Genomic DNA, 288358 nt, shown 5'->3' with positions numbered 1-288358 from the left:
ATGGGGGGGATACACCTCCCTGTATACTGCTATATGGTGGTGGTATGGGAGGGGATACACCTCCCTGTATACTGCTATATGGTGGTGGTATGGGGGGGATACACCTCCCTGTATACTGCTATATGGTGGTGGTATGGGGGGGATACACCTCCCTGTATACTGCTATATGGCGGTGAGATTGTTGCTGTTATAATCCATGCTGTAGCTCTCGGGCTACGCTAGGAGTTGTAGTTAGAAACCCTCATGATGCTGGGAGCAGTAGTGCGGCAGGGGCCATGTGTCGGTGTGTTATTCATGCAGTTGTTATTAGCGGTAATTACATCTCCGCTCTTTTCCAGGATTAATTAAAGTAAATTATTACAATTCCTTGAAGACGCTCCGTCATGTCGGTCCCTGAGACGGCATCGGGCATGACAGCGCCTCATTGTTTAATGTCACCGGGAATCCGCAGGTCGATACTTCCAAGTATCCGGAGAGAGAGAGGTCAATTAACCCCCAGATGGCTGTGAATATACTACACTAACGCGTTTCAGGCCTCCAGACTAAGGATAGAACTGCGTCGCCTTAATGTTTCATTGGCTGGAGACGTATACTCCTGTCATCACCAATTATCTGTCATTTCCTGTCATCTTGGATCGAAACGCGTCACAGTGGACAGTAGAATTTCTTATTACTAACGCACTACAGTCATATTGACTGATCACATGGGGTTTAAATGCGTCTGATCTTTTTTTGTTTGTTCCAGGAAGGTTAAAACGCATCGTAACTTATGACGAGCAAATGGGACCAAAATGCGTTACATTTTTTGCATATTATTCTTCATCTCTTCAAGACGTTGCAATCCTCCGCACTGCTGTTTAGTGTATTCTAGGTTGGATACAATGCGCCACAGTGGATAAAAGTTAAACATGTTTGTAAAGATCTAGGGCTTGGGATTGAAATGCGTCAAGTTCCGGAGTTTATGTTTTGGTGAACATTGTGAGGAGCTTTATTTTTCCCCAAGATCTTCTGTATTTGGGTTTTAGAAGGACTGAAATGCGTCGATGCGACTGAAAGATATTATTCCTGGCAGAGTCATCAGTGAACTCAATCTTTATTAAGACGCGTTTCGATCCATTATCGGATTTTATTTTGATTTTTACTCAACAAACTAAACTGCTTCTGAGTTACGGATCATTTTAGTCCAGCAACAATCTCTTTCCATCTACGTGCTGGATTTTTTTTTTATCTCTGCTTCTGAGATGTCGCCGGACAAGACTGCTTTTCAAAAGCCTGAAACGCATCAGTGAGACTTTGATCCTGGAGATGTGACTGTATTGATGACTTTGTGAAGATGCATTCCCTGGTCCCTGTGGCACATTTGAGTCTTTTAGTCTTTATATCAACAAAGATCTTATTTCCTCTTGTAGAAAAATATCTTGAAACGCGCTGATCAAGGTGAATTTTCCTCTTTACGGGGGGCTGGGACGCATTTCAGTACTTCCTGTCTGTGTGTGAAATCCACAACCACCTTCTAATGCCTGGAGTGTATAATCCCTCATGGAGTCATCCACGCATTTTGATCCGTGGTCGATCTTTGTTTCTTATCTCTTTGTGATGGTTTTCAAAGAAGATTAAGACCCGTGACAGTGACTGGAATATAATTTCTTACATTGATACACGCCGGTGACAACGATGCGTTTCGGAGCACTGCAGGACTTTTAAGAAGATTGGAACGTCACAATGTCTGGAGGAAATATCCTGACGAAAGTCACAATAGATTCTTGTGACGCGCTTCAGTTCAGCATAGAAGAAACGAGAAAACCTCTGAATGACTGGAGTCCAGGTCCTCAGCAGCTCCACTACTGACGCATTTCACTCTCAACATAAATATTTATAATTTTATCAGTTATACTGAAATTTTTTTTTTTTGTAGTTTTTTTTTCTTTTTTTTTTTCTTTAATTTTCAAAAAAGTCTTATCTCTTCTTCATCTTTTCCAGTCTGTATCTTGAATTGAAACGTGGATTATCTCGGAGTCATCAATCTCTTGTGGAAGCAGTTTTGATCCAATATAGGATTTTTTTGATGAAAAAATCTCAAAATCTGTCACAAATTCATCAATTCTCCTAAAGCCACCGGGACGCGTTTTGGTCTTTTGTGATACTTTTGGACACTTTACAAAATATTCACAAAAAATAAAATATTTTCCTTTAAAGTCATCAAAATGTAAAAAAAATATGACGCGTTTCGGTCCAAGTATGTGTATCATAACCTCTTGAATGGAAGCTCATCGCACGGTTTTCCTCCTCATTGGGTTTCGTGCTCCGCAGTCTCTGAGAAGAGTTTATGATCCAAAGTAGAACTTTTCCATTATATGAAAAAAAAATTAAAATTACCGAAATGCGTCACAGGGACAGGAGTATTTTTCCTCACAGTCGTCACTTGTGATGTGAAGCACCAGGACGCTCCTCGCTGTGACACGGATCTCTATGTGTTTGATTGAAATCCATTACATGACTAAAGAAGATATTTCCTCCCTGAGTGGCAGCGGCTGCGCAGTCACCGTGACGCGTTTCAGGCACACAATATTTCTTATTATATACAATATATAAAGCTCTTTCCTATTAATCTGATCATGTTCATTTATTACTTACTTTTTCCAAAACATCAGGTCATTCATATCATGGGCTGTGAATGCAGCTTTGTCTGTGATTGGAGTATAAAACACAATTTTATGGATGTTTAATGAATTCATGGTTAAAAATACTCTACATTTTAGGTTGTAGGTGTAAAGGAAATCCCTTTAATTCACTGTCCAGTGTCTGCTCGTAGCATTGCCCCCTGTTATAGAAGACTGGAATCTTGGAGTGGTTTACAAAAACATGACAGAAACGGCGCCACCCCTGTTTATGGGCTGTGACTGGTACTGCAGCTCTTCTCCGTTGTAGTAGCATCATAGCAGCAGCATCTCTCCTGCTCCTCGGCGCAGTGCCCCCTCTCCAGTTTGTTACCAGTCCTCCTCAGCGCAGCAGCGCCCCATCCAGCTCATTACCAGTCCTCCTCAGCGGAACAACGCCCCCCCTCCAGCCCATTACCAGTCCTCAGCGCAGGAGCGCCCCCCTCCAGCTCATTACCAGTCCTCCTCGGCGCAGCAGCGCCCCCTCCAGCCCATTACCAGTCCTCAGCGCAGCAGCGCCCCCTCCAGCTCATTACCAGTCCTCAGCACAGCAGCGCCCCCTCCAGCTCATTACCAGTCCTCCTCAGCACAGCAGCGCCCCCTCCAGCCCATTACCAGTCCTCAGCGCAGCAGCGCCCCCTCCAGCTCATTACCAGTCCTCCTCAGCGCAGGAGCGCCCCCTCCAGCTCATTACCAGTCCTCCTCAGCGCAGGAGCGCCCCCTCCAGCTCATTACCAGTCCTCCTCGGCGCAGCAGCGCCCCCTCCAGCTCATTACCAGTCCTCAGCGCAGCAGCGCCCCCTCCAGCTCATTACCAGTCCTCAGCGCAGCAGCGCCCCCTCCAGCTCATTACCAGTCCTCCTCAGCACAGCAGCGCCCCCTCCAGCTCATTACCAGTCCTCCTCAGCGGAGCAACGCCCCCCCTCCAGCCCATTACCAGTCCTCAGCGCAGGAGCGCCCCCCTCCAGCTCATTACCAGTCCTCCTCGGCGCAGCAGCGCCCCCTCCAGCCCATTACCAGTCCTCAGCGCAGCAGCGCCCCCTCCAGCTCATTACCAGTCCTCAGCGCAGCAGCGCCCCCTCCAGCTCATTACCAGTCCTCCTCAGCACAGCAGCGCCCCCTCCAGCTCATTACCAGTCCTCCTCAGCACAGCAGCGCCCCCTCCAGCTCATTACCAGTCCTCCTCAGCGCAGCAGCGCCCCCTCCGGCTCATTACCAGTCCTCCTCAGCGCAGCAGCGCCCCCTCCAGCTCATTACCAGTCCTTCTCAGTACAGCAGCGCCCCCTCCAACTCATTACCAGTCCTCGTCAGCGCAGCAGCGCCCCCTCCAGCTCATTACCAGTCCTCAGCGCAGCAGCACCCCCTCCTGCTCATTACCAGTCCTCGTCAGCACAGCAGCGCCCCCTCCAGCTCATTACCAGTCCTCCTCAGCGCAGCAGCGCCCCCTCCAGCTCATTACCAGTCCTCCTCAGCGCAGCAGCGCCCCCTCCAGCTCATTACCAGTCCTCAGCGCAGCAGCGCCCCCTCCAGCTCATTACCAGTCCTCCTCAGCGCAGCAGCGCCCCCTCCTGCTCATTACCAGTCCTCAGCGCAGCAGCGCCCCCTCCTGCTCATTACCAGTCCTCAGCGCAGCAGCGCCCCCTCCAGCTCATTACCAGTCCTCAGCGCAGCAGCGCCCCCTCCAGCTCATTACCAGTCCTCCTCAGCGCAGCAGCGCCCCCTCCAGCTCATTACCAGTCCTGCTCAGCGCAGCAGCGCCCCCTCCAGCTCATTACCAGTCCTCCTCAGCGCAGCAGCGCCCCCTCCTGCTCATTACCAGTCCTCAGCGCAGCAGCGCCCCCTCCTGCTCATTACCAGTCCTCAGCGCAGCAGCGCCCCCTCCAGCTCATTACCAGTCCTCAGCGCAGCAGCGCCCCCCTCCAGCTCATTACCAGTCCTCAGCGCAGCAGCGCCCCCTCCAGCTCATTACCAGTCCTCCTCAGCGCAGCAGCGCCCCCTCCTGCTCATTACCAGTCCTCAGCGCAGCAGCGCCCCCTCCTGCTCATTACCAGTCCTCAGCGCAGCAGCGCCCCCTCCTGCTCATTACCAGTCCTCAGCGCAGCAGCGCCCCCTCCAGCTCATTACCAGTCCTCCTCAGCGCAGCAGCGCCCCCTCCAACTCATTACCAGTCCTCAGCGCAGCAGCGCCCCCCTCCTGCTCATTACCAGTCCTCAGAACAGCAGCGCCCCCTCCTGCTCATTACCAGTCCTCAGCGCAGCAGCGCCCCCTCCAGCTCATTACCAGTCCTCCTCAGCACAGCAGCGCCCCCTCCAGCCCATTACCAGTCCTCAGCGCAGCAGCGCCCCCTCCAGCTCATTACCAGTCCTCCTCAGCGCAGGAGCGCCCCCTCCAGCTCATTACCAGTCCTCCTCAGCGCAGGAGCGCCCCCTCCAGCTCATTACCAGTCCTCCTCGGCGCAGCAGCGCCCCCTCCAGCTCATTACCAGTCCTCAGCGCAGCAGCGCCCCCTCCAGCTCATTACCAGTCCTCAGCGCAGCAGCGCCCCCTCCAGCTCATTACCAGTCCTCCTCAGCACAGCAGCGCCCCCTCCAGCTCATTACCAGTCCTCCTCAGCGGAGCAACGCCCCCCCTCCAGCCCATTACCAGTCCTCAGCGCAGGAGCGCCCCCCTCCAGCTCATTACCAGTCCTCCTCGGCGCAGCAGCGCCCCCTCCAGCCCATTACCAGTCCTCAGCGCAGCAGCGCCCCCTCCAGCTCATTACCAGTCCTCAGCGCAGCAGCGCCCCCTCCAGCTCATTACCAGTCCTCCTCAGCACAGCAGCGCCCCCTCCAGCTCATTACCAGTCCTCCTCAGCACAGCAGCGCCCCCTCCAGCTCATTACCAGTCCTCCTCAGCGCAGCAGCGCCCCCTCCGGCTCATTACCAGTCCTCCTCAGCGCAGCAGCGCCCCCTCCAGCTCATTACCAGTCCTTCTCAGTACAGCAGCGCCCCCTCCAACTCATTACCAGTCCTCGTCAGCGCAGCAGCGCCCCCTCCAGCTCATTACCAGTCCTCAGCGCAGCAGCACCCCCTCCTGCTCATTACCAGTCCTCGTCAGCACAGCAGCGCCCCCTCCAGCTCATTACCAGTCCTCCTCAGCGCAGCAGCGCCCCCTCCAGCTCATTACCAGTCCTCCTCAGCGCAGCAGCGCCCCCTCCAGCTCATTACCAGTCCTCAGCGCAGCAGCGCCCCCTCCAGCTCATTACCAGTCCTCCTCAGCGCAGCAGCGCCCCCTCCTGCTCATTACCAGTCCTCAGCGCAGCAGCGCCCCCTCCTGCTCATTACCAGTCCTCAGCGCAGCAGCGCCCCCTCCAGCTCATTACCAGTCCTCAGCGCAGCAGCGCCCCCTCCAGCTCATTACCAGTCCTCCTCAGCGCAGCAGCGCCCCCTCCAGCTCATTACCAGTCCTGCTCAGCGCAGCAGCGCCCCCTCCAGCTCATTACCAGTCCTCCTCAGCGCAGCAGCGCCCCCTCCTGCTCATTACCAGTCCTCAGCGCAGCAGCGCCCCCTCCTGCTCATTACCAGTCCTCAGCGCAGCAGCGCCCCCTCCAGCTCATTACCAGTCCTCAGCGCAGCAGCGCCCCCCTCCAGCTCATTACCAGTCCTCAGCGCAGCAGCGCCCCCTCCAGCTCATTACCAGTCCTCCTCAGCGCAGCAGCGCCCCCTCCTGCTCATTACCAGTCCTCAGCGCAGCAGCGCCCCCTCCTGCTCATTACCAGTCCTCAGCGCAGCAGCGCCCCCTCCTGCTCATTACCAGTCCTCAGCGCAGCAGCGCCCCCCTCCAGCTCATTACCAGTCCTCCTCAGCGCAGCAGCGCCCCCTCCAGCTCATTACCAGTCCTCAGCGCAGCAGCGCCCCCTCCTGCTCATTACCAGTCCTCAGAACAGCAGCGCCCCCTCCTGCTCATTACCAGTCCTCAGCGCAGCAGCGCCCCCTCCAGCTCATTACCAGTCCTCAGCGCAGCAGCGCCCCCTCCAGCTCATTACCAGTCCTCAGCGCAGCAGCGCCCCCTCCAGCTCATTACCAGTCCTCCTCAGCGCAGCAGCGCCCCCTCCAGCTCATTACCAGTCCTCCTCAGCGCAGCAGCGCCCCCTCCTGCTCATTACCAGTCCTCAGAACAGCAGCGCCCCCTCCTGCTCATTACCAGTCCTCCTATAAATCTTCATCATCATCGACCTCTCATGGATTTTTCATTGCTTCTGTCATTCTGTCTTCATTTTCCTTCCTGTTTAACGACATCTTCATTACATCCCATTATAATCTCCGGCTGTTTCCTCATTCATCACCCCCCCCCCCCCCCACCTTCTCATATCTGATCTCAAAACGCGTCTCTTACAATAACAAACCCTAAATATCCATCTCTAGAATTGGGCGTAACACTGCACCATGTGAACCTAACCACTGGGTGACCCTACAAAAGCACCTACTCCCGCTGCCAGTGGTGGGGCCCCTGCGCCTTTGCTTTTGGTCTTGACCACACAGGAAGTCGTGAGGCTCATGTGACCGTTGTGGACCAATCCAAATTCACAGTAGCTTCACAACGTCCTGTCTGGAGGGGGACAGGAGCTGCATCACTGGAACAGAGGTGAGTGTGCCTTATTCTACACCTCTTTCTGGCCACTGGGGGTAAATCTTAATGACCCCAGTAATTTTAGGAGAGCTGTTGGTTTCTGGAAGACTTTGTGTTCCGTTGCAGCAGTGCAGGTCCTGTTCCCTCTAGACCAAAAGTAATGAGGCTCCTTTGAATGCTGTAAACTAATCACTGGCCTCAAAGTTAACACATGCATGGATGATGAGGTCCGTGCTCCTGCTCTGAGGCCAGTGATTGGTCCACCCTAGGAACCACTCAGGGGCGTAACTAGGAGAGGCTGGGCCCCATAGCAGATTTCTACATGGGGCCCCCCTTTCCCCCTAAAAATATTTACATATTTAGGCTGCATTCACATAAACGTGTGCGCGGCCGGCTATAGCGTGGCAGGCACATCTCAGCCCTCCCCTCTCCATAGAGAATAGAGCCACATGGTCGTTCTTACAGCCATAGATACGCTCTATCTCTTTTGCGGCCACGGCTCGAAACAGTGAGTACTCGTTGTGCTCACTGTACCGAGCCCAGGCGATATAGACGCCTATGGGGGAAGTATATCCGGCAGCAAATTTGCAGCCAGATATACGTCCCTCACACGTTCTTGTGAATGTACTCTAACACAGACATGTTTATACAATTAGACATTTCTACACTCATATATACATACATTTATATACTTACACAAATTTCTACACTCATATACTCGCACCTATATACATACAAGTATACACTTATACACACACATTTATGCACTCTGTATATACTTTATGAGTTATATACAGTGTAACACACATACTGTATATAAAAATCACACATACTGCATACACATTATATACTATATATATATATTAAACACACATACAGTATACACTGACCATATATACACATACATGCAGTATAAAAACGCCATATACACACATGCGACATATACATACAGAATATACACACATACAGCGTATACAGACACATACGGGAAATACACACACACACATTCAGTATATAGAGCATATGCATACATACCATATACACAGCATATGCAAAAACACACATACATCATATATGTGCATATATTTAAATGTGCACATATATATGCTTATATAAATATGTGTGTGTAGAAATACAGTAGATGCATATATACACATATACACAGTATATACATATATACACAGTATTTACTCAAGGGAAATACAAACAGCACACACAATATATAATCACGAATATAGGCAGCACTCCAAGACGTCCAGTATTAGGTGAAAAAAATGTTCTTTATTCCATATTTGAAAAAGGCTCCAAGCGAGCCGAAATGTCGCTGTACTTTGTTGAACTTTTTAAACATGGTATAAAGAAGAACATTTTTTTTCACCTAATGCTGGACGTCTTGGAGTGCTGCCTATATTGGTGATTATACACAGTATATACACATATACACAGTATATGCATATATCCAATAATACACAGTATATACATATATACACATATACACAATATATGCATGTATCCAATAATGCACAATATATACATATATACAATAATACATAATATATGCATATATAAAATAATACACAGTATATACATATATACAATAATACACAGTATATGCATATATACAATAATACACAATATATACACACATACACAGTATATACATATATACACATATACACAGTATATGCATATATACAATAATACACAATATATACACATATACACACATATACACAGGCTCCCGCCTGACTCCGACGATTACCCCCCCCCCCCCCCCCCCCCCCCCCGGGGGCGAACAAGCACCGTACCACCCTTCCACCGAAACAGCCCCGCAAAGCCCCCCCCCCCGATCACCCACCTACCCGCCAGAACACCAACCTGAACACCCGTCTCAAGCCAGGGCCGGGTGGTCACCCATACAGGCCCAAAACATCTGAAAAGGTAAGTATATACATATGTATTTATCTGTGAGTGTATATATGTATACACTGTGTATATATGTATATCTGTGTATATGTAGTGTATTATTGTATATATGCATATACTGTGTATATGTGTGTATATGTGTATATACTGTGTATATGTGTATATATGTATATACTGTGTATGTGTGTATATATTGTGTATTATTGTATATATGCATATACTGTGTATTATTGTATATATGTATATACTGTGTATTATTTTATATATGCATATATTATGTATTATTGTATATATGTATATATTGTGCATTATTGGATACATGCATATATTGTGTATATGTGTATATATGTATATACTGTGTATTATTGGATATATGCATATACTGTGTATATGTGTATATATTGTGTATAATCACCAATATAGGCAGCACTCCAAGACGTCCAGCATTAGGTGAAAAAAAATGTTCTTCTTTATACCATGTTTAAAAAGTTCAACAAAGTACAGCGACATTTCGGCTCGCTTGGAGCCTTTTTCAAATATGGAATAAAGAACATTTTTTTCACCTAATACTGGACGTCTTGGAGTGCTGCCTATATTCGTGATTATATATTGTGTGTGCTGTTTGTATTTCCCTTGAGTAAATACTGTGTATATATGTATATACTGTGTATATGTGTATATATGCATCTACTGTATTTCTACACACACATATTTATATAAGCATATATATGTGCACATTTAAATATATGCACATATATGATGTATGTGTGTTTTTGCATATGCTGTGTATATGGTATGTATGCATATGCTCTATATACTGAATGTGTGTGTGTGTATTTCCCGTATGTGTCTGTATACGCTGTATGTGTGTATATTCTGTATGTATATGTCGCATGTGTGTATATGGCGTTTTTATACTGCATGTATGTGTATATATGGTCAGTGTATACTGTATGTGTGTTTAATATATATATATAGTATATAATGTGTATGCAGTATGTGTGATTTTTATATACAGTATGTGTGTTACACTGTATATAACTCATAAAGTATATACAGAGTGCATAAATGTGTGTGTATAAGTGTATACTTGTATGTATATAGGTGCGAGTATATGAGTGTAGAAATTTGTGTAAGTATATAAATGTATGTATATATGAGTGTAGAAATGTCTAATTGTATAAACATGTCTGTGTTAGAGTACATTCACAAGAACGTGTGAGGGACGTATATCTGGCTGCAAATTTGCTGCCGGATATACTTCCCCCATAGGCGTCTATAGCGCCTGGGCTCGGTACAGTGAGCACAACGAGTACTCACTGTTTCGAGCCGTGGCCGCAAAAGAGATAGAGCGTATCTATGGCTGTAAGAACGACCATGTGGCTCTATTCTCTATGGAGAGGGGAGGGCTGAGATGTGCCTGCCACGCTATAGCCGGCCGCGCACACGTTTATGTGAATGCAGCCTAAATATGTAAATATTTTTAGGGGGAAAGGGGGGCCCCATGTAGAAATCTGCTATGGGGCCCAGCCTCTCCTAGTTACACCCCTGTGTATATACTTACCTTTTCAGATGTTTTGGGCCTGTATGGGTGACCACCCGGCCCTGGCTTGAGACGGGTGTTCAGGTTGCTGTTCTGGCGGGTAGGTGGGTGATCGGGGGGGGGGGGGGGGGCTGTTTTGGTGGAAGGGTGGTACGGTGCTTGTTCGCCCCCGGGGGGGGGTAATCGTCGGAGTCAGGCGGGAGCCAGTTCTGCTGCGCACGGGGTCCGGTCTTAACAAGCCCCAAAGCAAATAGCGAAGGGGCTGAGGACTGTAGGGGGTGGTTTCAAGCCTTCTGGTAGGCTGGTGGGGCTTGCCCCTTTACTCCTCCCGTGTGAGGTCACAGGAGGCGGTGTTTGGGGGCGGGTAAGGACCCGCCCGGTGGTTTTATAAAGTCCGAGAGCACGTGGGGGGGGGCCTCTTTCCTTCTGCCCCCTGGACCGAAGAGGCGAGAAGTCACCCTCCCACCCTGCCCTCAGAACTATTTCTTTTCAGCTCTTCTTTCCTTGGTTCTGGCCGTTTCCTTCTGTTTTCCTACAGTTGTCACAGCGAAGGCGGAAGTTACACAGGCCCTAAGGCGTTGGAAGATGCCCACATGCCGGCTGCAGGGCCGCAGCCGCCATTTCGGGCGAAGTTGGTTCTCAAGATTTTGAAGATGCCAAGCGGGCCTAGCAAGTTGGGAAATGTTTTAATTTATAACGTTATTTAATAATTTATCTTAGTTGTTAATAAACGCTGTGGCCTTCCCACATTACCCAAACATTTAGTTTCCCGGTCTGTTGATGGGGGGGTTAGTCTAGGTACATGGTCAATTACCAGACGGTTGGGTGGTTAGTCTAGGTACACGGTCAATTACCAGACGGTTGGGTGGTTAGTCTAGGTACACGGTCAACTACCAGACGGTTGGGTGGTTAATCTAGGTACACGGTCAGGTACCAGACGGTTGGGTGTTAGTCTAGGTACATGGTCAAGTACCAGACGGTTGGGTGGTTAGTCTAGGTACACGGTCAAGTACCAGACGGTTGGGTGGTTAGTCTAGGTACACGGTCAACTACCAGACGGTTGGGTGGTTAATCTAGGTACACGGTCAGGTACCAGACGGTTGGGTGTTAGTCTAGGTACATGGTCAAGTACCAGACGGTTGGGTGGTTAGTCTAGGTACACGGTCAAGTACCAGACGGTTGGGTGGTTAGTCTAGGTACACGGTCAAGTACCAGACGGTTGGGTGGTTAATCTAGGTACACGGTCAGGTACCAGACGGTTGGGTGGTTAGTCTAGGTACACGGTCAAGTACCAGACGGTTGGGTGGTTAGTCTAGGTACACGGTCAAGTACCAGACGGTTGGGTGGTTAGTCTAGGTACACGGTCAAGTGCCAGACGGTTGGGTGGTTAGTCTAGGTACACGGTCAAGTACCAGACGGTTGGGTGGTTAGTCTAGGTACACGGTCAAGTACCAGACGGTTGGGTGGTTAGTCTAGGTACACGGTCAGGTACCAGACGGTTGGGTGGTTAGTCTAGGTACACGGTCAAGTACCAGACGGATGGGTGGTTAGTCTAGGTACACGGTCAGGTACCAGACGGATGGGTGGTTAGTCTAGGTACACGGCCAAGTACCAGACGGTTGGGTGGTTAGTCTAGGTACACGGTCAAGTACCAGACGGTTGGGTGGTTAGTCTAGGTACAGGGTCAAGTACCAGACGGTTGGGTGGTTAGTCTAGGTACACGGTCAGGTACCAGACGGTTGGGTGGTTAGTCTAGGTACACGGTCAGGTACCAGACGGTTGGGTGGTTAGTCTAGGTACACGGTCAGGTACCAGACGGTTGGGTGGTTAGTCTAGGTACACGGTCAAGTACCAGACGGTTGGGTGGTTAGTCTAGGTACACGGTCAGGTACCAGACGGTTGGGTGGTTAGTCTAGGTACACGGTCAAGTACCAGACGGATGGGTGGTTAGTAGAGATGAGCGAACATGCTCGTCCGAGCTTGATGCTCGGTCGAGCATTAGGGTACTCGAGACGGCTCGTTGCTCGGACGAGTATTTCCCCTGCTCGAGATCGAGCATTTAATTAAAAAAAACACAGTGAAGAACAATGAAGAATAGAATAAAAACAGTGAACACAGGATCATTTAAGATAAAAACACAGTGCAGAACACAGTGCAGAATAGATTATAGATGTTCGGCACATCTGCTTACTTGTCGGGAGATACGCGCGGAACGGCGCGAACAAAATAGCATGTGAAGAACAATATATATGTGTGAAGAACACATTGCAGATGTATTTAAACATCTGCAATGTGTTCTTCACACACATATATATTGTTCTTCACATGCTATTTTGTTCGCGCCGTTCCGCGCGTATCTCCCGACAAGTAAGCAGATGTGCCGAACATCTGTAATCTATTCTGCACTGTGTTCTGCACTGTGTTTTTATCTTAAATGATCCTGTGTTCACTGTGTTCACTGTTTTTATTCTATTCTTCACTGTTCTTTACATCTGCTAACTTGTCGGGAGATAATATACGCGCGGAACAGTGAAGAATAGATCGCAGATGTTTGCAAATTATCAGAAGACATTATTTTTCAATTAAATAACACATTTTATTCCTGAACCATGGTCCCTTTGAAAAATGCTCGGGTCTCCCATTGACTTCAATGGGGCTCGTTACTCGAAACGAGCACTCGAGCATCTGGAAATGTTCGGCTCCAGTAACGAGCACCCGAGCATTTTAGTGCTCGCTCATCTCTAGTGGTTAGTCTAGGTACAGGGTCAAGTACCAGACGGTTGGGTGGTTAGTCTAGGTACACGGTCAAGTACCAGACGGTTGGGTGGTTAGTCTAGGTACAGGGTCAAGTACCAGACGGTTGGGTGGTTAGTCTAGGTACACGGTCAGGTACCAGACGGTTGGGTGGTTAGTCTAGGTACACGGTCAGGTACCAGACGGTTGGGTGGTTAGTCTAGGTACACGGTCAGGTACCAGACGGTTGGGTGGTTAGTCTAGGTACACGGTCAAGTACCAGACGGTTGGGTGGTTAGTCTAGGTACACGGTCAAGTACCAGACGGTTGGGTGGTTAGTCTAGGTACAGGGTCAAGTACCAGACGGTTGGGTGGTTAGTCTAGGTACACGGTCAGGTACCAGACGGTTGGGTGGTTAGTCTAGGTACACGGTCAGGTACCAGACGGTTGGGTGGTTAGTCTAGGTACACGGTCAAGTACCAGACGGTTGGGTGGTTAGTCTAGGTACACGGTCAAGTACCAGACGGATGGATGATTTATCAAAGTACAAGGTCAAGTACCGGACGGTTGGATGGTTGATCAAGGCACAAGGTCAAGTACCGGACGGTTGGATGGTTGATCAAGGCACAAGGTCAAGTACCAAGCGGTTAGATGGTTGATCAAGGTACAAGGTCAAGTGCCAAACGGTTGGATGGTTTATCAAGGTACAGGGTCAAGTACCAAATTTAAGGTTTGGGTTTGTTAATCCCTACAGTCTTGCTTGTTCGGTCGGGCCGGGGGGTGGCGTTTGCGTGAGTGAAGGTTGGGAGTCGGGCGGCAGCTTGTTCGGTCCCCGGGGGGGGGGGGGGGGGGGCTTCGGTGGAAGGGTGGTACGGTGCTTGTTCGCCCCAGGGGGGAAGGGGGGGGGGCGATCGGCGGAGTCAGGTGGGAGCCAGTTCTGCCGCGCAGGGGGTCTTTGCTTGTTCAGTCGGGCCGGGGGGTGGGGGGCGGTTGCGTGAGTGAAGGTTGGGAGTCGTGCGGCAGCTTGTTCGGCCGCGCGGGGGATTGTGCGCACGGGTGCTTGTTCGGCCGCCGGGTGTTTGCTTACTCGGACGGTTGCTTGTGTTGCCCTGGGGGGGCATTGTACACTGGGATGTAGAGTGCGGAGGAGGGGCATCTGTCCGCAATGACAGCGGCCGGCTCCAGCGGGGGGCGGGCGGCCACCTGTGCCGGGGGGCGGGCGGCCGGCTCACTGAGGGAGGTGGTGGGCAGCTCACGGAGGGGGCAGATTTAGGAGTGGACACAGAGGTAGGGGCCCGGGGGCACAATCCGGCAGGCACCAACACTGCAGGGACACACGGAGTCCGTGCATCCCCGGGCCCCTTAACCTCATGGGCCCCGTAGCAACCGCTACGGCTGCTACGGCGGTTGTTACGCCACTGGAACCACTTCCTGTCTGTAGGAAAGGAGACCTGCTGCACTGGAATGGGGATAGATGAATATACCTCATTCTCCTCTCACCTCTACACTGCAGCTTTGTGCCTGAGCCTCTTGTATAAAGTTTTCCATCTATTCCATCTCTCTGTGTCAGTCTGCACTGCGGTTCTAGCATTCTATTCAGAATATGAACAGCAATGCCCCCCGCGGGATTCTAGAAAGACGAACCAATTAATAGCGCCACCTGGTGACAGCGCGGAGCATGGCGCTCTCTGGAGAATCCGTCATTTAGGAAGAATTATCCGTAAAGAACTTCCAGGAAAAGATCATCCGGAGAAAATCAGAGATACGAGACAACGATATTACGCCCCCCGGCGCAGCGCCTCCTATGGAAATGATGTATCCTATTATTAGATTTAAAGGGGCGGGGGATCCGCCTGGATGCAGCGAGAGTGACAATAATTAGACGGGAGACACGCTCCGCTCGTTTACTTCATAGCAAATCCATATTGACGGACTGCGGACGACGCTCCCCGGATCTGAGCTGCTGCCGCCAGGGATTTAAAGGGACGGTACAAGAGGAAGTCTTGGATTTGTCCTCTTCTGTTACATTGTTCTGCTCCTTGCTCACACGTCTTCCTTAGATTCCCGGCGGATTATTGGGTCAGATTCTTGGAGAGCTGGGAGCGGGTCACTGTAACTGCCCCTTTAAATAATACAAGTTACAACCTCTGTGATGCACAAGGTCTCGCTCATCCAGTGTCCTGATATCTGAGAGGAGACAATCCCTTTAAGACTGTCGCCCATCAGTCGTTCCGATGTGTTATGGCTACGCCGGCGCCGAGTCTGATCCGCATCACCCCTGACACCTCCGCCCTATAAACCTGCGGACGCTGATCCGAGGTGTCAGGACCCTCAGGGGTGTAACAGATTGTGTGAAGCGCGGGCGGTGCAGCGGCGGGTGGCGCTGTGATGTGATGTGATTGGACGGCGTCTGCGTCACCCGCCATATGTCGCTATTAGGATGTTTACATGGATGAGGGGGTCGTCACCCCTCATCGCACTGATCACCCGTCACGTCTCGCGCTCTCATCCTCTGCGCCGTGTCTGAGAACATTGTCTTATTTATACACAAAATCTGTCAGGAGAGGTTAAAGGGGAGCCAGGCGGAAACTGCACTATATGGCGGTATTACATGGGCACTTTATGATGGCAGTATTCCTAAGCACTATATGGCAGCAGCATAACATAAGCACTATATGGCAACAGTATAACAGCACTATATGGCGGCAGTATAACATTAGCACCATATGGTGGCAGTATAACATTAGCACCATATGGTGGCAGTATAATATTAGCACCATATGGCAGCTGTATAACATAAGCACTATATGGCGGCAGTATAACATAAGCACTATATGGCGGCAGTATAACATTAGCACTATATGGCGGCAGAATAACATAAGCACTATATGGCGGCAGTATAACATTAGCACCATATGGTGGCAGTATAACATTAGCACCATATGGTGGCAGTATAACATTAGCACCATATGGTGGCAGTATAACATTAGCACCATATGGCGGCAGTATAACATAAGCACTATATGGCGGCAGTATAACATAAGCACTATATGGTGGCAGTATAACATAAGCACTATATGGTGGCAGTATAACATTAGCACTATATGGCGGCAGAATAACATAAGCACTATATGGCGGCAGTATAACATAAGCACTATATGGCGACAGTATAACATAAGCACCATGTGGTGGCAGTATAACATAAGCACTATATGGCGGCAGTATAACATAAGCACTATATGGTGGCAGTATAACATTAGCACTATATGGCGGCAGAATAACATAAGCACTATATGGCGACAGTATAACATAAGCACCATGTGGTGGCAGTATAACATAAGCACTATATGGTGGCAGTATAACATTAGCACTATATGGCGGCAGAGTGCTATATGGTAGTGGTATTACATAAACACCGCATGGCAGCAATATTACACTGGAACTATATGGCTGCAAGATTACATGGGTACTATATATAGTGGCAGCACTATTACATGAGAATGATATGGCGGCAGTATACCCTAAGCATTATATGGCAGTGATAATATATGAGAACTATATGGCGGTAATATTACATGAAAGCTGTATAGTAACTATTACCATATGGCAGCAGAAATACTCGGACACTATATGGCAACTATTCATAGATAGTAGTTATATTCCTGTACATAGGGGCAGTATTATAGTAGTTATATTCTTGTACATAGGGGGCAGTATTATAGTAGTTACATTCCTGTACATAGGGAGAAGTATTATAGTAGTTATATTCCTGTACATAGGGGCAGTATTATAGTAGTTATATTCTTGTACATAGGGGGCGGTATTATAGTAGTTATATTCTTGTACATAGGGGGCAGTATTATAATAGTTATATTCCTGTACATAGGGGGCAGTATTATAGTAGTTATATTCCTGTACATAGGGGGCAGTATTATAGTAGTTATATTCCTGTACATAGGGGGCAGTATTATAGTAGTTATATTCCTGTACATAGGGGGCAGTATTATAGTAGTTATATTCTTGTACATAGGGGGCAGTATTATAGTAGTTATATTCTTGTACATAGGAGGCAGTATTATAGTAGTTATATTCTTGTACATAGGGGGCAGTATTATAGTAGTTATAGTCTTGTACATAGGCGGCAGTATTATAGTAGTTATATTCTTGTACATAGGGGGCAGTATTATAGTAGTTATATTCCTGTACATAGGGGGCAGTATTATAGTAGTTATATTCCTGTATATAGGGGGCAGTATTATAGTAGTTATATTCCTGTACATAGGGGGCAGTATTATAGTAGTTATATTCTTGTACATAGGGGGCAGTATTATAGTAGTTATATTCTTGTACATAGGGGGCAGTATTATAGTAGTTATATTCCTGTACATAGGGGGCAGTATTATAGTAGTTATATTCCTGTATATAGGGGGCAGTATTATAGTAGTTATATTCCTGTACATAGGGGGCAGTATTATAGTAGGTATATTCCTGTACATAGGGGGTAGTATTATAGTAGGTATATCCATGTACATAGGGGGCAGTATTATAGTAGTTATATTCTTGTACATAGGGGGCAGTATTATTATTATAGTAGTAATATTCTTGTACATAGGGGGCAGTATTATAGTAGTTATATTCTTGTACATAGGGGGCAGTATTATAGTAGTTATATTCTTGTACATAGGGAGCAGTATTATAGTAGTTATAGTCTTGTACATAGGGGGCAGTATTATAGTAGTTATATTCCTGTACATAGGGAGAAGTATTATAGTAGTTATATTCCTGTACACAGGGGGCAGTATTATAGTAGTTATATTCCTGTACACAGAGGGCAGTATTATAGTAGTTATATTCCTGTACATAGGGGGCAGTATTATAGTAGTTATATTCTTGTACATAGGGGGCAGTATTATAGTAGTTATATTCCTGTACATAGGGAGAAGTATTATAGTAGTTATATTCCTGTACACAGGGGGCAGTATTATAGTAGTTATATTCCTGTACACAGAGGGCAGTATTATAGTAGTTATATTCCTGTACACAGGGGGCAGTATTATAGTAGTTATATTCCTGTACATAGGGGGCAGTATTATAGTAGTTATATTCCTGTACATAGGAGGCAGTATTATAGTAGTTATATTCCTGTACATAGGGGTCAGTATTAGAGTAGTTATATTCCTGTACATAGGGGGCAGTATTATAGTAGTTATATTCCTGTACATAAGGGGCAGTATTATAGTAGTTATATTCTTGTACATAGGGGCAGTATTATAGTAGTTATATTCCTGTACATAAGGGGCAGTATTATAGTAGTTATATTCTTGTACATAGGGGCAGTATTATAGTAGTTATATTCCTGTACATAGGGGTCAGTATTATAGTAGTTATATTCCTGTACATAGGGGGCAGTATTATAGTAGTTATATTCCTGTACATAGGGGGCAGTATTATAGTAGTTATATTCCTGTACATAGGGGGCAGTATTATAGTAGTTATATTCCTGTACATAGGGGGCAGTATTATAGTAGTTATATTCCTGTACATAGGGGGCAGTATTATAGTAGTTATATTCCTGTACATAGGGGGCAGTATTATAGTAGTTATATTCCTGTACATAGGGGGCAGTATTATAGTAGTTATATTCCTGTACATAGGGGGCAGTATTATAGTAGTTATATTCTTGTACATAGGGGTAGTATTATAGTAGTTATATTCTTGTACATAGGGGCAGTATTATAGTAGTTATATTCTTGTACATAGGGGGCAGTATTATAGTAGTTATATTCTTGTACATAGGAGGCAGTATTATAGTAGTTATATTCCTGTACATAGGGGGCAGTATTATAGTAGTTATATTCCTGTACATAGGGGGCAGTATTACAGTAGTTATATTCTTGTACATAGGGGGCAGTATTATAGTAGTTATATTCCTGTACATAGGGGGCAGTATTATAGTAGTTATATTCCTGTACATAGGGTGCAGTATTATAGTAGTTATATTCCTGTACATAGGGGGCAGTATTATAGTAGTTATATTCTTGTACATAGGGGGCAGTATTATAGTAGTTATATTCTTGTACATAGGGGGCAGTATTATAGTAGTTATATTCCTGTACATAGGGGGCAGTATTATAGTAGTTATATTCCTGTACATAGGGGGCAGTATTATAGTAGTTATATTCTTGTACATAGGGGGCAGTATTATAGTAGTTATATTCTTGTACATAGGGGGCAGTATTATAGTAGTTATATTCTTGTACATGGGGGGCAGTATTATAGTAGTTATATGCTTGTACATAGGGGGCAGTATTATAGTAGTTATATGCTTGTACATAGGGGGCAGTATTATAGTAGTTATATTCCTGTACATAGGAGGCAGTATTATAGTAGTTATATTCCTGTACATAGGGGGCAGTATTACAGTAGTTATATTCTTGTACATAGGGGGCAGTATTATAGTAGTTATATTCCTGTACATAGAGGACAGTATTATAGTAGTTATATTCTTGTACATAGGGGGCAGTATTATAGTAGTTATATTCCTGTACATAGGGGGCAGTATTATAGTAGTTATATTCTTGTACATAGAGGGCAGTATTATAGTAGTTATATTCTTGTACATAGGGGGCAGTATTATATTAGTTATATTCTTGTGCATAGGGGGCAGTATTATAGTAGTTATATTCCTGTACATAGGGGGCAGTATTATAGTAGTTATATTCCTGTACATAGGGGGCAGTATTATAGTAGTTATATTCTTGTACATAGGGGGCAGTATTATAGTAGTTATATTCTTGTATATAGAGGGTAGTATTATAGTAGTTATATTCTTGTACATAGGGGGCAGTATTATAGTAGTTATATTCTTGTATATAGAGGGTAGTATTATAGTAGTTATATTCTTGTACATAGGGGGCAGTATTATAGTAGTTATATTCTTGTACATAGGGGGCAGTATTATAGTAGTTATATTCTTGTACATAGGGGGCAGTATTATAGTAGTTATATTCTTGTACATAGGGGGTAGTATTATAGGAGTTATATTCTTGTACATAGGGGACAGTATTATAGTAGTTATATTCTTGTATATAGAGGGTAGTATTATAGTAGTTATATTCTTGTACATAGGAGGCAGTATTATAGTAGTTATAGTCTTGTACATAGGGGGTAGTATTATAGTAGTTATATTCTTGTACATAGGGGGCAGTATTATAGTAGTTATATTCCTGTACATAGGAGGCAGTATTATAGTAGTTATATTCTTGTACATAGGGGGCAGTATTATAGTAGTTATAGTCTTGTACATAGGGGGCAGTATTATAGTAGTTATATTCTTGTACATAGGGGGCAGTATTATAGTAGTTATATTCCTGTACATAGGGGGCAGTATTATAGTAGTTATATTCCTGTACATGGGGGGCAGTATATGTGGGGGCTCCTGTGTTGGGGTGTCGGGCTGTTCTCCCTCCGGTTTCTCCTCTTGGGATCGGTCAGGACGTCCTTGTACTTTCTTCTTAATTCACATTATTTCTGTGGCCAGAGAATTACCTCTTCTCCTGGATGTGAAGGGTCTGCGTGCGTCAGTGCTGGGGGTGCGATGCTCTGCGGCGGTCTCATGTCCGGCACTTTGTCTGAGAGGTGATTATCTGGTGACGTCCTGCAGTGTTTGGTCCGGCAGTATTGACCGGTCAGATGGAGGAGGCTCTGTCTCTCCTCATGTCTATGGGCTCTGCTGTGATGTGCAGCACAGAGTATTTCAGCCTGCGCTGGGGGAGAGGCTTCATACACGGCAGATCTCTCCTTTCCATGGCTGACGCTGTGAAGCCAGATTGTGTCACATAATCCTGTCCAAATCTACAGGGAATATGAACCGATCAATTAACGGTGCCAGTATACCAGGGTCATTGTACCATGATGTCATCAGTGTGATGCCGATATCCACTAGGTGTCGCTGCTGCACTGATGTCCGCCGGAGTTCACTTTCTCCATCCCGGTGTATGTGAGCGCCGATGCACCACAATACGATCACGTGCGCCAAAATCCCGGGGCAATTCCCTGCAAATAAGAAATATTCGGGAAACCCGACGAAAGTGCGGCGTTCGGACCCTTAGTAAATGAGCCCCAATGGGGTCATTCACTAAGGGCCCGATTCGCTTTTTCCCGACGTGTTACCCAAATATTTCCGATTTGCGCCGATTTTCTCTGTATTGCCCCGGGATTTTGGCGCACGCGATCGGATTTTGGCGCATCGGCGCCGGCATGCACGCGACGAAAATCGGGGGGCGTGGCCGAACGAAAAAGAAAAAAGTGTCGCGGGACACGCGCTTACCTGCACCAAGTATAGGATCGTGAACTTCAGTGCACTCCTGTGGGCCTCGGCGGACTTCAGCGCAGCAGCGCCACCTGGTGGACGTCGGAGGAACTGCCTTAGTGAATCCCGGCCGGACCCGAATCCACCGCAGAGAACGCTCCGCTGGATCGCGAATGGACCGGGTAAGTAAATCTGCCCCATTGTGTACCATTTGGCAGTATTTTGCACTATCCAGCGCTGTGTGTGAAATACACAGGATCATTAATACAGCCCTCCCCTCCCCCACCGGGGGCCACAGCTGCGCCACATTTGCAGTTGTTTGAATTTGGCTTTTGAAAATTAGTATTTGGAGCGAGAGCCGTGTGATGTGTGTGCGGCGCTGCCCGAGGAGTTTACAGATCATTATATGAAGGCACCACAACTCCCAGCATGTCCTGATGTGTAAGACAAGACAATCGGGTAGAGGTCAGGTGGGGGAGGGGTTAATTATATAGGAACTAAATGTCACAGTCTCAGGGGCGACGTCCAGGACTCCGCATATTCTCCGGCTTGCAGGATACACTGATGGAAGAGAGCTGCAATACCTAACATAACCTGAGGACAGTAGGGGCGCTGTTCACAGATCCAATAGTCTCAGCCGGGAGCAGGAGGGTTCTCATTCACTGACAGCAAGCAGAGAGCTGGAGAATGGTGAATAATTACTCCATAAATCATGTTAGAGAGTGACCCGTGGGTGCTGTGTGATGGTGGACGGACTAATGAGCCTCCCGTGTTCAGCCCTGACAGGATGAGTGACATCACAGGAGCGGCCGATGATGTCACAAGTCAGATATCTGTCCGGGGAAAGGTCACCTGTCGGGAGTAATGAGCCTGAGGTGTATGGAACATGTGCTCCCATCATGGACCCCCATCATATGCCACTACTACAACCCCCAGCAGAACATCTGGAGAGCCTGGAGGTGTGTCACGTACACATGGCCTTCACCATCACCATCCTCTCCGCAGTCACCCGGATGAATCCTTGGAGGAATCCCGACCTCGTATCCGCAGAATCCCAGACCTGACACTCGTTAGCGCTAATTATTTCCTCCAGCGGAGACGGACAAATTATCTCCTGAAGATCAAACTGTGTCCAATTCTAGAGAGGAAATCAACTATAACCCTAGAATGTGCGGAGCAATGATGGGGGTAGTCCTTCTCCTGACCATCCATGGACTTACCAGGATCACCCAGAACCTACACACCCCTCTGGCTGCACCTATAGGACCCCCTTCTGCCAAGGCTTCAATCAGGGGCAATGAGTCCTGTTCTGGCCTCCACTTACATACACGGTGGTTCTACCTACACCCTAGAAAGATGGATCTCAATCGGGGAGGGTTGGGAATCATACAAGAGCTTTAGGCTACACAACCTCAGTTCTCCATAGATTTAGTCCAGGACAGCGATGCAGCTGGCGTCAGCCTTGACTGGTTCTACTTTTTCCGAGGGAAGTGGAGAAAGTACCGAGGTCCCCCAGATGTTCCTTAGATTCAGTCTTAGTCACAGATATAGCTGGCACTGGGTTCTTGGTGGCCCCTTGTTGATTCAGTCTTTGTATGACCATCATCCACCATGTCCACCCAGCCCACCATCCACTAGGTTTACCAAGGCCACCATCCAGCCGGTCTACCAGTCCACCATACACCAGGTCTACCCAGGCCACCATCCACTAGGTCTCCCCAGGCCACCATCCACCATGTCCACCAAGCCCACCATCCACTAGGTTTACCAAGGCCACCATCCAGCCGGTCTACCAGTCCACCATACACCAGGTCTACCTAGGCCACCATCCACTAGGTCTACCAAGGCCACCATCCACCAGGTCTACCCAGTCCACCATACACAAGGTCTACCCAGGCCACCATCCACTAGGTCTACCAAGGCCACCATCCACCAGGTCTACCCAGTCCACCATCCACTAGGTCTACCCAGGCCACCAGCTCCACCATCCACCAGGTCTACCCAGGCCACCATCCACCAGTCCACCATCCACTAGGTCTACCAAAGCCACCAGGTCTACCCAGTCCACCATACACCAGGTCTACCTAGTCCACCATCCACTAGGTCTACCAAGGCCACCATCCACCAGGTCTACCCAGTCCACCATCCACCAGGTCTACCTAGTCCACCATCCACTAGGTCTACCAAGGCCACCATCCACCAGGTCTACCCAGTCCACCATACACCAGGTCTACCTTGTCCACCATCCACTAGGTCTACCCAGGCCACCATCCACCAGGTCTACCCAGTCCACCATACACCAGGTCTACCTTGTCCACCATCCACTAGGTCTACCTTGTCCACCATCCACCAGGTCTACCAAGGCCACCATCCACCAGGTCTACCCAGTCCACCATACACCAGGTCTACCTAGTCCACCATCCACTAGGTCTACCAAGGCCACCATCCACCAGGTCTACCCACTGCACCATACACCAGGTCTACCTTGTCCACCATCCACTAGGTCTACCAAGGCCACCATCCACCAGGTCTACCAAGGCCACCATCCACCAGGTCTACCCAGTCCACCATACACCAGGTCTACCTAGTCCACCATCCACTAGGTCTACCAAGGCCACCATCCACCAGGTCTACCCAGTCCACCATACACCAGGTCTACCTTGTCCACCATCCACTAGGTCTACCAAGGCCACCATCCACCAGGTCTACCAAGGCCACCATCCACCAGGTCTACCCAGTCCACCATACACCAGGTCTACCTAGTCCACCATCCACTAGGTCTACCAAGGCCACCACCCACCAGGTCTACCCAGTCCACCATACACCAGGTCTACCCAGGCCACCATCCACTAGGTCTACCAAGGCCACCATCCACCAGGTCTACCCAGTCCACCATACACCAGGTCTACCTAGTCCACCATCCACTAGGTCTACCCAGGCCACCAGTCCACCATCCACCAGATCTACCCAGGCCACCATCCACCAGTCCACCATCCACTAGGTCTACCAAAGCCACCATGCACCAGGTCTACCCAGTCCACCATACACCAGGTCTACCTTTTCCACCATCCACTAGGTCTACCCAGGCCACCAGTCCACCATCCACCAGGTCTACACAGGCCACCATCCACCAGCTCTACCAGTCCACCATACACCAGGTCTACCCAGGCCACCATCCACTAGGTCTCCCCAGGCCACCATCCACTAGGTCTCCCCAGGCCACCATCCACCAGGTCTCCCCAGGCCACCATCAACCAGGTCTCCCCAGGCCACCATCCACCATCCACTAGGTCTACCAAAGCCACCATGCACCAGGTCTACCCAGTCCACCATACACCAGGTCTACCTTTTCCACCATCCACTAGGTCTACCCAGGCCACCAGTCCACCATCCACCAGGTCTACCCAGGCCACCATCCACCAGCACCAGTCCACCATACACCAGGTCTACCCAGGCCACCATCCACTAGGTCTCCCCAGGCCACCATCCACTAGGTCTCCCCAGGCCACCATCCACCAGGTCTCCCCAGGCCACCATCCACCAGGTCTCCCCAGGCCACCATCCACCAGGTCTCCCCAGGCCACCATCCACCAGGTCTCCCCAGGCCAACATAGGCCCTCCGAGCCGAATGGACCAAGTCTGATGCTGGTGCCAGCCTAGACGTGGACAGACATGGGGTTTAGGAATTTTCGTGGGTAATAATGGGGATCCTGGTAACCCCCTGCTATGTCCCAATATCCTGTAACAGGGATCAGTGGTGGGGGAGAGGAATATCTCAGAGATGAGACCTCCATCTGTATTCTGGGGACGTCTGGTGTCCAGCAGTGAGAGCGCAGCATTACTCACATCACAGACTGAATGCATCACTAATGTCCAGGAGGAGGAGGCCACAGATATTACATCTAATGTGTTTGATGGCTCTTATATAATGTGCACAGGCCTCCTGCCGAGCAATGACAGCGCTGCCCAGGATCTGCATACACAGCAGCTACATGGCGGCGTGGAAAAGTGTATGGAGGCATCTGCTGTGTAATGTCCTCAGCGGGACATCATCCCCTCTAGAAGTGACATCACCCCCTCTAGAAGTAGCATCATCCGCTCTCCATGGGATAGAAGTGACATCACCCCCTCTAGAAGTGACATCACCCCCTCTAGAAGTGACATCACCCCCTCTAGAAGTAGCATCATCCGCTCTCCATGGGATAGAAGTGACATCACCCCCTCTAGAAGTAGCATCATCCGCTCTCCATGGGATAGAAGTGACATCACCCCCTCTAGAAGTATCATCATCCGCTCTCCATGGGATAGAAGTGACATCACCCCCTCTAGAAGTGACATCACCCCCTCTAGAAGTGACATCACCCCCTCTAGAAGTGACATCACCCCCTCTAGAAGTAGCATCATCCTCTCTCCATGGGATAGAAGTGACATCATCCTCTGTCCATGTGATAGAAGTGACATCATCCCCTCTCTGTGACATCATTTTATGTCTATGTGATAGAAGTGACATCATCCCCTCCCATGGTGACATCATCCCCTCCCATGGTGACATCATCCCCTCCCATGGTGACACCATTCTCTAGGTGGACTCTCTTGTCTCCAGCCTCAGATGATGGAGAATTTGCTATTCCTCCTCATGTCTGTCCAGGATCTCATCCTGTAAATAATTTCGGATTCCTGCTCTGGGATTCGGACAATTCTGATGCTAATTACCAGCGCCGCGGACCGGGGCCTGTGACACTTCTCGTTGTCTGCACCTGGAAATGTGTAATTCATCAGCAAAATAAAGAAGAAAACTAATTAACACCAGAAAGGATGTGATTACTGACAAGAGGCGCTGGGCAGCTGTGCCATCCACCGCCTGAAATCCTCTGCACTGCTGGGGGCACCCTGCTCCCTCCATACAAAATACTGAAATATCCACCAATAACATTTCATTACTGGCTTTGCACAGCAGCAGTGTCGTGTCAGTGTAACACCAAAAAGAAAACAAAGGGCCCAAATGTGTCTGGAATTTTAAGTAACATTCTCACCACAAAGAAGAGGCATTTAAATCCAATGTGGGGGGGGGGGGGGGTCACAGGTCGGTGGTGAATATTTTTTGGATTTGATCCATCATCTTCATTGACTCTCTGCGGATCATCAGGGTGAGTCACCATCATCCGCTGACTACTCCACCTCCCATCACACAGTCACTGGTTGTCAGAAGGGACTGGAAGACGTCAGTCACATGAATGAAGGTCCCGCTGGTCCCTCTTGGGGGGAGCCATGAATATGTACGAGGGGTTTAGGATGGAGTCTATCCAGGACGCTGCAATGAAGAAGGAGGGCAGCAGCGTCATGTACCCCCCAATTCCCCAAATATCCCACTTCTATGCTCTCAGCTCCCCTGTACGGCAGGAGACTCATCATCTATGTGTCATCCAGTGCCGCCTCAGGTATTGGACAAGAAGAATGGGCGGAACCAGCACTCCTACCAGAGGTTAAAAGTCCATATTGTTTATTAACTCCATTAAAAACTGAAAAAAAAAACAAAAAGCGTTGCATGCTAAGAGCCAGTGATCACCATTATAAACACGGAGCAGACCGACGCGTTTCGGACATAGTGTCGTCCTTAGTCATGGCTCAGTACAGGAGAAGTAATGTCATGTATGTTGCACGTATCACCCCCCTCGCCCTCCGCTGACCCCCAATATGTTCTTATCTGTATTTCTCACCTTCCTCGTGTTGTCGTGCTCCTGCACTGAACTAGTGATCCGGAATCTGGTAAATAATCCGCCCCCACACCCTGATGTGTCGTGTATATCTGCCAGATGATAGCGGCTTATAGGAAACATGGGGAGCAAATAATCATACAGTGATGTCACAGTACAGGGAGAATACACACAGTGATGTCACAGTACAGAGATAATACACACAGTGATGTCACAGTACAGGGATAATACACACGGTGATGTCACAGTACAGGGATAATACACACAGCGATGTCACAGTACAGGGATAAGACACACAGCGATGTCACAGTACAGGGATAAGACACACAGCGATGTCACAGTACAGGGATAAGACACACAGCGATGTCACAGTACAGGGATAATACACACAGTGATGTCACAGTACAGGGGATAATACACACAGTGATGTCACAGTACAGGGATAATACACACAGTGATGTCACAGTACAGAGATAATACACACAGTGATGTCACAGTACAGAGATAATACACACAGTGATGTCACAGTACAGGGGTAATACACACAGTGATGTCACAGTACAGAGATAATACACACAGTGATGTCACAGTACAGGATAATACACACAGCGATGTCACAGTACAGGGATAATACACACAGCGATGTCACAGTACAGAGATAATACACACAGCGATGTCACAGTACAGAGATAATACACACAGTGATGTCACAGTACAGGGATAATACACACAGTGATGTCACAGTACATGTATAATACACACAGTGATGTCACAGTACATGTATAATACACACAGTGATGTCACAGTACAGGGATATACACACAGTGATGTCACAGTACAGGGATAATACACACAGTGATGTCACAGTACAGGGATAATACACACAGTGATGTCACAGTACAGAGATAATACACGCAGTGATGTCACAGTACAGGGATAATACACGCAGTGATGTCACAGTACCGGGATAATACACACAGCGATGTCACAGTACAGGGATAATACACACAGTGATGTAACAGTACAGACATAATACACACAGTGATGTCACAGTACAAGGATAATACACACAGTGATGTAACAGTACAGAGATAATACACACAGCGATGTCACAGTACAGAGATAATACACACAGTGATGTCACAGTACAGGGATAATACACACAGCGATGTCACAGTACAGGGATAATACACGCAGTGATGTCACAGTACAGGGATAATACACGCAGTGATGTCACAGTACCGGGATAATACACACAGCGATGTCACAGTACAGGGATAATACACACAGCGATGTCACAGTACAGAGATAATACACACAGTGATGTCACAGTACAGGGATAATACACACAGTGATGTCACAGTACAGGAATAATACACACAGTGATGTCACAGTACAGGGATAATACACACAGTGATGTCACAGTACAGGATAATACACACAGTGATGCCACAGTACAGGGATAATACACACAGTGATGTCACAGTACCGGGATAATACACAGCGATGTCACAGTACAGGGATAATACACACAGCGATGTCACAGTACAGGGATAATACACACAGTGATGTCACAGTACAGAGATAATACACACAGTGATGTCACAGTACAGGGATAATACACACAGTGATGTCACAGTACAGGAATAATACACACAGTGATGTCACAGTACAGGGATAATACACACAGCGATGTCACAGTACAGGGATAATACACACAGCGATGTCACAGTACAGAGATAATACACGCAGTGATGTCACAGTACAGGGATAATACACGCAGTGATGTCACAGTACCGGGATAATACACGCAGCGATGTCACAGTACAGGGATAATACACACAGTGATGTAACAGTACAGAGATAATACACACAGCGATGTCACAGTACAGGGATAATACACACAGTGATGTCACAGTACAGAGATAATACACACAGTGATGTCACAGTACAGGGATAATACACACAGTGATGGCACAGTACAGGGATAAGACACATAGTGATGTCACAGTACAGGGATAATACACGCAGTGATGTCACAGTACAGAGATAATACACACAGTGATGTCACAGTACAGGGATAATACACACAGCGATGTCACAGTACAGGGATAATACACACAGTGATGTCACAGTACAGGGATAATACACGCAGCGATGTCACAGTACAGGGATAATACACACAGTGATGTAACAGTACAGAGATAATACACACAGCGATGTCACAGTACAGGGATAATACACACAGTGATGTCACAGTACAGAGATAATACACACAGTGATGTCACAGTACAGGGATATACACACAGTGATGTCACAGTACAGGGATAATACACACAGTGATGTCACAGTACAGGAATAATACACACAGTGATGTCACAGTACAGGGATAATACACACAGTGATGTCACAGTACAGGGATAATGCACACAGTGATGTCACAGTACAGAGATAATACACACAGTGATGTCACAGTACAGAGATAATACACACAGTGATGTCACAGTACAGAGATAATACACACAGTGATGTCACAGTACAGGGATAATACACACAGTAATGTCCCAGTACAGGGATGATACACACAGTGATGTCACAGTACAGGGATAATACACACAGTGATGTCACAGTACAGAGATAATACACGCAGTGATGTCACAGTACAGGGATAATACACGCAGTGATGTCACAGTACCGGGATAATACACTGTGATGTAACAGTACAGAGATAATACACACAGTGATGTCACAGTACAGGGATAATACACACAGCGATGTCACAGTACAGGGATAATACACACAGCGATGTCACAGTACAGGGATAATACACACAGCGATGTCACAGTACAGAGATAATACACACAGTGATGTCACAGTACAGGGATAATACACACAGTGATGTCACAGTACAGGAATAATACACACAGTGATGTCACAGTACAGGGATAATACACACAGTGATGTCACAGTACAGGGATATACACACAGTGATGTCACAGTACAGGGATAATACACACAGTGATGTCACAGTACAGGGATAATACACACAGTGATGTCATAGTACAGAGATAATACACACAGTGATGTCACAGTACAGAGATAATACACACAGTGATGTCACAGTACAGGGATAATACACACAGTGATGTCACAGTACAGGGATAATACACACAGTGATGTCACAGTACATGTATAATACACACAGTGATGTCACAGTACAGGGATAATACACACAGTGATGTCACAGTACAGAGATAATACACACAGTGATGTCACAGTACAGGGATAATACACACAGTGATGTCACAGTACAGGATAATACACACAGTGATGTCACAGTACAGAGATAATACACACAGTGATGTCACAGTACAGGGATAATACACACAGTGATGTCACAGTACAGGATAATACACACAGTGATGTCACAGTACAGAGATAATACACACAGTGATGTCACAGTACAGAGATAATACACGCAGTGATGTCACAGTACAGGGATAATACACGCAGTGATGTCACAGTACCGGGATAATACACACAGCGATGTCACAGTACAGGGATAATACACACAGTGTTGTCACAGTACAGGGATAATACACACAGTGATGTCACAGTACAGGGATAATACACACAGTGATGTCACAGTACAGGGATAATACACACAGTGATGTCACAGTACACGGATAATACACACAGTGATGTCACAGTACAGGGATAATACACACAGTGATGTCACAGTACATGTATAATACACACAGTGATGTCACAGTACAGGGATAATACACACAGTGATGTCACAGTACAGGGATATACACACAGTGATGTCACAGTACAGGGATAATACACACAGTGATGTCACAGTACAGGGATAATACACACAGTGATGTCACAGTACAGAGATAATACACACAGTGATGTCACAGTACAGAGATAATACACACAGTGATGTCACAGTACAGGGATAATACACACAGTGATGTCACAGTACAGGGATAATACACACAGTGATGTCACAGTACAGGGATAATACACACAGCGATGTCACAGTACAGGGATAATACACACAGCGATGTCACAGTACAGGGATAATACACACAGCGATGTCACAGTACAGAGATAATACACACAGTGATGTCACAGTACAGGGATAATACACACAGTGATGTCACAGTACAGGAATAATACACACAGTGATGTCACAGTACAGGGATAATACACACAGTGATGTCACAGTACAGGGATAATACACGCAGCGATGTCACAGTACAGGGATAATACACGCAGCGATGTCACAGTACAGAGATAATACACGCAGCGATGTCACAGTACAGGGATAATACACACAGTGATGTCACAGTACAGGGATAATACACACAGCGATGTCACAGTACAGGGATAATACACGCAGTGATGTCACAGTTCAGGGATAATACACACAGTGATGTCACAGTACAGGGATAATACACGCAGTGATGTCACAGTACCGGGATAATACACACAGCGATGTCACAGTACAGGGATAATACACACAGTGATGTAACAGTACAGACATAATACACACAGTGATGTCACAGTACAAGGATAATACACACAGTGATGTAACAGTACAGAGATAATACACACAGTGATGTCACAGTACAGGGATAATACACACAGTGATGTAACAGTACAGAGATAATACACACAGCGATGTCACAGTACAGGGATAATACACGCAGTGATGTCACAGTACAGGGATAATACACGCAGTGATGTCACAGTACCGGGATAATACACACAGCGATGTCACAGTACAGGGATAATACACACAGTGATGTCACAGTACAGAGATAATACACACAGTGATGTCACAGTACAGGGATAATACACACAGTGATGTCACAGTACAGGAATAATACACACAGTGATGTCACAGTACAGGGATAATACACACAGTGATGTCACAGTACAGAGATAATACACGCAGTGATGTCACAGTACAGGGATAATACACGCAGTGATGTCACAGTACCGGGATAATACACAGTGATGTAACAGTACAGAGATAATACACACAGTGATGTCACAGTACAGGGATAATACACAGAGCGATGTCACAGTACAGAGATAATACACACAGCGATGTCACAGTACAGAGATAATACACACAGTGATGTCACAGTACAGGGATAATACACACAGTGATGTCACAGTACACGGATAATACACACAGTGATGTCACAGTACAGGGATAATACACACAGTGATGTCACAGTACATGTATAATACACACAGTGATGTCACAGTACAGGGATAATACACACAGTGATGTCACAGTACAGGGATATACACACAGTGATGTCACAGTACAGGGGATAATACACACAGTGATGTCACAGTACAGGGATAATACACACAGCGATGTCACAGTACAAGGATAATACACACAGTGATGTCACAGTACAGAGATAATACACACAGTGATGTCACAGTACAGGGATAATACACACAGTGATGTCACAGTACAGAGGTAATACACACAGCGATGTCACAGTACAGAGGTAATACACACAGCGATGTCACAGTACAGGGATAATACACACAGTGATGTCACAGTACAGAGATAACACACACAGTGATGTCACAGTACAGGGATAATACACACAGTGATGTCACAGTACAGGGATAATACACACAGTGATGTCACAGTACAGAGATAATACACACAGTGATGTCACAGTACAGAGATAATACACACAGTGATGTCACAGTACAGGGATAATACACACAGTGATGTCACAGTACAGGGATAATACACACAGTGATGTCACAGTACAGAGATAATACACACAGTGATGTCACAGTACAGGGATAATACACACAGTGATGTCACAGTACAGAGATAATACACACAGTGATGTCACAGTACAGGGATAATACACACAGTGATGTCACAGTACAGGGATAATACACACAGTGATGTCACAGTACAGGATAATACACACAGTGATGTCACAGTACAGGGATAATACACACAGTGATGTCACAGTACCGGGATAATACACAGCGATGTCACAGTACAGGGATAATACACACAGCGATGTCACAGTACAGGGATAATACACACAGTGATGTCACAGTACAGAGATAATACACACAGTGATGTCACAGTACAGGGATAATACACACAGTGATGTCACAGTACAGGAATAATACACACAGCGATGTCACAGTACAGGGATAATACACACAGCGATGTCACAGTACAGGGATAATACACACAGCGATGTCACAGTACAGGGATAATACACACAGTGATGTCACAGTACAGGGATAATACACACAGCGATGTCACAGTACAGGGATAATACACACAGCGATGTCACAGTACAGAGATAATACACACAGTGATGTCACAGTACAGGGATAATACACACAGTGATGTCACAGTACAGGGATAATACACACAGTGATGTCACAGTACAGGGGATAATACACACAGTGATGTCACAGTACAGGGATAATACACACAGCGATGTCACAGTACAGGGATAATACACACAGTGATGTCACAGTACAGGGATAATACACACAGCGATGTCACAGTACAGGGATAATACACACAGTGATGTCACAGTACAGGGATAATACACACAGTGATGTCACAGTACAGGGATAATACACACAGCGATGTCACAGTACAGAGATAATACACACAGCGATGTCACAGTACAGAGATAATACACACAGTGATGTAACAGTACAGAGATAATACACACAGAGATGTAACAGTACAGAGATAATACACACAGTGATGTCACAGTACAGGGATAATACACACAGTGATGTCACAGTACACGGATAATACACACAGCGATGTCACAGTACAGGGGTAATACACACAGCGATGTCACAGTACAGGGATAATACACACAGTGATGTCACAGTACAGGGATAATACACACAGTGATGTCACAGTACAGGAATAATACACACAGTGATGTCAAAGTACAGGGATAATACACACAGCGATGTCACAGTACAGAGATAATACACACAGTGATGTAACAGTACAGGGATAATACACACAGCGATGTCACAGTACAGGGATAATACACACAGCGATGTCACAGTACAGGGGTAATACACACAGCGATGTCACAGTACAGGGATAATACACACAGTGATGTCACAGTACAGGAATAATACACACAGTGATGTCAAAGTACAGAGATAATACACACAGCGATGTCACAGTACAGGGATAATACACACAGTGATGTCACAGTACAGAGATAATACACACAGTGATGTCACAGTACAGGGATAATACACACAGTGATGTCACAGTACAGGAATAATACACACAGCGATGTCACAGTACAGGGATAATACACACAGTGATGTCACAGTACAGAGATAATACACACAGTGATGTCACAGTACAGGGATAATACACACAGCGATGTCACAGTACAGGGATAATACACACAGTGATGTCACAGTACAGAGATAATACACACAGCGATGTCACAGTACAGGGATAATACACACAGTGATGTCACAGTACAGAGATAATACACACAGTGATGTCACAGTACAGGGATAATACACACAGGGATGTCACAGTACAGGGATAATACACACAGCGATGTCACAGTACAGGGATAATACACACAGTGATGTCACAGTACAGAGATAATACACACAGCGATGTCACAGTACAGAGATAATACACACAGTGATGTCACAGTACAGGAATAATACACACAGTGATGTCACAGTACAGGGATAATACACACAGTGATGTCACAGTACAGGGATAATACACACAGCGATGTCACAGTACAGAGATAATACACGCAGTGATGTCACAGTAATAGGATAATACACGCAGTGATGTCACAGTACAGGGATAATACACAGTGATGTCACAGTACAGGGATAATACACACAGTGATGTCACAGTACAGGGATAATACACACAGCGATGTCACAGTACAGGGATAATACACACAGTGATGTAACAGTACAGAGATAATACACACAGTGATGTCACAGTACAGGGATAATACACACAGCGATGTCACAGTACAGGGATAATACACACAGCGATGTCACAGTACAGAGATAATACACACAGTGATGTCACAGTACAGGGATAATACACACAGTGATGTCACAGTACAGATATAATACACACAGTGATGTCACAGTACAGAGATAATACACACAGTGATGTCACAGTACAGAGATAATACACACAGTGATGTCACAGTACAGGGATAATACACACAGTGATGTCACAGTACATGGATAATACACACAGTGATGTCACAGTACAGGGATAATACACACAGTGATGTCACAGTACAGAGATAATACACACAGTGATGTCACAGTACAGGGATAATACACACAGCGATGTCACAGTACAGGGATAATACACACAGTGATGTCACAGTACAGGGATAATACACACAGTGATGTCACAGTACAGAGATAATACACACAGTGATGTCACAGTACAGGGATAATACACACAGCGATGTCACAGTACAGGGATAATACACACAGCGATGTCACAGTACAGGGATAATACACACAGTGATGTCACAGTACAGGGATTAGACACACAGTGATGTCACAGTACAGAGATAATACACACAGTGATGTAACAGTACAGAGATAATACACACAGTGATGTCACAGTACAGGGATATACACACAGTGATGTCACAGTACAGGGATAATACAGCGATGTCACAGTACAGGGATAATACACACAGTGATGTCACAGTACAGGGATAATACACACAGCGATGTCACAGTACAGGAATAATACACACAGTGATGTCACAGTACAAGGATAATACACACAGTGATGTAACAGTACAGAGATAATACACACAGCGATGTCACAGTACAGAGATAATACACACAGTGATGTCACAGTACAGGGATAATACACACACTGATCTCACAGTACAGGGATAATACACACAGTGATGGCACAGTACAGGGATAATACACACAGTGATGTCACAGTACAGGGGTAATACATACAGTGATGTCACAGTACAGGGATAATACACACAGTGATGTCGCAGTACAGGGATAATACACGCAGTGATGTCACAGTACAGGGATAATACACACAGTGATGTCACAGTACAGGGATAATACACACAGCGATGTCACAGTACAGGGATAATACACGCAGTGATGTCACAGTACAGAGATAATACACACAGCGATGTCACAGTACAGGGATAATACACACAGTGATGTCACAGTACAGACATAATACACACAGTGATGTAACAGTACAGAGATAATACACACAGTGATGTCACAGTACAGAGATAATACACACAGCGATGTCACAGTACAGAGATAATACACACAGTGATGTCACAGTACAGGGATAATACACACACTGATCTCACAGTACAGGGATAATACACACAGTGATGGCACAGTACAGGGATAATACACACAGTGATGTCACAGTACAGGGATAATACACACAGTGATGTAACAGTACAGAGATAATACACACAGTGATGTCACAGTACAGACATAATACACACAGTGATGTCACAGTACAGACATAATACACACAGTGATGTAACAGTACAGAGATAATACACACAGTGATGTCACAGTACAGAGATAATACACACAGCGATGTCACAGTACAGAGATAATACACACAGTGATGTCACAGTACAGGGATAATACACACACTGATCTCACAGTACAGGGATAATACACACAGTGATGGCACAGTACAGGGATAATACACACAGTGATGTCACAGTACAGGGATAATACACACAGCGATGTCACAGTACAGAGATAATACACACAGTGATGTCACAGTACAGAGATAATACACACAGTGATGTCACAGTACAGGGATAATACACACAGCGATGTCACAGTACAGGGATAATACACTCAGTGATGTCACAGTACAGAGATAATACACACAGTGATGTCACAGTACAGGGATAATACACACAGTGATGTCACAGTACAGGAATAATACACACAGTGATGTCACAGTACAGGGATAATACACACAGTGATGTCACAGTACAGGGATAATACACACAGTGATGTCACAGTACAGAGATAATACACGCAGTGATGTCACAGTACAGGGATAATACACACAGTGATGTCACAGTACAGGGATAATACACACAGCGATGTCACAGTACAGGGATAATACACGCAGTGATGTCACAGTACAGGGATAATACACGCAGTGATGTCACAGTACCGGGATAATACACAGTGATGTCACAGTACAGGGATAATACACAGAGTGATGTCACAGTACAGGGATAATACACACAGCGATGTCACAGTACAGGGATAATACACACAGTGATGTAACAGTACAGAGATAATACACACAGTGATGTCACAGTACAGGGATAATACACACAGCGATGTCACAGTACAGGGATAATACACACAGCGATGTCACAGTACAGGGATAATACACACAGCGATGTCACAGTACAGGGATAATACACACAGTGATGTCACAGTACAGAGATAATACACACAGTGATGTCACAGTACAGAGATAATACACACAGTGATGTCACAGTACAGGGATAATACACACAGTGATGTCACAGTACACGGATAATACACACAGTGATGTCACAGTACAGGGATAATACACACAGTGATGTCACAGTACACGGATAATACACACAGTGATGTCACAGTACAGGGATAATACACACAGTGATGTCACAGTACATGTATAATACACACAGTGATGTCACAGTACAGGGATAATACACACAGTGATGTCACAGTACAGGGATATACACACAGTGATGTCACAGTACAGGGATAATACACACAGTGATGTCACAGTACAGGGATAATACACACAGTGATGTCACAGTACAGAGATAATACACACAGTGATGTCACAGTACAGAGATAATACACACAGTGATGTCACAGTACAGGGATAATACACACAGTGATGTCACAGTACAGGGATAATACACGCAGTGATGTCACAGTACAGGGATAATACACAGTGATGTCACAGTACAGGGATAATACACACAGTGATGTCACAGTACAGGGATAATACACACAGCGATGTCACAGTACAGGGATAATACACACAGTGATGTAACAGTACAGAGATAATACACACAGTGATGTCACAGTACAGGGATAATACACACAGCGATGTCACAGTACAGGGATAATACACACAGCGATGTCACAGTACAGAGATAATACACACAGTGATGTCACAGTACAGGGATAATACACACAGTGATGTCACAGTACATGGATAATACACACAGTGATGTCACAGTACAGGGATAATACACACAGTGATGTCACAGTACAGGGATAATACACACAGTGATGTCACAGTACAGAGATAATACACACAGTGATGTCACAGTACAGGGGATAATACACACAGCGATGTCACAGTACAGGGATAATACACACAGTGATGTCACAGTACAGGGATAATACACACAGTGATGTCACAGTACAGGGATAATACACACAGTGATGTCACAGTACAGGATAATACACACAATGATGTAACAGTACAGAGATAATACACACAGTGATGTCACAGTACAGGGATAATACACACAGCGATGTCACAGTACAGGGATAATACACACAGTGATGTCACAGTACAGAGATAATACACACAGTGATGTCACAGTACAGGGATAATACACACAGTGATGTCACAGTACAGGAATAATACACACAGCGATGTCACAGTACAGGGATAAGACACACAGCGATGTCACAGTACAGGGATAAGACACACAGCGATGTCACAGTACAGGGATAAGACACACAGTGATGTCACAGTACAGGGATAATACACACAGTGATGTAACAGTACAGAGATAATACACACAGTGATGTAACAGTACAGGGATAATACACACAGTGATGTCACAGTACAGGGATAATACACACAGTGATGTAACAGTACAGAGATAATACACACAGTGATGTAACAGTACAGAGATAATACACACAGTGATGTCACAGTACAGGGATAATACACACAGCGATGTCACAGTACAGGGATAATACACACAGTGATGTCACAGTACAGAGATAATACACACAGTGATGTCACAGTACAGGGATAATACACACAGCGATGTCACAGTACAGGGATAATACATACAGTGATGTCACAGTACAGGGATAATACACACAGCGATGTCACAGTACAGGGATAATACACACAGCGATGTCACAGTACAGGAATAATACACACAGTGATGTCACAGTACAGGGATAATACACACAGTGATGTCACAGTACAGGGATAATACACACAGCGATGTCACAGTACAGAAATAATACACGCAGTGATGTCACAGTACAGGGATAATACACGCAGTGATGTCACAGTACCGGGATAATACACAGTGATGTCACAGTACAGGGATAATACACACAGTGATGTCACAGTACAGGGATAATACACACAGCGATGTCACAGTACAGGGATAATACACACAGTGATGTCACAGTACAGGGATAATACACGCAGTGATGTCACAGTACAGGGATAATACACGCAGCGATGTCACAGTACAGGGATAATACACACAGTGATGTCACAGTACAGAGATAATACACACAGTGATGTCACAGTACAGGGATAATACACACAGTGATGTCACAGTACAGGGATAATACACACAGTGATGTCACAGTACAGGGATAATACACACAGTGATGTCACAGTACATGGATAATACACACAGTGATGTCATAGTACAGGGATAATACACACAGTGATGTCACAGTACAGGGATAATACACACAGTGATGTCACAGTACAGGGGATAATACACACAGTGATGTCACAGTACATGGATAATACACACAGTGATGTCACAGTACAGGGATAATACAGACAGTGATGTCACAGTACAGAGATAATACACACAGTGATGTCACAGTACAGAGATAATACACACAGTGATGTCACAGTACAGGGATAATACACACAGTGATGTCACAGTACAGGGATAATACACACAGAGATGTCACAGTACAGGATAATACACACAGTGATGTCACATTACAGGGATAATACACACAGCGATGTCATAGTACAGGGATAATACACACAGCGATGTCATAGTACAGGGATAATACACACAGTGATGTCACAGTACACGGATAATACACACAGCGATGTCACAGTACACGGATAATACACACAGCGATGTCACAGTACAGGGATAATACACACAGTGATGTCACAGTACACGGATAATACACACAGTGATGTCACAGTACAGAGATAATACACACAGCGATGTCACAGTACAGAGATAATACACACAGTGATGTCACAGTACAGAGATAATATACACAGTGATGTCACAGTACAGGGATAATACACACAGTGGTGTCACAGTACAGGGATAATACACACAGTGATGTCACAGTACAGAGATAATACACACAGTGATGTCACAGTACAGAGATAATACACACAGCGATGTCACAGTACAGGGGTAATACACACAGTGATGTCACAGTACAGAGATAATACACACAGTGATGTCACAGTACACGGATAATACACACAGTGATGTTACGGAACAGGTATAATACACACAGTGATGTCACAGTACAGGGATAATACACACAGTGATGTCACAGTACAGGGATAATACACACAGTGATGTTACGGTACAGGGATAATACACACAGTGATGTCACAGTACAGGGATAATACACACAGTGATGTCACAGTACAGAGATAATACACACAGTGATGTAACAGTACAGGGATAATACACACAGCGATGTCACAGTACAGGGATAATACACACAGTGATGTCACAGTACAGGGATAATACACACAGTGATGTCACAGTACAGGGATAATACACACAGTGATGTCACAGTACAGGGATAATACACACAGTGATGTCACAGTACAGGGATAATACACACAGTGATGTCACAGTACAGGGATAATACACACAGCGATGTCACAGTACAAGGATAATACACACAGTGATGTCACAGTACAGAGATAATACACACAGTGATGTCACAGTACAGAGATAATACACACAGTGATGTCACAGTACAGGGATAATACACACAGTGATGTTACGGTACAGGGATTATACACACAGTGATGTCACAGTACAGGGATAATACACACAGTGATGTCACAGTACAGGGATGATATTGCAGCTATGCCAGTTGTATATGATGGGTGATGTATGTGTCTCGGTGAGGTGTCGGTGCAGTGTCACAGGTGATTATTCCTGCCGGTGCCCCATTTCTCTGCCTCCCCCTGTTACCCCTCTCCTCCCCCGTGTAATGATGTATCAGTCGCTGACACACTGTAACGAGGTCTGCTGGATACATCTGCAGGACACATGAGCGTCTTCATTGTTTCCACGATGTAATAATTGTGAAGTCACTGTCAGTAATCAGGTGTAGGATGGCGGAGGACACGGCTGCGCACCCCGGGGGCTCCCCTCCGCCGCTACACACAAATCAAGTCTTGGCCGTGATCTCGGTCTAGTTAATATTTTGTTGAGTTGCTACTGATCACATTTATGTGGCCCCAGCAACCATTCAGAGCTCAGCTTTCATTTTTCCACAGCAGTTTAAAACATGGTAGCTGGGCTCTGATTGGTTGCCCTGGGAAACAGGGACAATGTTGTGGTTAGGCCCTCTCTCGACAAGTAGGACTCATTTATTACTGCCCTGGTTACCAATCAGAGCAAGACTATTATGCTTACAACTGCTTCGGGAAAATGACAGCTAAACTCCTATTGGTTGGTAATGTACTATGGGGCTGTACAGTGTTATTATGTGGCTGTATTATATGATCCCTATAGCACTGTGCGGTATTATTACTTGTGCACTATGTGACTTTATAATATGATCTATAACCATGTACGGTATTATTACATGGGCCCTGTGTGGCTGTATGATATGCTCATCCTGTACGGTATTATGTGTGCATCATATGGCGGTATTATTGAGGCAGTACAGTCGTTTTTTTGTCTTGTAATTCCTGTAGAATGAGAATCTTATAACTGGGGGATTTAGTGTTTACGTGACTCTGGTTTGCGTCTGTCTAATGAGAGGACGCGCCATCCGTTATTCTTGATGAGAGGTTCTACAGATTTCCGGACTGTGCCCCATGTTTGCTATCTGGCTCGTGACACTTGGCGCAGCACTGAGGTTCTGCGGCCAGGCAGCTGCGTCTTCACAGACACGGCGGACCCATCAGCAGCCCCTGCGCCCCGTGCTCTCAGTGGAGCGCCATATTACTGGAGACATAAAACATGGTGGGTGGGCGCCCAGTAAGGCTGATGGGACACCTAGGACCGTCTTAAAGGGGATGTGTAGTGTGAGAAAAACGCGTCTGCTTACCCTCAGAATGAGTGTCTGTATCACTACGCACCCCTCATCATGTAGGATTAGCCCTGCAGCCATACACTGTAGTCACCAAAAGGGGGGCGCATGTCTCCTGTAGTCATGTGCTTTGTCTTTCCTATTTAACTCCCCCCCCCCCCGCGGGGCATCAAGTGAGGATTTTAATATGATAAATACACCACATTAAATCATTGTCAGATTCAATGTCTGTCACCTCCCCCCCCATAGACATTCTTGTCATTTCAATGTTGTCAGTGGGAGCCGCGCGTCTACCCCGTACGCTGGTTCACCGCTCATGAGTATTGGTTGTGACACTGACTGGGTGCCCACCACAACGCTACTGCCATATCCGAGGACTAAGGTGTCACTTTACTGCACGTCACAGCACAATCATATATTATGAATGGGGCTGGGGTAAGGGGGGCACATATATATATATATATATATATATATACACTATACCTACTACCTATTATTTGTAACATTATACATTATCAAATCTATGGCGTCACCTGGTGATTATTTCTGGCCCTTTTTCATATCTATCTCACAGATGCTTTACTTTTAAACATTCTTCACTCGTGAAGCTGCAAGTTCAGAGCTCAATGGATTTTCCTTACAGGAGAAAGGAATAGGTAAATCAAGAGTCCACTGGGTGCTCCCTCCTTGTCGAGTTGCAAGTTCAGATCCCATTCAGTGTTCTCTGTTGGGAAACTTAAAGTTCAGAGTTCAGTGGGTGTTCCCTGCTTGTGAACCTGCAGAATCAGAGTTCAGTGGGTGTTCCCTGCTTTTGAACCTGCAGGTTCAGAGTTCAGTGGGTGTTCCCTGCTTGTGAACCTGCAGGTTCAGAGCTCAGTGGGCGCACCCTGCTTGAAGAGATACAAGTTCAGAACTTATGGAGTGTTCTATGACTATGAGTATATGTAAATTCAGGGTTTACTGGGTGTTTCCTTTGTTAAGGTAAACCTAGCTGATAGATCAAATCCTGTCATTTCTACTTGTCTTATTTTCCTGAAAAGTACTCTAATAGAAAAAATGAACTTAAGATGGCGCCGAGAACGTGAGACAGCAGGAAAACTTCCCAATCAAGAAGATGTCTGATATTGTTATGTTTTGTATGCTCCTCCTTTTCTATTTTTTTCTGCTTTTCTATATAGACTGATTTAACGAATAAAACCTGCGCAGTGCTGATTTTGCCCAGGGCAGTAGCATTAGCGAGACTTGAATCAGCAGTTGTTTGAGTCATTTCCTTGCAACCGTGCACACATGCTTAAATAATTTGAATCACACAATTGACGCACATTAAAAGAGGGATATCTTAAATCCTACACTAACACCTTCTTGTGGAGCTGCAAGTTCAGAGCCCATTCAATGTTCTTTGTTGGGGAACTTGCTGTTCAGTGAGTGTTCCCTGCTTGAGGAGTGTCTGACCCTAGTCAATAGCCTCTCACATGGCCAATCCAGTTCCCTACACTGTACCGAGGAGACCCAACCAGGTCGAAACAGTGCTGTCTACAGTTGTGAACCTGTTCCTTCTTGAAAAGATATACAGGTTTGGCTTAATCCCACACCATATTTTTAGACTTCTTCTAGGTCAGTGATGGCAAACCTTTTAGAGGCCGAGTGCCCAAACTACAACAAAGACCCGCTTATTTATCGCAAAGTGCCAACACAGAAATTTAATTTGTGATTTATACTCCCTTCTCTGTCACAGCTTTCATTGATACCTGCCCCTGAGGACACCAATAAAGCAGAAAATAGTCCCAGGTACAGCTGTCACTTTAAAATATCTCTGTGCACAGCAAGTCCTGGGCTGTCTGGGACTGCAGGAAGATACCTGGAGTCAGCCCTACTGATGGAATTACTTAACCAGGAGGAATATGATTTCCTCCTACCCCGGTTTCCGGTCTTAGCAACTTTCTATGGGCTTCCCAAACTACATAAGGGCACTAACCCTTTAAAAGGGCGCCCAATCGTCTCAGGAGTAGGCTCTCTCTGCCAAAATGTGGGCATCTATTTAGACAAAGTACTAGCCCCCTTTGTTACCACTCTTCCATCTTACACAAAAGATACCACCGACCTACTTAGGAGGTTGGATGGCCTGTCCATTGGACCCAACACTGTCCTGGCCAGTATTGATGTGGAGGCCTTATACTCCTCCATTCCCCACGAACAGGGGTTGAGGGCAGCCGAATTTTACCTCAGAACTAGAGGTAGGCAATGCCAAGCACACAACCTCTTCATACTTGAATTACTCAAGTTCTGCCTTACCCACAACTATTTCACCTTTGACGGCGCGGTGTACCACCAGCTCAGGGGCACGGCAATGGGTAGCCCGTGCGCACCCACCTACGCAAACTTGTTCCTGGGCTGGTGGGAACACTGCTGCGTCTTCGGTGACCATGGCCCTACTGGTATCAGTATGGCGAGCCTCTGGGCTCGCTATATTGACGACATATTTGTGACATGGGAAGGTACCGTGGACCAATTTGGGCAACTTGTACAAGACCTTAACAACAATACCATGGGACTCAGATTCACGTACGAAACACAGATGTCCTGCATCCCATTTTTGGATGTAAAAATACAAAAAAACTCCATAGGCGAACTAGAGACGTCTATCTTTAGAAAACCAACCGCTACCAACTCTTTACTTAGATGGGAGTCGAACCACCCCCCTGCCCTTAAGCGCGGCATCCCGTACGGACAATACCTTAGGGCCCGGAGGAATTGTTCCACGATGGAGGAATTCCTTAAGGAGGCCAAAGTACTTCGGTCGAGATTTCAAGCACGAGGATACCCAGACGCTATCCTGAAATCAGCTTATAAGAGGGCACTTACTCTAAACCGCTCCAATCTCCTCAGTACGCACCCGAAACCAGCAACCCCACAAACCATCAGACTTATAGGTACTTACGATGGAGGCACTGACACCATTCGAAGGATCCTATCTAAACATTGGCATATCTTACGTATGGACCCTGACATATCATCCGTGACCTCGACATACCCCACAATGACTTTTAGGCGAGGACGTAACATAAGAGACAGAGTAGTCCACAGCCATTTTGTAAGACCTAAACCTACCCACACTTGGCTGAGCCAAACCATTAAAGGATGCTATCGTTGTAGTGGTTGTGTAGCTTGTAAGGTGATGAAGAGTTGTAAGCAATTCACTAGCAAGACCACAGGGTTCACTTACAACATAAACCACTTCATTAACTGCAAGTCCAGTGGAGTTATCTACTTGGCCACGTGCCACTGTGGTAAACAATACATTGGTAAAACGTTCCGTGAATTTCGTAGGAGGGTAGGCGAACACCTTGGTGACATTAAGCATAATCGGGATAAACCCCTGGCAAGACACATACACGACGAACACCAGGGTAATTCCACAGGTTTATTCTTCACTGGTATCGACCTGATAAGACCCCCCGAAAGAGGAGGTGACTGGGATCGCCTCCTCAGACAGAAAGAGACACGGTGGATTTTCAAACTGAAAACTGAATCTCCACTGGGTCTAAATGAACAATTAAGTTTCGCCTGTTTTCTGTAAATTATTACCCATCCTCGTTAACACTGGTCCTCTGTCCTTCACATACGATGTTTGTCTCTGCCTTTAAATCCCCCCCCCCTCCTTTTCTTCTGTTTATCCAGACCCAGATTGGATTATCATATCCTGGATGGGTCCTCATTATTACGTGGGTGAGCTTTAACGGCCACCACACATCAAGAGTTAATTTGCAGCCGACTACCGTCACTGTGCCCACCCTCTAACCCCGCCCCGCTACCAGCAGACTCGGCCCTCCCCCTGGCTGATACCGCGCCTCTTCGGGCGCCTCCCTGTTAGGTAGTGCGCACGCGCTGGGAGCGTGCGCGTGACTTCCGGTATTTTACCGGTCGCGCGCGCACGTCGGCCGCGACACAATTCTGGCGCGGCCACACGCGGACACTTTTAGCCGGCGTGTTCCCATCGCGTGCGCATGCGCCGCACACGGCACAATTCTGGGAGTCTCCTCCCCGATTGGCTCACCAGAGTGGGCGGCTCTAAGTGGGCGGTCCCTGCACAAGCTGACGTCACGGTGTGTGCTCTTGAAAAGCCGCGGCACCAGCAACCACCCCAGAGAACCCACTGGTCCTCCTGGCTTCTACCGTGAGGTTACACACCTCACCAGCCATCCTCTGCCTGGCTATCAAGCACTTGCCCCTACAAGGGACAAGGTAAGAGCATTTAACTTGCATTGAACTTGTATTTTTATAGTCTATGAGGGTCTCACACTACATGCATTTCCTATTACCTAATTGCAGGCTGTATCTTCTGCATGAACCCAGCAATCCCCTGATGAGCCCATAGGGCGAAACAAGTCTTGTCGGGACATGGGACATGGGATTCAGATCTCAGCCATGACACACTTTCTCTAGACTATAGGGGGTCAGAATTGATGTTATACTGACTCCCCTCTGACGCTTTACCTGACGCAACCTGCTGTTAATAGGCCAATAACAGGGCCAGCTATTGCAGGGTCAGGTTCCAGTCGGGACTGCGGTTAAAAAGGACCCCAGTTCCGAGGCTAGGCCTTTAGGGTGCGATAGTTCTATAGTCCACAATAGGGATTTTTGTAGGGTACTACTACACGACCTTTGAGTCTTACATACCCTTAATCCTACTGGACAATTTCTCTCCACCACCCTATTCTTTTTCTGTGCATTTCTGTGTGTACTTCCTACGGGGTTATACCCCCATACCCATAAACGGCCTCTACCGCATACTGGAACACCGGTGTTTTCGACACCATCTTTCAGGAGTCACACATATGCCCTTAGTGGGAGTCCGAAGCAGTATTTCACTCCTGAGGTGAGTTCTCTTTTATTAATTATATCATTTGTCTAACAGAGGACAGCCCAGGCCCACTCTCTGACTCCCCATTCATCTCTTTTATTTGTAGATTGGTCATCCCTGCCGTGGAATTCCACATCTTGACAGCGAAGACTGTACCTTTGTGTTAACTTTGTAAATAAATTTACAATTTAATAAGCAATCACTAGTTGTACTTTTCTTTTCAATCACTTGAGTGATTCACTAGGGATTCCTCAGTAGCCCCTCTGAGCTCCCCCACCCATCACTCATCTCTGGTGATGGCCTGAGTGCCCACAGAAAGGGCTCTGAGTGCCACCTCTGGCACCAGTGCCATAGGTTAGCCTTCACTGTTCTAGGTCATACTTGGTGTTAGGGGGCTGCCTTTCAAGGTTGCAAAAGGAGGTATTGTTTTCCATTTAACACCTTGGAAAACGTTTTTGCATACTGCTTGAGGAGCAGAAGTTCTGAGTTCCCTGCTTTTGAACATGCAGGTTCAGAGCTCAGTGGGTGCACCCTGCTTGTAGAGATACAAGTTCAGAGTTCACACGGTGTTCACTGCTTTTTAGCTGTAAGTTCACAGCTCAGTAAAGTACAGGACTCTGCAACACCCTCGCCGATGCAATGGCGAGGTAGTGTTTGCGAATACGTCCCACCTGCATGTAATTACACTACACAACATGGTTCTGATAGGACACAGGGGACATTGCAGTGGTTAATCCTGCCTGGCAAGGCAGAAGTTAATTGTTCTGTGTGATGTAAGAGTCTAGTAACCAATCACATGTATTGCATCCTGTCTCTGTAAGCTGAGAGGTAATTGGAGGAGCAGCCACCACCTGACCAAGGGGAGATGATAAAACCCCTGGCCCAGAATGTTCTGGGGACTTGAGTCTTAGGACTTAGGAATGTGAGGAGTTAGTAGTTAGCTGAGCTGTAGCTCAGGGGGAGACTGGAGTCTCTCCAGTACAGGCTCTTAGGAGTCTGTACCCTTAGCACACCAGACCAGAGCAGGAAGAGCCTAGCCCCTGCCTCTGAAGAGTGGAACTAGGAGTTAGTGTAGTGAGGAAAGGGGTATCATCCTACCTTTAAGGGTGATACCTGAAGCCCCTGAGAACAAGCTGAAGCATCCTACAAGGACACAGCTACCGCCCAGCCTGCCATCTGCATCCAGGCTGGTGCTCTACTCCTGCGGCTACCTCCAAGTACCTCTCCAGCACTCCACCACTTTGTTCACGGCATGTTGCTGAAGTTCCTGCGGTTCCAATAAAGAACTGTAAGTTGTTTTGTTCAACCTCTGCCTCCGTCTGGTCCCTGCTACTACAACTACCATCATCACCGGCACCCCGTCCATCACCCAGAGACTCACACTCGGGACATTAAGGGGTTGCCCCAGGGAGATCCGCTATAGCAGCCTCTCCCTCATCTTTTCTTGCCAACACCACCCTGCTGGAGACCTGCCAGGCTGTAGGACAGCCCTCCGGTTCCCCATACCAAGCACCGTGACACAAGCGTGCTTAGGCCGCAACCGCCAGCCACTCAGGTACTGCGGGCCCAGGCTGTCTCCAGGCCCCGAGAAAAGGCTAGGCCCCGGTGGGGGATGTTGCAAGTGGCGTCACGAACAGGATCAATACTTCTGTGCCTTATTATGGCATTAAAGACTTTCCTTTATTAAAAAGACTGTGCTGCCTAACCCTGCTGCCATCCGGGTTTAGGCCCAAGTATTTGTGTGCTTCTGGATTGAACTGTGTTAATGCTGCCACGTGCTGTCGAGCGCCGCTCCAGCACTCAAGAGGTTAATCCTTGCAAGAACTGTACCAGCTCTGCTACATCCGGCGCTGCCGTGCCTGAAGATTTTTACCTCAGAAACTGTGGCGCAGCAAATAATTCAAGCCCGCCAAAACCTTCACTGGCGGGAAACCCAGATGACGCATCAAGCTCCACCCACGCGCGAATGGCGCGAACCCCGCCTCCTGTGGCGCAGGAAAAATTAGAGCCCGCCACAGCTCTTGGCGGGAAGGACTTGGACTCCTCCTACTGGCTAGAGGCGGACTTCCTGCCCCGCCTTAGAGAAACGCCAGAACTCGAGTGGATTTTGGACAGTGAGGACAGCATCATGTGGGGTCCTCCGCCCTTCCCTCCTGTGGAGCGGCCTGAGTTCTATGAAGTACTGGAGACCATGGTGGTGGTCTCTGCGCAGCCGGTCCGGAGGCCCTTTGCTGGGCACCGGCTGCATCGAGGACTGACCCGAGCATTCGTCACCCGGAGGTACGTCCAGACGGTGACGGAGTACCAAGTACCACCCGGGCGGTTCCTCGTACCTATCCCGGTTACCATACCGGTACCGCAGGCCCACGTGGAGGCGCCACGTGGGGAGGCCCCACGTGGGGAGGCCCCGACTCCTGTCGAGCCAGCGCCTGGGCCTACTGCTGCTGTGCCACCTGCTCCAAGGCCTACTGTCCCTGCTGTTCGGCCTGCTAGCCCTGCTGAGACGGTTCCTGATCCTCCGGCTGCTCCTGCTCCTGTTCCGGCACCTACCCGACCAACACGGAGATCCGAGCCTGCACCGGAGCCACGAGCCCCAGCACCGGCACCTCCGAAGCCTCGAGGCCGAGGTGAGGCCGCCCGCCAGCGACTCCGGGACGCTGTCTCGGAGCAGCGGCGCCGCGAGAAGGAGGCCCAACGCTACATGGCCGGCCGGTCTACAGCTGGAGCCTGGGTGGAAAAGAACCGCACCACCGGCATGGTCCGGTTCTTCGATAAGCAGCGTGGCTATGGCTTCGCCACCCAGGACTACACCGGACGGGAAGTATTTATACCCCGCCGGTCTGTCAAGAGGCCTGATCTGCCGGAGAGCCAGCACAACCTGAAGCCAGGCGAGTGCATTAAATTCTCCCTGCAAGAGGGGCCCCGAGGACCCTGGGCGGCTGGTGTGATCCGGATCCCCGACTCCGATGAGGACCGCTACTTCCCGCACGACGACTGGTATGAGGACGACGAGTGGCCGGAATCCCCGAACACCTCTTCTTCCTCGGCTGCGAGTCCCCGGGCGGTGACCCACGTGAATGCCCCATCCACGGTAATCGTGAGTACGGGTCCCATTGCCATCCATGGGCCGGGCATGATCCAGGGCGCCACCCCCACCGTCTCCCCTGCCGGGAGCATTGCCAGGTCCCGTGGCTCTTCTGTGGGAGAAGACATCCCGGCTAGCGAGCCTTGTCCGGAGGTTCCGTCTAGGCCCACATCTCCCCTTGCCGGTTACCAATGGGGTGATGACCCGGCCCCGGAAGAACCGGAGCTGGAAGGGGCTGCGACGCTGCCGCAGGTCCCTATTTATGTACTGCTGGACCCCTCTGTGGTCCCTGGCTCAGTTGAGCCCCCGGCTGGAACAGCCGACATCCCGGGCGACAGCGCTCCTCCCCCTGAAAGTCAGGAGGATGTTGCTGCACCTGCAGTACCCGCTACTGCCACCGGGTGTCCCCAGCCGGAACCCACTCCTGCTGAGGATGTACAGGATTCCCTGCTGGAGCCGGATCCTGTCTTTGCTGAACTCAGCGATGCCGAGTAAACCCTGATGGGCTGAAAGTCCTCTTCAGGTACTTTGTCCAGTGTACATACTGTATATTTCTGCCCTTTCCCCAAAGAGCCAGAGACTTTCCTGAGACTCTTACCCTTATTTATCTCAGTCAAGAGATTTCTTCAAAGGACTCTGTCCCTCTCCAAATAGAGGAGACCCTTTGCAACTTTATTGCACTTTTCCCCACATCAAGGGCTGTGCCCAGAAGATGGACTTTCCTATTGGAGACCTTCTGAGAGACTGTTGCCAATTTTGAGGAAAAGTTGCCATGTAATTTATTACTATTTTGCACTTAATGCCTTCCCTCTTAGGTATGGACATTATGTTTGCACTTCCATGCCTTTTCTTTGCAGGAAAAGAGACATTTGCTACCGTGCTACCCTGAGTAGCCTAACTTCCTATGTAACGTTTGCAACGTTTAAGATGTGTACCCATTGAGCTCCTAAGCCAATGTGAGCTTACAATATGCTTGTACCCTGTCTATATGCCAGTAGTTTGCATTAACCCTGTCTTAGGCTTTCCAGGTTGTAGTGTGGCTGTGTCGGACCGTCTTTTTGTGTGAAACACTGACTGTTACCTTATCCCCAAACCGAGGTTTGCACATGGGGGTATTCCGTAAACTGCGGGTCTTTAGGGGACCGGGGGTGTTACAAAGATAGCACCTGGATGCCACTCATACTATGGGTAAGGACGTCAGGAGGTACTCGTGTCGCATATGCTAATGCAATGCAGATATACACATTATATAATTGTCGCCAGGGAAGAAGTGTTTACATAACAAATATACAGGCCTTGGTGCAAGGAGTGGATTACAGGACATGACACCACACCTTTCCTACTGTACAGTTCGGTTTAATGGCGTTAGCAACCAACTGTCTTACTTCGCATCTACATATATGTGTCTTAGTCCGACACCAACCCAGGTGCCTGTCTCCAGGACCATGGGCGGTTTGTCCCTACACCTTTACATAGCCTGCACTTCCTAGAAGTGCCCTTAGCCCCCTCTGTGCCCCAAAACATCTATAGTCGAGCCAAGGGCGGCTCTTTCAATTGCCCCCGGGGTATGCAACACCCTCGCCGATGCAATGGCGAGGTAGTGTTTGCGAATACGTCCCACCTGCATGTAATTACACTACACAACATGGTTCTGATAGGACACAGGGGACATTGCAGTGGTTAATCCTGCCTGGCAAGGCAGAAGTTAATTGTTCTGTGTGATGTAAGAGTCTAGTAACCAATCACATGTATTGCATCCTGTCTCTGTAAGCTGAGAGGTAATTGGAGGAGCAGCCACCACCTGACCAAGGGGAGATGATAAAACCCCTGGCCCAGAATGTTCTGGGGACTTGAGTCTTAGGACTTAGGAATGTGAGGAGTTAGTAGTTAGCTGAGCTGTAGCTCAGGGGGAGACTGGAGTCTCTCCAGTACAGGCTCTTAGGAGTCTGTACCCTTAGCACACCAGACCAGAGCAGGAAGAGCCTAGCCCCTGCCTCTGAAGAGTGGAACTAGGAGTTAGTGTAGTGAGAAAAGGGGTATCATCCTACCTTTAAGGGTGATACCTGAAGCCCCTGAGAACAAGCTGAAGCATCCTACTAGGACACAGCTACCGCCCAGCCTGCCATCTGCATCCAGGCTGGTGCTCTACTCCTGCGGCTCCCTCCAAGTACCTCTCCAGCACTCCACCACTTTGTTCACGGCATGTTGCTGAAGTTCCTGCGGTTCCAATAAAGAACTGTAAGTTGTTTTGTTCAACCTCTGCCTCCGTCTGGTCCCTGCTACTACAACTACCATCATCACCGGCACCCCGTCCATCACCCAGAGACTCACACTCGGGACATTAAGGGGTTGCCCCAGGGAGATCCGCTATAGCAGCCTCTCCCTCATCTTTTCTTGCCAACACCACCCTGCTGGAGACCTGCCAGGCTGTAGGACAGCCCTCCGGTTCCCCATACCAAGCACCGTGACACAAGCGTGCTTAGGCCGCAACCGCCAGCCACTCAGGTACTGCGGGCCCCGGCTGTCTCCAGGCCCCGAGAAAAGGCTAGGCCCCGGTGGGGGATGTTGCAACTCACTGACTGTACCTTTCTAGTGAAACTGTAAGTACATGGCTGAGTTGCTTGTGGAGCTGCAGGTTAAGAGCTTAGTGGTTGTTCCATGCTTGTAGAGTAGAAAGCTCAGTGGATTTTCCTGCATCTTATAACTTCCCCCAGTGTCGTCACCTGTGTCATACATTGGGGCAGATTTACTTACCAGGTCCATTCGCGATCCAGCGGCGCGTTCTGTGCCGTGGATTCGGGTCCGGACGGGATTTATTAAGGTAGTTCCTCCGCCGTCCACCAGGTGGCGCTGCTGCGCTGAAAAGCATTGGAACGCGCTGGAGTTCACGGGCTTGGGCTGAGTGAAGGTAAGTGCAAGCTCCGCGACAGATTTTTTGTTTTAAATGCGGCGGTTTTTCCGAATCCGTCGGGTTTTCGTTTGGCCACGTCCCCCATTTCCGTCGCGTGCATGCCAGCAGCGATGCACCAAAATCCGATCGCGTGCGCCAAAACCCTGGGGCAATTCAGGGAGAATCGGCGCAAATCGGAAATATTCGGGTAACACATCGGGAAAACGCGAATCGGGCCCTTAGTAAATGGCCCCCATTGTGTGCTGGAGCAGAAGTCTCCTTAGGATGGTTCTGTATGGCACAGAGTGATCTGCCATGGCTGCTGATGTGACTGTACAGGACACCATAGAGGACAGGCATAGAAGACGTAATGGGATTATTATATTAGACCAAAATTTGCCACTTTTTATGTTGCGCACATTGAAACAAACAACTACATCAGTGAACACCCCCTTTAAGAAAACTTCCTGGGGCTTTAGGGTGATCCCTGTAGCATTTGCAGAGATGCAGTCGATCTCTGCCCTTTCCAGGCGGCTCAGTAGAAGATCATCGAGATTGAGCTAAATGCTAATTTCTCCCGACTCATCTCCCGGGGATCAATATCCGGCTGGAAAATTTGTGAGTGGTTTTCAGTAACTTAGCGGAGCCGGGGCGAGCGCAGGATTTTGTCTCTCTTCACTTCTTGTTTTTCAGAACCAGATGACTCTGTGTATATGGGGGACATTACTAGTGTACTGGCTCTATAAGGGGGGCATTATAAGGGGGGAGGCTCGGAGGCAGTGTACTGTAGTGTACCACAGGAGGGGGCAATTATAGAGTGTGGGGGTCCCTAGATACAAAATTCTCTGCCCTATATGTCATATACACTCAGTGCTGCTACATCTGATACTCAGCTCACAAATACTCAGCTCTGCTCCATCTGAGACACTCAGCTCTGCTACATCTGGTACATTCAGCTCACAAATACTCATCTTTGCTACCACTGATACACTCAGCTCTGCTACATCTGAACCACTCTTCTCTACTACACTCAGCTCTGCTGCATCTAATGCGCTCATTCCTGCTACATCGAACCACTCGACTCTACTACACTCAGCTCTGCTGCATCTGATGCGCTCAGATCTGCTGCATCTAAACCTCTCTGCTCCCCTACACTGTTACATCTGTTACACTCAGCTAACAAATACTCCTCTCTGCTACATCTGATGCGCTCAGCTCTGCTACATCTAAACCACTCTGCTCTACTACATCTAAACCACTCTGCTCTACTACACTCAGCCCTGCTACATTTGAACCTCTCTGCTATACTACACTCAGCTCTGCTACTTCTAAACCACTCTGCCCTACTACACTCAGCTCTGCTACATCTGATGCGCTCAGCACTGCTACATCTAAACCACTCTGCTCTACTACACTCAGCTCTGCTACATCTAAACCACTCTGCTCTACTACACTCAGCTCTGCTACATCTGATGCGCTCAGCCCTGCTACGTCTAAACCACTCTGCTCTGCTACACTCTGCTCTGCTACATCTAAACCACTCTGCTCTACTACATCTAAACCACTCTGCTCTACTACATCTAAACCACTCTGCTCTACTACACTCAGCTCTGCTACATTTGAACCTCTCTGCTATACTACACTCAGCTCTGCTACATCTGATGCGCTCAGCTCTGCTACATCTAAACCACTCTGCTCTACTACACTCAGCTCTGCTACATCTAAACCACTCTGCTCTGCTACACTCAGCTCTGCTACATCTAAACCACTCTGCTCTACTACACTCGGCTCTGCTACATCTGAACCACTCTGCTCTACTACACTGTAGCTCTGCTACATCTGAACCACTTTGCTCTGCTACACTCCGCTCTGCTACATCTGAACCCTTCTGCTCTACTACATTCAGCTGACAAATACTCCTCTCTGCTACATCTGATGCGCTCAGCTCTGCTACATCTAAACCACTCTGCTCTGCTACACTCGGCTCTGCTACATCTGATGCGCTCAGCTACACAGCAATCCCAGGTGCCCTTTGCTCCCTGCATTAGATAATATAATTCCGCCATCCTCCACTTCTCATCTTCCATCGTAGAAAATATGACAAGGAAGAAGAATTTACATTCATTAATTGCAGATTTCATTGATGTCCCAGCGGAGATCTCAGCGCAGATTATTACATCTCGGAGCGCGGACTCCATCCAGAGCCGTGCGGAGATTATATCCACATTATACATGGAGAGCGGGGGGGAGAGGGGGGGGGACATAACATTATAGAGCAGTACAGGACCGGATACTACAGGGGACACGGATATAAGGACTGAACAATATATGGGACCGGAAATTATAGAGATAGTATAGCAGTATAACACATGGGGAGGATAGTATAGAGCAGTATAACACATAGCACTATAGGGGAGGATAGTATAGAGCAGTATAACACATAGCACTATAGGGAGGATAATATAGAGCAGTATAACACATAGCACTATAGGAAGGATAGTATAGAGCAGTATAACACATGGCACTATAGGGGAGGATAGTATAGATCAGTATAACACATAGCACTATAGGGGAGGATAGTATAGAGCAGTATAACACATAGCACTATAGGGGAGGATAGTATAGATCAGTATAACACATAGCACTATAGGGGAGGATAGTATAGAGCAGTATAACACATTGCACTATAGGGGAGGATTGTATAGAGCAGTATAACGCATAGCACTATAGGGGAGGATAGTATAGAGCAGTATAACACATAGCACTATAGGGGAGGACAGTATAGAGCAGTATAACACATAGCACTATAGGGGAGGATAGTAAAGAGCAGTATAACGCATAGCACTATAGGGGAGGATAGTATAGAGCAGTATAACACATAGCACTGTAGGGGAGGATAGTATAGAGCAGTATAACACATAGCACTATAGGGGAGGATAGTATAGAGCAGTATAACACATAGCACTATAGGGGAGGATAGTATAGAGCAGTATAACACATAGCACTAAAGGGGAGGATAGTATAGAGCAGTATAACACATAACACTGTAGGGGAGGATAGTATAGAGCAGTATAACATAGCACTATAGGGGAGGATAGTATAGAGCAGTATACACATAGCACTAGAGGGGAGGATAGTATAGAGCAGAATAACACATAGCATTATAGGGGAGGATAGTATAGAGCAGTATACACATAGCACTAGAGGGGAGGATAGTATAGAGAATTATAACACATAGCACTATAGGGGAGGATAGTATAGAGCAGAATAACACATAGCATTATAGGGGAGGATAGTATAGAGCAGTATAACACGTAGCACTACAGGGGAGGATAGTATAGAGCAGTATAACGCGTAGCACTATAGGGGAGGATAGTATAGAGCAGTATAACACATAGCACTATAGGGGAGGATAGTATAGAGCAGTATAACACATGGTACTATAGGGAGGATAGTATAGAGCAGTATAACACATGGCACTATAGGGGAGGATAGTATAGAGCAGTATAACACATAGCACTATAGGGGAGTACAGTATAGAGCAGTATAACACATACCACTATAGGGAAGATAGTATAGAGCAGTATAACACATGGCACTATAGGGGAGGATAGTATAGAGCAGTATAACACATGGCACTATAGGGGAGGATAGTATAGAGCAGTATAACACATAGCACTGTAGGGGAGGATAGTATAGAGCAGTATAACACATAGCACTATAGGGGAGGATAGTATAGAGCAGTATAACACATAGCACTATAGGGAGGATAGTATAGAGCAGTATAACACAGGGCACTATAGGGGAGGATAGTATAGATCAGTATAACACATAGCACTATAGGGGAGGATAGTATAGAGCAGTATACACATAGCACTATAGGGGAGGATGGTATAGAGCAGTATAACACATAGCACTATAGGGGAGGATAGTATAGAGCAGTATAACACATAGCACTATAGGGGAGGATAGTATAGAGCAGTATAACACATAGCACTACACGGGAGGATAGTATAGACCAGTATAACACATAGCACTATAGGGGAGGATAGTATAGAGAATTATAACACATAGCACTGTAGGGGAGGATAGCATAGAGCAGTATAACACATAGCACTGTAGGGGAGGATAGTATAGAGCAGTATAACACATAGCACTGTAGGGGAGGATAGTATAGAGCAGTATAACACATAGCACTATAGGGGAGGATAGTATAGAGCAGTATAACACATAGCACTATAGGGGAGAATAGTATAGAGCAGTATAACACATAGCACTATAGGGGAGAATAGTATAGAGCAGTATAACACATAGCACTATAGGGGAGGATTGTATAGAGCAGTATAACACATAGCACTATAGGGGAGGATAGTATAGAGCAGTATAACGCATAGCACTATAGGGGAGGATAGTATAGAGCAGTATAACACATAGCACTATAGGGGAGGATAGTATAGAGCAGTATAACACATAGCACTATAGGGGAGGATAGTATACAGCAGTATAACACATAGCACTATAGGGGAGGATAGTATAGAGCAGTATAACACATAGCACTATAGGGGAGGATAGTATAGAGCAGTATAACACATGGCACTATAGGGGAGGATAGTATAGAGCAGTATAACACATAGCACTATAGGGGAGGATAGTATAGATCAGTATAACACATAGCACTATAGGGGAGGATAGTATAGAGCAGTATAACACATGGCACTATAGGGGAGGATAGTATAGAGTAGTATAACACATAGCACTATAGGGGAGGATAGTATAGAGCAGTATACCACGTAGCACTACAGGGGAGGATAGTATAGAGCAGTATAACGCATAGCACTATAGGGGAGGATAGTATAGAGCAGTATAACACATAGCACTATAGGGGAGGATAGTATAGAGCAGTATAACACATGGTACTATAGGGAGGATAGTATAGAGCAGTATAACACATGGCACTATAGGGGAGGATAGTATAGAGCAGTATAACACATACCACTATAGGGAAGATAGCATAGAGCATTATAACACATGGCACTATAGGGGAGGATAGTATAGAGCAGTATAACACATAGCACTATAGGGGAGGCTAGTATAGAGCAGTATAACACATAGCACTGTAGGGGAGGATAGTATAGAGCAGTATAACACATAGCACTATAGTGGAGGCTAGTATAGAGCAGTATAACACATAGCACTGTAGGGGAGGATAGTATAGAGCAGTATAACACATAGCACTATAGGGGAGGATAGTATAGAGCAGTATAACACATGGTACTATAGGGAGGATAGTATAGAGCAGTATAACACATGGCACTATAGGGGAGGATAGTATAGAGCAGTATAACACATACCACTATAGGGAAGATAGCATAGAGCATTATAAAACATGGCACTATAGGGGAGGATAGTATAGAGCAGTATAACACATAGCACTATAGGGAGGATAGTATAGAGCAGTATAACACATGGCACTATAGGGGAGGATAGTATAGAGCAGTATAACACATAGCACTATAGGGGAGGATAGTATAGAGCAGTATAACGCATAGCACTATAGGGGAGGATAGTATAGAGCAGTATAACACATAGGTCTATAGGGGAGGATAGTATAGAGCAGTATAACACATAGCACTATAGGGGGGATAGTATAGAGCAGTATAAAACATAGCACTATAGGGGAGGATAGTATAGAGTAGTATAACACATAGCACTATAGGGGAGGATAGTATAGAGCAGTATAACACATAGCACCATAGGCGAGGATAGTATAGAGAATTATAACACATAGCACTATAGGGGAGGATAGTATAAAGCAGTATAACACATAGCACTATAGGGGAGGATAGTATAGAGCAGTATAACACATAGCACTATAGGGGAAAATAGTATAGAGCAGTATAACACATAGCACTATAGGGGAGGATAGTATAGAGCAGTATAACACATGGCACTATAGGGGAGGATAGTATAGAGCAGTATAACACATGGCACCATAGGGGAGGATAGTATAGAGCAGTATAACACATAGCACTATAGGAGAGGATAGTATAGAGCAGTATAACACATAGCACTATAGGGGAGGATAGTATAGAGCAGTATAACACATAGCACCATAGGCGAGGATAGTATAGAGAATTATAACACATAGCACTATTGGGGAGGATAGTATAGAGCAGTATAACACATAGCACTATAGGGGAGGATAGTATAGAGCAGTATAACACATAGCACCATAGGGGAGGATAGTATAGAGCAGTATAACACATAGCACTATAGGGGAGGATAGTATAGAGCAGTATAACACATAGCACTATAGGGGAGGATAGTATAGAGCAGTATAACACATAGCACTATAGGGGAGGATAGTATAGAGCAGTATAACACATAGCACTATAGGGGAGGATAGTATAGAGTAGTATAACACATAGCACTATAGGGGAGGATAGTATAGAGCAGTATAACACATAGCACCATAGGCGAGGATAGTATAGAGAATTATAACACATAGCACTATAGGGGAGGACAGTATAGAGCAGTATAACACATAGCACTATAGGGGAGGATAGTATAGAGCAGTATAACACATGGCACTATAGGGGAGGATAGTATAGAGCAGTATAACACATAGCACTATAGGGGAGAATAGTATAGAGCAGTATAACACATAGCACTATAGGGGAGGATAGTATAGAGCAATATAACACATGGCACTATAGGGGAGGATAGTATAGAGCAGTATAACACATAGCACTGTAGGGGAGGATAGTATAGAGCAGTATAACACATAGCACTATAGGGGAGGATAGTATAGAGCAGTATAACACATAGCACTATAGGGGAGGATAGTATAGAGCAGTATAACACATAGCACTATAGGGGAGGATATTATAGAGCAGTATAACGCATAGCACCATAGGCGAGGATAGTATAGAGAATTATAACACATAGCACTATAGGGGAGGATAGTATAGAGCAGTATAACGCATAGCACTATAGGGGAGGATAGTGTAGAGCAGTATAACACATAGTTCTATAGGGGAGGATAGTATAGAGCAGTATAACACATAGCACTATAGGGGAGGATAGTATAGAGCAATATAACACATGGCACTATAGGGGTGGATAGTATAGAGCAGTATAACACATAGCACTAAAAGGGAGGATAGTATAGAGCAGTATAACACATAGCACTATAGGGGGGATAGTATAGAGCAGTATACCACATAGCACTATAGGGGAGGATAGTATAGAGCAGTATACCACATAGCACCATAGGCGAGGATAGTATAGAGAATTATAACACATAGCACTATAGGGGAGGATAGTATAGAGCAGTATAACACATAGCACTACAGGGGAGGATGATATAGAGCAGTATAACACATACCACTATAGGGGGATAGTATAGAGCAGTATAACAAATGGCACTATAGGGGAGGATAGTATAGAGCAGTATAACACATAGCACTATAGGGGAGGATAGTATAGAGCAGTATAACACATAGCACTATAGGGGAGGATAGTATAGAGCAGTATAACACATAGTACTATAGGGGGATAGTATAGAGCAGTATAACACATAGCACTATAGGGGAGGATAGTATAGAGCAGTATAACACATAGCACTATAGGGGAGGATAGTATAGAGCAGTATAACACATAGCACTATAGGGGAGGATAGTATAGAACAGTATAACACATAGCATTATAGGGGAGGATAGTATAGAGCAGTATAACACATAGCACTGTAGGGGAGGATAGTATAGAGCAGTATAACACTATAGGGGAGAATAGTATAGAGCAGTATAACACATAGCACTATAGGGGAGGATAGTATTGAGCAGTATAACACATAGCACTACAGGGGAGGATAGTATAGAGCAGTATAACACATAGCACTATAGGGGAGGATAGTATAGAGCAGTATAACACATAGTACTATAGGGGGATAGTATAGAGCAGTATAACACATAGCACTATAGGGGAGGATAGTATAGAGCAGTATAACACATAGCACTGTAGGGGAGGATAGTATAGAGCAGTATAACACATAGCACTATAGGGGAGGATAGTATAGAACAGTATAACACATAGCATTATAGGGGAGGATAGTATAGAGCAGTATAACACATAGCACTGTAGGGGAGGATAGTATAGAGCAGTATAACACTATAGGGGAGAATAGTATAGAGCAGTATAACACATAGCACTATAGGGGAGGATAGTATTGAGCAGTATAACACATAGCACTACAGGGGAGGATAGTATAGAGCAGTATAACACATAGCACTGTAGGGGAGGATAGTATAGAGCAGTATAACACATAGCACTATAGGGGAGGATAGTGTAGAGCAGTATAACACATAGCACTATAGGTGAGGATAGTATAGAGCAGTATAACACATAGCACTATAGGGGAGGATAGTATAGAGCAGTATAACACATAGCACTATAGGGGAGGATTGTATAGAGCAGTATAACGCATAGCACTATTGGCGAGGATAGTATGGAACAGTATAACACATAGCACTATAGGGGAGGATAGTATAGAGCAGTATAACACATAGCATTATAGAGGAGGATTGTATAGAGCAGTATAACGCATAGCACTATAGGGGAGGATAGTATAGAGCAGTATAACACATAGCACTATAGGGGAGGATAGTATAGAGCAGTATAACACATAGCACTACAGGGGAGGATAGTATAGACCAGTATAACACACAGCACTATAGGGGAGGATAGTATAGAGCAGTATAACACAAAGCACTAGAGCGGAGGATAGTATAGAGCAGTATAACACGTAGCACTATAGGGGAGGATAGTATAGAGCAGTATAATGCATAGCACTATAGGGGAGGATAGTATAGAGCAGTATACACATAGCACTAGAGGGGAGGATGGTACTATAGGGGAGGGTAGCATAGAGCAGTATAACAGATAGCACTATAGGGGAGGATAGTATAGAGCAGTATAACACATAGCACTATAGGGGAGGATAGTATAGAGCAGTATAACACATAGCACTATAGGGGAGGATAGTATAGAGCAGTATAACACATAGCACTATAGGGGAGGATAGTATAGAGCAGTATAACACATACCACTATAGGGGGGATAGTATAGAGCAGTATACCACATAGCACTATAGGGGAGGATAGTATAGAGCAGTATAACACATAGCACTATAGGGGAGGATAGTATGGAACAGTATAACACATAGCACTATAGGGGAGGATAGTATAGAGCAGTATAACACATGGCACTATAGGGGAGGATAGTATAGAGCAGTATAACACATGGTACTATAGGGAGGATAGTATAGAGCAGTATAACACATGGCACTATAGGGGAGGATAGTATAGAGCAGTATAACACATAGCACTATAGGGGAGTACAGTATAGAGCAGTATAACACATACCACTATAGGGGAGGATAGTATAGAGCAGTATAACACATAGCACTATAGGGGAGTACAGTATAGAGCAGTATAACACATACCACTATAGGGGAGGATAGTATAGAGCAGTATAACACATAGCACTATAGGGGAGTACAGTATAGAGCAGTATAACACATAGCACTATAGGGGAGGATAGTATAGATCAGTATAACACATAGCACTATAGGGGAGGATAGTATAGAGCAGTATAACACATTGCACTATAGGGGAGGATTGTATAGAGCAGTATAACGCATAGCACTATAGGGGAGGATAGTATAGAGCAGTATAACACATAGCACTATAGGGGAGGACAGTATAGAGCAGTATAACACATAGCACTATAGGGGAGGATAGTAAAGAGCAGTATAACGCATAGCACTATAGGGGAGGATAGTATAGAGCAGTATAACACATAGCACTGTAGGGGAGGATAGTATAGAGCAGTATAACACATAGCACTATAGGGGAGGATAGTATAGAGCAGTATAACACATAGCACTATAGGGGAGGATAGTATAGAGCAGTATAACACATAGCACTAAAGGGGAGGATAGTATAGAGCAGTATAACACATAACACTGTAGGGGAGGATAGTATAGAGCAGTATAACATAGCACTATAGGGGAGGATAGTATAGAGCAGTATACACATAGCACTAGAGGGGAGGATAGTATAGAGAATTATAACACATAGCACTATAGGGGAGGATAGTATAGAGCAGAATAACACATAGCATTATAGGGGAGGATAGTATAGAGCAGTATAACACGTAGCACTACAGGGGAGGATAGTATAGAGCAGTATAACGCGTAGCACTATAGGGGAGGATAGTATAGAGCAGTATAACACATAGCACTATAGGGGAGGATAGTATAGAGCAGTATAACACATGGCACTATAGGGGAGGATAGTATAGAGCAGTATAACACATGGCACTATAGGGGAGGATAGTATAGAGCAGTATAACACATAGCACTATAGGGGAGGCTAGTATAGAGCAGTATAACACATAGCACTGTAGGGGAGGATAGTATAGAGCAGTATAACACATAGCACTATAGGGGAGGATAGTATAGAGCAGTATAACACATAGCACTATAGGGAGGATAGTATAGAGCAGTATAACACAGGGCACTATAGGGGAGGATAGTATAGATCAGTATAACACATAGCACTATAGGGGAGGATAGTATAGAGCAGTATACACATAGCACTATAGGGGAGGATGGTATAGAGCAGTATAACACATAGCACTATAGGGGAGGATAGTATAGAGCAGTATAACACATAGCACTATAGGGGAGGATAGTATAGAGCAGTATAACACATAGCACTACACGGGAGGATAGTATAGACCAGTATAACACATAGCACTATAGGGGAGGATAGTATAGAGAATTATAACACATAGCACTGTAGGGGAGGATAGTATAGAGCAGTATAACACATAGCACTGTAGGGGAGGATAGTATAGAGCAGTATAACACATAGCACTGTAGGGGAGGATAGTATAGAGCAGTATAACACATAGCACTATAGGGGAGGATAGTATAGAGCAGTATAACACATAGCACTATAGGGGAGAATAGTATAGAGCAGTATAACACATAGCACTATAGGGGAGAATAGTATAGAGCAGTATAACACATAGCACTATAGGGGAGGATTGTATAGAGCAGTATAACACATAGCACTATAGGGGAGGATAGTATAGAGCAGTATAACGCATAGCACTATAGGGGAGGATAGTATAGAGCAGTATAACACATAGCACTATAGGGGAGGATAGTATAGAGCAGTATAACACATAGCACTATAGGGGAGGATAGTATACAGCAGTATAACACATAGCACTATAGGGGAGGATAGTATAGAGCAGTATAACACATAGCACTATAGGGGAGGATAGTATAGAGCAGTATAACACATGGCACTATAGGGGAGGATAGTATAGAGCAGTATAACACATAGCACTATAGGGGAGGATAGTATAGATCAGTATAACACATAGCACTATAGGGGAGGATAGTATAGAGCAGTATAACACATGGCACTATAGGGGAGGATAGTATAGAGTAGTATAACACATAGCACTATAGGGGAGGATAGTATAGAGCAGTATACCACGTAGCACTACAGGGGAGGATAGTATAGAGCAGTATAACGCATAGCACTATAGGGGAGGATAGTATAGAGCAGTATAACACATAGCACTATAGGGGAGGATAGTATAGAGCAGTATAACACATGGTACTATAGGGAGGATAGTATAGAGCAGTATAACACATGGCACTATAGGGGAGGATAGTATAGAGCAGTATAACACATACCACTATAGGGAAGATAGCATAGAGCATTATAACACATGGCACTATAGGGGAGGATAGTATAGAGCAGTATAACACATAGCACTATAGGGGAGGCTAGTATAGAGCAGTATAACACATAGCACTGTAGGGGAGGATAGTATAGAGCAGTATAACACATAGCACTATAGTGGAGGCTAGTATAGAGCAGTATAACACATAGCACTGTAGGGGAGGATAGTATAGAGCAGTATAACACATAGCACTATAGGGGAGGATAGTATAGAGCAGTATAACACATGGTACTATAGGGAGGATAGTATAGAGCAGTATAACACATGGCACTATAGGGGAGGATAGTATAGAGCAGTATAACACATACCACTATAGGGAAGATAGCATAGAGCATTATAAAACATGGCACTATAGGGGAGGATAGTATAGAGCAGTATAACACATAGCACTATAGGGGAGGATAGTATAGAGCAGTATAACACATGGTACTATAGGGAGGATAGTATAGAGCAGTATAACACATGGCACTATAGGGGAGGATAGTATAGAGCAGTATAACACATACCACTATAGGGAAGATAGCATAGAGCATTATAAAACATGGCACTATAGGGGAGGATAGTATAGAGCAGTATAACACATAGCACTATAGGGGAGGATAGTATAGAGTAGTATAACACATAGCACTATAGGGGAGGATAGTATAGAGCAGTATAACACATAGCACCATAGGCGAGGATAGTATAGAGAATTATAACACATAGCACTATAGGGGAGGATAGTATAGAGCAGTATAACACATAGCACTATAGGGGAGGATAGTATAGAGCAGTATAACACATAGCACTATAGGGGAAAATAGTATAGAGCAGTATAACACATAGCACTATAGGGGAGGATAGTATAGAGCAATATAACACATGGCACTATAGGGGAGGATAGTATAGAGCAGTATAACACATGGCACCATAGGGGAGGATAGTATAGAGCAGTATAACACATAGCACTATAGGAGAGGATAGTATAGAGCAGTATAACACATAGCACTATAGGGGAGGATAGTATAGAGCAGTATAACACATAGCACCATAGGCGAGGATAGTATAGAGAATTATAACACATAGCACTATTGGGGAGGATAGTATAGAGCAGTATAACACATAGCACTATAGGGGAGGATAGTATAGAGCAGTATAACACATAGCACTATAGGGGAGGATAGTATAGAGCAGTATAACACATAGCACTATAGGGGAGGATAGTATAGAGCAGTATAACACATAGCACTATAGGGGAGGATAGTATAGAGCAGTATAACACATAGCACTATAGGGGAGGATAGTATAGAGCAGTATAACACATAGCACTATAGGGGAGGATAGTATAGAGCAGTATAACACATAGCACTATAGGGGAGGATAGTATAGAGTAGTATAACACATAGCACTATAGGGGAGGATAGTATAGAGCAGTATAACACATAGCACCATAGGCGAGGATAGTATAGAGAATTATAACACATAGCACTATAGGGGAGGACAGTATAGAGCAGTATAACACATAGCACTATAGGGGAGGACAGTATAGAGCAGTATAACACATGGCACTATAGGGGAGGATAGTATAGAGCAGTATAACACATAGCACTATAGGGGAGGATAGTATAGAGCAGTATAACACATAGCACTATAGGGGAGGATAGTATAGAGCAATATAACACATTGCACTATAGGGGAGGATAGTATAGAGCAGTATAACACATAGCACTGTAGGGGAGGATAGTATAGAGCAGTATAACACATAGCACTATAGGGGAGGATAGTATAGAGCAGTATAACACATAGCACTATAGGGGAGGATAGTATAGAGCAGTATAACACATAGCACTATAGGGGAGGATATTATAGAGCAGTATAACGCATAGCACCATAGTCGAGGATAGTATAGAGAATTATAACACATAGCACTATAGGGGAGGATAGTATAGAGCAGTATAACGCATAGCACTATAGGGGAGGATAGTGTAGAGCAGTATAACACATAGTTCTATAGGGGAGGATAGTATAGAGCAGTATAACACATAGCACTATAGGGGAGGATAGTATAGAGCAATATAACACATGGCACTATAGGGGTGGATAGTATAGAGCAGTATAACACATAGCACTAAAAGGGAGGATAGTATAGAGCAGTATAACACATAGCACTATAGGGGGATAGTATAGAGCAGTATACCACATAGCACTATAGGGGAGGATAGTATAGAGCAGTATACCACATAGCACCATAGGCGAGGATAGTATAGAGAATTATAACACATAGCACTATAGGGGAGGATAGTATAGAGCAGTATAACACATAGCACTACAGGGGAGGATGATATAGAGCAGTATAACACATACCACTATAGGGGGATAGTATAGAGCAGTATAACAAATGGCACTATAGGGGAGGATAGTATAGAGCAGTATAACACATAGCACTATAGGGGAGGATAGTATAGAGCAGTATAACACATAGCACTATAGGGGAGGATAGTATAGAGCAGTATAACACATAGTACTATAGGGGGATAGTATAGAGCAGTATAACACATAGCACTATAGGGGAGGATAGTATAGAGCAGTATAACACATAGCACTATAGGGGAGGATAGTATAGAGCAGTATAACACATAGCACTGTAGGGGAGGATAGTATAGAGCAGTATAACACATAGCACTATAGGGGAGGATAGTATAGAACAGTATAACACATAGCATTATAGGGGAGGATAGTATAGAGCAGTATAACACATAGCACTGTAGGGGAGGATAGTATAGAGCAGTATAACACTATAGGGGAGAATAGTATAGAGCAGTATAACACATAGCACTATAGGGGAGGATAGTATTGAGCAGTATAACACATAGCACTACAGGGGAGGATAGTATAGAGCAGTATAACACATAGCACTGTAGGGGAGGATAGTATAGAGCAGTATAACACATAGCACTATAGGGGAGGATAGTGTAGAGCAGTATAACACATAGCACTATAGGTGAGGATAGTATAGAGCAGTATAACACATAGCACTATAGGGGAGGATAGTATAGAGCAGTATAACACATAGCACTATAGGGGAGGATTGTATAGAGCAGTATAACGCATAGCACTATTGGCGAGGATAGTATGGAACAGTATAACACATAGCACTATAGGGGAGGATAGTATAGAGCAGTATAACACATAGCATTATAGAGGAGGATTGTATAGAGCAGTATAACGCATAGCACTATAGGGGAGGATAGTATAGAGCAGTATAACACATAGCACTATAGGGGAGGATAGTATAGAGCAGTATAACACATAGCACTACAGGGGAGGATAGTATAGACCAGTATAACACACAGCACTATAGGGGAGGATAGTATAGAGCAGTATAACACAAAGCACTAGAGCGGAGGATAGTATAGAGCAGTATAACACGTAGCACTATAGGGGAGGATAGTATAGAGCAGTATAATGCATAGCACTATAGGGGAGGATAGTATAGAGCAGTATACACATAGCACTAGAGGGGAGGATGGTACTATAGGGGAGGGTAGCATAGAGCAGTATAACACATAGCACTATAGGGGAGGATAGTATAGAGCAGTATAACACTGCACTATAGTATAGAGCAGTGTAACACATAGGTCTATAGGGGAGGATAGTATAGAGCAGTATAACACATAGCACTATAGGGGAGGATAGTATAGAGCAGTATAACACATAGCACTATAGGGGAGGATAGTATAGAGCAGTATAACACATAGCACTATAGGGGAGGATAGTATAGAGCAGTATAACACATACCACTATAGGGGAGGATAGTATAGAGCTGTATACCACATAGCACTATAGGAGAGGATAGTATAGAGCAGTATAACACATAGCACTATAGGGGAGGATAGTATAGAGCAGTATAACACATAGCACTATAGGGGAGGATAGTATAGAGCAGTATAACACATAGCACTATAGGGGAGGATAGTATAGAGCAGTATAACACATAGCACTATAGGGGAGGATAGTATAGAGCAGTATAACACATAGCACTATAGGGGAGGATAGTATAGAGCAGTATAACACATAGCACTATAGGGGAGGATAGTATAGAGCAGTATAACACATAGCACTATAGGGGAGGATAGTATAGAGCAGTATAACACATAGCACTATAGGGGAGGATAGTATAGAGCAGTATAACACATAGCACTATAGGGGAGGATAGTATAGAGCAGTATAACACATAGCACTATAGGGGAGGATAGTATAGAGCAGTATAACACATAGCACTATAGGGGAGGATAGTATAGAGCAGTATAACACATAGCACTGTAGGGGAGGATAGTATAGAGCAGTATAACACATAGCACTATAGGGGAGGATAGTATAGAGCAGTATAACACATAGCACTGTAGGGGAGGATAGTATAGAGCAGTATAACACATAGCACTATAGGGGAGGATAGTATAGATCAGTGTAACACATAGCACTATAGGGGAGGATAGTATAGAGAATTATAACACATAGCACTATGGGGGAGGATAGCATAGAGCAGTATAACACATAGCACTATAGGGGAGGATAGTATAGAGCAGTATAACACATAGCACTATAGGGGAGGATAGTATAGAGCAGTATAACACATAGCACTATAGGGGAGGATAGTATAGAGCAGTATAACACATGGCACTATAGGGGAGGATAGTATAGAGCAGTATAACACATAGCACTATAGGGGAGGATAGTATAGAGCAGTATAACACATGGCACTATAGGGGAGGATAGTATAGAGCAGTATAACACATAGCACTATAGGGGAGGAAAGTTAGAGCAGTATAACACATAGCACTATAGGGGAGGATAGTATAGAGTAGTATAACACATAGCACTATAGGGGAGGAAAGTTAGAGCAGTATAACACATAGCACTATAGGGGAGGATAGTATAGAGTAGTATAACACATAGCACTATAGGGGAGGATAGTATAGAGCAGTATAACACATAGCACCATAGACGAGGATAGTATAGAGAATTATAACACATAGCACTATAGGGGAGGATAGTATAGAGCAGTATAACGCATAGCACTATAGGGGAGGATAGTATAGAGCAGTATAACACATAGCACTATAGGGGAGGATAGTATAGAGCAGTATAACACATAGCACTATAGGGGAGGATAGTATAGAGCAGTATAACACATAGCACTATAGGAGAGGATAGTATAGAGCAGTATAACACATAGCACTATAGGGGAGGATAGTATAGAGCAGTATAACACATAGCACTATAGGGGAGGATAGTATAGAGCAGTATAACACATAGCACTATAGGGAGGATAGTATAGAGCAAAATAACACATAGCACTATAGGGGAGGATAGTATAGAGCAGTATAACACATAGCACTATAGGGGAGGATAGTATAGAGCAGTATAACACATAGCACTATAGGGGAGGATAGTATAGAGCAATATAACACATGGCACTATAGGGGTGGATAGTATAGAGCAGTATAACACATAGCATTAAAAGGGAGGATAGTATAGAGCAGTATAACACATAGCACTATAGGGGGGATAGTATAGAGCAGTATACCACATAGCACTATAGGGGAGGATAGTATAGAGCAGTATACCACATAGCACCATAGGCGAGGATAGTATAGAGAATTATAACACATAGCACTATAGGGGAGGATAGTATAGAGCAGTATCACACATAGCACTACAGGGGAGGATGATATCGAGCAGTATAACACATACCACTATAGGGGGATAGTATAGAGCAGTATAACAAATGGCACTATAGGGGAGGATAGTATAGAGCAGTATAACACATAGCACTATAGGGGAGGATAGTATAGAGCAGTATAACACATAGCACTATAGGGGAGGATAGTATAGAGCAGTATAACACATAGTACTATAGGGGGATAGTATAGAGCAGTATAACACATAGCACTATAGGGGAGGATAGTATAGAGCAGTATAACACATAGCACTGTAGGGGAGGATAGTATAGAGCAGTATAACACATAGCACTATAGGGGAGGATAGTATAGAGCAGTATAACACATAGCACTGTAGGGGAGGATAGTATAGAGCAGTATAACACATAGCACTATAGGGGAGGATAGTATAGAACAGTATAACACATAGCATTATAGGGGAGGATAGTATAGAGCAGTATAACACATAGCACTGTAGGGGAGGATAGTATAGAGCAGTATAACACTATAGGGGAGAATAGTATAGAGCAGTATAACACATAGCACTATAGGGGAGGATAGTATTGAGCAGTATAACACATAGCACTACAGGGGAGGATAGTATAGAGCAGTATAACACATAGCACTATAGGGGAGGATAGTATAGAGCAGTATAACACATAGCACTATAGGGGAGGATAGTATAGAGCAGTATAACACATAGCACTACAGGGGAGGATAGTATAGACCAGTATAACACACAGCACTATAGGGGAGGATAGTATAGAGCAGTATAACACAAAGCACTAGAGCGGAGGATAGTATAGAGCAGTATAACACGTAGCACTATAGGGGAGGATAGTATAGAGCAGTATAATGCATAGCACTATAGGGGAGGATAGTATAGAGCAGTATACACATAGCACTAGAGGGGAGGATAGTATAGAGCACTATAACACAAAGCACTAGAGCGGAGGATAGTATAGAGCAGTATAACACGTAGCACTATAGGGGAGGATAGTATAGAGCAGTATAATGCATAGCACTATAGGGGAGGATAGTATAGAGCAGTATAACACATAGCACTATAGGGGAGGATAGTATAGAGCAGTATAACACATAGCACTATAGGGGAGGATAGTATAGAGCAGTATAACACATAGCACTACAGGGGAGGATAGTATAGACCAGTGTAACACATAGCACTATAGGGGAGGATAGTATAGAGAATTATAACACATAGCACTATGGGGGAGGATAGCATAGAGCAGTATAACACATAGCACTATAGGGGAGGATAGTATAGAGCAGTATAACACATAGCACTATAGGGGAGGATAGTATAGAGCAGTATAACACATAGCACTATAGGGGAGGATAGTATAGAGCAGTATAACACATGGCACTATAGGGGAGGATAGTATAGAGCAGTATAACACATAGCACTATAGGGGAGGAAAGTTAGAGCAGTATAACACATAGCACTATAGGGGAGGATAGTATAGAGTAGTATAACACATAGCACTATAGGGGAGGAAAGTTAGAGCAGTATAACACATAGCACTATAGGGGAGGATAGTATAGAGTAGTATAACACATAGCACTATAGGGGAGGATAGTATAGAGCAGTATAACACATAGCACCATAGACGAGGATAGTATAGAGAATTATAACACATAGCACTATAGGGGAGGATAGTATAGAGCAGTATAACGCATAGCACTATAGGGGAGGATAGTATAGAGCAGTATAACACATAGCACTATAGGGGAGGATAGTATAGAGCAGTATAACACATAGCACTATAGGGGAGGATAGTATAGAGCAGTATAACACATAGCACTATAGGAGAGGATAGTATAGAGCAGTATAACACATAGCACTATAGGGGAGGATAGTATAGAGCAGTATAACACATAGCACTATAGGGGAGGATAGTATAGAGCAGTATAACACATAGCACTATAGGGAGGATAGTATAGAGCAAAATAACACATAGCACTATAGGGGAGGATAGTATAGAGCAGTATAACACATAGCACTATAGGGGAGGATAGTATAGAGCAGTATAACACATAGCACTATAGGGGAGGATAGTATAGAGCAATATAACACATGGCACTATAGGGGTGGATAGTATAGAGCAGTATAACACATAGCATTAAAAGGGAGGATAGTATAGAGCAGTATAACACATAGCACTATAGGGGGGATAGTATAGAGCAGTATACCACATAGCACTATAGGGGAGGATAGTATAGAGCAGTATACCACATAGCACCATAGGCGAGGATAGTATAGAGAATTATAACACATAGCACTATAGGGGAGGATAGTATAGAGCAGTATCACACATAGCACTACAGGGGAGGATGATATCGAGCAGTATAACACATACCACTATAGGGGGATAGTATAGAGCAGTATAACAAATGGCACTATAGGGGAGGATAGTATAGAGCAGTATAACACATAGCACTATAGGGGAGGATAGTATAGAGCAGTATAACACATAGCACTATAGGGGAGGATAGTATAGAGCAGTATAACACATAGTACTATAGGGGGATAGTATAGAGCAGTATAACACATAGCACTATAGGGGAGGATAGTATAGAGCAGTATAACACATAGCACTGTAGGGGAGGATAGTATAGAGCAGTATAACACATAGCACTATAGGGGAGGATAGTATAGAGCAGTATAACACATAGCACTGTAGGGGAGGATAGTATAGAGCAGTATAACACATAGCACTATAGGGGAGGATAGTATAGAACAGTATAACACATAGCATTATAGGGGAGGATAGTATAGAGCAGTATAACACATAGCACTGTAGGGGAGGATAGTATAGAGCAGTATAACACTATAGGGGAGAATAGTATAGAGCAGTATAACACATAGCACTATAGGGGAGGATAGTATTGAGCAGTATAACACATAGCACTACAGGGGAGGATAGTATAGAGCAGTATAACACATAGCACTATAGGGGAGGATAGTATAGAGCAGTATAACACATAGCACTATAGGGGAGGATAGTATAGAGCAGTATAACACATAGCACTACAGGGGAGGATAGTATAGACCAGTATAACACACAGCACTATAGGGGAGGATAGTATAGAGCAGTATAACACAAAGCACTAGAGCGGAGGATAGTATAGAGCAGTATAACACGTAGCACTATAGGGGAGGATAGTATAGAGCAGTATAATGCATAGCACTATAGGGGAGGATAGTATAGAGCAGTATACACATAGCACTAGAGGGGAGGATAGTATAGAGCACTATAACACAAAGCACTAGAGCGGAGGATAGTATAGAGCAGTATAACACGTAGCACTATAGGGGAGGATAGTATAGAGCAGTATAATGCATAGCACTATAGGGGAGGATAGTATAGAGCAGTATAACACATAGCACTATAGGGGAGGATAGTATAGAGCAGTATAACACATAGCACTATAGGGGAGGATAGTATAGAGCAGTATAACACATAGCACTACAGGGGAGGATAGTATAGACCAGTATAACACACAGCACTATAGGGGAGGATAGTATAGAGCAGTATAACACAAAGCACTAGAGCGGAGGATAGTATAGAGCAGTATAACACGTAGCACTATAGGGGAGGATAGTATAGAGCAGTATAATGCATAGCACTATAGGGGAGGATAGTATAGAGCAGTATACACATAGCACTAGAGGGGAGGATAGTATAGAGCACTATAACACAAAGCACTAGAGCGGAGGATAGTATAGAGCAGTATAACACGTAGCACTATAGGGGAGGATAGTATAGAGCAGTATAATGCATAGCACTATAGGGGAGGATAGTATAGAGCAGTATAACACATAGCACTATAGGGGAGGATAGTATACAGCAGTATAACACATAGCACTATAGGGGAGGATAGTATAGAGCAGTATAACACATAGCACTACAGGGGAGGATAGTATAGACCAGTATAACACACAGCACTATAGGGGAGGATAGTATAGAGCAGTATAACACAAAGCACTAGAGCGGAGGATAGTATAGAGCAGTATAACACGTAGCACTATAGGGGAGGATAGTATAGAGCAGTATAATGCATAGCACTATAGGGGAGGATAGTATAGAGCAGTATACACATAGCACTAGAGGGGAGGATGGTATAGAGCAGTATAACACATAGCACTATAGGGGAGGATAGTATAGAGCAGTATAACACATAGCACTATAGGGGAGGATAGTATAGAGCAGTATAAGACATAGCACTATAGGGGAGGATAGTATAGAGCAGTATAACACATAGCACTATAGGTGAGGATAGTATAGAGCAGTACAGAGAACTGGATATTACTGTATACCACAGCCTATCGTATACTAGAACAGTATACAGAGGGAAGAATATCATACAGCAGTATATTGTAGAGCAAGACGTTTATTATTATGGGATACAAGATTACGGAAGGGCGATATATATACAATATATGTTATAGGGGAGGATATTATATACAATGTTATAGAGCAGTGTAATATATATATTACAGAAAGATAATAGAATATTATAGGAAAGGATAATATAGAGCAGAATATTGTGGGGGAGGATAAAGCGGGGAAGTAGTTTGTGTATTATAGAGAATATTACGTAACTGTACATTATAGGACCTGTCTTGTGTATTGTGTATTACCCATAACCCCCTCATACATGACTGGAGTCGGAGCGATTAGCAGTCTATGGACTTGGTATTATGTGCAGCGGACTCCGTCCATGCGCTATAATCTCCCCCGGCACATGGCTGCGGTATTATCCTATCATGTATAATGCATCACTTACACTCCACGCATACAGAGGGGATACAACCATGCGGGAGACCCCATAGAGACAACACTGAGAGGGGAGGGGACACCAGACCCTCCCGATAACCTCCACTTCATAGACAGTCCAAGGATCTATCTGAACACAATGTCATGCCTCATGTCACCTGCGGGGGCGCTGCAGGGGATCCGAGCGCTTACTGTCTGCCTTCTGTAATCAGCCTATACCTTGGGACCCCTTTAAGTAATTTGGATGGTTGAAAGCAGAGGATCCCTTTAACTAGTGTGTACTTTATATCGTACATCTGCTTTCTAATAACCCGTATTCCAGGGCTGCTTGCTGTCAGTGAATGGAGACAAACAATTGATAAAAACATACAAGGACCCAATACTTCTCGCTCAATACATTTGTATCATCCTCTATGAGCCGCACAGTCTGCACCCAGGCAGATACATTTCTCCTGCGCTGATACACTGTAACAGACTATAAGACAGCTGAATGTCTGGTGTAGTCTCTACATCCTCCTCATGCTGGAAGCCGTCACATTCACATCAATAATACACAAGAGACCGGAGGATGATCTACGGGTGTGGCCCCCAGAGGGATCGGGCCCCATCACCACATCAGTGTATACACAGCGATGCTCATGTACAGCAGCTGGAGGATGACAGCTCCACTGTATACACATGTCTGCTGACACACTGTACCAAACCCCCCGGGAAATCATCCACAGATCCCTCCATCTGTGCAACCAACAATAGCCCAGACCATGACGTCATCACCACAGGAGGGGGCGCTATAGCATCACTGACCGCAGAGGCAATGCTCTGCTAATCCTAATGTACATAGGGGGCAGTATTATAGTAGTTATATTCTTGTACATAGGGGGCAGTATTATAGTAGTTATATTCTTGTACATAGGGGGCAGTATTATAGTAGTTATATTCCTGTACATAGGGGGCAGTATTATAGTAGTTAGATTCCTGTACATAGGGGGCAGTATTATAGTAGTTATATTCTTGTACATAGGGGGCAGTATTATAGTAGTTATATTCTTCTACATAGGGGGCAGTATTATAGTAGTTATATTCTTCTACATAGGGGGCAGTATTATAGTAGTTATATTCTTCTACATAGGGGGCAATTTTTATTGTAAAAACCAACAAAATACAATTAAACAAAATCATAAATACATTCTTCTGTATACACAATTAGGAATCAAACAAATATAAACTCAGAGTAAATGTAACTTAGAGTCCATAGCTGCTGCTGCTGCTGGAAAGGAAAAAGAAAAATGCAAAATCAATATATATAGAAATTAAACACCAGATATATTCCTCCATAATTTCCTATTTCTCTGGTCTTTCCTGACTTCCAGTGATTTTATCCACCTTAGCTCAGACAATATTTGGGATACCACAGCCGTGTAGTTATAGTCCTCTCTGTGTAGGGACACCCGGGTTCTGGCATGCCAGTGGTAATACTTTATCACTGTTATTATAAGATACATGGTTCCCGGATCTATAATATCATCTGGAGATGGGACGCCATAGATGATGTCCGGGTACTGGAGGAATTGCAGCCTCGGGATGTTCAGCAGGTCAGATACTCCTTTCCAGATCTTCCTCCCTCCCCAGCACTCAGAGATGAAATGCTCCATCGTCTCCTCCTGCTGACACCCCAGAGGACACTTCCTATCTGCCACACTCACAAACTTTAGGTTCCCTCTCACAAATAACTTCCCATGTAGTGACAACCAAGAGATATCAAACAACTTGGGGGGAAGTCGCTTCGCATTGAGGAACCTGAGACTCTTCTGTAAGGTGGTGGTCACACAGTCTCTGAGAGCAAGTGGTGAGTGGTAGAAAGCCCGACATATCCTAGTATAGAGATCCCTCCTGGTGTTACTGACAATGTAGAACTTCTCCAGCTTCCACATCCTGACACACTTCAAACCATATACCAGATACTGGGGGAGGAAGCCAGGAGTCCATCGGCCCCTCTTGAGACTGCCGCCTCGCACCCAAGACTCTGCAAAAGGCAATATCCAGTCCCTGACACTACTTACCCACAGGAGACCATTGTTTGAGTCCAGGCAACCAAAATTAACTTTCAGAAACATGGAGTCAAAGAAAACCCTTGGATTTAACATATCCAGCCCACCCTCTCTCCTCTGCAGGTAGGTGATCCCTCTTTTAACCGGGTTCAACCTGTTTCCCCATAAAAGCTGGAAGAACAGGCTAAAGAGCCTAGCGGAGAAAGATTCTGGCAAAGGAAATACGACAGAGACGTAGAGGAAGACAGGGACCAGGTAAGTCTTCAGCAGAGTAACCCTTTCTCTATAGGTCAGCCTCCAGTTCTTCCATCGCTGAACCTTTACATTTCCGGTATCCAACTTCTCTTCCCAATTTAGTTTGGCATTGTCTTCCCTCCCGAATTTAACCCCAAGGATCTTAATATGGGTGGAGGCCTTGGCGAATTGTGGCAGATCAAAGCCAGGAGCAGTATCCAATGTCCAGAAAGCCTGACTCTTCTCAAGGTTGACCAAAGACCCGGAGGCCTCTGAGTAACTTCTGATGGCTGCAGATAACATTTCCACCTCACGAGGTTCAGATATCACCACAGTCACATCATCCGCGTAGGCAACTACCTTCAAAGGCAAGCAATGGGGGACCGGCACCCCCTGAAAATCACACCGCTGCAGTGATCGCAGAAACAAGTCTATGGCAAACACATACAGCAGTGGACTCAGGGGGCAGCCCTGTCTCACCCCTGCCTCTACTTCAAAAGTGTCCCCCTGCCAACCATTGATCAGAGGAAAGCTCTTCGCCTCTCTATACAAAGTTCTCAGCCAATCTATAAATTGTCCCGGAATACCGTACTTTGACAAAGTGGCCCATAGATAATCGTGATCAACCCTGTCAAAGGCTTTAGCCTGGTCCAGACCTACAACATATCTCCCACACCTCAGGGCTTTACATCTCTCAAACATCTCCCTTATCGAGATGACTGCTCCAGAGATGTTCCGCCCTCTTACTGTGCCGTACTGAGAGCCTGCCAACAGTGCCGGGGACAAACAGACTAACCTAGAAAACAGAATTTTTGCCAGAATTTTTCTGTCGACATTCAAGAGGGCGATCGGCCTCCAGTTCTTGATGTCACTAGGCTCCTTACCTTTGGACAGCAGAATAAGGGAGGACACTCTCATGGATGGAGGCATCAGGTGATTTTCTAGACAATTTGTAAATACATCCACAAGGATTGGAGCTAAGAGGTCTCTGAACTTCTTATAGAATTCACATGTTATTCCATCAGGACCTGGTGCCTTCTTCAGATGTAACTTATCAATGGCCTCTTTAACCTCCTCCTCTGTTATTCCTGCTGTCAAAGGAGAAAAGTCCAAATCTCTAGTGTCAGGACCTGGAGTTGCCTCCAAGAATTGAGCCATTTTGTCTTTGTCCAAAACCTTCTTCTGAAATAATTCAGCATAGTAGGATCTCACCACCCCCAGGATACCCTCCCGAGATTCCTGCAAAACTCCCTGGGAGTCAGTGAGACCTGTGATTGATTTCTTAGCCACACGTTCCCGGCAACTCTCATATGGATCAGGCGTGACTAAGTTTCCATAGTCACGCTCCACAACCAGGGACGTGTAGCGGCTGTACTGATACTGCTTTATTTCAGACTTCAGTCGGTCAATCTTTTGTTTTTCATCCCCACCAGCCGAATACAGTGACTCCAATTCTTTCCGCAGCTTGAGATACTGGCTGTACTTACTCTTACCCTTCTTCACTGACAGTCTCTTTAAGAGGGACCGGATCTCCTCCTTGACGTCCTCCCACCAGTCAGATGCATGATTGTAGAAATACACTCTCTCCGATTCACCCTGTATAAGAGAGTGGACTTGTTCCTGGACAAAAACCTCTTCTAATAGGGCAGAATTTAGTCTCCACAAGCCTCTTCCAATATCTGGCCGTTCAGTATTACCCAAGTAGAAGTATAGGGCCAGGTGATCCGAGTATGGAACAGACTTCTCACTTCTATCCCCAATGACCTCCGTGGGACTCACCAGCGCCAGGTCTATTCTGCTATACCTCCCAGCACAGGAGTAGGTAAATTTGGGTTTTCTACCACCCTGCACAAAGACATCAGACAAACCTGACTGTGCTATAATATCATTTAAGACCTTAGAGTCCCTAGCAAGAGGCCTACCAGTGGGTCTGTCACTCAATGTCCTAGTGGCGTTGAAATCACCCGCCATGATGACTGGGAGAGATGTAAATAAATAGGGCTTCACCTCATTAAATAGATTGACTCTGTCAGTCACTGTCTGTGGACCATAGATGTTGATAAGCCGGAGCCTTCTACCTCGGATAGTAACCTCCAGCACCAAACATCTTCCCATCGACACCTCGGTTAGTCTGTGAATGGTGACATCGTGGGTATTAAACAGTATGGAGACCCCGGCACATGGCTCCACAGACAGTGACCAGATGGACGGCCCGGAGCGCCATTCTCTCTCTGCTTCTTTTAACAAACTAAGACTATTAAGATGAGTCTCCTGTAGGAAAAAGACATCGGCATCGAGATAATGTAGATGTTCATACACCGCATGTCTTGTCCTTCTTGCCCTAATGCTGTTGACATTGCTAGATATTATTTTCAGATTAAAGTTCGCCATTAGAGCTATAACAAGAAGCAGAGAGAGTGTCCCCAACATCATAAATCTGGATCAGATCCCTCCTCTTCACCACCCGTCTCCATGTCTGATTCAGACTCTGGTCCCACCCTATGGGGTCTACGTTTTGAGGGGGGGTCACCATCGGGATCCTCATCATACTCTGCCACCATCCTCTGCAGTTCCCTCTCTAGTTCCTCCTCTGCGCCTGACTCTGAGAGGACACTGAATCTATTCACTGTCATGGTCATGTCTGTTCCACTGTCCACTCTGATCTTTGATGACTTGTGAACTGTAGTCCACTCACCCTCAGGCTTCCGGGTGGACCTATCTTTTTTCCTCCTCTTATTAGCAGATGTTGTGGCTGGAGAGGGAATGAGCACTGAGGGTGGTGCAACCTGCTGGACAACTTCCATATCTCCCTCCGTGGTTTGGATCTGAAGCTGGTCTGGTGTTGGCATAGCATCACTTGATTCTAGGACCTGCTGAGGTTCTGGCGTTGCCTGATCTGACCCTAATAACAATGCCTCCTCCTCCCCCAGGTCATCTGCCCCTGCCAATAGGTCTTCATCAGGGAAGCTCTTACATATGTTGTGCCAGGCATTGGGGCAATCCCTGTGGGCATGCCCGATCTCACCGCACAGGTTACACCTGATGTTCTGGCAGTCCGCACTCACATGGCCGATATCCCCACACAGGCTGCACTTGACCACAGAGCAGTTACTGGCGATGTGACCGACTCTACCACATTTGAAGCATCTACGGGGCTGACCCGGATAGAAACATACTCCTTTCTCCCGGCCAATGAAGAAGGAGTTGGGCAGATGCTGGGTTATGTTGTTGTACTGTCTTAATTTCACCAGGACCTTCCACCCTCCTGTCCAGATCCCGTCCTCATCCCGGGTCTTGGTGAGCTCTGACATGATGTCACAGTGCCTCTTGAGCCAGATGACAATATCCTGCTGGGGAACAGACTCATTCCAGAAGATGACTGTGACAGTGACTGTACCAAGTTTAGAGATGGGGATGAAGCTGAAATTATTCCACCCCTCTGCATCTCTAAACCTGGGGAAGATGGCCCAAAACCGGTCCAGATTGCACATCAGCTTAAAGCTCACATCATATCCCTGGCGGTCGGGGAGGTTAATTACTGCCAAAATGTCACTTGGCGAGAACCCCATTTGTTCACACAATAGTGATCTGACCACAAACCGCCTGTCAGGTAGGTCCTCCTTGGCCCCTCTGTGCCTAAATCTCACCACATTCCTCCTTTTAAACGCCTGACCGGTGTAATGAGAGCCGGATGAAAAAGATGGTGCACCCCGGCTCCAGGCGTTGCCAGAAGAAGACTGGTGAGGGCCCGTACCCTGCTGTGTCTGGGGGCGCTGCGGGGGCTGCTGGGCTCCTGCACTCTGAGGGTCTGCTACCTCAGCAACTAGAGGGGGGAAGTCCTGAGCATCAGACTGTACTACCCCCTCCCCACCATCAGCCTCCATACACTGCTCTGCCTGCTCTATGGCAACATCCCACACAGACTGCGCTTCCCCTGTTGGAACATTATCACACACAATGGTATCAACATTGGTAAAAGGAACAGACGCAGATAAATCAGCATTATCACCAACATTGGGGGCAGCAGTGTCACGTCACAGACATTAGGGGCGGCAGTATCACAGACAGTAGGGGCAAAGGCATTAGGCACTGATGTATGAGCAGTATCAGGCACTGAGGTCCCATCAGTGTCAGTACCATCAGTCCCAGCAGAGTCCTGATGATCCTGCTCAGATGCCACAGTGTTATTTTCAGGATCAGGTGCACAGTCCTGCTGCAATGAGCCGTCATCTGGGACTTGTGGTGCTTTTCCTCCACCACTAGCATCAGGCAGATGTCCACGTTGTGCGCTGAATGCTGGGACTTGTGGTGTTTTCACTGCTCTAGTGGCATCAGAGGGACGGCTGTGATCCTTTTGCAGATTGCAGGTTGCTGGGACTTGTGGTGCCTCTGCTGTGGGTGGTTGCTGATCCATGGCTTTATCTTTCTTGTAGAGAACCCTTTGTTGGTATGGGAAAGTCGCAGGCTGAAGTATAGGTTTCCCCTGGGTCTGCTGGACACCACCAGCGCAGGTCTCAGTTGCAGGATTAGATGCCCCTCCATGATGTCTCTGGGCCTGGAAGCGCTCCTGGTTCCTGTAGGTCTCTGCCAGGGGACCCATCTGCTCCAGGACAGCCTCAGTCTGGGTGACATTGTCAGCGAGCTGCTTGGCCAGGGTGGTCAGCTTCTTGTCTAACAGCTCATGTCTCTCCGGGTTTGCTGCTTTGAGCTTGTAGGCACAGTCAATGTTTTTTTGTAGCAGCAGCTTTTGTTCCTTCAGGTTTCCCAGTCTCTTTACCAGTGCTGGGATCTGATCAGCCAGGAGGAGTTCAGGTGCACGCTCAGCCGCTGCATAGGGAGTTGCTGCAGGTGCACGCTCAGCCGCTGCACATGGAGTTGCTGCAGGTTGCTTACAGGTGGTAGGTACTGGCACTCTGCTGGGTCCGGGCCTCTGCGCCACTGTTGGGTTCTGGCGTGCTGCGGCTCTTACTGCTGGGGGATGACACTGTACAGTAGCAGCACTTGTGGCAGCCTGAGGCCTCCCTGCTAGTTTGGTCTCGGCCTTGCTGCCTCCACTCCCATACCTTGTGCGCTCAGATCGGATCAGTACAGGCTGCTGCAGGTTCTCCAGCAAGGTCTGCTTCTCCAGAGATGTCCTCCTCTGCCTGGCTGATGGAGGTGTACACGGCACAGGTGAGGCCGGGGCTGGAGGCTTCCTCTGCTCCTGCACAACCTGCTCGCCCCTCTGTCCTGGATGTCCCAACATTGTGTTCCCACTCACTGGCTTCTGCTGCACATTCACACTGGTAGGTGACTTCACCAAACTGGAACTTACTGCTGCTTCTTTCTTCACAACATCTTCACTACTTCTGGCTGAACTGCAGCCGCTGACATGACTTACTGCACTGGAGACTTTAGGATTTTCATCCATTGGTTTGGGTGTCTGGGAGTTATTTCCCAGATTAGGCCTTGGAGCCTGGGCCTTGCATGGGGAAGATCCCCACCCAGGGTGGCCCCGCCCTGGGCTAGCTCCAGACATGAGGAGACCTCAGGAGCTCACACTGCACACAACCTCTCAGCAAGGGGGCAGTATTATAGTAGTTATATTCCTGTACATAGGGGGCAGTATTATAGTAGTTATATTCCTGTACATAGGGGGCAGTATTATAGTAGTTATATTCCTGTACATAGGGGGCAGTATTATAGTAGTTATATTCTTGTACATAGGGGGCAGTATTATAGTAGTTATATTCCTGTACATAGGGGGCAGTATTATAGTAGTTATATTCCTGTACATAGGGGGCAGTATTATAGTAGTTATATTCCTGTACATAGGGGGCAGTATTATAGTAGTTATATTCCTGTACATAGGGGGCAGTATTATAGTAGTTATATTCTTGTACATAGGGGGCAGTATTATAGTAGTTATATTCCTGTACATAGGGGGCAGTATAATAGTAGTTATATACTTGTACATAGGTGGCAGTATTATAGTAGTTATAGTAGTTATATTCTTGTCCATAGGGGGGCAGTATTATAGTAGTTATATTCTTGCACATAGGGGGCAGTATTATAGTAGTTATATTCTTGTACATAGGGGCAGTATTATAGTAGTTATATTACTGTACATAGGGGCACTATTATAGTAGTTATATTCTTATACATAGGGGGCAGTATTATAGTAGTTATATTCTTGTACATAGGGGGCAGTATTATAGTAGTTATATTCTTCTACATAGGGGGCAGTATTATAGTAGTTATATTCTTGTACATAGGGGGCAGTATTATAGTAGTTATATACTTGTACATAGGGGGCAGTATTATAGTAGTTATAGTAGTTATATTCTTGTACATAGGGGGCAGTATTATAGTAGTTATATTCTTGTACATATGGGGCAGTATTATAGTAGTTGTATTCTTGTACATAGGGGGCAGTATTATAGTAGTTATATTCCTGTATATAGGGGGCAGTATTATATTAGTTATATTCCTGTACATAGGGGGCAGTATTATAGTAGTTATATTCTTGTAAATAGGGGGCAGTATTATAGTAGTTATATTCTTGTACATAGGGGGCAGTATTATAGTAGTTATATTCTTGTACATAGGGACAGTATTATAGTAGTTATATTCTTGTACATAGGGGGCAGTATTATAGTAGTTATATTCTTGTACATAGGGGGCAGTATTATAGTAGTTATATTCTTGTACATAGGGGGCAGTATTATAGTAGTTGTATTCTTGTACATAGGGGGCAGTATTATAGTAGTTATATTCTTGTACATAGGGGGCAGTATTATAGTAGTTATATTCTTGTACATAGGGGGCAGTATTATAGTAGTTATATTCTTGTACATAGGGGCAGTATTATAGTAGTTATATTCTTGTACATAGGGGGCAGTATTATAGTAGTTATATTCTTGTACATAGGGGGCAGTATTATAGTAGTTATATTCTTGTAAATAGGGGGCAGTATTATAGTAGTTATATTCTTGTACATAGGGGGCAGTATTATAGTAGTTATATTCTTGTACATAGGGACAGTATTATAGTAGTTATATTCTTGTACATAGGGGGCAGTATTATAGTAGTTATATTCTTGTACATAGGGGGCAGTATTATAGTAGTTATATTCTTGTACATAGGGGGCAGTATTATAGTAGTTGTATTCTTGTACATAGGGGGCAGTATTATAGTAGTTATATTCTTGTACATAGGGGGCAGTATTATAGTAGTTATATTCTTGTACATAGGGGGCAGTATTATAGTAGTTATATTCTTGTACATAGGGGCAGTATTATAGTAGTTATATTCTTGTACATAGGGGGCAGTATTATAGTAGTTATATTCTTGTACATAGGGGGCAGTATTATAGTAGTTATATTCTTGTACATAGGGGGCAGTATTATTTGATAGATGTCCCATGTCTATTATACCACTATAAGGCGGCTGTATTATGGATGTAGTATATAATACTGTAGTGACGCTGGGGGCGGGGGAGGGTTGGGGTCTATGATCCGTGTACATCCTGGTATATAGTTGTGGTGATTAATCCTCTTCGTCTTCTTTTAATAAGTTGTTGTCTTTTTCTTATTTTCTCGCCTCTATATGAGAAGTAATAATTATCTGTCATCACTCGGAGGATTCAGCCGCTTTGTAACAAGACGGAATTGGAGGTTGTTTTATTTCAGTAATATTTTCTTCCAGAGGGAGAAGGAGGTTTCATGATATTTTATTGCATCAGTTAGTGACGAACATTATGATATTATACTCCAATCACATCCAAAGCAGCATGTAATATAGGAGGTTGTTTCCTCTCTCACTGGCGCCTCCTGCTGGTGAGGTCACACCTGTACATAGATGCGGCTGGTGCTGAGCTCTCGCTGATGATCTGTCACTTTACAACTTTCTTTCCTTCTGTTCCAGGTCGGATGAATCCGTCGTTAGAATTCCGTATCCTGGCACTTTGTATTATTGGGTTTTGTGATTACCATAAAATAATCTTTATTCAGTAAAATGACTTCTGACTTTAGAGATTTAATTAGTCTTCTCTTGTCTTGTGCTGAATCCTTTCGTGTATCGGGATGAGTCGGAGCTTCGGGGGGGGGAGGAGTGGGGGGGGGGGGGGTTTGGAGCAAGTCGGCTCCGGCATCCGCATTGCCTATTAGTGAACGGCTCAAGACCTTGTCAGACCTCGCTCTTAAAGGAGAAGGACAAGTGCAGGTTCATGTGCAACACCCCGGCCAATACATAGGCAGGACAGTAGTTGCGAATAGCGCCCTCTCCAGGTCAGAAGCTGTTAGGGGGAGTCGAGAACCATCTATGAAGGTTCTAGAACCTGGACATTATGTAAGAACAGCTGTAGATCCTGCCTGAACAGGCAATGGTTAAGTGGGTGTAAGTTATTGACCAATTATGTTTCTGCCATGTAAACTGGAGTGTGATCGGAGAGGTGCTACCACCTGACCAGGAGAATAAAACCCTTGGGCAGGGGGGGCACATGGCCTGAGTGAAGAGAGAGACAGTGTCAGTACACCTTCAGTGTCAGGAGAGTCAGAGCTGCAGCTTCCACAGCTTGGACACAGCTCCATCCCAGGCTGCATCTACTACTAGGTTGGTGCCCTATTCCTGAGGACCCCTCTCCATGACCACTCCAGTACCAGAATCTGCTGTGATATTGTTTGGCCGTTGCCTGCTGTTGTTCAATAAAGAACTGTGAGTTGATTTGCACAACGTTGCCTCAGTCTGATCCCTGGATACGGCTGTTACCACCACGGGCTCCCCCATCCATTACCCAGGGACTCATCCTACAGACACTAAGGGGTTGCCCCCGGGGGAACCAGTACATCAGCCTCTCCCTCCATATCTCTTGCACACACCACCCTGATGGAGACCTGCCAGGCTGTAGGACAGCCCTCCGGTCCCCATACCAAGCACTGTGACATCGGCCGCAACCGCCAGCCACTCCAGTATTATGGGCCCCGGCTTGTCACAAACATCTATGAAAATTATGGATTGGGCATTTCCTTATAAAAATTATTATAACTTTAGGCAAAACTCAATCTCCAGCTTCAACAACAACCCAACGTACCCAGGTCTGCCTCATAATGGTAGGTATTTTAGAAGTCCTGTCCTTTTCTTCTATTTGTGTTGCTTAGTCCCCCAACAAAATGTCCAAATCACAAAGCCACTTATTAATTATAGAGTTAATTTTTGGATCCTGTCCACCTACAGGCACCACTAGAGGGAGCTTAGGAGCTTTACACATCTTTCACACATCATAGAGTGACCTCAATAGTAACATAGTATTCAGTAAGCTCCTGAGCTCCCCCTAGTGGTGCCTTCCGGAGATTCATTGTATCTTTATAAGTGTATGCAGGGGATTTGGAGCTCTGTATCAGGAAGACTAAGCTATTGCTATAGAGATATAACAAGGACTTAATCTGTACACAAGTCTGGATCTGCTTCTGTGCCTAGATAAGTCTATGTTGGAGCAATAAGGAAAGAGTTAAAAGAGAAGGAAAGAAATAATTGTTCTCCCTTCACATTCTAGAGGAATAAATAAAATTGGGAGGCAGAACAATGAAGGGCGGTGTGCGGGGTAATTATATACAGCAACAGAGAATTCCCAGGTTATAGCAGCACGACCCTGGCTGAGGATACACAATGCCGCATAACTATGGAAACCAGCGGCACAAAGCGGGCGAGAGACCCAACGCCACAGGGGGTGCAAGATATAACATGGGGGATCAGCCCCGGACTGGTACCGACCACCAGAAACAGGAAATCCAAGAGAATCACCTGGGATACAATTATATGTACAGCCGCTATAACATAGGCATCTATGTACATAGTAACATCACCCCGGCCTTACTGCACGACCCCAGGGACTGTCTCTCTGCCGTCTCTTACATCATGTCCTCTCTACCTCTGTCTGTGGGATCACTATAACCCCGGGGCACTGGCCGCTGTCTTGGGGTTGTGCTGAACCCCGACCTCTCCTATGCACCGTATATTCATTCTCTTGCTCGCTTTTGCCGGATAAATCTACATCTCCAGAAGCCGCCCAATTCTCACAATTGAAAGTTCTAAAACATTTATTCTCGCTCTGATTCTCTCTCGTCTGGACTCCTGTAACTCCCTACTAATCATCTCCATTCACTAAATGCTCCTCCACAATCCATTCTTAAAGCAGCAGCTTCAGACCAAACGCTACTCGGATGCCTCCAGTCTTTGCCAGTCACTGCACTGGCTGCCCGTCTCCTTACAAATATAGTTTAAAATAATAATCCTCATCCACAAAGCTCTGCACAATGCTGCACCTCCCTACCACTCCTCTCTTATCTCAGACTATCACCCAACCCGTACTCAGCAGCAGCATTAGGATTTATTAAATTATTTTTGTTCCCTTCCCTTATGAAAATGGCGGGATCATTACACAAGCTCTTATACCTATTGTATCACCCCCTCATCCTCATAGACTGTAAGCTCTTGTGTCACCCCTCATCCTCATAGACTGTAAGCTCTTGTGTCTCCCCCTCATCCTCATAGACTGTAAGCTCTTGTGTCACTCCTCATCCTCATAGACTGTAAGCTCTTGTGTCACCCCTCCTCCTCATAGACTGTAAGCTCTCGTGTCACCCCCTCATCCTCATAGACTGTAAGCTCTTGTGTCACCCCCTCATCCTCATAGACTGTAAGCTCTTGTGTCACCCCCTCATCCTCATAGACTGTAAGCTCTTGTGTCACCCCTCCTCCTCATAGACTGTAAGCTCTTGTGTCACCCCCTCATCCTCATAGACTGTAAGCTCTTGTGTCACCCCCTCATCCTCATAGACTGTAAGCTCTTGTGTCACCCCCTCATCCTCATAGACTGTAAGCTCTTGTGTCAACCCTTAATCCTCATAGACTGTAAGCTCTTGTGTCACCCCTCATCCTCATAGACTGTAAGCTCTTGTGTCACCCCCTCATCCTCATAGACTGTAAGCTCTTGTGTCACCCCCTCATCCTCATAGACTGTAAGCTCTTGTGTCCCCCTCATCCTCATAGACTGTAAGCTCTTGTGTCACCCCCTCCTCCTCATAGACTGTAAGCTCTTGTGTCCCCCTCATCCTCATAGACTGTGAGCTCTTGTGTCACCCCCTCATCCTCATAGACTGTAAGCTCTTGTGTCAACCCCTAATCCTCAAAGACTGTAAGCTCTTGTGTCACCCCCTCATCCTCATAGACTGTAAGCTCTTGTGTCACCCCCTCATCCTCATAGACTGTAAGCTCTTGTGTCACCCCCTCCTCCTCATAGACTGTAAGCTCTTGTGTCACCCCCTCATCCTCATAGACTGTAAGCTCTTGTGCCCCCCTCATCCTCATAGACCGTAAGCTCTTGTGTCACCCCCCTCATCCTCATAGACTGTAAGCTCTTGTGTCACCCCCTCATCCTCATAGACTGTAAGCTCTTGTGTCACCCCCTCATCCTCATAGACTGTAAGCTCTTGTGTCACCCCTCATCCTCATAGACTGTAAGCTCTTGTGTCACCCCCTAATCCGCATAGACTGTAAGCTCTTGTGTCACCCCTCATCCTCATAGACTGTAAGCTCTTGTGTCACCCCCTCATCCTCATAGACTGTAAGCTCTTGTGTCACCCCCTCATCCTCATAGACTGTAAGCTCTTGTGTGACCCCCTCATCCTCATAGACTGTAAGCTCTTGTGTCACCCATCATCCTCATAGACTGTAAGCTCTTGTATCACCCCTCATCCTCATAGACTGTAAGCTCTTGTGTCACCCCCTCATAGACTGTAAGCTCTTGTGTCCTCCCCTCATCCTCATAGACTGTAAGCTCTTGTGTCACACCCTCATCCTCATAGACTGTAAGCTCTTGTGTCTCCCCCTCATCCGCATAGACTGTAACCTCTTGTGTCACCCCCTCATCCTCATAGACTGTTAGCTCTTGTGTCACCCCCTCATCCTCATAGACTGTAAGCTCTTGTGTGACCCCCTCATCCTCATAGACTGTAACCTCTTGTGTCACCCCCTCATCCGCATAGACTGTAAGCTCTTGTGTCACCCCCTCATCCTCATAGACTGTAACCTCTTGTGTCACCCCCTCATCCGCATAGACTGTAAGCTCTTGTGTCACCCCCTCATCCTCATAGACTGTAAGCTCTTGTGTCACCTCCTCATCCTCATAGACTGTAAGCTCTTGTGTCACCCCCTCATCCTCATAGACTGTAAGCTCTTGTGTCACCCCCTCATCCTCATAGACTGTAAGCTCTTGTGTCACCCCCTCATCCTCATAGACTGTAAGCTCTTGCATCACCCCTCATCCTCATAGACTGTAAGCTCTTGTGTCCCCCCTCATCCTCATAGACTGTAAGCTCTTGTGTCACCCCCTCATCCTCATAGACTGTAAGCTCCTATGCCCCCCCATCCTCATAGACTGTAAGCTCTTGTGTCACCCCCTCATCCTCATAGACTGTAAGCTCTTGTGCCACCCCCTCATCCTCATTGACTGTAAGCTCTTGTGTCACCCCCTCATCCTCATAGACTGTAAGCTCTTGTGTCACCCCTCATCCTCATAGACTGTAAGCTCTTGTGTCACCCCCTCATCCTCATAGACTGTAAGCTCTTGTGTCACCCCCTCATCCTCATAGACTGTAAGCTCTTGTGTCACCCCCTCATCCTCATAGACTGTAAGCTCTTGTGTCACCCCCTCATCCGCATAGACTGTAAGCTCCTGTGTCACCCCTCATCCTCATAGACTGTAAGCTCTTGTGTCACCCCCTCATCCTCATAGACTGTAAGCTCTTGTGTCACCCCCTCATCCTCATAGACTGTAAGCTCTTGTGCCCCCCTCATCCTCATAGACTGTAAGCTCTTGTGTCACCTCTTATCCTCATAGACTGTAAGCTCTTGTGTCACCCCCTCATCCTCATAGACTGTATGCTCTTGTGTCACCTCCTCATCCTCATAGACTGTAAGCTCTTGTGTCACCCCCTCATCCTCATAGACTGTAAGCTCTTGTGTCCCCCCTCATCCTCATAGACTGTAAGCTCTTGTGTCACCCCCTCATCCTCATAGACTGTAAGCTCTTGTGTCACCTCCTCATCCTCATAGACTGTAAGCTCTTGTGTCACCCTCTCATCCTCATAGACCGTAAGCTCTTGTGTCCCTCCTCATCCTCATAGACTGTAAGCGCTTGTGTCACCCCCTCATTCTCATAGACTGTAAGCTCTTGTGTCCCTTCCTCATCCTCATAGACTGTAAGCTCTTGTGCCACCCCCTCATCCTCATAGACTGTATGCTCTTGTGTCACCCCCTCATCCTCATAGACTGTAAGCTCTTGTGCCCCCCTCATCCTCATAGACTGTAAGCTCTTGTGTCACCCCCTTATCCTAATAGACTGTAAGCTCTTGTGTCACCCCCTCATCCTCATAGACTGTATGCTCTTGTGTCACCTCCTCATCCTCATAGACTGTAAGCTCTTGTGTCACCCCCTCATCCTCATAGACTGTAAGCTCTTGTGTCCCCCCTCATCCTCATAGACTGTAAGCTCTTGTGTCACCCCCTCATCCTCATAGACTGTAAGCTCTTGTGTCACCTCCTCATCCTCATAGACTGTAAGCTCTTGTGTCACCCCCTCATCCTCATAGACCAGTGATGGCTAACCTATGGCACTGGTGCCGGAGGTGGCACTCAGAGCCCTTTCTGTGGGCACTCAGGCCATCACAAGAGAGGACTCCAGGTATCTTCCTGCAGTTCCAGACAGCCCAGGACTTGCTGTGCACAGAGCTATTTTAAAGTGACAGCTCTACCTGGGACTATTTTCTGCTTTATTGGTGTTCTCAGGTGCTGGTATCAATGAAAGCTGTGACAGAGGAGGGAGTATAAATCACAAATTACATTTCTGTTTTGGCACTTTGCGATAATAACCGGCTCTTGGTTGTAGTTTGGGCACTCGGTCTCTAAAAGGTTCGCCATCACTGTCATAGACTGTAAGCTCTTGTGTCACCCCCCATCCTCATAGACTGTAAGCTCTTGTGTCACCCCTCATCCTCATAGACTGTAAGCTCTTGTGTCACCCCTCATCCTCATAGACTGTAAGCGCTTGTGTCACCCCCTCATTCTCATAGACTGTAAGCTCTTGTGTCACCCCCTCATCCTCATAGACTGTAAGCTCTTGTGCCACCCCCTCATCCTCATAGACTGTAAGCTCTTGTGTCACTCCCTCATCCTCATAGACTGTAAGCTCTTGTGTCACCTCCTCATCCTCATAGACTGTAAGCTCTTGTGTCACCCCCTCATCCTCATAGACTGTAAGCTCTTGTGTCACTCCCTCATCCTCATAGACTGTAAGCTCTTGTGCCACCCCCTCATCCTCATAGAATGTAAGCTCTTGTGTCACCCCCTCATCCTCATAGACTGTAAGCTCTTGTGCCACCCCCTCATCCTCATAGACTGTAAGCTCTTGTGTCACTCCCTCATCCTCATAGACTGTATGCTCTTGTGTCACCCCTTCATGCTGTGCTCTTAGCTCTCCGCACTGATGTGCTCCACACTCCCTTCTCTCCCCTCTGAGTGACTTGTAAGCAAAGTTTCCTTGCACTTTTGCACAGTTCCCTGCAGGGGGCGCCATTGTCACCACTCAGGGCACACGTCCGGATTTGGAGAGATATTCCCATTGTAGATATTTCCGCCCGGCCCTTAGGATAGACTTGCAATCAATTAGAGATGGATCCAATATGGAATCTCGGAGATGATCTCAGGAGACCCCATAAGGGTCCCCAATGTGGCCCCCGCACATGTCAGGCAGTTATAGCATATCCTACACTGGGTGAATAATTGATGTCAGGCAGCTGCCGCATGAGCCCCCCCACTGCAAGACTGTGCGCAGCCCGGGAGAAAATTCCAAGAAATTCTGATATTTATACTCCGCAATTACCCGACCGCTCCCTGTAAGTGGGTCGATCATTTACTTAGTAAACAATCAGTGTCAGGCAGCTGCCGCATCAGCCGCGTATCTTTGTGCGAGAAATCCACAGCGACAATGGAAATTCCTTACAGTCTGTGTTACCTTCTAATGGGACCTTGACACCAAAGACGTGGAACATACAGAATGTTCCGTGCTCTGCGCAGCGTCATGCCAATGTCACAGACTCGTATTATACTGTAATGTCAAGGCATAAAAGGCGCAGCGCTGCTTCCACCCATGCAGATGGTGCGCAACCAAGTGTGACTGAGGCAGTGTCAGAAATGAAGTACAAGCAATATTTGACCTTTTAACAATGTATTTACTGCTGTAAAAATATATTATCTTTAGGGGGAGGTCCAGACTACACAGCCAGACTGCTGTTATAGGGGGAGGTCCAGACTACACAGCCAGACTGCTGCTATAGAGGGAGGTCCAGACTACATTGCCAGACTGCTGTTATAGAGGGTGGTCCAGGCTACACAGCCAGACTGCTGTTATAGGGGGAGGTCCAGACTACACAGCCAGACTGCTGCTATAGAGGGAGGTCCAGACTACACAGCCAGACTGCTGTTATAGAGGGTGGTCCAGGCTACACAGCCAGACTGCTGTTATAGAGGGAGGTTCAGACTACAGAGCCAGACTGCTGTTATAGAGGGTGGTCCAGACTACACAGCCAGACTGCTGTTATAGAGGGAGGTTCAGACTACAGAGCCAGACTGCTGCTATAGAGGGAGGTCCAGGCTACGCAGCCAGACTGCTGTTATAGGGGGAGGTCCAGACTACACAGCCAGACTGCTGTTATAGGGGGAGGTCCAGAATACACAGCCAGACTGCTATTATAGAGGGAGGTCCAGACTACACAGCCAGACTGCTGTTATAGAGGGAGGTCCAGACTACACTGCCAGACTACTGTTATAGGGGGAGGTCCAGAATACACAGCCAGACTGCTGCTATAGGGGGAGGTCGAGACTATACAGCCAGACTGCTGTTATAGGGGGAGGTCCAGAATACACAGCCAGACTGCTATTATAGAGGGAGGTCCAGACTACACAGCCAGACTGCTGTTATAGAGGGAGGTCCAGACAACACAGCCAGACTGCTGTTATAGAGGGAGGTCCAGGCTACGCAGCCAGACTGGTGCTATAGAGGGAGGTCCAGGCTACGCAGCCAGACTGCTGCTATAGAGGGAGGTCCAGACTACACAGCCAGACTGCTGTTATAGAGGGAGGTCCAGACTATACAGCCAGACTGCTGTTATAGGGGGAGGTCCAAAATACACAGCCAGACTGCTGTTATAGAGGGAGGTCCAGACTACACAGCCAGACTGCTGTTATAGAGGCAGGTCCAGACTACACAGCCAGACTGCTGTTATAGAGGGAGGTCCAGACTACACAGCCAGACTGCTGTTATAGAGGGAGGTCCAGACTACACAGCCAGACTGCTGTTATAGAGGGAGGTCCAGACTACAGAGCCAGACTGCTGTTATATAGGGAGGTCCAGGCTACGCAGCCAGACTGCTGCTATAGAGGGAGGTCCAGACTACACAGCCAGACTGCTGCTATAGAGGGAGGTCCAGGCTACGCAGCCAGACTGCTGCTATAGAGGGAGGTCCAGGCTACGCAGCCAGACTGGTGCTATAGAGGGAGGTCCAGACTACACAGCCAGACTGCTGTTATAGAGGGAGGTCCAGGCTACGCAGCCAGACTGCTATTATAGAGGGAGGTTCAGAATACAGAGCCAGACTGCTGTTATAGAGGGTGGTCCAGACTACACAGCCAGACTGCTGTTATAGAGGGAGGTTCAGACTACAGAGCCAGACTGCTGCTATAGAGGGAGGTCCAGGCTACGCAGCCAGACTGCTGCTATAGAGGGAGATCCAGACTACACAGCCAGACTGCTGCTATAGGGGGAGGTCCAGACTATACAGCCAGACTGCTGTTATAGGGGGAGGTCCAGAATACACAGCCAGACTGCTATTATAGAGGGAGGTCCAGACTACACAGCCAGACTGCTGTTATAGAGGGAGGTCCAGACAACATAGCCAGACTGCTGTTATAGAGGGAGGTCCAGGCTACGCAGCCAGACTGCTGCTATAGAGGGAGGTCCAGACTGCTGCTATAGAGGGAGGTCCAGACTACACAGCCAGACTGCTGTTATAGAGGGAGGTCCAGACTATACAGCCAGACTGCTGTTATAGGGGGAGGTCCAGAATACACAGCCAGACTGCTGTTATAGAGGGAGGTCCAGACTACACAGCCAGACTGCTGTTATAGAGGGAGGTCCAGACTACACAGCCAGACTGCTGTTATAGAGGGAGGTCCAGACTACACAGCCAGACTGCTGTTATAGGGGGAGGTCCAGACTACAGAGGCAGACTGCTGTTATAGAGGGAGGTCCAGAATACATAGCCAGACTGCTGTTATAGAGGGAGGTCCAGACTACACAGCCAGACTGCTGTTATATAGGGAGGTCCAGGCTACGCAGCCAGACTGCTGCTATAGAGGGAGGTCCAGACTACACAGCCAGACTGCTGCTATAGAGGGAGGTCCAGGCTACGCAGCCAGACTGCTGCTATAGAGGGAGGTCCAGGCTACGCAGCCAGACTGGTGCTATAGAGGGAGGTCCAGACTACACAGCCAGACTGCTGTTATAGAGGGAGGTCCAGACTACACAGCCAGACTGCTGTTATAGAGGGAGGTCCAGACTACACAGCCAGACTGCTGTTATAGAGGGAGGTCCAGACTACACAGCCCGACTGCTGTTATAGGGGGAGGTCCAGACTACAGAGCCAGACTGCTGTTATAGAGGGAGGTCCAGACTACAGAGCAAGACTGCTGTTATATAGGGAGGTCCAGGCTACGCAGCCAGACTGCTGCTATAGAGGAAGGTCCAGACTACACAGCCAGACTGCTGTTATAGGGGGAGGTCCAGACTACAGAGGCAGACTGCTGTTATAGAGGGAGGTCCAGACTACACAGCCAGAAAGCTGCTATGGTGGGAGGTCCAGACTACACAGCCAGACTGCTGCTATAGAGATAGGTCCAGACTACACAGCCAGACTGCTGCTATAGAGGGATGTCCAGACTACACAGCCAGACTGCTGTTATAGAGGGAGGTCCAGGCTACGCAGCCAGACTGCTGTAATAGAGGGAGGTCCAGACTACATAGCCAGACTGCTGTTATAGAGGGAGGTCCAGACTACAGAGCCAGACTGCTGTTATAGAGAGAGGTCCAGACTACACAGCCAGACTGCTGTTATAGAGGGAGGTCCAGACTACACAGCCAGACTGCTATTATAGAGGGAGGTCCAGACTACGCAGCCAGACTGCTGCTATATAGGGAGGTCCAGACTACACAGCCAGACCGCTGTTATAGAGAGAGGTCCAGACTACACAGCCAGACTACTGTTATAGAGGGAGGTCCAGACTACACAGCCAGAACGCTGTTGTAGGGGGGGGGGGTCCAGACTACACAGCCAGACTGCTGATATAGAGGGAGGTCCAGACTACAAAGCCAGACTGCTGTTATAGAGGGAGGTCCAGACTACAATGCCAGACTGCTGTTATAGAGGAAGGTCCAGACTACACAGCCAGACTGCTGTTATAGAGGGAGGTCCAGACTACACAGCCAGACTGCTGCTATAGAGGGAGGTCCAGGCTACGCAGCCAGACTGCTGTTATAGAGGGAGGTCCAGGCTACGCAGCCAGACTGCTGTTATAGAGGGAGGTCCAGACTACAAAGCCAGACTGCTGTTATAGAGGGAGGTCCAGACTACACAGCCAGACTGCTGTTATAGAGGGAGGTCAAGGCTACACAGCCAGACTGCTGTTATAGAGGGAGGTCAAGACTACACAGCCAGACTGCTGTTATAGAGGGAGGTCCAGAGTACACAGCCAGACTGCCGCTATAGAGGGAGGTCCTGGCTACGCAGCCAGACTGCTGTTATAGGGGGAGGTCCAGGCTACACAGCCATACTGCTGTTATAGAGGGAGGTCCAGACTACACAGCCAGACTGCTGTTATAGAGGGAGGTCCAGACTACACAGCCAGACTGCTGTTATAGAGGGAGGTCCAGACTACACAGCCAGACTGCTGTTATAGAGGGAGGTCCAGACTACACAGCCAGACTGCTGTTATAGAGGGAGGTCCAGACTACACAGCCAGACTGCCGCTATAGAGGGAGGTCCAGGCTACGCAGCCAGACTGCTGTTATAGAGGGAGGTCCAGACTACACAGCCATACTGCTGTTATAGAGGGAGGTCCAGACTACACAGCCAGACTGCTGTTATAGAGGGAGGTCCAGACTACACAGCCAGACTGCTGTTATAGAGGGAGGTCCAGACTAAAGAGCCAGACTGCTGTTATAGAGGGAGGTCCAGACTACAGAGCCAGACTGCTGTTATAGAGGGAGGTCCAGGCTACACAGCCAGACTGCTGTTATAGAGGGAGGTCAAGACTACAGAGCCAGACTGCTGTTATAGAGGGAGGTCCAGACTACACAGCCAGACTGCTGTTATAGAGGGAGGTCCAGAGTACACAGCCAGACTGCCGCTATAGAGGGAGGTCCTGGCTACGCAGCCAGACTGCTGTTATAGGGGGAGGTCCAGGCTACACAGCCATACTGATGTTATAGAGGGAGGTCCAGACTAAAGAGCCAGACTGCTGTTATAGAGGGAGGTCCAGACTACACAGCCAGACTGCTGTTATAGAGGGAGGTCCAGACTACACAGCCAGACTGCTGTTATAAAGGGAGGTGCAGACTAAAGAGCCAGACTGCTGTTATAGAGGGAGGTCCAGACTACAGAGCCAGACTGCTGTTATAGAGGGAGGTCAAGGCTACGCAGCCAGACTGCTCTTATAGAGGGAGGTCGAGACTACATAGCCAGACCGCTGTTATAGGGGGAGGTCCAGACTACACAGCCAGACTGCTGCTATAGAGCGAGGCCCAGACAACACAGCCAGACTGCTGTTATAGAGGGAGGTCCAGACTACACAGCCAGACTGCTGTTATATAGGGGGAGGTCCAGACTACACAGCCAGACCGCTGTTATAGGGGGAGGTCCACACTACACAGCCAGACCGCTGTTATAGGGGGAGGTCCACACTACACAGCCAGACTGCTGTTATAGAGGGAGGTCAAGGCTACGCAGCCAGACTGCTGTTATAGAGGGAGGTCGAGACTACATAGCCAGACTGCTGTTATAGGGGGAGGTGCAGACTACACAGCCAGACTGCTGTTATAGGGGAAGGTCCAGACTACGCAGCCAGACTGCTGTTATAGAGGGAGGTCCAGACTACACAGCCAGACTGCTGCTATAGAGGGAGGTCCAGGCTATGCAGCCAGACTGCTGTTATAGGGGGAGGTCCAGGCTACGCAGCCAGACTGCTGATATAGAGGGAGGTCCAGACTAAAGAGACAGACTGCTGTCATAGAGGGAGGTCCAGACTACAGAGCCAGACTGCTGTTATAGAGGGAGGTCCAGGCTATGCAGCCAGACTGCTGCTATAGAGGGAGGTCCAGACTACACAGCCAGACCGCTGTTATAGGAAGGGGGGGGGGTCCAGACTACACAGCCAGACTGCTGCTATAGAGGGGGAGGTCCAGACTTTACAGCCAGACTGCTTTTATAGGGGGAGGTCGAGACTACACAGCCAGACTGCTGTTATAGGGGAAGGTCCAGACTACACAGCCAAACTGCTGTTATAGAGGGAGGTCCAGACTACACAGCCAGACTGCTGTTATAGTGGGAGGTCCAGACTACACAGCCAGACTGCTGTTATAGGGGGAGGTCCAGACTACACAGCCAGACTGCTGCTATAGAGCGAGGCCCAGACAACACAGCCAGACTGCTGTTATAGAGGGAGGTCCAGACTACACAGCCAGACTGCTGTTATATAGGGGGAGGTCCAGACTACACAGCCAGACTGCTGTTATAGGGGGAGGTCCACACTACACAGCCAGACCGCTGTTATAGGGGGAGGTCCAGACTACACAGCCAGACCGCTGTTAGAGTAGGAGGACCAGACTACACAGCCAGACTGCTGTTATAGGGGGAAGTCCAGACTACACAGCCAGACTGCTGTTATAGGGGGAGATCCAGACTACAGAGCCAGACTGCTGTTATAGAGGGAGGTCCAGACTACACAGCCAGACTGCTGTTATAGGGGGGGGGGGTCCAGACTACACAGCCAGACCACTGTTATAGAGGGAGGTCCAGACTACACAGCCAGACTGCTGTTATAGTGGGAGGTCCAGACTACACAGCCAGACTGCTGTTATAGAGGGAGGTCCAGACTACACAGCCAGACTGCTGCTATAGATGGAGGTCCAGACTGCTGCTATAGAGGGAGGTCCAGAATACACAGCCAGACCTCTTTCATAGGCGGGGGGGGGGGGGGGGCTACACAGCCAGACCGCTGGTATAGGGGGAGGTCCAGACTACACAGCCAGACTGCTGTTATAGGGGAAGGTCCAGACTACACAGCCAAACTGCTGTTATAGGAGTAGGTCCAGACTACACAGCCAGACTGCTGTTATAGTGGGAGGTCCAGACTACACAGCCAGACTGCTGTTATAGAGGGAGGCCCAGACTACGCAGCCAGACTGCTGTGATAGGGGGAGGTCCAGACTACGCAGCCAGACTGCTGCTATAGGGGGAGGTCCAGACTACGCAGCCAGAATGCTGTTATAGGGGGAGGTCCAGGCTACGCAGCCAGACTGCTGCTATAGAGGGAGGTCCAGACTACACAGCCAGACTGCTTTTATAGAGGGAGGTCCAGACTACACCGCCAGTCTGCTGTTATAGAGGGAGGTCCAGACTACACAACCAGACTACTGTTATATAGGGGAATGTCCAGACTACACAGCCACACTGCTGTTATAGGGGGAGGTCCAGACTACACAGCCAGACCGCTGTTATAGGGGGAGGTCCAGACTACACAGCCAGACCGCTGTTATAGGGGGAGGTCCAGACTACACAGCCAGACCGCTGTTATAGGAGGAGGTCCAGACTACACAGCCAGACTGCTGTTATAGGGGGAAGTCCAGACTTCACAGCCAGACTGCTGTTATAGGCGGTGGTCCGGACTACACTGCTAGACTGCTGTTACAGAGGGAGCTCCAGAGTACATAGCCAGACCGCTGTTATAGAGGGAGGTCCAGACTACACAGCCAGACTGCTGTTATAGTGGGAGGTCCAGACAACACAGCCAGACTGCTGCTATGGAGGGAGGTCCAGACTACACAGCCAGACTGCTGCTATATTGGGAGGTGCAGACTATACAGGCAGACTGCTGCTATAGAGGGAAGGTCCAGACTATACAGCCAGACTGCTGCTATAGAGGGAGGTACAGACTAAACATCCAGACTGCTGTTACAGAGGGAGGTCCAGACTACACAGCCAGACTGCTGCTATAGAGGGAGGTTGAGACTACACAGCCAGACTGCTATTATAGAGGGAGGTCCAGGCTACGCAGCCAGACTGCTGTAATAGAGGGAGGTCCAGGCTACGCAGCCAGACTGCTGCTATAGAGGGAGGTCCAGGCTACGCAGCCAGACTGCTGCTATAGAGGGAGGTCCAGACTACACAGCCAGACTGCTGTTATAGAGGGAGGTCCAGACTATACAGCCAGACTGCTGTTATAGGGGGAGGTCCAGACTACAAAGCCAGACTGCTGTTATAGAGGGAGGTCCAGACTACACAGCCAGACTGCTGCTATAGGATGAGGTCCAGGCTATGCAGCCAGACTGCTATTATAGAGGGAGGTCCAGGCTACGCAGCCAGACTGCTGTTATAGAGGGAGGTCCAGGCTACGCAGCCAGACTGCTGCTATAGAGGGAGGTCCAGACTACACAACCAGGCTGCTGTTATAGAGAGAGGTCCAGACTACACAGCCAGACTGCTGTTATAGAGGGAGGCCCAGACTACACAGCCAGACTGCTGCTATAGAGGGAGGTCCAGACTACAAAGCCAGACTGCTGTTATAGAGGGAGGTCCAGACTACACAGCCAGACTGCTGTTATAGGGGAAGGTCCAGACTACGCAGCCAGACTGCTGCTATAGAGGGAGGTCCAGACTATACAGCCAGACTGCTGTTATAGAGGGAGGTCCAGACTATACAGCCAGACTGCTGTTATAGGGGGAGGTCCAGACTACAAAGCCAGACTGCTGTTATAGAGGGAGGTCCAGACTACACAGCCAGACTGCTGTTATAGAGGGAGGTCCAGACTACACAGCCAGACTGCTGTTATAGAGGGAGGTCCAGACTACAAAGCCAGACTGCTGTTATAGAGGGAGGTCCAGACTACACAGCCAGACTGCTGCTATAGAGGGAGGTCCAGGCTACGCAGCCAGACTGCTATTATAGAGGGAGGTCCAGGCTACGCAGCCAGACTGCTGCTATAGAGGGAGGTCCAGACTACACAGCCAGACTGCTGTTATAGGGGGAGGTTCAGACTACACAGCCAGACTGCTGTTATAGGGGGAGGTTCAGACTACACAGCCAGACTGCTGTTATAGGGGGAGGTCCAGACTACAAAGCCAGACTGCTGTTATAGAGGGAGGTCCAGACTACACAGCCAGACTGCTGCTATAGGGTGAGGTCTAGGCTATGCAGCCAGACTGCTATTATAGAGGGAGGTCCAGGCTACGCAGCCAGACTGCTGTTATAGAGGGAGGTCCAGGCTACGCAGCCAGACTGCTGCTATAGAGGAAGGTCCAGACTACACAACCAGGCTGCTGTTATAGAGAGAGGTCCAGACTACATAGCCAGACTGCTGTTATAGAGGGAGGCCCAGACTACACAGCCAGACTGCTGCTATAGAGGGAGGTCCAGACTACAAAGCCAGACTGCTGTTATAGAGGGAGGTCCAGACTACACAGCCAGACTGCTGCTATAGAGGGAGGTCCAGGCTACGCAGCCAGACTGCTATTATAGAGGGAGGTCCAGGCTACGCAGCCAGACTGCTGCTATAGAGGGAGGTCCAGACTACACAGCCAGACTGCTGTTATAGGGGGAGGTTCAGACTACACAGCCAGACTGCTGTTATAGGGGGAGGTTCAGACTACACAGCCAGACTGCTGTTATAGGGGGAGGTCCAGACTACACAGCCAGACTGCTGTTATAGGGGGAAGTCCAGACTACACAGCCAGACTGCTGTTATAGGGGGAAGTCCAGACTACACAGCCAGACTGCTGCTATAGAGGGAGGTCCAGGCTACGCAGCCAGACTGCTATTATAGAGGGAGGTCCAGGCTACGCAGCCAGACTGCTGTTATAGAGGGAGGTCCAGGCTACGCAGCCAGACTGCTGTTATAGAGGGAGGTCCAGGCTACGCAGCCAGACTGCTGCTATAGAGGGAGGTCCAGGCTACGCAGCCAGACTGCTGCTATAGAGGGAGGTCCAGACTACACAGCCAGACTGCTGTTATAGAGGGAGGTCCAGACTATACAGCCAGACTGCTGTTATAGGGGGAGGTCCAGAATACACAGCCAGACTGCTGCTATAGAGGGAGGTCCAGACTACACAGCCATACTGCTGCTATAGAGAGAGGTACAGACTACACAGCCAGACTGCTGTTATAGGGGGAGGTCCAGACTACACAGCCAGACTGCTGCTATAGAGGGAGGTCCAGACTACACAGCCAAACTCCTGCTATAGAGGGAGGTCCAGACTACACAGCCAGACTGCTGTTATAGAGGGAGGTCCAGACTACACAGCCAGACTGCTGTTATATAGGGGGAGGTCCAGACTACACAGCCAGACCGCTGTTATAGGGGGAGGTCCAGACTACACAGCCAGACTGCTGTTATAGGAGGAGGTCCAGACTACACAGCCAGACTGCTGTTATAGGGGTAGGTCCAGACTACACAGCCAGACTACTGCTATAGGGGGAGGTCTAGACTACACAGCCAGACTGCTGTTTTGGGGGAGGTCTAGACTACACAGCCAGACTGCTGCTATAGAGGGAGGTCCACACTACACAGCCAGACTGCTGTTATAGGAGGAGGTCCAGACTACACAGCCAGACTGCTGTTATAGAGGGAGGTCCAGACTACACAGCCAGACTACAGTTATAGGGGGAGGTCCAGACTACACAGCCAGACTACAGTTATAGGGTGAGGTCCAGACTACACAGCCAGACCGCTGTTATAGGGGTAGGTCCAGACTACACAGCCAGACTACTGCTATAGGGGGAGGTCTAGACTACACAGCCAGACTACTGCTATAGGGGGAGGTCTAGACTACACAGCCAGACTGCTGCTATAGACGGAGGTCCAGACTACACAGCCAGACTGCTGCTATAGACGGAGGTCCAGACTACACAGCCAGATTGCTGCTATAGGGGGAGGTCCAGACTACACAGCCAGACTACAGCTATAGGGGGAGGTCCAGACAACACAGCCAGATGCTGCTATAGAAGGGGGTATAGGCTGCTTCAATAGGGGGCGCTCTGGACTGCACACACAGCCTGTATTATTATGGTAATATTAGTTTCTAGCTTGGCATTTGATGGTCACGTTGTGTTCCTGGATGGAGTCCGCTGCTGCTGCTCCGTATAATCCCCTCCCTCCATCATTACGGGTCATTATACCAGGAGAACGGGATCAGTAATATCTGCAGATGTTCTCATTAAACTTCCATCATAACAAAGATTCCATATATTTAATATCATTATTACAAATTACCAGGATCTGCTGATGACACTAATATAAGGAGCAGCTTTAATAACCTCATGTGCACAAGATACTGGAATAACTAGTGGAATAACTATAATGATGCAGCAGCACAGAGTGTTTCAGGAGGAGGCGCTGCTCTTATATAGGGAGGGCTGTGTGCTAGGATGTGGGGGATACATAGTGGCAGGTCTCACAGCAGCACAGAGGATTTCTCACAGAGATAATAACATCCCTGTATAATGAAGCAATAGTCATCTATACAGTAAGAAGATTATACAGAGGAGTGATTACAGACAATGGAATAATAAATGTCACCTCTAAGGGGCAGATCCGAATATAACCCACATATTGCTGATCCGAGCAACAACACAGCCGAAATTTCTGATGTGTCAGCATTTATTACACAGAACCTCCACATACAGGTCATAGACAGCTGAGAAATGAGTAACCAAGGACAGAGGAGGTATATTATATAAAAGGAATACTGCCCCTGCATTATACCCCAGAGCTGCACTCACTATTCTGCTGGTGCAGTCCCTATTACATACATGACATGAGTTACAGATCAGGCTTTGGGGGACATATACTAAGGGCCCGAAACGCGTTTTTCCAAAGTGTTTTCTGAATATTACCGTTTTTCCCTGAATTGCCCTGGGTTTTTGGCGCACATGATCGGATTGTGCCGCATCGGCGCCGCCATGCACGCAACGAAAATAGAGGGTGTGGCCATCGGAAAACCCAATGGATTCGGAATAAAAAGCCGTATTTAAGAAAAAAAATGTGTTGCTTGACACACACTTGCCTGCACCCGGCCTGACTTGGTGAACTTCAGTGAACTGCGACGGACCTCAGCGCAGAAGCGACACCTAGTGGACATCGGGCGCGCTACCTTAGTGGATCGCCGAAAGACACGAATTAGCGCCGGAGGACCCGCCGCTGGATCGCCAATGGACCGGATAAGTAAATCTGCCCCAATGACTGAGAGATGTAGTAGTGACTTGGAGCTGAACGTTAGGGGACATCATCATCATTGTCAGGTTGGGGGTTGTAGTCCATTTCTTGGTATTGGTGATTGACTTAGTGTCTAATATCAGGACGTGACAGGTGGAAAGTTCATGTCATTTATCCTCCACTAATGAGGGAGCTGCTCATAACCAGACGACCTGTGCGGCACCTGCAGGGAGCTGTGTACCGAGAACGACAATAATCTATCACATATATATATATATATATATATATATATATATATTACTGATCTTAGCTGCAGCCACTCACATTTTCTGCATTTATCCTCCTCATTATCCTTTCACTTGTATCATTTATGACTAAATTTTCTAATATTTATGATCATGGATCTTACAGATGGTCCAATGAGGTTTTCCTGGAAATCTAAGATATAGATATAAATATGTAAATGGATATGAGATAGATATAAGTCCCTAATAGGGTCACCCACATTATACTTACTCTGATACTTGCCGCTGGGAGCTGTTGGTCACATGACCCCAAGCAGCAGGACTCAGGACTTCCTGTTAGGTAATTTGTCCTGCTGGAGGATGTAGGGGGCGTGCCCTCATTACTGAATACACGCCCCCTCCATCATAACCACTCCCTTATCAGTAATTGGAGGACATGCGGATAAATATCCAAACCCACTTGTGCAACAGTAAGAAAGGCACCAAGGTCACCAGGAACAAAACTCACCCAAATTCGGTCACATTTTTATGAGTTGAGGACGGGAGGTTTCGGTTACTTGAGACGTGATGAAGAGAACAGACCAGGACACAGTCCCAGACCGTACTGCAGCAGAGCAGTCTATGAAAGACGAAAGCCAAAGCTCAAGACTGCACCGCAGCAGATAAGGAAACGCAACCATGTCAGGAGCGGCCTAGGGAGACCTCTCTAGGAGGTTTCCCAATGTGTAATTGTAGCTGGGACCACTGCCTGGGAGGGCAAGGGTTAATATATCTATTTTCTATAACCTATGATATTCTGTGTTCTTATTGTAAAGTAAGCTGGAAGCTGATTGGAGAGTGCTTCCATCTCACTAGGGGCGGTATAAAACCCCTTGGTGGGAGCACCTGGTCTTGGGTTTGGTTCTGCAGAGTCAGTTTGAGGAAGCAGAGGAGAGTGTAGCACCTGTCTGCGCTGCAGGAGTCAGTGTCACACTACCAGGAAGCAGAGGAGTCTTAGGCCACTGCCTGACACCTGCAGCCAGTCAGGAGGCTTAGCCCCAGAGCACAGGTCCACTGTCCGGACTCTGCTCCATCTTTTCCAGCCCAGTCTAAAGCTACTACAAGGCTGTGAGTAACCCTTCCTGCAGGCCAGCTATCTCCTACCAGCTTTCCAGCCTGCTGAACCTGCTGCTGATTTTAGGCCGTTGCCTGCTGTTGAAGACCTAATAAAGAACTGTAAGTTGATTTGCACAACGTTGCCTCCGTCTGATCCCTGGATACGGCTGTTACCACCATGGGCGGCCCATCCATTACCCAGGAACTCATCCTACAGACACTCAGGGGTTGCCCCAGGGAGAACCTGTACATCAGCCTCTCCTCCATATTTCTTGCACACACCACCTGCTGGAGACCTGCCAGGCTATAGGACAGCCCTCCGGTCCCCATACCAAGCACCGGGACATTAGCGTGCCAAGGCGCAACCACCAGCCACACAGGTATTCTGGGCCCCGGCTGACTCCAGGCCCCAAGAAAAGGCTAGGCCCCGGTGGGGGAAATGTTGTAGACACGATGCTTGATAGATGCACAGACCGTTCTGCAGCAGAGCAGACCATGAGCCCTTACAGTCAGCACCGCAGCAGATAAAGACATGAGCCACAGTCCCAGAGAAGACGGAGCCATTGTCCCGGTGATTGGGGCATCTGGTTTGTTGGCGGTCGCTGTTCCCTCTTCCTATAAGTTCTCCACATGAGGTGTATGAGCCCCCCGGCCCCTGTACATTTCTCCTCCGCTCCTCGTATATGGCTGATGATTGAGTTAACCCCTCGCTATATGCCCCTCCCCCATCGCACGGCTGTGATAACGTGATATAAATGACATGTTGCAGCGTAATCTCTATAACATTATGTAAATGGCGCGGTCTCGTCTACATCTCTCCTGACGCTAATAAATGTTCCCATATCCGGCAGTCAGTATATTACCCGCGCTGTATACAGGCTGATTACATTCATATATGCTAATAGCCGCAGATGTATGTATCCACTCTCACTGTAAGTGGATTATAGATATGGAGTGTATTACAGCGGAAGCCGCTGGGGCCGGGGTTGTCTCCGATTCCAAGAGCTGGAACATCCTACTGGTGAGATAGGGGTTAAATCCAAAACAATGGATGCTATAGGTGCTAAGATGGGACCATGAATGTATGACCAGCACAGGCTGGGAGAGGGTGCTGCATGACAGAGGGTAAGGAGGAAGTGCTGTACGTATGACAGATGCAGGGTGGGGGGAGGTGCTGTGCTGTATGTATGTATGACAGATGCAGGGTAAGGAGGAAGTGCTGTACGTATGACAGATGCAGGGTGGGGGGAGGTGCTGTGCTGTATGTATGTATGTATGTATGATAGATGCAAGGCAAGGAGGAAGTGCTGTATGTATGACAGATGCAGGGTAAGGAGGAAGTGCTGTATGTATGACAGATGCAGGGTAAGGAGGAAGTGCTGTATGTATGTATGAATGGTGCAGGGTAAGGGGGAAGTACCGTATGTATTACAGGTGCAGGGTAAGGAGGAAGTGCTGTATGTATATATGACAGATGCAGGGTAAGGAGGGAGAGCTGTATGTATATATGACAGATGCAGGGTAAGGAGGGAGTGCTGTATGTATGTATGTATGTATGACAGATGCAAGGTGTGGAGGAAGTGCTGTACTGTATGTAGGACAGATGCAAGATGGGGGGAGGTGCTGTTCTGTATGTAGGACAGATAGAGGGTAAGGAGGAAGTGCTGTATGTATGACAGGTGTGTATTACAGGTGCAGGGGTAAGGAGCAGCACTATATATTGGGTTACACATTAAGGACAGCTACCATCAGGATAAAATAGTGTATGCAAATGAGCCGGAGGGGCTTCACGCTCCATTAACACATATGGAGCCTGGAGCCCCTCAGGCTCATTTGCACACAGCCCTTCAGCCTAGTGGTAGAAGCCCTTTAAGCTTATTATCTGGAGACTGGGAGGTTCTGAGCTGCCAGTAATAGATGGATCGGTTTCATCAGAGTTTCCTCTCCCTCCCACACAGATTTAGGATTTGGATTAATTAAACAGTTGCCGGGTAACATAATTACTTATTGTAGATATGAGTTTTAAGATTGACAGAATTCACCAACAATATTGGATCCTAACAGGTGGGTGATCCATTCTATCCCCCCATCCTTCCTCTGGTGGTGATCCATTCTATCCCCCCATCCTTCCTCTGGTGGTGATCCATTCTATCCCCCCATCCTTCCTCCGGTGTTGATCCATTCTATCCCCCCATCCTTCCTCCGGTGCTGATCCATTCTATCCCCCCCATCCTTCCTCCGGTGTTGATCCATTCTATCCCCCCCATCCTTCCTCCGGTGTTGATCCATTCTATCCCCCCATCCTTCCTCCGGTGCTGATCCATTCTATCCCCCCCATCCTTCTTCCAGTGGTGATCCATTCTATCCCCCCCATCCTTCCTCCGGTGCTGATCCATTCTATCACCCCATCCTTCCTCCGGTGGTGATCCATTCTATTCCCCCCATCCTTCCTCCGGTGGTGATCCATTCTATCCCCCCATCCTTCCTCCAGTGCTGATCCATTCTATCCCACCCATCCTTCTTCCGGTGGTGATCCATTCTATCCCCCCCATCCTTCCTCCGGTGCTGATCCATTCTATCCCCCCTTCCTTCCTCCGGTGGTGATCCATTCTATCCCCCCCATCCTTCCTCCGGTGGTGATCCATTCTATCCCCCCATCGTTCCTCCGGTGCTGATCCATTCTATCCCCCCATCCTTCCTCCAGTGGTGATCCATTCTATCCCACCCATCCTTCTTCCGGTGGTGATCCATTCTATCCCCCCCATCCTTCCTCCGGTGCTGATCCATTCTATCCCCCCCATCCTTCCTCCGGTGTTGATCCATTCTATCCCCCCCATCCTTCCTCCGGTGTTGATCCATTCTATCCCCCCATCCTTCCTCCGGTGCTGATCCATTCTATCCCCCCCATCCTTCTTCCAGTGGTGATCCATTCTATCCCCCCCATCCTTCCTCCGGTGCTGATCCATTCTATCACCCCATCCTTCCTCCGGTGGTGATCCATTCTATTCCCCCCATCCTTCCTCCGGTGGTGATCCATTCTATCCCCCCATCCTTCCTCCAGTGCTGATCCATTCTATCCCACCCATCCTTCTTCCGGTGGTGATCCATTCTATCCCCCCCATCCTTCCTCCGGTGCTGATCCATTCTATCCCCCCTTCCTTCCTCCGGTGGTGATCCATTCTATCCCCCCCATCCTTCCTCCGGTGGTGATCCATTCTATCCCCCCATCGTTCCTCCGGTGCTGATCCATTCTATCCCCCCATCCTTCCTCCAGTGGTGATCCATTCTATCCCCCACTTCCTTCCTCCGGTGGTGATCCATTCTATCCCACCCATCCTTCTTCCGGTGGTGATCCATTCTATCCCCCCCATCCTTCCTCCGGTGCTGATCCATTCTATCCCCCCCATCCTTCCTCCGGTGGTGATCCATTCTATCCCACCCATCCTTCTTCCGGTGGTGATCCATTCTATCCCCCCCATCCTTCCTCCGGTGGTGATCCATTCTATCCCACCCATCCTTCTTCCGGTGGTGATCCATTCTATCCCCCCCATCCTTCCTCCGGTGGTGATCCATTCTATCCCCCACATCCTTCCTCCAGTGGTGATCCATTCTATCCCCCCATCCTTCCTCCGGTGCTGATCCATTCTATCCCCCCATCCTTCCTCCGGTGGTGATCCATTCTATCCCCCCATCCTTCTTCCGGTGCTGATCCATTCTATCCCCCCCATCCTTCCTCCAGTGCTGATCCATTCTATCCCCCCCATCCTGCCTCCGGTGGTGATCCATTCTATCCCCCCCATCCTTCCTCCGGTGCTGATCCATTCTATCCCCCCCATCCTTCCTCCGGTGCTGATCCATTTTAACCCCCCATCCTTCCTCCGGTGGTGATCCATTCTATCCCCCCATCCTTCCTCCGGTGGTGATCCATTCTATCCCCCCCATCCTTCCTCCGGTGCTGATCCATTCTATCCCCCCATCCTTCCTCCGGTGGTGAGCCATTCTATCCCCCCATCCTTCTTCCGGCGGTGATCCATTCTATCCCCCCATCCTTCCTCCGGTGGTGATCCATTCTATCCCCCCCATCCTTCCTCCGGTGGTGATCCATTCTATCCCCCCATCCTTCCTCCGGTGGTGATCCATTCTATTCCCCCCATCCTTCCTCCGGTGCTGATCCATTCTATCCCCCCTTCCTTCCTCCGGTGGTGATCCATTCTATCCCCCCCATCCTTCCTCCGGTGGTGATCCATTCTATCCCCCCATCGTTCCTCCGGTGCTGATCCATTCTATCCCCCCATCCTTCCTCCAGTGGTGATCCATTCTATCCCCCCATCCTTCCTCCGGTGCTGATCCATTCTATCCCCCCATCCTTCCTCCGGTGGTGATCCATTCTATCCCCCCATCCTTTCAGTGGCGAGCCATTCTATCCCCCCATACATCTTCTGTTGGTGATCCATTCTATCCCCCCATCCTTCCTCCGGTGGTGATCCATTCTATGCCCCATCCTTCCTCCGGTGGTGATCCATTCTATCCCCATCCTTCCTCCAGTGGTGATCCATTCTATCCCCCCATCCTTCCAGTGGCGAGCCATTCTATCCCCCCATCCTTCCTCCGGTGCTGATCCATTCTATCCCCCCCATCCTTCCTCCGGTGCTGATCCATTCTATCCCCCCCATCCTTCCTCCGGTGGTGATCCATTCTATCCGCCCATCCTTCCTCCAGTGGTGATCCATTCTATCCCCCCATCCTTCCTCCGGTGCTGATCCCTTCTATCCCCCCCATCCTTCCTCCGGTGGTGATCCCTTCTATCCCCCCATCCTTCCAGTGGCGAGCCATTCTATCCCCCCATCCTTCCTCCAGTGGTGATCCATTCTATTCCCCCCATCCTTCCTCCAGTGGTGATCCATTCTATCCCCCCATCCTTCTTCCGGTGGTGATCCATTCTATCCCCCCATCCTTCCTCCGGTGGTGATCCATTCTATCCCCCCATCCTTCCTCTGGTGGTGATCCATTCTATCCCCCCATCCTTTCTGCGGTGGTGATCCATTCTATCCCCCCATCCTTCCTCCGGTGGTGATCCATTCTATCCCCCCCAACCCTTCCTCCGGTGGTGATCCATTCTATCCCCCCCATCCTTCCTCCGGTGGTGATCCATTCTATCCCCCCCATCCTTCCTCCGGTAGTTATCCATTCTATCCCCCCCATCCTTATTCTGGTGGTGATCCATTCTATCCCCCCATCCTTCTTCCGGTGGTGATCCATTCTATTCCCCCCATCCTTCCTGCGGTGATGATCCATTCTATTCCCCCCATCCTTCCTGCGGTGATGATCCATTCTATCCCCCCAATCCTTCCTCCGGTGGTGATCCATTCTATTCCCCCCATCCTTCCTCCAGTGGTGATCCATTCTATTCCCCCCATCCTTCCTCCAGTGGTGAGCCATTCTATCCCCCCATCCTTCTTCCGGTGGTGATCCATTCTATCCCCCATCCTTCCTCCAGTGGTGATCCATTCTTTCCCTCCATTTTTCTTCCGGTGGTGATCCATTCTATCCCCCCATCCTTCTTCCGGTGGTGATCCATTCTATCCCCCCATCCTTCCTCCGGTGGTGATCCATTCTTTCCCTCCATCCTTCCTCCGGTGGTGATCCATTCTATCCCCCCATCCTTCCTCTGGTGGTGATCCATTCTATTCCCCCCATCATTCCTCTGGTAGTGATCCATTCTATCCCACCCATCCTTCTTCCGGTGGTGATCCATTCTATCCCCCCATCCTTCCACTGGTGGTGATCCATTCTATCCCCCCATCCTTCCTCCGGTGGTGATCCATTCTATCCCCCCATCCTTCCTCTTGTGGTGATCCATTCTATCCCCCCCATCCTTCCTCCGGTAGTGATCCATTCTATCCCACCCATCCTTCTTCCGGTGGTGATCCATTCTATCCCCCCATCCTTCTTCCGGTGGTGATCCATTCTATCCCCCCATCCTTCTTCCGGTGGTGATCCATTCTATCCCCCAATCCTTCCTGCGGTGGTGATCCATTCTATCCCCCCCCATCCTTCCTCCGATGCTGATCCATTCTATCCCCCCATCCTTCCTCCGGTGGTGATCCATTCTATCCCCCAATCCTTCCTCCGGTGCTGATCCATTCTATCCCCCCATCCTTCTTCCGGAAGTGATCCATTATTTCCCCCAATCCTTTCTTAGGTGGTGATCCATTATTTCCCCCCATCCTTCCAGTGGCGAGCCAGACTACCCCTCCATCCTTCCTCCTGTGGCGATCTTTTCTATTCACCCATCTTTATTCCAGTGGTGAGCTAGACTATCCCCCAATCCTTCCTCTGATTGCGATCCATTCTACCCCCCCCCCATCCTTCCTCAGGAGGCAAGCCAGAATAATCCCCCCATCCTTTCTCTGGTGGTGATCCTTTCTATCCCCCCATCTTTCTTCCTGCGGTGATCCATTCTATCCCCACCTTTCCTCAGGTGTCGAGCCAGACTATCCCCCAATCCTTCTTCTTTTGGCGCTCCATTCTATCCCCCATCCTTCTTCTGGTGGTGCTCCATTCTATCCCCCCATCCTTCCCATGGCGAGCCAGACTACCCCCCTCCATCCTTCCTCTGGTGGCAATCCATTCTATCCCCCCCCTCCTCTTTCTTCCAGTGGCGAGCAATACTATCCCCCCCATCCTTCCTCAGGTGGTAAGCCAGACTATCCCACCCCCCATCATTCCTCCGGTGGTGATCCATTCTACACCCCCATCCTTCCTCAGGTGACGAGCCAGACTATCCCCACCCCCCATTTCTCCTCAGGTGTCGAGCCAGACTATCCTGCTTCATACTATATGGTTTATTTTCTATTTGTGTAATCATATTTTTGATGGCTTTCTATGTATATGGAGCTACAAATATGGGGGCACAGGTGCACGCGGCAGTCATGTCAGCTGATATGTGAATGTGGGAAAAGCAGCTTTCTTTCCATCTGTCTCAGCAGGAAGTCTAAGCTTTACCTGTCAGCTGACCAATATCCAGCCCATCAGCTAATGAATCCCTTGCCCCAATGTGCGTGCAGCCCACCAGGGGACTGTCACTCTACTCCGATTGGTTGCTCTACAAATATTGGACCCGCCCAAAAAAGTCTGCACCATCTCTAGAATAGGAATGACATGCACTGCAACATATACAACAGAAGGTCTTTATTTGGAGACTGCGCCATGGAATTACATTTGGTTCTGTTTCTATAGATACTTCTTGTAGATCTACAGATCGGAGTCTTGGGGTGACAACTCCTGGGTCTCCTCTTCTGGAACAAACCCATACGAGCATGTGATAGACTTGCCCTTTAAGGTCACTGTCACCAATTCCTGAGGGCACAAGTCCGCAGTCTCCCCCGCTGAGAGCCCAGTGTCCACTCCATTCTCGGCCCTCGCATTCTCAGACTTTGACCTTTTCAAAAATTGTATTTATAAAAGGAGTCAGATCCATAAAATTGCCTCCCGGGAAAGCAGAAGACGTCCTCCTTCTACCTGAGACATCAAGGAGACATACAATGTCCTGAAAACAGGAGGAAAAGCAAAATACTAAACTTTACTATCAACTTTTTTTAGTGCAGAGATCAGTTGTGATCACATCATGTGTCCGCTCTGGGTCTTAAAGTCACCGTCACCAATAGGAAATACCTGGTCAAAAACCGATGCTCATCTGCTATGGAGCCCCCCCTCCTCCCAAGATTTGGGCCACAAAATATCCAAAAGTCAACCTGTAATCCGGAAAACCAAGAGGATCATCAAGAATTATCAAATTATAGTCAAAAACCAACAGAAGGTCATGTCGAACCATAAGAAAACCCGAGTTGGCCAAGGCTCATATTAACAAGACAACCATAGGTTCTTCTCTTGGGTTGGCTTGTGAAGAACCAGAGGACACGTACATGTTCTGTAGAGATGGATAGTGGTCCCTCAGAATCATCTTCTCTGCTGGACACAATAAACACAAGTCCTCCACCATTCCAGCCTGATTTCAAAATTTGGGGGTAGAATACCTGTCCAAGCATAGGTCATCTTATCAGTGAGGATGGTGCCACCAATGGCTCCTTGGTATTATCTTAGACGCTTTAGGTCTTCTACATGTTGTGGTTTCTTCATCACCACCAATGACATTGGTCTTATTGCCCCGTCCAAGAAGCCTTAAATTTGGCCAATCATCTTGTTCCTTAATTTTTCTCCTTTCTGACTGTCCTCTTCTGGCACCATTCATGGTGTGCCCAATGGTCTTGAGGAATCTGAGTGGTTTCCACCTCCCTGCCTTGCGTTCCTTTTTCCATGGTCTTCATTGATGTGGGACACTTCGGTGGAGGCTGCATCAAATCCAGGCTCAGCGTGGGCAGCGTTCACAACATGAACTTTATTCCGCCCCTTCTTCCTCAGGAGGCAGCTGAAGACTTTTTGGAAACCCTTACGGAAGTGTTTGGACACCAGGGCATAGACGATGGGGTTGAGGCAGGAGTTGGCATAGGCCATGCAGTGGGATAGGAGGCGGAAGGCATAGGTGGCTTGATTGAAGGGAAAGTCACCATATAGGTAACACATGACCACCACATGGTGGGGAAGCCAGCAGAGACAGAACAGGACGGTGACGATGATGATCATCTTGGTCACTTTCCTTTTGGCTTTCTTAGACTCGGACATGTCTTCTAAAGGATCCACGGCTGTCCACAGATACTTGATGGTCCTGGTGTAGGACAGACTGACTATAAGCACTGGGATGACGTAGCCCACTATGAAGGTTCCTGTATCCATAATCTTCCGAGTCCTTTCCTTCCACCCTGGCATGCAAATGTGACTGGTCTCAAAATCCATCAAGTCATAGTAGCTTAGATATGGACCAGCGAAGACCACCGAGAGACCCCATATGATAGCCAAGGTTGCAACCGCATTGCAGGGGGTCCTCAGTTCTCTGGAGCGTAGTGGGTAACGAATGGCCAAGTATCTGTGGTGGAACAGGACAATAAGGGTTAATGTTCTTGCCCGTTGATTTGGCATGCTCAGCAGGATTTTGTGATCTTAAAGGGAACCTTCAATCACCTCTGATTCTGCATCCTTTAATAGATGTGGCTCTACCGATTCCGACGCACTTGGAATTTTCTTTCTAGCCCCTGCTGTTCCTGAGAAATCAATGCTGTTAATTACGTGCCCTATTATATCAACCAAACACTTTTTACTATCAGCTGGGAGGTGCCAGACTATCTGTGCCAGCTTAGGACCGCCCACCTGTGAGCCTAATTAGCATATCAGAGGTTGGAACAATTTCCACGATTACTTGTGAACAGTAAGGGCTAGAGAAAAAATCCAAAGTTCACTGGAATCAGAAGAGCAACATCTATACAACGAGCCGGGCTGGTGGAGGTATGGAAGGGTCCTCTTTAAAGAGATTGGCCAGGATTAAAGGGGTGGGCCAGAATTATTATCTACGCCTATAAGACCATCAAGCTCTGATTTATTGGGGACTGAACGGCCATAAACACAGTTCATTAGACTTACCTGTCTACGGACACGGCGGCCAGGGTGAAGCTGCTGGCATACATGGTCAGGTAGATGAAGAAGTGCACCGCCTTGCACATAAAAGCCCCGAAGACCCAGTCCTCCAGGGAGTAGATGGTGGCCTGGAAGGGGACGCAGAAGATGATGAAGGAGACGTCTGCCACGCTCAGGTTGAGGATGAAGAGGTTGGTGGTGTTGTGTGTCCTCTGCCCGCTCCTCAGAAGAACGGCCAGGACCAGACTGTTGCCCACCGTGCCCAGCAGGAAGATGAGGGAGAAGATTACGGGGACCACCACGCTGGCCGGGTTAAAGAGACTGAAGTCAGATGAATTCCAAGGAGCAGCTAGGGCCGCAAAGTCCTCGGGGTCTGCCATGGATCCTACTGGAGAAGCTGAAAAAATACACACAAAAATGTATAGAATTTAAATTAATCTCCCTAAAAATATCACATTTTTGGATTTTATAGAATGATAAGAGCGGCCATGATGCTTTATAGCTACAATAAATAGGCAGTGACTTCATATCAAAAAGATGAAATGTCATCAATAAAGACAAGAAACTGATCGGAGGTTCAATATTGCCCAACATGTGAGAGCGTTAGGACTCAATTCACACGTATATGAGAAAATCCAAGCCTGCAGCGGCCACCACTAGGGGGAGCTCACTGCATAGACACATCCAATGGAAGGTAGTGAGCTCCCCCTAGTGGAGGCTCCTGGTAGAGAGAATTTTATCACATATATGATGAAGATCAGGGGCTTTGTATCAGAACGTTAACTCTCTGACTGCTACGTGTAGCGGATCTCTCCTGATATTAGGTCTATGATGTGACTTGGACTTATAAATAAAAAGAAATTCTAAATATCAAAAATTTGGGGAGCAAATAAAATGTGTAAAAGGTTCTGTCCATAGAAAGCAGAGCTGATATCACTCTGTATGTAGTATATAGAGTGCAGGGCGTAATAACATGAAAGTCTATCCCCCCCCCCCCCCCCCCGGGTTATGGTAAGTGACCCCCATTGTGCTGGAGGAGACATCACTGAGAGTTCACCTCATCAAGCAATGACCTCACTCCCATCACCGCCCAATAATCCTGCCCCACACCTGCCAGCGACTGCCCCGGTGACTCCCCCGGTGACTGCTCCACACCTGCCAGTGACTCCCCCGGTGACTTCCCCAGTGACTGCCCCGGTGACTTTCCCGGTGACTGCCCCGCACCTGCCAGTGACTGCCCCGGTGACTGCCCCACACCTGCTGGTGACTGCCCCGGTGACTGCCCCACATCTGCCAGTGACTGCCCCGATGACTGCCCCAGCGACTGCCCCGGTGACTCTCCCGGTGACTGCCCCAGTGACTGCCCCGCACCTGCCAGTGACTGCCCTACACCTGCCGGTGACTGCCCCGGTGACTGCCCCACACCTGCCAGTGACTGCCCCGGTGACTGCCCCACACCTGCTGGTGACTGCCCCGGTGATTGCCCCACACCTGCCCCAGTGACTGCCCCACACCTGCTGGTGACTGCCCCGGTGATTGCCCCACACCTGCCCCAGTGACTGCCCCACACCTGCTGGTGACTGCCCCGGTGATTGCCCCACACCTGCCCCAGTGACTGCCCCACACCTGCTGGTGACTGCCCCGGTGACTGCCCCGGCTTCCCGTCACTGCCGCGTCTCTCCAGTCGTCTTTTGTTTTATTGATTTTTAATTCACAAGTGACTTGTGTTTTGGATCTCGTTGTTTGTGGTTTTTTCCCTTTTCTGGGAGGGGGGTCGTCGCAATGTGTCAGCGGCTGCCATCATGTCAGTGACAGCGCTGCAAGAAGTGGATTCATTTATTACAAACTCTGCGATTAACGAGGAGGAAATTTACAAATCTTTTTGTCTCATACTCCAATCACATCCAAAGCTGTAGCTAAAGTCCAGCTTTGTGGCAGCCGCCTGTCATTATGTGACCGCTCCGATGTCTGGTCACAGAAAGACAGAAACGCAGCTTTGGATGTGGCTAGAGTACAGGAGCGGAGTATGGCAGAACTAAGCAACGTGTTCCATCAGGAACTTTCTCCTGCTTGACGTCTCCTGCTTGCTGTCAGTGACTGGAAGCAATGGAAACAAACTGCGACTTAAACGCCTCACAGCTGAGGGTTTGTTACAGTTGTATTTGGTCGAAGTAATCCTCTGCCAACTAAATTAAAAAGCTTTGATAGTTTGATACATTGGGGGTCATTTACTAAGGGCCCGATTCGTATTTTCCCGACGTGTTACCCAAATATTTCCGATTTGCGCCGATTTCCCCTGTATTTCCCCGGGATTTTGGCGCACGCGATCGGATTGTGGCGCAGCGGCGCTGGCATGCACGCGACGGAAATCGGTGGGCGTGGCCAAACGAAAACCCGACGGATTTGGAAAAACCGCCGCATTTAAAAAAAAAAAAAAGTTTCGCGGAACTTGCACTCACCTTCACTAGGAATAGGCCGGTGAACTTGAGTGCATTCCGGGGAACTTCAGCCTTAATGAATCCCGGCCGGACCCGAATCCACCGCAGAGAACACGCGCTGGATCGCGAATGGACCGGGTAATAAATCTGCCCCATTCTATAAGTGCAAATACCAGCAAGGACTGGAGAATGTGACAAACCCTCAGCTGTGAGAAGTATTAGGTCAGACTCAGGACTGGTTTTATAGTCCCCACTTCCCCGGCCAACGACTACTTTCGAGGGGCGGCGATAATGTAACAAATCAATTACCATAAGTCCGCACTACACCAGGTCACCGCCAACTCCAAGCCGTGTAACAGCGATATACAGCTGCCCCCCGCCTCATGTCACACTGCCAGCGCCAGCACAGCAGGTACTAGAGGGCGACACACTGACCCACACTGCACTAACGACACCGAGACATTGTAACATATCTGCTGCTGAGAAATATCATACACAGTATCTACAGACTATGCTGTATAGTCCCTCAGCGCAGCAATATGATAGTGGTATCATTGTTATATACAGGGGGCAGTATTATAGTAGTTATATTCCTGTACATAGGGGCAGTATTATAGCAGTTATATTCTTGTACATAGGGGCAGTATTATAGTAGTTATATTCTTGTACATAGGGGGCAGTATTATAGTAGTTATATTCTTGTACATAGGGGGCAGTATTATAGTAGTTATATTCCTGTACATAGGGGGCAGTATTATAGTAGCTATATTCCTGTACATAGGGGGCAGTATTATAGTAGTTATATTCTTGTACATAGAGGGCAGTATTATAGTAGTTATATTCCTGTACATAGGGGGCAGTATTATAGTAGTTATAATCTTGTACATAGGGGGCAGTATTATAGTAGTTATATTCCTGTACATAGGGGGCAGTATTATAGTAGTTATATTCTTGTACATAGGGGGCAGTATTATAGTAGTTATATTCTTGTACATAGGGGGCAGTATTATAGTAGTTATATTCCTGTACATAGGGGGCAGTATTATAGTAGTTATATCCCCGTACATAGGGGGCAGTATTATAGTAGTTATATTCTTGTACATAGGGTGCAGTATTATAGTAGTTATATTCCTGTACATAGGGGGCAGTATTATAGTAGTTATATTCTTGTACATAGTGGGCAGTATTATAGTAGTTATATTCTTGTACATAGGGGGCAGTATTATAGTAGTTATATTCCTGTACATAGGGGGCAGTATTTTTGTAGTTATATTCCTGTACATAGGGGCAGTATTATAGTAGTTATATTCTTGTACATAGGGGGCAGTATTATAGTAGTTATATTCTTGTACATAGGGGGCAGTATTATAGTAGTTATATTCCTGTACATAGGGGGCAGTATTATAGTAGTTATATTCTTGTACATAGGGAGCAGTATTATAGTAGTTATATTCCTGTACATAGGGGGCAGTATTATAGTAGTTATATTCTTGTACATAGTGGGCAGTATTATAGTAGTTATATCCTGTACATAGGGGGCAGTATTTTTGTAGTTATATTCCTGTACATAGGGGCAGTATTATAGTAGTTATATTCTTGTACATAGGGGGCAGTATTATAGTAGTTATATTCTTGTACATAGGGGGCAGTATTATAGTAGTTATATTCCTGTACATAGGGGGCAGTATTATAGTAGTTATATTCTTGTACATAGGGAGCAGTATTATAGTAGTTATATTCTTGTACATAGGGGGCAGTATTATAGTAGTTATATTCTTGTACATAGGGGGCAGTATTATAGTAGTTATATTCCTGTACATAGGGGGCAGTATTATAGTAGTTATATTCCTGTACATAGGGGGCAGTATTATAGTAGTTATATTCTTGTACATAGGGGGCAGTATTATAGTAGTTATATTCCTGTACATAGGGGGCATTATTATAGTAGTTATATTCTTGCACATGGGGGCAGTATTATAGTAGTTATATTCTTGTACATAGGGGGCAGTATTATAGTAGTTATAGTCCTGTACATAGGGGCAGTATTATAGTAGTTATATTCCTGTACATAGGAGGCAGTATTATAGTAGTTATATTCTTGTACATAGGGGGCAGTATTATAGTAGTTATATTCCTGTACATAGGGGCAGTATTATAGTAGTTACATTCCTGTACATAGGGGGCAGTATTATAGTAGTTATATTCCTGTACATAGGGGGCAGTATTATAGTAGTTATATTCTTGTACATAGGGGGCAGTATTATAATAGTTATATTCTTGTACATAGGGGGCAGTATTATAGTAGTTATATTCCTGTACATAGGGGGCAGTATTATAGTAGTTATATTCCTGTACATAGGGGGCAGTATTATAGTAGTTATATTCTTGTACATAGGGGCAGTATTATAGTAGATATATTCTTGTACATAGGGGCAGTATTATAGTAGTTATATTCCTGTACATAGGGGGCAGTATTATAGTAGTTATATTCTTGTACATAGGGGCAGTATTATAGTAGTTATATTCCTGTACATAGGGGGCAGTATTATAGTAGTTATATTCCTGTACGTAGTGGGCAGTATTATAGTAGTTATATTCTTGTACATAGGGGGCAGTATTATAGTAGTTATATTCCTGTATATAGGGGGCAGTATTATAGTAGTTATATTCTTGTACATAGGGGGCAGTATTATAGTAGTTATAGTCTGGTACATAGGGGGCAGTATTATAATAGTTAAATACTATATAGCAGTGATGGCGAACCTTTTAGAGCCTGAGTGCCCAAACTTCAACCAAAAGCCACTTATTTATTGTAAAGTGCCAGAACAGCAATTTAAGCTGTAATTTATTTCTCCTTGTTCTTTGATAACTTTCAGTCATTCAGCCTCCTAAAGACATCAACGCAGTTGAAAGCAGGAGGGCAAATTCATCTATCATTGTAGGAAGATTCTTTGAGTCCTGTCTGGTGAACTTCATGTTGGGGTAATGGCCTGGGTGCCCACAGAGAGGACTCTGAGTGCCGCCTCTGGCACCAGTGCCATAGGTTCGCCATCACTGCTATTTAGTATCTCCTACACATCTCATGCAGTACGAGTAGAAAGTATTACATACCCTCCTCTAGTCCCCGGTATCATTCCTTCACTCCCTCCGTCTCTTACTAGAAAGCATTGACCTTCCCAGCATAAAGTTGTGCTGATCCCTGGGAGACGTGACAATGTGTCAGTGCAGGAGCGTCTGGGGCAGTCGTGGAGGTGACCCTGGGGTTAGTGGTAGCTTGCAGCTGTAGGTGACCTTGCAGGGTGCATGTAGCACAGCTGTGCAGGGCACTTACCCATCCAGAGCGGCTGTAGGTGCCCGGCAGGGTTATGCCCAGTCCATGGTGGGTGTCCGGTCTGTGTCTGAGCTGCGCTCGCTGCACCTTGTATTAGATGTGCTGCTCCTCCTCTGCCTGTCAGGCTCAGCCCCTCATAGTGCGAGTAATGTAGGGGGGGGGACACCGTGACCGACACAAAGGAACGGAGAGGGGGTGTAATATGAACAATCACCATCAATCACACAACCAGCAATCAGCCTGAGCTCCGCAGCCCCTAATGTACTACACAGGTGGAATCTTCTCACAGCTGAGGGTTTGTTACAAATTAATCCAATCCAGATCCTTAGTGAACCAAACAGCTTTCACTGATACATTGTAACAGAAAATGAAACCTAGATCTGTGCTGCTTCTGTGTGATGCGAACAGGTCTCTACAGTCATGGCCATAAGTCCTGAGAATGACACAAATCTTCTATTGTCACATGATGTGTTCCTCTGGTTTGTCAGATGTTTATCACATACAGAGATACAAGTGCAATCATATTATGGGGAGCAGAAGCTTTTATTGTCAGGTGGGAGGAGTTACTGCAGCGAGTCAGTATCTGCAGGACCTCTCCTTCTTCTTCAGGACCTCTCCTTCTTCTTCAGGACCTCTCCTTCTTCTTCAGGACCTCTGCAATTCTCCCTGGCAGCTCTCATCACCTTCTGGACCAAATCCTGACTGATCGCCGTCCATTCCTGCACAATCACTGCTGCATTGGGTCACAATGGGGGTCATTTACTAAGGGCCCGATTCGCGTTTTCACGACATGTTACCCGAATATTTCCGATTTGCGCCGATTGTACTTGAATTGCCCCGGGAATTTGGCGCACGCGATCGGATTGTGGTGCATCGGCGCTGGCATGCACGCAATGGAAATCGGGGGGCGTGGCCGAACGAAAACCCGACGTATTCGGAAAAATCGCCGCATTTAAGACAAAAAATTACACTTACCTTCACCAGGTATAGGCCGGTGAATTTCAGGGCATTCCAGCGCGCCTCCGGGGAACTTCAGCGCAGCAGCACCACCTGGTGGACGGCGGAGGAACTACCTTAGTGAATCCCGGCCGGACCCGAATCCAGCACAGAGAATGCGAACGGACCGGGTAAGTAAATCTGCCCCAATGTGTTGGATTTTGTTTGTCCTCCGTCTCCTGATGATTGACCACAAGTTCTCAATGGGATAAGATCTGGGGGGTCTCCGGGCCATGGACCCAGAATCTATGTGTTCTGTTACCGGGCCATGGACCCAGAATCTCTGTGTTCTGTTACCGGAGCCATTTAGTTCTCCCCTTTATGGCAGGTGCTCCATCATGCTGGAGGAGGCATTGCTCATCACCATCTGCTCCTGGAGGGTTGGGAGAAGCGGCTCCTGGAGGGTTGGGAGAAGCGGCTCCTGGAGGGTTGGGAGAAGCGGCTCCTGGAGGGTTGGGAGAAGCGGCTCCTGGAGGGTTGGGAGAAGCGGCTCCTGGAGGGTCGGGAGAAGCGGCTCCTGGTGGGTCGGGAGAAGCGGCTCCTGGAGGGTTGGGAGAAGCGGCTCCTGGAGGGTTGGGAGAAGCGGCTCCTGGAGGACATTCCGGTCCCATTCTTTATTCATGGAGGTGTTTTCAGGCCGATTCCCTTGGCTGAGAAGCCGCCCCCCACACATGAATGGCTGCAGGAGGCTTTACAGGTGCAGGAGACAAGACTGGTGGCATCACTCTCCTTGTCTTCTCCCAACATTCGGAAAGGGGATTCATCAGAGACAATGCCTTTCCCCCAGTCCTCAGCTTCCACTCCCTGCACCTCCTGCAGAATATCAGTCTGTCCCTGATGGTTTCTGGAGAGAAGCGGCTTCTGTGCTGCCCTCCTGGACACCAGGCCTTGCTCCAGGAGTCTCCGCAGTGTCACAGTGCGTGCAGATGCCTCACACCTGCTGCTGCCATTCCTGAGCAAGCTCTGCGATGCTGGGAGCCCCATCCCCAAGCTGAGACACTTGTAAGAGACGGAGTCAAAGATATAAAATTAGAGCTCTACTCCTTATACTGTTTGTAAAATGGCTAGAGCCTCTCACCACCTCTTCATGGACTGGAAATAAAAGATATCCCCGACTCCTTGCATCGCCAATCGTCCTCCTTTAGTGGGTTGAAACACAATCCTCGCCTCGTTACCGTGTCCACGGTGTGTTCCCAATCCTACATCAGGAGGTATGCGAAAGGATAGTGCAGATTGCCAGGTTCAAAAAGGAAATAGTATTTATTATATATACTCACAAATTCCAATTTAAAAGCACGCATATAGTAAAAGCATAAGGCGCCTAAAACACCTCGCCCGACCCAAGGGTCGCCTATTCAGGCTTCTTCCTGCCCCGGAAGAAGCCTGAATAGGCGAAACCTGGGTTGGGCGAGGTGTTTTAGGCGCCTTATGCTTTTACTATAGTATAGTATATATAATAAATACTATTTCCTTTTTGAACCTGGCAATCTGCACTATCCTTTCGCATACCTCCTGATGTAGGATTGGGAACACACCGTGGACACGGTAACGAGACGAGGATTGTGTTTCAACCCACTAAAGGAGGACGATTGGCGATGCAAGGAGTCGGGGATATCTTTTATTTCCAGTCCATGAAGAGGTGGTGAGAGGCTCTCGCCATTTGACAAACAGTATAAGGAGTAGAGCTCTAATTTTATATCTTTGACTCTGTGGCATATACGGGAGTATGCCGTATTAGTGGCTCCTCCATATTTTTTATGTTACATTTTCCATCTTTCCTGGATATTTTATTATTTATTTCTGTATACTTGTAAGAGACGGTCCTGGCACTTGCTGGTCCTTCTTGGGCTCCTGGAGCCTTTTTGGTAACAATGGAGCCTCTCTCCTTGAATTCCTTGATGATGCGATAGATTGGTGACTGAGGTGCAATCTTTCTAGCTGCGATACTCTTCCCTGGACGTGTTTCTTTCGAGATAACCATGGTTAACAGAAGAGAAACAATGATGCCAAGCACCAGCCTCCTTGTAAAGTGTCCAGGGGTGTGATTGTTACTTAATCCTGACAGATTGATCCCCAGCCCTGTCCTCATCAGCCCCCGCACCTGTGTTACTGGAGACATCACTGACATCATGGCTTCTGCTCCGCCTAAGGCGCCTGCAGTGAAGGTGAAATGTGTTTTGGGGGAAAAAGTTCATTTTCTTGGCAAATATTGACTTTGCAATGAATTGCTGTTAAGCTGATCCCTCTGTATAACATTCTGGAGTAAATGTAAATCACCATTATAAAACCTGATGCAGGAGACTTTGTAACAATTAACATTTGTATCATTCTCAGAACTTATGGCCATGACTGTATTATATGTACATCCCTGAGGTTCTGATATATCGGACCCCTCTACCCTCTATATACTCTGATGGCTAAATAAAATAATATTGCAGATTTACCATCTTCCCATGTTTTGTATTTAGGGCTGTTGCAGATCTATGCATCTCCACGGTAACAGACTACAAACAAGCCTTTGTAGTCAGATGCTGCAGTCATGTCTTTCTCTACCCTCAGACTACATAGAGTTTGTATGTTGTCTGTTACCATGGAGACTGCTTAGGTGCTGCATACACAAAGCCATAGGAAACTGTTAGCCAAAACTACGCATAAAGTTTTGATAGCCCCTAGGCGCATAGCCGTTGGGCTAATGACTGCTCAAAGGTGGCTAGCAGTCCGAATACAATAAAAAAAAAAAGTGTGTGGCCCCTTTAATTGGAGGTTGCTCTACCCTCTCTCATCTTTATTCATCAGAGGGATGTGCTGGGGGCGTGGCTAGTAATGTGGGCGGTACAGGAGGTGAGCACATGCTCAAATACTCTGAGTAGCAGAGACTCAGCCTCTTTTTCATCGGTTTTCCCGCGTGTTCTGAGCTGTCTGAGGATGTGCCGTCGTCTGCAGGCCGAGGGTTCAGCATGGCTGCGTCACTCCTGATGGAAACCACCATGGCTGCTTCCCCCTGCTGTACTGGCTCCTACAACCCTGCTCCAGGCTCTGGTAGGAAGTCACCGCCGAGTCCTCTCTCCTGGCAGAGCACGCGAGCTCTGCACCCCCAGCCCTGCTCCTGCCTGCCCCCCTGCACCCCCAGCCCTGCTCCTGCCTGACCCCCCAGCCCTGCTCCTGCCTGGCCCCCCTGCACCTCTGTCCCACCACCTCCCCTGCAGAGACAAGCCTTGGCCTGCTCAGTCACACCAGGTATGGCTGTCTCCTGCCACCTCTCCCCTATCATCAGGGCCGTCTGGCAGTAGCTGTAATGAGCCTGTCCCCTGCCCCAGGAGCTGCTTGTACTCCTGTACATGCACACACCACATGGTCCCTATAGTGCTGCCAGGCAGGGAGTAGCTCTAGTGCAGTGATGGCGAACCTTTTAGAGCCTCAGTGCCCAAATTTCAACCAAAAGCCACTTCTTTATTGCAAAGTGCCAGCACAGCAATTTCAGCAGTAAATTATTTCTCTTTGTTCATTGACAACTTTCAATCCTTCAGCCTCACAAGGACACCAACCCAGTTGAAAGGAGGAGGGCAAATTCCCCTATCATTGTAGGAAGATTCTGCAGGCAGATTCTTTGAGTCCTGTCTGGTGAACTTCATGCTGGGGTGATGGCCTGGGTGCCCACAGAGAGGGCTCCGAGTGCCGCCTCTGGCACCAGTGCATCCCCAGCAGCTGCTTGTACTCCTGTACATGCACCCACCACATGGTCCCCATAGTCCTGCCAGGGCTTATCTATAGTAAATCTCCTGCCCTGGCACCTTCACTTAGTGCCCTGAGCAGCACACTGTCCCTCCCCCACCCTCACTGCCCTCTGCTTCTAGCAGCATATTTAACCCTTGCAGTGCTGCAGGGTAGAGGCTTAGCTGCAGTTATGAATCCCCAGCTCCCTACTCTGGCTGCTGGATCCTTCCCTCACATGTGGTGCCCCAGGGCAGGGGCTTCTGCTGCTGTTAGGAGTCTCTAGCCCCCTGCCACAGCTATGAGTAACACCCCCCCCCCCCCCATCATACCCTATAGAATTTGAGGTCCCTGATGAAGACCTGCTCCCCCCCCCTTTTTTCTATGGGCAGCTTATGCTCCCCAACTTCCTCCATCCCAGGGTGCACCATGCTAACTGGTGATGTGGGGCTCTGTTATATACGATTTTAGGATGTGTACTGCAACCCACTCCTACTGGCTATGCCAGTCTGGGGATTGGCGCAGCTCTTCCACATCCAGGTCGCCAGGTCTTTACAATCCCATGACCTGGGACTCGGTTATATCCTCCCGCGTTTTCCTGGAAGTGCACTGCAACCCACTCCTACTGGCGATGCCAGTCTGGGGATTGGCGCAGCTCTTCCATATCTAGGTCTTTAAAATCCGATGGCAGTGCTCCGTCCCGCTGTCATTCCCTCAGCCTCCATAGACGCCGATCTTGCAGCGTCTCCTCTAGGTCGTCATGCGTTCTGATACCTCCAGCGCCTCTCGTGGTGCACACGGCTGTGATCAGAGCACCAGTAGCTCCTGCACCTGTGGGTGAGTTCCTCTGCTGCAGGATTGGGGGTCTTTGTCTTAATCTGCAATTTTGTGTCTTGTAGTTCACCTTTGGGGATGGCATTTGGGCGAACGCTTTCAAAACAGAGGTAGTTTGCTGAAGCGTCACATATATTATGGTCACATCTATTATCACCCCTAGCAGTCCTAGCGTTAGTGATACTTATTTCTGTGATGTTTCTCCTCTCAGCGCTCACCTGCCTGATGACACCAGGTCTAGATCCTACAGAACCAGCACTTGGACATTTGGTCCTTGTTGTCTGTGGATTTGGTGATTGCTTACAAGCGGCGCCATTCTGAGTGCAGTGTCATTAATTAAATCAAAACACCCAAAATTATGGCCATAATTATATTCAAGTTTTACCAGATTTTGGTTGCGATATTACACGGAAAATGTCCTGATCAGTTTCTCCCCTTCCCACGGGGATGTGACTGGCTGAGATGTGATTTGGAGGAGGTGAAAGTCCTGGTGTTGGTTAGGACAATAGTACTAATAATAAATCTGTAGTTATATGTTCCATCATATTCCATAGCGCTGTATAACTCATGGCGCCTATATACAAGTTCTTAATAATACGTATTTATAGAGCGCATTATCATATTCCACAGCGTCTTACAGATCGTTACCTACCTATGCGGACAAAATAACACGTTGCAGGGTCAGAAGGACCAATAGGAATAAGGACCCTGCGCACAAGAGCTTACAGTCTTTCTAATACACTTCATAGATTGTATTTTCTACCCTTCATTTAGCAGCCTTACAAATAAAATAAGACATAACAGTGACATATCGTAGCCACGTAATACAATGAGTGAGGGCTTGCCCCCCAAGAACTTAGTCTATGAGGAGAAGGGGTAATGCAGATCATGATGGGGCTGGTACAATAATCACAAGAGCTTACAATCTATGAGCAGTAGGACACAGGAGGTGGCAGCACTGGTACAATGGACCAGCCATTCATTAATGAGATCACATAATTGAAGTAAATTATTCTGTATTATGAGGTTACTGATGTGTGGCTTTGTGCCACGATTACCACTATGCCCTTAGTTGGGCATCTTCCTTTTGCTTTTCCACCTTGGGGTTTCTCAGGGGGCAGTGCGGAGGTCTGCTCCATGCTGTACAGCGGCCACTGTCTAATTTATGGTGCCTGTAAGTCTGGCGTGTATAGTCCAACTGTTGGGGCAATAATTGCACCATCCAGTGTCCTTGTCCTGTGGCTGCCCCTTCCTGCCCTCAGAGTGGGGTACCCAAAAAAGCAGAGTAATTCATACATAGGGCAGGTTTCTCTTAGACTCATTTGTTCCTTGTGTATTTCTCAGTTTTTCATAATTTTTGAAGGTTGCTCTCAGGATTTGTAGAGCAGTTCAGGTTGAGCCACAAACCCTCAACGGTGCGGGTCCTAAAAGCATTATGAAGGATCTGGTATTGGTATCTTATGTCTCCCTTGTGAGTGTTGAGGGGGTTTACAAGGCGAGTCTGGGGCCCTTATGGCAAATCGGACGCTGAATCTGTCTTATACTTATTATCTGTTCCTGAAGTGTCCAATAATTGGGTCGCCAGCTGGATGATGTCTTATTAGATCGTGTTTACCAGTGGGCGGCTTCATTTCATTGTTAAGTGGTTTTAGTATATTTTTGGTGTGGATCTGGTGGGATAGGGGTCCTCTTCTCTGGTTACTGGTTAGTCTCATAATTTTCTGTTGGTCCTTGTGACTCTCCTCATTGAAGTTACCTGCTTATTTTCTTTCCTTTCCTTCACTGTCTTTAGCTTGTCCCCTCTTCGGCTGAATCCTATTTTAGTCGTATTGAAAATTTATTTTGGGGACGGTATTTTGCATAAGAGAGGGGGAAGCAGTTACAATGCCTTGCGCTGTCTTGTTGTCCTGGCTGTGCGAGTCGCTTTAGCAGCGTGGTCAGTCTTGGGCCTTCTGGTTTCAGTATGTCAGGTTATGACGATGGGTGGGTTTTTTGCTAGTAGGGGCTCCATGTCCGCAATGGGTATAATCTCCCTGCATTGAAGGGTTTGGATCATTAGCGCCATTGAGGTTTTTAGAGCTGTTTTTGTTGATCATAGCCGACAGATGTGTTGTAGGGGCTGATGCCTGTTCCTGGCTCTGGCTTTATGTAGATGTCATTGTGTCAAATAACTTGATAAGGGTATTGGGCTGGCCTCATGGCATTTTTTGGGGTGAGACTTGTCATGTAATTGAGGTTTCCTTGTATTTCAAAGTTTGTGTGCGTGGGTTTTGCTCCTGCAAATCAGTTTCCTGCGAGTTGTTTACAATTTGCTGCTGTTTTATGAAGGGTTTTAGTGAATTTGGACTCCTTCTAAGGAATATAGTTCACTCTCTTAAAATTGGCGCTGCACTTACAGCTAGTGTGTAAGGTCTCTTAGTTTCAGGGGTGGGATGGATAAGGTGCTGGCATTCTAATTGTTTTGCAGGTTATACTTTAATTTTGCTTCTTTGCTAATGCATTCTCTTTTTCAGGTTTTCACTCCAGCATGTGATTGCTAGGACACTTGTGTGACTATTGGGCAGATCAGCGCGTGAATATCCGTCTGGGTGGTGGAACTTTGGGCTTCTATGGTACCAACATCTGTGGGTGAGATCTCCGGGTCCTGCACTGCTTGCTTACGATAATCGGCCATTATTCAGTAGTCGTCATTTAAGGTGCGTCGTCATCTGCTACATTCACCTTAGGTGACAGATTACACTAATCCAGTCCGACCTGGAGCGATTCCCGTCTTTCTTCTGCTACCCGGAGTTGGCGTGGTAGGACATAATCATAAGGGCTGTATGGTACGGGGCTAGCGATGCAGCAATAGTGGATGTGACAATACCTCGGTGTCGCAATTTGTTTGCGCCAGAGGAAAAGTGGTATCACATCAGCCGGTGGGCACCAGTGATGGTTTGCTGTTACCTGTTGGCGTCCATCTTTGGACGGATATGGATATGGTGTGGTTTTTGGTTGGCTGGGGGTCGGAGGGTCATGTAGTTATGGATACATGACCTCCTCCGTGGCGGTTTTTTAGGGGTAACACTGCCCTACATGCCCTTACATATGGCAGGCATACAGGGTGTTATCTGGTGTTATGTAAAGTGGAATGGTTAAGTGTCTATATATTCAAACAAAGAAATGGTTAAATTATCAATGGTTTCAATAAAGCTGTGGCCGACCCCGAGTCAACCCACTATTGAGAATGGTTAAGCAATGGTTTCTGTGTGGTTATTTATATTTGGGGTATGCGGTATTAAAGGGGCCAGTCCGGCTCCGGGTTAGTACGTGTTTATTATTTGAGCAGTCTTGATAGCCCCTAGGCGCATAGCCGTTGGGCTAATGACTGCTCAAAGGTGGCTAGCAGTCCGAATACAATAAAAAAAAAAGTGTGTGGCCCCTTTAATTGGAGGTTGCTCTACCCTCTCATCTTTATTCATCAGAGGGATGTGCTGGGGGCGTGGCTAGTAATGTGGGCGGTACAGGAGGTGAGCACATGCTCAAATACTCTGAGTAGCAGAGACTCAGCCTCTTTTTCATCGGTTTTCCCTCCCACCCTCCCTTTTTATATCGTTTTCGTGTATTTTTTGTCACAGCGGGCGGTTTTTTAGGGGTAACACTGCCCTACATGCCCTTACATATGGCAGGCATACAGGGTGTTATCTGGTGTTATGTAAAGTGGAATGGTTAAAAGTGTCTATATATTCAAACAAAGAAATGGTTAAATTATCAACGGTTTCAATAAAGCTGTGGCCGACCCCGAGTCACCCCACAATTGAGAATGGTTAAGCAATGGTTTCTGTGTGGTTATTTATATTTGGGGTATGCGGTGTTAAAGGGGCCAGTCCGGCTCCGGGTTAGTACGTGTTTATTATTTGAGCAGTCGTAATTTTTTTGTTTCTTAATGCAGTGGAGCGATTTATGTCCCAGTGCTGCCCCCTAGTGGCTCCTATGTCTATTACACCAACAATTTCTTTTTATGTTTTTAGTTACATATCGGATGTAATAATCCTACATTCATACAAATCATTCATCAGGAAAGTGGAGGATGGACCCGAAATACACAGAGGCCTCTACATGTGACCAGCGCCGGATCCATCCATAATACACAATACTGAGCCCCAACACCATGTCATCTCATAGGAGCAATACAGGAGGCTCTCAATATATAGATAATGAGGAAGAGGAGACGGATTATATCCCCCCCTGTACAGTCTCCTCTCCCCGGGGTGTAATGGCTGATAACAGAGAGTAATAGATTGTATCCCCCCTGTACAGTCTCCTCTCCCCGGGATGTAATGGCTGATAACAGAGAGTAATAGATTGTATCCCCCCCTGTACAGTCTCCTCTCCCCGGGATGTAATGGCTGATAACAGAGAGTAATAGATTGTATCCTCCCCTGTACAGTCTCCTCTCCCCGGGATGTAATGGCTGATAACAGAGAGTAATAGATTGTATCCTCCCCTGTACAGTCTCCTCTCCCCGGGATGTAATGGCTGATAACAGAGAGTAATAGATTGTATCCCCCCCCCTGTACAGTCTCCTCTCCCCGGGGTGTAATGGCTGATAACAGAGAGTAATAGATTGTATCCCCCCCCTGTACAGTCTCCTCTCCCCGGGGTGTAATGGCTGATAACAGAGAGTAATAGATTGTATCCCCCCCCCTGTACAGTCTCCTCTCCCCGGGGTGTAATGGCTGATAACAGAGAGTAATAGATTGTATCCCCCTGTACAGTCTCCTCTCCCCGGGATGTAATGGCTGATAACAGAGAGTAATAGATTGTATCCCCCCCTGTACAGTCTCCTCTCCCCGGGATGTAATGGCTGATAACAGAGAGTAATAGATTGTATCCTCCCCTGTACAGTCTCCTCTCCCCGGGATGTAATGGCTGATAACAGAGAGTAATAGATTGTATCCTCCCTGTACAGTCTCCTCTCCCCGGGGTGTAATGGCTGATAACAGAGAGTAATAGATTGTATCCCCCCCTGTACAGTCTCCTCTCCCCGGGATGTAATGGCTGATAACAGAGAGTAATAGATTGTATCCCCCCCCCTGTACAGTCTCCTCTCCCCGGGATGTAATGGCTGATAACAGAGAGTAATAGATTGTATCCCCCCTGTACAGTCTCCTCTCCCCGGGGTGTAATGGCTGATAACAGAGAGTAATAGATTGTATCCCCCCCTGTACAGTCTCCTCTCCCCGGGATGTAATGGCTGATAACAGAGAGTAATAGATTGTATCCCCCCTGTACAGTCTCCTCTCCCCGGGATGTAATGGCTGATAACAGAGAGTAATAGATTGTATCCCCCCTGTACAGTCTCCTCTCCCCGGGGTGTAATGGCTGATAACAGAGAGTAATAGATTGTACCACCCTGTACAGTCTCCTCTCCCCGGGGTGTAATGGCTGATAACAGAGAGTAATAGATTGTATCCCCCCCCCTGTACAGTCTCCTCTCCCCGGGGTGTAATGGCTGATAACAGAGAGTAATAGATTGTATCCCCCCTGTACAGTCTCCTCTCCCCGGGATGTAATGGCTGATAACAGAGAGTAATAGATTGTACAGGGGGGGATACAGTCTCCTCTCCCCGGGGTGTAGATCTAGAACCTAGAGACCGAGATCAGTGCGGGTCAGAACCTAGAGACCGAGATCAGTGCGGGTCAGAACCTAGAGACCGAGATCAGTGCGGGTCAGAACCTAGAGACCGAGATCAGTGCGGGTCAGAACCTAGAGACCGAGATCAGTGCGGGTCAGAACCTAGAGACCGAGATCAGTGCGGGTCAGAACCTAGAGACCGAGATCAGTGCGGGTCAGAACCTAGAGACCGAGATCAGTGCGGGTCAGAACCTAGAGACCGAGATCAGTGCGGGTCAGAAACTAGAGACCGAGATCAGTGCGGGTCAGAACCTAGAGACCGAGATCAGTGCGGGTCAGAACCTAGAGACCGAGATCAGTGCGGGTCAGAACCTAGAGACCGAGATCAGTGCGGGGCAGAACCTAGAGACCGAGATCAGTGCGGGTCAGAACCTAGAGACCGAGATCAGTGCGGGTCAGAACCTAGAGACCGAGATCAGTGCGGGTCAGAACCTAGAGACCGAGATCAGTGCGGGTCAGAACCTAGAGACCGAGATCAGTGCGGGTCAGAACCTAGAGACCGAGATCAGTGCGGGTCAGAACCTAGAGACCGAGATCAGTGCGGGTCAGAACCTAGAGACCGAGATCAGTGCGGGTCAGAACCTAGAGACCGAGATCAGTGCGGGTCAGAACCTAGAGACCGAGATCAGTGCGGGTCAGAACCTAGAGACCGAGATCAGTGCGGGTCAGAACCTAGAGACCGAGATCAGTGCGGGTCAGAACCTAGAGACCGAGATCAGTGCGGGTCAGAACCTAGAGACCGAGATCAGTGCGGGTCAGAACCTAGAGACCGAGATCAGTGCGGGTCAGAACCTAGAGACCGAGATCAGTGCGGGTCAGAACCTAGAGACCGAGATCAGTGCGGGTCAGAACCTAGAGACCGAGATCAGTGCGGGTCAGAACCTAGAGACCGAGATCAGTGCGGGTCAGAACCTAGAGACCGAGATCAGTGCGGGTCAGAACCTAGAGACCGAGATCAGTGCGGGTCAGAACCTAGAGACCGAGATCAGTGCGGGTCAGAACCTAGAGACCGAGATCAGTGCGGGTCAGAACCTAGAGACCGAGATCAGTGCGGGTCAGAACCTAGAGACCGAGATCAGTGCGGGTCAGAACCTAGAGACCGAGATCAGTGCGGGTCAGAACCTAGAGACCGAGATCAGTGCGGGTCAGAACCTAGAGACCGAGATCAGTGCGGGTCAGAACCTAGAGACCGAGATCAGTGCGGGTCAGAACCTAGAGACCGAGATCAGTGCGGGTCAGAACCTAGAGACCGAGATCAGTGCGGGTCAGAACCTAGAGACCGAGATCAGTGCGGGTCAGAACCTAGAGACCGAGATCAGTGCGGGTCAGAACCTAGAGACCGAGATCAGTGCGGGTCAGAACCTAGAGACCGAGATCAGTGCGGGTCAGAACCTAGAGACCGAGATCAGTGCGGGTCAGAACCTAGAGACCGAGATCAGTGCGGGTCAGAACCTAGAGACCGAGATCAGTGCGGGTCAGAACCTAGAGACCGAGATCAGTGCGGGTCAGAACCTAGAGACCGAGATCAGTGCGGGTCAGAACCTAGAGACCGAGATCAGTGCGGGTCAGAACCTAGAGACCGAGATCAGTGCGGGTCAGAACCTAGAGACCGAGATCAGTGCGGGTCAGAACCTAGAGACCGAGATCAGTGCGGGTCAGAACCTAGAGACCGAGATCAGTGCGGGTCAGAACCTAGAGACCGAGATCAGTGCGGGTCAGAACCTAGAGACCGAGATCAGTGCGGGGCAGAACCTAGAGACCGAGATCAGTGCGGGGCAGAACCTAGAGACCGAGATCAGTGCGGGGCAGAACCTAGAGACCGAGATCAGTGCGGGTCAGAACCTAGAGACCGAGATCAGTGCGGGTCAGAACCTAGAGACCGAGATCAGTGCGGGTCAGAACCTAGAGACCGAGATCAGTGCGGGTCAGAACCTAGAGACCGAGATCAGTGCGGGTCAGAACCTAGAGACCGAGATCAGTGCGGGTCAGAACCTAGAGACCGAGATCAGTGCGGGTCAGAACCTAGAGACCGAGATCAGTGCGGGTCAGAACCTAGAGACCGAGATCAGTGCGGGTCAGAACCTAGAGACCGAGATCAGTGCGGGTCAGAACCTAGAGACCGAGATCAGTGCGGGTCAGAACCTAGAGACCGAGATCAGTGCGGGTCAGAACCTAGAGACTATACTCCTGCTCAGCCCGCAGGCTGTTTAAGCCGGGGGGCTGCAGGACTGGCTGTGCTCCTTACATCAGGAGTACGGCCCCTCCTGCTGCCCTTTAACCCGGGCCACTGATTGGTAGCCCAATTTGGCCACTGGGTGGCAGTGGCCTGTGGGATATTAAAGCTTGAGCGCGGAGCTAGCCCTTCCTCTTTGGACTGCTCCGCGCTCAAGAGACATTGGCCCCGCAAGTATGGCGGACCCTGCTTTGCTAGCTTTGCTGGAGGAGAAGTTGAGGAGAGAGGGCTCCGGCTGGCTGACCCCCTTGTTGGTCCAGCCGGATCCCTCTGCTCCCGTGTCAGCTGCTCCGATTCCCCCTCAGTTAGGTGCCCGTCCTGCACGGCGCAGTCGTGCGCCGTGCAGGCTTAGCCCATCCCCCATAAAGAAGCGGAGCCGAGTGCGGGGTCCGTCGCTGACCCCTGCCTCGGTGCCGCCGGCAGCAGAGCGCACGCTGCGCTCTGCTAAATCAAAGGGTCGCGCCTCCGCTGCGGCTGGCAGTCGGCCAGCGGCGGAGGTGATCGCCCCGTGCGGGGAGGGGATGTGGAGCACGTCTGCTCCTACATCCCCTCATCCGGACAACCTGGCTGTGCCTGCGAGCACAGTGCAGGTTGCAGATGCTCCCCCTGCTGGTCCTCCGCCCAAACAGCCTGGCAGATTAGCTAGAGGGTTTGGGCTGGGGGCCAGCTCTTCTAATGTGGTGCCATCTGCCCAGTTTCAGGAGTCCCCCCAACCCTCACAAGTGATAGTGACGGCGCAGCCGCCTGCACCAAACAGCACACTGCCCTCCTCACACACATTCACCCCGCCCCCTCCCCCGCCACTTCCCCCCCCCCTGTCGGATGCCGCTGGGGCGGGCGATAGGGAGTTTAGTTGTGAACCTGCGAATCGCCGGTACGCAGTTTCTGTGGCCGGTGATTCGCGGGCCCGTTATGATAGGAGTTGTAGCCGCTCCAGCGTCGCCCGCAGCTGCACGGTATTCCCGCAGCGCAGGGGTCGCTCGAGGGCTGGGTCACATGCGTGCAGTCCGGAGGTACGGTGTAGGCACCGATCCCGCTCGGCTCGTTCTTTTTCCCGCTCATCCTATGCAAGCAGACGGCGGTCTAGGTCTCATGGTAGAGACAGCAGGTGTTCTGGTGGAACCAGCTGGGGCCGGACATATTCCAGGCGCTCTTCGTCCTCGTCCAGTGGTGGTTACACCCGCTCCCGAGACAGGCGGTCAAGGAGATGGCAGCGCATTTCTTCTCCTCATGGGGTGGAAGACGCGAGGGTACCTCCCACGGCTCCTCTGGCTGCGCAGCCCAGCACTACTGTGGCGCCTCCTCCTGTTCCGGGGTCCCAGGTCCCTGCTACGACCGGTGAGTTACCTTGTGATAATGCATGGCGTAAAGCTTCGGTTGCAGGTGATGATGTTGTTGGTGCACTAAGAGCGGTTTTGACAAAGATGGAGGCTAGTGCTGCAGGTGTATCTCCAGGGGTGACGATGTTGCCGCCTGAAGCGTTGGGGTCAGCTGGTGTTTTGTTCAGAGATTCTTATTTTTGTGGTGTAGCCCCGTTGGGCACACGGGTTGCAGCTGACCTTAGGGAGAAAATTGTTAAATTTGAATACGTTGACATCTGGACATTGATTTCGCCTGAACAGCTGACGGTGGATAAGGAGAGAATTTTGGTGAAGGGTGAGGATAAGAAGCCGAAGGTGGCTAGGACTTTCGGCAACTGGCTACAGGCCTTTGCGGTGATGGCAAGTATTATAGTTCGGCAGAAGCCTGGATGTGCACAAGATCTTTTTGTATACTTGGATACTATTTATACTGCCCAGAAGCTACACGGAGGCTCAGCCTGGTGGAGATATGATGAGGAGTTTAGACGCCGGTTAGCCGACAGACCGGAGGTGGGTTGGGCGACTAAGGCGACTGATGTGTGGATACAATTTATGATGTCACAGAAGCCTCAGGCCCCCTTTCTTTCGGGTGCCGTCTCGGGCTCTGAGTCTGGGGCGGCTTCCAAACGTCCGGGATCCTGCTGGCTTTTCAATGAAGGCCACTGTCGCTTCTTTGCATCCTGTAAATTCAAACATGAATGTTCCATTTGTGGAGGAGAGCATTCTGCCCTCAGATGCTTCAAGCGCCAAAGACCCCCCTCAAAACCGACTGTTGGTGGCAAGGGGGAGGACGCCGGTGCTGGTGCAAAGGATGCGTCTGTGGCTAGACAGCTACCATCTGAGGCAGGAGGAGAAGGTGTTGCTTGATGGTTTCACGCATGGTTTTGTTATTCTGTTTGTGCCGAGCACGGGTTTTTACAGTTGTCAGATAATTTGAAATCGGTTAGGGATAATGAGCAGTTGGTGCTTGAGAATTTGTTAAAAGAGGCAGAAATGGGCAGAAGGTCTGGCCCCCTTTTTCGACACCACCATTTGAGAACCTACGGGTGTCTCCGTTGGGTTTGGTCCCGAAAACAGAGTCGGGAAAATTCAGGTTAATTCACCATCTTTCTTACCCAGCAGGTGACTCGGTCAATGACGGCATCCCCAGGGAGGAGGTGGCGGTTTTTCTTATTTCTCCTTGGACTAGGCGGTAATGTTGGTCAATAAGGCTGGCTCTGGGGCTATTATGGGCAAATGAGACACAAAGGATTTACGGGTAAAATTGCTGCCAAGGGAGGTGGGAGAAAGAGCCGGTCAGCAAGGATACTCGTCGGCCGGTTTCGTTTGCGTTGCTGCAGCGATTGTGCATGGCGGCCGCGGATATATGCTTTTCTCCATTTGAGGCGTTGTTGTTGCGATGCAGTTATGTGCTGGCTTTCTTTTGCGCCTGCGGGTCAGTGAGTTGGTTGCCGCATAGGGCCGCGCTCCGGCTAGCTTGGGTGAAGGAAACATTTCTGCTAGTGGGGGTTTTTGTTAAAGTGCATGTCCGGTAGTCTGAAACTGACATATATGGCAACGGGTGTTCGCTTTCGGTGGGTAGTCTGGGAAGCCCCCCCCTCACAAAATTCAGTCTATTTCGCTTTTCCGGAAGGCGCTAGCGGCGGTGGGTGTCCCAGCGTCGGAATACGGGTCCCATTTCTTTCCGTCTTGGCGCGGCGACAACAGCAGATGCGGCGGGGCTCTCCGACGGAGATATTATGCGGCTTGGCAGGTGGAAGTCGGTCTGTTTTCAAACGGTATGTTTCGTCCTAATTTGTTTTTGGATTAATTCTTTGTTTCTTTTAGGTGGCAGTCAACTGACGGTGTGGTTGGTCACACCAACCACATTCATATATTTTGGGCGGCGAGAAGGGCAGCGGTGCGCCCAGGAGGGCTGAACTTGGGCTTTAGCAACGCGGATTTGTCATCGAGGGGAGTTAAAGGCCTGAAATGGCTTCAAGTCCTGCTGGAGGTGGTGGAGATCAGCAGGTCCTCCCCGGGTCCCACGGTTCTGGTGATTACATGCCGAAGGAAATGATATGCGCTCTACACAGCTGTGTTGTTTTCTGTGATAAAATCGGACATTGAGCGCTTCTCGGTTTTCTTCTCGGACTTAGTTGTAGTATGGTCTGAAGTTGTGCCCAGAGTTATCTGGAATGGTGCCCGTGCTCCCGATTCCATTGAGGGGGCGCTACGCATGTTACACATGCGGGTTGCCCGTTTGGTGCGGTCCAGATGCGGTGTCGTCATTTGTCACAGGCAGTTAGAAGGGGACAATGTTATGAGGTAAGATGGTGTCCATTTCAATGAGATCGGCCTTGATATTTTTCTATCGGGTCTCCAAGATGACATTGAGAGGGCCCTATTCCTGTGGTGTGGGGGTCGGAGCACAGTGTAGGGGTACACTGTTCTCCTAGTGGCCTGTGGTGGAATTTTGACCCTCTCGGTTTTAGCCCAAATCACCTGACAGACCAACTAGGACATGCCCCCGCGGAGGCGGGGCCCGGCATGCAAGGTGAAAAATTTGGGTAAAGGGTCCGGGTTCCCCCCACAGGTCGGTGATTTTATTTCTGTTAAGCAATAAAGCTGTGGCCGACCCCCATCTTTTTTCTTCCAAAACGGTGTCTTGTGTCCTCTTTTGGGTTGTGGGACGGGTGGTATTTGAAGTTGGGGGCTTAGGCATTAGTACAGCCAGTCTGCTCAGCCCGCAGGCTGTTTAAGCCGGGGGGCTGCAGGACTGGCTGTGCTCCTTACATCAGGAGTACGGCCCCTCCTGCTGCCCTTTAACCCGGGCCACTGATTGGTAGCCCAATTTGGCCACTGGGTGGCAGTGGCCTGTGGGATATTAAAGCTTGAGCGCGGAGCTAGCCCTTCCTCTTTGGACTGCTCCGCGCTCAAGAGACACCCGCCCACCCTCCCTAGTTTTTGTATTTTTGTATTTTGTATTACAAGTTATGTTTATTTGGTTATTGTTATTTTAATTCGTTGGTGTTTGTTGGTAGTCACAGCTTGGCCTGTGGTGGAATTTTGACCCTCTCGGTTTTAGCCCAAATCACCTGACAGACCAACTAGGACATGCCCCCGCGGAGGCGGGGCCCGGCATGCAAGGTGAAAAATTTGGGTAAAGGGTCCGGGTTCCCCCCACAGGTCGGTGATTTTATTTCTGTTAAGCAATAAAGCTGTGGCCGACCCCCATCTTTTTTCTTCCAAAACGGTGTCTTGTGTCCTCTTTTGGGTTGTGGGACGGGTGGTATTTGAAGTTGGGGGCTTAGGCATTAGTACAGCCAGTCCTTCTGCTCAGGACCTGGAGCGCTGGATCATGGCTGGAGGAAAGCCACATCACAGCCGGTCAGGTCCTACATCACTTCTGACCAAGATCTCATGATCTAAATCACTGCCGCTCTGGATCTAAAGAGCTCAAACTCTGCTGACCAGGACCTAGAGGACAGGAGCTCGTCCACAGCTGGTCAGATCCTTGATCATCGCTGGTTAAGACCTAGATTCTTGCAGATCAGAACTCCGAGATTTAGAATCAGGACCTTGAGCACCAGAAATGGAAACCTTTAGATGAAGAACCTGAATCACGGATTTGGTCCTGAATTCAAGAGACCTTGAATCTCAACTTTTCAAGCCTGCTAAACAAGAGATCAAGATCCATGACCCCCAACCTGAACCCTGAGAGTCCAGAACATCAACCAACAATCCCAACAACAAGTATTTGGAGATGTAGGAGAACCTCATGTGTTCTATGACTCAAGCGTCAAGACCCAGGTCATTCTTGACTCCTGGTCAAGACTTTATGGCCCAGAAACCAGTTTTTGGAGTCTTTCTGTGACTTGGGGAAATCTTTTATCACTTTAGACTCTAGACACATCCAGAACATCATCTGCTACTTTCATTAGTAATTAGATTGTTCCATCCCAAAGGGTTCTAGAGTAATCACAAAGGTAGCACAGAATCTGGGAGTGCTCCCTGCTAGTCTACTGAGGAACAGTCATCATTCCTTGATGCTTACTTAAAGTTCTCCTATAAGTGTCATCCCTTTAAGAAAGCACAACGGAGATCATGTAGAGTGCACCCCCCCCCCCCCCCAATATGAATTGGTTCTAGATTGCAGCTCATTGCTCTCCACTTAATCTCATAGATCAGGCAGAATCGATGCTGAACCCGTGAACCTCGCGCCTCAGGTGTCTACTTAGTGTCGGGAGCTTGGAGGACGGAAATAAATGGGTTTTATAGAACATGGAGGGCGACATCACCAAAATATTAATTATACATCGCAGTCAATATGAAGAGGGAGAAGTGATAATGTAAGGAGCACAGGACCTTCTGGACGGGACAATATGAGGAGGTAGAAATGAGCGGCCACGTCTGGGGTCATCCAGGATCCATCCCTTGTCATATCAGAGGCTCAGAGCGCTGCTCCACAGCTGACTGTGGTCAGTGCCGGTACTGCAGCTCAATAACTCCGGATCCCTGCACTGCCCTTCCCTGAGTGTATGCTGGTCCCTTACTATCACTGCCCTTCCCTGAGTGTATGCCGGTCCCTTACCATCACTGCCCTTCCCTGAGTGTATATGCTGGTCCCTTACTATCACTGCCCTTCCCTGAGTGTATGCCGGTCCCTTACTATCACTGCCCTTCCCTGAGTGTATGCCGGTCCCTTACTATCACTGCCCTTCCCTGAGTGTATGCCGGTCCCTTACTATCACTGCCCTTCCCTGAGTGTATGCCGGTCCCTTACTATCACTGCCCTTCCCTGAGTGTATGCCGGTCCCTTACTATCACTGCCCTTCCCTGAGTGTATGCCGGTCCCTTACTATCACTGCCCTTCCCTGAGTGTATGCCGGTCCCTTACTATCACTGCCCTCCCCTGAGTGTATGCCGGTCCCTTACTATCACTGCCCTTCCCTGAGTGTATATGCTGGTCCCTTACTATCACTGCCCTTCCCTGAGTGTATATGCTGGTCCCTTACTATCACTGCCCTTCCCTGAGTGTACGCCGGTCCCTTACTATCACTGCCCTTCCCTGAGTGTATGCTGGTCCCTTACTATCACTGCCCTTCCCTGAGTGTATGCTGGTCCCTTACTATCACTGCCCTTCCCTGAGTGTATATGCTGGTCCCTTACTATCACTGCCCTTCCCTGAGTGTATATGCTGGTCCCTTACTATCACTGCCCTTCCCTGAGTGTATGCTGGTCCCTTACTATCACTGCCCTTCCCTGAGTGTATGCTGGTCCCTTACTATCACTGCCCTTCCCTGAGTGTATGCTGGTCCCTTACTATCACTGCCCTTCCCTGAGTGTATGCTGGTCCCTTACTATCACTGCCCTTCCCTGAGTGTATATGCTGGTCCCTTACTATCACTGCCCTTCCCTGAGTGTATATGCCGGTCCCTTACTATCACTGCCCTTCCCTGAGTGTATATGCCGGTCCCTTACTATCACTGCCCTTCCCTGAGTGTATGCCGGTCCCTTACTATCACTGCCCTTCCCTGAGTGTATATGCTGGTCCCTTACTATCACTGCCCTTCCCTGAGTGTATGCCGGTCCCTTACTATCACTGCCCTTCCCTGAGTGTATGCCGGTCCCTTACTATCACTGCCCTTCCCTGAGTGTATGCCGGTCCCTTACTATCACTGCCCTCCCCTGAGTGTATGCCGGTCCCTTACTATCACTGCCCTCCCCTGAGTGTATGCCGGTCCCTTACTATCACTGCCCTCCCCTGAGTGTATGCCGGTCCCTTACTATCACTGCCCTTCCCTGAGTGTATGCCGGTCCCTTACTATCACTGCCCTTCCCTGAGTGTATGCCGGTCCCTTACTATCACTGCCCTTCCCTGAGTGTATGCCGGTCCCTTACTATCACTGCCCTTCCCTGAGTGTATGCCGGTCCCTTACTATCACTGCCCTTCCCTGAGTGTATGCCGGTCCCTTACTATCACTGCCCTTCCCTCAGTGTATATGCTGGTCCCTTACTATCACTGCCCTTCCCTGAGTGTATGCTGGTCCCTTACTATCACTGCCCTTCCCTGAGTGTATGCTGGTCCCTTACTATCACTGCCCTTCCCTCAGTGTATGCTGGTCCCTTACTATCACTGCCCTTCCCTGAGTGTATACGCCGGTCCCTTACTATCACTGCCCGGCTCATCCTGGTGTCTCATCAGATAGTAAATAATACCGCCATATGTGCACGCAACATGTTACCACAGCGCCACCTGCTGCCTGTCAGAGGAGGCTGCAGAACCTAGAATGAACCTGTTATATCACTATCATATCCAGTATGACTGAGCTCTTACCCAGTGCGTCCTGTATTATGGGGCTCTTACCCAGTGCGTCCTGTATCACGGGGCTCTTACACAGTGCGTCCTGTACCACGGCTCTTACACAGTGCGTCCTGTATTATGGGGCTCTTACCCAGTGCGTCCTGTACCACAGAGCTCTTACATAGTGCGTCCTGTACCACGGGGCTATTACACAGTGCGTCCTGTATCACGGGTCTCTTACACAGTGCGTCCTGCGTTACGGGGCTCTTACACAGTGCGTCCTGCATCACGGGGCTCTTACACAGTGCGTCCTGTATTATGGGGCTCTTGCATAGTGCGTCCTGTACCACAGAGCTCTTACATAGTGCGTCCTGTACCACAGAGCTCTTACATAGTGCGTCCTGTACCACGGGGCTCTTACACAGTGCGTCCTGCGTCACGGGACTCTTACACAGTGCGTCCTGCGTCACGGGGCTCTTACACAGTGCGTCCTGCGTCACGGGGCTCTTACACAGTGCGTCCTGCGTCACGGGGCTCTTACACAGTGCGTCCTGCGTCACGGGGCTCTTACACAGTGCGTCCTGCGTCACGGGGCTCTTACACAGTGCGTCCTGCGCCACGGGGCTCTTACACAGTGCGTCCTGCGTCACGGGGCTCTTACACAGTGCGTCCTGTACCACGGGGCTCTTACACAGTGCGTCCTGCGTCACGGGACTCTTACACAGTGCGTCCTGCGTCACGGGGCTCTTACACAGTGCGTCCTGCGTCACAGGGCTCTTACACAGTGCGTCCTGCGTCACGGGGCTCTTACACAGTGCGTCCTGCGTCACGGGGCTCTTACACAGTGCGTCCTGCGTCACGGGGCTCTTACACAGTGCGTCCTGCGTCACGGGGCTCTTACACAGTGCGTCCTGCGTCACGGGGCTCTTACACAGTGCGTCCTGTACCACAGAGCTCTTACACAGTGCGTCCTGTACCACAGAGCTCTTACACAGTGCGTCCTGTACCACAGAGCTCTTACACAGTGCGTCCTGTACTACGGGGCTCTTACAGAGTGCATCCTGCATCACGGGGCTCTTACACAGTGCGTCCTGCATCACGGGGCTCTTACACAGTGCGTCCTGTGTCACGGAGCTCTTACATACTGCGCCATGTATCATGGGGCTTGCATCTCCTGCCCCCAGAGTTCTTCCATATAATAGTGGGATCCAGCTGTGACTGTCAGCTCTCCGCTCCACTCCCTACCAGAGCTGTCATCCTGGGCAGCACATGACAGCAGCCACAGGGGAGCCGCTCACTGACATGCGTCAGAGCTACTACCCGCAGGAGACCATCCATTGTGCATGGGGACATCACACACGTCATCTTAAAGGGGTCCTCCAGGGGTTCCTAATGCTTCAGCATTGTGTAATAAAATGACTCAGTATCCCGTCCTCTGCTTGCTTTCAGGGAATAGAAGAAGTCTCATTTATAGGACAAGTTTACAGATATTCATGCCAAGTATTAAAGGGGTGTTCATCCCGATTATCCTGCGGAGAGGCCTTTAATGTTAGCGCCAGTTATACATGACACTGCCACCTGGTGGCCAGAGGGGTCTCCACCTGCTATACACTCTATCTACCACTAGGTGGCGCTGCCATACTGCAGGTGATATGGAGGGGTCACTTATACAATGTATTCAGAGCCATCAGCAGGAGGACGGCTCTGATCATGGGAGGTGAGCTGCAGTAACCAGGCTCCACCACTACATAGAGAGAGGCGCTGTTCTTACACCTCAATTACAAGAGACCTAGACCCCAAATCAACCTCAAAATCTCATAAATAGTCAGCAGCAGTGATCAGAGGAAGCGATGAGAAGATGTAACCTGTATAATAGTAGTAAGTGTAGTAATAGTGTAGTAGGTGTAGGGCGCTCGCTGTGGTGTTCGTTGCAGTGTGCCAGGACAGTGATTAATGTGCCCCTGGAGCTGCGGTGTCTGCGGGGCAGGGAGGTGCTGGCAGATATTCATAGGGAAGCAGCTTCTGTGTATTTGGCAGAGAATGAGGATCCACATAAAACCGCAATATACAAACATTTCACCTACCGCCACAGTGTGATGGATGTACAGACACACCCAGGGGGTCCGACAGCTCAGCACCAACACCAGTACCAGAACACACGAGAATATATCACACACAACCCACCATTATACCGTAATACACCGACCTATCAATTATATCACTGCAGCCCGGGAGAGAACCAGAACAGCCATATATACAGTATATACCACACATAGGAGGGAATACAGAGGTTATATTATATCACAATATAGCGGCAGTATTATAGTAGTTATATTCCTGTACATAGGGGGCAGTATTATAGTAGTTATATTCCTGTACATAGGGGGCAGTATTATAGTAGTTATATTCTTGTACATAGGGGGCAGTATTATAGTAGTTATATTCCTGTACATAGGGGGCAGTATTATAGTAGTTATATTCTTGTACATAGGGGGCAGTATTATAGTAGTTATATTCTTGTACATAGGGGGCAGTATTATAGTAGTTATATTCTTGTACATAGGGGGCAGTATTATAGTAGTTATATTCCTGTACATAGGGGGCAGTATTATGGTAGTTATATTCTTGTACATAGGGGGCAGTATTATGGTAGTTATATTCTTGTACATAGGGGACAGTAGTATAGTAGTTATATTCCTGTACATAGGGGGCAGTATTATAGTAGTTATATTCTTGTACATAGGGGGCAGTATTATAGTAGTTATATTCTTGTACATAGGGGGCAGTATTATAGTAGTTATATTCCTGTACATAGGGGGCAGTATTATAGTAGTTATATTCTTGTACATAGGGGGCAGTATTATAGTAGTTATATTCTTGTACATAGGGGCAGTATTATAGTAGTTATATTCCTGTACATAGGGAGCAGTATTATAGTAGTTATATTCTTGTACATAGGGGGCAGTATTATAGTAGTTATATTCCTGTACATAGGGGGCAGTATTATAGTAGTTATATTCTTGTACATAGGGGCAGTATTATAGTAGTTATATTCTTGTACATAGGGGGCAGTATTATAGTAGTTATATTCTTGTACATAGGGGGCAGTATTATAGTAGTTATATTCTTGTACATAGGGGCAGTATTATAGTAGTTATATTCCTGTACATAGGGAGCAGTATTATAGTAGTTATATTCTTGTACATAGGGGGCAGTATTATAGTAGTTATATTCTTGTACATAGGGGGCAGTATTATAGTAGTTATATTCTTGTACATAGGGGGCAGTATTATAGTAGTTATATTCCTGTACATAGGGGGCAGTATTATAGTAGTTATATTCTTGTACATAGGGGGCAGTATTATAGTAGTTATATTCCTGTACATAGGGGGCAGTATTATAGTAGTTATATTCTTGTACATAGGGGGCAGTATTATAGTAGTTATATTCTTGTACATAGGGGGCAGGCTTATAGTAGTTATATTCCTGTACATAGGGGGCAGTATTATAGTAGTTATATTCCTGTACATAGGGGGCAGTATTATAGTAGTTATATTCTTGTACATAGGGGGCAGTATTATAGTAGTTATATTCCTGTACATAGGGGGCAGGCTTATAGTAGTTATATTCCTGTACATAGGGGGCAGTATTATAGTAGTTATATTCTTGTACATAGGGGGCAGTATTATAGTAGTTATATTCTTGTACATAGGGGGCAGTATTATAGTAGTTATATTCCTGTACATAGGGGGCAGTATTATAGTAGTTATATTCTTGTACATAGGGGGCAGTATTATAGTAGTTATATCTTTGTACATAGGGGGCAGTATTATAGTAGTTATATTCTTGTACATAGGGGGCAGTATTATAGTAGTTATATTCCTGTACATAGGGGGCAATATTATAGTAGTTATATTCTTGTACATAGGGGGCAGTATTATAGTAGTTATATTCCTGTACATAGGGGGCAGTATTATAGTAGTTATATTCTTGTACATAGGGGGCAGTATTATAGTAGTTATATCCTTGTACATAGGGGGCAGTATTATAGTAGTTATATTCTTGTACATAGGGGGCAGTATTATAGTAGTTATATTCCTGTACATAGGGGGCAGTATTATAGTAGTTATATTCTTGTACATAGGGGGCAGTATTATAGTAGTTATATCCTTGTACATAGGGGGCAGTATTATAGTAGTGATATCCTTATACATAGGGGGCAGTATTATAGTAGTTATATTCCTGTACATAGGGGGCAGTATTATAGTAGTTATATTCTTGTACATAGGGGGCAGCATTATAGTAGTTATATTCCTGTACATAGGGGGCAGTATTATAGTAGTTATATTCTTGTACATAGGGGGCAGTATTATAGTAGTTATATTCTTGTACATAGGGGGCAGTATTATAGTAGTTATATTCCTGTACATAGGGGGCAGGCTTATAGTAGTTATATTCCTGTACATAGGGGGCAGTATTATAGTAGTTATATTCTTGTACATAGGGGGCAGTATTATAGTAGTTATATTCTTGTACATAGGGGGCAGTATTATAGTAGTTATATTCCTGTACATAGGGGGCAGTATTATAGTAGTTATATTCTTGTACATAGGGGGCAGTATTATAGTAGTTATATTCTTGTACATAGGGGGCAGTATTATAGTGGTTATATTCTTGTACATAGGGGGCAGTGTTATAGTAGTTATATTCTTGTACATAGGGGGCAGTATTATAGTAGTTATATTCTTGTGCATAGGGGGCAGTATTATAGTAGTTATATTCCTGTACATAGGAGGCAGTATTATAGTTATATTCTTGTACATAGGGGGCAGTATTATAGTAGTTATATTCTTGTACATAGGGGGCAGTATTATAGTAGTTATATTCTTGTACATAGGGGGCAGTATTATAGTAGTTATATTCTTGTACATAGGAGGAAGTATTATAGTAGTTATATTCTTGTACATAGGGGGGCAGTATTATAGTAGTTATATTCTTGTACATAGGGGGCAGTATTATAGTAGTTATATTCCTGTACGTAGGGGGCAGTATTATAGTAGTTATATTCCTGTACATAGGGGGCAGTATTGTGGTAGTTATATTCTTGTACATAGGGGGCAGTATTATAGTAGTTATATTCTTGTACATAGGGGGCAGTATTATGGTAGTTATATTCCTGTACATAGGGGGCAGTATTATAGTAGTTGTATTCCTGTACATAGGAGGCAGTATTATAGTAGTTATATTCTTGTACATAGGGGGCAGTATTATAGTAGTTATATTCTTGTACATAGGGGGCAGTATTATAGTAGTTATATTCTTGTACATAGGGGGCAGTATTATAGTAGTTATATTCTTGTACATAGGGGGGCAGTATTATAGTAGTTATATTCCTGTACATAGGGGGCAGTATTATAGTAGTTATATTCTTGTACATAGGGGGCAGTATTATAGTAGTTATATTCTTGTACATAGGGGGCAGTATTATAGTAGTTATATTCCTGTACATAGGGGGCAGTATTATAGTAGTTATATTCCTGTACATAGGAGGCAGTATTATAGTAGTTATATTCTTGTACATAGGGGGCAGTATTATAGTAGTTATATTCTTGTACATAGGGACAGTATTATAGTAGTTATATTCTTGTACATAGGGGGCAGTATTATAGTAGTTATATTCCTGTACATAGGGGGGCAGTATTATAGTAGTTATATTCTTGTACATAGGGGGCAGTATTATAGTAGTTATATTCTTGTACATAGGGGCCAGTATTATAGTAGTTATATTCTTGTACATAGGGAGAAGTATTATAGTAGTTATATTCTTGTACATAGGGAGCAGTATTATAGTAGTTATATTCTTGTACATAGGGGGCAGTATTATAGTAGTTATATTCCTGTACATAGGGGCAGTATTATAGTAGTTATATTCTTGTACATAGGGGGCAGTATTATAGTAGATATATTCTTGTACATAGGGGGCAGTATTATAGTAGATATATTCTTGTACATAGGGGGCAGTATTACAGTTGTACTCTGTGACAATTACCTCTTCTTTATACAGAACAGATTATAAACATACGTGGAATACCTCAGATTTCGCAATTTAGCAACATCATACAATGTGTATTGCTTCTCTTGCAGTATTCATTAATTTCCACTTGGTGGCGCTGTGTACAGTTAAACTGTAGAACTTGCATTATTATTACTATGTATATTTATATGAAGAGACAGAACATTTATGGCCATAGTAGAATAATACCGCCATATCATGCTTATACAGGATGTCTGGATGTTTGAGGGCTTGTGTCCTGGTTAATAAGTGACAGATCTTTATTATAATTGCATCTCCTTCCCACCATGGGGTGCCCGTCCATTCCTAGAGGGGCATAGCACCCCCCTATCCCTATGATGGGTGGTGGTCCAAGCTGTTGGGGCCAGTCTGATCTAGATGTATTGATGTTCAGGAGAAGTGATATTTGCAGGTGGATGTGATTTGTTGCTTTCTGTTATCAGCCCCTATCAGTGTCCCTTAAAGGGATGAGTGGCAGCTAGTGCAGTGCCCCCTCCCTATGTTCTACATCTATGTAGCTAAGACATCATATGTGACTGACATCCCTTGTATAACGCTCCTGCACTATTATAAGCTGCCTGGCCCTTTATCCTCATCTCAGCTTATTACCCCCCCCCCCCCCCCCCCCCCCCCCCCCGACTGTAATAATATCCTGTTCCAGGACAGCGCAGTCACAGACAAAGCCAGGATTGTGCCGAGCAGCGGGCACCTGTCCTGGTACAGCACGGGCACAGGGGAGGCACACTATAGGCCTGTGATACAGTCTTCTGAGCGGTGTATCTAATCCTATCCCGTGTGATACTGTCTGCTGAGTGGTGTATCTAATCCTATCATGTGTGATACTGCCTGCTGAGCGGCGTATCTAATCCTATCCTGTGTGATACTGCCTGCTGAGCGGTGTATCTAATCCTATCCTGTGTGATACTGTCTGCTGAGCTGTGTATCTAATCCTATCCTGTGTGATACTACCTGCTGAGCTTTGTATCTAATCCTATCCTGTGTGATACTACCTGCTGAGCTTTGTATCTAATCCTATCCTGTGTGATACTACCTGCTGAGCTGTGTATCTAATCCTATCCTGTGTGATACTCTCTGCTGAGCTGTGTATCTAATCCTATCCCGTGTGATACTGCCTGCTGAGCTTTGTATCTAATCCTATCCTGTGTGATACTGTCTGCTGAGCTGTGTATCTAATCCTATCCTGTGTGATACTGTCTGCTGAGCTGTGTATCTAATCCTATCCCGTGTGATACAGTCTGCTGAGCGGTGTATCTAATCCTATCTTGTGTGATACTGTCTGCTGAGCTGTGTATCTAATCCTATCCTGTGTGATACAGTCTGCTGAGCTGTGTATCTAATCCTATCCTACGTGATACAGTCTACAGGACCACTGTATGTGTCTACCATATGAGATCCTATCTACTAAGCCATTGTATCTAAGCCTTTCAGGTGTGATACAGTCTCCCCATTGTATATGTGACCATGTATCTCAGCTGTTTATCTGCGCCCCCTCCCTCCTGTGCATTAGCAGACTGGTGCTAACAGATGCAGCTGTGATACGGCGCCCCCCAGGCCTCATTCACACCTCTGTGCCAATGTCTGCCCCCCTCCCCCTGGCCAGGACATCCAGGACACAGCTGGGGACGAGGCGCCTGATATCATGTGTCATACCCCGAGTGACATCATCCTGGCACCGCTGTGATCCCTGCAGCACCAAATGGGACCGACCCCCAGAGGTATCACTACAACAAACCCGGATCTGCCAGCACCGGTTATAGCGCCCTGCATGGTATAGGATGGTGCCTGGTGGTTGTAAATACAATGTGTGGCAATATTAATAATTTTATGTAGGGCGGTTTTACAAGGTATATGGTTATTTATACAGTGTATAGCTGTATTATTTTTATGAGGTATAGCAGTATAATTTATATAGTGTATGGTGGTATTATTTATACAGTATATGCTGTTATTAGTTACAGTGTATAGCAGTACTTTTTATACAGTACATGATGGTAATATTGTTGCAGTGTATGATGGTATTATTTATACTGAGTAAGGAAATATTATTTATATTTTAGAGGATGTAAAGAGGGACAAACTTCGTTTGCAGTGCACCATAGCACCTCTACCTATAATAAATAATTATCAGCCTCCTTCTGGCACCGCCTATAGCACCCTGTCTCAGTGGGGTCCTGCACAATAATATTCCCCACATGTCAGGTCACAGGGGCGCGGAAGCCACTCACTAGTGATGTCATAAGGGGGACTCTACCTGAATCAGCTTTAGTGATGTCTCCACGTGGAAATATCCAGCAGCAAGGAAGGGTCAGGATACCCTGACCCGCCACCGGAGCTCCCTTTATCCTCTCCTGACCCAGCTGGGCTCGCCTCATCCTCTCGTGACCCAGCAGGGCTCGCCTCATCCTCTCCGGACCCAGCTGGGCTCGCTTCATCCTCTCCTGACCCAGCTGGGCTCGCTTCATCCTCTCCTGACCCTGCTGGGCTCGCCTCATCCTCTCCTGACCCAGCTGGGCTCGCCTCATCCTCTCCTGACCCTGCAGCGCTCGCCTCATCCTCTCCTGACCCTGCAGCGCTCGCCTCATCCTCTCCTGACCCAGCTGAGCTTGCTTCATCCTCTCCTGACCCAGCTGAGCTTGCTTCATCCTCTCCTGACCCAGCTGGGCTCGCCTCATCCTCTCCTGACCCAGCTGGGCTCGCCTCATCCTCTCCTGACCCAGCTGGGCTCGCCTCATCCTCTCCTGACCCAGGTGGGCTCAATTCATCCTCTCCTGACCCAGCTGGGCTCTCCTCATCCTCTCCTGACCCAGCTGGGCTCTCCTCATCCTCTCCTGACCCAGCTGGGCTCGCTTCATCCTCTCCTGACCCAGCTGGGATCGCCTCATCCTCTCCTGACCCAGCTGGGCTCGCCTCATCCTCTCCTGACCCAGCTGGGCTCGATTCATCCTCTCCTGACCCAGCTGGGCTCGCTTCATCCTCTCCTGACCCAGCTGGGCTCGCTTCATCCTCTCCTGACCCAGCTGGGCTCTCCTCATTCTCTCCTGACCCAGCTGGGCTCGATTCATCCTCTCCTGACCCAGCTGGGCTCGCTTCATCCTCTCCTGACCCAGCTGGGCTCTCCTCATCCTCTCCTGTCCCAGCTGAGCTCGCTTCATCCTCTCCTGACCCAGCTGGGCTCGCTTCATCCTCTCCTGACCCAGCTGGGCTCGCCTCATCCTCTCCTGACCCAGCTGGGCTCTCCTCATCCTCTCCTGACCCAGCTGGGCTCTCCTCATCCTCTCCTGACCCAGCTGGGCTCTCCTCATCCTCTCCTGTCCCAGCTGGGCTCGCCTCATCCTCTCCTGACCCAGCTGGGCTCGCCTCATCCTCTCCTGACCCAGCTGGGCTCGATTCATCCTCTCCTGTCCCAGCTGGGCTCTCCTCATCCTCTCCTGACCCAGCTGAGCTCACTTCATCCTCTCCTGACCCAGCTGGGCTCTCCTCATCCTCTCCTGACCCAGCTGGGCTCGCTTCACCCTCTCCTGACCCAGCTGGGCTCTCCTCATCCTCTCCTGTCCCAGCTGAGCTCGCTTCATCCTCTCCTGACCCAGCTGGGCTCGCCTCATCCTCTCCTGACCCAGCTGGGCTCGCTTCATCCTCTCCTGACCCAGCTGGGCTCTCCTCATCCTCTCCTGTCCCAGCTGAGCTCGCTTCATCCTCTCCTGACCCAGCTGGGCTCTCCTCATCCTCTCCTGACCCTGCAGGGCTCACCATCATCCTCTCCTGACCCAGCTGGGCTCTCCTCATCCTCTCCTGACCCAGCTGAGCTCGCTTCATCCTCTCCTGACCCAGCTGAGCTCGCCTCATCCTCTCCTGACCCAGCTGGGCTCGCTTCATCCTCTCCTGACCCAGCTGGGCTCTCCTCATCCTCTCCTGTCCCAGCTGAGCTCGCTTCATCCTCTCCTGACCCAGCTGGGCTCTCCTCATCCTCTCCTGTCCCAGCTGAGCTCGCTTCATCCTCTCCTGACCCAGCTGGGCTCTCCTCATCCTCTCCTGACCCTGCAGGGCTCACCATCATCCTCTCCTGACCCAGCTGGGCTCTCCTCATCCTCTCCTGACCCAGCTGAGCTCGCTTCATCCTCTCCTGACCCAGCTGGGCTTGCCTCATCCTCTCCTGACCCAGCTGGGCTCGCCTCATCCTCTCCTGACCCAGCTGGGCTCGCTTCATCCTCTCCTGACCCAGCTGGGCTCTCCTCATCCTCTCCTGTCCCAGCTGAGCTCGCTTCATCCTCTCCTGACCCAGCTGGGCTCTCCTCATCCTCTCCTGACCCTGCAGGGCTCACCATCATCCTCTCCTGACCCAGCTGGGCTCTCCTCATCCTCTCCTGACCCAGCTGAGCTCGCTTCATCCTCTCCTGACCCAGCTGGGCTCGCCTCATCCTCTCCTGACCCAGCTGGGCTCGCTTCATCCTCTCCTGACCCAGCTGGGCTCTCCTCATCCTCTCCTGTCCCAGCTGAGCTCGCTTCATCCTCTCCTGACCCAGCTGGGCTCGCTTCATCCTCTCCTGACCCAGCTGGGCTCGCCTCATCCTCTCCTGACCCTGCTGGGCTCTCCTCATCCTCTCCTGACCCAGCTGGGCTCTCCTCATCCTCTCCTGTCCCAGCTGGGCTCGATTCATCCTCTCCTGACCCAGCTGGGCTCTCCTCATCCTCTCCTGACCCAGCTGAGCTCACTTCATCCTCTCCTGACCCAGCTGGGCTCGCCTCATCCTCTCCTGACCCAGCTGGGCTCGCCTCATCCTCTCCTGACCCAGCTGGGCTCGCCTCATCCTCTCCTGACCCAGCTGGGCTCGATTCATCCTCTCCTGTCCCAGCTGGGCTCTCCTCATCCTCTCCTGACCCAGCTGAGCTCACTTCATCCTCTCCTGACCCAGCTGGGCTCTCCTCATCCTCTCCTGACCCAGCTGGGCTCGCTTCATCCTCTCCTGACCCAGCTGAGCTCGCTTCATCCTCTCCTGACCCAGCTGGGCTCGCTTCATCCTCTCCTGACCCAGCTGGGCTCTCCTCATCCTCTCCTGTCCCAGCTGAGCTCGCTTCATCCTCTCCTGACCCAGCTGGGCTCTCCTCATCCTCTCCTGACCCTGCAGGGCTCACCATCATCCTTTCCTGACCCAACTGGGCTCTCCTCATCCTCTCCTGACCCAGCTGAGCTCGCTTCATCCTCTCCTGACCCAGCTGAGCTCGCCTCATCCTCTCCTGACCCAGCTGGGCTCGCTTCATCCTCTCCTGACGCAGCTGGGCTCTCCTCATCCTCTCCTGTCCCAGCTGAGCTCGCTTCATCCTCTCCTGACCCAGCTGGGCTCTCCTCATCCTCTCCTGTCCCAGCTGAGCTCGCTTCATCCTCTCCTGACCCAGCTGGGCTCTCCTCATCCTCTCCTGACCCTGCAGGGCTCACCATCATCCTCTCCTGACCCAGCTGGGCTCTCCTCATCCTCTCCTGACCCAGCTGAGCTCGCTTCATCCTCTCCTGACCCAGCTGGGCTCGCCTCATCCTCTCCTGACCCAGCTGGGCTCGCCTCATCCTCTCCTGACCCAGCTGGGCTCGCTTCATCCTCTCCTGACCCAGCTGGGCTCTCCTCATCCTCTCCTGTCCCAGCTGAGCTCGCTTCATCCTCTCCTGACCCAGCTGGGCTCTCCTCATCCTCTCCTGACCCTGCAAGGCTCACCATCATCCTCTCCTGACCCAGCTGGGCTCTCCTCATCCTCTCCTGACCCAGCTGAGCTCGCTTCATCCTCTCCTGACCCAGCTGGGCTCGCCTCATCCTCTCCTGACCCAGCTGGGCTCGCTTCATCCTCTCCTGACCCAGCTGGGCTCTCCTCATCCTCTCCTGTCCCAGCTGAGCTCGCTTCATCCTCTCCTGACCCAGCTGGGCTCGCTTCATCCTCTCCTGACCCAGCTGGGCTCGCCTCATCCTCTCCTGACCCTGCTGGGCTCTCCTCATCCTCTCCTGACCCAGCTGGGCTCTCCTCATCCTCTCCTGTCCCAGCTGGGCTCGATTCATCCTCTCCTGACCCAGCTGGGCTCTTCTCATCCTCTCCTGACCCAGCTGAGCTCACTTCATCCTCTCCTGACCCAGCTGGGCTCGCCTCATCCTCTCCTGACCCAGCTGGGCTCGCCTCATCCTCTCCTGACCCAGCTGGGCTCTCCTCATCCTCTCCTGACCCAGCTGGGCTCTCCTCATCCTCTCCTGTCCCAGCTGGGCTCTCCTCATCCTCTCCTGTCCCAGCTGAGCTCACTTCATCCTCTCCTGACCCTGCTGGGCTCTCCTCATCCTCTCCTGACCCAGCTGGGCTCTCCTCATCCTCTCCTGACCCAGCTGAGCTCGCTTCATCCTCTCCTGACCCAGCTGGGCTCTCCTCATCCTCTCCTGACCCTGCAGGGCTCACCATCATCCTCTCCTGACCCAGCTGGGCTCTCCTCATCCTCTCCTGACCCAGCTGAGCTCGCTTCATCCTCTCCTGACCCAGCTGGGCTCGCCTCATCCTCTCCTGACCCAGCTGGGCTCGCTTCATCCTCTCCTGACCCAGCTGGGCTCGCTTCATCCTCTCCTGATCCAGCTGGGCTCGCTTCATCCTCTCCTGACCCAGCTGGGCTCGCCTCATCCTCTTCTGACCCAGCTGGGCTCGCCTCATCCTCTCCTGACCCAGCTGGGCTCTCCTCATCCTCTCCTGACCCAGCTGGGCTCTCCTCATCCTCTCCTGACCCAGCTGGGCTCTCCTCATCCTCTCCTGACCCAGCTGGGCTCTCCTCATCCTCTCCTGTCCCAGCTGAGCTCTCCTCATCCTCTCCTGACCCAGCTGAGCTCACTTCATCCTCTCCTGACCCTGCTGGGCTCTCCTCATCCTCTCCTGACCCAGCTGGGCTCTCCTCATCCTCTCCTGACCCAGCTGAGCTCGCTTCATCCTCTCCTGACCCAGCTGGGCTCTCCTCATCCTCTCCTGACCCTGCAGGGCTCACCATCATCCTCTCCTGACCCAGCTGGGCTCTCCTCATCCTCTCCTGACCCAGCTGGGCTCGCTTCATCCTCTCCTGACCCAGCTGGGCTCGCTTCATCCTCTTCTGACCCAGCTGGGCTCGCTTCATCCTCTCCTGACCCAGCTGGGCTCGCTTCATCCTCTCCTGACCCAGCTGGGCTCGCCTCATCCTCTTCTCACATGATTGATGCTTTGTACTATAAAGTAGTACAATCACTGCCTAGTAAATCTCGTGATCCTTTCATATCCCTACAAGAAAGCAAGAATCCAGGGAGCACAGAGCACAGCAGTGAGAGGACAATCTCAGACAAACTACTTCCTTCTTCCGCCATGGTTGGCAGGTAATACAGTAATGATGTAGTATATGGGATGGATGGAAGAAGGTACCTATCATTTATTGCTGTGGATCGTGGTGAGGACAGAATTTAGGATCCACATCAGAACCAAACTGATGGTGCTGTGGTTTTGGACCCTTGTGGAATGGCAGTGGGATTATGGCTGCGGTTCAGCAACGCAGGCTGATACCAGAGAGAATAGAACACACACTACGTTCCTGCATCAGCCTCTACTTAGTATGAAGTGGCTGATAACAGGGAGCAATAGAGCACGTGGAAACATTGAAGAGGTTCTCCAGCGACACACAAGTTAGCCCCTCTCCACAGGACAGAACGGGGGTCCGCTGTACCTGTCGTTGCTTGAGCTGAATAGAGCAGCCGGGGAACATGCGCCTATGTCTATCTCAGTGATGGATATCTCCATCAGCGCCATATAGATGAATGCAGCAGCCGGCGCATGCGCAACCAGCTACTCTGTTCATCTTGAGCTACAGCAGGGGGTACAATGGATCCCTATTCTCGTGATCCATGGGGGTCCCATCACTGAGACCCCACCGATCAGCAAGTTAGACCCTATCCTATGGAAAGGAGCTAACCTGTATGCTGCTGGAGAACCCCTCTAAGTCCTCTGTCTCTGTTCTGCAACAGCAACTGTCCTGCAACTTTGTTACAATGTATCAGTGCAGTTGTATCCCAACCGATAAGATCAACAGAGGCAGCACAAACCTCTCTCCTGTCCAGAGCTTTTGTTGCAATGTATCAGTGGATGAAGTATGTTTCCATTATGATTATCCAAGCTGGATACAATTGTAACAATATAGTGTCATCGCCTTCCAGGCCACTCACTGACTGCAAGCAGAGATCTGGAAAATGGTCAAGAAGTGATAGAAAAAGTTTCTTAGAAAGCAGCAGAACTGTCACACACAGGCCGCATTGTTCTGCACACGTCACGCAGGGGACAATGGGGACTCTCTGCATTTATATTTCTCAGCAGGGAAAGAGTTAAACAAGAGAGATCCCAGATTTGGCTGAGCCCCCTCCTCCTCCTCCCAACTTCCAGATGTGCTGATCAAATAAGTTACAGAGAGAGGATGGGGAATCCTACAAGGTATGTGGTGGGGGGGAGTAACTGATCCTCATCATCTGGAGGAGGGGACTACTGCTCTACCTCCCTCCAGAGCTGCAGCCACAGGGCACAGTGTGCAGAGCACAGCAGTGTGAGACATACAGGGGGATCACTCTACAGTCACCCTCACATGTGGGACGTCGCCTTGTCTGGCCCCGTCATCTGAGTATCGCTGTACAGGGGGCTTATTCCTACCCAGAGTGCACCAGGAGGGGGGCCAGGATGTCTCACTTATCGGTCAACGACCACTTGGAGGGGATCCTCTCCGACTTTGAAGGTAAGGAGCAGTTGTCTGTAATAGAGATGTAGCAGAGCTGAATTTCTGATTTAACTTTTAAGCAAGATCCTGGAATACAGAAGTGTATGTGACAAACCCAGCACTGCTGCATCTGAAAAGTTTTACTTTTTTTGTGTCTGAGCTAAATAGATCTGCTGCATCCTGTCCCACAAACTTTTTTTTGCATCCGATAAAATGAACCCGCTGCATCTAAAATACTCTGAGCACCGCTACATCCGACCCACTCAGCACCGCTACATCCGACCCACTCAGCACCGCTACATCCGACCCACTTCGACCCACTCAGCCCTGCCACTCCTGACCCCCTGAGCTCCGCTACATCCAACCCACTGAGCTCTGCCGCTCCTGACCCACTGAGCTCCGCTACATCCAACCCACTGAGCTCTGCCGCTCCTGACCCCCTGAGCTCCGCTACATCCAACCCCCTGAGCTCCGCTACATCCAACCCACTGAGCTCTTCCACTCCTGACCCACTGAGCTCCGCTACATCCAACCCACTGAGCTCTGCCGCTCCTGACCCACTGAGCTCCGCTACATCCGACCCACTGAGCTCCGCTACATCCGACCCACTGAGCTCCGCTACATCCGACCCACTGAGCTCTGCCGCTCCTGACCCACTGAGCTCCGCAACATCCAACCCACTGAGCTCCGCTACATCCAACCCACTGAGCTCTGCCGCTCCTGACCCACTGAGCTCCGCTACATCCAACCCACTGAGCTCTGCCGCTCCTGACCCACTGAGCTCTGCCACTCCTGACCCACTGAGCTCTTCCACTCCTGACCCACTGAGCTCCGCTACATCCAACCCACTGAGCTCCGCTACATCCAACCCACTGAGCTCTGCCGCTCCTGACCCACTGAGCTCTGCCACTCCTGACCCACTGAGCTCCGCTACATCCAACCCACTGATCTCTGCCACTCCTGACCCACTGAGCTCCGCTACATCCAACCCACTGAGCTCTGCCACTCCTGACCCACTGAGCTCCGCTACATCCGACCCACTGAGCTCCCCCGACCGCCTCATAAAACAAATGAATGTTTCTTCTAAACTTAGCTCTGCTGCACACAACAATGTGAGCTCTGCTATTTCTGACCCAGTCTTCTAGGCTATGGCAGTGTGTTAGTCATCCTGCCACCCCTGATGACCCTAGACATAGGGATTCCCCAGAGATCTCACTCCCAGGTGACGTGATGTATGTGGGACTACAAGTCTCAGCATGTCCTGTCACCCATTGTAATTTGAATGTATAATTATGCTAAAGGATTAAAGACGTTTCGGAGACTTTTCTGGCCCCCTGTCACACATAGAACATATTCCTGCATTGTGGCCCCTGGCATCTGCCCTGGGGGCCCCTGGTGTGGGCACTAGCTCTATGTTACATGGCTGCATTTAACCTCTTGCATGCTGATATGTGACTGTGGTCCCCGGGGTATGGGTGAGGTGCCTGCTGGTGTCTGAGCATCTGCAGCTTTCTGACCTTTATATATCACACTGCTTGCTGTATGTGAATGGAAATTAACAATGTTTACCTTTTCAGCTGAGGGTCTGTTACTCTGTATTCAGTGTAGACTGTAAGTAGTGCGGCATAAACTTCACCAGGGCTCGACCCTACCTATACTCATGTGCCTCAACAAATTAAAGGGAACCCGTCATCAGGTGTGACCATGTAGACTGCAGCCAGTGTAGTGTTGCTGAAGAGATGTGTAATGAGACATTTGTGTATGTAAGTTAGTAGAAGCAGGACTGTGATACATGGTTTATATTCCCAGATTGTATGGGCAGTGTTTCCTCACACTGCTATGCTCTGTGCTCTCTGCACAAAGTGTTAGGTTTTGTCCCTGGAGAGATGTGCAATCAGACCTCTCTGTATGTTGTTAGTAGCAGCAGGACTGTGATATATGGATTTATATTCCAGTTTTGTACTGGGGGGTGTCCTCACACTGCTGTGCTCTGTGCTCCCTGCAGCCAGTGTTAGGTTTTGTCCCTGGAGAGATGTGTAATCACTTTGTGTATGTTGTTAGTAGCAGCAGGACTGTGATATATGGATTTATATTCCAGGATTGTAGCACTGGGGGCATGTCCTCACACTGCTGTGCTCCTGGCTCTCTACATAGAACTCCTCTACATCCCCACCTACCGTCGGGTTCCCATAATCAGCTGTGTGAGCAGGACTCTGTTACAGTGTGGTTCCATTCACTGACAGTAAACACAGGTCTTTTAGTGCTGCTTTTCTTGGAGAGGGGATTTTTCTCACTCTTCTCTGTACATAAATGAGGGAAATGCAGTCTCCTTCCATCATTACACCCGCCCCCACACTGTAATTATCTCTCACTCATTAAGAGGCTTTCATCTAATTTGCATAAACAAACAGTGGGGCCCATTAGGAGGAAATTACCGCCTACACAAGAATGCATCCTTCACGGCCAGGTGACATGTATACATTAGCACTAGGACCCTCCGACTCCACCTAATGGCCGGGCAGGGTATTGCACTACATCCAGGCCATTGTGGTGACTGCGGTTGATACAAGTTTATAATGTGATGTAATGATGTTTATGTTACAATTGTTACATTTCCTTTATAAGGGGGAGACAATGTAAGAAGAAGGAAAATGGAAAGTGCCCTCCCACCCCTCAGGGGGCCGCATGTCAGACCCCCCACCACATGTATGTGCGGCTGTGTCCTGACACGCAGTGTGTACAGATATGAGGGGATTTCTGGCTCTTTTGTCACTGTTTGTCTTATGGCTCGCACCCCTCCCCTCCCCCATTTGTTGTCTCTTTGATAAGTACAAGATGGAGAAGAAGGAGACAACTGCAGAAGGTTTCTCCACTTCAGACCCCCTATTTGTAAACACAAACATGAAAGCCCCCCAGCCTGGGGGCCACACTGCATGTCATCAAGCAGTTGTTTCCTGGCCATATGGGGGTCATCCTCTGCTCTTCTGGGGAGCGTCAGGGATATCTGACAGGGGAGGGGCCCCGAATCAGGAGACATAACATCTGGAGTCAATTGTCACATCTTATATACCCATCCTCTATCACATGGACCCCAAGACGTCACCATCCACAGACTATTGTCTTTGTCTCTGCTCCAAAATGCTAAAAATAATACCGTCACCTAGTGCTCAAATAACAGGGTCATACTCTATGCTCTATGACGTCTACAATAACCAAATATACAAAATACTTTATAGTCTCCTTCTTAATACTACCATAGAGTATACAGATAATACTACTATATAGTATCCTCCGAAATACTGCCAGAGTGTACAAATAGTACTACTACACAGTATCCTCTGTATTAGTTGTACACTCTATGGTAATATTACTGAGGATACTGTATAATAGTAGTATTTGTACACTCTATGGCAGTATTTCTCAGTAATACTGCCATCGTGTACAAATACTACTACTACTACTACTATAAGAGTATCCTCAGTTATACTACCATAGAGTGTAAAATTCTGCTATTATAGAGTACTCTCAGTAATACTTCCATAGCGCAACATGCTACCACTATACAGTACCCTCAGTAATACTGCTATAGAGTGTAACACACTACCACTATACAGTATCCTCAGTAATACTGCTATAGAGTGTAACATACTACCACTATACAGTATCCTCAGTAATACTGCTATAGAGTGTAACATACTACCACTATACAGTATCCTCAGTAATACTGCTATAGAGTGTAACATACTACCACTATACAGTATCCTCAGTAATACTGCTATAGAGTGTAACATACTACCACTATACAGTATCCTCAGTAATACTGCTATAGAGTGTAACACACTACCACTATACAGTATCCTCAGTAATACTGCTATAGAGTGTAACACACTACCACTATACAGTATCCTCAGTAATACTGATATAGAGTGTAACACACTACCACTATACAGTATCCTCAGTAATACTGATATAGAGTGTAACACACTACCACTATACAGTATCCTCAGTAATACTGCTATAGAGTGTAACATACTACCACTATACAGTATCCTCAGTAATACTGATATAGAGTGTAACACACTACCACTATACAGTATCCTCAGTAATACTGCTATAGAGTGTAACATACTACCACTATACAGTATCCTCAGTAATACTGCTATATAGTGTAACACACTACCACTATACAGTATCCTCAGTAATACTGCTATAGAGTGTAACATACTACCACTATACAGTATCCTCAGTAATACTGATATAGAGTGTAACACACTACCGCTATACAGTATCCTCAGTAATACTGCTATATAGTGTAACATACTACCACTATACAGTATCCTCAGTAATACTGCTATAGAGTGTAACATACTACCACTATACAGTATCTTCAGTAATACTGCTATAGAGTGTAACATACTACCACTATACAGTATCCTCAGTAATACTGCTATAGAGTGTAACATACTACCACTATACAGTATCCTCAGTAATACTGCTATAGAGTGTAACACACTACCGCTATACAGTATCCTCAGTAATACTGCTATAGAGTGTAACACACTACCGCTATACAGTATCCTCAGTAATACTGCTATAGAGTGTAACATACTACCGCTATACAGTATCCTCAGTAATACTGCTATAGAGTGTAACATACTACCACTATACAGTATCTTCAGTAATACTGCTATAGAGTGTAACATACTACCACTATACAGTATCCTCAGTAATACTGCTATAGAGTGTAACATACTACTACTATACAGTATCTTCAGTAATACTGCTATAGAGTGTAACATACTACCACTATACAGTATCCTCAGTAATACTGCTATAGAGTGTAACATACTACCACTATACAGTATCCTCAGTAATACTGCTATAGAGTGTAACATACTACCACTATACAGTATCCTCAGTAATACTGCTATAGAGTGTAACATACTACCGCTATACAGTATCCTCAGTAATACTGCTATAGAGTGTAACATACTACCACTATACAGTATCTTCAGTAATACTGCTATAGAGTGTAACATACTACCACTATACAGTATCCTCAGTAATACTGATATAGAGTGTAACATACTACTACTATACAGTATATTCAGTAATACTGCTATAGAGTGTAACATACTACCACTATACAGTATCCTCAGTAATACTGCTATAGAGTGTAACATACTACCACTATACAGTATCCTCAGTAATACTGCTATAGAGTGTAACAAACTACCACTATACAGTATCTTCAGTAATACTGCTATAGAGTGTAACATACTACCACTATACAGTATCTTCAGTAATACTGCTATAGAGTGTAACATACTACCACTATACAGTATCCTCAGTAATACTGATATAGAGTGTAACATACTACTACTATACAGTATCTTCAGTAATACTGCTATAGAGTGTAACATACTACCACTATACAGTATCCTCAGTAATACTGCTATAGAGTGTAACATACTACCACTATACAGTATCCTCAGTAATACTGCTATAGAGTGTAACAAACTACCACTATACAGTATCTTCAGTAATACTGCTATAGAGTGTAACATACTACCACTATACAGTATCCTCAGTAATACTGCTATAGAGTGTAACATACTACCACTATACAGTATCCTCAGTAATACTGCTATAGAGTGTAACATACTACTACTATACAGTATCTTCAGTAATACTGCTATAGAGTGTAACATACTACCACTATACAGTATCCTCAGTAATACTGCTATAGAGTGTAACATACTACCACTATACAGTATCCTCAGTAATACTGCTATAGAGTGTAACATACTACCACTATACAGTATCCTCAGTAATACTGCTATAGAGTGTAACAAACTACCACTATACAGTATCCTCAGTAATACTGCTATAGAGTGTAACATACTACCACTATACAGTATCCTCAGTAATACTGCTATAGAGTGTAACATACTACCACTATACAGTATCCTCAGTAATACTGCTATAGTGTGTAACATACTACCACTATACAGTATCCTCAGTAATACTGCTATAGAGTGTAACATACTACCACTATACAGTATCTTCAGTAATACTGCTATAGAGTGTAACATACTACCACTATACAGTATCCTCAGTAATACTGCTATAGAGTGTAACATACTACTACTATACAGTATCCTCAGTAATACTGCTATAGAGTGTAACATACTACCACTATACAGTATCCTCAGTAATACTGCTATAGAGTGTAACATACTACCACTATACAGTATCCTCAGTAATACTGCTATAGAGTGTAACATACTACCACTATACAGTATCTTCAGTAATACTGCTATAAAGTGTAACATACTACCACTATACAGTATCCTCAGTAATACTGCTATAGAGTGTAACATACTACCACTATACAGTATCCTCAGTAATACTGCTATAGAGTGTAACATACTACCACTATACAGTATCCTCAGTAATACTGCTATAGAGTGTAACATACTACCACTAAACAGTATCCTCAGTAATACTGCTATAGAGTGTAACATACTACCACTATACAGTATCCTCAGTAATACTGCTATAGAGTGTAACATACTACCACTATACAGTATCCTCAGTAATACTGCTATAGAGTGTAACATACTACCACTATACAGTATCTTCAGTAATACTGCTATAGAGCGTAACATACTACCACTATACAGTATCTTCAGTAATACTGCTATAGAGTGTAACATACTACCACTATACAGTATCCTCAGTAATACTGCTATAGAGTGTAACATACTACTACTATACAGTATCCTCAGTAATACTGCTATAGAGTAACATACTACCACTATACAGTATCCTCAGTAATACTGTGGCGCCAAATACTAGTACCATACAGAACCTTCAATAATATCTGAGGCTGGTGCTTCAGTGAGATATTGGTTGTCCCCCAGCTGCCCTTCAGAGCGCCAGGAAAGCTGGGTGACATGTTGGTTATACAAGCTGTCACTCAGCTCCCCCAGAAACAGATGTAAGAATTTTCCATCATCTGGCGACACACACGTCTTGTCCTGCGCTAAACCTTCTCATCAATCTCTCTTACTCCAGAGAATTCATCCTCCATCTTTACTGCAAACACTCCAGAAATGTTATGACAGCTCGGATACATCGCAGCAGTGCAGCAGTGCCGGCTGGTGTCAGGGGGAGCAGCAGAGACCACTTTGTTATGGTCCATGGTCATTGGGCCCCTGATACCAGGGGGCATTGGAATACTGGGGTCTTGTCCGAGTATAACCGGCACCGCCAAATCCCCATAGCAGGACCCCAGTACTGGACCTCAGTGATACAGAACCAGCACAATACACTGGTCTCGTGACCCTGTTTTTGTAGGATATTCCCTCAAAATGGATTGCAAAGTGGGTGGGAACTGCATTTATTCGCATGAAAATTTCCCTAAAAATGTTGTCAGGGGGTGGGGATTAATATGGCAATATATAAATGTATGGTATCCACAGACGCAGTCTGAGGCCCCATAGCACATCATAGTATGGGGACACCCGGGTCCCCCATTTTAATTGCCCTCGTGTCATCCCATCTTCATTTTTATGGAAGAAAAATCTGAAAAAAAACTACTGTTGTCTATGAGATTGTGTTACTAAAGGCCAGGACAGGGCCCTCGGCATTCATTTCCATCCCTACGTTTTCAAATTTTACATTATTAATCTACAAACTGCGTACAAGATGGCGGCTTTTGTTTTTTTGGTTGTCCACAGCAATCAATCACAGCACAGCTTTCATTTTTCAACTGCTGCTTCTGGAATGAAAGCTGCGCTGTGACTGGTTGCTATGGGGATTTATGCCAGGATAAGATTCAGCCAGTTTCTATGGACTCCTTATATAGTTATATACATTAGTTAGTCTCTAGAGCTGACTGGACTTTATCCTATAGGCAGCGGCGGATCTTGTGGGTTGCAGGAGCCTTACTTCCCCCATTACATTGTAGTGGAGGGGTCTGGTCTAGTAGTCTATAGTAATAACGTATATTATCTATACTCTTCCCCCCTGTCCCACATGGCCGGCCTCTCCTCTACTGGAGGATAATGATCTGACGCTTTCTCCCTGTAGGGACAGGATTTCAGATCATTCATTTTAACAGAGGGCAAAGATGAAAGGTGGCGATCTTTGCCAGGGGCGTGGTCCGCACAAAAGCGTGGGAGCCTTTTCATCCCGGCCGGACAATACGTGGCTTGTGTTTGATGTAGCGAGGGATATATTGTCCCGCAGCACTTTAATACATCAAATATCTATTTCCTTTCTCTCGGTGTCTCGCTGTTTGCTGAACTTTGTGATTTTACCTTTCACTCAGATCCGTCGCTGACTGAGGGTCGGGGGTCACTAATACGGATATATGGCTGATATAACAGTAAATGGGAATTAGAAAAATTCTGATTGCGTATACAAAAGATTATTGTGCGATATTAAAAAATGATAACAGCAAAATATTCTGAGAACCATCAGGCGACTTATGTATGAGATATGGCATTGCGTATGGGGGAGCTCATTCTGTATATGGGGTTGATTAGTGGTCTTGATTATAAAGAAGACGGCTCCACTAAAATGGAAGTTTGATTTGGTGACGTGCACTACCATGTTTGACCACTGTTAAGGCAAATAATTCTATAGAAACCAATGCAATAGCGCCCCCTTTTCTCATTGAGTTAAACATCGCCCCATTTTTATGGAGAACAAACTTACATCTACAAGATGTGCCCAATGGTAAACCAATATAAGTGACTTAACCATATCTCCTAGATTACCAATCCCTCTTCAATTGTCATTCTGAAAACTTTTCATTTAGTCAGGTGTCACAATTTCAGACTATTTCCCACTATATTTATTTGACTAGGATTGTAGTATAGGAGTGTCCTGTGCGCAGGAGTCTAGCTCCTTCCTTCCTTGTTGTATTTGTGGATATGAGGCCATTTGTCTTCTGGGATGATGTCACTCTCCAAGGGAAACCGTTTTGAGGGGAATCGTGTAAAATGTTATTTCGGCTCCTCCGATTCTCGGTTATGAAAACAGTTAAAAATGTCATTTTTTAAACTGTTCAATTTCCTTTACAGTTTGTTGAAGTTTCTCTCATCTTTCTGGCTTCAGGCAAAACCTGTCAGAGTGGAGATCAGGGAGAGCGCAGGGCGAGCCGAAACGTTATTCAGATCATGTCTGATAGGGGAGCGCTGCAGGCCATGAGCGCTTAAACCTGTGCCCCTTTTCCTGTCACTCAACCCTCTGCCTGTATACACATAAATCTATGCCCCTGTCTGCGATCCCTGTCCTTCTCCTCCCGGCTGTCCGCGATCCTTGCCCTTCTCCTCCCGGCTGTCCGCGATCCTTGCCCTTCTCCTCCCGGCTGTCCGTGATCCTTGCCCTTCTCTGCCCGGCTGTCCATGATCCCTGCCCTTCTCTGCCCGGCTGTCCACAATCCTTGCCCTTCTCGGTCTGCAATCCCTGCCCTTCTCCTCCCGGCTGTCCGCGATCCTTGCCCTTCTCTGCCCGGCTGTCCGCGATCCTTGCCCTTCTCTGCCCGGCTGTCCATGATCCCTGCCCTTCTCTGCCCGGCTGTCCATGATCCCTGCCCTTCTCGGTCCGCGATCCTTACCCTTCTCTGCCCGGCTGTCCATGATCCCTGCCACGATCCCTGTCCTTCTCTGCTTGGCTGTCGGCGATCTCTGCCTGGCCGTCCGCGATCCCGGTCCTTCTCTGCCCATCTATCCGCGATCCCTGCCCTTCTCTGCTTGGCTGTCGGCGATCTCTGCCCGGCTGTGAGCGATCCCTTCTCCTTTGTCTTGGGCCCATCTAATTATCTGTCCAAGATCCCTACCATTTGTTAACCTGCCCAGGTCCTAACACTTATCTACCTCCCTAGCTGTCCAGAATGCCTGCCTTCCCAGGATACTCTCTCTTCTCCCGGACTCCATGCCCTTCCCTTTCTACCCATCCTAGATCTCTTCTCTCCTACTGCCCAGTATCCCTTTCTTTACCTTCCCAGTGCCAATTCTAAATAACCCTTATCCAACCTTATTGCTGTCTATATCTGTCACCATTACCTGTCACACAGTCAGGATCATTGTATTTGTCCTTCTGGGCTACAATCCTATTGTCTTCTCCATGTCCCTGCTCCACCTGCACATACAGATGCCCCCACCAGACCATCCTGTGCTGGACCAGACCTACTATACTATGCCTTTTCTACAGTAGTCCTAGTGCTAGTATCTTCCTTTACTCCAACACAATCATCTTCCAAAACTTTAGATATAAGGTGTAGGAGATTAGGAAGATGATGCCCAAAACATGGAGATGTCCCAAGGAAGATACTAGGGACCCAGGACCCCCCAATTAAACAACATATTCCCTAAGCCTGCACCCTAAAAAGAAACAAGCCAAATAAGGGAAAGATTAAAACCCTCATCCCCTGGCAGGACGTGGATGTGTCTACAAGGGGGTGCACATTCTTTGGAGGTGACATGATGATGAGTGAGGGGAACGGTTGGGCACACGTTCCCTCCAGCACATGATCTTACTTGCCTCCTGCCTATTAGGACCTGTTTTATGGCTGTGATAATACTGAATTGATTAGGGTGGAGGATGGGACTTTTCCCTCCCTACTTTTTCATGCTCAATTCATAGGAGGAATGTTGGCAAAAACAACACAATTTAACCTGTTAACTCCTCATCGCCAAACATTGTGCCGCTACCATAACAGAGAGGATAGAGGGGGCTTCTTACCCCAAATCACACATCATATTAACAGGGGTCACACGCTAGCACAATAAAGTGCCCCGCACCCCCCATGATTTAAGTGGCGAGACACCAATGTCTGTAGGGACATCCAAACTCTTCTACAACCCCAGCCCCAGAATGATTCCTAGTAGATATAGGCACACAGCTTTCCAGTTTCTATACCATTCCTATAGGGTTTCTTGTCTATACTTGGCCTCTAAATTCCATTTTTGACAGTACAATTGCATAGAAGGAAATTATGTTATCTTGCCTCTCTGCAATGAGCTACTCCACACACCTTCTGTTTGGATACTACAGCAGTCACTCAGAGAAGAGGGGAGGAATCATGGTACAATACACAGAGCTGTGTGAGCACCTTCCTGTATGGTAGACCTGCATCATTTTATTGAGAATGTACGCTGACCCTGTAGATGGTCCAGTTATTAACCCTGTACCTTATATCTCTAGGGATAAGTTTGGTCTCCCATAGTAGGGTGTCTTTTTGGCATCTCTAAACCAAGCTGTAGTTCTGTACCATGCTGGGGTACTAGTTTTTCAGCCCCTGGAGGTTGGTGCCTACTGTCTTTTTCCCTCCATACAATTCTCGGAAGATAAGCTGAGGTCACGGAGGGGCAGTCAGGAAACATGGCCTCCAGGCTCTAACTAGAGAAGCGAGAGCAATTCCCTGTAATTCTGCCCCCTCCCCCTCAATGAGCCAACAATGTTTTATTCAGACTTCGTAATGACTTTTGTAAACTAAGTGACGAGGCTTAAAGTGGATAATGAATTGGGGATTATTAGAATTACCTTCATTAGACGCCCACCCCAGGGGTGGATCCACACTCCATGGGACCAAGAATGGACAGTCAAAGACATAGCCGCGTAATCATGGTTCTCCACCCTAACCGTCTGTCACGTGTCACTGCTCTTTCCTTATATTCACTAAAATCAAGCGGAGATGTTCAGAATTTGTAATGGGGTGTCCTACTATCAGTTTATGGACTACTCCTGGTCCGTTGACAAGATGGCGTCTGGGGCTGTCACGCGGCATTTGAGTTTTGAGTTATTTTTCCTACCCTCGGGTAAAGAAGTACTTAGAAGACAGTAGACGGAGCACCTACAGGAAGATCAAAGACATTCGCCAACCCTCGGCCTCCCACCGCAGCAGATCTACTAGATTGGAGGTTCAGGAAGACATTGAAGATCTCTTAATCTACTTCCCATAGTCTGATGTTGTGTGTGCCCTACCAGACCCTCTAGGCAGCTGCTGGAATAGAAAAATCTGATTAATAGTGCAGGGCTAGCTTTACTATAGCTACATAGCCTAGTTACACTGGTGGTTTTATGTAGCATAACCTTTACCCATCAGCCAGTCCAAGGTAGAACTGGGATCGGAAGAAGATAAATGATGGACTTCTCATTAATCAGGATTTCTTCACGTTGCTTTATTTTCATACATAGTCATACATAGAAGTGATGCAAAGCGTATTATTATGTCATAAATCCTACTGCGGGTCTGTCAGGTCATAAATTGCACTCATAAACCAGTTCTAAAAATAAGCCAAATAGTAGACACATCAAAAAGACCTCTGTGGTGATGTCACCAGCCCGACGTGTCTCAACATCTGCCTAAACATCAGATGGTGACCACCTTCAGCACATTGTAAGGATAATGGGGTGTCACGACATAGGGTATGATGCATGTGGGAGGGGGGGATGTCTTAATTTGGATCTATGCTCCTATTTTAGGAATGAAGGCACTGACCTGCCTTGTGACCATAACTTCTGGATGAGGAATGGGTAGGTGGTCACCACTATACAACAGGTATATACACTCACCGGCCACTTTATTAGGTACACCTGTCCAACTGCTCGTTAACACTTAATTTCTAATCAGCCAATCACATGGTGGCAACTCAGTGCATTTAGGCATGTAGACATGGTCAAGACAATCTCCTGCAGTTCTCCCGAGCATCAGTATGGGGAAGAAAGGTGATTTGAGGCCTTTGAACGTGGCATGGTTGTTGGTGCCAGAAGGGCTGGTCTGAGTATTTCAGAAACTGCTGATCTACTGGGATTTTCACGCACAACCATCTCTATGGTTTACAGAGAATGGTCCGAAAAAGAAAAAATAAACATCCAGTGAGCGGCAGTTCTGTGGGCAGAAATGCCTTGTTGATGCCAGAGGTCAGAGGAGAATGGGCAGACTGGTTCGAGCTGATAGAAAGGCAACAGTGACACAAATCGTCACCCGTTACAACCAAGGTAGGCAGAAGAGCATCTCTGAACGCACAGTACGTCCAACTTTGAGGCAGATGGGCTACAGCAGCAGAAGACCACACCGGGTGCCACTCCTTTCAGCTAAGAACAGGAAACTGAGGCTACAATTTGCACAAGCTCATCGAAATTGGACAGTAGAAGATTGGAAAAACGTTGCCTGGTCTGATGAGTCTCGATTTCTGCTGCGACATTCGGATGGTAGGGTCAGAATTTGGCATCAACAACATGAAAGCACGGATCCATCCTGCCTTGTATCAGCGGGTCAGGCTGGTGGTGGTGGTGTCATGGATCCATCCTGCCTTGTATCAGCGGTTCAGGCTGGTGGTGGTGGTGTCATGGATCCATCCTGCCTTGTATCAGCGGGTCAGGCTGGTGGTGGTGGTGTCATGGTGTCTTTGGGCCCCTTGGTACAACGCCACAGCCTACCTGAGTATTGTTGCTGACCATGTCCATCCCTTTATGAGCACAATGTACCCTGTAACATCTGATGGCTACTTTCAGCAGGATAATGCGCCAGGTCATAAAGCTGGAAGCATCTCAGACTGGTTTCTTGAACATGACAATGAGGTCACTGGACACAAATGGCCTCCACAGTCACCAGATCTCAATCCAATAGAGCATATTTGGGATGTGGTGGAACGGGAGCTTCACATCATGGATGTGCAGTCGACAAATCTGCGGCAACTGCGTGATGCCATCATGTCAATATGGACCAAAATCTCTGAGGAGCTTCCAGCACCTTGTTGTATCTATGCCACGAAGAATTGAGGCAGTTCTGAAGGCAAAAGGGGGTCCAACCCGTTACTAGCATGGTGTACCTAATAAAGTGGCCGGTGAGTGTATAAGCGGCATTAGACAACAGGTTTTGATTTTCTTAGCGTGGGATGTTTTATTAGACAGGAGACTGAACACCTTACAGGATTATAGAGACACTGAAGAAGTCGTCACGTATGAAGGAACATGATCCAGATGTGGTTCTCATGTGTGTGATCCGTTCCGGAGACAGGTCGTGCGTTACATTGTAATTAAGGTCATCCGATGCGCACAATTGCAATGTACGGGGAAGTTGCGGCTAATCTCTTGTAATTCTGTGACTTTACAAGACTTTTAATGTGTCAGGAGATTAGGAGGACTCTTAATAGCGAGATGACAAATCCCCACCCCATCCCCCCTCCAATGAATGTATAGGAATGCAAGACCCTACATCTCAGGTGACCACACCGTCATAGGGGATCACATAATACAATAATCCAGGATTGGAGCTTCTCCAAATGCATTGTCACTATGTCCTCACACTGCTGTGCTCTGTGCCATCTACACTGACCTGTCAATAGCTTCTCCCCTCTTCTCTAATTGACTGCTGTAGTATTTAGCTGTAATAGTCCACAGTCCTGATTATACCATCAACATACACAATGGTATGGTTACACATATCTTCAAGGACAATAGCCAACACTGGCTGCAGAGAACATAGAGCACAGCAGTGTGAGGACACACCGGCTGGAGTTTTAACATCTCTATGTAATAAGGAACCGAAAAACACTCAACCACTATCAAAATGAGACTTTTCCTCAAATTTTGTGGGACTGCACAGCTCGGTTGTCCATTACGTCTTGGTACTAACAAAGCGAAGGTCATCAGGCAGTGCTGGGACTTTTTGGAGCAGCTTTATATTGAGGTTTCAAGGTATACACCTTATGCCTCATTCAGACGTGCCGGAGAGGAGGAGGGATGAGCGCTGCTGACCGTTTCCCTTTTCATTGAGAACAGGGGAAAATATAGGACATGTCCTAAATTTCTCTGTGCACGGTCACGGTGCGGGAAGACAATGCGTGCTCACCGCACCAAGACGAGTGCCATAGGCCTCAATGGCGAAAGATGTCTGGTCATAAATGGTGCAGCCGGTTATCGGTCCCCGTTATGTTTGTGTGAATGCACCCTTACTTGGCGTTTCGGGCCCGGGACTGATACCATAGCCCCCGATGTAGGTCTCATAGTTTCCATTCTGTAGAGCTGCTGAGAGAGTGCGGCAGGGGGAGGGTGGGGGAAGGGAGGGCGAGATACAGGTAAATATCCAGGTGTAATCTGATGCTGGACAGGGAGAACTGCAGAGAAGAATGTTCGGCTTCCTTCATAATTACTTTCTACTGTAACCACTTCACTGCCGGAGCCAAGACCGGGAGTCTTCTAGAACACACTGAAGTATCTGTGTCTACACGAGAAGATATGAACCTGATGTAGACTTGTATGGTGTCCAGAATACATAGTATATAACCCCCCGTCACCTGTCTTCACAAAAAGTATACAACCCCCTAGTAATGTTAAGATAAAAAATAGAATCTGATGGTTTGTTCATGTCCACTTAACCCAATATACGGGGTCCTTCAAGGACCATCATTGAGTTGAAGAGTTAAATATCAACCAACCAGTTGGGAAATCTCCTTGTGGTTCCAAACCCATTGAGATATCAACACATCTTGGACACAACCAAATAGTGGATGGGATATGTTCCAGAATCCCTCAATAACTCCCTCATACATGGTTTAGTTCATGGGCAGATACAGTTTCATTGAACTTGTCGTCAAAAACTTTGACTGCCAGGTATGACCAAGACCCTTACGTGAGCCTCGGTTCAGAGTCCACAGTTATCTCTATCCGTCCTATTGTGTTACAGTCAGTTCCAAATTATCCACATATAAAGAATAAACACAAGACCAGGGGCTTCCCTTCTGAGTAGGCATCTTTGGCATATTTGAAGGAGAGTCATTTGCTGAGGCTTATGGGAGTTGCAGGCCAGGACTGAGCTCTTCTCCTAAGGGGTCGCTGACTTGTGAAAGTTAACGCTCTGAGGCAGGATTAAGAGGGATTTGGGACTGGTGCCATTGACTTGACCTGTTGACATCTGAACTGGAGAAGGAATCGTATTCGGAGGAGAGGTCATTGGCAATGATGGGTTCAGTGGAACCTGCAACGGTCTTACTCAATGTCACACTCCTAATTTTCAACTCCAAGGATGAGTTTTAATGAGTCTACAAATGGATGTGGGTGGTGATAAGAATCCACAAATGGTCTCCATGGCGTCAACACACTAGACAAACCAGAACGGGACATATTGTAACCCCGTACTTCAGTAGTGCAGCCTCAAGGCTTCGAACCATCACATATTTAGTTCGTGAGATATGAGTTTTTTTGTTTCCAGAGTTTTAAGGTCGGTTTCCTCTGCCCAGATCCTGATCAGACACTGAGAAAAGCCAAGTTCTTGTGTTAATTAATCCAAGGAGAAAACGTGATGTAAATTATATCTTTGAGAAGAAGCCCATGCCCAGACACATATTTGGATAAAAGTCCTACTTAAGATTGTTTTTAGCTTCAAAAAGTTCTTGACGACTTGACTAGTCCGGTTCTCTTCTTTCGTGCAGACTGCACTTCTAAAGTCCTCATGACCTTAAAGTGGGTGGCTCCCTATGGTCTACACAAAAATGAGGGAGCATCATATTAAAAAATCAAAATGGCCTTCCACGAAGATAACAGCTTGTGATAACGTGGCCTCAAAAGGGTTTTTTTTTCTGGACTTTTCTGTGTGGGTCTGTGGTGACACTTTGAAAGGTCCAGCAGCTGTTTGATGGTATGGATCTGTGTGTTCTTCTTGGCTCAAATCAAAATTCCTGTTGGTCCCGGCGAAGTGATATGGTAGGATAGTAGTATTGGGTTGGAGGTCGATGCCTTATGGGTCATTGTGGCTTTATCCGAAAACTGTGCCGGCTATGTGGCCTTGATACTGGTCAGAGTGATGAAGCCCCACAGTCAAGGTATAGATCTAGTATAACTCAGGCTTCAGAGAAACTTTCACTCCTTGTCCTCTCATTGACCCACTTTCGCCCCTGTCTCTTCATTACCCCACTTGTCTCCTTGTTCCTCTCATGAATGTCCCTGGTAACCATTGTTGGGACAGAATGGGACGGAGATGTTATCGGGAGGCTTTAGCCATGGACTCTCCATGGCTGACTTCCCATGTTAAAAAGAGGAATTGTATTCCTCCTGGCTCTTCTCTCTGCCCTGCTGCAAAACTGGAATGACTGTCCGATAACATCTCCGGGCTGTCTCTCCAGGACTGAAGGCACGTCTCTCTCAGGCTTTTGATGGAACAGTCTTGGAACATTCATGGGATGAAGTATCTCAGCTGCAGCTAGAATTGCTTTTCTTTTCAGTTTGTCATCTGTTCTGTAATCATGGCTCTCTGATCTCCTCCGTTCCCTGTACGTCTTCACGTTCCTCTTGGTGTTACATATTGATGTGTTAACCCTGCCATGGCTGCAGGGTCCTCCTGGATATATGAACACCCAATGTTGGTGGGACTTGCCAGCTTTACAAGTTGTTTAGGAATGTTCTGGCAATCTCAACTGGATTTCAACAAGTCTAATATTTTTTTTTCTAACATTCAGGTTTATAGTTAACGTGTATCACCTTTTTTTGTTAGAGGAGTCATTGGTCCTCACAAAATACCATGACCTGCTGCCTATACAAATTCAGAACTCCTTAGTGTGGCTCACCTGGAGGACAACAAGGCGGGTACAACGTGCCTATGGAGATATAGCATTGCCGACTGTTTGGTTATGATGCCACAAGTTCAAAGTCGTTCCAGACTTTTTCATGTAACCACATCAAGTGCAGCCATATAGAAACTGTAACTAATGCCCATATGGGGGCAGCATGATGTTGTCAGGGTTTCATTCTATAAAGAATACAGGTATGTGACATGGTTGATGGAGGTGAAGTCGAGTAATTTCCATCCTGGGATGAAGAGTTAGTCCCTCTTTATGGAACTGGTAACTATTTCCCCAAGAGTTAAATCCAATTTCCATTTAAAAATAAAAAAATCTGATTAATAATGCTGAATGAGGTCTTCCTCTGAAAGATATGATGGAGCATTAGTGGCTGTCTCTTTGTGATCCTACTAATTCTACTTCTCATAATGCCTATATGATGTTAGTGCATAGGTTCCCATCACAAACAGTGCAGGTATGTGACACAGCTATAGAGTTACCTAAAATGGAGGAGTCACTTGAAAAATCTAATTAACAATGCAGAATAAAATGATGAACAATGTCTTGCAGCTTTATTAATCCAGTTTTCAGCCATACTGAAGAGGTTTCTTGAAGGGTGTCCATGTTCGGAGAGCAGACCATGTCACTTCAGATATGCTTGACTGATTGATGTTCGGCACTTTGTACCTCTCCGGGGCACTGACATTGCTGGGTGCCTCAGTCTTCATATCTCTTTATCTCATCGCCTCAATCTCTTTCTTCAAGTGCATAACCTCTCTTATCTAATCAGGCCCCCCACTGCAATCACAGGTTCCCCCCTATCACAATGGTCCTCATCAAAGGAAGGACAATGCCCCATTTCCAATGTATATAAACTTTTATTGCAATGTGATTGTCAAACAGAGGGCTCACCTAGCGAGGATCCTTCACCTTGTGTCAATACAATGAGGGCGCTCAGCCATGCGCACATTGTGTGTCTCTTTTGAAGTCGCTTCAAGGTATGGATTGGATTAACAGCTGTGCAAGTATGGACAATATATAGACGAGGAGCATGCAGAACCTCGGAAATCCTCCGCCGTAATTCTACTTAAGTGTCTTGCTGCCATAGGAATGGCCTCTAAGAAACAGATGCCTTTGAAATGAGATATCTTAACATTTTTATGCCTCGGAAAAAAATGTCATCCACGCCTGTCAAAGGATGGAGCAACATTTTCCATTTTTTTGGTGATTTACAGCTTAAAAAGGAGGTTCTCTCTCACCGGTAACTAGTAATCAGATTTCTCTGAAAAAAAATATATTAATATGTTAACAGATTATCCACCATATAAAAGACTGAGAGCAGAATCATTTCCGAAGGCCTCAATCAATTTCCGGGTGTGGATGACGTCATCAATATCGGTCTGCAATAGTAAAGAGATTTCTCTAAAAAGTTTTATATTCGTGTAAATGATTAAAATAAGATCCTTCCTGAGGGTCTTAATCAATTTCAAGACGCGGATGACATAATGAATATTAGGTGGCACTAGTAATCAGATTTCTCTAAAAGCTTTATTGACAAATTGATACAAATTATATTGTACCTATAATAAATAAATATAAAGAGCAGTGTTGACGGTGTATAAATGACTAACAGGATCCTTTCTGAAAGCCTTAGGCCGCTCACACGAGCGAGATTGATGCGTTCAACTCATATAAAACTTGCAGCGTGTGCTGGCTGGAACATTCGGCCCAAAGACTGAGCAACCGGAAGTGAAATGACATCCAGTCTGATGCATAGAACTTGCTTGTGTTTTAGGGGCCTTGGTTAAGTTCAGTGCTTCCTCTCAGGTAGAGCATTAATAATCAGATTTTTCTTATACAGAAATAAAAATAGGGAAGATTTTTCAGGACTTGTACGTCAGTTTTCCAGCATACAATCTTTACAAAATACAATGTCAGCCCTGACTGGATAGTCTCAGGCTGCATTTTCAATTTCAAAAATTTATTGGGAATACAAAGGAACGGAACAATGCAAGTTTACAGGCAATCCCCGGGTTACGTACAAGATAGGTTCTGTAGGTTTGTTCTTAAGTTGAGTTTGTATGTATGAAAGTCGGAACTGTATATTTTATAATTGTAATCCCAGCCAGAATTTTTTGGGTCTCTGTGACAATTGGATTTTTGAAATTTTGGGTTGTCATAGGAACCAGGATTAACAATAAAGCTTAATTGCAGACACCTGTGATAACTGTTATAGCTGATTATTGAAGCCTAAGGCTAAAGTACAATAAATTACCAAAATCCAGAGGTCTGTTTGTAACTACTTTTAAGTAGGGGACCGGCTGTATAAGAAAAAGGTGGAGCATCCTGTGAATATCAAGAAGTATTGACTAAAAACCGATCTGCAAGCTAATTGATATGTCATCAGGATCAGTATTTTGGGTCTTCTTTTACAGAAAAATCTGATTACTAGTGCTACCCGAGATGGAGAATGTCATGGGAACACCAATGGCAAAATGTTCTCCCCATATCCTGCTCTCAGGACCGGAGTCCCTTCAGGCTGACAAAGGTCTAGCAACCAGGCCAGGCACAAGGTCTCTAGCCACCACTTTAAGGAAGGTTTAGCATTACATGGAAAGCGCTATGGTGTCATGTGAAATTATTTGGAAGATTTTGGTCATCATAACCTTACAGGACACATACATATGACCAGATGGTCAGGACGTGAGATTGTCGTAGGACCCCCACCAAAGTTACAGGAGACCACTGACAGGAGTGTGAGGGTTGTGGGAAGGGTTCATAGCATCCTGTTTACTTCTCATATCCTGGACAGGTCCTTGTATCTCCCCCCTCCCCCGTCTCGTGACCACTTCCATGTTTGACCTTTAAGTGTTGGACTGTAATTATGTGTGCGGAGAAGTCATCATTAGACGCCATAACTCAAGCATTTTGCCTTTTACGGCTGACGTCCCCAATTCATTTGCACCAGCTTGTCGGTGATGACCACAAGTTATTTATGAAGTGGCTGGAAGGTTATAGGGTCAGGTCCTGCAGCCGGAGGTCCTTATAGTTCTGCACCGAATGTAAACACTGCCCTTCAGAGGGGAAGCATCCGCCATCTTGGATTCCAATATAAAATGAGCTGTATACCTAATCCTATCCTGTGTGATACTGTCTGCTGAGCAGTGTATCTAATCCTATCCCGTGTGATACTGTCTGCTGAGCTGTGTATCTAATCCTATCCCGTGTGATACTGTCTGCTGAGCTGTGTATCTAATCCTATCCTGTGTGATACTGTCTGCTGAGCTGTGTATCTAATCCTATCCTGTGTGATACTGTCTGCTGAGCTGTGTATCTAATCCTATCCCGTGTGATACTGTCTGCTGAGCTGTGTATCTAATCCTATCCCGTGTGATACTGTCTGCTGAGCTGTGTATCTAATCCTATCCTGTGTGATACTGTCTGCTGAGCTGTGTATCTAATCCTATCCTGTGTGATACTGTCTGCTGAGCTGTGTATCTAATCCTATCCTGTGTGATACTGTCTGCTGAGCTGTGTATCTAATCCTCTCCTGTGTGATACTGTCTGCTGAGCTGTGTATCTAATCCTCTCCTGTGTGATACTGTCTGCTGAGCTGTGTATCTAATACTATCCAGCGTGATACTGTCTGCTGAGCTGTGTATCTAATCCTCTCCTGTGTGATACTGTCTGCTGAGCTGTGTATCTAATCCTATCCTGTGTGATACTGTCTGCTGAGCTGTGTATCTATTCCTATCCAGTGTGATACTGTCTGCTGAGCTGTGTATCTAATCCTATCCCGTGTGATACTGTCTGCTGAGCTGTGTATCTAATCCTCTCCTGTGTGATACTGTCTGCTGAGCTGTGTATCTAATCCTATCCTGTGTGATACTGTCTGCTGAGCTGTGTATCTAATCCTATCCTGTGTGATACTGTCTGCTGAGCTGTGTATCTAATCCTATCCTGTGTGATACTGTCTGCTGAGCTGTGTATCTAATCCTATCCCGTGTGATACTGTCTGCTGAGCTGTGTATCTAATCCTATCCCGTGTGATACTGTCTGCTGAGCTGTGTATCTAATCCTATCCCGTGTGATACTGTCTGCTGAGCTGTGTATCTAATCCTATCCCGTGTGATACTGTCTGCTGAGCTGTGTATCTAATCCTCTCCTGTTTGATACTGTCTGCTGAGCTGTGTATCTAATCCTATCCCGTGTGATACTGTCTGCTGAGCTGTGTATCTAATCCTATCCCGTGTGATACTGTCTGCTGAGCTGTGTATCTAATCCTCTCCTGTGTGATACTGTCTGCTGAGCTGTGTATCTAATCCTCTCCTGTGTGATACTGTCTGCTGAGCTGTGTATCTAATCCTATCCCATGTGATACTGTCTGCTGAGCTGTGTATCTAATCCTATCCTGTGTGATACTGCCTGCTGAACTGTGTATCTAATCCTCTCCTGTGTGATACTGTCTGCTGAGCTGTGTATCTAATCCTATCCCATGTGATACTGTCTGCTGAGCTGTGTATCTAATCCTATCCTGTGTGATACTGCCTGCTGAGCTGTGTATCTAATCCTATCCTGTGTGATACTGTCTGCTGAGCTGTGTATCTAATACTATCCAGCGTGATACTGTCTGCTGAGCTGTGTAGCTAATCCTATCCTGTGTGATACTGCCTGTAGAGCTGTGTATCTAATCCTATCCTGTGTGATACTGTCTGCTGAGCTGTGTACCTAATCCTATCCTGTGTGATACTGTCTGCTGAGCTGTGTAGCTAATCCTATCCTGTGTGATACTGTCTGCTGAGCTGTGTATCTAATCCTATCCCGTGTGATACTGTCTGCTGAGCTGTGTATCTAATCCTATCCCGTGTGATACTGTCTGCTGAGCTGTGTATCTAATCCTCTCCTGTTTGATACTGTCTGCTGAGCTGTGTATCTAATACTATCCAGCGTGATACTGTCTGCTGAGCTGTGTAGCTAATCCTATCCTGTGTGATACTGCCTGTAGAGCTGTGTATCTAATCCTATCCTGTGTGATACTGTCTGCTGAGCTGTGTACCTAATCCTCTCCTGTGTGATACAGTCTGCTGAGCTGTGTATCTAATCCTATCCTGTTTGATACTGTCTGCTGAGCTGTGTATCTAATCCTATCCCGTGTGATACAGTCTGCTGAGCTGTGTATCTAATCCTCTCCTGTTTGATACTGTCTGCTGAGCTGTGTATCTAATACTATCCAGCGTGATACTGTCTGCTGAGCTGTGTATCTAATCCTCTCCTGTGTGATACTGTCTGCTGAGTTGTGTATCTAATCCTATCCCGTGTGATACTGTCTGCTGAACTGTGTATCTAATCCCATCATGTGTGATACTGTCTGCTGTATCTAAGCTAAGATAGTTAATATTGACGGATCTATTTTCTATACTATCCTATTACATACTATAACACCTACTATTTTTTTTTACATGGACTGTCCCTTTAAGGAATGATAAATCTCCATCTACAGCTCCCATTAGTTCTCGCCTGCTGTAGCTGCACCCATCATCTCATCCGAGGTCACGTCACCTCTGACCCTCTCCCCCTCCCGCTCCTTCCGAGGAGCCGCTCTCTGGAATTCCAGGTAGTCATCTTGTTTCCTAAGGACCCGCTGTCCGTGGGCTTGTGTCAACAAGTGGACATGCCGCCGAGCCGTCACCATAGGCCCGGGACTGGTCATCCCAGAATATACAATATGAGGGATCATTCCTTCTCCATCCCTTTCTAGGCGCTTTCCTGTGTGTACAAGACCCCTCCCCCTAAAAAAATCTGATTACTAGTGCAGAGTCAATAGTGATGAGCATAAGATCTGCCAGAGACAACCCAATCCTGAGCCTCTCACCCACAGGGCACCCAACTACAGACTATCAGTAGGACAATTATTATTATTTAAAAAAAAAAAAAAATCTAATTACTAAGTCCCATCATTTATAACAGGGCGGCCTCCCCTATAATCTATGTAATCTGGGTGCAGGCCCCTCGCTGGGGATACATCAGGCCACGCAGATGTCCTCCGAGGCCCCGGACTCGTTACCGCTCCATATTTTCAGGACATTTATTTACATGAATAATAAAAGTCTTATTTTTAGACCCGAGGAAAATGCAGCAGAAACCACAGGTGGGAGCAATAAATAATCAGAGGAGAACGAGATCTCGTTACATCGAGAGCTAATTATATACAACCACAGCCGTTATATAACCAGAGCGTATGTGGGATGTCATGTGGACCCAGCAGGCCCAAAGCCGACTTCTGTAGGACCTTCCCATCCAGGGTTATGTGGTAACTTCCTGTATGAAGTGCAGCTCTGAAGCACAAACTTCTGCTGGTGTCTATAGACTTAATAGAAGGGCCTACAAAACCTCTGACTTGTGAACATTTCAAAAATATATATAAATAGGGTCATCAAGTGCACTAGAGGTAGGTCCTCACACTGCTTTGCTCTTCATTCACTACATTGAGCTAGCTTCCTAGCTCTTCTCAGCTCTGAGTAAAAGCTTTAGAATGCTTCTGGTTGAATACTACAGCAGTTACAGTGAGCAGGGACTGTGGAGCAGTGTGAGGACACACCGCCAGTGAACTCAGAAAAGCTAAAAGTCCTGGAATATAAATCCATATTTCACAGTCCTGCTGCTACTAATGCACAGTGTTGGATAATAGCCAACACTGACTGCAGAGCGCACAGAGCACAGCAGTGTGAGGACACACACCTAGTGCTAAAATACTGGAATATAAATCTGTACATCACAGTCCTGCTGCTACTAACAATATAAACAAAGGTCTTATTACACATCTCTCCAGCATACCCAATGTTTTCTCTACTGTCCTCAGTGTGAACAGGGGCTTACATGTTTCTAGTCCTGTCCTCCTGATGTGACAATGTTTGTCTTCCGCTGGGGGGGGCTCAGCCGGCCAAAGTTTCCAGATAAACAATTAGCGGGGGAAATAAACCCCTTCTGAGAAACATCCTGATAAGATCTGAGCGACAGATGGTGGAGGAGGAGGAAGATGAGGTCACAGCAAATGGACACAACACCAGGACCCCCCTGCTGTCCTCATCATCCCAACACCAAAGTGTAGATACAGCCAGGCTCAGATAACAGCCGGCACCGTACCACACAGGACTATAGTGAGTGATACCGCCTGCTGTATCCAAGCCATCGTGTGCGACTGTCTACTGGGCCTCTGTATCTAATCCTATCCTGTGTGATACTGTCTGCTCTGCTGTGTATCTAATCCTATCCTGTGTGATACTGTCTGCTGAGCTGTGTATCTAATCCTATCCTGTGTGATACTGTCTGCTGAGCCGTGTATCTAATCCTATCCTGTGTGATACTGTCTGCTGAGCTGTGTATCTAATCCTATCCTGTGTGATCCAGGCTGCTGAGCTGTGTATCTAATCCTATCCTGTGTGATACTGTCTGCTCTGCTGTGTATCTAATCCTATCCTGTGTGATACTGTCTGCTCTGCTGTGTATCTAATCCTATCCTGTGTGATACAGTCTGCTGAGCTGTGTATCTAAACATATAGCTTGTGATACTGTCCTGCTGTATCTAATCCTGTACTGTGTGAGAGTTTGCTGAGCTGTGTATCTAATCATATTGCATATGATACTGTGCTGCTTTATCTAATCCTCTACAGTGTGATACTGTCTGCTGAGCTGTATCTAATCCTATCCTGCGATACAGTCTGGTGAGCTGTGTATCTAATCCCATCGCAGGCGATACGGTTTGCTGGGCTGTGTTTCTAATCCTATCATGTGTGATACGGTCTGCTGAGCGCTGTACCTAATCCAGTTTAATGCCATCTGCTGTATCCAATCCTACCATGTGTGATACACTGTTCCTGTATCTAAGCTTATCACATTCTTACCTTCTTCTATACCAGTGTATCTAAGCTTTTCCTGTGGATACGGCTGATGTTGTCCGGGGTTGTGGGACTGTGATGTTTTCTGGTCTCACGATGTAATGACAAATTATAAAGCGCATGTTATCGCTGTGGTACATCAGACAGCTGCTGCGGCGCCTCTTATCATCCCTACCGGAGATATGACTCATATACAGCGATCCTTTCATGTGGTCCGTATGACAACCAAGGACATTTCCAGTGACAGGATCCAGCTGGGGGTCACATTGTGCGGCCCGGGATCTGCCTGTACAAGTGTCAGTCCTTACTGATCTCTAGAATTAAATTCAATGTATAAGATCCCATTATCCCAGAATATTGGAGTCAATGTAGGATGAATGGAGAGGAGGGTCCCGGTGGACCCCATGTCACATTGATCAATGAAACATGCCAATATTTTACTTTTTTTCCGAATTCCTGCAGTTCTACTTCCTGTTATTTGGAGTTTACGTTAAAAAAAAAAGAATATTATAAGATGGATAGGAAATGGATGTGGGAGACGATAAGGGATTACCATCCCCTCCTGCGGCGAGTAATGTAAAGCATGGCTCCCCTCTGACAGGAGGTCTGGAGCCGGCCACTGTCTTCTCTCTCTCAGGAAGTGGAGGATAAGTCGGACGTCAGCTCTGGAGTTTCTCCCTGGATGTACACTACAAAATGATCCTGCACAGACAGAGGCAGACATGGCCTTAATTCACTTCCTCACTTCACAAGTCATAAGTGGGGCTAAAAGGGTCATCCCGGGACGTCTGGTGGGAGGAGAGGGCCATATGTCCCATTTCCTGGGGCCATAAAGGCTTAAAGGGGATCTGTCACCAAGTACAAAAAGCTAAATGACACACCTCACGTGAAAGCTGCTGCCCCCCTGATCAATTTGATGTGCATTTTATAAAAATCTGCCAACCCCTTCAAAAGATATGATCCACTGAAGTTTTCATTCGAATTAGCAAAAAAGGAGGTGGCAACTTTATTGTAAAGCAGGCAGAGCCACGCCCCCAGAGGATGTATAAACTAATTCACTTATAAACTTCCAGGGATCATATCTTTTAAACGGAAGGACCGATTTTAATAAAACAAACACCAAATTGATCAGGGGGGCAGCGCCAATCTCATGAGGTGCATCACTTAGCATTTTGTACTTGGTGGCAAAACCCTTTAAGCCCAAATCGAATTCAGTTAAGATTTGGTTGGAGCTTTACTTATTTTTGTAAATTTTCTGTATAGAGAGAAGATTAGGTTGTAGATTGGATTGGGGCATTTTGACTTTTTTAAAAAAAATCCACACGTAGACAAAGGATTTAGTTCCATGCACAACCATCTTAATCGGGGGGTGGTGGGACCTGGTAGCCATATGTCTAAGTGGCGCCCGGGGGGTAGACATTTTTTGGGCACAATTGTTGTAATTGTTTAGTTCCTCTAGTTTTTTCCTTTTATGTCTGGAGGCAAATGGAAGTGATCGTAGTGAGGTTTATTTATTTATTTTTTTTTATGGCCACCTCTTCTACAATTTAGAAGTTTCCTTTCTCATATATATATCCAATTATCTATCTTCATCTACCTACCTACCTGAGATATCCAACCCAAAAACAACCCTGGACTCTTTACAAGCCCCCAAAAGAACATCCCACGTCGTGGAGGTTTGCGATCTATTTATACAGAAGACACAACATCTCTATAATGGAGGGGGGTGCTGTAAGTGGAGAGCAGACAGACATATGTGCAGTACAGCTGTGCAGCGGCTTCTTACATTCCTCCGGCACAGACCCCCATTGTTCCTACCTTTAATGGATTAAGGATATTGTGGGTTTTCTGGGAGCTCGAAGTTACAATGTTATTATGTCAGGATCTTGGCTTCGGCTCCCCTTTACGATAACACCTTATTTGGAGTGACTTGGTATGGCCCACATGGAGCCTGATCTTCTTCTCCAAGTAGAATCCCTCCTTTTCCTGTCTTCATAATTGGAGTTTTGTTCTTGTGTCCCCCCCTTGTCTGTGGATAATAAATCGTGTAGGTGTCAAGGATGTGGTCTGTGATGGTGTTCATGTCTACACTATGTGAAAGCTTCTTCTAGATCAGCGGTGTCCTAATAAGGTCATGAGTATCGAGGTCTGTCATATTAAGTGTAGGATGAGGACTTGGACAAGAATCAAGATGGGATCCTAAGAGTTTATAGTCTTTATCTAGAAGCCTCAAAGCTTTGGTGCTATAACTCATTTAGATTGGCACATTGCCCATGATGGCCTTGATAGGTTCCCTTTGTAATAAGACTTCGATAAGCCTCAACCTAGGAATAAGCAGTAGAAGGCATGGTACGTCCTGCTGGCCATTGGCGTTACACATGAGATGTATACATAATTCTGCTGGTCAGCAATGGATAGACCGGTCCACCTCAAATAAGTATGGTAAAATATGGAGACCAAAAGCCAAAAAAACATGGCAGAATTGTGGAGACAGGTCTGGCTGCCACCTTGGTAGAACAATATCTCAAGGTCAGCATGGCACACATAGCAATGAATTACAATGTTATAGACTTTGTATTTATTGGTAGATATCTCGATATCATGAACATTTGTTTGACCAGTGTTTGGTTTTCTCCACAGCTTTGAAAAGATCCTTTGACATGGAGGACATTGACGACACCCCCGTGTTTTCCTCAGCTTCTCCGCTTACATCTCCCTTTAGTCCAAGTCAACCTTCGGTGACGAGAACAAGCAATGGAGAGAGCCAGCTCTCTACTGGTTCACACCAGCCGCTCTATCAGTCCCGTATACGCATCAGCTCCAGCTGTAGTCCATCCCAGAGTCCCGTTTTGAAATCTAGGATCACCAGTAGCTTGTCCTTTAACCGTGGGACCATGCAGATGGCTAAAATCAATGGAACGGCAAGTCAAGGCCTGACCCGTGTGTCTTCTTTTCAAACAAGACTTCACCCTAGCGGTTTCTCTTCTTCAGGACAAGGTAGTGACAGTGAAAGCCTCCACAGTTCCACATCCAGCCTTGAGTGCCCACTTCCATCTAAACCGTTCCAATCCCTACGACCTACGCAAGCATCAGTGGGCCAGCATGGCTCTGGTATCGCAGTCTCCAGTGTAACCAGTCCAGTCCTAAAAAAGTTCTCCTCACATGGAAACATGTATCACTCTGAAATCGAGCGTCCTGGAGTCCGATTGGTGCCCGTGTCTTCCAAGAACCACGGCTCAATGCCATCACTAGATCTACATATTGCTGAAGACCCAGTTCCTGACCTGGTTCCATCTCCAGATGCCGGGTATCCGCCATCTGAAGGATGGAGCTCACCATCACCAGACTATAAACGTCCTACATCTAGGAATGCCAAATCAATCAGTCGTGAGCCTTCATTTTCTTCTTCGTCATCTTCATCGCCACCTACAGAATGCATACCTTTGAATTGCAGTTTGACCTCATCACCTTCTCCTCCACCAGTTTTTGGCCCTATACAGCCAGCCACTCTTCAGAAATTTCCAGTGTCACTGCAAAGCACTATTGGAAGATCAAATGGTTCTGGTCCAGAGCCACTTAACAGACCACTGCCAAGGACACAACTAAGGGTCAACCTGAACTCCACACCTGGTGTATCTTCTCATCCAACAAAGGAAAAGACAGAAGTTGCCTTCAAGAGTCAGTCTCAGACTGTAGTTAGTGGGAGGACACCAAGTACCAATAGCTTCAACAACCAAGTGGCACCTGTTTCAGGCATTTTGATGCAAGTACCCCAACAGGAATTGACCCAAGAAACAAACCATGTCAACAATGTGAGGCCTTCAGAGATACATTCATCAACAGAGAGGCTTCGATCTATGATGCAGAGAGCCAACTCCTTTAATAAAGCGGATCATGACATTTTACAAGGTCATTGTCTTCGGGAGGACATGATCATTGAAAAGTCAGCAGGTCGTGTGGCCGACCTTATAAAGAGTGTCCAGGAAACAGCAGCCCATGAAAAGTTGTCCTTTGCAAGTCGGATACAAGGAAATGGACATGTGACCTCCACACCTTATGCGCATGATGGCCTGCAAAACCAAAGGCCTCCTGAGGAATCTAGGAATGGTGTTCCCCTTCCTAACCACTGCCTTCGGAGTGAACCCAAGAGTGCAGTACCACCTGAGGCCCCCGTAATGGTGTCAAGTAAGGAAGAGGTTGCACAGAACACAGTGAAAGAAAAGTTACAGATCACCAATTCGTTCTCGGAAGGTAAGAATCCCACGTATTGTTTGCTAAAAATAGTCCTCAAATGGTTTGAAGTTCTCCAATCTCTTACTTCATCTTCTTTGGAGATGTGTGGAGCCGATCTGGCACCTGTATTGTGTAACACACCACGTGAAAAGCAAAAAATAAATCACAGAAGGGAATCACTGCCCCCAGAGGTGACCTCATCCCCCATCAACACCTCCGATTATGACTCACTGACCAATGAACATCGACCCCGCGAACAATATAGTATCTGCTGGGCAGGAGACACGTTCCAAGTACTCTCTAAAAAGCTTGGCTGCGGGAGTAAACTCTAGTAACCCCTCTTATTTTTCCAAAAATTAGCCGTAATGGTCCCCTTAAAAATTGACAAGGAAGGTGGGGAGGGGGCGCTCATGGTGAGTTGAAGTGGGGCAGGCCCAGGCCTGCTTATTTGGAGAACAACTGCTGGCGACTCTCCCAGTTTTGAAGAAGGGAGGGGGAGGTATTCCTCCTGCACATCTGTCTCGCCCCCTTACTCTTCTGGCATGGCACAGCACTTACTTAAGATTGTCTCCTGGGCCTATAAAGGGGAAGAGCGTAAAGAAGGAGGGAGGCAATTTTGTGGCGAAAAGTTACCTACCTGCAAACAGATGTTAGAGACCTTTGAGTTGGATGGGTGGGAGTGAGGACATCAAGGTAATGGTGTATGAAAGTAACCAAGATGTTGCTTCTTGAGGGATCTGTAGTAGGGTAGCGCATAGGATCTACACAATCTTACTCAAGTCTTGGTCACTTCAAAAAAGTTGTCCCCGTTTCTGGATGACGGCCCTTTCCCGCTCCGACCATTATACCCCGCCCACTGTTTATTATTACACAGGATTTAGCTGTGAGTTTATTTAAAGAAGGTCCCTGACAACCAATGCAGCTGTCCAAACAATCCCACCACTTATTGTATGTCACACAATCACAGCTCCCAGGTATTGTCCCTGCCGCTGCACAAAGCATTCTGGGAAATCACCTACGGCACTTTGGAAAAAAGTCACCCCTTCCATTCAATAGATACCAGCAATGACAATGTAAAACAAGGTGCTTCAGGTGAAGAAGAGTAATTATATTCCTGTACACAGGGGGCAGTATTATAGTAGTTATATTCTTGTACATAGGGGGCAGTATGATAGTAGTTATATTCTTGTACATAGGGGGCAGTATGATAGTAGTTATATTCTTGTACATAGGGGGCAGTATGATAGTAGTTATATTCTTGTACATAGGGGGCAGTATGATAGTAGTTATATTCTTGTACACAGGGGGCAGTATTATAGTAGTTATATTCTTGTACACAGGGGGCAGTATTATAGTAGCTATACTCTTGTACACAGGGGGCAGTATTATAGTAGCTATACTCTTGTACATAGGGGGCAGTATTATAGTAGTTATATTCTTGTACATAGGGGGCAGTATTATAGTAGTTATATTCTTGTACATAGGGGGCAGTATTATAGTAGTTATATTCTTGTACATATGGGGCAGTATTATAGTAGTTATATTCCTGTACATAGGGGGCAGTATTATAGTAGTTATATTCCTGTACATAGGGGGCAGTATTATAGTAGTTATATTCTTGTACATAGGGGGCAGTATTATAGTAGTTATATTCCTGTACATAGGGGGCAGTATTATAGTAGTTATATTCTTGTACATAGGGGGCAGTATTATAGTAGTTATATTCCTGTACATAGGGGGCAGTATTATAGTAGTTATATTCCTGTACATAGGGGGCAGTATTATAGTAGTTATATTCCTGTACATAGGGGGCAGTATTATAGTAGTTATATTCTTGTACATAGGGGGCAGTATTATAGTAGTTATATTCTTGTACATAGGGGGCAGTATTATAGTAGTTATATTCTTGCACATAGAGGCAGTATTATAGTAGTTATATTCTTGTACATAGGGGGCAGTATTATAGTAGTTATATTCTTGTACATAGGGGGCAGTATTATAGTAGTTATATTCTTGTACATAGGGGGCAGTATTATAGTAGTTATATTCTTGTACATAGGGGACAGTATTATAGTAGTTATATTCTTGTACATAGGGGGCAGTATTATAGTAGTTATATTCTTGTACATAGGGGGCAGTATTATAGTAGTTATATTCTTGTACATAGGGGGCAGTATTATAGTAGTTATATTCCTGTACATAGGGGGCAGTATTATAGTAGTTATATTCTTGTACATAGGGGCAGTATTATAGTTCCTGTAATAATTCATGCCTGTATTCCCTGGGTGTCCATGTAAATCCCTGGCACAGTTTGGAGGCTTCCGTCTGCTCCTGATACGTCTATGAAGAATGCAGCTCGGCACCTCTGGGTATTTCAGGCCGTACATGTAGGAACAGGTGCAGGATCCGTGATTGCAGTACGGAGGTCGATGTCGGGTGGATTCCAGGCACTTTGCACGTCCATCCATTCTCCTGTGCGGGGCTCAGTGACAGAGCGATGTCAGTGAATGACTTGTTAATTTGAGAATTCTTAGAAGTTGCAGATGACAGCCGCCCTGAGCGTTGCGCTGCGCCCCCCGGGGTAAGGGAGACCATTTGTGGGATGACAGCCATACATGCAGGTCAGACAGATGAGAGACAGCGAGAGGAAATGGAGAGAGCGCAGGACTTGGAGGAAGAGTGAGAGTGACATCCCATCATGGCAAGTGGCGATAGATGGGGGCTGAGCGCTGGGGTGACATAAGAGGGGGCGGCGTGAGGCGTGCGAGGGACGAGCGGCCTCCCGCAGGAATGCTACATATGGGAAGCACGCCGGCAGCGCTCTGTGGGATGATCCCAAGATTAAAAATAAAGACGGCCATAGAGCGGACGCAGTGCATGATGGGAGATCTCATGGCGGGATTTATGGAGATTGATGTTCGTATGGACGTCAGCAACAGGCGGCAGGAACCATGGCGGAGGCCTCCAGCGCTGTACATCATGTCAGATCTGTATAGGGGGAGATTTACAGAGACAGCGCCGCGCCATATGTTATAGGAGCCGCCAGCTGTGTGGTTACCAGGGGCTGTATCACACATGATAGGCTTAGATACAGACAGTATCACATATGATAAAGGCTTAGATACATCTGTACACAAACTCCCAGGCCCAATATACATTCAGGTGTAGATTGATGCGACTTCCATAGTAGTGACAGCGTCCCGTCCTCACCCCCCTGCCAGGAGATGGGCGCTGCCGTCCTCACCCCCCTGCCAGGAGATGGGCGCTGCCGTCCTCACCCCCCTGCCAGGAGATGGGCGCTGCCGTCCTCACCCCCCTGCCAGGAGATGGGCGCTGCCGTCCTCACCCCCCTGCCAGGAGATGGGCGCTGCCGTCCTCACCCCCCTGCCAGGAGATGGGCGCTGCCGCGCTCACCCCCCTGCCAGGAGATGGGCGCTGCCGTCCTCACCCCCCTGCCAGGAGATGGGCGCTGCCGTCCTCACCCCCCTGCCAGGAGATGGGCGCTGCCGCCCTCACCCCCCTGCCAGGCGATGGGCGCTCCCGCCCTCACCCCCCTGCCAGGCGATGGGCGCTCCCGCCCTCACCCCCCTGCCAGGAGATGGGCGCTCCCGCCCTCACCACCCTGCCAGGAGATGGGCGCTCCCGCCCTCACCCGTTCACTCCCTTCCTCACCCCTTTTTGGTACACGCTTCCACCCCCTCCCCACGTCGGTAGGTACACATGTGCTCCAAACCTTCCCCTGTCGGTAGACCAGGGCTCCCAAATCCCCTTCCCCCACAGTCGGTAGGCGCGTATGCTCCCAGCTCTCTCCCCTCCCCGCATTGTCCGTAGATGCACATGCTCCCATCCTCCACCCCCCCCACCCCATATGCACACATGCTAACCCCCCCCCCCCCCCCCCAGAGGCACGGCTGCTCCCATACCCCCCCTCCGTCAGTAGGCGCGCATGCTCCCATACCCCCCCCTCCGTCAGTAGGCGCGCATGCTCCCATACCCCCCCCTCCGTCAGTAGGCGCGCATGCTCCCATACCCCCCCCCTCCGTCAGTAGGCGCGCATGCTCCCATACCCCCCCCTCCGTCAGTAGGCGCGCATGCTCCCATACCCCCCCCTCCGTCAGTAGGCGCGCATGCTCCCATACCCCCCCTCCGTCAGTAGGCGCGCATGCTCCCATACCCCCCCCTCCGTCAGTAGGCGCGCATGCTCCCATACCCCCCCCTCCGTCAGTAGGCGCGCATGCTCCCATACCCCCCCTCCGTCAGTAGGCGCGCATGCTCCCATACCCCCCCCCCTCCGTCAGTAGGCGCGCATGCTCCCATACCCCCCCCCCTCCGTCAGTAGGCGCGCATGCTCCCATTCCCCCCCCCCCTTAGTAGGTGCGTGTTCACACCCAGCCATTGATATACCTGGGAGCTGAAGATATAATCTACAAGGTGGATGACGGGGAGCGGATCTTGCAGAGCCTCATCCATGTGGTCTCACTCCACGACCTGGGAACTGGAATATCTGAAATATCCTATTTGCATAAAGCTGATGGGTTTGTTACAGTGTATCAGTACAGGTCAAATCCTCTTCTAGCTGTTACAGGAAGTGGAGCCCATGTGTCACCCGCTGGCTCAGGCACCTATGGAGGAAGGTGCCTTATAGAAATAGTGACTGGGTTTTCTGAGCTCTACCTCAGAGGTGTTCACTCCGGAGCTAATGCCTTACCTCTGTCCTCAGCCAATCATCTTCTTTCCCTTTGTGTATACAGCACCTTCCTCCATAGGTGCCTGACCAAAATGTTCCACGTGTGCAGACGGCCGTCATGGACCACGACGTTACATCAGCTTAGCCCGGCAGGAGAAATCCCTCTCCATTATAGCTCCGTCGACACATTGTAACGAATTGCAGCTGTGTCATCCATTCACTGACAGTCAGCAGAAACTTTTTGTTCCTGTATAGATTAGGATTTTCCTGATCAGTCTGCAAACTGGATGCAAATTGCTGGCCCTTAAATACGAAATTCCCTGGATTGGAGGAGACGTGTGGGATTATCCTGCAGGACAGGCAATCAGGGATTGGACTCAGACCCAATTTTCTAGGCCAAAATCATGAGAGCAGCAGAAGGTGCGGATTTATAGAGCTGACCCCCCTCTAGTGACAAGGGTTCCAAGGACGGAGCGCTCCTCCAAAAACACAGCGTCCTGCTGATTGCTAATATAATCTATAACCTGGGATTAATTAACCTCTTGGTGACCGCAAAGTCATGGCGCAGCAGCCTGAAGACTCATCGGCCTTAGACGTGTTTTATAAATGAGCGGAGAGCAACCAGGTCCCTGCAGCGGGGTCTTATTACACAGTACATGACCCCCGACGTGTGCACAGCGCCCCCTGTACTCACTGACCTCATCCTGGAGTAACGCTGCCGCCTAGTGATGGAAAAGGGAACTGCAGCCCTGCACAGGATGGGGACAGGTACCATAAAGTGACAGAATCTGGATGCAGATCCCATCCGCAGCCTCCGACTTCTCTGCAGATTGTGGCTGGGATTAGTAGTGCGGCCGCTCGTTACTTAACTACTTATGGGAGAAGGGCCAAGAGTGTGAGTCAGGGGGCTGCCGAAACATCTGGAACTGCTGAGACCCTCCAATGACATCAGGCACCCCCCCCCCTCCTTCCCAAGGACATATTGGAACTTCCTCTCCAAAAGATCATTAACTCTTAGATGACACATCCCAAATCTGTATCAAACTGTACCACAGCAGATGGGATTAGATACGCAGCAGAGCAGACAGTACCACAGCGGATAGGATTAGATACACAGCAGAGCAGACAGTACCATAGTGGATAGGACTAGATACACAGCAGAGCAGACAGTACCACAGCGGATAGGACTAGATACGCAGCAGACAGTACCAGAGTGGATGGGATTATATACACAGCAGAGCAGACAGTACCAGAGCGGATGGAATTAGATACACAGCAGAGCAGACAGTACCACGGCGGATAGGACTAGATACGCAGCAGACAGTACCAGAGCAGATGGAATTAGATACACAGCAGAGCAGACAGTACCAAAGCGGATAGGATTATATACGCAGCAGACAGTACCACAGCGGATAGGATTAGATACACAGCAGAGCAGACAGTACCACCGCGGATGGGATTAGATACACAGCAGAGCAGACAGTATCACACAGGATAAGATTAGATACACAGCAGAGCAGACAGTACCACAGCGGATAGGATTATATACGCAGCAGACAGCACCACAGCGGATAGGATTAGATACACAGCAGAGCAGACAGTATCACACAGGATAGGATTAAATACACAGCAGAGCAGACAGTACCATAGCGGATAGGACTAGATACGCAGCAGACAGTACCACAGCGGATAGGATTAGATACACAACTCAGCAGACAGTATCACCCAGGATAGGATTAGATACACAGCAGAGCAGACAGTATCACCCAGGATAGGATTAGATACAGAGCTAAGCAGCACAGTATCACACAGGATAGGATTAGATACACAGCTCAGCAGCACAGTATCACACAGGATAGGATTAGATACACAGCTCAGCAGACAGTATCACACAGGATAGGATTAGATACACAGCTCAGCAGGCAGTATCACACAGGATAGGATTAGATACACAGCTCAGCAGCACAGTATCACACAGGATAGGAATAGATACACAGCTCAGCAGACAGTATCACACAGGATAGGATTAGATACACAGCTCAGCAGACAGTATCACACAGGATAGGATTAGATACACAGCTCAGCAGCACAGTATCACATGCGTTATCTAATGGGAGATGATATACAGGAGATGAAGGCCTCCTGCTGCAGGCGCTCTCAGACATTTGCCGGGGTCACCTGCAGGAGAATCCCCTATTATTATCCCGTATCTTGCATCATCTTCGGAAAATTTCCCATCTAATTCCAATGGTCCTCTATAGGGGTCTCGTCTAGACCAGTTACACCTCCTCCCCATCCCCTAACCAAATTATCATATTTCCATTGAGTCAGTACATTATGTATTCTCCCTACAGAGCTGTGTAATCAGACCTTTGTGTATGTTGTTAGTAGCAGCAGGACTGTGATTTACGGATTTATATTCCAGGATCGTCCTTACACTGCTATTCTCTGTGCTCTCAGCATTTAATTGCTTCACGGCCCGTCTTATCAGCTCTGAGTAACTGCTGTAGTATATAATCAGAAGCCTGATTAATCTTTTACGCTCAACAAAGGGGAGGAACTGATCAGGACTCTGAGAGCACAGAGCACAGCAGTGTGAGGAGACGATTCAGTTACAGTCCTGGACCATAAATCCAGATTTACACCATCTTTTCATAAACTGTTTAGTTTGGATAGCTTATTTTGTTATCCTGTACGCAGTCTTCTGCTATAGGGTGCTTGAGCTGCGATAGGTGTACATAACCATCACTCTTAGGGTTAAATTCCCGAAATCGGTGAAATATTTCAAAGAATTAGGAAATCCCCACCTCACACGGCTGCAGGCACCTGGAGGTTTACAGGGGGACTCCATTCTAAGCAGGGAGCGGTAATGTCCTACCCATAGGACAGACAGTGTATGTGAAGGGCGAGCAGGGCTGCGGTGTAAAGCATGGCGGAATAACAGCTAAGATCTGTCCAGCTGATGGTGTCTGGTCATAGCATTGTAAAAAATCCCAAATATGTGCACTAACCAACAGATACATGTTTGGGTGCGGGGGTAAAAGTGACCTTAAACTTAACAGACTTTGACCTTGACAGGTTAAGATGGGGGTCAAGGTCGCGGCTGACAGAACAGATGGGCGACACCTGGGTAATTACTCCCAGGAAGCGGATAATTGTCAGGTGGGATAATGGTGTCATCAGGTTGTGGGAAGCGGTGAGGGTGAGGAGGAGACTGGTCATACTGCGCCCTGGGAACCTGACATCGAGGTCACCCGACCCCTCATCATGAACCCCACTACAGATTACGCCCCAAAATGGGACAAATTGATGCAAAATAGAGGAGATGGCACCAAGATGGATCAACAACCAATCACCTCGCTGCTCTCATTTCCCATACAGCTTGTGAAAGATGAAAGCTGGATTCTGATAGGTTGCTATGGGTAACTCTGTGTACGTGCCATGGTGGCCTTCTACTAGTAGTCACCTGGACATCGGCCATCAGACGATGGAGCAAGGCGACTTCACCACAGGTTAGCGGAGACAAAATCCTGTCACGTCACTCACCCCGCTGTAAGGAGCGAGGCCATAAGGCAGTGATGGCGAACCTTTTAGAGACCGAGTGCCCAAACTACAACAAAGACCTACTTATTTATCGCAAAGTGCCATCACAGAAATTTAATTTGTGATTTATACTCCCTTCTCTGTCACAGTTTTCATTGATACCAGCACCTGAGGACACCAATAAAGCAGAAAGTAGTCCCAGGTAGAGCTGTCACTTTAATATAGCTCTGTGCACAGCAAGTCCTGGGCTGTCTGGGACTGCAGGCAGATACCTGGAGTCCTCTCTGGTGATGGCCTGAGTGCCCACAGAAAGGGCTCTGAGTGCCACCTCTGGCACCAGTGCCATAGGTTAGCCATCACTGCCATAAGGGATCTGGACGCCATTTTGTAACGTTTTTTTTTCCTTGACCAAAATTTTAGAGTTTAGACTAAATTTTACCACACCTTCGCCAATATCTGACAGGATTTTTAATAATTGGGGATTTTCCCAGACAATGATGGGTTAATGGGAAGGATTGTGAGTGTTCCCCCCTCCCTCACTGCCCCCAATGTTTCTGGGTTATATCCGGATGATGGCGGATGGAGGATTCCCTCCGGAAGGTGCGGAGATCCTCGGAGAGTCGTCTGCTCCACATCTACAGGCACGATACGTTAGTAATTTGAATCCTTTCTAGTTCTGCTGTAGTTATGATCTATGTATACAATCAACATGGCCGCCATACAGGCAATCACCCAGCTTTCCTACAATCCTGGGTGGTAAACGTGCCTATAGGGGTATCTTTGGTGATGGGAGTTATAGGGGTCCCTGTGGCCGAGTCACTTCGAGCCGGACACTTTTGGGGGTCCCTATGGCCAAGACACTTTGAGCTGGACACTTTTGGGGGTCCCTGTGGCTGAGACACCTCGAGCTGGACACTTTTGGGGGGGGGGTCCCTGTGGCCAAGACACTTCGAGCCGGACACTTTTGGGGGGGTCCCTGTGGCCAAGACACTTCGAGCTGGACACTTTTGGGGGTCCCTGTGGCCGAGACACCTCGAGCTGGACCCTTCTGGTGGTACCAGTGGTTGAGATACATACTTCTTGCTGGACCCTTTGGGGGTCCCTGTTGATGATATACTTCGAGGTGGATGCTTTTGGGGATACCAGTAGCTAAAACACTTTTGGGGGTACCTGTGAATGAGATATTTATAGCCCAGGTACTTTTGGGGTGCCTATGGCTTTGTCACTGTTGGCAGTACCCGTAGCTGATACAATTATGTGGGGGCTTATACACGAGACACTTTTGGGGGTACCTGTGGCTGAGATACTTATGTGGTACCTTTTTTTTAATTATTCTCTTTTGAAATGCGTAACTTTATCAGTGTTGTCATCCCGGTCCATGTGGTTGTGACTTCCATACATGGTAGAGGTCAGGGCGGCCATGTTTACCTCAGCAGGGGCCATCCGCACCCTCCAGTAATGGCGTCCTGAGGCGTCTGGATAGAGTACGTGCGGCTGCAGACAGGCCGGGGCTTTGTTATGGAGGCGCTGTGTTTGCTCAGGGCTGTGGGAAGACTCTGATAGAAAGGGGCCTTGTCTGTGACTGTATATTTTCCTGTCAGACACTATTAAACATGGCCGCCATCTGGGGAGCGCACAATAACAATCCAGCGCAGTGTTTAATGTATGGAGTCCTGCTCCTCGTCACACAGCGTCCAGACTGCACATCACATCCCCCACGTGTCCCTATAGCCATATAGTCTGGACCCTGAAACTCATGGAACGGGTCACTAATTAACCCTTACATAGGAAATTGTATCAGTCACCTCCTGCCAGTGACCCTAATGCGACCCCATAAAACTATAGACGTCAGGCCACGTATATAATATACAGAGAGATGTATCTTACCTTCACAGAGCACTAGGCCTCATCCATACATTATGGAGCACATGGCAGAGCCTCCTGCATGACACACTCTCTGCTCTCCCTGCCTCCTGCATGACACACTGCTCTCCCTGCATGACACACTGCTCTCCCTGCATGACACACTGCTCTCCCTGCATGACACACTGCTCTCCCTGCATGACACACTGCTCTCCCTGCATGACACACTGCTCTCCCTGCATGACACACTGCTCTCCCTGCATGACACACTGCTCTCCCTGCATGACACACTGCTCTCCCTGCATGACACACTGCTCTCCCTGCATGACACACTGCTCTCCCTGCATGACACACTGCTCTCCCTGCATGACACACTGCTCTCCCTGCATCACACACTGCTCTCCCTGCATCACACACTGCTCTCCCTGCATCACACACTGCTCTCCCTGCATCACACACTGCTCTCCCTGCATCACACACTGCTCTCCCTGCATCACACACTGCTCTCCCTGCCTCCTGCTTGTAAGAGCTGACATTACTGACCTCACCTAGGATGCACGTGCAGCACCCGAAGACCCCGCCCCCTGGCTCTGCGAGGCATCATGGGAAATGTAGTCTGCGGTACTACCACAGAGAGGAAGCACTTGTGAAGATGGCCGCAACTCACAATATATCAGAGGTATAGAGAGAAGAGAGAGCCTGTGTGATGAGAGGATTAGATACACAGCTCAGCAGACAGTATCACACATGGGAAGCTTAGATACACAGCTCAGCAGACTGTATCACACAGGATGGTGTTAGATACACAGCTCAGCAGACAGTATCACACAGGATAGGATTAGATACACAGCTCAGCAGACAGTATCACACAGGATAGGATTAGATACACAGCTCAGCAGACAGTATCACACGGGATAGGATTAGATACACAGCTCAGCAGACAGTATCACACAGGATAGGATTAGATACACAGCTCAGCAGACTGTATCACACAGGATAGGATTAGATACACAGCTCAGCAGACTGTATCACACAGGATGGTGTTAGATACACAGCTCAGCAGACAGTATCACACAGGATAGGATTAGATACACAGCTCAGCAGACTGTATCACACAGGATGGTGTTAGTTACACAGCTCAGCAGACTGTATCACACAGGATAGGATTAGATACACAGCTCAGCAGACAGTATCACACAGGATAGGATTAGATACACAGCTCAGCAGGCTGTATCACACAGGATAGGATTAGATACACAGCTCAGCAGGCTGTATCACACAGGATAGGATTAGATACACATCTCAGCAGACAGTATCACACAGGATAGGATTAGATACACAGCTCAGCAGACTATCACACAGGATAGGATTAGATACACAGCTCAGCAGACTGTATCACACAGGATGGTGTTAGATACACAGCTCAGCAGACTGTATCACACAGGATAGGATTAGATACACAGCTCAGCAGACTGTATCACACAGGATGGTGTTAGATACACAGCTCATGACCAGTCTGGAGATGATCCGTAATATCAGATCTGGGCTTAGATACACCATTGGGTTGTACGGTCAGCGCTGATCTCTGGGGCAGTAATGATGTGAGGTCCCGCTGTTGCCCCCTTTAGGCCGCGGTCACACGTACCATTAGGCGTCCGTCATAACGTGACGCTAGCACACAGGGGGAGGTCCTCGGCTCGAACGCACATGCGTTTCCAGTGATTGTTAAGCCGATTGCATGCGTTTCTCTGGAAACGCATGTGCGTTCGGGCCAAGGACCTCCCCCTGTGCGCTAGCGTCGTGTTATGACGGACGCCTAATGGTACGTGTGACTGCGGCCTGACAGGTGTGGGGATGTTCTGGTGTTTATGGCTTTCACCAATAACGTTTTATTATCTGACCCCCAAATAACCAGAGCCCCTCGTATTCTACACGTCTGCAAGACTCAGGAATAGCAGCTGCTCCCGGGAGAGGTGACACAGACCTCACACCTCCAGTGTCACCCGACCGGACATGTCTGCTCTCTGTTATCAGCCATTACACCCCGGGGAGAGGAGACTGTACAGGGGGGGATACAATCTATTACTCTCTGTTATCAGCCATTACATCCCGGGGAGAGGAGACTGTACAGGGGGGATACAATCTATTACTCTCTGTTATCAGCCATTACATCCCGGGGAGAGGAGACTGTACAGGGGGGGATACAATCTATTACTCTCTGTTATCAGCCATTACATCCCGGGGAGAGGAGACTGTACAGGGGGGATACAATCTATTACTCTCTGTTATCAGCAATTACATCCCGGGGAGAGGAGACTGTACAGGGGGATACAATCTATTACTCTCTGTTATCAGCCATTACATCCCGGGGAGAGGAGACTGTACAGGGGGGATACAATCTATTACTCTCTGTTATCAGCCATTACATCCCGGGGAGAGGAGACTGTACAGGGGGGGGGGGGGGGGATACAATCTATTACTCTCTGTTATCAGCCATTACATCCCGGGGAGAGGAGACTGTACAGGGGGGATACAATCTATTACTCTCTGTTATCAGCCATTACATCCTGGGGAGAGGAGACTGTACAGGGGGGATACAATCTATTACTCTCTGTTATCAGCCATTACACCCCGGGGAGAGGAGACTGTACAGGGGGGATACAATCTATTACTCTCTGTTATCAGCCATTACATCCCGGGGAGAGGAGACTGTACAGGGGGGGGATACAATCTATTACTCTCTGTTATCAGCCATTACATCCCGGGGAGAGGAGACTGTACAGGGGGGGGGATACAATCTATTACTCTCTGTTATCAGCCATTACACCCCGGGGAGAGGAGACTGTACAGGGGGATACAATCTATTACTCTCTGTTATCAGCCATTACATCCCGGGGAGAGGAGACTGTACAGGGGGGATACAATCTATTACTCTCTGTTATCAGCCATTACATCCCGGGGAGAGGAGACTGTACAGGGGGGATACAATCTATTACTCTCTGTTATCAGCCATTACACCCCGGGGAGAGGAGACTGTACAGGGGGGATACAATCTATTACTCTCTGTTATCAGCCATTACATCCCGGGGAGAGGAGACTGTACAGGGGGGGGATACAATCTATTACTCTATGTTATCAGCCATTACATCCCGGGGAGAGGAGACTGTACAGGGGGATACAATCTATTACTCTCTGTTATCAGCCATTACATACCGGGGAGAGGAGACTGTACAGGGGGATACAATCTATTACTCTCTGTTATCAGCCATTACACCCCGGGGAGAGGAGACTGTACAGGGGGGGATACAATCTATTACTCTCTGTTATCAGCCATTACACCCCGGGGAGAGGAGACTGTACAGGGGGGGATACAATCTATTACTCTCTGTTATCAGCCATTACACCCCGGGGAGAGGAGACTGTACAGGGGGGGATACAATCTATTACTCTCTGTTATCAGCCATTACATCCCGGGGAGAGGAGACTGTACAGGGGGGATACAATCTATTACTCTCTGTTATCAGCCATTACATCCCGGGGAGAGGAGACTGTACAGGGGGGATACAATCTATTACTCTCTGTTATCAGCCATTACATCCCGGGGAGAGGAGACTGTACAGGGGGATACAATCTATTACTCTCTGTTATCAGCCATTACATCCCGGGGAGAGGAGACTGTACAGGGGGGATACAATCTATTACTCTCTGTTATCAGCCATTACATCCCGGGGAGAGGAGACTGTACAGGGGGGGATACAATCTATTACTCTCTGTTATCAGCCATTACATCCCGGGGAGAGGAGACTGTACAGGGGGGGGGTGGGGATACAATCTATTACTCTCTGTTATCAGCCATTACATCCCGGGGAGAGGAGACTGTACAGGGGGGATACAATCTATTACTCTCTGTTATCAGCCATTACATCCCGGGGAGAGGAGACTGTACAGGGGGGATACAATCTATTACTCTCTGTTATCAGCCATTACACCCCGGGGAGAGGAGACTGTACAGGGGGGGATACAATCTATTACTCTCTGTTATCAGCCATTACATCCCGGGGAGAGGAGACTGTACAGGGGGGGATACAATCTATTACTCTCTGTTATCAGCCATTACATCCCGGGGAGAGGAGACTGTACAGGGGGGATACAATCTATTACTCTCTGTTATCAGCCATTACATCCCGGGGAGAGGAGACTGTACAGGGGGATACAATCTATTACTCTCTGTTATCAGCCATTACACCCCGGGGAGAGGAGACTGTACAGGGGGGGATACAATCTATTACTCTCTGTTATCAGCCATTACACCCCGGGGAGAGGAGACTGTACAGGGGGGATACAATCTATTACTCTCTGTTATCAGCCATTACACCCCGGGGAGAGGAGACTGTACAGGGGGGATACAATCTATTACTCTCTGTTATCAGCCATTACACCCCGGGGAGAGGAGACTGTACAGGGGGGATACAATCTATTACTCTCTGTTATCAGCCATTACACCCCGGGGAGAGGAGACTGTACAGGGGGGGATACAATCTATTACTCTCTGTTATCAGCCATTACATCCCGGGGAGAGGAGACTGTACAGGGGGATACAATCTATTACTCGCTGTTATCAGCCATTACACCCCGGGGAGAGGAGACTGTACAGGGGGATACAATCTATTACTCTCTGTTATCAGCCATTACATCCCGGGGAGAGGAGACTGTACAGGGGGGATACAATCTATTACTCTCTGTTATCAGCCATTACATCCCGGGGAGAGGAGACTGTACAGAGGGGATACAATCTATTACTCTCTGTTATCAGCCATTACATCCCGGGGAGAGGAGACTGTACAGGGGGGGGATACAATCTATTACTCTCTGTTATCAGCCATTACATCCCGGGGAGAGGAGATTGTACAGGGGGGGATACAATCTATTACTCTCTGTTATCAGCCATTACACCCCGGGGAGAGGAGACTGTACAGGGGGGATACAATCTATTACTCTCTGTTATCAGCCATTACACCCCGGGGAGAGGAGACTGTACAGGGGGGGATACAATCTATTACTCTCTGTTATCAGCCATTACACCCCGGGGAGAGGAGACTGTACAGGGGGGATACAATCTATTACTCTCTGTTATCAGCCATTACACCCCGGGGAGAGGAGACTGTACAGGGGGGATACAATCTATTACTCTCTGTTATCAGCCATTACATCCTGGGGAGAGGAGACTGTACAGGGGGATACAATCTATTACTCTCTGTTATCAGCCATTACACCCCGGGGAGAGGAGACTGTACAGGGGGGGATACAATCTATTACTCTCTGTTATCAGCCATTACACCCCGGGGAGAGGAGACTGTACAGGGGGGGATACAATCTATTACTCTCTGTTATCAGCCATTACACCCCGGGGAGAGGAGACTGTACAGGGGGGATACAATCTATTACTCTCTGTTATCAGCCATTACATCCCGGGGAGAGGAGACTGTACAGGGGGGGATACAATCTATTACTCTCTGTTATCAGCCATTACATCCCGTGGAGAGGAGACTGTACAGGGGGGATACAATCTATTACTCTCTGTTATCAGCAATTACATCCCGGGGAGAGGAGACTGTACAGGGGGATACAATCTATTACTCTCTGTTATCAGCCATTACATCCCGGGGAGAGGAGACTGTACAGGGGGATACAATCTATTACTCTCTGTTATCAGCCATTACATCCCGGGGAGAGGAGACTGTACAGGGGGATACAATCTATTACTCTCTGTTATCAGCCATTACATCCCGGGGAGAGGAGACTGTACAGGGGGGGATACAATCTATTACTCTCTGTTATCAGCCATTACATCCCGGGGAGAGGAGACTGTACAGGGGGGGGATACAATCTATTACTCTCTGTTATCAGCAATTACATCCTGGGGAGAGGAGACTGTACAGGGGGGATACAATCTATTACTCTCTGTTATCAGCAATTACATCCTGGGGAGAGGAGACTGTACAGGGGGGGATACAATCTATTACTCTCTGTTATCAGCCATTACACCCCGGGGAGAGGAGACTGTACAGGGGGGGATACAATCTATTACTCTCTGTTATCAGCCATTACACCCCGGGGAGAGGAGACTGTACAGGGGGATACAATCTATTACTCTCTGTTATCAGCCATTACATCCCGGGGAGAGGAGACTGTACAGGGGGATACAATCTATTACTCTCTGTTATCAGCCATTACATCCCGGGGAGAGGAGACTGTACAGGGGGATACAATCTATTACTCTCTGTTATCAGCCATTACATCCCGGGGAGAGGAGACTGTACAGGGGGGGGATACAATCTATTACTCTCTGTTATCAGCAATTACATCCTGGGGAGAGGAGACTGTACAGGGGGATACAATCTATTACTCTCTGTTATCAGCCATTACATCCCGGGGAGAGGAGACTGTACAGGGGGGGATACAATCTATTACTCTCTGTTATCAGCCGTTACATCCCGGGGAGAGGAGACTGTACAGGGGGGGATACAATCTATTACTCTCTGTTATCAGCCATTACACCCCGGGGAGAGGAGACTGTACAGGGGGGGATACAATCTATTACTCTCTGTTATCAGCCATTACATCCCGGGGAGAGGAGACTGTACAGGGGGGGATACAATCTATTACTCTCTGTTATCAGCCATTACACCCCGGGGAGAGGAGACTGTACAGGGGGGGATACAATCTATTACTCTCTGTTATCAGCCATTACACCCCGGGGAGAGGAGACTGTACAGGGGGATACAATCTATTACTCTCTGTTATCAGCCATTACATCCCGGGGAGAGGAGACTGTACAGGGGAATACAATCTATTACTCTCTGTTATCAGCCATTACACCCCGGGGAGAGGAGACTGTACAGGGGGGGATACAATCTATTACTCTCTGTTATCAGCCATTACACCCCGGGGAGAGGAGACTGTACAGGGGGGATACAATCTATTACTCTCTGTTATCAGCCATTACATCCCGGGGAGAGGAGACTGTACAGGGGGGATACAATCTATTACTCTCTGTTATCAGCAATTACATCCCGGGGAGAGGAGACTGTACAGGGGGGATACAATCTATTACTCTCTGTTATCAGCCATTACATCCCGGGGAGAGGAGACTGTACAGGGGGATACAATCTATTACTCTCTGTTATCAGCCATTACATCCCGGGGAGAGGAGACTGTACAGGGGGATACAATCTATTACTCTCTGTTATCAGCCATTACATCCCGGGGAGAGGAGACTGTACAGGGGGGGGATACAATCTATTACTCTCTGTTATCAGCAATTACATCCTGGGGAGAGGAGACTGTACAGGGGGATACAATCTATTACTCTCTGTTATCAGCCATTACATCCCGGGGAGAGGAGACTGTACAGGGGGGGATACAATCTATTACTCTCTGTTATCAGCCATTACATCCCGGGGAGAGGAGACTGTACAGGGGGGATACAATCTATTACTCTCTGTTATCAGCCATTACACCCCGGGGAGAGGAGACTGTACAGGGGGGTACAATCTATTACTCTCTGTTATCAGCCATTACATCCCAGGGAGAGGAGACTGTACAGGGGGGATACAATCTATTACTCTCTGTTATCAGCCATTACATCCCGGGGAGAGGAGACTGTACAGGGGGGGATACAATCTATTACTCTCTGTTATCAGCCATTACACCCCGGGGAGAGGAGTCTGTACAGGGGGATACAATCTATTACTCTCTGTTATCAGCCATTACACCCCGGGGAGCGGAGACTGTACAGGGGGGGATACAATCTATTACTCTCTGTTATCAGCCATTACACCCCGGGGAGAGGAGACTGTACAGGGGGGGATACAATCTATTACTCTCTGTTATCAGCCATTACATCCCGGGGAGAGGAGACTGTACAGGGGAATACAATCTATTACTCTCTGTTATCAGCCATTACATCCCGGGGAGAGGAGACTGTACAGGGGGGGGATACAATCTATTACTCTCTGTTATCAGCCATTACACCCGGGGAGAGGAGACTGTACAGGGGGATACAATCTATTACTCTCTGTTATCAGCCATTACATCCCGGGGAGAGGAGACTGTACAGGGGGATACAATCTATTACTCTCTGTTATCAGCCATTACATCCCGGGGAGAGGAGACTGTACAGGGGGGGATACAATCTATTACTCTCTGTTATCAGCCATTACATCCCAGGGGGAGGAGACTGTACAGGGGGGGGGATACAATCTATTACTCTCTGTTATCAGCCGTTACATCCCGGGGAGAGGAGACTGTACAGGGGGGATACAATCTATTACTCTCTGTTATCAGCCATTACATCCCGGGGAGAGGAGACTGTACAGGGGGGGATACAATCTATTACTCTCTGTTATCAGCCATTACATCCCGGGGAGAGGAGACTGTACAGGGGGATACAATCTATTACTCTCTGTTATCAGCCATTACATCCCGGGGAGAGGAGACTGTACAGAGGGGATACAATCTATTACTCTCTGTTATCAGCCATTACACCCCGGGGAGAGGAGACTGTACAGGGGGGATACAATCTATTACTCTCTGTTATCAGCCATTACATCCCGGGGAGAGGAGACTGTACAGGGGGGATACAATCTATTACTCTCTGTTATCAGCCATTACATCCCGGGGAGAGGAGACTGTACAGGGGGGATACAATCTATTACTCTCTGTTATCAGCCATTACACCCCGGGGAGAGGAGACTGTACAGGGGGATACAATCTATTACTCTCTGTTATCAGCCATTACATCCCGGGGAGAGGAGACTGTACAGGGGGGGATACAATCTATTACTCTCTGTTATCAGCCATTACACCCCGGGGAGAGGAGACTGTACAGGGGGGGATACAATCTATTACTCTCTGTTATCAGCCATTACACCCCGGGGAGAGGAGACTGTACAGGGGGATACAATCTATTACTCTCTGTTATCAGCCATTACATCCCGGGGAGAGGAGACTGTACAGGGGGATACAATCTATTACTCTCTGTTATCAGCCATTACACCCCGGGGAGAGGAGACTGTACAGGGGGGGATACAATCTATTACTCTCTGTTATCAGCCATTACACCCCGGGGAGAGGAGACTGTACAGGGGGGGATACAATCTATTACTCTCTGTTATCAGCCATTACATCCCGGGGAGAGGAGACTGTACAGGGGGGGATACAATCTATTACTCTCTGTTATCAGCCATTACACCCCGGGGAGAGGAGACTGTACAGGGGGGATACAATCTATTACTCTCTGTTATCAGCCATTACATCCCGGGGAGAGGAGACTGTACAGGGGGATACAATCTATTACTCTCTGTTATCAGCCATTACACCCCGGGGAGAGGAGACTGTACAGGGGGGATACAATCTATTACTCTCTGTTATCAGCCATTACACCCCGGGGAGAGGAGACTGTACAGGGGGCGATACAATCTATTACTCTCTGTTATCAGCCATTACATCCCGGGGAGAGGAGACTGTACAGGGGGGGATACAATCTATTACTCTCTGTTATCAGCCATTACACCCCGGGGAGAGGAGACTGTACAGGGGGATACAATCTATTACTCTCTGTTATCAGCCATTACACCCCGGGGAGAGGAGACTGTACAGGGGGGATACAATCTATTACTCTCTGTTATCAGCCATTACACCCCGGGGAGAGGAGACTGTACAGGGGGGATACAATCTATTACTCTCTGTTATCAGCCATTACACCCCGGGGAGAGGAGACTGTACAGGGGAATACAATCTATTACTCTCTGTTATCAGCCATTACATCCCGGGGGGAGGAGACTGTACAGGGGGATACAATCTATTACTCTCTGTTATCAGCCATTACACCCCGGGGAGAGGAGACTGTACAGGGGGATACAATCTATTACTCTCTGTTATCAGCCATTACACCCCGGGGAGAGGAGACTGTACAGGGGGGGATACAATCTATTACTCTCTGTTATCAGCCATTACATCCCGGGGAGAGGAGACTGTACAGGGGGATACAATCTATTACTCTCTGTTATCAGCCATTACACCCCGGGGAGAGGAGACTGTACAGGGGGGGATACAATCTATTACTCTCTGTTATCAGCCATTACACCCCGGGGAGAGGAGACTGTACAGGGGGGGGATACAATCTATTACTCTCTGTTATCAGCCATTACATCCCGGGGAGAGGAGACTGTACAGGGGGGATACAATCTATTACTCTCTGTTATCAGCCATTACATCCCGGGGAGAGGAGACTGTACAGGGGGATACAATCTATTACTCTCTGTTATCAGCCATTACATCCCGGGGAGAGGAGACTGTACAGGGGGGGATACAATCTATTACTCTCTGTTATCAGCCATTACATCCCGGGGAGAGGAGACTGTACAGGGGGGGATACAATCTATTACTCTCTGTAATCAGCCATTACACCCCGGGGAGAGGAGACTGTACAGGGGGGATACAATCTATTACTCTCTGTTATCAGCCATTACATCCCGGGGAGAGGAGACTGTACAGGGGGGATACAATCTATTACTCTCTGTTATCAGTCATTACATCCCGGGGAGAGGAGACTGTACAGGGGGGGATACAATCTATTACTCTCTGTTATCAGCCATTACATCCCGGGGAGAGGAGACTGTACAGGGGGGGATACAATCTATTACTCTCTGTTATCAGCCATTACACCCCGGGGAGAGGAGACTGTACAGGGGGGATACAATCTATTACTCTCTGTTATCAGCCATTACACCCCGGGGAGAGGAAACTGTACAGGGGGGATACAATCTATTACTCTCTGTTATCAGCCATTACATCCCGGGGAGAGGAGACTGTACAGGGGGATACAATCTATTACTCTCTGTTATCAGCCATTACATCCCGGGGAGAGGAGACTGTACAGGGGGGATACAATCTATTACTCTCTGTTATCAGCCATTACATCCCGGGGAGAGGAGACTGTACAGGGGGGGATACAATCTATTACTCTCTGTTATCAGCCATTACATCCCGGGGAGAGGAGACTGTACAGGGGGGATACAATCTATTACTCTCTGTTATCAGCCATTACATCCTGGGGAGAGGAGACTGTACAGGGGGGGATACAATCTATTACTCTCTGTTATCAGCCATTACATCCCGGGGAGAGGAGACTGTACAGGGGGGATACAATCTATTACTCTCTGTTATCAGCCATTACACCCCGGGGAGAGGAGACTGTACAGGGGGGGATACAATCTATTACTCTCTGTTATCAGCCATTACATCCCGGGGAGAGGAGACTGTACAGGGGGATACAATCTTTTACTCTCTGTTATCAGCCATTACATCCCGGGGAGAGGAGACTGTACAGGGGGATACAATCTATTACTCTCTGTTATCAGCCATTACATCCCGGGGAGAGGAGACTGTACAGGGGGGATACAATCTATTACTCTCTGTTATCAGCCATTACACCCCGGGGAGAGGAGACTGTACAGGGGGGATACAATCTATTACTCTCTGTTATCAGCCATTACATCCTGGGGAGAGGAGACTGTACAGGGGGGATACAATCTATTACTCTCTGTTATCAGCCATTACATCCCGGGGAGAGGAGACTGTACAGGGGGGGATACAATCTATTACTCTCTGTTATCAGCCATTACATCCTGGGGAGAGGAGACTGTACAGGGGGGATACAATCTTTTACTCTCTGTTATCAGCCATTACATCCCGGGGAGAGGAGACTGTACAGGGGGATACAATCTATTTCTCTCTGTTATCAGCCATTACATCCCGGGGAGAGGAGACTGTACAGGGGGGATACAATCTATCACTCTCTGTTATCAGCCATTACACCCCGGGGGGAGGAGACTGTACAGGGGGGGATACAATCTATTACTCTCTGTTATCAGCCATTACACCCCGGGGAGAGGAGACTGTACAGGGGGGATACAATCTATTACTCTCTGTTATCAGCCGTTACATCCCGGGGAGAGGAGACTGTACAGGGGGGATACAATCTATTACTCTCTGTTATCAGCCATTACATCCCGGGGAGAGGAGACTGTACAGGGGGGATACAATCTATTACTCTCTGTTATCAGCCATTACATCCCGGGGAGAGGAGACTGTACAGGGGGATACAATCTATTACTCTCTGTTATCAGCCATTACATCCCGGGGAGAGGAGACTGTACAGGGGGGGATACAATCTATTACTCTCTGTTATCAGCCATTACATCCCGGGGAGAGGAGACTGTACAGGGGGATACAATCTTTTACTCTCTGTTATCAGCCATTACATCCCGGGGAGAGGAGACTGTACAGGGGGATACAATCTATTACTCTCTGTTATCAGCCATTACATCCCGGGGAGAGGAGACTGTACAGGGGGGATACAATCTATTACTCTCTGTTATCAGCCATTACATCCCGGGGAGAGGAGACTGTACAGGGGGATACAATCTTTTACTCTCTGTTATCAGCCATTACATCCCGGGGAGAGGAGACTGTACAGGGGGATACAATCTATTTCTCTCTGTTATCAGCCATTACATCCCGGGGAGAGGAGACTGTACAGGGGGGATACAATCTATCACTCTCTGTTATCAGCCATTACACCCCGGGGGGAGGAGACTGTACAGGGGGGGATACAATCTATTACTCTCTGTTATCAGCCATTACACCCCGGGGAGAGGAGACTGTACAGGGGGGATACAATCTATTACTCTCTGTTATCAGCCGTTACATCCCGGGGAGAGGAGACTGTACAGGGGGGATACAATCTATTACTCTCTGTTATCAGCCATTACATCCCGGGGAGAGGAGACTGTACAGGGGGGATACAATCTATTACTCTCTGTTATCAGCCGTTACATCCCGGGGAGAGGAGATTGTACAGGGGGGGATACAATCTATTACTCTCTGTTATCAGCCATTACATCCCGGGGAGAGGAGACTGTACAGGGGGGATACAATCTATTACTCTCTGTTATCAGCCGTTACATCCCGGGGAGAGTGTGTAGAGATGAAGCTGAGTGACATTTGTGGGTAACATCTTGGATGTATCCGGATGTGAGCCTCTTGTGTTACTCGGCAGATGAGGTCGGGGAGGCAGCGGGCGGGAAGCGTCTCGTGTCATAGAGTCAGATAGAAAGGAGGAAGCGGACACATGCTGAGTCGTGTATCTAATCCTAGGAAGGCTAAGCTGTGTTTCTCAGCTTTGTGCTAAGACGCTGTATCTAAGCATATCATGTGTGTCACTGACTACGGGCTCAGGTGTCATACCTGCACCTATCATGTGCCGGTTTTTTCTGTTAAACTGGTGTATCTAAAGGCTTAGATACCGACTCAGCAGACACATGATATGACACCACTCAGCCGACTGTATCACACAGGATAGGATTAGATACACAGGCTATGAAGGCAGTATCACACAGGATAGGATTAGATACACAGGCTATGCAGGCAGTATCACACAGGATAGGATTGGATACACAGCTCAGCAGACAGTATCACACAGGATAGGATTAGATACACAGCTCAGCAGTATTACACAGGATAGGATTAGATACACAGCTCAGCAGACAGTATCACACAGTATAGGATTAGATACACAGGCTATGCAGGCAGTATCACACAGGATAGGATTAGATACACAGCTCAGCAGGCAGTATCACACAGGATAGGATTAGATACACAGCTCAGCAGACAGTATCCCACAGGATACGATTAGATACACAGTTCAGCAGACAGTATCACACATGATAGGATTAGATACACCACTCAGCAGACAGTATCACACAGGATAGGATTAGATACACAGCTCAGCAGTATTACACAGGATAGGATTAGATACACAGCTCAGCAGACAGTATCACACATGATAGGATTAGATACACCACTCAGCAGACAGTATCACACAGGATAGGATTAGATACACAGCTCAGCAGACTGTATCACACAGGATAGGATTAGATACATCACTCAGCAGACAGTATCACACATGATAGGATTAGATACACCACTCAGCAGACAGTATCACACAGGATATGATTAGATACACAGCTCAGCAGGCAGTATCACACATGATAGGATTAGATACACCACTCAGCAGACAGTATCACACAGGAGAGGATTAGATACACAGCTCAGCAGACAGTATCACACAGGATAGGATTAGATACACAGCTCAGCAGACAGTATCACACAGGATAGGATTAGATACACAGCTCCGCAGACAGTATCACACAGGAGAGGATTAGATACACAGCTCAGCAGACAGTATCACACAGGATATGATTAGATACACAGCTCAGCAGGCAGTATCACACATGATAGGATTAGATACACCACTCAGCAGACAGTATCACACAGGATATGATTAGATACATCACTCAGCAGTCTATCAGCAAAAGCTGCTTCTGAAATACTGAACATGTGAACACAGCCTTAGATACACAGCTCTCTGGAGACTTGCCGGGGTTGCAGTGTTGTGTAGTCTCTCACTTGTGGGGCTTGGACCCCCCCCCCTGCAGCCCCCATTCTCTTGTTTCCCATGCTGCCTTCTGTCAGGACCCCCCCATTGTCCTGGGATTTGTGTGCTCCCTCCTTTGTCTGCTCCTTGTGTCCTGAATAGCCTCCATTCTCCATGGCAGGGGGTTGCCGGGATAGGACATCACTGCGGATGTAAATGCGTCTTCAATCACAGCTGCCGGGGGTCAGACACACACACAGCCCCCCACCTGCCTCCCCGGCCCGCCAAGGGGGCCTCAGCACAACTGGAGGACTCTAAGGGTTAAACTATCTGCTTTACACCCAATATCATACAGGTAATAGAGTGCATGTGACATCAAGGAGGCTCAAAGTCCACCGGCAGCTCCTCACCCATCACACGTGGCTGGGAGGTAAGTGGGCACAGCAGGAGGGTCACCTACCCACTGCCCACACATGCCCAGTCCATCCTCAATGTGGCCACTCCCATAGGGGCGCTACGCTTCTGCTGTAAAGTGGGGGACGTATCACAGCTGAGGGTTTGTTACTATTCATTACTGATGCATTGTAGCACCTGGGTCAGGAGAGAGATATGTGCTGCAGTTGTAACAAACCCTCAGCTGTGAGAAGAATCAGATCACGTAGACAACAATGTTTCTATTCTCTTTCAGCAAGCAGAGATCCTGAAAGTGTGGGAGAATTTGTGGAACTAATTAATGCGGTTTCCCCTGTGGCTTCCTAGTGGATGTATTGTGGATACAGTAGGCATACAGGTTGGATACATTGTGGATATAATATGGACTCCATGCTGAATTCACTTTAGATACAGTGTGGATACAAGTTGGATACAGCGATGATATAATGTAGATGCAGTTTAGATACAATGAAGAAATAGTTTGGAAATAGTGTAGATACAGTGTGGATACAGGTTAGATACAGGTTGTATACCCTGTCTTCCTGTGGCAGGTGCTGGGGTCCCCGTGCCCCCCCCCCCCCCCCCTCGGCCGCTCTCATTATTCCCAGTTATAATTGGAGCTGATCCTCCATCCATCCGTTAATTGGGAAGTTGTGTCACAGAGTGGGGGTCTCTGCGAGGGGAGGGGGCCTCTGCTGAGCCTCACAAACCCCATTGGCTCTTAAAGGGTTATTATTTGCCATTCAAGTCACGTGTGCCTATAACGCAGGGTCTTTGTTGTCTCATCCCGGTGGGGGGGCTTCTATAGAGAGGGACAGAGAGCCCGGTCTGCCTGCCATAAGGTGCAGCCGCGGCCCCTTCCTCTCCACACGATCCTGGATTTATCCTGGACATTGCCGAGTCCTGGAGGGCGGCTGGGGAAGATTCTGGGGTCTTCATGCAGCTGAAGAGGAGGCCGACCACCCCCCAATTTATCAGAACGACTAGAAGAGAGGTACGTGTGTGTGTATGGGGGCTCCATCAGCAGAGAAGGGGTTAATGATACGTAGGCTCAGTGGCAGAGCATCTTTCCCGGTGCGATGTGCTGCGGGCTCGGGGGAGCTGCGCCCTGTGCAGACCATGCAGAGGAGATGCAGATTACTACATGGAGCAGGACCGAGGGATGTGACATCTTACCTGCACCCCCCCCCCCCCAAATCCCTAAATATCCCACCATTGTCCGCCAGGTGCTCAGGGTCTCTGGGCCTTGCTTGGGCTTGTGAGGTGACCCGATGGCTCGGAGGAGACGGTGGGGTCATCTGAGGTGACATTGACCCCATTGGGATGAGACACCTGTAGCCGCTCTGTATCCCATGTATCCGCGTTGTATAGTTACTCCGCATCAGTTTTTGGGTTCCGTTGGTTTTTGTGGTGATCCACAGCGCCCGCCGAACAGTCTCTTACTTCTCATCCGATGCCTCGTCTGGGGCTTAGAAAGTTCTGTGAGGCTTCTAGACGCGGCTCTGTGTGTTCTGTACCGCAGTATATCCTCAGCATATTATAGGCCCAGTAGTAGTCACAGACCTGACCAATGGGGACACTGAGGACAGTTATGAGTCTGTGCTCCATAGTGACCCCCCACCCATATACAAAGACCCCACTGCCCGTATCCCTTCTCCAGGCATAGAGCAGAGTCATGTATAATTCATGATGTAGTCATTAGCAACAGGTACCAGAAGCTATTCTCCATCATAGGACACAAGAATGTCACACATCTGAGCAAGAGAAGAACAGTGAGTGCAGCTCTGGGGTATAATACAGGATGTAACTCAGGATCAGTACAGGATAAGTAATGTCATGTATGTACACAGTGACTGCACCAGCAGCAGAATAGTGAGTGCAGCTCTGGGGTATAATACAGGATGTAACTCAGGATCAGTACAGGATAAGTAATGTCATGTATGTACACAGTGACTGCACCAGCAGCAGAATAGTGAGTGCAGCTCTGGGTATAATACAGGATGTAACTCAGGATCAGTACAGGATAAGTAATGTCATGTATGCACACAGTGACTACTCCAGCAGCAGAATAGTGAGAGCAGCTCTGGAGGCGGTTACCTCGTTAGAGGAGGGTGTGTCTGTGTGTGAAGCTGCTCTGTGCTTGTGCTCCTGAGCTCCTGGAGGATCCATCTACCTACCCAGGGCCTGCTCTCTCCTCTCCCAGGGAGGGAGTTGGGTTCCTGGGGATGAGCGAGGGAGCCGACTCCCAGGCTCCTGCTTCCCGGTCTAGGCCGGCGGGAGGCAGGAGAGGACAGCAACCGGCCAGCGCGATGGAGGACTCAGGGGTGAGACGGTCCACCAGGAGTCGCAGCAGTGTGACTCCCACCCCCCCTGAGTCTAATGTGAAGCAACACCCTAAGAACCTGGATGTGGGTGCGGGTGAGAGCGGTCCTTCCGGGGCTGGAGCCATGAAGCGGAGTGCTCACAGAGGTAAGGCTGACCATGCGGGGGGAGGCTGGGCGGTGCAGGGGCCCCGGGAGTCTTTGTCCACCTATGCCTCCCGGGTCCAGAGCCACCTCTGTGAGTACGAAGAGGCGACAAAGACCATCAGGAGGCTCCGGGAGGAGCTGCGATGTGCCCGCGCCAGGGCGAACACAGCGCAAAAAAAACGGAAAACAGAAATTTATTGTGAAATTAACAAACTTAAAGCTGACATTGATAAGCTGATGAAGAGAAAGAACTTTATTTGTAATAACAGCGGTCCATTTAAAGAAAAACTTTTAAATGATGAGAGATTTTCAGAAATGGCTGATACCAGAGAGCAAAGGCTGAAGGGGTTGCAGCCTGCAAGCCAGGTGGAGGAGGAGGATGATGATGATGATAACGAGCAGCAGTTCCCACCTGGCGGCCTGCAGGAAGATCAGCAGGCCTCGTGCAGTGCGCCCCCTGCAGGACAGCCAGCAGTAACACCTCGCTCGGGGGAGGACAGTGACACCGGCAGCCAGGGAGGGGCGCTCATGGCGGAGATCCGGCTGCTTGAGTCCCCAGTGCGCATGGAGAACTTTTCTTTTGGTGACGAACTCCCAGAGGAAGCCACTGGGGGGAGCAGCCGGAGGAAGAGTAAGAAGACCAGGCCCAAGCAGCAAGAAGAGGTACGTTTCATCTTTACCCCCCTCCCTGTAAACCCCCCCGGGCAAAGCGCAGGGTCAGCTCACTGTGCAAGCCCTGCTACCCAAACCCCCCCGAGTTCTGCAGTGGACCCGGTGCAAAGGTGCAGGGAGATTACAGGTGTGACATCTGATGTGGCGATGGGCTCCGTCTCTGTTTGTGGTAACAGTGGGGGAGCAGAGGAGGCATCGGCCGCAAGGCCGGACAGTCAGGGCGGCTCGGCAGTGGCGATAACATCAAAATCCAGTGCTGCGGTGCGTCCCCCGCTGGGAGGGGGGGATAGCCCGGCACTGGTGGCAGCTTCCGGTGCCTCGGCGCCTCTTCATGCTGTTGCCGCTGATCACTTGGTTATGGGGCGGCGGCAGTGTGGAGGGGTCGCTGAGGCTGAGGGCTCCGGACCTCCCAGACAAAAAGTGTTATTCTGTGTTGGTGTTGGGGATAATGTGAATTCTACGGAAATTGGAGATCAGCGGCGCCTCACACCGGCTAAAGAACAGCGGCGAATGTTACCAAGCCCTAGGAGAAGTAAAATAACATCTGCTACCGATGATGCGGAGGGCACAGGTGTGACAAGAGTTGTGGTCCCCTCTGGGCGATGCTCTGCGGGGGGATCCCCGTCCCTTGTGCCTGAAGATGCGGAGGTGGTCATGTCCCCTGATGTTGTTGCTGGTCCAGCCAGAGTGAGTGGAGTCAGTAATGTTGTGGTGGATAATGTGAATGGTGTGAGTGGTGGAGAACCGTTACCAGTTATGGGGGTGAGTGATGGAGTGACTGGGGGTGTGAGTGGTGGAGAATCTTTTCCAGCTTTGGGGGTGGGTGATGGAGTGACTGGGGGTGTGAGTGGCGCGGCTGAGTGTAACATGCAGGTGGGTAGTGTTAATGTGATGGGTGCAGGGGTTGGTCCGGTTGCTCCCCCAGTGGCGGCCCCCGTTAAGAGCTATGCCAGTGTCGCTGCTGGGGGAAGTAGGGGTCCATCATCCTCGTCTCTGGGCTCTGGGGACGGCTTTTTGCAACGGCGCCTCCTGCAGGCCTTACAGAAGGGAGAAAGGACGATCAATGTAGCGGGGCAGGAGGTTGAATTGTCGTTTTGGATAGAGAGGCACGGCCTGTCTGCCTTCCGAGAGCAAAGAGGCAGGGAGACACCATGGTCGCTCCCGACAACCGGGCCGGGTGCTAACCGTAGGAATGTGGTCCGTCTTCGGTGGCGTGGCAGTGATGTGTGTCCCCCTCGGGCACGGGTAGTTGAGCTGCTGCTGAAGATGGACTTCAAGGCGGCTGACATCTTTGCCTTGATCCATCCCTATGGTACATCTGAGTTTGATGTCAGCTTTGTTCGGCCGGAGGGGCTTGAGCTCTTCTGGTCCAACTATGAGCTGAGATACAACGAGCCCGAGTGGCGGGACTTTGCTGTGCAAGCAGTGTCCCGCCAGAGCGAACTCAAGAAAGTGACTGTTCTTACCCGTAACGAATCACTATCTTGCTTTGACATCATGACCTGGATGAATCGTTATGGAGAGGTACTGGGAGTACCCGAGAAAAATCGAGACGAGTTTGGTATCTGGTCAGGGGCCTGGACCTTCATGGTAAAGTTGAGGCGTTCAGGTAACTCAGTCGCCCACATCCCTTCATCAGCCTTCCTGGGGAGGGATCGGATCCTGATCTTCTACCGGGGGCAGCCTAAGCTGTGTCACAGGTGCGGTGACCCCACACATTTCAGCGCAAACTGCACCGTGCAGAAGTGTGCGTTGTGTGGGGGTGTCGGCCATCTCGCTGCATCCTGTACGGGACAGATTAGGTGTAACCTGTGTGGTGATCTCGGTCACCCGTACAGTCGTTGTCCTCTTTCCTTCGCTAATGCGGGCTCAGCCTCAGCGGATGAAAGCCATGAGGCTGAATCTGCTGGGGAGGGGACTAGCAGAGGCGGAGGAATGGAGGGGCCAGGGAAGAAAGACAGGAAAAAGACGCCTGCCCAGCTAAGGCGTCTAGAGAAGCGTCAACAGGAGAGAGAGCGGGGGGAGTCTCGGGCTGCTGGGACAACCTCTGGCGCTGTCCTGGAGACCACACCTGTCGCTGAGGCCCCAGGGGATGATGTACTGGATGAGGAGGTCAGGAGGATCGAGAGAGAGGAAGGTGCCACGTCCTCAGACTCCTCCCATTATGAGAGTATGGACGAGGATAATAGGGCGTGGCTAGAGGAAAAGCGTAAGCGTGGCGCCAAAAAGAAGAAAAAGGGTAAAAAGAAGGGAGGTGTAAGATCTTCTCCCTCCCTGACTAAGGTACCCAAGGAAGGTGCAACCGACCCCCCGCTGGTCGAACTTTCAAATCGATTCCTGGCCCTGGATGGAGCCTCTCCTGCCGATGGAGGGGCTGAGGGTGAAGGGCCAGAGGTGGCGGAGCCTGCAGGGGGTGCCGAGTCTCTCCCTGGGGAGTCAGGGTCCTCAGGAGGGGAGACTGGCCCAGAGTCTGGAGACGAGGATGAGGGGGCAGGTCCTGGATCTGCCCCTGAAGCATCAGAGGTGCGGGAGATGGACACCACAATATGTCTAAAAAGGGGGTGTTCATTTCCCGAGGGTGGTGGTAAGATGGGTAAAAAGAAAGCCGTCTAACTCAATCACTCATGATGGCGGCACCCACTCCGTTGACGCTGGCGTCCATTAATGTCGCCAGCATTAAGTCTGATGCGGCTAGATTTGCGGCCTTTGATTTTCTTGGCCGTGTTGAAGCCGACATTTTATTTTTGCAGGAGACCAGGCTGCCAGATTTGGCGGCCGTGTTTAAAGCTAAGAGGGAATGGAGACACGGGCCTTCCTATTGGTCTCTTGCGGCCGAGCCGTATAGCGGAGTGGTGGTCCTTTTTACCGCACCGGTAGAATGCCGACGAGTTATTGAGTTAGAAATGGGGAGGTGCCTGATCCTGGATGTCCTCATGAAGGGACAAGAACTTCGCCTAATTAACATCTATGGTCCCCAGTCCAAGTGGGACAGGAAGTGTCTCTTTATGAGGATCAAGCCCTACCTTTTTACAAGTCGGCAGGTGGTCTTTGGAGGGGACTTCAATGCTGTCACGAGGTCCCAGGATAGGGGAGGTTCCAGAGACAAGCTGACTTATGATAGCGTCGCTCTTAATAGCATAGCTAGTGAGGCTCGCCTGGTGGATGTCCACATCCGGCACACCCCAGGCCACGCGGGGTTCACCTATTATAGGGGTAGCTGCAGGTCTAGAATAGACAGGTTTTATTTAAAGGAGGAAGCCATTTCTTCAGCAGTGTCCGTTGTTGAGGTGGAGTTCTCCGACCACTGTTTAATTTTGTTTTCTCTGAATGTTACAGAGACCCCCCGGATGGGAAGAGGCTACTGGAAGCTCAATTCGTCTCTCCTGGAGGAAGCGGAGATCAGACAATCCTTTGAGGACTTTCTTCAGAGCCAGGTACCATTGCTGGGCCTTTGTAGCAGTAAGTCAGAGTGGTGGGAGATGCTCAAGAAAAGGGTGGCGAGATTCTTCCGCCAGCTCTCGAGCCTCAGGAGCCTGGACAGGTACCGCCTGTATCAGGGCCTGAGGAGGAAACTCGAGCATCTCGTCTCGACTGGGGGTAGTCGTGAGGACATCTCCAGAGTGAAATCCTTGCTGAAGAGGTGTCAGTACGATAGACACGCATCTTTGGTTTTTGAGAGGGATTACGGGAAATACCGCTCGCCCGACCCTTACAGAAACTGCAAGATGTCAGTGAATGGTAAAGTTGTCACGGGACTGGTTGACAGTACGGGATCCCTGAAAAGGTCCAGATCAGGGATTCTGGAGATCGTCAGATCCTTCTACTCGCACCTCTTGGGCAGGAAGGATCTAGATCGGGATGTGATGTTGGATTTCCTGGCTGAAACTGTCCCTGAGCCAGGAGTAGACCCCTCTCTTGATGTTTTGACAGAGATGATCAGTGAAGAGGAAGTCAGCCGGGGGATTGAAGGGCTCGCCCTCAAGAAATCGCCAGGTCCGGATGGCTTAACATCTGAGTTTTATAAGACCTTTAAGGACGCCTTGGTTCCCCTCTTGACTGAGGTATTCAATGAGTGTCTTTCCTCGGGCGCTCTGCCGAAGTCAATGAGGAGGTCTGCCCTGATCATCCTGTCAAAAGGTAAGGACCGATCTCGTATTGAGAACTGGCGTCCCATAGCGCTTCTCAATACGGACAGAAAGGTTTTGGCAAAGGTGCTGTTTAATCGGCTGGTGCAGTTTGCGCCCCGGCTCCTTTCGGGGACCCAGCACTGCTCTGTTCCAGGCCGCAGTACATTTAGTGCTGTGCTTTGTGTCCGGGAGGCAGTGGAGCAGGGCCGGGCTGGTAACTGGAAGGGGTACTTGCTGTCCTTGGATCAGGCAAAAGCGTTTGATCGGGTTAACCACGAGTACCTCTGGTCTGTCCTTCTGAGGTATGGCCTGCCTGGGGAGTTTGTCAATTGGCTGAAAGTTTTGTACGCAGGGGCAGAGAGTTTCCCGCTTGTGAACGGTTGGATTGGCCGCTCTTTTGAGGTCGGGTCTGGTGTTCGCCAGGGTTGTCCTCTGAGCCCACTTTTATACGTGTTCGCGATTGACCCATTCCTTAGGAGGGTTGATCGTGGGCCGTTGGTGGGAGTCGGGATGGATCGGGCAGCACCGGAAGCCACTCTAAGGGTGGTAGCGTATGCCGATGATGTCACCGTTTTCGTGTCCTCGGGAGGGGAGGCGCAATGGGTGATGTCAGAGGTTGACCGCTACTCAGAGGTTTCTGGGTCCAAGATCAACCGGGATAAGTGTGAGAGTCTCTGGCTGGGAGAGGGGGATCCAGGCTTTGATCTCCCGGACACTCTTCCAGGGCCCCAGGACTCTGCCAAAGTTCTCGGCATCGAATTCGGCCAGGGGGATTACCCCATGCAAAACTGGGACGGCAGGCTTAAGATCGCCGCTCAGAAGGTGGACCAGTGGAAGGGTTGGTCTTTGACCCTCAGAGAAAGGGTTAATCTGATCAAAACTTACCTGCTCCCGTTACTGATTTATCTGGGCAGTGTGTGCATGTTGCCAGAACCCCTCTGGACTCGGGTCTACAGTCTGTTCTTCCAGCTGTTATGGGGGAATAGGCTGAACCTTATCAAGAGGGAGGTTACTTACCGCACGAGGAGACAAGGAGGGTTGTGTATGGTCAACCCTGTGGTGTTCCTAGTGAATACCTTTCTTAAGATCAATGTAGCAAACCTCTGGAAAGAGAGGGCTCCTCCGTGGGTATACTCCTGCAGGGGATGGTTTCGGCCTTTCTTCCAGGAATGGGAGACAGGAGGGCAAGTGAAGGATCTTCGCACACCGCATGGGCATCTTCCGGCTTACGCTACCCCGGTTCTGAAGGTGATTCGCCGGTGGGGTCTGGGAATGTGGGAGATCAGGACCATGTCGAGGAAAATCCTTGACAAAAGGGTTCTGTTGACCCATTTCCAGAAGCCCCTGGCCCTCAGGGATTGCCCAAGTCGGGATCTGGGGGTGGGTTTGAGTTTATTGAATTCCATCAGGATCCCCTTGAAGTTTTGGGACTTGACTTGGCGCTGCTTCCATGGAAAGCTGTGTGTGAGGGACAATCTGAAGTGTAGGAGCTCTGAGGAAAGGGGTTGTCCCCGGGAGGAGTGCGGTGGCCTGCTGGAGAGCATGGACCACTTCCTGCTTCAGTGCCCCTTTAACACAGAGGTGTACAACCGGGTGGGCGCTTCCATCCATTGGCCCGGGTTGGCCGGTCTCTCCTATGCGGAGTGGGCCTATGGAGCATTCAGAGGCTTGGGTGGCCGGGACCGCTGCACGTTATTCCTAGTCAGTCTAGTGGTCAGGTACCACACGTGGAACGCACGGTGCTTAGTTTCGACGCAGCGTAAAATCCTCCCGGTGGATGAGGTGGTTAGGAACATTCTGGGTGACCTGGTGAAGGTGCGCTCTCTGGAGTATGAGAGGCTGGGCAGGGGGAGGGCCTCTCTCCTTTGGAGGGGGTTCTCCTTTAGTGTCCCTTAGTCTGTCATCTCCTCTCCTGGTGTTGGGCTGATGCTGCACAGTAGATTTTTGTTTTGTATCTGGGCATGTAGTGATGTTGGGCTTGCAGGCGCCGAACCTGGGCTTTATGTGGTTTGGATTGATGTTGTTTAGACTTTATTTGTATTCTGTTTTCTTTATGTTATGTTGTAATTACTGTATATATTGTATATATTGTATATAGTGGGGTTTGGGGCATAGCGTTAGGTTGGGAGGGGGGTGATGGTGGTGGGACTTATGAACTGACCTGGGCACTGGTCTGGACTACTTAACGCAAACTTTGGACGTTAGACCAGTGTCTGGGGGGAAGGGGAGGGTGCGGGTGAGGGATTTAGTTTAGTGTAGTGTTATGTGTATTCTGTGTTTGTTATTATATATATTAAAAAAAAAAAAAAAAAATAATAATAAATGGGTGTGGGGTGGTTTGTTATTAGAGGGTGCGGGGTGGGTTTATGTATATTTATGGTCATTTATGTTTATTTGTGGGTGTGGCTTGTGTTTTGTTATTGGTTTGGTTTAGGATGTAATAATCGGTTGGGTGGGGGTTGTGGTATTTGGTGTTTATTCATTTTGGTGTATTGTAAGTTATTATTTTTGCTAGGTATGAATGGGGCTGGACCAGCAGGTAAGATATTGTATATATTTTGTATATATTGTATATTATGTTTGGTTTGTGTTATGTTTTTTACTTTTATATAAAATAAAAGATTTACAGGATGTAACTCAGGATCAGTACAGGATAAGTAATGTCATGTATGTACACAGTGACTGCACCAGCAGCAGAATAGTGAGTGCAGCTCTGGGGTATAATACAGGATGTAACTCAGGATCAGTACAGGATAAGTAATGTCATGTATGTACACAGTGACTGCACCAGCAGCAGAATAGTGAGTGCAGCTCTGGAGTATAATACAGGATGTAACTCAGGATCAGTACAGGATAAGTAATGTCATGTATGTACACAGTGACTGCACCAGCAGCAGAATAGTGAGTGCAGCTCTGGAGTATAATACAGGATGTAACTCAGGATCAGTACAGGATAAGTAATGTCATGTATGTACACAGTGACTGCACCAGCAGCAGAATAGTGAGTGCAGCTCTGGGGTATAATACAGGATGTAACTCAGGATCAGTACAGGATAAGTAATGTCATGTATGTACACAGTGACTGCACCAGCAGCAGAATAGTTCGTGCAGCTCTGGGGTATAATGCAGGATGTAACTCAGGATCAGTACAGGATAAGTAATGTCATGTATGTACACAGTGACTGCACCAGCAGCAGAATAGTGAGTGCTGGCTCATTCCCCTGTGAACTGCTGACGGGTGTGGTTGTCTGTGGCTGAGCTCCTGCACCACCTGGTGGAAGACCAATCCACCCAGGCCTGCTCTCTCCTCCCCAGGGAGGGAGTGGGTTTTCTGGGATGAGTGAACCAGGCAAATCCCAGGCTTCTGCCTCTCGGACCAGGCCGGCGGGGGGCAGGAAAAGCCAGATACCGGCCAACATGGAGGGGGTGAGAAGATCTGCCCGGACCCAAGGACGCAGCGATGTGACCTCGGCTGCCACCCCCAAGACCCAGGGAAGCTGCAAGGTCTCCAGATCACAGAAGATCAAGGCAAGTAACATCAGCCTGAGTGCTCCTCCTGGAAAGCTGAGTGACTGTGCGGGAAAGTTGGGTGGTTCAGCTGGAAAGCTGGGTGCTCACGGAGGTGTGCAAAAAGCATGGGGACATCTAAAGGCCCGGGAGTCTGCTACCATCTATGGCTCCCGGATTGCTGAGCACCTCCGTGAGTACGAGGAAGCTGGCAAGGCGCTGAATAGGCTCCAGGAGGAGATAAGGGAGACCTTGGCCCTAGCGGGGGTGGCTACACAGAAGAAAAAGTCTGATCTTCTTAACACCATTGACAGACTTAAAGCCGAGGTCACCGCTCTGCAGGAAAAACGACGGTTGATCCGGGAGCACAGCGGTCCGTTCAGGGAAAAGTTGGAGAACGACGCCAGATTTGAGGAGATGCGCCAGGAGAAGCTGAGAAAGCTGAAGGGGCTTCAGATCCAGGCGGATGATGGCGATGATGAGGAGGATGAGGAAGACCTGCCGTGTCCGTCTGGTGGCCTGCACCAACACCAGCAGGCCTCGCACGACAGGCTGCCTGCGGAGCAAGCGCCATTACCATCAGGCTGCGGCTCTGCCAACCTGGAGGAGGAAAGTGATGACAGCGGCCAGGGGGGGGCGCTAATGGCTCAGATCCGACAGCTCGAGTCCCCAGTTCACCTCCAGAACTTCTCCTTCGGCGATGATTTGCCAGATGACGACCTAAAGAGAAAGAAGAGAGCCAAGAAGATCAAGGCGTCTCAGGAGGTGAATCTGGTGTTTCGTCCCCTCCCTGTTCCCTCCGGGCGGGCAGCAGTGCCAGCCTGTCGTGTAGGCCCCGTTGCCCAGCCCAGCACGAATCCTGCAGTGGACTCGGTGCCAGGGTGCGGGGAGATTGCAAAGCCACGTTCCATCATGGCGCAGAGCACCAGCCTTGTTTGTAGTAGCAAGGATGGTGCAGGGAAGGCATCGGCCGAAAGGCCGGACAGTGAGGGCGATCCAGCAGGTCCTGGTACTGTGCGCTGCCCCCCAGTGGGAGGGGGGGGTGGCCCTGTGCCAGGGGCAGTGGCGGTGGCTCCTGTGGCCCCTAGCGCTGTGGCTGTTGCTTGCTCCGGTAAGCAGCGGCAGTGTGATGGGGCTGCTGGGGCTTGTGGTGCAGCGCCTCCCAAGCGTCCTGTGCAGCCTGCAGGAAAGGGCACAGGAAAAATATTATTTTGCATTGGGTCATCAGACCCAGGAGATGGTAACAAGAGACTTTCCGGACTTCATAAAGATAAGAGACCTCATGCATCTAGTGAGCAGCGGTGCACAAACATTAAAATAGCTGGTCAACAAGGGGTTAATGCCAATGAGGCAGAGGGCACAAGTAAGATCGGGGTTGGAGCTGCCTCTTCTCAGGCTGTATCAGCTATGGAGGTGGCTCTACCCCCAGTGTCCAGTGACGCCGAGGCAACCCCAGGTCCTCCTGGCCCAGCTGGTGTGAGTGATGCAGGGAAGCGAGGCAGTAATGCACATAGTGTGGTGAATGTGGGGGTGGTGAATGGTGCTGAGGGGGATCCTGGTGTGAGTGCTGGTCCATCTGCACCCCCAGTGGTGGCCGCTCCCATAAGGAGCTATGCGAATGTCACCGCTGGGGCAAGTGGGGTTAACTCCTTGTCTCCTGACTCTGGGAATAGCGTTTTGCAAAGGCGTCTTCTGGAGGCTCTCAGGAGAGGGGAAAAGTCAATCAATGTAGAGGGGAGAGATGTTGATCTGTCCTTCTGGACAGACAGGCATGGCCTGGCAGCCTTCCAAGAGAAAAGGGGGGGAGAGACTGTATGGTCTTTACCCACAACCGGGCCCGGAGCTGCCCGTAGGAATGTGGTTCGTCTTCGCTGGAGGGGCAGTGACGCATGCCCACCCAGGTCAAGGGTGGTGGAGCTCCTCCTGAAGATGAACTTCAGGGCTAGTGACATCTTTGCCCTGATACATCCTTATGGTACTCTGGAGTTCGATGTCAGCTTTGTTCGGCCGGAGGGCTTAGAGCTCTTCTGGTCGAATTATGAGCTGGCAAAGAACGAGCCCGCATGGCGAGACTTTGCTGTGCAAGCAGTGTCTCGCCAAAACACAGTCAAGAAGGTGACCGTTTTGACCCGTAACGAGTCACTTTCTTGCATGGACATCATGACTTGGCTAAGTCGTTATGGTGAGGTTGTACAGGTACCTCAGAAAAACCGCGATGAATTTGGCATTTGGTCTGGGGCCTGGACCTTCATGATGAAGTTGAAGTGTTCAGGCGGCACAGTCGCCCACATTCCTTCTTCAGCCTTTCTTGGGCGGGACAGAATCCTGATTTTCTACCAGGGGCAGCCGAAGGTCTGTCACAGGTGCGGTGACCCCACACACTTTAGCGCCAGCTGCCAAGTGCAGAAGTGCGCTTTGTGTGGTGGGCTAGGTCATCTCGCTGCATCCTGTAAGGACATTAGGTGTAACCTGTGTGGTGAGCTCGGTCACCCTTTCAGCCGTTGTCCTCGCTCCTTTGCCAATGCGGTTGTGACCCCAGTGGAGGAGAGCCATGTGGTTGCTTCTGCTGGGGAAGGTACCAGCAGAGGTGGAGGAGCTGAGGGGCCTGTGAAGAAAAGCAAGAATAAGTCACCTTCTCAGTTGAGGCGGCTTGAAGCCAGACAAAAAGGGAGAGAACTGGGGAAGCCTCAGGTTGCTGGGGTGACCCTTGGTCCTTCCTCAGAGGCTGGTCATGCTACTGATGCCCTGAGGGATGATGAGTTGGATGAGGAGGTCAGGAGGATGGAGCGCGAGAAAGGTGCCATGTCCTCCACGTCCTCCCATTATGAGAGTATGGATGAGGATAACAGGATTTGGCTAGAAAATAAGCGCAAGCAGAAAAAGAAAAAACGCGGCCGATCTAAGGTACCTAAGGAAGGGAAAACTTCCTCCCCTCTGGTTGAGCTTTCCAACCGGTTCCTCACCCTCGATAAGATCGCCTCCTCGGAAGGAGAGGCTGAGGGTGGGGTTCTGGAGGTGGCGGCGGAGCAGCCTGCAGGGGGCGCCGAGTCTCTATCCTCTGGGGATGCTGGGTCCTCAGAGTGGGAGACTGACTCAGAGTCAGGAGACAAGGACGAAGGAGAGGGTGGTCCGGGTGGGTCCTTGGGGGCCAGTAATAACATGGACACCTCGATTTCATTAAAGAGAAGTTGCCCCAATTCTGAAGGGAAAAGGGAAAAGGCATCATCTTCAGAGGACAGTAGGGGGAAGGGAAATAGTAAGAAAAAAGCCGTCTAACTCAATCACTCATGATGGCGGCACCCACTCCGTTGACGCTGGCGTCCATTAATGTCGCCAGCATTAAATCTGATGCGGCTAGATTTGCGGCCTTTGATTTTCTCGGCCGTGTTGAAGCCGACATTTTATTTTTGCAGGAGACCAGGCTGCCAGATTTGGCGGCCGTGTTTAAAGCTAAGAGGGAATGGAGACACGGGCCTTCCTATTGGTCTCTTGCGGCCGAGCCGTATAGCGGGGTGGCGGTCCTTTTTACCGCACCGGTAGAATGCCGACGAGTTATTGAGTTAGAAATGGGGAGGTGCCTGATCCTGGATGTCCTCATGAAGGGACAAGAACTGCGCCTAATTAACATCTATGGTCCCCAGTCCAAGTGGGACAGGAAGTGTCTCTTTATGAGGATCAAGCCCTACCTTTTTACAAGTCGGCAGGTGGTCTTTGGAGGGGACTTCAATGCTGTCACGAGGACCCAGGATAGGGGAGGTTCCAGAGACAAGCTGACTTATGATAGCGTCGCTCTTAATAGCATAGCTAGTGAGGCTCGCCTGGTGGATGTCCACATCCGGCACACCCCAGGCCACGCGGGGTTCACCTATTATAGGAGTAGCTGCAGGTCTAGAATAGACAGGTTTTATTTAAAGGAGGAAGCCATTTCTTCAGCAGTGTCCGTTGTTGAGGTGGAGTTCTCCGACCACTGTTTAATTTTGTTTTCTCTGAATGTTACAGAGACCCCCCGGATGGGAAGAGGCTATTGGAAGCTCAATTCGTCTCTCCTGGAAGAAGCAGAGATAAGACAATCCTTTGAGGACTTTCTTCAGAGCCAGGTACCATTGCTGGGCCTTTGTAGCAGTAAGTCAGAGTGGTGGGAGATGCTCAAGAAAAGGGTGGCGAGATTCTTCCGCCAGCTCTCGAGCCTCAGGAGCCTGGACAGGTACCGCCTGTATCAGGGCCTGAGGAGGAAACTCGAGCATCTCGTCTCGACTGGAGGTAGTCGTGAGGACATCTCCAGAGTGAAATCCTTGCTGAAGAGGTGTCAGTACGATAGACACGCATCTTTGGTTTTTGAGAGGGATTACGGGAAGTACCGCTCGCCCGACCCTTACAGGAACTGCAAGATGTCAGTGAGTAGTAAAGTTGTCACAGGACTGGTTGACAGTACGGGATCCCTGAAAAGGTCCAGATCAGGGATTCTGGAGGTCGTCAGATCCTTCTACTCGCACCTCTTGGGCAGGAAGGATCTAGATCGGGATGTGATATCGGCTTTTCTGGCTGAAACTGTCCCTGAGCCAGGAGTAGACCCCTCTCTTGATGTTTTGACAGAGATGATCAGTGAAGAGGAAGTCAGCCGGGCGATTGAAGGGCTCGCCCTCAAGAAATCTCCAGGTCCAGATGGCTTAACATCTGAGTTCTATAAGACCTTTAAGGACGCCTTGGTTCCCCTCTTGACTGAGGTATTCAATGAGTGTCTTTCCTCGGGCGCTCTGCCGAAGTCAATGAGGAGGTCTGCCCTGATCATTCTGTCAAAGGGTAAGGACCGATCTCGTATTGAGAACTGGCGTCCCATAGCGCTTCTCAATACGGACAGAAAGGTTTTGGCAAAGGTGCTGTTTAATCGGCTGGTGCAGTTTGCGCCCCGGCTCCTTTCGGGGACCCAGCACTGCTCTGTTCCAGGCCGCAGTACATTTAGTGCTGTGCTTTGTGTTCGGGAGGCAGTGGAGCAGGGCAGGGCTGGTAACTGGAAGGGGTACTTGCTGTCCTTGGATCAGGCAAAAGCGTTTGATCGGGTTGACCACGAGTACCTCTGGTCTGTCCTTCTGAGGTATGGCCTGCCGGGGGAGTTTGTCAATTGGCTAAAGGTTTTGTATGCAGGGGCAGAGAGTTTCCCGCTTGTGAATGGTTGGATTGGCCGCTCTTTTGAGGTCGGGTCTGGTGTTCGCCAGGGTTGTCCTCTGAGCCCACTTTTATACGTGTTCGCGATTGACCCATTCCTTAGGAGGGTTGATCGTGGGCCGTTGGTGGGAGTCGGGATGGACCAGGCGGCACCGGAAGCCACTCTAAGGGTGGTAGCTTATGCCGATGATGTCACCGTTTTTGTGTCCTCGAGAGGGGAGGCGCAATGGGTGATGTCAGAGGTTGACCGCTACTCAGAGGCTTCTGGGTCCAAGATCAACCGGGATAAGTGTGAGAGTCTCTGGCTGGGAGAGGGGGATCCAGGCTTTGATCTCCCGGACACTCTTCCAGGGCCCCAAAACTCTGCCAAAGTTCTCGGCATCGAATTTGGCCAGGGGGATTACCCCATGCAAAACTGGGACGGCAGGCTTAAGATTGCCGCTCAGAAGGTGGACCAGTGGAAGGGTTGGTCTTTGACCCTCAGGGAAAGGGTGAACTTGATTAAAACTTACCTGCTCCCATTGCTGATATATCTGGGCAGTGTGTGCATGTTGCCAGAACCCCTCTGGACTCGGGTCTACAGTCTGTTCTTCCAGCTGTTATGGGGGAATAGGCTGAACCTTATCAAGAGGGAGGTTACTTACCGCACGAGGAGACAAGGAGGGTTGTGTATGGTCAACCCTGTGGTGTTCCTAGTGAATACCTTTCTTAAGATCAATGTAGCAAACCTCTGGAAAGAGAGGGCTCCTCCGTGGGTGTACTCCTGCAGGGGATGGTTTCGGCCTTTCTTCCAGGAATGGGAGACAGGAGGACAAGTGAAGGATCTCCGTACACCGCATGGGCATCTTCCGGCTTACGCTACCCCGGTTCTGAAGGTGATTCGCCGGTGGGGTCTGGGAATGTGGGAGATCAGGACCATGTCGAGGAAACTCCTTGACAAAAGGGTTCTGTTGACCCATTTCCAGAAGCCTCTGGCCCTCAGGGATTGCCCAAGTCGGGATCTGGGGGTGGGTTTAGGTCTTTTGAATTCCATCAGGATCCCCTTGAAGTTTTGGGACTTGACTTGGCGCTGCTTCCATGGAAAGCTGTGTGTGAGGGACAATCTGAAGTGTAGGAGCTCTGAGGAAAGGGGTTGTCCCCGGGAGGAGTGCGGTGGCCTGCTGGAGAGCATGGACCACTTCCTGCTTCAGTGCCCCTTTAACACAGAGGTGTACAACCGGGTGGGCGCTTCCATCCATTGGCCCGGGTTGGCCGGTCTCTCCTATGCGGAGTGGGCCTATGGAGCATTCAGAGGCTTGGGTGGCCGGGACCGCTGCACGTTATTCCTAGTCAGTCTAGTGGTCAGGTACCACACGTGGAACGCACGGTGTTTAGTATCGACGCAGCGTAAAATCCTCCCGGTGGATGAGGTGGTTAGGAACATTCTGGGTGACCTGGTGAAGGTGCGCTCTCTGGAGTATGAGAGGCTGGGCACGGGGAGGGCCTCTCTCCTTTGGAGGGGGTTCTCCTTTAGTGTCCCTTAGTCTGTCATCTCCTCTCCTGGTGTTGGGCTGAAGCTGACACTGTAGATTTTTGTTTTGTATCTGAGGTTATAGTGATGTAGGGCTTGCAGGCGCCGATCCTGGGCTTTATGTGGTTGGTTTGTTATATGTTGATATGTTTAATGTGTTTGTATTTTGTGTACAGTGTGTATTTATGTAGTTATAGTTAATGTGTATATAGGTGGTTGGTTTTAGGGTGTTGGTGTTAGGGTGTTAGGTTGGGAGGGGGGGTGGACGGGACTTGGACTTTATGATCCTGGGCACTGGTCTGGACTATATAGCGCGAACTTTGGACGTTAGACCAGTGTCTGGGTGGGAGGGTGATGGGCGTGGGATTTAGTTAGTTATATTTAATATTTAATGTTTTTATTTCCTGTTTGTCTTTTTTTTTGCTGTGCATTCTTTAGTTATTTATGGAAAAAAAAAAAAAAAAAAAAAAAATATTAGGTGGTGGGATTGGGTGAAGGTTTTGTTTTATAATGCTGATTGTGTGGTGTGTGTGTGGCTGGGCCAGGAGATTTTCGTAAGACTCTTTTAGTTTGTATTATTGTTTTGTTATTATTATTGTTTTGTTTTGCCAGAAGTTATGGCTTGATTTATGTTTATTGTTGTAATGTTTTTCATTTTTATATATAAAATAAAAGATTTACAGGATGTAACTCAGGATCAGTACAGGATAAGTAATGTCATGTATGTACACAGTGACTGCACCAGCAGCAGAATAGTGAGTGCAGCTCTGGAGTATAATACAGGATGTAACTCAGGATCAGTACAGGATAAGTAATGTCATGTATGTACACAGTGACTGCACCAGCAGCAGAATAGTGAGTGCAGCTCTGGAGTATAATACAGGATGTAACTCAGGATCAGTACAGGATAAGTAATGTCATGTATATACACAGCAGAATAGTGAGTGCAGCTCTGTATAGAATGCTATTCCTGTGTCTTATGGCTGGGAATGGCAGTGAATGGGTTACTGGTTTGCTCTCTGTGTCTGGAGGATCTGACATGTCTTCAGTTCTTCTTTCATAGTGATTTCTGTTCTGATTTCCCTGGGTGCAGTGGGTGAAGGGTTAATTCACACCACGCCGTCTATTTCTGGTGTCTCCTCTCAGCATCTTCCTCTTTCCTCAGATCTGAGCCCGGGGACAGACGTTGTGATCGGCAGCAGCAGGATGGAGGAGCTGCGAGCAGCAGAAGACGCCAGGATGTGCGAGGACCTGGGCCGCGAGCCCTTCGGATATGTCGGCATCGACTCGGTGCTGGACCAGATGAAGCGCAAGGCCATGAAATACGGCTTTGAGTTTAACATCATGGTGGTGGGTGAGTAGAGACTGTGCTGTGAATATTGGGGAGGGGGGAGAGGTATTTGTATCACTCCAAGATGAATAGCAGGGACACTGGATATGTGACATCACGGATGTAATGATGACATCATCATTTCCTTTATATGTCTGTTCTATTCTTGATCTAAGGATTTAGGCCGGGGGTGGGAAACATTTATCGGTCCAAGGGCCACATTGTCAGACGGATCAAGTTTAGGGGGCTGTGACCAGCACCCAGCACCCTAGATGCACCAACAACTACAGTACAGCACAAAATGCCACCCAAGAAATTATAAATACCACAGTACCAACAATAAATACCCCCCATAACAGATAATACTACAGGAGACCCTCCCTGCACCACACACTGCAGCTTCTCCTCTCCTCCCTGCACCGCACACTGCAGCTTCTCCTCTCCTCCCTGCACCGCACACTGCAGCTTCTCCTCTCCTCCCTGCACCACACACTGCAGCTTCTCCTCTCCTCCCTGCACCGCACACTGCAGCTTCTCCTCTCCTCCCTGCACCGCACACTGCAGCTTCTCCTCTCCTCCCTGCACCACACACTGCAGCTTCTCCTCTCCTCCCTGCACCGCACACTGCAGCTTCTCCTCTCCTCCCTGCACCGCACACTGCAGCTTCTCCTCTCCTCCCTGCGCCGCACACTGCAGCTTCTTCTCTCCTCCCTGCACCGCACACTGCAGCTTCTCCTCTCCTCCCTGCACCACACACTGCAGCTTCTCCTCTCCTCCCTGCACCACACACTGCAGCTTCTCCTCTCCTCCCTGCACCGCATACTGCAGCTTCTTCTCTCCTCCCTGCACCGCACACTGCAGCTTCTCCTCTCCTCCCTGCACCGCACACTGCAGCTTCTCCCTGCACCACACACTGCAGCTTCTCCTCTCCTCCCTGCACCGCACACTGCAGCTTCTCCTCTCCTCCCTGCACCGCACACTGCAGCTTCTTCTCTCCTCCCTGCACCGCACACTGCAGCTTCTCCTCTCCTCCCTGCACCGCACACTGCAGCTTCTCCCTGCACCACACACTGCAGCTTCTCCTCTCCTCCCTGCACCGCACACTGCAGCTTCTCCTCTCATCCCTGCACCGCACACTGCAGCCTCTCCTCTCCTCCCTGTACTACACACAGCAGCTTCTCCTCTCCTCCCTGCACCGAACACTGCAGCTTCTCCTCTCCTCCCTGCACCACACACTGCAGCTTCGCCTCTCCTCCCTGCACCGCACACTGCAGCTTCTCCTCTCCTCCCTGCACCACACACTGCAGCTTCTTCTCTCCTCCCTGCAGCGCACACTGCAGCTTCTTCTCTCCTCCCTGCACCGCACACTGCAGCTTCTCCTCTCTTCGCTGCACCACACACTGCAGCTTCTCCTCTCCTCCCTGCACCGCACACTGCAGCTTCTCCTCTCCTCCCTGCACCGCACACTGCAGCTTCTCCTCTCCTCCCTGCACCGCACACTGCAGCCTCTCCTCTCCTCCCTGCACCACACACTGCAGCTTCTCCTCTCCTCCCTGCACCGCACACTGCAGCTTCTCCTCTCCTCCCTGCACCACACACTGCAGCCTCTCCTCTCCTCTCCTCCCTGCACCACACACTGCAGCCTCTCCTCTCCTCCCTGCACCACACACTGCAGCTTCTCCTCTCCTCCCTGCACCGCACACTGCAGCTTCTCCTCTCCTCCCTGCACCACACACTGCAGCCTCTCCTCTCCTCTCCTCCCTGCACCGCACACTGCAGCTTCTCCTCTCCTCCATGTGCCGCTCTGCTCTGCATTCTGTGCTGGTTGTATGCAGCCGCATGAGGAGCTGCATAAGGAACAGGAGAGGGCCTAGCAATACAGTACAGCTGAACAGTACTTGCCACTCCTGGGGGCGCTCTGCTCTAGGTCCTGACCCAGACGCATACAATCAGTGGAGCGTCAGGAGGGGACCCGGGAGCAGACTTCTATCTGAATTCACCATGCCCAATGTTCTGCTGTCAGTTATGTTACATCAGTTATGGAAGAGCTCATTGACTGTCACCAGGGTGCATGTGGCCTGTCAGCGCAGCTTGTGTGAGATGAATGTGGCTGCACTTTATGTACATGCTCAGTATTGAAGCTCGTCTGCTATAGATCAGATATACAAAAATGCCTGGAAAAATACACAATATTTGTCCACACACTGATAAATATCCAATATCCAAGAAGAATAGAAGTATGTGGTAAAGTGCTGTCACCCTATAAGCTCAGCGCAGAGCCTGTAGGCCAGACCAACCCAAAAATAACCCGAAATCATAAGGTTGAGACACATATCACCTGCTCGGTCCGGCCAGGAGTAATGTGTATACACCTGGCCACACTGCACACACTTCATTGTGTATATACTGTATATCCATACACCTAGAAGCCGCCTCTACCCCTTGGTGGTGACACACAGGGGATTTTTCAGCCCCCTATTTGCGGGGCTACCAGCTCATTGTCTCCGGCGCTCAGCCTCATGATTACGGGTTATTATTGGGTTAGTTCGGTCTGCAGGCTCTGAGCGGGGCTTATCCTCTTGGCCCTTTTTCCTGTATAATCGCTGTCGTCATCATTTTCTTTGCTTCTATGTTTGGGCCTGTTTTAGGCGGCTCATACATAGACTATGCACCCCCCACTGCTTTACCCAGGACTCGCCTTTAACCTGGTTTTGTCTTCTATGATGTTAATGTGGATATTTGTCTTGCCCTGTGCCCGGCACCGGTCCATGTATTGTATTTTCTAGTGCTGCTCCACTTTCACTATGTTTAGCCATTCATCCAATCACAGATGAGCTTTCTACATAGTGTGACCCCATAACTCCCATGATGACCTCATTCAGTAGTGGACTGTTCCCTGTGACCCTGTGACAATACTGGTCAGCCCTTTCCTCCCACTCACATGCCGCCTGCGCAACATACCGCCACTCACATGCCGCCTGCGCAACATACCCCCACTCACATGCCGCCTGCGCAACATACCGCCACTCACATGCCGCCTGCGCAACATACCGCCACTCACATGCCGCCTGCGCAACATACCGCCACTCACATGCCGCCTGCGCAACATACCGCCACTCACATGCCGCCTGCGCAACATACCGCCACTCACATGCCGCCTGCGCAACATACCGCCACTCACATGCCGCCTGCGCAACATACCGCCACTCACATGCCGCCTGCGCAACATACCGCCACTCACATGCCGCCTGCGCAACATACCGCCACTCACATGCCGCCTGCGCAACATACCGCCACTCACATGCCGCCTGCGCAACATACCGCCACTCACATGCCGCCTGCGCAACATACCGCCACTCACATGCCGCCTGCGCAACATACCGCCACTCACATGCCGCCTGCGCAACATACCGCCACTCACATGCCGCCTGCGCAACATACCGCCACTCACATGCCGCCTGCGCAACATACCGCCACTCACATGCCGCCTGCGCAACATACCGCCACTCACATGCCGCCTGCGCAACATACCGCCACTCACATGCCGCCTGCGCAACATACCGCCACTCACATGCCGCCTGCGCAACATACCGCCACTCACATGCCGCCTGCGCAACATACCGCCACTCACATGCCGCCTGCGCAACATACCCCTACTCACATGCCGCCTGCGCAACATACCGCCACTCACATGCCGCCTGCGCAACATACCGCCACTCACATGCCGCCTGCGCAACATACCGCCACTCACATGCCGCCTGCGCAACATACCGCCACTCACATGCCGCCTGCGCAACATACCGCCACTCACATGCCGCCTGCGCAACATACCGCCACTCACATGCCGCCTGCGCAACATACCCCTACTCACATGCCGCCTGCGCAACATACCGCCACTCACATGCCGCCTGCGCAACATACCGCCACTCACATGCCGCCTGCGCAACATACCGCCACTCACATGCCGCCTGCGCAACATACCGCCACTCACATGCCGCCTGCGCAACATACCGCCACTCACATGCCGCCTGCGCAACATACCGCCACTCACATGCCGCCTGCGCAACATACCGCCACTCATATGCCGCCTGTATGCAGAAATATCATGTCTCATTGACCTGGTTGTTATGGGCAACGCTTCAACTTTTAGAGCTCATCCCCATCATGTAATGGGACCTCAGTGTACATGACATACACCTGTGCACTATATGACAGTATTACCTGTATATAGCAGAATTATCTTGCATCTATATTACCATATTTTACTTGACATGTCATAAGTGGGGGCTAGAGGGTGTCCCTCTAATGGGGCTAGTAGTAGCACCACATTCATTTGTAGACCCCTTACCCCTGGGCACGTACGACTACTCCCACTGGTCCTCTGTGCCGCTTAGTCCTCTAGGACCCCCACTGATCTGAACCTGTAGACATGTGTTATGACTAGAATTTATGGGTATTAGTAGAGGAACCGGGGCTCCAGAATCTCCAGAACCCCTGAGATGCCTCCGGTGCTGTGCGACCACTCAGGGTCCCAAGTGATGGGATCTATCACCTCAATGAAGTGGATTGTGATGATATTCTCCATCCTAATAATCGCAGGTCAGAGCGGTTTGGGCAAATCCACACTTGTGAATACTCTCTTCAAGTCCAAGGTGATCCGCAAAGCTCCCGGAGCCGGCATTCCCAAGACTCTGGAAATGAAAGCCGTCAGTCAAGGTGAGATGTCTTCTGTGCCATGGTGTTAGTTGGGGGACACCTAGAACCTCACCCAAAACTAATGGAGAGGTGGTAAAATAAGTGGCCTGCTGTCCAGAACCTGTCCTTAGATACTGACCCTCTTTGTTCTGTCCACCTGCAGTGATCGAGGAGAGAGGGATGGAGATGAGGCTCACCGTGATCGACACCCCAGGATTCGGAGACCAGATCAATAATCAGAACTGGTAAACATATAGAACATGTGGTGGGATCAGCATGTCCTGGGTTCTAGAGCGGCCAATAGACTTATGTGCTCTAGATTGTCCTAGACAAGTCATGAATGTCATTCTACACTGCCACCTGTCCATCTAGAACCACCATGAATCACATCTACTCTAGTATTGTCTCCAAGACTCATGTCACCAAAGCCTTAGACTTGTTCTAGACTAAAATACATACGGTTCTAGATCATTCAAAATGCACACACGGTTCTAAAGATACTCTAGTCTGTCAGGACTATTCACTACCATGTGTCCATGATGACTGTAGCTTGGGTCCTTTCTGTCACTGTCACCTATTCTAGTCCATGATCCTATTCATATATGACCAAGCCTCTAGAACCGTCTCGTAGACCATTACCCAATAACCAATAGATTCCTGTAACCTTAAAAATGTCACCTGTTATGGAGTGGAATATTCTATTTTGGCATTATAGAAACTTTATCGGGGTTCTAGGTCCATCTAGAGCCAACAGGACACGTTCCTCGATCTGCATGAGAACCTGAAAGTCTTAGATAACTTCAGCCTGGACCATAACATGACCTACAAGTGTTATTGTCTATTAGGGGCACTTTTTGGTTACTTTGGTTCTAGACCGGTCAGCCAGTCCATTGTCATTGTAGCTTCTTGTTGTCCATTCATAAGAAGTGAATTACCTACAGACTAGATGGAACAGCGGCTCCTAGTGTATACAGATCCAGTATAATCCGTGGCCTTGTTCTAGATATAAAACACCAAGGTAGAAGGTTCTAGATCACATTACAGAGATGCACTTGTCTCATTGTCTTTGATCTTCCAGTTGGGACCCGATTATCAAGTACATCAACGAGCAATATGAGAAATACCTGAGAGAGGAGATCCTGGTCAACCGCAAGCGCCGAATCCCAGACTCCCGGATTCACAGCTGCATCTACTTCATCCCCCCCACAGGACACTGGTGAGTAGCGTCACTGAGGGGATCCCCGAAGATCGACCACCAAATACATTTTACTGTACAGTCCAGTGATTTACTTGGCTGCAGTTCCACTTTTCACCTGATCTGAAGTCCTTATTTCACATAGACCTTAGTGCAACAGCGCCACCACTGATGACCTCAGTGCATTACAAAGGTTTCCTCTGTAGAAGTGAATAACTATAAATATCACATATTCTGTTTCAGTCAGTAATTGTATCTGTATGATCAGTCTCGTATTTGTAAATGATAATAATGTCCCTCTAAGACATTTCACCCATCATGTATTACATGTTCCTCCCATCAGGCTGAGGCCGCTGGACTTGGAATTCATGAAACGTCTGGGCCGGATCGTGAATGTAGTTCCCGTCATCGCAAAGGCCGATACGCTGACATTGGAGGAGCGAGAGGAGTTCAAGCAGAGGGTGGGTGTATTCTATAATGTAAATGGTGCAGGGCTGCAGTACCAAGTTCAGCCACTATACAGTGTGCGGCACTGTGCTTGGTGGGGAGACTGCTGTCTCTGCAGTCCCCGGGTCCTGATTGTCAGACCTCCCACTAATCATAGACCTTGCTAAGGCTATGGTAGCCCTGTTATACCCCTTTAAGGCTTATTAATAGAAGATGTCCCCTTATGTCTGTGCCAGATACGGAGTGACCTGCAGACCCATGGAATCAGTGTGTACCCCCAACCGGAGCTGGACGAAGACCCCACAGAGGCTTTACTAAACGACAAGATCCGGGTGAGCAGTCGCCATCAGGCTGGGGATGTACAGTAAATGGAATAACATACTGACGGGAACCAGAGCCCACCTCTGCTTGCTGTCAGTAAATGGAAACATCCCTCACACAAGAAGAATCTAAAAACCTGTGTGCTTTGTTACAATGTATCAGCGCAGTTGCTCTATAATCTGAGCACTGATGCATTGTAGCGAATCCTCAGCAGTGTATGATGTGCTGTAGACGCAGTAATCCGTAGTAAAGCATGGCCTTCCTCTCGCGCAGGACAAGATCCCTTTCGCTGTCGTTGGAACAGATGAGGAGCATCAAGTAAACGGCAGGAGGGTCCTGGGGCGCAAGACCAAGTGGGGCATCATAGAAGGTGAGCGGTCCATGGCACCCCATCACTCCTCCTCCATCCCAGTCATTCCATAGCTAATCCACAGCCTGAGCGCAGGCCGGCACCAGTATCCCCAGTATGAGCAGTATGACAGCGCACGCTCTGTACGGGAGCTCACACCTCAGGATTAATAGCCGCACATGCCAGATCCTCCTCATAGTCCATCCATTAGCCGCCAGCATCTGTTCTCCATCACCGGGCGATGACAGAGGCTTTCCAGCTGCTGCCTGACACGGGCACGCCACAGGGCTGGAGGAGACGTCTCTACAGAGACATCACAAGGCCGAGCTACTCCTGTAATCCGGCATCTGATAATCCGGCACCAAAGCCATAGAGGAGCATGAGTGACATGAAAGTCACCGGAAGATAAGTCCCTGTAATGAGGAGGGGGCGGTGCGGCATTCACATCCCACCATTGTCCACAGGAGGGGGAGGTAGAGCAGAGCCCCATAGATGGTGTTAGGGGGGAGGGGGACCATTTGTCATGTAAAGGTGGGAAACCCTTTGAAGCTGTAATTCTATAGACGGTTGTGGGCAGTGGAATGTGTGCAGACCCCCGATGACCTGTGCCCCTCATATATCAGGAAACCCCCCCTGGATCTCCAATGTAAAATGTTGTGTTTCTTCCTTACAGTGGAGAACTCGTCGCACTGCGAATTCGCCGATCTGAGGGATTTGCTGATCAGGTGAGTAAAATCGATGAGATCAGATAAGTTCAAGCACAGCGCCGCACATTGTATAGTGGCCGTGCTTGGTATTGCAGCACCGTCCCATCAGGTGATAGTCTGACATTAAGTACCTATCCTGGCCTGAGGAAGCCATTGAGCCTCTGCAGCCCGGACCATCCTCATAGTGGACCCCCCCTATCAGTAACCATGTCCTGGTTATATACATGTGATGGAGGGTGACGTCTCTCAGTAGTGCAGCCTCAGGTAGCACCAGGTCTCCTCTCTGTAGACGTGAATCAGATGTGTGACCCTTGTTGATCTTCTCTTCTAGGTCCAACCTGCAGGACCTGAAGGACATCACCCACAACATCCACTACGAGTCGTATCGAGTCGGCCGGCTGAACGAGAAGATGAACGGCGCCCCGTCCCAGCTGAAGGACCCGTCCGGGTTATGAGTCTCTAGTAGAGAGCCTCTCTATGGACATGTCTTACGTCACCGCCTCCGTCACACCCAAGACCACGGTGGACTCACTCCGACGAGCCGCGATGCCAACACTGCCAACCTATATGACCAACACATCAGCACCACTGCCAGTGCCACAACTGGGTCATGACTCGTAGACCCAACACTGATCCGCCATTGGAATGTCTTCGGGATGGGTGAGACTCCCAGCAACCCAAACTGAGAGACTGCAACGTATCCCCCGGATCACATACCCCAAGTTTTATGGACAAACACTGGTGGACGCCCCAATGTTAGTCTCCCATATTAACCATTGAAGACCATCGGGGGTCACCAAGTTCTCCGTTTTTTTAAACCAAGGCCAAGTTGAATGTCTTTATATCAGTCTCAGAGTTCTGGAGTATCGGACCAGTACCCCATGTCATCTCCAGTCCAGGAATGATACCCAAGTCTAGTGCCTCTGTACCCAGCAGGTACCCCAACATACAGCATGGCACCAACCCAGAACACAGAGGACCAGGACCCCTCCTCATATATTCTTTATATATGAATCCATGGGTGGAATGTATACGTTACTATACAAGTCTGTGCCCCTTGGTTGTCAGCCCGTGCCAGCGCTCCACCTCTCCAGTACAGCTGCAATACTCAACCTGCAGAATCCACCGCGCGGAGCCACGGCCACAGCTCTATTTTCCTAAGATAATTTGTATATGTTTCTATATAAAGGACCAAGACTGTAAGGAGCCCCCTGTCTCTCTACCGCCGCCCTCCTGGCTCTACCAATATCACACAGCGGAGAGAATCTTCTGTAGAGAGACCAGACTTTAGAGAAATCACATTTATATATAAAGTTTTGTCACAGAATGTTTTTTTTTTTCTCCAGATCTTTATAACAATTTATTTACAATATGAGAATCTTTCATCTTGTGTATTTTCTATGTAAAGAAAAACCGGGTCCATATCATATCTGCTATTATTTACTATATCTGTTCCTCCAGTCTGAGATTCTCCATAAATAAAAGTTATTTCAGACGATGTTTCTACATGATATATGTAAATACTGCCCCCTATGTACAGGAATATAACTACTATAATACTGCCCCCTATGTACAAGAATATAACTACTATAATACTGCCCCCTATGTACAAGAATATAACTACTATCATACTGCCCCCTATGTACAGGAATATAACTGCTATAATACTGCCCCCTATGTACAGGAATATAACTACTATAATACTGCCCCTATGTACAAGAATATAACTACTATAATACTGCTCCCTATGTACAAGAATATAACTACTATAATACTGCCCCCTATGTACAAGAATATAACTACTATAATACTGCCCCCTATGTACAAGAATATAACTACTATAATACTACCCCTATGTACAAGAATATAACTACTATAATACTGCCCCCTATGTACAAGAATATAACTACTATAATACTGCCCCCTATGTACAGGAGTATAACTACTATAATACTGCCCCTATGTACAAGAATATAACTACTATAATACTGCCCCCTATGTACAGGAATATAACTACTATAATACTGCCCCCTATGTACAGGAATATAACTACTATAATACTGCCCCCTATGTACAAGAATATAACTACTATAATACTGTCCCCTATGTACAGGAGTATAACTACTATAATACTGCCCCTATGTACAAGAATATAACTACTATAATACTGCCCCCTATGTACAGGAATATAACTACTATAATACTGCCCCCTATGTACAGGAATATAACTACTATAATACTGCCCCCTATGTACAAGAATATAACTACTATAATACTGCCCCCTATGTACAGGAATATAACTACTATAATACTGCCCCTATGTACAGGAATATAACTACTATAATACTGCCCCCTATGTACAGGAATATAACTACTATAATACTGCTCCCTATGTACAAGAATATAACTACTATAATACTTCCCCCTATGTACAGGAATATAACTATTATAATACTGCCCCCTATGTACAAGAATATAACTACTATAATACTGCCCCCTATGTACAGGAATATAACTACTATAATACTGCCCCCTATGTACAGGTATATAACTACTATAATACTGCCCCCTATGTACAGGAATATAACTACTATAATACTGCCCCCTATGAACAAGAATATAACTACTATAATACTGCCCCCTATGTACAGGAATATAACTACTATAATACTGCCCCCTATGTACAAGAATATAACTACTATAATACTGCCCCCTATGTACAGGAATATAACTACTATAATACTGCCTCCTATGTACAAGAATATAACTACTATAATACTGCCTCCTATGTACAGGAATATAACTACTATAATACTGCCCCCTATGTACAAGAATATAACTACTATAATACTGCCCCCTATGTACAGGAATATAACTACTATAATACTGCCCCTATGTACAGGAATATAACTACTATAATACTGCCCCCTATGTACAGGAATATAACTACTATAATACTGCTCCCTATGTACAAGAATATAACTACTATAATACTTCCCCCTATGTACAGGAATATAACTATTATAATACTGCCCCCTATGTACAAGAATATAACTACTATAATACTGCCCCCTATGTACAGGAATATAACTACTATAATACTGCCCCCTATGTACAGGAATATAACTACTATAATACTGCTCCTTATGTACAAGAATATAACTACTATAATACTGCTCCCTATGTACAGGAATATAACTACTATAATACTGTCCCCTATGTACAAGAATATAACTACTATAATACTGCCCCCTATGTACAGGAATATAACTACTATAATACTGCCCCCTATGTACAAGAATATAACTGCTATAATACTGCCCCTATGTACAAGTATATAACTACTATAATACTGCCCCCTATGTACAAGAATCTAACTACTATAATACTGCCCCCTATGTACAAGAATATAACTACTATAATACTGCCCTCTATGTACAGGAATATAACTACTATAATACTGCCCCCTATGTACAAGAATATAACTACTATAATACTGCCCCCTATGCACAAGAATATAACTACTATAATACTGCCCCCTATGTACAAGAATATAACTACTATAATACTGCCCCCTATCTACAAGAATATAACTACTATAATACTGCCCCCTATCTACAAGAATATAACTACTATAATACTGCCCCCTTTGTACAAGAATATAACTACTATAATACTGCCCCCTATGTAGAACAATACAACTACTATAATACTGCCCCCTATGTACAAGAATATAACTACTATAATACTGCCCCCTATGTACAAGAATATAACTACTATAATACTGCCCCCTATGTACAAGAATATAACTACTATAATACTGCCCCCTATGTACAAGAATATAACTACTATAATACTGCCCCCTATGTACAACAATACAACTACTATAATACTGCCCCCTATGTACAAGAATACAACTACTATAATACTGCCCCCTATGTACAAGAATATAACTACTATAATACTGCCCCCTATGTACAAGAATATAACTACTATAATACTGCCCCCTATGTACAAGAATATAACTACTATAATACTGCCCCCTATGTACAAGAATATAACTACTATAATACTGCCCCCTATGTACAAGAATATAACTACTATAATACTGCCCCCTATGTACAGGAATATAACTACTATAATACTGCCCCCTATGTACAAGAATCCAAGAATCTAACTACTATAATACTGCCCCCTATGTACAAGAATATAACTACTATAATACTGCCCCCCTATGTACAAGAATATAACTACTATAATACTGCCTCCTGTGTACAGGAACATAACTACTATAATACTGCCCCTATGTACAGGAATATAACTACTATAATACTGCCCCCTATGTACAGGAACATAACTACTATAATACTGCCCCTATGTACAGGAATATAACTACTATAATACTGCCCCCTATGTACAAGAATATAACTACTATAATACTGCCCCCTATGTACAGGAATACAACTACTATAATACTGCCCCCTATGTACAACAATACAACTACTATAATACTGCCCCCTATGTACAAGAATATAACTACTATATTACTGCCCCCTATGTACAGGAATATAACTACTATAATACTGCCCCTATGTACAGGAATATAACTACTATAATACTGCCCTCTATGTACAAGAATATAACTACTATAATACTGCCCCCTATGTACAAGAATATAACTACTATAATACTGCCCCTATGTACAGGAATATAACTACTATAATACTGCCCCCTATGTACAGGAATATAACTACTATAATACTGCCCCCTATGTACAAGAATATAACTGCTATAATACTGCCCCTATGTACAAGTATATAACTACTATAATACTGCCCCCTATGTACAAGAATCTAACTACTATAATACTGCCCCCTATGTACAAGAATATAACTACTATAATACTGCCCTCTATGTACAGGAATATAACTACTATAATACTGCCCCCTATGTACAAGAATATAACTACTATAATACTGCCCCCTATGTACAAGAATATAACTACTATAATACTGCCCCCTATGCACAAGAATATAACTACTATAATACTGCCCCCTATGTACAAGAATATAACTACTATAATACTGCCCCCTATCTACAAGAATATAACTACTATAATACTGCCCCCTATGTACAAGAATATAACTACTATAATACTGCCCCCTATGTACAAGAATATAACTACTATAATACTGCCCCCTATGTACAAGAATACAACTACTAATACTGCCCCCTATGTACAAGAATATAACTACTATAATACTGCCCCCTATGTACAAGAATATAACTACTATAATACTGCCCCCTATGTACAAGAATATAACTACTATAATACTGCCCCCTATGTACAAGAATATAACTACTATAATACTGCCCCCTATGTACAACAATACAACTACTATAATACTGCCCCCTATGTACAAGAATATAACTACTATAATACTGCCCCCTATGTACAAGAATATAACTACTATAATACTGCCCCCTATGTACAAGAATATAACTACTATAATACTGCCCCCTATGTACAAGAATATAACTACTATAATACTGCCCCCTATGTACAAGAATATAACTACTATAATACTGCCCCCTATGTACAGGAATATAACTACTATAATACTGCCCCTATGTACAAGTATATAACTACTATAATACTGCCCCCTATGTACAAGAATCCAAGAATCTAACTACTATAATACTGCCCCCTATGTACAAGAATATAACTACTATAATACTGCCCCCTATGTACAAGAATATAACTACTATAATACTGCCTCCTATGTACAGGAATATAACTACTATAATATTGCCCCCTATGTACAGGAATATAGCTACTATAATACTACCCCCTATGTACAAGAATATAACTACTATAATACTGCTCCCTATGTACAAGAATATAACTACTATAATACTGCTCCCTATGTACAGGAACATGACTACTATAATACTGCTCCTATGTACAGGAATATAACTACTATAATACTGCCCCCTATGTACAAGAATATAACTACTATAATACTGCCCCCTATGTACAGGAATACAACTACTATAATACTGCCCCCTATGTACAACAATACAACTACTATAATACTGCCCCCTATGTACAAGAATATAACTACTATAATACTGCCCCCTATGTACAAGAATATAACTACTATAATACTGCCCCCTATGTACAGGAATATAACTACTATAATACTGCCCCCTATGTACAGGAATATAACTACTATAATACTGCCCCCTATGTACAAGAATATAACTACTATAATACTGCCCCCTATGTACAAGAATATAACTACTATATTACTGCCCCCTATGTACAGGAATATAACTACTATAATACTGCCCCTATGTACAGGAATATAACTACTATAATACTGCCCTCTATGTACAAGAATATAACTACTATAATACTGCCCCCCTATGTACAAGAATATAACTACTATAATACTGCCCCTATGTACAGGAATATAACTACTATAATACTGCCCCTATGTACAGGAATATAACTACTATAATACTGCCCCTATGTACAGGAATATAACTACTATAATACTGCCCTCTATGTACAAGAATATAACTACTATAATACTGCCCCCTATGTACAGGAATATAACTACTATAATACTGCCCCCTATGTACAAGAATATAACTACTATAATACTGCCCCCTATGTACTTTAATATAACTACTATAATACTGCCCCCCATGTACAGGAATATAACTACTATAATACTGCTCCCTATGTACAAGAATATAACTATTATAATACTGCTCCCTATGTACAAGAATATAACTACTATAATACTGCCCCCTATGTACAAGAATATAACTACTATAATACTGCCCCCTATGTACAGGAATATAACTACTATAATACTGCCCCCTATGTACAGGAATATAACTACTATAATACTGCCCCCTATGTACAAGAATATAACTACTATAATACTGCCCCTATGTACAGGAATATAACTCCTATAATACTGCCCCTATGTACAGGAATATAACTCCTATAATACTGCCCCCCATGTACAAGAATATAACTACTATAATACTGCCCCCTATGTACAAGAATATAACTACTATAATACTGCCCCTATGTACAAGAATATAACTACTATAATACTGCCCGCTATGTACAAGAATATAACTACTATAATACTGCCCCCTATGTACAAGAATATAACTACTATAATACTGCCCCCTATGTACAAGAATATAACTACTATAATACTGCCCCTTATGTACAAGAATATAACTACTATAATACTGCCTGCTATGTACAAGAATATAACTACTATAATACTGCCCCCTATGTACAAGAATATAACTACTATAATACTACCCCCTATGTACAAGAATATAACTACTATAATACTGCCCCCTATGTACAAGAATATAACTACTATAATACTGCCCGCTATGTACAAGAATATAACTACTATAATACTGCCCCCTATGTACAAGAATATAACTACTATAATACTGCCCCTTTGTACAAGAATATAACTACTATAATACTGCCCGCTATGTACAAGAATATAACTACTATAATACTGCCCCCCATGTACAAGAATATAACTACTATAATACTGCCCCCCATGTACAGGAATATAACTACTATAATACTACCCCCTATGTACAAGAATATAACTACTATAATACTGCTCCCTATGTACAAGAATATAACTATTATAATACTGCTCCCTATGTACAAGAATATAACTACTATAATACTGCCCCCTATGTACAAGAATATAACTACTATAATACTGCCCCTATGTACAGGAATATAACTACTATAATACTGCCCCCTATGTACAAGAATATAACTACTATAATACTGCCTCCTATGTACAGGAATATAACTACTATAATACTGCCCCTATGTACAGGAATATAACTCCTATAATACTGCCCCCCATGTACAAGAATATAACTACTATAATACTGCCCCCTATGTACAAGAATATAACTACTATAATACTGCCCCCTATGTACAAGAATATAACTACTATAATACTGCCCCTATTTACAGGAATATAACTACTATAATACTGCCCCTATGTGCAGGAATATAACTCCTATAATACTGCCCCCCATGTACAAGAATATAACTACTATAATACTGCCCCCTATGTACAAGAATATAACTACTATAATACTGCCCGCTATGTACAAGAATATAACTACTATAATACTGCCCCCTATGTACAAGAATATAACTACTATAATACTGCCCCTATGTACAAGAATATAACTCCTATAATACTGCCCCCCATGTACAAGAATATAACTACTATAATACTGCCCCCTATGTACAAGAATATAACTACTATAATACTGTCCCCTATGTACAAGAATATAACTACTATAATACTGCCCCCTATGTACAAGAATATAACTACTATAATACTGCCCCCTATGTACAAGAATATAACTACTATAATACTGCCCCTATGTACAGGAATATAACTACTATAATACTGCCCCCTATGTACAAGACTATAACTACTATAATACTGCCCCCTATGTACAGGAATATAACTACTATAATACTGCCCCCTATGTACAAGAATATAACTACTATAATACTGCCCCTATGTACAGGAATATAACTACTATAATACTGCCCCTATGTACAGGAATATAACTACTATAATACTGCCCCTATGTACAAGAATATAACTACTATAATACTGCCCGCTATGTACAAGAATATAACTACTATAATACTGCCCCCTATGTACAAGAATATAACTACTATAATACTGCCCCCTATGTACAAGAATATAACTACTATAATACTGCCCCCTATGTACAAGAATATAACTACTATAATACTGCCCCCTATGTACAAGAATATAACTACTATAATACTACCCCCTATGTACAAGAATATAACTACTATAATACTGCCCCCTATGTACAAGAATATAACTACTATAATACTGCCCCCTATGTACAAGAATATAACTACTATAATACTGCCCCTATGTACAGGAATATAACTACTATAATACTGCCCCTATGTACAGGAATATAACTCCTATTATACTGCCCCCCATGTACAAGAATATAACTACTATAATACTGCCCCCTATGTACAAGAATATAACTACTATAATACTGCCCCCTATGTACAAGAATATAACTACTATAATACTGCCCCCTATGTACAAGAATATAACTACTATAATACTGCCCCCTATGTACAGGAATATAACTACTATAATACTGCCCCCTATGTACAGGAATATAACTACTATAATACTGCCCCCTATGTACAGGAATATAACTACTATAATACTGCCCCTATGTACAAGAATATAACTACTATAATACTGCCCGCCATGTACAAGAATATAACTACTATAATACTGCCCCCCATGTACAAGAATATAACTACTATAATACTGCCCCCTATGTACAAGAATATAACTACTATAATACTGCCCCTATGTACAAGAATATAACTACTATAATACTGCCCCCTATGTACAAGAATATAACTACTATAATACTGCCCCCTATGTACAAGAATATAACTACTATAATACTGCCCACTATGTACAGGAATATAACTACTATAATACTGCCCCTATGTACAGGAATATAACTACTATAATACTGCCCCCTATGTACAAGAATATAACTACTATAATACTGCCCCCTATGTACAGGAATATAACTACTATAATACTACCCCCTATGTACAAGAATATAACTACTATAATACTGCCCCCTATGTACAAGAATATAACTACTATAATACTGCCCCCTATGTACAGGAATATAACTACTATAATACTGCCCCCTATGTACAAGAATATAACTACTATAATACTGCCCCCTATGTACAAGAATATAACTACTATAATACTGCCCCCTATGTACAAGAATATAACTACTATAATACTGCCCCCTATGTACAACAATACAACTACTATAATACTGCCCCCTATGTACAAGAATATAACTACTATAATACTGCCCCCTATGTACAAGAATATAACTACTATAATACTGCCCCCTATGTACAAGAATATAACTACTATAATACTGCCCCCTATGTACAAGAATATAACTACTATAATACTGCCCCCTATGTACAAGAATATAACTACTATAATACTGCCCCCTATGTACAGGAATATAACTACTATAATACTGCCCCTATGTACAAGTATATAACTACTATAATACTGCCCCCTATGTACAAGAATCCAAGAATCTAACTACTATAATACTGCCCCCTATGTACAAGAATATAACTACTATAATACTGCCCCCTATGTACAAGAATATAACTACTATAATACTGCCTCCTATGTACAGGAATATAACTACTATAATATTGCCCCCTATGTACAGGAATATAGCTACTATAATACTAGCCCCTATGTACAAGAATATAACTACTATAATACTGCTCCCTATGTACAAGAATATAACTACTATAATACTGCCCCCTATGTACAGGAACATAACTACTATAATACTGCCCCTATGTACAGGAATATAACTACTATAATACTGCCCCCTATGTACAAGAATATAACTACTATAATACTGCCCCCTATGTACAGGAATACAACTACTATAATACTGCCCCCTATGTACAACAATACAACTACTATAATACTGCCCCCTATGTACAAGAATATAACTACTATAATACTGCCCCCTATGTACAAGAATATAACTACTATAATACTGCCCCCTATGTACAAGAATATAACTACTATAATACTGCCCCCTATGTACAGGAATATAACTACTATAATACTGCCCCCTATGTACAGGAATATAACTACTATAATACTGCCCCCTATGTACAAGAATATAACTACTATAATACTGCCCCCTATGTACAAGAATATAACTACTATATTACTGCCCCCTATGTACAGGAATATAACTACTATAATACTGCCCCTATGTACAGGAATATAACTACTATAATACTGCCCTCTATGTACAAGAATATAACTACTATAATACTGCCCCCTATGTACAAGAATATAACTACTATAATACTGCCCCTATGTACAGGAATATAACTACTATAATACTGCCCCCTATGTACTTTAATATAACTACTATAATACTGCCCCTATGTACAGGAATATAACTACTATAATACTGCTCCCTATGTACAAGAATATAACTATTATAATACTGCTCCCTATGTACAAGAATATAACTACTATAATACTGCCCCCTATGTACAAAAATATAACTACTATAATACTGCCCCCTATGTACAAGAATATAACTACTATAATAATGCCCCTATGTACAGGAATATAACTACTATAATACTGCCCCCTATGTACAAGAATATAACTACTATAATACTGCCCCCTATGTACAGGAATATAACTACTATAATACTGCCCCCTATGTACAGGAATATAACTACTATAATACTGCCCCCTATGTACAAGAATATAACTACTATAATACTGCCCCTATGTACAGGAATATAACTCCTATAATACTGCCCCTATGTACAGGAATATAACTCCTATAATACTGCCCCCCATGTACAAGAATATAACTACTATAATACTGCCCCCTATGTACAAGAATATAACTACTATAATACTGCCCCTATGTACAAGAATATAACTACTATAATACTGCCCGCTATGTACAAGAATATAACTACTATAATACTGCCCCCTATGTACAAGAATATAACTACTATAATACTGCCCCCTATGTACAAGAATATAACTACTATAATACTGCCCCTTATGTACAAGAATATAACTACTATAATACTGCCCCTATGTACAGGAATATAACTACTATAATACTGCCCCTATGTACAAGAATATAACTACTATAATACTGCCCGCTATGTACAAGAATATAACTACTATAATACTGCCCCCTATGTACAAGAATATAAAAACTATAATACTACCCCCTATGTACAAGAATATAACTACTATAATACTGCCCCCTATGTACAAGAATATAACTACTATAATACTGCCCGCTATGTACAAGAATATAACTACTATAATACTGCCCCCTATGTACAAGAATATAACTACTATAATACTGCCCCTTTGTACAAGAATATAACTACTATAATACTGCCCGCTATGTACAAGAATATAACTACTATAATACTGCCCCCCATGTACAAGAATATAACTACTATAATACTGCCCCCCATGTACAGGAATATAACTACTATAATACTACCCCCTATGTACAAGAATATAACTACTATAATACTGCTCCCTATGTACAAGAATATAACTATTATAATACTGCTCCCTATGTACAAGAATATAACTACTATAATACTGCCCCCTATGTACAAGAATATAACTACTATAATACTGCCCCTATGTACAGGAATATAACTACTATAATACTGCCCCCTATGTACAAGAATATAACTACTATAATACTGCCTCCTATGTACAGGAATATAACTACTATAATACTGCCCCTATGTACAGGAATATAACTCCTATAATACTGCCCCCCATGTACAAGAATATAACTACTATAATACTGCCCCCTATGTACAAGAATATAACTACTATAATACTGCCCCCTATGTACAAGAATATAACTACTATAATACTGCCCCTATTTACAGGAATATAACTACTATAATACTGCCCCTATGTACAGGAATATAACTCCTATAATACTGCCCCCCATGTACAAGAATATAACTACTATAATACTGCCCCCTATGTACAAGAATATAACTACTATAATACTGCCCGCTATGTACAAGAATATAACTACTATAATACTGCCCCCTATGTACAAGAATATAACTACTATAATACTGCCCCTATGTACAAGAATATAACTCCTATAATACTGCCCCCCATGTACAAGAATATAACTACTATAATACTGTCCCCTATGTACAAGAATATAACTACTATAATACTGCCCCCTATGTACAAGAATATAACTACTATAATACTGCCCCCTATGTACAAGAATATAACTACTATAATACTGCCCCTATGTACAGGAATATAACTACTATAATACTGCCCCCTATGTACAAGACTATAACTACTATAATACTGCCCCCTATGTACAGGAATATAACTACTATAATACTGCCCCCTATGTACAAGAATATAACTACTATAATACTGCCCCTATGTACAGGAATATAACTACTATAATACTGCCCCTATGTACAGGAATATAACTACTATAATACTGCCCCTATGTACAGGAATATAACTACTATAATACTGCCCCTATGTACAGGAATATAACTACTATAATACTGCCCCTATGTACAGGAATATAACTACTATAATACTGCTCCTATGTACAAGAATATAACTACTATAATACTGCCCTCTATGTACAAGAATATAACTACTATAATACTGCCCCCTATGTACAAGAATATAACTACTATAATACTGCCCCTATGTACAGGAATATAACTACTATAATACTGCCCCCTATGTACTTTAATATAACTACTATAATACTGCCCCCCATGTACAGGAATATAACTACTATAATACTGCTCCCTATGTACAAGAATATAACTATTATAATACTGCTCCCTATGTACAAGAATATAACTACTATAATACTGCCCCCTATGTACAAGAATATAACTACTATAATACTGCCCCCTATGTACAGGAATATAACTACTATAATACTGCCCCCTATGCACAGGAATATAACTACTATAATACTGCCCCCTATGTACAAGAATATAACTACTATAATACTGCCCCTATGTACAGGAATATAACTACTATAATACTGCCCCTATGTACAGGAATATAACTCCTATAATACTGCCCCCCATGTACAAGAATATAACTACTATAATACTGCCCCCTATGTACAAGAATATAACTACTATAATACTGCCCCTATGTACAAGAATATAACTACTATAATACTGCCCGCTATGTACAAGAATATAACTACTATAATACTGCCCCCTATGTACAAGAATATGACTACTATAATACTACCCCCTATGTACAAGAATATAACTACTATAATACTGCCCCCTATGTACAAGAATATAACTACTATAATACTGCCCCCTATGTACAAGAATATAACTACTATAATACTGCCCCCTATGTACAAGAATATAACTACTATAATACTGCCCCCTATGTACAGGAATATAACTACTATAATACTGCCCCTATGTACAGGAATATAACTACTATAATACTGCCCCTATGTACAGGAATATAACTCCTATAATACTGCCCCACATGTACAAGAATATAACTACTATAATACTGCCCCCTATGTACAAGAATATAACTACTATAATACTGCCCCCTATGTACAAGAATATAACTACTATAATACTGCCCCCTATGTACAGGAATATAACTACTATAATACTGCCCCCTATGTACAGGAATATAACTACTATAATACTGCCCCCTATGTACAGGAATATAACTACTATAATACTGCCCCTATGTACAAGAATATAACTACTATAATACTGCCCCCTATGTACAAGAATATAACTACTATAATACTGCCCCCCATGTACAAGAATATAACTACTATAATACTGCCCCCTATGTACAAGAATATATCTACTATAATACTGCCCCTATGTACAAGAATATAACTACTATAATACTGCCCCCTATGTACAAGAATATAACTACTATAATACTGCCCCCTATGTACAAGAATATAACTACTATAATACTGCCCACTATGTACAGGAATATAACTACTATAATACTGCCCCCTATGTACAAGAATATAACTACTATAATACTGCCCCCTATGTACAGGAATATAACTACTATAATACTGCCCCCTATGTACAGGAATATAACTACTATAATACTGCCCCCTATGTACAGGAATATAACTACTATAATACTGCCCCTATGTACAAGAATATAACTACTATAATACTGCCCGCCATGTACAAGAATATAACTACTATAATACTGCCCCTATGTACAAGAATATAACTACTATAATACTGCCCCCTATGTACAAGAATATAACTACTATAATACTGCCCCCTATGTACAGGAATATAACTACTATAATACTGCCCCTATGTACAGGAATATAACTACTATAATACTGCCCCCTATGTACAAGAATATATCTACTATAATACTGCCCCCTATGTACAGGAATATAACTACTATAATACTGCCCCCTATGTACAGGAATATAACTACTATAATACTGCCCCTATGTACAGGAATATAACTACTATAATACTGCCCCCTATGTACAAGAATATAACTACTATAATACTGCCCGCCATGTACAAGAATATAACTACTATAATACTGCCCCCCATGTACAAGAATATAACTACTATAATACTGCCCCCTATGTACAAGAATATAACTACTATAATACTGCCCCTATGTACAAGAATATAACTACTATAATACTGCCCCCTATGTACAAGAATATAACTACTATAATACTGCCCCCTATGTACAAGAATATAACTACTATAATACTGCCCACTATGTACAGGAATATAACTACTATAATACTGCCCCCTATGTACAAGAATATAACTACTATAATACTGCCCCCTATGTACAGGAATATAACTACTATAATACTGCCCCCTATGTACAGGAATATAACTACTATAATACTGCCCCCTATGTACAGGAATATAACTACTATAATACTGCCCCTATGTACAAGAATATAACTACTATAATACTGCCCGCCATGTACAAGAATATAACTACTATAATACTGCCCCCCATGTACAAGAATATAACTACTATAATACTGCCCCCTATGTACAAGAATATAACTACTATAATACTGCCCCTATGTACAAGAATATAACTACTATAATACTGCCCCCTATGTACAAGAATATAACTACTATAATACTGCCCCCTATGTACAGGAATATAACTACTATAATACTGCCCCTATGTACAGGAATATAACTACTATAATACTGCCCCCTATGTACAAGAATATATCTACTATAATACTGCCCCCTATGTACAGGAATATAACTACTATAATACTGCCCCCTATGTACAGGAATATAACTACTATAATACTGCCCCTATGTACAGGAATATAACTACTATAATACTGCCCCCTATGTACAAGAATATAACTACTATAATACTGCCCCCTATGTACAGGAATATAACTACTATAATACTACCCCCTATGTACAAGAATATAACTACTATAATACTGCCCCCTATGTACAGGGATATAACTACTATAATACTGCCCTCTATGTACAGGAATATAACTACTATAATACTGCCCCCTATGTACAGGAATATAACTACTATAATACTACCCCCTATGTACAAGAATATAACTACTATAATACTGCCCCCTATGTACAGGGATATAACTACTATAATACTGCCCCCTATGTACAGGAATATAACTACTATAATACTGCCCCCTATGTACAGGAATATAATTATTATAATACTGCCCCCTATGTACAAGAATATAACTACTATAATACTGCCCCCTATGTACAGGAATATAACTACTATAATACTGCCCCCTATGTACAAGGATATAACTACTATAATACTGCCCCCTATGTACAAGAATATAACTACTATAATACTGCCCCCTATGTACAGGAATATAACTACTATAATACTGCCCCCTATGTACAAGAATATAACTACTATAATACTGCCCCCTATGTACAAGAATATAACTACTATAATACTGCCCCCTATGTACAGGAATATAACTACTATAATACTGCCCCCTATGTACAAGAATATAACTACTATAATACTGCCCCCTATGTACAATAATATAACTTCTATAATACTGCCCCCTATGTACAGGAATATAACTACTATAATACTGCCCCCTATGTACAAGAATATAACTACTATAATACTGCCCCCTATGTACAAGAATATAACTACTATAATACTGCCCCCTATGTACAGGAATATAACTACTATAATACTGCCCCCTATGTACAGGAATATAACTACTATAATACTGCCCCCTATGTACAGGAATATAACTACTATAATACTGCCCCCTATGTACAGGAATATAACTACTATAATACTGCCCCCTATGTACAGGAATATAACTACTATAATACTGCCCCCTATGTACAGGAATATAACTACTATAATTGGTTGCGCTCCTATTTGCGGACTATGATTACTCCCAGGTACTTGCCGCTTCTTTCCTATTTCCTGGCCTTTGGATGGATTACGGCCGCGTTCCTTCCTGCGCAGGTCTATGAGCATCTCCTGTGTTTTCCAGCATTAAAGGGTTTGTCCACTTTTCTCACATTCCAGCAAATAATTGAGTAATGAAAAGTTATACATTAACCAATATACTTTCTGTATCAATTCTTCACGGTTTCCAAGATCTCTGCTTGCTGTCATGCAGCAGGAAGCTTCGTCATTTACTTCCTGTAGAAAACCCCCGGTCTATGGTCATGTGATGTCACACAGGTGCACGGCTCTTTATATCACAAAGTGTAATCAAAGCTGCATGATGCTAATAAGCAGTGCACCTGTGTGACATCACATGACCAGGGATATAACGAGCCGTGCACCTGTATGACATCACATGACCAGGGATATAATGAGCCGTGCACCTGTGTGACATCACATGACCAGGGATATAATGAGCCTTGCACCTGTGTGACATCACATGACCAGGGATATAATGAGCCTTGCACCTGTGTGACATCACATGACCATAGACCGGGGGTTTTCTACAGGAAGTAAATGACGAAGCTTCCTGCTGCATGACAGCAAGCAGAGATCTTGGAAACCGTGAAGAATTGATACAGAAAGTATATTGGTTAATGTATAACTTTTCATTACTCAAACAATATCAATAATTTGCTGGAATGTGCGAAAAGTGGACGACCCCTTTAAGGATTAGGTTGTTGCGTTCACTGCTTTGCACAAAGCTATGGACGGCAGAGAATTTCTCTAGGTGACAGAGATCTATGTGAAGTCTGATGGAATGGAGAGAGCTCTGTGCCCCCAGATTGGTAATTGAACCCCCCCTTCCCCCACGTGGACATATTGGGGCACATTTACTTACCCGTCCCCTCGCGATCCCCGAGGTGCGTTGTCCGGCGAGGATTGGGAGCTGGCGCTATTCACTAAGATCGTGCCGTGCTCCCGATATCCTGCATGTGTCGCTTCCCCGCTCAGGTCCCAGGAGTTCACCTTCTTCTTCCTGGTGCATGTAAGTGCATTGTCTGGTATAATGCGCTGTGCGGGGAGTCACTAAGATCGTGCACCCGATATCCTGCATGTGTCGCTTCCCTGCTCAGGTCCCAGGAGTTCACCTTCTTCTTCCCGGTGCATGTAAGTGCTTGGGCTTGCGACACAATTTTGAATGTTAAATCCCGCGCTCAGTCCGAATCAGTCAGGTTGTCCAACGGCCACGCCCCCGAATTAGTGTCACACGAAAGTCGTCACGATTGCGGCAAAATCCGATTGCATGCGCCAAAAGTTAAATGCGGCACAAAACAGAAAAAGTTGGGAAACCCAACGGAAATGCGGTGTGCGGACCCTTAGTAAATGTGCCCCATTGTGGCCTATTCCTCTGGTAGTCAGGGGTCCCCTTTGATCCAAGCAGCGGCTTGTTTGGTCAGGTTTATGATGGGTGTAGTAGTGATGTGTGTAGTGATGATGGGTGGAGTAGTGATGATGGGTGTTGTTAGGTGACGGTCATGAAACATGTTAGGGGGTCATTACTTCCTATGGGTTGTACAGCGCTATGGAACATGATGGCGCTATATAAATAAGATTATTATTATTTACATGCTTTGCATTGGTGCAGTTTGCACTGTGAGCAGTAGATGGCGCCACTTCTCTCCTATAGCGGTGATGTCTGTGCTGGGAGGCGCTGGTGACGCCTGTGGTTTTGGGGACAGGATTGTGTATTACGCAGGGAGCCACCTGCCCCCCCTTCCCCCCCGTCCTACGGGTTCACACAGTTCTTGGCGTCCATAGATATGGGGCGCGGCACTGGATGCGTCTCAGCAGGGTAATGATTAACCCCATAACACGGCTCCAATACCGTCCTATACATACAACTTCCATCACTTGTGTCAGTCTTCACTGTCAGCCTGGAATTCTATTTGTGAACCAGGGGGCTCTGGATGAAAAGATCCTATGCAGGAAGATGATGTAAATCATCCATATGGTGGCTGCTTAGTCTGTGTTACTGCTGTGGAGACATGCTGAGACCTGTAGTCCCCGCACGCCTGCGACATGTCACCGGTATGAGGTGGGCGATGGCGGCTTCATAAATACCAATGACATTGCGCAAGGTTCATCATCCACCCTGCGTGTGCCATAAAGGAGGCGACTGCCGAGATAAGGAAACCTTGAGCCGCCATCATTGTGGGGGTCATTCACTGCCCAAGTCCTGATATATCCGAGCCTCTGGTGTCCTGATCCCTGCAGGTACTTCCTCACAGCAGAAATTCTTACTTTTTGTAACAATGTATCAGAGTAGGTGACGATTCCAGGAATGCCCCCCCCCCCCAGCTCTACTACACCGCACCCCCACCCCCAGCTCTACTACACCGCACCCCCCCCAGCTCTACTACACCGCACCCCCCCCAGCTCTACTACACCGAACCCCCCCAGCTCTACTACACCGCACAAACACCCCCAGCTCTACTACACCGCACAAACACCCCCAGCTCTACTACACCGCACCCCCCCCAGCTCTACTACACCGCACAAACACCCCCAGCTCTACTACACCGCACCCCCCCCCCAGCTCTACTACACCGCACAAACACCCCCAGCTCTACTACACCGCACAAACACCCCCAGCTCTACTACACCGCACCCCCCCAGCTCTACTACACCGCACCCCCACCCCCAGCTCTACTACACCACACAAACACCCCCAGCTCTACTACACCGCACCCCCCCAGCTCTACTACACCGCACCCCCACCCCCAGCTCTACTACACCGCACCCCCACCCCCAGCTCTACTACACCGCACCCCCCCCAGCTCTACTACACCGCACCCCCCCCCAGCTCTACTACACCGCACCCCCCCCAGCTCTACTACACCGCACCCCCACCCCCAGCTCTACTACACCGCACCCCCCCCAGCTCTACTACACCGCACCCCCCCCAGCTCTACTACACCGCACCCCCCCCCAGCTCTACTACACCGCACCCCCCCCAGCTCTACTACACCGCACCCCCCCCCAGCTCTACTACACCGCACCCCCACCCCCAGCTCTACTACACCGCACCCCCACCCCCAGCTCTACTACACCGCACCCCCCCCAGCTCTACTACACCGCACAAACACCCCCAGCTCTACTACACCGCACAAACACCCCCAGCTCTACTACACCGCACCCCCCCCCAGCTCTACTACACCGCACAAACACCCCCAGCTCTACTACACCGCACCCCCCCCCCAGCTCTACTACACCGCACAAACACCCCCAGCTCTACTACACCGCACAAACACCCCCAGCTCTACTACACCGCACAAACACCCCCAGCTCTACTACACCGCACCCCCCCAGCTCTACTACACCGCACCCCCCCAGCTCTACTACACCGCACCCCCCCAGCTCTACTACACCGCACCCCCACCCCCAGCTCTACTACACCGCACCCCCACCCCCAGCTCTACTACACCGCACCCCCCCCAGCTCTACTACACCGCACCCCCCCCCAGCTCTACTACACCGCACCCCCACCCCCAGCTCTACTACACCGCACCCCCCCCAGCTCTACTACACCGCACAAACACCCCCAGCTCTACTACACCGCACAAACACCCCCAGCTCTACTACACCGCACCCCCCCCAGCTCTACTACACCGCACAAACACCCCCAGCTCTACTACACCGCACCCCACCCCCAGCTCTACTACACCGCACAAACACCCCCAGCTCTACTACACCGCACAAACACCCCCAGCTCTACTACACCGCACAAACACCCCCAGCTCTACTACACCGCACCCCCCCAGCTCTACTACACCGCACCCCCACCCCCAGCTCTACTACACCGCACCCCCACCCCCAGCTCTTCTACACCGCACCCCCACCCCCAGCTCTACTACACCGCACCCCCACCCCCAGCTCTACTACACCGCACCCCCCCCAGCTCTACTACACCGCACCCCCCCAGCTCTACTACACCGCACCCCCACCCCCAGCTCTACTACACCGCACAAACACCCCCAGCTCTACTACACCGCACCCCCCCAGCTCTACTACACCGCACAAACACCCCCAGCTCTACTACACCGCACCCCTCCAGCTCTACTACACCGCACCCCCACCCCCAGCTCTACTACACCGCACCCCCCCAGCTCTACTACACCGCACCCCCCCAGCTCTACTACACCGCACCCCCCCCAGCTCTACTACACCGCACCCCCCCCAGCTCTACTACACCGCACCCCCCCCAGCTCTACTACACCGCACCCCCACCCCCAGCTCTACTACACCGCACAAACACCCCCAGCTCTACTACACCGCACCCCCCCCCAGCTCTACTACACCGCACAAACACCCCCAGCTCTACTACACCGCACCCCCCCCAGCTCTACTACACCGCACCCCCCCCCAGCTCTACTACACCGCACAAACACCCCCAGCTCTACTACACCGCACCCCCCCCCAGCTCTACTACACCGCACCTCACACCCTCCACTGCACCTCACACCCTCCCACTACACCTCACACCCTCCACTGCACCGCACGCCCTCCCACTACACCTCACGCCCTCCCACTACACCTCACGCCCTCCCACTACACCTCACACCCTCCACTACACCTCACACCCTCCCAGCACCACTTCACCGCCCAGGTACAATGTCTGCAGCAGCTTCGCACAGTCCATAGGAGTTTCCTCCGGCTGCCAGAGATTTACCATGTGGAAGCTCTACAGGTAAGAGCTTTACAGGATAGGAGTAGTAGTACTGTGCTGTGCCCATACATACAGGATAGGAGTAGTAGTACTGTGCTGTGCCTATATATACAGGATAGGAGTAGTAGTACTGTACTGTGCCCATATATACAGGATAGGAGTAGTAGTACTGTGCTGTGCCCATATATACAGGATAGGAGTAGTAGTACTGTGCTGTGCCCATACATACAGGATAGGAGTAGTAGTACTGTGCTGTGCCCATATATACAGGATAGGAGTAGTAGTACTGTGCTGTGCCCATATATACAGGATAGGAGTAATAGTACTGTGCTGTGCCCATATATACAGGATAGGAGTAGTAGTACTGTGCTGTGCCCATATATACAGGATAGTAGTAGTACTGTGCTGTGCCCATGTATACAGGATAGGAGTAGTAGTACTGTGCTGTGCCCATATATACAGGATAGGAGTAGTAGTACTGTGCTGTGCCCATACATACAGGATAGGAGTAGTAGTACTGTGCTGTGCCCATATATACAGGATAGGAGTAGTAGTACTGTGCTGTGCCCATATATACAGGATAGGAGTAGTAGTACTGTGCTGTGCCCATATATACAGGATAGGAGTAGTAGTACTGTGCTGTGCCCATACATACAGGATAGGAGTAGTAGTACTGTGCTGTGCCCATATATACAGGATAGGAGTAGTAGTACTGTGCTGTGCCTGGTGAGGTGTGATGCCCCATGGCCCCTGGTGAGGTGTGATGCCCCTTGGCCCCTGGTGAGGGGTGATGCCCCATGGCCCCTGGTGAGGGGTGATGCCCCATGGCCCCTGGTGAGGGGTGATGCCCCATGGCCCCTGGTGAGGGGTGATGCCCCATGGCCCCTGGTGAGGGGTGATGCCCCATGGCCCCTGGTGAGGGGTGATGCCCCATGCCCCCTGGTGAGGGGTGATGCCCCATGCCCCCTGGTGAGGGGTGATGCCCCATGGCCCCTGGTGAGGGGTGATGCCCCATGCCCCCTGGTGAGGGGTGATGCCCCATGCCCCCTGGTGAGGTGTGATGCCCCATGCCCCCTGGTGAGGTGTGATGCCCCCTGCAGGGGGGGGGGGGGTGGCACCTGCCAGGACTGGGTTTTCCCTATGTAAATAGAAAGTGAGGTAAGAAAGAGGAAGCCGCGGCGGCAAACAGTCCACAACCTGGGCAAATAGAAGGACCCAGAACCTGCAGGAAGGGAACGCGCCAAGACAAGGGAGGTGCCCCTCATAGGGCAAGAATCTAGGGGCAGCGCCAAGTACAGAACCATCATTACAGGGGAGACTCCAAAAACAGACAAAGATGGTGACTTCTCCTGCTCTGTGTGTAGATGATGACTACTCCCTGCTCTGTGTGTAGCTGATGACTACTCCCTGCTCTGTGTGTAGATGATGACTACTCCCTGCTCTGTGTGTAGCTGATGACTACTCCCTGCTCTGTGTGTAGATGATGACTACTCCCTGCTCTGTGTGTAGATGATGACTACTCCCTGCTCTGTGTGTAGATGATGACTACTCCCTGCTCTGTGTGTAGATGATGACTACTCCCTGCTCTGTGTGTAGCTGATGACTACTCCCTGCTCTGTGTGTAGATGATGACTTCTCCTGCTCTGTGTGTAGATGATGACTACTCCCTGCTCTGTGTGTAGATGATGACTACTCCCTGCTCTGTGTGTAGATGATGACTACTCCCTGCTCTGTGTGTAGATGATGACTACTCCCTGCTCTGTGTGTAGCTGATGACTACTCCCTGCTCTGTGTGTAGATGATGACTTCTCCTGCTCTGTGTGTAGATGATGACTACTCCCTGCTCTGTGTGTAGATGATGACTACTCCCTGCTCTGTGTGTAGATGATGACTACTCCCTGCTCTGTGTGTAGATGATGACTACTCCCTGCTCTGTGTGTAGATGATGACTACTCCCTGCTCTGTGTGTAGATGATGACTACTCCCTGCTCTGTGTGTAGCTGATGACTACTCCCTGCTCTGTGTGTAGATGATGACTTCTCCTGCTCTGTGTGTAGATGATGACTACTCCCTGCTCTGTGTGTAGATGATGACTACTCCCTGCTCTGTGTGTAGATGATGACTACTCCTGCTCTGTGTGTAGATGATGACTACTCCCTGCTCTGTGTGTAGATGATGACTACTCCCTGCTCTGTGTGTAGATGATGACTACTCCTGCTCTGTGTGTAGATGATGACTACTCCCTGCTCTGTGTGTAGATGATGACTACTCCCTGCTCTGTGTGTAGATGATGACTACTCCTGCTCTGTGTGTAGATGATGACTACTCCCTGCTCTGTGTGTAGATGATGACTACTCCTGCTCTGTGTGTAGATGATGACTACTCCTGCTCTGTGTGTAGATGATGAATTCTCCTGCTCTGTGTGTAGATGATGACTACTCCTGCTCTGTGTGTAGATGATGACTTCTCCTGCTCTGTGTGTAGATGATGACTTCTCCTGCTCTGTGTGTAGATGATGACTACTCCTGCTCTGTGTGTAGATGATGACTACTCCTGCTCTGTGTGTAGATGATGACTACTCCTGCTCTGTGTGTAGATGATGACTACTCCTGCTCTGTGTGTAGATGATGACTACTCCCTGCTCTGTGTGTAGATGATGACTACTCCTGCTCTGTGTGTAGATGATGACTACTCCTGCTCTGTGTGTAGATGATGAATTCTCCTGCTCTGTGTGTAGATGATGACTACTCCTGCTCTGTGTGTAGATGATGACTTCTCCTGCTCTGTGTGTAGATGATGACTACTCCTGCTCTGTGTGTAGATGATGACTACTCCTGCTCTGTGTGTAGATGATGACTACTCCTGCTCTGTGTGTAGATGATGACTACTCCTGCTCTGTGTGTAGATGATGACTACTCCCTGCTCTGTGTGTAGATGATGACTACTCCTGCTCTGTGTGTAGATGATGACTACTCCTGCTCTGTGTGTAGATGATGAATTCTCCTGCTCTGTGTGTAGATGATGACTACTCCTGCTCTGTGTGTAGATGATGACTTCTCCTGCTCTGTGTGTAGATGATGACTACTCCCTGCTCTGTGTGTAGATGATGACTACTCCTGCTCTGTGTGTAGATGATGACTACTCCCTGCTCTGTGTGTAGATGATGACTACTCCCTGCTCTGTGTGTAGATGATGACTACTCCCTGCTCTGTGTGTAGATGATGACTACTCCCTGCTCTGTGTGTAGATGATGACTACTCCCTGCTCTGTGTGTAGATGATGACTACTCCCTGCTCTGTGTGTAGATGATGACTACTCCTGCTCTGTGTGTAGATGATGACTACTCCCTGCTCTGTGTGTAGATGATGACTACTCCCTGCTCTGTGTGTAGATGATGACTTCTCCTGCTCTGTGTGTAGATGATGACTACTCCTGCTCTGTGTGTAGATGATGACTTCTCCTGCTCTGTGTGTAGATGATGACTACTCCCTGCTCTGTGTGTAGATGATGACTACTCCCTGCTCTGTGTGTAGATGATGACTACTCCTGCTCTGTGTGTAGATGATGACTACTCCCTGCTCTGTGTGTAGATGATGACTACTCCCTGCTCTGTGTGTAGATGATGACTACTCCCTGCTCTGTGTGTAGATGATGACTACTCCCTGCCCTGTGTGTAGATGATGACTACTCCCTGCTCTGTGTGTAGATGATGACTACTCCCTGCTCTGTGTGTAGATGATGACTACTCCCTGCTCTGTGTGTAGATGATGACTACTCCCTGCTCTGTGTGTAGATGTTGACTACTCCCTGCTCTGTGTGTAGATGATGACTACTCCCTGCTCTGTGTGTAGATGATGACTACTCCTGCTCTGTGTGTAGATGATGACTACTCCCTGCTCTGTGTGTAGATGATGACTACTCCCTGCTCTGTGTGTAGATGATGACTACTCCCTGCTCTGTGTGTAGATGATGACTACTCCTGCTCTGTGTGTAGATGATGACTACTCCCTGCTCTGTGTGTAGATGATGACTACTCCCTGCTCTGTGTGTAGATGATGACTACTCCCTGCTCTGTGTGTAGCTGATGACTACTCCCTGCTCTGTGTGTAGATGATGACTACTCCTGCTCTGTGTGTAGATGATGACTCCGTTGATATAACTGATGTTTGGTTTCCCATGATTTAGGTAACACCAGTCTATGAAGAAGCTTCTGTCGGACTGAAGGACTATCCCTGAAATTACCAAATCCTTCAGACATTCCTTAGTTCTGTTGACCTTCCATAGGACGACATTTCCTTCATCTCCAGACATTGTCCCATCTTCCCACAGAATGAATTTCCGCAATCTGGTATCTCCGCTGCTCATCCTCCGTTTCTTCCAGATCTTCTTGTCCTGTACGGCCTTCAGTTTGGTGGCCAGTGTCGGCATGTTCCATAACTCATATGGTGCCTGGAGTATGTTCACCTGGATCTTGGCCTTCATCATGACCACTTTAATTGTGGTTCTGGAGTTGAGTGGATTCTATAACGCCATCCCCATATCTTGGGAGGACTTCACCTCGGCTTTCTCAATGCTGGCGTCACTGATGCTCTTCACCACCTCCATCATGTATCCCTCCGTCTACCTAAGCGGTGAATGCAGTGGACACAGCTGTGCGTGCCGAGGAGCCGCCACTGCCATGTCTATCCTATGCTTTTTTGCTTATGCCATCGAGGTGGGTCTCACTCGAGCAAAACCTGGAGAGATAAGCGGGTTCCTGTCTACTGTTCCAGGACTCTTGAAGGTCTTTGAGGCCTACGTGGCCTGCATCATCTTCTCCCTTCTTCCTCCTTCTTACCCCTATGCAGGTCTCCAGTGGTCTGTGGCCGTGTACTCCATCTGCTTCATCATCACGGCACTCATCATCTTCCTCACCATTGGTCGCCTCTTGGCGAGGTTACCTGGGAATATTGAGAAATTCCTCATCGGTTTCAACATTTTAGCCGTTCTGATGTACATCACCGTGGTGGTTATATGGCCGTTGTATTATTTCAGGTGGATTACAAACCGGGATTTATACCGACTCGCCTGGGACAATGGTGTTGGCATCACAATACTGACCTGCATTAACTTTTTGGCCTACGCTGTGGATTTGGGGTATTCATTCAAGATGGTTTTCTTCACAGTCCAAGCCTAGACCCCAAGGGGGGCATTTATTATCGACTTTCAAATGGAAAATTGGCCAGATTTTTTTTTTTACCCCCCTGCTGTCCCTCTTGCGCCTTATTCATGAAGTGTCTGTGCCACAATATTGGTGCTTTTCCCACACTCATGACTTGTGTTTTTTGGGCACAAAATTGTGGCACTTTTCTGGTGCACAAACCAGTTCTTAACCTTTTTGTCCTTCTTACATCCCACTGAAAATTATAGACTACCCGCGCCCCCATGTGCCTTGATAAATGCTTGACCAGATGTGGTGGTGGACCTTCACTGAGAAAATGGCCTTATCTAGGTCTCCAGCCTAGAGGTGATCTGTCTCAGAGAACATGTCCTGATCTAGGTCTAGACTCCAGCCTAGAGGTGATCTGTCTCAGAGAACTAATCTAGGTGTAAACTTCAGCCTAGTGATGGACCGTCTCTGAGAACATGTCCTAATCTAGGTGTAAACTTCAGCCTAGTGATGGACCATTCTCTGAGAACATGTCCTAATCTAGGTGTAAACTTCAGCCTAGTGATGGACCGTCTCTGAGAACATGTCCTAATCTAGGTGTAAACTTCAGCCTAGTGATGGACCGTCTCTGAGAACATGTCCTAATCTAGGTGTAAACTTCAGCCTAGTGATGGACCATTCTCTGAGAACATGTCCTAATCTAGGTGTAAACTTCAGCCTAGTGATGGACCGTCTCTGAGAACATGTCCTAATCTAGGTGTAAACTTCAGCCTAGTGATGGACCGTCTCTGAGAACATGTCCTAATCTAGGTGTAAACTTCAGCCTAGTGATGGACCGTCTCTGAGAACATGTCCTAATCTAGGTGTAAACTTCAGCCTAGTGATGGACCGTCTCTGAGAACATGTCCTAATCTAGGTGTAAACTTCAGCCTAGTGATGGACCGTCTCTGAGAACATGTCCTAATCTAGGTGTAAACTTCAGCCTAGTGATGGACCGTCTCTGAGAACATGTCCTAATCTAGGTGTAAACTTCAGCCTAGTGATGGACCGTCTCTGAGCACACAGATGTAGCAGAGCCAAATCTGTCATGAAACCTTCAGGAGAACAAGATGGTTTACCTGGTCCCTATTATTGAGGGCCAATTTCCTGCAAATGATACAAATAAGAACAGGACTATATGTCGCCGTATCATGCCAACCTACTTACTGAGAGCTCTCACCTAACATGCACCCGGCACTGCTATCTGATGATTTTTCTAAATGTTGATATTAATAATTAGGTGAATCCTCCAGGATTAGTAAACGGCTGGTCTAGTATTGCACCTGGACTAAACTGAAGTAACTAGGGCTGAGCTGCAATACCAGATACAACCTGTGGACTGGGGTGGCGCTGTTTTTTAAATGATGGATAACTCCTTTAAATATACATGGAAAATCTGATGCCAAAATGTACATTCCATGATATGCCTTTAATCCGGTATCGGTGGGGCCTGATATTAGCCGCATTATCAGATGTTCTAGATTATCAGAATGTAGGAAATCTGTGAAATGTAAAATTACAGATTTTTGATTGAAGGAAACACGCTCTATGTGTTTTTTTAATTATTTTTCTTACATTAAACTTCTCTTTTGGAATCTTTTTGTTATTTTTGTAAAAATGTTGTATCTGATTCTGGGAAAGCTGTGTGACCAGCAGCATGTCATGGAGGCAGCATGTTATAGAGCAGGAGGAGCTGAGCACATTGTACATACTGTCCTATCTGCAGGCAGCATGTTATAGAGCAGGATGAGCTGAGCAGATTGTACATAGTGTCCTATCTGCAGGCAGCATGTTATAGAGCAGGAAGAGCTGAGCAGATTGTACATAGTGTCCTATCTGCAGGCAGCATGTTATAGAGCAGGAAGAGCTGAGCAGATTGTACATAGTGTCCTATCTGCAGGCAGCATGTTATAGAGCAGGAAGAGCTGAGCAGATTGTACATAGTGTCCTATCTGCAGATTGTACATAGTGTCCTATCTGCAGGCAGCATCTTATAGAGCAGGTGGAGCTGAGCAGATTGTACATAGTGTCCTATCTGCAGGCAGCATCTTATAGAGCAGGAGGAGCGGAGCAGATTGTACATGGTGTTCTTTCTGCAGGCAGCATGTTATAGAGCAGGAGGAGCTGAGCAGATTATACATAGTGTCCTATCTGCAGGCAGCATGTTATAGAGCAGGAGGAGCTGAGCAGATTATACATAGTGTCCTATCTGCAGGCAGCATGTTATAGAGCAGGAGGAGCTGTACAGATTGTACATAGTGTCCTATCTGCAGGCAGCATCTTATAGAGCAGGAGGAGCGGAGCAGATTGTACATGGTGTTCTTTCTGCAGGCAGCATGTTATAGAGCAGGAGGAGCTGAGCAGATTATACATAGTGTCCTATCTGCAGGCAGCATGTTATAGAGCAGGAGGAGCTGAGCAGATTATACATAGTGTCCTATCTGCAGGCAGCATGTTATAGAGCAGGAGGAGCTGTACAGATTGTACATAGTGTCCTATATGCAGGCAGCATGTTATAGAGCAGGAGGAGCTGAGCAGATTATACATAGTGTCCTATCTGCAGGCAGCATGTTATAGAGCAGGAGGAGCTGAGCAGATTATACATAGTGTCCTATCTGCAGGCAGCATGTTATAGAGCAGGAGGAGCTGTACAGATTGTACATAGTGTCCTATCTGCAGGCAGCATGTTATAGAGCAGGAGGAGCTGAGCAGATTATACATAGTGTCCTATCTGCAGGCAGCATGTTATAGAGCAGGAGGAGCTGTACAGATTGTTTATAGTGTCCTATCTGCAGGCAGCATGTTATAGAGCAGGAGGAGCTGTACAGATTGTACATAGTGTTCTATCTGCAGGCAGCATGTTATAGAGCAGGAGGAGCTGAGCAGATTATACATGGTGTCCTATCTGCAGGCAGCATCTTATAGAGCAGGAGGAGCTGAGCAGATTGTACATAGTGTCCTATCTGCAGGCAGCATGTTATAGAGCAGGAGGAGAGGAGCAGATTGTACATGGTGTCCTATCTGCAGGCAGCATGTTATAGAGCAGGAGGAGCTGAGCACATTGTACATAGTGTTCTATCTGCAGGCAGCATGTTATAGAGCAGGAGGAGCTGAGCAGATTGTACATAGCGTCCTATCTGCAGGCAGCATGTTATAGAGCAGGAGGAGCTGAGCAGATTGTACATGGTGTCCTATCTGCAGGCAGCATGTTATACAGCAGGAGGAGAGGAGCAGATTGTACATAGTGTCCTATCTGCAGGCAGCATGTTATAGAGCAGGAGGAGCTGAGCAGATTGTACATAGTGTCCTGTCTGCAGGCAGCATGTTATAGAGCAGGAGGAGCTGAGCACATTGTACATAGTGTCCTGTCTGCAGGCAGCATGTTATAGAGCAGGAGGAGCTGAGCACATTGTACATAGTGTCCTGTCTGCAGGCAGCATGTTATAGAGCAGGAGGAGCTGAGCACATTGTACATAGTGTCCTGTCTGCAGGCAGCATGTTATAGAGCAGGAGGAGCTGAGCAGATTGTACATAGTGTCCTATGTGTAGGCAGCATGTTATAGAGCAGGAGGAGCGGAGCAGATTGTACATAGTGTCCTATGTGTAGGCAGCATGTTATAGAGCAGGAGGAGCTGAGCACATTGTACATAGTGTCCTATCTGCAGGCAGCATGTTATAGAGCAGGAGGAGCTGAGCAGATTGTACACAGTGTCCTATCTGCAGGCGGCATAATACAGAGCAGGAGGAGCTGAGCATATTGTACATAGTGTCCTATGCAGGCGGCATAATATAGAGCAGGAGGAGCTGAGCAGATTGTACTCAGTGTCCTATCTGCAGGCAGCATGTTATAGAGCAGGGGGAGCTGAGCAGATTATACATAGTGTCCTATCTGCAGGCGGCATAATATAGAGCAGGAGGAGCTGAGCAGATTGTACATAGTGTCCTATCTGCAGGCAGCATGTTATAGAGCAGGAGGAGCTGAGCAGATTGTACTCAGTGTCCTATCTGCAGGCAGCATGTTATAGAGCAGGAGGAGCTGAGCAGGTTGTACATAGTGTCCTATCTGCAGGCAGCATGTTATAGAGCAGGGGGAGCTGAGCAGATTATACATAGTGTCCTATCTGCAGGCAGCATATTATAGAGCAGGGGGAGCTGAGCAGATTGTACATAGTGTCCTATCTGCAGGCAGCATGTTATAGAGCAGGAGGAGCGGAGCAGATTGTACATAGTGTCCTATCTGCAGGCAGTATGTTATAGAGCAGGAGGAGCTGAGCAGATTGTACTCAGTGTCCTATCTGCAGGCAGCATGTTATAGAGCAGGGGGAGCTGAGCAGATTATACATAGTGTCCTATCTGCAGGCGGCATAATATAGAGCAGGAGGAGCTGAGCAGATTGTACATAGTGTCCTATCTGCAGGCAGCATGTTATAGAGCAGGAGGAGCTGAGCAGATTGTACTCAGTGTCCTATCTGCAGGCAGCATGTTATAGAGCAGGGGGAGCTGAACAAATTATATATAGTGTCCTATCTGCAGGCAGCATGTTATAGAGCAGGGGGAGCTGAGCAGATTATACATAGTGTCCTATCTGCAGGCAGCATATTATAGAGCAGGGGGAGCTGAGCAGATTGTACATAGTGTCCTATCTGCAGGCAGCATGTTATAGAGCAGGAGGAGCGGAGCAGATTGTACATAGTGTCCTATCTGCAGGCAGTATGTTATAGAGCAGGAGGAGCTGAGCAGATTGTACTCAGTGTCCTATCTGCAGGCAGCATGTTATAGAGCAGGGGGAGCTGAGCAGATTATACATAGTGTCCTATCTGCAGGCAGCATGTTATAGAGCAGGAGGAGCTGTACAGATTGTACATAGTGTCCTGTCTGCAGACAGCATGTTATAGAGCAGGAGGAGCTGAGCAGATTGTACACAGTGTCCTATCTGCAGGCGGCATAATACAGAGCAGGAGGAGCTGAGCATATTGTACATAGTGTCCTATCTGCAGGCGGCATAATATAGAGCAGGAGGAGCTGAGCAGATTGTACTCAGTGTCCTATCTGCAGGCAGCATGTTATAGAGCAGGGGGAGCTGAGCAGATTATACATAGTGTCCTATCTGCAGGCGGCATAATATAGAGCAGGAGGAGCTGAGCAGATTGTACATAGTGTCCTATCTGCAGGCGGCATACTACAGAGCAGGAGGAGCTGAGCATATTGTACATAGTGTCCTATCTGCAGGCGGCATAATATAGAGCAGGAGGAGCTGAGCAGATTGTACTCAGTGTCGTATCTGCAGGCAGCATGTTATAGAGCAGGGGGAGCTGAGCAGATTATACATAGTGTCCTATCTGCAGGCAGCATATTATAGAGCAGGGGGAGCTGAGCAGATTGTACATAGTGTCCTATCTGCAGGCAGCATGTTATAGAGCAGGAGGAGCTGTACAGATTGTACATAGTGTTCTATCTGCAGGCAGCATGTTATAGAGCAGGAGGAGCTGAGCAGATTATACATAGTGTCCTATCTGCAGGCAGCATATTATAGAGCAGGGGGAGCTGAGCAGATTATACATAGTGTCCTATCTGCAGGCAGCATGTTATAGAGCAGGAGGAGCTGAGCAGATTATACATAGTGTCCTATCTCCAGGCAGCATGTTATAGAGCAGGGGGAGCTGAGCAGATTATACATAGTGTCCTATCTGCAGGCAGCATGTTATAGAGCAGGAGAAACTGAGCAGATTGTACATAGTGTCCTATCTGCAGGCGGCATAATATAGAGCAGGAGAAACTGAGCAGATTGTACTCAGTGTCCTATCTGCAGGCAGCATGTTATAGAGCAGAAGATGATGAGCAGATTATACATAGTACCCTATATGCAGGCAGCATGTTATAGAGCAGGAGGAGCTGAGCAGATTATACATGGTGTCCTATCTGCAGGCAGCATGTTATAGAGCAGGGGGAGCTGAGTAGATTGTACATAGTGTCCTATCTGCAGGCAGCATGTTATAGAGCAGGAGGAGCTGAGCAGATTGTACTCAGTGTCCTATCTGCAGGCAGCACGTTATAGAGCAGGAGGAGCGGAGCAGATTATACATAGTGTCCTATCTGCAGGCAGCATATTATAGAGCAGGGGGAGCTGAGCAGATTATACATAGTGTCCTATCTGCAGGCAGCATGTTATAGAGCAGGGGGAGCTGAGCAGATTATACATAGTGTCCTATCTGCAGGCAGCATGTTATAGAGCAGGAGAAACTGAGCAGATTGTACATAGTGTCCTATCTGCAGGCGGCATAATATAGAGCAGGAGAAACTGAGCAGATTGTACTCAGTGTCCTATCTGCAGGCAGCATGTTATAGAGCAGAAGATGATGAGCAGATTATACATAGTGCCCTATATGCAGGCAGCATGTTATAGAGCAGGAGGAGCTGAGCAGATTATACATGGTGTCCTATCTGCAGGCAGCATGTTATAGAGCAGGGGGAGCTGAGTAGATTGTACATAGTGTCCTATCTGCAGGCAGCATGTTATAGAGCAGGAGGAGCTGAGCAGATTGTACTCAGTGTCCTATCTGCAGGCAGCACGTTATAGAGCAGGAGGAGCGGAGCAGATTATACATAGTGTCCTGTCTGCAGGCAGCATGTTATAGAGCAGGGGGAGCTGAGCAGATTATACATAGTGTCCTTTCTGCAGGCAGCATGTTATAGAGCAGGATGAGCTGAGCAGATTATACATAGTGTCCTTTCTGCAGGCAGCATGTTATAGAGCAGGATGAGCTGAGCAGATTATACATAGTGTCCTATCTGCAGGCAGCAGGTTATAGAGCAGGAGGAGCTGAGCAGATTATATACAGTGTCCTTTCTGCAGGCAGCATGTTATAGAGCAGGATGAGCTGAGCAGATTGTACTCAGTGTCCTATCTGCAGGCAGCATGTTATAGAGCAGGAGGAGCGGAGCAGATTATACATGGTGTCCTGTCTGCAGGCAGCATGTTATAGAGCAGGAGGAGCTCAGAAGATTGTTATGTGAAGTGTGTGTTAGTTCCTCATTTTTCCACAGAATTATTGGGTAATTCCACTTTCAGCCAAAAGACAAACATCTGATAAGTGACACGAAGAGGAATGAGGACAAGTATAACAAACCAGAAATACCGTCCTGAGGGCGTGGCCGGGGGCGTGGCCTCACCTCCGCAAGCTATCACGTTATGTTTGGAAGCTGTTCACACTGCGCCCATCACTGCATCAAGATGTGATCTCTCCATGTGTCGCCCGATTAACTCCTCACCTGCCGACACTCTAAGAGGCGGCCACGACCCTTGTACCTGGGGTTAGTGTGACACACTTCATTTTTGGGTGTGGGAGTCATATACACCGGAGGCACCAAATTATCTGGAAATATCCGGAACATGAAGTGTTGCGAAAATTCTCCTAATGCTTCCCTTTATTTTGGGCGTCTCATGTATACAAGGTCACAAAATCGCCAAGTATCAACATAAAACTTTTAATTAGTAATAAATGTGATGCTTATAATTAGAAAACAGCAACGACTGCAGCTCAGAGATGTCATAGGTCATTCCCTGCAGGTCCTAGCAGTCAGTAGGGAGAGCACAGGACCTCGGCATCGGCCACAGGACCTCAGCCCCAGCCACAGGACCTCAGCTCTGGCCACAGGACCTCAGCCCCGGCCACAGGACCTCCGCACCGGCCATAGGACCTCAGCACCGGCCACAGGACCTCAGCCCCGGCCACAGGACCTCAGCACAGGCCACAGGACCTCAACACCGGCCACAGGACCTCGGCACCGGCCACAGGACCTCGGCATCGGCCACAGGACATCGGCGCTGGCCACAGGACCTTTGCACCGGCCACAGGACCTCAGCTCTGGCCACCGGACCTCAGCACCGGCCACCGGACCTCAGCACCGGCCACAGGATCTTAGCACTGGCCACAGGACCTCAGCACCGGCAACAAGACCTCAGTCCCGGCCACATGACCTCAGCACCGGCCACAGGACCTCAGCTCTGGCCACAGGACCTCAGCTCTGGCCACAGGACCTTATCACTGGCCACAGGACCTCAGCACCGGCCACAGGACCTCAGTCCCGGCCACATGACCTCAGCACCGGCCACAGGACCTCAGCTCTGGCCACAGGACCTCAGCCCCAGCCACAGGACCTCAGCCCCAGCCACAGGACCTCAGCCCCAGCCACGGGACCTCAGCCCCAGCCACGGGACCTCAGCATTGGCCACAGGACCTCAGCCCCAGCCATGGGACCTCAGCACCGTGCACAGGACCTCATCCTTGGCCACAGGACCTCATCCTTGGCCACAGGACCTCAGCCACGGCCACAGGACCTCAGCCACGGCCACAGGACCTCAGCACCGGCCACAGGACCTCAGCACTGACCACAGGACCTCAGCACCGTGCACAGAATCTCATCCTTGGCCACAGGACCTCAGCACTGACCACAGGACCTCAGCACCGTGCACAGAACCTCATCCTTGTCCACAGGACCTCTGCTGCTGATTGAGTGACGAGCACAAGGAAGGAACCACAATATTCTACAAATCACAGACTTGGAACACCTCCCCTTGCTATGGCTGACGGGGTCACCTCTTTGTCCTTCATCGGGACAACCCGCTGCCGGAGGGGTTCAGCTACTTTGGAAAGACACATTTTTATGGTCAGTGAAAACTGGAAATTCGGGTTTGTCAGATAAACAACGGAAGGATCTCTGCAGCAGTGATGGTTACACATTACACAAATCAATGCCCATAAAATGTATAGAGGCCTACGCCAAAGACCAGGAGGAGGAGGGCCTGCGCGTTTCAGGTGCACATGGCACCCTTAAAGGGGTTTTCCCACATGATAGGACCTACCTTGCTGATGAGTAGGGGTCTCAGTGATGAGTTCCCCACAGATCGCAAAAACAAGGGGTTTGATGGGGTCCCCCGTACCCCAGTGGACGCGGTTACGGAGCTCCTTCCGTTGTGTGTTGGTGGAGCACAGCGCTGGGTGCAGCGTTGGATTGCTGAGCTGTATGTACATTTAGCGTCAGGTGCCAGAATCACACCGATAACTTGCAGGTCTCCGGTAGCGTCTGTAATTACAATGATCTCATTCACACTTTTATTCTGTGCGTTAGAATATAGAATATATAATAAGTTATTACATGAATCCGGATACATTACTGTATGACAGGACACACCATGACCCGGACATTCAGGCTCTATGTCTTCTTACATTGCTCCACCGGGTGGCGCTGTGGTGCTTTCCCTGCGCCCTGTGTAGGGTAATGCTCACAGCTCGGGTCCTATGATAGGAGATGTGTGCGGGATACGGGGGGTGCGTTATATATGGGGTGCGGTATATGAGGTGCGGTATATGGGGGGTGCGGTATATATGGGGGTGCAGTATATGGGGTGCTGTATATGGGTTGCAGTATATATGGGGTGCGATATAAGGGGTGCAGTATATATGGGGTGCGATATATGGGGTGCGGTGTATATGGGGGGTGTGGTATATGGGGTGCAGTATATATGGGGTGCGGTGTATATGGGGGTGCGGTATATGGGGTGCTGTATATGGGGTGCAGTATATATGGGGGGTGCGGTATATGGGGTGCTGTATATATGGGGTGCGGTATATGGGGTGCGGTGTATATGGGGGGTGTGGTATATGGGGTGCAGTATATATGGGGTGCGGTGTATATGGGGGTGCGGTATATGGGGTGCGGTATATGGGGTGCTGTATATATGGGGTGCGGTATATGGGGTGCGGTATATATGGGGGTGAGGTATATATGGGGGTGCAGTATATATGGGGAAGGGTATATGGGGGTGGGGTATATGGGGGGTGGGGTATATGGGGGGTGGGGTATATGGGGGGTGCAGTATATGGGGGGTGGGGTATATGGGGGTGCGGTATATGGGGGGTGGGGTATATGAGGGGTGGGGTATATGGGGGGTGCGGTATATATAGGGGTGGGGTATATGGGGGGTGGGGTATATGAGGGGTGCGGTATATATAGGGGTGGGGTATATGGGGGTGGGGTATATGAGGGGTGCGGTATATATGGGGGTGGAATATATATGGGGGTGGGGTATATGGGGGTGCGGTATATGGGGTATATAGGGGTGGGGTATATGAGGGGTGCAGTATATATGGGGGTGCGGTATATATGGGGTGCGGTATATATGGGGTGCGGTATATATGGGGGTGCGGTATATATGGGGGTGCGGTATATATGGGGGTGTGGTGTATATGGGGGTGCGGTATATGGGTGCTGTATATGGGGTGCAGTATATATGGGGGGTGCGGTATATGGGGTGCTGTATATATGGGGTGCGGTATATATGGGGGTGAGGTATATATGGGGGTGCAGTATATATGGGGAAGGGTATATGGGGGGTGGGGTATATGGGGGGTGGGGTATATGGGGTGCGGTATATGGGTGGTGGGGTATATGGGGGGTGCGGTATATATAGGGGTGGGGTATATGGGGGGTGGGGTATATGAGGGGTGCGGTATATATAGGGGTGGGGTATATGGGGGTGGGGTATATGAGGGGTGCGGTATATATGGGGGTGGAATATATATGGGGGTGGGGTATATGGGGGTGCGGTATATGGGGTATATAAGGGTGGGGTATATGAGGGGTGCAGTATATATGGGGGTGCGGTATATATGGGGGTGGGGTATATGAGGGGTGCGGTATATATGGGGGTGCGGTATATGGGGGGTGGGGTATATGGGGGTGGGGTATATAGGGGGTGGGGTATATGGGGTGGGGTATATATGATGTGGGGTATATGGGGGTGGGGTATATGGGGTGGGGTATATATGGGGGTGCGGTATATATGGGGTGGGGTATATGGGGGTGCGGTATATGGGGGGTGCGGTATATGGGGGGTGGGGTATATGGGGGTGGAGTATATGGGGGGTGGGGTATATGGGGGTGGAGTATATGGGGGGTGGGGTATATGGGGGTGCGGTATATATGGGGTGGGGTATATGGGGGTGGGGTATATGGGGGGTGGGGTATATGGGGGGTGGGGTATATGGGGGTGGAGTATATGGGGGGTGGGGTATATGGGGTGCGGTATATATGGGGTGGGGTATATGGGGGTGGGGTATATGGGGGTGCGGTATATATGGGGTGGGGTATATGGGGGTGGGGTATATGGGGGTGGGGTATATGGGTCGGGGTATATGCGGGTGGGGTATATGGGGGTGGGGTATATGGGGTGGGGTATATGGGGGTGCGGTATATATGGGGGTGGGGTATATGGGGGTGCGGTATATATGGGGGTGGGGTATATGGGGGTGCGGTATATATGGGGTGGGGTATATGGGGGTGGGGTATATATGGGGTGGGGTATATGGGGGTGCGGTATAAATGGGGTGGGGTATATGGGGGTGGGGTATATATGGGGTGGGGTATATGGGGCGGGGGATATTTGGGGTGGGGTATATTGGGGTGCGGTATATATGGGGGTGGGGTATATGGGGTGCGGTATATATGGGGTGGGGTATATGGGGGTGCGGTATATATGGGGTGGGGTATATGGGGGTGGGGTATATGGGGTGCGGTATATATGGGGTGGGGTATATGGGGGTGGGGTATATGGGGTGGGGTATATATGGGGTGGGGTATATGGGGGTGGGGTATATATGGGGTAGGGTATATGGGGGTGGGGTATATGGGGGTGCGGTATATATGGGGGTGGGGTATATGGGGTGCGGTATATATGGGGTGTGGTATATGGGGGTGGGGTATATGGGGGTGCGGTATATATGGTGGTGGGGTATATGGGGTGCGGTATATATGGGGTGGGGTATATGGGGGTGGGGTATATGGGGGATGGGGTATATGCAGGTGCGGTATATGAGGGGTGCGGTATATATTGGGGTGGGGTATATGGGGGGTGGGGTATATAGGGGGGTGGGGTATATGGGGTGCGGTATATATGGGGGTGCGGTATATATGGGGTGGGGTATATGGGGGTGTGGTATATATGGGGTGGGGTATATGGGGGTGTGGTATATATGGAGTGGGGTATATATGGGGTGGGGTATATGAAGGTGCAGTATATATGGGGGTGGGGTATATGGGGGTGCGGTATATATTGGGTGCGGTATATGGGGGTAGGGTATATGAGGGTGGAGTATATGGGGGGTGGGGTATATGGGGGTGCGGTATATATGGGGTGGGGTATATGGGGGTGGGGTATATGGGGGTGCGGAATATATGGGGTGGGGTATATATGGGGGTGCGGAATATATGAGGTGGGGTATATGGGGGTGGGGTATATATGGGGTGGGGTATAAAGGGGTGGGGTATATATGGGGTGGGGTATATAGGGGTGGGGTATATATGGGGTGGGGTATATGGGGGTGGGGTATATGGGGGTGGGGTATATGGGGTGCGGTATATATGGGGTGGGGTATATGGGGGTGCGGTATATATGGGGGTGGGGTATATGGGGGTGGGGTATATATGGGGGTGGGGTATATATGGGGGAGGGGTATATGGGGTGCGGTATATATGGGGTGGGATATATGGGGCTGCGGTATATATGGGGGTGGGGTATATGGGGGTTGGGTATATATGGGGTGGGGTATATGGGGGTGGGGTATATATGGGGGTGGGGTATATGGGGTGCGGTATATATGGGGTGCGGTATATATGGGGGTGCGGTATATATGGGGTGCGGTATATATGGGGTGCGGTATATATGGGGTGGGGTATATGAGGTGCGGTATATATGGGGTGGGGTATATGAGGTGCGGTATATATGGGGTGGGGTATATGGGGTGCTGTGAGGTATATGGGGGGTGGGGTATATGGGGGTGCGGTATATATGGGGTGGGGTATATGAGGTGCGGTATATATGCGGTGCGGTATATATGGGGTGCGGTATATATGGGGTGGGGTATATGAGGTGCGGTATATATGGGGTGGGGTATATGGGGTGCTGTGAGGTATATGGGGGGTGGGGTATATGGGGGTGCGGTATATATGGGGTGGGGTATATGGGGGTGCGGTATATGGGGGGTGGGGTATATGGGGGTGGGTTATATGGGGGTGGGGTATATATGGGGTGGGGTATATATGGGGTGGGGTATATATGGGGTGGGGTATATGGGGGTGGGTTATATATGGGGTGGGGTATATGGGGGTGGGGTATATAAGGGGTGGGGTATATGGGGGGGTATATATGGGGTGGGGTATATGGGGGTGGGGTATATGGAGGTGGGGTATATGGGGGTGGGGTATATGGGGGTGGGGTATATGGGGTGGGGTATATGGAGGTGGGGTATATGGGGGTGGGGTATATGGGGGTGGGGTATATGGGGTGGGGTATATATGGGGTGGGGTATATGGGGGGGGTATATATGGGGTGGGGTATATGGGGGTGGGGTATATGGAGGTGGGGTATATGGGGGTGGGGTATATGGGGGTGGGGTATATGGGGTGGGGTATATGGGGTGGGGTATATGGGGGTGGGGTATATGGGGGTGGGGTATATGGGGTGGGGTATATATGGGGTGGGGTATATGGGGGTGGGGTATATATGGGGTGGGGTATATGGGGGTGGGGTATATGGGGTGGGGTATATGGGGGTGGGGTATATATGGGGTGGGGTATATGGGGTGGGGTATATGGGGTGGGGTATATATGGGGTGGGGTATATGGGGGTGGGGTATATATGGGGTGGGGTATATGGGGTGGGGTATATGGGGGTGGGGTATATGGGGGTGGGGTATATGGGGTGCGGTATATATGGGGGTGGGGTATATATGGGGTGGGGTATATGGGGGTGGGGTATATATGGGGTGGGGTATATGGGGTGGGGTATATATGGGGTGGGGTATATGGGGGTGGGGTATATGGGGTGCTGTAATATGTACCAAACACAAAATTCAGCATCAATTCCCCCAGCAGCACAGAGTATTTCAGAGGCGGCTGAGCAATGTATAACAAATCTGCATCATTACAATGGGGTCAGTGGAATCTCCATCAGGACAATGTGTGCTCTGAGCTTCCTCCAGCAGGGGGCAGCAGTGCGCAGGTCATGAGGGTCAGGGGGGGCTGGGATTTGGGGTACACTTCACCCTTTCAGTCCCCGGTCACATGACTTCTGCTTTGACCCAGTTCACATCTTATCACATTTTCTTCAGCGAAAACTAAAAACAAGGCGAGAATTGTCCCCGCGCCGCGTCACATGACACGAGGAAAGAGCCTGAGCTACGGAATATACACGACTCTAGTCACATCCAAAGCTGCATCTACAGACTGTCCCCATAGTGCAGCGGAGGTCAGCCCAGACAAGTGTGCAGCTCTAGATGTGACTAGAGAAACCCTGTATATCTAATCCTACCATCTGTGATACGGTCTGCTGAGCTGTGTATCTACAGGATGGGATTAGATACACAGCTCAGCAGACAGTATCACACAGGATAGGATTAGATACACAGCTCAGCAGACAGTATCACACAGGAGAGGATTAGATACACAGCTCAGCAGACTGTATCACACATGATAGGATTAGATACACAGCTCAGCAGACAGTATCACACAGGATGGGATTAGATACACAGCTCAGCAGACAGTATCACACAGGATGGGATTAGATACACAGCTCAGCAGACAGTATCACACAGGATAGGATTAGATACACAGCTCAGCAGACAGTATCCCACAGGATAGGATTAGATACACTGCTCAGCAGACTGTATCACACAGGAGAGGAATAGATACACAGCTCAGCAGGCAGTATCCCACAGGATAGGATTAGATACACAGCTCAGCAGACTGTATCACACAGGAGAGGATTAGATACACAGCTCAGCAGACAGTATCACACAGGATAGGATTAGATACACACAGCTCAGCAGACAGTATCACACAGGAGGGGATGAGATACACAGCTCAGCAGACAGTATCACACGGGATAGGATTAGATACACAGCTCAGCAGGCAGTATCCCACAGGATAGGATTAGATACACAGCTCAGCAGACTGTATCACACAGGAGAGGATTAGATACACAGCTCAGCAGGCAGTATCACACAGGATAGGATTAGATACACAGCTCAGCAGACTGTATCACACAGGATAGGATTAGATACACAGCTCAGCAGACAGTATCACACAGGATGGGATTAGATACACAGCTCAGCAGACAGTATCACACAGGATAGGATTAGATACACAGCTCAGTAGACAGTATCACACAGGATAGGATTACATACACAGCTCAGCAGACAGTATCACACAGGATAGGATTAGATACACAGCTCAGCAGACAGTATCACACAGGATACGATTAGATACACAGCTCAGCAGACAGTATCACACAGGATAGGATTAGATACACAGCTCAGCAGACAGTATCACACGGGATAGGATTAGATACACAGCTCAGCAGACTGTATCACACAGGATAGGATTAGATACACAGCTCAGCAGACAGTATCACACAGGAGAGGATTAGATACACAGCTCAGCAGACAGTATCACACAGGATAGGATTAGATATACAGCTCAGCAGACAGTATCACACGGGATGGGATTAGATACACAGCTCAGCAGACAGTATCACACAGGAGAGGAATAGATACACAGCTCAGCAGACAGTATCACACAGGATAGGATTAGATACACAGCTCAGCAGACAGTATCACACGGGATAGGATTAGATACACAGCTCAGCAGACAGTATCACACAGGATAGGATTAGATACACAGCTCAGCAGGCAGTATCACACAGGATAGGATTAGATACACATCTCAGCAGTATCACACAGGATAGGATTAGATACACATCTCAGCAGTATCACACAGGAGAGGATTAGATACACAGCTGAGCAGACAGTATCACACAGGAGAGGAATAGATACACAGCTCAGCAGGCAGTATCCCACAGGATAGGATTAGATACACAGCTCAGCAGACTGTATCACACAGGAGAGGATTAGATACACAGCTCAGCAGGCAGTATCACACATGATAGGATTAGATACACAGCTCAGCAGACAGTATCACACAGGATAGGATTAGATACACAGCTCAGCAGACAGTATCACACAGGATGGGATTAGATACACAGCTCAGCAGACAGTATCACACAGGATAGGATTAGATACACAGCTCAGCAGACAGTATCACACAGGATGGGATTAGATACACAGCTCAGCAGACAGTATCACACAGGATGGGATTAGATACACAGCTCAGGAGACAGTATCACACAGGATGGGATTAGATACACAGCTCAGCAGACAGTATCACACAGGATAGGATTAGATACACAGCTCAGCAGACAGTATCACACAGGATAGGATTAGATACACAGCTCAGCAGACAGTATCACACAGGATACGATTAGATACACAGCTCAGCAGACAGTATCACACAGGATAGGATTAGATACACAGCTCAGCAGGCAGTATCACACAGGATAGGATTAGATACAGCTCAGGAGACAGTATCACACAGGATAGGATGAGATACACATCTCAGCAGACAGTATCACACAGGAGAGGATTAGATACACAGCTCAGCAGGCAGTATCACACAGGATAGGATTAGATACACAGCTCAGCAGACAGTATCACACAGGAGAGGATTAGATACACAGCTCAGCAGACAGTATCACACAGGATGGGATTAGATACACCGCTCAGCAGACAGTATCACACAGGATAGGATTAGATACACAGCTCAGCAGACAGTATCACACAGGATAGGATTAGATACACGGCTCAGCAGACAGTATCACACAGGATAGGATTAGATACACGGCTCAGCAGGCAGTATCACACAGGATAGGATTAGATACACAGCTCAGCAGGCAGTATCACACAGGATAGGATTAGATACAGCTCAGGAGACAGTATCACACAGGATAGGATGAGATACACAGCTCAGCACACTGTATCACACAGGATAGGATTAGATACACATCTCAGCAGACAGTATCACACAGGAGAGGATTAGATACACCGCTCAGCAGGCAGTATCACACAGGATGAGATTAGATACACCGCTATGCAGACAGTATCACACAGGATAGGATTAGATACACAGCTCAGCAGACTGTATCACATAGGATAGGATTAGATACACATCTCAGCAGACAGTATCACACATGATAGGATTAGATACACAACTCAGCAGACAGTATCACACAGGATAGGATTAGATACACAGCTCAGCAGACAGTATCACACAGGAGAGGATTAGATACACAGCTCAGCAGACTGTATCACATAGGATAGGATTAGATACACATCTCAGCAGACAGTATCGCACATGATAGGATTAGATACACAGCTCAGGAGACAGTATCACACAGGATAGGATTAGATACACAGCTCAGCAGACAGTATCACACAGGAGAGGATTAGATACACAGCTCAGCAGACAGTATCACATGGAATAGGATTAGATACACAGCTCAGCAGGCAGTATCACACAGGAGAGGATTAGATACACAGCAGAGCAGACAGTATCACACAGGAGAGGATTAGATACACAGCTCAGCAGTATCACACAGGAGAGGAATAGATACACAGCTCAGCAGACAGTATCACACAGGAGAGGATTAGATACACAGCTCAGCAGACAGTATCACACCTGATGGGATTAGATACACAGCTCAGCAGACAGTATCACACAGGATGGGATTAGATACACAGCTCAGCAGACAGTATCACACAGGGGAGGATTAGATACACAGCTCAGCAGACAGTATCACACAGGAGAGGAATAGATACACAGCTCAGCAGGCAGTATCACACAGGACAGGATTAGATACATTGCTCAGCAGTCAGTATCACACAGGATAGGATTAGATACACAGCTCAGCAGACAGTATCACACAGGATGAGATTAGATACACAGCTCAACAGCCAGTATCACACAGGATAGGATTAGATACACATCTCAGCAGACAGTATCACACAGGATGGGATTAGATACACAGCTCAGCAGTCAGTATCACACAGGATAGGATTAGATACACATCTCAGCAGACAGTATCACACATGATAGGATTAGATACACAGCTCAGCAGACTGTATCACACAGGATAGGATTAGATACACAGCTCAGCAGGCAGTATCACACAGGATAGGATTAGATACACAGCTCAGCAGACAGTATCACACAGGATAGGATTAGATACACAGCTCAGCAGGCAGTATCACACAGGATAGGATTAGATATATCTCAGCAGACTGTATCACACAGGAGGGGATTAGATACACAGCTCAGCAGGCAGTATCACACAGGAGAGGATTAGATACACCGCTCAGCAGGCAGTATCACACAGGATGAGATTAGATACACCGCTCAGCAGACAGTATCACACAGGATAGGATTAGATACATAGCTCAGCAGACTGTATCACATAGGATAGGATTAGATACACAGCTCAGCAGCCAGTATCACACAGGATATGATTAGATACACAGCTCAGCAGACTGTATCACACAGGATAGGATTAGATACATAGCTCAGCAGACTGTATCACATAGGATAGGATTAGATACACATCTCAGCAGACAGTATCACACAGGATGGGATTAGATACACAGCTCAGCAGTCAGTATCACACAGGATAGGATTAGATACACAGCTCAGCAGGCAGTATCACACAGGATAGGATTAGATACACAGCTCAGCAGACAGTATCACACAGGATAGGATTAGATACACAGCTCAGCAGACTGTATCACACAGGATAGGATTAGATACACATCTCAGCAGGCAGTATCACACATGATAGGATTAGATACACAGCTCAGCAGACAGTATCACACAGGATAGGATTAGATACACATCTCAGCAGACAGAATCACACAGGATGGGATTAGATACACAGCTCAGCAGGCAGTATCACACAGGATGGGATTAGATACACAGCTCAGCAGACAGTATCACACAGGAGGGGATTAGATACACCGCTCAGCAGACAGTATCACACAGGAGAGGATTAGATACACAGCTCAGCAGACAGTATCACACAGGATAGGATTAGATACACAGCTCAGCAGACAGTATAACACAGGATAGGATTAGATACACAGCTCAGCAGACAGTATCACACAGGTAGGATTAGATACACAGCTCAGCAGACAGTATCACACGGGATAGGATTAGATACACATCTCAGCAGCCAGTATCACACAGGATAGGATTAGATACACAGCTCAGCAGACAGTATCACACAGGATAGGATTAGATACACAGCTCAACAGACAGTATCACACAGGATGAGATTAGATACACAGCTCAACAGACAGTATCACACAGGATAGGATTAGATACACATCTCAGCAGACAGTATCACACAGGATGGGATTAGATACACAGCTCAGCAGTCAGTATCACACAGGATAGGATTAGATACACAGCTCAGCAGCCAGTATCACACAGGATAGGATTAGATACACAGCTCAGCAGGCAGTATCACACAGGATGGGATTAGATACACAGCTCAGCAGACAGTATCACACAGGAGGGGATTAGATACACCGCTCAGCAGACAGTATCACACAGGAGAGGATTAGATACACAGCTCAGCAGACAGTATCACACAGGATAGGATTAGATACACAGCTCAGCAGACAGTATAACACAGGATAGGATTAGATACACAGCTCAGCAGACAGTATCGCACATGATAGGATTAGATACACAGCTCAGGAGACAGTATCACACAGGATAGGATTAGATACACAGCTCAGCAGACAGTATCACACAGGATAGGATTGGATACACAGCTCAGCAGACAGTATCACACAGGAGAGGATTAGATACACAGCTCAGCAGACAGTATCACACAGGAGAGGATTAGATACACAGCTCAGCAGACAGTATCACACAGGATATGATTAGATACACAGCTCAGCAGACAGTATCACACAGGATAGGATTAGATACACAGCTCAGCAGACAGTATCACACGGGATAGGATTAGATACACATCTCAGCAGCCAGTATCACACAGGATAGGATTAGATACACAGCTCAGCAGACAGTATCACACAGGATAGGATTAGATACACAGCTCAACAGACAGTATCACACAGGATGAGATTAGATACACAGCTCAACAGACAGTATCACACAGGATAGGATTAGATACACATCTCAGCAGACAGTATCACACAGGATGGGATTAGATACACAGCTCAGCATTCAGTATCACACAGGATAGGATTAGATACACAGCTCAGCAGCCAGTATCACACAGGATAGGATTAGATACACAGCTCAGCAGACTGTATCACACAGGATAGGATTAGATACACAGCTCAGCAGGCAGTATCACACAGGATAGGATTAGATACACAGCTCAGCAGACAGTATCACACAGGATAGGATTAGATACACAGCTCAGCAGACTGTATCACACAGGATAGGATTAGATACACAGCTCAGCAGGCAGTATCACACATGATAGGATTAGATACACAACTCAGCAGACAGTATCACACAGGATAGGATTAGATACACAGCTCAGCAGACAGTATCACACAGGATAGGATTAGATACACATCTCAGCAGACAGAATCACACAGGATGGGATTAGATACACAGCTCAGCAGGCAGTATCACACAGGATGGGATTAGATACACAGCTCAGCAGACAGTATCACACAGGAGGGGATTAGATACACCGCTCAGCAGACAGTATCACACAGGAGAGGATTAGATACACAGCTCAGCAGACAGTATCACACAGGATAGGATTAGATACACAGCTCAGCAGACAGTATAACACAGGATAGGATTAGATACACAGCTCAGCAGACAGTATCGCACATGATAGGATTAGATACACAGCTCAGGAGACAGTATCACACAGGATAGGATTAGATACACAGCTCAGCAGACAGTATCACATAGGATATGATTAGATACACAGCTCAGCAGACAGTATCACACAGGATAGGATTAGATACACAGCTCAGCAGACTGTATCACACAGGATAGGATTAGATACACAGCTCAGCAGACTGTATCACACAGGGTAGGATTAGATACACAGCTCAGCAGACAGTATCACACGGGATAGGATCAGATACACATCTCAGCAGCCAGTATCACACAGGATAGGATTAGATACACAGCTCAACAGACAGTATCACACAGGAGAGGATTAGATACACAGCTCAACAGACAGTATCACACAGGAAAGGATTAGATACACAGCTCAACAGACAGTATCACACGGGATTCGATTAGATACACGGCTCAGCAGACGTTATCTAATGCTGTGTATCTCATCCTATCCTGTGTGATACAGTCCTCTGAGCTGTGTATCTCATCCTATGCTGTGTGGTACAGTCCTGTGAGCTGTGTATCTCATCCTATGCTGTGTGGTACAGTCCTCTGAGCTGTGTATCTCATCCTATGCTGTGTGGTACAGTCCTCCGTGCCGTGTATCTCATCCTCTGCTGTGTGGTACAGTCCTGTGAGCTGTGTATCTCATCCTATGCTGTGTGGTACAGTCCTCTGAGCTGTGTATCTCATCCTATGCTGTGTGATACAGTCCTGTGAGCTGTGTATCTCATCCTATGCTGTGTGGTACAGTCCTCCGTGCCGTGTATCTCATCCTATGCTGTGTGGTACAGTCCTCCGTGCCTTGTATCTCATCCTATGCTGTGTGGTACAGTCCTGTGAGCTGTGTATCTCATCCTGTGCTGTGTGGTACTGTCCTGTGAGCTGTGTATCTCATCCTCTGCTGTGTGGTACAGTCCTCTGAGCTGTGTATCTCATCCTCTGCTGTGTGATACAGTCCTGTGAGCTGTTTATCTCATCCTATGCTGTGTGGTACAGTCCTGTGAGCTGTGTATCTCATCCTCTGCTGTGTGATACAGTCCTGTGAGCTGTGTATCTCATCCTATGCTGTGTGGTACAGTCCTGTGAGCTGTGTATCTCATCCTCTGCTGTGTGGTACAGTCCTCCGTGCTGTGTATCTCATCCTATGCTGTGTGGTACAGTCCTGTGAGCTGTGTATCTCATCCTATGCTGTGTGGTACAGTCCTCTGAGCTGTGTATCTCATCCTATGCTGTGTGGTACAGTCCTGTGAGCTGTGTATCTCATCCTTTGCTGTGTGGTACAGTCCTGTGAGCTGTGTATCTCATCCTATGCTGTGTGGTACAGTCCTCCGTGCCTTGTATCTCATCCTATGCTGTGTGTTACAGTCCTCTGAGCTGTGTATCTCATCCTATGCTGTGTGGTACAGTCCTCTGAGCTGTGTATCTCATCCTATGCTGTGTGGTACAGTCCTCTGAGCTGTGTATCTCATCCTATGCTGTGTGGTACAGTCCTGTGAGCTGTGTATCTCATCCTATGCTGTGTGGTACAGTCCTCCGTGCCGTGTATCTCATCCTATGCTGTGTGGTACAGTCCTCCGTGCCGTGTATCTCATCCTATGCTGTGTGGTACAGTCCTCCGTGCCGTGTATCTCATCCTCTGCTGTGTGGTACAGTCCCCTGAGCTGTGTATCTCATCCTATGCTGTGT

General features: G+C 47.5%; 4 protein-coding genes across 18 annotated transcripts; 3 read left to right on the top strand and 1 right to left on the bottom strand.

Annotated features, from left to right (window-relative positions):
* Positions 1-113469: 113469 nt before the first annotated feature.
* On the bottom strand, positions 113470-197858 carry LOC140074694 (galanin receptor 2b-like). Of its 3 annotated transcripts, none has more exons than XM_072119786.1 (3): positions 197837-197858; positions 115811-116201; positions 113470-115259 (listed from the first exon to the last, which is right to left on the bottom strand). In XM_072119786.1, the coding sequence occupies exons 2-3, from the start codon at positions 116182-116184 to the stop codon at positions 114524-114526; spliced, it is 1110 nt and encodes a 369-aa protein (XP_071975887.1). In that variant the 5' UTR covers positions 116185-116201; positions 197837-197858; the 3' UTR covers positions 113470-114523. The 3 variants fall into 3 exon arrangements, with proteins under 3 accessions (XP_071975887.1, XP_071975885.1, XP_071975886.1); XM_072119784.1 differs by lacking the exon at positions 197837-197858 and adding an exon at positions 121574-121805; XM_072119785.1 differs by lacking the exon at positions 197837-197858 and adding an exon at positions 121354-121533.
* Positions 135028-139650, top strand: LOC140074692 (uncharacterized). The gene is made up of 2 exons (XM_072119775.1): positions 135028-136362; positions 138213-139650. Exons 1-2 carry the CDS (start codon positions 135201-135203, stop codon positions 138302-138304), a joined length of 1254 nt encoding a protein of 417 aa, XP_071975876.1. The 5' UTR covers positions 135028-135200; the 3' UTR covers positions 138305-139650.
* SEPTIN12 (septin 12) lies at positions 155990-240214 on the top strand. Of its 7 annotated transcripts, none has more exons than XM_072119778.1 (11): positions 155990-156117; positions 185608-187218; positions 230838-231026; positions 235602-235718; positions 235861-235942; positions 236776-236913; positions 237236-237353; positions 237576-237671; positions 237934-238030; positions 238683-238734; positions 239048-240214. In XM_072119778.1, the coding sequence occupies exons 2-11, from the start codon at positions 185628-185630 to the stop codon at positions 239169-239171; spliced, it is 2604 nt and encodes an 867-aa protein (XP_071975879.1). In that variant the 5' UTR covers positions 155990-156117; positions 185608-185627; the 3' UTR covers positions 239172-240214. The 7 variants fall into 7 exon arrangements, with proteins under 7 accessions (XP_071975879.1, XP_071975877.1, XP_071975880.1 ...); XM_072119776.1 differs by lacking the exon at positions 155990-156117 and adding an exon at positions 157300-157514; XM_072119779.1 differs by lacking the exons at positions 155990-156117; positions 185608-187218 and adding an exon at positions 195303-195399.
* Positions 240215-256408: 16194 nt separating this feature from the next.
* LOC140074690 (myeloid-associated differentiation marker-like) lies at positions 256409-266799 on the top strand. Of its 7 annotated transcripts, XR_011849247.1 has the most exons (3): positions 260476-260661; positions 264826-266146; positions 266200-266799. XR_011849247.1 is itself a non-coding variant. In XM_072119771.1 (2 exons), the coding sequence occupies exon 2, from the start codon at positions 264971-264973 to the stop codon at positions 265814-265816; it is 846 nt and encodes a 281-aa protein (XP_071975872.1). In that variant the 5' UTR covers positions 256409-256555; positions 264826-264970; the 3' UTR covers positions 265817-266799. The 7 variants fall into 7 exon arrangements, 6 of the variants coding, with proteins under 6 accessions (XP_071975872.1, XP_071975873.1, XP_071975875.1 ...); XM_072119771.1 differs by lacking the exon at positions 260476-260661 and adding an exon at positions 256409-256555 and having other exon boundaries at positions 264826-266799; XM_072119772.1 differs by lacking the exon at positions 260476-260661 and adding an exon at positions 256448-256563 and having other exon boundaries at positions 264826-266799.
* Positions 266800-288358: the final 21559 nt, after the last annotated feature.

The sequence above is a fragment of the Engystomops pustulosus genome, chromosome 8 (genome assembly GCF_040894005.1).
Source record: "Engystomops pustulosus chromosome 8, aEngPut4.maternal, whole genome shotgun sequence".
In the NCBI taxonomy this organism is placed as follows: Eukaryota; Metazoa; Chordata; class Amphibia; order Anura; family Leptodactylidae; genus Engystomops; species Engystomops pustulosus.
Note: the sequence above shows the minus strand (reverse complement) of the source record. Positions and strands in the feature narration are given on the sequence as shown.

What these genes read in the sequence shown, in the direction of transcription:
- LOC140074692 (XM_072119775.1), top strand. Translation starts at nt 135,201, where the DNA reads ATGGCGGACCCTGCTTTGCTAGCTTTGCTGGAGGAGAAGTTGAGGAGA. An exon ending in CCAGGTCCCTGCTACGACCG is followed by an intron (nt 136,363 to 138,212) that starts GTGAGTTACCTT and finishes TGTTTCTTTTAG; the next exon opens with GTGGCAGTCAACTGACGGTG.
- LOC140074694 (XM_072119784.1), bottom strand. Translation starts at nt 121,790, where the DNA reads ATGGTGATTGTTCATATTACACCCCCTCTCCGTTCCTTTGTGTCGGTC. An exon ending in CCTACAGCCGCTCTGGATGG is followed by an intron (nt 116,202 to 121,573) that starts GTAAGTGCCCTG and finishes GTATTTTTTCAG; the next exon opens with CTTCTCCAGTAGGATCCATG. An exon ending in GCCGCCGTGTCCGTAGACAG is followed by an intron (nt 115,260 to 115,810) that starts GTAAGTCTAATG and finishes GTTCCACCACAG; the next exon opens with ATACTTGGCCATTCGTTACC.
- LOC140074690 (XM_072119771.1), top strand. Translation starts at nt 264,971, where the DNA reads ATGAATTTCCGCAATCTGGTATCTCCGCTGCTCATCCTCCGTTTCTTC.
- SEPTIN12 (XM_072119776.1), top strand. Translation starts at nt 157,460, where the DNA reads ATGTCTCACTTATCGGTCAACGACCACTTGGAGGGGATCCTCTCCGAC. An exon ending in GATCCTCTCCGACTTTGAAG is followed by an intron (nt 157,515 to 185,607) that starts GTAAGGAGCAGT and finishes TTTTCTCCACAG; the next exon opens with CTTTGAAAAGATCCTTTGAC. An exon ending in CAGATCAATAATCAGAACTG is followed by an intron (nt 235,943 to 236,775) that starts GTAAACATATAG and finishes TTGATCTTCCAG; the next exon opens with TTGGGACCCGATTATCAAGT.